Here is a 264,284-nt window from a genome sequence, read left to right as displayed (position 1 = left end):
AAGACATTACATCCATCATATGATGAAACATTTGAATTCTTATACCACCATATCCTTATTGAATATGGATTACAAATAAAGTCCCGTGCTACACTGATTGGTATATGCAATAGAGAGTCAAGGTTTTGTATCAGTGAGATTTCAGACCTCTCCAATGAAACAATATACTGTATGATAAACCAGAAAAATACAAGGAATGTTCTCAAAGGTTTTAGATTAAATCAGTGACAAGTAACATTATTTCAAAGACAAAAGGTAACATGAGAAAGATATCACAACAACTGGCACTAATGTTTAATTTATGAGATATATTCTCTCTGAAGCTGTGTAACGTCTGTGGAATCATGAACTAACAAATTTACTCTGTTTTGAGCAAAATACTTGAAATGCATCATCAAATATTAACCCACTTTTGTGAAAGATAAACAAAACACTCAATTTGTTGTTTGAACCAGAGGGACAATTGAAGTGCATTCAGAGGCACAGGTTGGTGATTGGAATAGGCAACATTTCAGCAGTCACATTTTAAAAGGAGACCTTGTCAATTTGTTTTAAATTGTGTGGCCAAACAATGGATGAAAATGATTACTTCAAATGCTTGGGCTTGTCAACAATATTCAGAATATTTCTGAATCAATGTCTTTAGATAGGTGCATGAGGTACATTTTTAAAACAATCTTATCCACACTGTGTATCGTTTGGCCAACAAACATATGGTGCACACATTGGTGACCAAGGAGCCCCTTTTGACAAAGAAATGTACCATGGAGAATTTCCTGGTAATATCCAATTTTCATGTAAGTGAAGCTGTCAGTCATGTTATCAAACCATCAAATCATTCCTGCCAAACAATACAGGACTATCATAGTATCATCATCATTATTCACCATAATGGTGAAGAAGCTAGGAAAGGTATACGTTTAATGCTTTAGCTAAATCATGAGCAGAATTTTGTCCAGTGTTTTTTTTTTAAAGAGACAAATACTCAACTCATTGGAATAGTGGACTTTGACATGACTGGCCACACCCCAGACTGTAGAATTTTTCTTGAGCTGCTTTTTCTGCTGCTTCTAATTGCGCTTCGACCTTCAGAAATCACAATACCATTCTAACATTTAAGCTTTTTCCTACAGTTCATGTTCATAGCAATCCCATATGAATAGCACATATTTCATGGACAGCAGGAAATTAATGTCGCTGTGACACACTAGACCTTGGTGGCTAAATATACATCTTATTCTCTGATTGAATCCTTTTGTGTTTCCCGTAAAATGTTCAGTAAGATAGAAAGAAAACACTTTCACCCTGTGACGAGACATCTATTTGAGTTGTCAGTCAAAGGGAGTCATCACCACAGAGATAAGACCACAGCTTAGAGTCTATTACTCTGTCTCTCTCTCTCTCTCTCGCTTGGCTGACATGTTGTTCTTTCCAAAGCCAGCTCATTTCATCCGTGCATGCTCGTGTAAACCGTTCCAGCTCCTTACCCCTCAGTCAATACTTGGATTGTCAACAAGGAGCCTGGGTGCTTTGGCTCATAATCACTCTGGAATAATATGCAGTGATTCTGCCAGCTATGATCCACAACGGTGTCAAAAGGCCAGGCTGAATGAATCAATACTAGAAAGTAAACTCCTGAGGTCGGTCACTCAGTCGCACAGCTACGGAGAAGGCACTGGTTCACAAGGCCAGTGGAAGCCAGTGTGAAAATGCAAACATCTGAATGAATAATACATCCAGCTGACAGTTCTTTATGCTGTTATTGCTGCTGTCAGGGGGAAAAAACATAGCTATGGTTTTCAAACAGACTGGTTGGGAGGATGAATCAGAATGGTATGATGAAATAAACTTTCAGGATCACCTAAGCTCCAGATAAGGTTTGTGAGGTTATGGATCTCACTATACTTCCATGAAATCATAGTAGGAGATGTTTTACAGTTGTGGCTTGTGGATTTTAGATTGGGTGAAAACAGAGGCCATATGTTAATTTAACAAAGTACAGGCCAACGTGATCTGTTTAGAATGTGATCATTTTAAAACATCAACACTGAGAATACAGATGTAAGATTTTGGCTTTATCCCGATGTTCTATGCCACTGCCTCTCATATGAAGGAACTCTAGGTTCAAAATAAGGAGGATCTCACAATAGAAATTTAATCTAGAACAAGATTTTAATCTGGCATGATTATTGATGCACATTGAGGAGATAAAGGATATTTATTCAGGAAAGCTCTTAATCATGTGTACTTTTATTTGAAGGATTACAAGATTTAAGAGATTTGAGTTTTAAGATGTCCTGAAAATTGCTTCACCAGAATATTCACTGGTTGGAAATGAGACTTACAAACAAATGAAATGACAATGCACACAACTAATCTAGACCACATACAGTATGCACACACCGCCATTCTCCATCCAGAGCAAGGACATATGTCTGATACAAACATCACTTCAGGGCCCTCCAGCTTCTCTCAATTTAATATATGATTAAACCAGTTAATAAACACACTCAAATGATCTCTCAAAAGACCAGACCTCATTCACAGAGTCAATCAGAGTAATTTTCTGCTGGCCTTGAGGACCTCAGATGTAAACAGTCTTTCCTGAAGAGGTACACAATATCAGCCTGTTGTAACAGAGGTGTTGTCACAGTTATATAGCCTACCACAAAACATGGAACTACTGTACATAAACTGTTTTTCTTTGAAATTGTAACATTATATTGCCATCTGGATATTGTTACCATTTCATTTGATGATTAATGACTTGATATCACTGCATAATAAAACAGTAGTAGTAGTCTACATGTCTTTTAATGTAAGATTAAATTATCACAACATAATGGCTTTAATAAAAATGCAAACAATCTGTGAAAATAAACAGTACAAGATCATATTAATTTCAACTAATTACAATTAATACTGGTTTCCAACTTTCCACAATTTAATTAGAATGTCATGCATTTCAAATCCAACGTAGACGGGTTTCCCGTTTACCAACAAAACTACGCGCGCAACCGTGGGGCAGAAGACGCTTGGTCCACAACGTTATAAACTTAACCTAATAGTCGGCTGCTGTAAGCTACAATCGGAATTTTTTTGTATACCCCTGTTGTCTCAATGATAATAACACCTCATTTCAGACTATATTTCAGAGTTTGCCGCCTTAACAGTTAATTGGTGCAGTTTTCAGCGCAAAAACTCATTTTATTCTTTTCATGGAGAGCACTGCTCTATGCTGTTCTATGGTGCTTTCTGCCTCGACTTGGCCAGTGCCAGTGCACACTGTGTCTTTACTTCTTACATTGAATGTAATAAACCAGTGCTCCTCAGTTGTACCATGTTTTTGAGGTTACAATCACATTGTGCCAATTTGGCAGTGCATTTGTCCATAAGTGATAGAATGATTTTTATGACAGAGAGGAAGTTAAAAGTAATCAGTGTGGTGTCTTTATTCATTTCATTCTCAATATATTTTTCCTTGCCGCCACCATGAGAAATGAGCGTCCATTTTCAGTTCTGTGTTAGAGAACGAAAGCCTCTGCACTGAAAGGCCATACCTTTTTCAGGCATCGGGTCCCAGCTGCTGACATATCTGGCCATGAAAAGGCTCACAGAAGTCTCATTATCTCTGTTAGTTGGCAGTGCAAGGCTTGCTCTTGTTTCATCACTCACCCTGGCTTTTTGCACTCTTTGAACGCCGTTCAAAGCCGTTGCTTTTTAAAGATGGTCACACAACAGAGTCTACCGCTTCTCAATGCACGCTGGAAGTCTGTGGCTAATGTGTGTCCATGATCAAAGACAGGCCTGACGTTTCTGAGATTGTGGACAAATGAGAGAATCTCACACTTATTGTCTGATTATCTGCTCTCTGCTCTGATCCAGACATCAGTGGGAGCTGAATTATTATCAAAGCACTTACTTGTGAGGCATCATGGCTTGTTACTGTAGGTATCAGAGCACACTTGTGAATTACCTCACTGGAGACCTGACATCCTTAAGGCCCCTGGCACTGAGAACACAGCTTTCAATTGCCCCTTTAGAGTGTCCTTTTTAAAGGACAAATGTGTGGATGTGGAAATTATTCCAGTAACAGGAAAACTATTTTGCAGTAATTTTATGCACAGCAAATAAATAATACCAGTGAATAATACTATTTTTATATACAGTCAAGGATAATACTGGTAAATCATACAGCACAGCCTATTTTACAAGGTCCTGTTGTTTTATGACTGCCAGCCTCTTGCTGCAAACAGGTTTCAATCAGGAGTCCTAATTTTTGTTGTCCACCATTGTGTGTTGCAGTATGGCAAGCCGATTGAGCATTTATTCTGATCTTGATATCAGGCATAATTGTCATGTACATGTAAGCCATTTTTGTCAACTAGTTAACTAGTGAGCCATGTTTGTGTGAACTAGTTAACTATTGAGGGCCAAAATATGCACACTAGTTAACTAGTGGGAGCCAAAAGGCTCACTAGTTAACTAGTGAACACATTTTAGCTTCACTAGTTAACTAGTGAGAACCAGAAATGCCCACTAGTTAACTAGTAAAGGCCAAAATGCATACCAGTCAGCTAGTTGAAGGCGTTTGGGTGTCACTAGTTAACTAGTGACAGCCAAAAATGTGCACATTTACTATTGAAGGCAAAACACCTCACTAGTTAACTAGTTGCAGTAGGTCAATGTCACTAGTTAACTAGTGAACCATAAATGCCACCATGAGGCTCAATAGTTAACTAGTTGATGCATCATTTGTCCAAACTAGTTAAATAGTGAGGTCATAAAGGTATACTACTAGTAAACTAGTTCAAGACAAAATTCACACTAGTCAACTAGTGGCGCAGAATTCAAATTAGGAGGCAGAGAATTCTGGAAATTGAGGCTTTCTATTGGCTCCCTATGTCCAAATAGAACATGACAACCAATCACAGTGCAGAATTTCACAAAATCCCACCCACAACATTTGCATGTGGCACACAAGTTAACTTGCTGGCCAAAGGAACTCTAGCTAGTAAACTAGTGGCTTCAGTGTGACACTTACATGTAAACTAGTGAAGGCAGAACTGCTCACTAGTTTAGTGAAGACACAAATGCCCACTAGTTAACTAGTAAGGTCTAAAAAGTGTCACTGGTTTACTAGTGTGCACCAAAACACCCACTAGTGAACTAGTGATGGCAATTTCCATTCGACTAGTTAACTAGTGAGGTGCAAAAAGTGTCACTAGTTTACTAGTGTGCCCCAAAATGCGGAATAGTTAAAGGGACACCAGGCAACGTTTTCGTGTTAATTAATCATCTTCGTAAGTCGGTATATGGTTAAATGACTCATTACGGGGCGAATGACCTCTCTCGCCCGCCACTACTGGCTGTAGGAAGAATATCCCACTTGCAAGTTCGGTGTATCCTACCTGCCGACCGAAGCAGGATCAGTTTACAGCACAGAGGCAGGCTAACGAAACACTAGAGATTGTTGCAAACATGTGTATAATGGCAGAGCCGGCGAAGAAGCAGCGTAAACCCTTGACGGAAGACGCAAAGAAAGTGAAAAGAGCTTCAGACCGAGCGAGGGGGAGTTTCGTAGAGAAAAAGCATCAGGCTTGCCTGGTGTCCCTTTAACTAGTGAAGGCCATTTCAGCCCCACTAGTTAACTAGTGAGATGCCAAAATGGTCACTTGTTAACATGTAAAGGCCAAAATACCCACTAGTTTACTAGTTACACCTAAAAACACAAACAAGCTGACCGTTTTTGTCCACTAGTTAACTAGTGGAAAAATTTAAGTCCCACTAGTTTGCATGTGTGGCAGTGAAGCAGCTCATTAGTTAACTAGTGCGCACAAGACACACACTAGTGGCTGTTTTTGGAGCTATCTAGTTCACTAGTAATGCAAAAGGTACTCTTACTAGTTAACTAGTGACACATTGGCCTTCACTAGTTAACTAGTTGACATGTTTGGCCTTACTAGTTTACTAGTAATGGAACAGGACATGCTCACTAGTTAACTAGTGAGCATATTCTGCATTATGAATGCTTCCACTAGCTTATAGAGGGCATTTTGAGCCTTACATGTTAGCTAGTGAAGACAAAACACTGTCCATAATGAACTAGCAGGAGAAAAATGCCCCTCACACTAGTAAACTAGTGGAATTTGAATAAATACACAAACGGCTGGCATTTTGTGCAACTAGTTAACTAGTGGGACATAACATTGGCCACTAGTTAACTAGTGCGCAATGTCGCACTTGCATGCAAATGAAGAAGGCGGAACAAGGATTTTGATTGGTCCATTTAGGACTCAGAAACCTAGAAAACATGGCTGACTTCGTCCAGGCTGTTCTAAGAGCAAACTTTTATAAACTAAGATCGTTTGAGCATAAAAATATGTTTTGATAACATGTCTAGTGACAAAGTTGTGGTGTATTGCTGTAATCTTCGTTCAGTTAATGTCTACAATCTTTAGTTTTTCAGTTATTAGTCTGAAAATCGCGATAAAACTGGAGGCATTTGTATATGGTTGCCTAGCAACAAAATGTTTCAGTAACATGAACATTGATGATAGCTTTGCTGATGTGGCAAGACTAGCTCAAGTGGTTAAGCAGCAGGAGATCATGTGGGAGACCAGGGTTCAATTCCTTAGAAGTGCATGAAGTTTTTTTCTTGATCTTTGAGCTTTTAATTACTTTTGAAACCATGTGCAGTTAATGTGTACAATCTTTTGTTTTTCAGTTATTAATCAGAAAAGCGCGACTGAATACATATATGTCTGTGGTTGCCTAGCAACAATAAACAAAGTGTGGATCACTAAGAGCTCACTTGTTAAAGCATGGGGTTTCCCTGTTATTATTAAAAAACATTTTGACAGAATATGAGATACTGCATACTGCAGGCTCTGCTTTACTATACTGAAGTACCGTTGCAGAGCAGTGTGTCACTTTAGCCACTAGGGGCACCCATCAGGACCTGATCGCGAGGCTATGAACAGTAAATTTACATTTAGACTGGATGGGATTCTTACATAATACCCAATAGGAGTCTTCTACCCACCCTCTCATTACAATTTGCATAATAGCCGTTTCAGGCACTAGTTAACTAGTGAGCTGCTTCACTGCCACACATGCAAACTAGTGAGACTTGTTCCACTAGTTAACTAGTGGACAAAAACGGTCAGTTTGTTTCTCTTTTTAGGTGGAACTAGTTAACTAGTGAACAAAATATACATGCCACTAGTTAACTAGTAAGGCCTACAACACCCTCACTAGTAAACTAGAGGGTATTTTTGCCTTTACGTGTTAACGTGCTCACTAGTCAAGATATCTGAATAAATGCTCAATCGGCTTGCCATATTGCAGAGGTTGTGGAAGATGGAAATGGAGGCCTTAGTTCAGATCAAAGTTTGGTGAAGTTGATTTACAAATCTCCTCTGTGTTGTGTTTTGTTGGTTTGAACCCAATTAAGATTATCAATATTCTCAAAGGAATTTGAAGCCTTTGGCAGGAGTAACGTTAGTATTTTCAGGCTGTTTAGAAGTTTTTTGCTGATTCAACAACTAAAATGTTTTGGAAGATATTGGAAACCCTATTTTGTTTGATTTATTTACTAGCCAATGTTAGCTGGGGCCTGTACTACGAAGGGAGCTTAACCTACCCAGATGTAACCCAGGGTTACTTTGTTAAACCAGGGTTGACAAAACCTGGTTATCTTAACTGCCGTGCAAAGGCAAAAGGCCGTAACTTCAATTTTATCAAAAATGAGTTTTTGTCATTTTTGGAACAATGGGCATCAATTTTATCATGTGGACAAATATCTTGAGTCAATTTTGTTGTTTTCTTATAAAAATAAGATGCTGTTTTTGCCTTAACTTCAAAAAGCAGAGGGTAAGCCAAGGCATAGCCCGTAACATCAGGGCTTGAAAACGAAATTATTTTTTAAACGTTCCGTTCCGAACGGTTCAGGTAGGCCTATGTTTATCGTTTTCGTTCTTGCATGCGTTCCGCCACCAACATATCGGTCCTGAACCGGTTCGGAACGCAAAATATCGTTCGTTCTTAAAGTTCCGGCAGTGTTTGGCGGGCCTATTAAGTCTATTTTTGTGGACTTTACCTTAGAATAGACGTAGGCTACTCATTATGTCCCCTTAAATTAGCCTATACCGTAGCTATGCCCAAAAATAATAAATCACAGGCGGCATCCAAAAACATTCAGATGGGCTATCCATCCCATAGCCTACAGACTTACTGTAGGCCTAACCTATGCCTATAAATAATTTCTTATCAAAAATATTTCTGGATACGTGCTAAACTCCTTACCTGGTTGTAGCCTAAGTTTTATCCATATGGAGATCATCAAAGGCTTGCGCTATAATTCCAACCCTGTTTATAAACGAACCTGTCTGTTGCTGACAAGGCCTATCTCAAATTTCCCGTTTAACTCTTCTACATAGAATAGGCTATAATTACGCAAACATTTTAAATCCCGACTTTAAGGCGTGGACAGGCAAAATAGGCTATTTCACATAGGCTACAAACAATTTCCAAATCAGTTTCAGTAGCCTACGCTACGAGCTGGCCTAAGATCCGAAGTGGCAGACGGTTAGGTTACATTACAACAGCAAGACAAAATATACACATTTGGACCAAAGGTCCATTTATTCGTTTTTTTTTTTTTTTCAAACTGCAGAAATCAAATTATTAGGCTGTTATATAGAGAACCGGTTTTGTGGATTTCAGAATAACGTTTCTGTTCCGGAACAGTTGAAGACCATTTTGTTTTCGTTTCCGTTTCCGCTCCTCGTAAAATTCCGTTCGTTTTCGATTCGGAGCCCTGCGTAACATCAGTTGTGGTTCTTTAGCTTTGTTTCGCGGCTCTATAGAACGCTGGAATTAAGTTACAGTGCACCGTAATTTCAGCGCAGCAAACCATATTAACATTGGTGGTGGGTAAAACAAAGGCAGAGTGTCTTATGCCTATGTTTTGTATGTAGGCCTAATTGAAGCACTTCAGCCACACTTCAATAAAGTGAAAAGAAAATGTTGCAGTGGTTGTTTTACTATCTAGCATTAACTACTTCAGATTTTGTGAAATTCAGCTAGGATGTAGCCTAGTTAGCTAGTTAACTGTTCCTGATCCACAAATAGCCTACATGATAGATGTTGTGCCAGGCAACTGTAAGACACCATAAATGTCTCAAAGCCTGGATACTATTAACTAGTAACCTAGTACACGTTTTCTCGGCTAGCTGCCTGCCAATCTGCAAGTCCACTCACTGGCAGAAAACAAAGCGAGTGGGTTGGGGACGCCTCACGATACACCTCCCCGTCCCTCCCCGGCGAGGAGAACATGTCGCACACAAACTAACCCAGCAGATAGAACTTAGATCGCAGCTTACCTTTAAAAAAATCCATGGAAAACAACATCCACTGAGAAGACAAATGCATTGTTTAAGTCCATCACAAGTTTTCAGCAAGCCCATTCGCAATATAATTATGTGCAGGCTAGCTAGCCTAAAATCTATCAAAGTGCAACGTTGTTCGGATGTTGTCATTCAATTTTAAGTGTCGCTATGAGTAAGCTATTAGCTAAAGCTAGACAGTGTTGGTTGCAAAATATTTGACTCCCATACGAACAAAACTACACAGCATGTCCTTAAGTCGATGTCCCTTTAATTTGTCAAGAAAGAAATCCAATCAATGTGTGACTCCTGCGCCGCCCGCACGACACAGACAGTAAATTATTATGTGTCCATGAGTAGCAAAATTCCTGTAATTGCATACGTTTCCAATGGCATTGGCTTGGATCATGTTGTGGCTGTTTTTTGGTTTTCTGGCTCTTAAAGTGTTATTTTACTTAAATTAAGTACAACGATAAAGTTTTAAAATGTTCCAGTGTAGCCTTCTCATTATTTTGTATTCTGTAATATTCTGTTGATGGAGGCCTAATATTAAGCCTTACTAGACAAAACTCACTAAATGTTATCTTAAGGCTATCATTGTTATCATATAAATGTTTCTATAGAGTGATACAAGTCCAAATGGTCAATAAATTAGAAGTTAAGGTATTTTGCCTTTGTATGACCCATTATTGTTTTGCAGATAATGCAAAAGCAGAATACAGTAACTTCCAAATAAGGGTCAAAGGTCAAGTTTGAGCTGATTTTTTTTTTTTTTTTCATGTAGATACATGTATTCATTATGACAATTACTTGGCAAATTTTCAGTGTCCTACCTATCATACAATTGGCTGGACAACAAAACAACTTTAAAGTCATTTTTCTCAGTTTCACACTCTGGCGAGTTAAGGTCTTTTGCCTTTGTAGGGCAGTTAAGTGGTGTTAATCGGTACTACGACGCTGATTATGAAGTTGATTTGTTGAGCCAGGGTTAACCTAATTGGAGTTTGTGCGCGTTCACATAAAAGGGGCGGGTTGCAGCGAAGTCACCACTTTCAATGATGACGCGATCACCTTATTTTACGGATGAGGAATGCACAATTATTATGACAAGTTATGAGGAATTAAAACCCACTCTACGACAAAAATTAAATACGTCGGCAGTGAACAAAGCAAGGCTGTTGGCAACGTATTGCAGATAAGCCTAAATGCCTAAAAGTAAAGTTTTATTCCCACAAGTAGTTCTTATCATGAACTATCTGTCAAAAATAAGCCCCGCCTCCTGAAACGTCATAAATCACGCCATAACCATGCCTCCTTTTTATGCAAATTAGCCATGTGGTTGTCACCACGTGTTGTTTGTTATTGTTATTGTTTTGTGAGTCATGTGACAGTCATGTGACTGGTGTCAAACCCCTGGGCAGCCACATTGGATGTAAAGTCATGTGACAGTCATGTGTCTGTTGTCAAACAATGCCACGCCCCCTCTTGGCATCCATATTGGATGTAGAGTCATGTGACAGACATGTGACTGATGTCATACCCCTGGGCGGCCATATTGGCCCCCAAACCCCCCCATGTGTGTTTTGTGGATATTGGGGGGTCAGATAAACTTTGTAAGAGTTGTATATGTTTAGTGGTAAATGGGGATAAATACAAAAAAAAAAGAAAATAGAGCTGCCGAAACCCGGGATCGAACCAGGGATCTTTAGATCTTCAATCTAATGCTCTCCCAACTCCGCCAAAGCTGGGGAACATTCGTCCGTATAAGAAGGGGAAGAAGGGGGGGAACATTTGTCCGTATAAGAAGGGGAAGAAGGGGGAAAGGGGGAAGAAAGGGGGAGAAAAGGGGAAGAAATTCCAGCAAGTCGCAGGTTCGAATCCAGATCAGAGCAAGAGCAAATGAACAGATTACATTTTTAAATTGGCTTGTTTTACAATCAATTCCTTATCTTTTCATAAAGTTTTGTCATTTTTTAAGTACATTATTAAAAACTCACTTTTACTTATGCAATTGTGGCCTATATGTTAATTTGGGGGATATCATTCATACTATATTGTAATTGTTATATCTCATTCAAACTGCAAGCAGCTTCTTGATATTATAAGTGCTTCTAGAATGAACGTATTGTAAAGGAATACAACAAAACATATTCAATTCCACAAGAAAATATATATTTATTAACACAACATGCTCAACAGTACACATATTCTAGGCAAAAGGGCAATTAGGTCAGGTCAGTCAGTTATTTCAGTCAGGTCAGTGATTACTTTCTGACTGAAAAGGAACCAGAATAATAAAACATATATTTTAGATTTATAAAGATATAAAGATGTATAAAAATATTATAAAGATATTGATGTACAAGACCAACAATAACCACATATAAATAGGCCTATACTGTACAAACAGTCGAGAGGATCCCAGCCCATGTAAGCAATCAAGAAAAACTGTGATTTATTGATAGAACAATTATTAACACTAGACGGCAATAAAAACATTTAATAAAAACATTTATACATTTATTAATAGTAAAGTAATAATTTTAACTACTTCAGTACATTTACAACATGCATTTGAGGTCACAGTGCGTACATGCGCTTTGTGTCTGCAGGTGCTTGGGTGGGTGTTTGCTGTGTGTATGCAGGTGGGTGGGCCAATGGGGCGACAGCAGGTGAGGGGGCAGGTGAGTGGACAGTGCAGCGGACTGAGACTGGGCACTGGCTGCAGAGGAGGGCACAGCACTGGGCACAGACGGAGCAGGCGACAGCAGGTGAGTGGGCAGGAGCGCAGCGGACTGAGACTGGGCACTGGCTGCAGAGGAGGGCACAGCACTGGGCACAGACGGAGCAGGCGACAGCGGGTGAGTGAACAGTGCAGCGGACTGAGACTTGGCACTGGCTGCAGAGGAGGGCACAGCACTGGGCACAGACGGAGCAGGCGACAGCAGGTGAGCGTGCAGGTGAGTGGGAAGCATGGCAGAGGGCGGCTGGGCAGAGGGCAGCTCATCATCTGGCGCCACTAGATTTTCAACAATGGCCTCCTCTCCCCAAGGTATCAATAAAGCCTTTGTCATCTTCCTCTTGTTCCTCCATGGTGATGTCCTCCAGCAACTCTGAGGTCCTGTCTGAGCCAGGGGTCATGTCCTTCAGGGGCTGTTGACTCTGCCTCAACAGGTATTGGACTCCAATGAGCTCCCCTAAGCAAACATTGTAATAGGGAAAAAATAAAGGGAAATTAAAAAGGGGTTCTCTGAAAGGTACACAATTGCCTGCATGCGTATAACATGATGTTTAATAGGCTATAACGTTACATTCAGAACAATTTCGCCTCTTTATGATGACCTGACCCCATTAACTATAATAAACTAATAAGTAGCAGCATGAACCCTACTGCTTGCAGACCATGTCTATATTCCATAAAAGCGTCAGATGTGCTCTTAGGCTACAACTAACTTGAGTAACGTTAACTAATTCCGAACATTCCTGTCTGTCTGAAATAAATAACGTTCACGTTAATGACAAGAATAACACTGCCACTGGCTTGCTGCTAGCCTCAACTATGCTTAACTTCACCAAAGAAACGATATGCTGACCTAAAAGGCTACACATAGTCAGACAACGTTGGATACTATTTACATTACAAATATATAGCTACAGTAATTACATACTTTCAGTATTTAACGTTACACATTAACGGAACATGTACATTAAAGGAGAATTCCAGTTGCTGCTACTGGAAGAAACTGGAATCCATGCATTTCCACTGAATTATTTTTGGAATCTGATCCCTTATCATACCTGTTCATTCTTACTCGTTGCTCGACTTATCGTGACTAAATTCAAGATGGCTGCAAACGTTAAAGTTCGTGAAGATACTGTCTGTATAAATCGTCTTGTAAGTAAACTACCAGTGCTTTTTCAAAGTTCTCAATGTCTCGTTTTAAATGTCAGGGCCCTAGGAAGTCTACCAATGAAGTGTGGAGATACATTGAGCCTCGTAAATGGGTGTAAAACAGTGATTTATTTGCATGGCTAGCCCGATGCCGAAGCACCACTACTGAAAAAGTTGTTGGTAGCATCGGCTAACTAGCGCCAGATTTTGGAGTGCAGGGGACAAGTCGAGATGGGCTATGAGACATACGTTCACACTCGGTATCATGTTTCAATACACTTTAGGTCAATATCACACCGGAATTCTCCTTTAACTGAATGTTTTTAGCATTAGAAATTGCTAATGCTAATCGCTATCTGTAGTCGGCTAGCAAGTGATGTATAATTAACTGAATTCGGCATAACTTTCCATAAATCTTTCCATAATTGAAACACAACAAAATAGCCATTTTATCAACAAAATATAAACAACATACCTGTTTTATATTCTTGATCGCTGAGCTGGCGGATGAAACTGATGGAATGTAGTGTAGCCTACATTCAACGTTGTCAACAAATGACGTAAAGGTAGCACGAGGATTTTCGAAAGATTGGCCACCTGCGGTGATTGGACGTTTGAGAGAAAGACTGATTGTGTACAGTAATTGGATGAGGAAACATAGGCCTGGACATTTGATTGGGGATGCAATTTCTAAACCCACAACGTGGTTGGCCTTGAAAAGATGGAACCAGGTACACCATTGGACGAGGAGTACGGACCATCCGATTGCAGGTACCGCCATTTCGGCTGCCGGGTTTCAATGGTATGCAATGTAATGTAACCCTTATAAGTGAATTCATGGTGGTCATAGGTGACCGGAATGTAGGTCTATGACCCTCCCTACTTTGTAGGGGTGGTGTTTTGTCCGGGCATGTCTCTGAGTGTGTTGTTTGAGACCCCTTTCATGTAGGGGGTCTGCCTACTACCTACGTACACTAGTGCTGATAACATTGTAAAAGACCTGTTTATGAGTAGTGACGTCTGTATGCAGACACTTGGTTATCTATAAACCCTTTTGTAGGTCTCTAGGATTGAGATTATAAAAGCTGTGGGTGATGTATAGCTATCATTGTTAGCAGTGATTTTGAACAGAACTTACCATGGCTGACATGATTGAATCGGCAAAATCAAAGAGACGGATTACACTCACGCCTGTTAGCGCTAAGCTATCGAATCCTGAAATGACTTATGCACCGCAAAGGAGGAGACCTGAAACTTTTGTTAATTTTCTGAGTAAACCTAATGATGGCGTGGAATACCAATGGTTGTTTAACGATGGGCGCATAGGAGGCTATGTTTTTGACAAGGAAGATCGCAGTGTGAAGCTATACGCTTTGACATCTCCGGATTTGACATTTTCAGACGACATGGCGCACATTTCATTTTGTGATGCAGATTGGGTGATGTTTAGGGACTCTTGGAAGGATATTGTACAGCCTGCTATGGACAGTCGCTACACAGCATCATGGAATAGTCCAGCCTATGTCAAGTCTTACCACATGTATGCTAACTGTCCACAGGATTTCAGAAGACCTACATATTATAATGAAGAAGATTTGAATGAATTCGCATATACACCTAAAGTGGAGTATCTTTGGAGAGACCGGCATGTTCTAAGTGATGTTTTCAAAAAGGTTGATAGATTGTTCAAATGGAGTTCTGGTTTGGAAAGATACCAGGGCATCAAGGCGTGTCTCTTCCAGACGTGCCAAGATGATCTGGAACTGGCCAACCATTGTGAAGAAGCAGCTCCGGAATCAGCTCCCCCTCGTTCATGAAACTTAAAGAGGTTTTCATACGAAGGGTTCCTTTACTCTCAGAGCTGTTGTGAACATCATACAATGTATATGTGGATGAAGTTGAAATGACTGAAGCGTATGTTTGGCCTGATGGTGTGGATCAAAGTTCAAGAAGTATGTTTTATCAAGAGGAATCAGTAATTGATCAAGAAATGATACATTATGACATGGATTACTTGTGCGGGAGATTTGCGATGCTAACTTTGTCGGATGATAAAGAGGATGTTAGAGAATGCAATCTTGGGGCTGATGACGCCCCTGTGGGTGTACCGCCAACAGAGTCTGTGACGACAGAAGAGGATTATACTATTGCATTACCCGGGGGTGAAATATTGGCTACGGTACCTACCGGTAACAAAAACGTCTCTGGAGATAAAGGAGAGGTCACCCTTGATTGGGTAGTGGAGAAGTCTCGCCCCTCCAGACTACATCCATTGAATGGTTAGTGGCTGTATACGATCACACCAGCCGGATCATCGAGATGTTCAGAACCGTCGTGATGCCAGCAACAGATGTTAAGATGACTGATGCGTGTGTATACCTTCAAAATACCTGTGGTGGGGTGGTAATGATGGATTGTTCAGAAGACTTAGAGATTGGCGTGTCATTAAACCCTGTATCATCAGCAGATGGAACCGGGACTTCTAAAGCTACTGGTGAAGACCTTGTTGGTTGTTTGGCAGAGCTACCTCTTGGACTTATCAAGGCCTGTGTGTGTATTACACTACAACACATCATCACCCAGAAGTTACAGGATGACTGTTTTGGATGTCAAGTAAACCACCCCAGCCAGATTCAACATTCTTGCCTCTTTGAACCAGATGCATACTACTTCCAAACAAATGTTGTGGATATAAAACATCGGCTATACAAAAGACCACTACTGCAAAGCGTGAATCATCTATTGGGACATTACGGCTATCAGACCCATCCTCAAAAAATGTGGGGGTCTGTAGAAGCTATTGTCTACGAATTAACAGGCGAGCCATACATCTGTGGGTATTTACACACTTCACAGGAAAATCACATACAGGAAAATCACATACAGGATTGTGATACAAACATTATTCTTGAAACTCTGATATATTGGGACATTTAGCGGCAATGGGGAATTGGTGCTATGGTTCAGGCCCACCAAAAGAGCGTGTGAAATATGAGCTAACAGCCTTACTGTGTAATGTCATAGCAGACGAATCTACATGTTATGCAACTGATATTGCTGTACCTTACCATAATTTTAAAGCCTTAAAAAATCAAATGATGCTTGCTAGATCATTGTCTGAAGAATGGTCCGATCTACTGAATATGGGGTCCTCCATTAACAAGGCGTATCATGTAACAGTGCATGAAATTTTAGAGAACATGTGTATGATTCAGCAAGGCTTTTTCAAGATAGGGCATATCGTAGCTCTTTGTACATATGTAACTGATGTATGTGTCATCAAACAAAGTAAGAATGAGTCTGTGGATGTCTATGCGGTTGTGAATAGCCTAGTGGAATTTCTGGTTGCTAAGGACTTTGATGTGTGTGTTAAATTTTTAAACTACCTTGATTCTCTACCCATGATGGATATGTAAGTCTGCTTGTCAAATAAAAGATTGTGAACGCACATCATGGTCTGTCATTAGTTGTATGGAAGGAGTCATGGAGGAGGTTCTAAATACAATCTACTACACACCTTCAAGTGAGGGTTCATATGGGGGTATAACTAGATTAAAAGAAGCTGCCTTTAAAAAAACAGGGGTACATCTGACCGATAAGGATGTTGCTGAATGGTTATCAGGGGAGGATGCCTACACGCTTCATAAACCTGTGCGTGTCAACTACAAAAGGAATAGGGTGATTGTGTATGGTATCAACAGACAATTTCAAGCGGATCTGGTTGACATGTCCATATACTCCAGGGAGAATGACCATGCTAAATATATGCTGACGTGTATAGATGTCGTGCATGGGTGCGTATTTTAAAAAACAAAACAGGGATGGCGGTTGCCGCTGCTTTTGAATCAATCATAGAAAAGGGTCGTATACCCCAGAAGTTGCAAACTGACCGTGGGAAAGAATTTTTTAATCAGCATTTCCAGAGGATCGTGAATAAAAACAACATTCATCATTTCGCCACTGGGAGTGAATTAAAAGCTAGTGTCGTGGAGCGTTTCAACAGAACTATTAAATCAAGAATGTGGCGTTATCTAACAGCCGCCAACTCTAAACGCTACTGTGACATCTTACCTGATATGGTATCATCTTATAATAACAGCTATCATCGTAGTATCAAAATGAGACCTGTGGATGTGACAAAAGAAAATGAAAATGTGGTCTTTAAAAACCTGTATGGTGTAAAGACGGGAGCGCCCAAAAAATCTGTGTTCAAACACAAAGTAGGAGAGCTTGTTAGAGTATCTAAGGTCAGAGGCGCATTCACAAAGGGGTATGAGGAAAACTACACACGTGAGTTTTTTACCATAGCAGTGTGTACATCAAAACCCACCTGTTTACAGGTTGAAAGACTATGATGGAGACATGTTAGAAGGGACCTTTTATGAAGAGGAGTTGCAAAAAATACTCATAAACAGGGATAAGGCGTTCAAAGTGGAAAAGATTTTGGAAAGCAAAAGAGTGGGTAGGACGCGTATGGTATTGGTAAAATGGTTAGGCTGGCCATCAAAATTTAACTCATGGGTCCCCACAAAAGATGTGGTTGATGCTTAAAAAATGTCTTTTAAATCACAACACAACATACGTATCCTTATTCACACCAGCGACATCATGGAGGACGAAGGGTTTTATGTGACTTTACCAAGCAATGCGTGCCGCAATATTTATCCCGACAATAGAATATCCAGCTACAGAACTAAACTGGCAAAAACACTAACACTAAGGGGGGTTTGGGAGGTCGCTTTAATTGAGTTCATGTACCCCAAAACATGGGTTCCATTTCACAAAAAACATTCAAAATTCACAATTACCGATACAACTACTAACATCCTTATTGTTGGTGAACTTCGTGAAGCTTTCTACAATAGCATTGATGATATCATAGCAGAAATCAATAGTGTCGGGTCTCATATACAGTTTACCTATGACGAACTACTTCACAAAGTCTGTGTGACAACATCCGAAAGTGATGTTTCGCTAACATTCCGAGGGAAGCTAGCCAGGATTCTAGGTTTTGAAGATATGATTCCATTCGCGGTACCCCCCGGGAGTGCCCCACATTGCTGATTTGTATGGCGAGGAATATACGTTGTTTGTCTATACAGACATTATAGACCACCAAGTTGTAGGTGACTATTATGTACCACTCCTGCGATGTGTAGAAATAACGGGGGAGACCAAAAATATAGTCACAATCGGCTACGACAAACCACACTACGCACGTGTGTCTAAATCACACATTGACGACATTACCATAGAGGTGAAAAGTGATCAGAACCACAACGTGTCATTCAAGTACGGCAAAGTGATTACAAAACTCCATTTCAGACCAGTAAAACAACTTCCAAGAATTTAAAAATGAAAGAATTTAATCCCTACGCGGACCCACATCGTTATGTTACATATTATCAAAACCAGGCGGGTGGACATATTGACGGGTTCGCTGGGGGCCCTGTCATGTATGGAGGATTCGGCTTGGGATCGCTCCTAAAAGGTCTGTACAGAATGGCTATGCCTCTATTGCGTAGAGGTATTGGAATCCCTAAACCGCATTTAAAAGCGGCAGCTAAAAATATCGTCAGTGATGTGGTGAGCAACGTCATGCAAGCCCACAACAGTCAAGAGGGGTCGGGGGTGTTAGTAATGCAGCGTAGACACATGAAACGACCGTCAGGTGTGAGAAGAGGAAGATACACAAAGAAAAACAATGTAAAGGCTAAGAAAAGATCTGTGTCGAAAAGGAAGGCGCAGAGTAAACAACGGGGGAGTAGACCTGCTAAAAAGAGGCGTAAATCCATATTCTAACCATGGCTCTGATACACGGCATGTCGGCGGAGTGTGTCAAATCTGAGTTGGATCTTTTTACAGTGCCTATGACTCAAACTGCTATAGAGAAAAACACTTATGTTGAGATACCTCCCATATCAGCTCTGTAAGACACAGCCCCCCTGGAGTTCTTCGTTGCGGGCAATGGTCAAGACTATATTGATTTGAATAATTCGCTATTGTATACAAGGTTAAAAATCACCCTACCCAACGGAGCGGACCTACCAGCGGGGGCCCCTGTGGGTTTGATAAACTACCCTGGTGGCTCAATCTTCTCTCAGGTCGACATAACACTGGGGGATCGGCTCATATCACAGAGCTCAAACACCTATCCATACCGCTGTATTATAGATTGTCTATTGAATTATGACCGCGAGGCTCTGGAGACCATTTTCTCAGCGGGACTGTTTTACAAAGATACAGCAGGCCATATGGATGTCGGGGATCCTGGAGGGGCCAGCGAAGGTCTCACAAAGAGAGCTGCATTTTCTGAAGCGAGTAATGTTGTAGAATTGTTAGCTCCAATCCACAGTGACATATTTTTTCAAGAAAAATTGATGTTAAACTGAATTGATATCAAAATAAGACTAACTAGAGCGAAGGATGAATTCTGTTTAATGCGCAGCGATGCTGTAGCATACAAAATCAACATTCTTTCAGCAAGTCTTTTTGTGAAGAAAGTTTCTGTATCTCCGGCTGTGAGACTGGGACATGCGCAAGCATTGCAGTCCACCACTGCTAAATACCCTATTGATAGAGTATGTCTAAAAAATGTCTCAATACCCGCTGGTACGCGGGTGGCTAATCAGGAAAACCTATTTCTGGGGGCATTACCAAAATCCATCATATTAGCCATGGTCGATAATGATGCCCATACTGGATCATAAACTAAAAATCCTTATGCGTTTAAAGGGGTCATAGAATGCAAAACCGAGTTTACCTTGTCATAGATGAATAACGATAGTTCAGTGGGTGAAATGGAGATACAGAGAAGTTCAAAACCCCATCCACGCCTCCTTTCTGTGCAAATCTCACAATTCGAAACTCCCGCCATAAAACGGGCGAATCCAAAAGAAGCTCAGAGTTTACGCAAACTCTGAAGTGGTGCCTTATTTGGCTCTGGCCTGTACATTTGTCACGCCCCAAAATTTACATACAGACCAGCCCACTGGTTCGCTGGCCCAAGAACATGAATGGAGGTCGTGAAGATGTCAGACACTAGTTTAGCTAGCCTACTGTTGGGTTTACTTCTACAAGAATTACAAAGCAGGCAGTTTCTCTATCGAAAATGAGCCAGAGAGGTAAATGCAGTGTTCCAGGCTGCACGGAGAAAGGGGAAGTTTGTCACAGTCTTCCCAAGGATCCGAAGACTCGGCAGGCATGGATAATGTTTGTCTATCAGAAGATCCCTGCAAAGTTCGACGCTCAGCTGTTCATTTGCTCTAAACATTTTACCGAAGACAGCTTTCAAAATCTTGGACAGTTTAAAGCAGGATTTGCCAAACTTCTTTTACTGAAACGAGGGGCTGTTCCGACCGTAAGGTCATCACAACCGCAAGCTGTAAGTATTATTTTGTCGCTAAGCAGTTGATAGCAATGCTAGCATATCGTGTATAGCAACATACATGTACACGTAGAATGTGTTACGATTCAGTTTGTTAGCAATGGGGGTAACATTATTTCATTTCCTTGACTGTATTTCATTCGAATAAATAACATGTTGACATGTAAATCTACACTTTACGATGCACGTTTGTCCAGGTCTTCGTCAGGTTATTTTGTTATTCTATTCCAGCAAGATAGCTAAAGCTGAGTAGAATCACGATAGTTTGGTTGCTAGAAGCTAGCACTAAGCTGTAATGTTACCCACCTAAGTCGATCCTGTTACCACTTTTAGAAATGGAAACTAGGAGTAACGTTAACATTATCGTGTAAAATGATTTCAGAGCACATCACAAGAACAACAAGAACAACCACGAACAAAAGTTGCAGCATGCCAAACAGATCCTCCTTGTGTGGCATCTCGCGGGACGCAGCTTTCTTTTACTACATTGAGACCTCACCAACGAAGCAAAGGTAGACGTTCTAATTATTCTTATGTTATCATGAATATTATCAGACGTGTTATGGTGTTTGTGTGTTCCAAACATGTGTAGCATTATTACTGGGTAGCATTTAGTAGAGCAGTGTTGCCCAATTACTTACCTTGATGACTGAGTACATTAGTGAGCCATTCACAACAAATTAAAGAAGTATTCATAGTATGAATAGACCTATTCATACTATTCATCTCACTGAATGACCTGCATTTACTTTTGTGGGGAAGGCTGGTGAAAGTTATTTGTTCAACCAGTATGAATGGGTCTATATACAAAAGATATGACTGATTAGTAAATTGTATGTTGTATCACAGCAGTACATTGTCCTTCGGCACCGAGCAATCCATATGACACCCCACTAAATAGTCTCCCCCTCCCCCTTTGAAGGCATACAGGCAACGCCGCAATGCCAAAGTGTGGCAGTAGGCAAAACGGCTCCTTCAGTCTCTGGGCCATTCTCTTCAACTCCTTTGAAGGGTCAGAGGCCAGCAAAGAGACCTCGCCTTGAATTTGAGGAGGAGGTGGAAGATGTTTCCTCTGCATGCACTGATCCTCAAGATTCCACATACGATCCTGCACAGTCTGCTACTATGGAGACAGAATCATCTCAGCTTTTGTAAGTAAAGTTACAACTCTCACAATGCAGCAGTGCTATTTATATTCATTGTGACTGTTGTCAGACAGTACAATTGTTTTTTGACAGATTTTTGACTGAGATGGACAATGTTGTTTTTTCTTTATTATCTTTTGTAGTACATCACCAGTGACTTCATATGGCGATGCAAAATACATTGTTTTTGAGCAATGCCTCTTCAGCCTGTTCGAGATCTGCCCTGTGTGCACAAGAACCTGTACATTCCTGCCACGCAGAAGAGGGTCCTTCCTAGCGATCGACCAACTATGCCCTCACTGCAAGTTCTTCCGACAGTGGAAGAGTCAGCCAGTTATTGGGAGCACCCCTGTGGGCAACCTTCAGCTGTCTGCTGCCATTTACTTTTGTGGAGCTTCATTTTCAAAGATGAAAAAGGTATCATTGTGCTCATTGTCCCCTGCAGGAAGTGTTTGTCTTTCACTGATGACTTCACAACTGATCTACTTTTAATTATTTTATAGATATTTGATGCAATGCAGCTGAGAACACACACGTATGATGCCTTCAGAAGACATTGTGTACAGAAATGGGTTTTGTTTAGTGAAAGTGTGAGATCAGGCCTAATTGCCAGCCATCAAAATGCAAATCATTACAGTTTTAGGCTGCTCTAACTGAAAGGCACTTGTAACAACACCGGTTAGAGTACAGCTTTGGCACAGCCTACAGGTTTAGCCAATGCTTTTGCTGTGAGTTAATAGTAGTATTTTGCTTGGTGTGTGCTTACAAAAGTGACAAGTGACAATTGTTACAACATTTCTGCTGTTTCATTTAGGTTGTACCTTGCAGCTATGCATTTCAATGAGAATGCTCAGCGCCCACAACGGAAGACAGCCAAGGGGAAACTAATGTACAGGCTTGTGTTTCCAAAGGCCAAAAGGGGAGGTTACACGGTCAAAAAAGTGAAGACAGAGCCAACGATTTGTAAGTTTAAAATGTATATATTTTTTTATACAAACGATTGTGCAACAAATGTGCAACGGTATAGACACTAACAATAACTTATTAATTCACACACAACAGGCTATGTCTTTAACCTGATAAGACTGGTGTTCGAAGAGATCGTTCATGACTCCCTTCGTTATGTGGATGCCGTCCAGCAGATTCCTGTGCCCCAAGACTTGTGTGCTCAGCTTCCCAGACCTTCCAGGGAGGATGCTGTCGCTGAGCATGTGTCACGGTTCAGTCGAGGGGGGGTCTGAACCCGACATACTGCCCTGATGTTTCCGGAAACTCCCTCCGTATGCGCAGCACCACACAAGAGGGGATCACAACACGGACACTTCGCCCAAGGAAACCCCAGCACCAGCTCACGAAAGATCTGTAGGCCAAGTGTCTGCATTGCCTTCAGAGAAATCAGAGTGGAAAGGCACACTTTTTTACTATTTATTTTTTAAATATTTTATATTTTTGAGTATAGCACTGTATGATTGTGTTGAAACAAAATAAAGTTTGTCATTTTACTGTTTGCATCAAACTGTGTTTTCGTGACCTGCTGAACTAATAATGAATGCATATTGGCTAAAAACATTTGATTTATATTATATAGCTGGTAACACTTGTATCAGATTGTCCTCACCTTTCCATCCCTCTTATTCTCAACTGCCCATGGTCAGCTCTGTAGATGTTCATTGCATTTTGTAAAGAATATATGTTGAGGCACACCGGTTCCAAGGCCAGGATGGTCAATCATACAGGTTATCTCCTCCGGAACCTGGGTCATTCTTCTCATGACCTGTAAAAACAAATATAAAGACCTATGCTGTTATTTTGTCATTTTGAATGAGCAGAAAGCACAAATTAGCTTGAGTAAATATCTCCAGTTTTAGTTACCTGGGGTACTTCCCGGCAACATATATTTTCTCTCTCCTGGGGCATGCGGTCATAGTTTCCACACGTACACCTGGCAAGGGGAGATGGATGTAATTGTAAGTTCACATATCACTACATGGAACGAGGGTAATAATCTTATAATCAGATGATATAATCAGCAGGATAGAAGTTAGCCTACTGCTGATTAGGTCATCTGGTTATGAGATTATTATCTTCGTTACATGTAATAATATATACAACAGGACGATGTCCAGTTAGTTAGGCAAGAGCCTACTATTTCTGTAGTGGCAGTTCGTAGGTTATGGTGTTTGTGAAATGAGTAGCCTACTGCTCGCGTCAACAAAAATATTACCTCTCGTGACATGACAGTGGTAATATTTTTGTTGAAGCGAGTGAGCAGTAGGCTACTCATTTCATTACGGCCATAACATACTGAACTGGTACTACGGAAATAGTCTCTTGCCCAGCTAACTGGACATCCTGTTGTAAGATCACATATTACTACTAACGTTACGTGGCAAATAATGTAGGTAACTCCTAATCAGATAACCCATTCAGCAGGAGAGAACGGTAACAATATACTGACTAAAACGAGAGTATAGGCTATTTTCCTTGCGAGCAGCACTCATTTAATTATAGCTATCTGCACGCTACATATTGGCTATACGGACTTTCTCGCTAACTGGACGTCTTGACAGAAAATGCACGAGGGTAACGTTACATGTTGTAAAACATTTGTTTGTGTGCAAATGAATAACTGTTATGCTGCTTACAAAGTTAACATAAGACTAATACAACGTTATGCTTAGGCTAGGACACTGAAGTGTGAGTAGGCTATTACATTAGTATTACAGCTAACGTGTAGTGCTACGTGTAAATGATAAATGAAAAAACTTACCATTCTGAAGTAGTCATTTGTAATCTATGGGCGACTGGTTGCTCCTCTACATCAGATTCTTCCTCTGATTCTGGCTCATACATATATGGTTCAACACCTAATGTGTCCATATCAACAATTTCGATGTTTCAGTGAGTGAGTGCTTGTGGCCATGACGCGTTTGCTCCGCAGCTTCGCTCGTTGTAAACCAACCAATCAGCGCACAGCTCATCTAAATATTCATGAGCATACCATAAAAGGGAGAAAACCTCTCGTTTCATTCTAGGGCTTTTAACCAGGCTTGCATTAGGGCGCATAGAACAGCACATATGCCATTTTCACCCTATTCAGAGACCTTAAGGACCAGCATCAAATACCCTATATAATCATTCTATCACCCCTTTAAACATTATGATCTGGAATTCCTAGCCGTTTATGTAGATGGACAACAATACCCGTCTAAGCCGCTACAGCCGAAATTTAATGAAGCGTCTGCCGTACGTGAGTTTTACCAATTGGTGTTATCCACAGGAAGACATCTGAAAAACAAAGCACTGGTCATAAATCGTCAGGATTACTTGGCCGGTTACAGTATTTTTGCTTTTAACCCTTTAGGCGCCAGAGGTTTTTTTCCGAAACGATCAATTTTGACATCTTCATTTCAAAAGGCTATATCTTAAAAGTGATAAGAGATAGAGACTTTCTGTAAATTAGAGAAATATTAAGGATGACCCAAAGTTTATGTAGAGATTAAATATTTATATATAATTTGCATATTATGACGTCATATGGTGGCGGCCATCTTGGATTATAGAATTTTCATGAAAAGTCGCATGTTTGAATGATAAAATGCACCACTTCTTTCCCCCCAAAATGTCCCTCACCTTCTGTATGCTATATTGCACAATACTGAATGCTCAGGTAAATAGTAAGTAGTGAACAAACTGTGTAAATCATTACTAATAAATGGCAGAAACAAACCAAATGCATGTAGCGGTAGACTGGTCTTTTGCTGTAGAGATTTTCCATTTACTACATACAGTAGGCACTCTGATTCCATGTATGGGGCACATATATATTATTCAGATGACACACAAACACAAGTAGACAAGACCTGTTTAGTTCAAAAGCTCATTTGCCACGGCAAGGCACAGATCAGGAGTGAGATGACGAGACAAGACAAGAGACAATGTTAGTATTTTTTTTTCTTTTTGTTGTTTTTGTTGTTTTTTTTTCTTAGCTGACAAAGACACACACATCACAAGGACATAAACACAAAAAAAGGAACACATAGTGTATGTCCTAAATGATCAGGGAAATAGATAGCAAATCAACAGTGTAAATCATTACTAATAAATGGCTGACATTTTTTTTTTTATGTAGCAGGCCTTTTGCTGTAGAGATAATGACTCCCTATCCCTATCTATACAGGGCCGGCATTCCCATCATCTTGTGATAGTCTTTGCATGACCTAATGTGTGTGTGTGTGTGTGTGGGAGAGGGAGAGAGCGTGTCACCACCTCCACCATGCGAGCAGCATGGCCAGATCTGCCTCGCGCGCGCCGAGTGGAGAGAATTTGCGCAGCTTGGACTAGGCCTACTGTCATTCTCATTGCGACTCCCCACACTGCCACTACGTTCCCCCCTAACTGTCCTATGAGCACTTCGACCTCGTCTAACATACCCAGTGGCATTAGACAAAGGCTCCACCACGTTACTGTCGCCGCGATTGTGGAGAGGCACACGTTCAGAAGACAGAAGCTAGCGCTATGGACATAGGCTACCTCCAGCCTCGTTCGCCACACCACTAACACCCTGCTAACTTCCCGATGAACACTCCGAACCCGTGAAACATTATTCCCACCAGTGACATTGGGCAAACGATTCAACGTTTGTGCTTGGTGTAAGCTAAACTATGGAGTAAACTCTCACTTTGTCCAGCTGCATCATTGCAAGGCAGGGACGCATCTGAAGCCTCACTAAACGAATCACCGTAATTTTCTGAAGGCAGATATTCCCCTTCAGAATCAGGGTCCGCGAATAGAAGACCCAACACTTCATTTCAGGTAAACTTTTTTGATGCCATTAGACGATAATCTAATGCAAATACTTGCTGACGTTGACAATATCGCGCTGATAAAATAGCTCACACGCACACTAGCTCCGGTATTGCACGCACTGATTCACTGCAGCTGTAGCGCGAAAGTTTTGTTTAAAGCATGACTTTTTTCCGACTCGGGGATGACGTATGACATGTTTGCCATCTAGTGGAGTGGAGGTCGAATGAAATATGACACCCTATTTGACTAAATCGGCCGTTTTATTCAGTACCGCATCTTGTCGACTAAAGTCGACTGTGGCGCCTAGAGGGTTAATTTAACGCCTGAGGAGGAGTGTGGCCAGCATCTGTCATTAATAAAGTCAGGCAATATCCGTTTGGAAGTTCGGTTCAGACAACCGCTGCCGAATACAATAAATTTGATCGTGTATGCCGTATTTGACAGTATAATCGAGGTGTCTAATCGAAGACAGATTTTGATGGACTACTACTGAAAGATCATGAATACTGTTGAATTATCGACTATTATGGATAATATTTCCAAAAATGCACATTTTCTAGGGGTATTGGCTGATCAATCAATTGATCAACTACCTCAAACACCCGTGTATCATTTACCAGCCTCTGTGATAATTAATACACATAATTCAGACCAACCTGGTGAACACTGGCTAGCTACGTACATAACTGAAGAAGGTGATGTGTGTTTCTTCGACAGCTTCGGGAACAGTCCAGACAGTGATATATTTCCTCCAAGCATATACACATTTCTGAAAAACATGGGTAAACGGCTGCTATATTCAAACCAGCAGGTGCAAGACTTAACGTCTATCACATGCGGTCAACATTGTGTTTTCTTTCTGTATCATATGTTGAGACGGTTATGCTATGAAGATGTGATACTTAAATATTCTGAAAATTTAAATAGAAATGATAATATGGTTTCATTAATTGTGAAAAAATTACAAGGTTGTAAATGTATGTGTAATATATTCACATGCGTGCAGCATGCACAGATCAATGATAAGTATCTAAAAAAGTGTTGAAATGGCTTCATATTAAATAAACATGTCAAATGACATTTCAGAGTTGGGTGTTTTTATTGAAAAACAGAAGGATAGAAATACACACATTATAAGTCATACATGTATCAAAAGTCATACAACATTATAAAACATTATAAACATAAGAAAAACAAAGCAGAAAAATGACAATTTACAAAATATTACAACAACTGTGAACATTAGACATAAGCAATGCATAGTAATCATTACAAGACTTTCTTGTAAATGTACAATGTCTTGTAAAACCATGGGATTCCGATACTGCATTTACTGGTTCTAAAGCTCTGACTGGTGTATGAGTAGGTGTACTTAGGGTGACCAGATGAGATTGGCTGAAATTTGGGACGCTTTTTTTAAATTTTTTTTTGGGGGGGGGGGGGTGGTAGGCTTACAGCGAATTTTCAAACCTGTACCAAAACACATTTTTATTCAAACATCAAGTCTGCCTCAAAATACAACAGAGAAATCATGACCTCAAAATGTCATTGTGGGAAAGAAAAAAAATAAACAATGACTGCGTAACAGTGCAAATCAGACCTTTCAGAATAAGGATAATAGCCTAACGCTAATAACAAGCCTTGCCAAAATTATGGGTCATTAAGTAAGAATACAAAATAATTGTTAGATTAAGTAGATTATGTTAAAACGACATGGACATTAGGCCGAACTTCCGACGTATTTTTTTGCACACACGCTGGCTCTGCCTGCTGCGCTGCCTGCACAATGTCCTCGGCTTCGCGAAATCAGTGCATATTCGCGCCTAATTATAGAACGTCAAAAAGAAACAAAGTAGCCGGGCTGCATCCAGACACTTAGCTGCCGTGGGGGGCTGCATGCAGTCGACTCAGACTCTCTACGGACAGTTTTTAATGTTTATCAGAAAATAACTACTCAGTATTCTGATTGAGTATAATTTTCGGGACAATTAGGGCAGGATTCGGGATTCGGGACAACTGCTTGGATATCGGGACTGTCCCGAATTTTTCGGGACGTCTGGTCACCCTAGGTGTACTATTTCTTTTCAGTGCTGTGATTGAATCTTTAACTAGCCTATTTGGTATTGTAGAAAGAGGGATGTTTAGCATAGCAATAGCCCTCAGAAATTCATGCCATCCTTGAGGTCGCCTGTGATGGCTCACAGCCTGGGGCCCTGTGATACTTTTTACCAGATCAAACACATGCGTACCTGGAATGGTTGAGCCATTAAAAACAAAAGACCCAGAATCGTCCCACGATGCTATGCCTTGAGAGTTGTACATTTTTGCTAATATATACTCCGCATTCCTTTTGCTTCTCGGGGGTACATTTTTTAAAACCTCAGAGACTACTTGATTGTTCTCATAAGTGTGGGGTGTAGTCTGTACTGCTAAACTCTGTGACACATCATCGGATGACGACTGCTGTGGTAAACTCAGTGTCAGTGTGTTCGTCTCAAGGTCCCCCTGTTTAACCAGGGCCAAATATCTCTGTAATAATGACGTATAATGTTGGGCCTTCTCATGAGGGGTCAGATATGTTTTACTCAAAACATTTTTCACAGCTAGTTCCAACTCGTTTTCAACAGACTGGCGCAGCGGGATAGTTGTGACATCATTTTTTAAACGGTCCAATTGTCTTTGCGGTACCAGATACATTTTCTCAGCATACTCCATCACTTCTAACTCTGTCTTGATGTAAACAGACTGGTTATGAACGGCAGAGCAACACTCAAGAGGGGTAGGAGAAATCCACCTTTCTGGTTAATAGTACGTCTCTTTGTGCGTATGCCAATTTTCTTGTCAGCCAGTAACTTTATCAAAATCTTATTTTTACGTAGTTTTTTATATTGTATGTTAAGGGTATAGTACCACGAAGAATATTCAGTGTCACCTCACAGAGAGCTAAGATTAACTCGTCTGACGCAGAATGTAAAATGATACGTCTCTGGGGCGGTTTAGCTTTAAGTAACCGTTTCAAAAGAGGCAAATTTCTACCGATTCTCTCAGACATATCGGTGTCTCAGTTTGTTTTCTTCGGCACATAGACAGCCTGATGCTCCAAAAGCAAATCTGTTCTGAGGCGATACAAATTCGGGGTTTTTGGTTTATAGTCGATCAATAAATATCCGTAGGGTTTCTCAGTGGCATTTTTAAAAGATTCAAGAAAGAATTTTGTGTTACCGGGGTACATCTGTCTCGCTAATACACTGATTTGGTTGTTATCTCTAGGGTTTTTGAAAACGATTAGATAATTAGTGTTCAAACTGATTGTTCTGCTAGATTTCCCCTGAAAGAACAGATTCTGAACCATGTAAATGGCACTAAGATTACGATGATGTACATACTGTGTGAACACCTTCTCTATTTCTGTATTGTTGCTGGCATCTTTCATTACATCATCAATAATTAGCAGGTTATTTTTTGATATGGGTAATAACTCATCATCTTCTCACCAGTTTTGTTTTTTAGAATGAGATGTTTCTTGTTACGCACAATATTATCAGTTCGAGCCCGTATGTATCGTGTGCTATCTCTGTCAGTTACATGATGATCAACAAGGTCAATGAGGGTGTCCAACCTGATCACTTGTGAATTCTCTGCATTAAGCGTGATGCCTTTCGCCTTCATACAGGTTTTACCCTGGGCTGTGCGATAGCCATAAGTCTTCGGTCCGGCTGAACAGAATTCTGTGATGTAGTCACCATCATCCAGCTCATTTGTGAGATCCCCTAAATAGGGCCCCAGCGGCGGCTCCCAATCGCCATCCTTTGAGACATAAATCACACTGTCAGTATCGCTGTAAAGCAATCTCTCGCCTAATTTGTCCATAAGATCGTACAATTTAAGGCGTGCATGAGCCGTGGTGAATGCACCCACAAACACATTTATGTTTGCGGTCTGTACACAACTACCCTCAACATGTCGCCATTGGACTAGGGCCACATCATCAGACACAAATGAAAAGTGTGTGACATCATATTCACAACCAAAAATGTATCTGGCAAACTGCTCGGGGTCTTTCACCATTTCGGTGGTGGGCAGATTCTCTCTCATAGAGAAGCGACCCCAGAGGCTGTTGAGCAACAGCTTGTTTATTTGCCTTGTGGCTGGGTTCAGACAGATCTTAGCAGGATCCAGCCTAATCCCCTCCTTCTCAAAATAGTCCTCAATGTAGGCCTCTTTTGCCTCATCTGTCACTGCATGGGCTGGGTATCCGCTAGCTTCCTGCTTGAATTGGAGAAATGTTTTCACATAGTCTGAAAACAATGTGTCAGATCTCTGAGAAAAATGCCAGACCTCATCAACCTTGGTGACAATGTAACCCTTTTCAATAGCCTTCATCAGCTCAAGACTAACCCAACACCCTGAAATGGATCGCTCATCATCACTGTGCTCACAGGGGCTGGTCTGATTCTCTTCTACAGCACAAGTCCTGCAGAGGGGGAACATCAATTTACCGTTGCAACGGTATGGCAGCACCGGGTGTAGTAAGCCCCTAGGTGGAGAGACTGTAGCTTTGATCAACCCATAATAATTTTCAAGCGGCTGAAAATCCCCCACTATGATCTGGGGGTTGTGGATGGGGTACTCACACTTGCTCTGGCATGCCGGGTATAGGGATGTGAATTTTCTCACCCTCACCAGCTTTGTGGTAAAGATTGTAAGCATCTGTTCTACCACCGCAAAGAGCATCACGAGGTTTTAAACGCTCAGGGTGTACGTAAGTGGCCATGAATCTCTCAACATCAGGGTCACTCTGCTTAGCCTGGTTCCACTGACATTCCCACATCACTTCGACCTTAAACCCTTTGGTCTTGGTAAGGTATGACACCTTATCATCAAAATGCCGCCTCACATCTCCGTAAGGGATATTTAACCCTCTAGGCGCCACAGGCGACTATAGTCGACAAGATGCGGTACTGAATAAAACGGCCGATTTAGTCAAATAGGGTGTCATATTTCGTTCGACTTCCACTCCACTAGATGGCAGACATGTCATACGTCATCCCCGAGTCGAAAAAAGGACACGCTTTAAACAAAACTTTCTAGCTACAGCGCGATGAATCAGTGTATGAAATACCGGAGCTAGTGTGCGTGTGAGCCACTTTGTCAGAGCGATATTGTCAACGTCAGCGAGTATTTGCATTAGATTATCGTCTAATGGCATCAAAAAAGTTTACCTGAAATGAAGTGTTGGGTCTTCTATTCGCGGACCCTGATTCTGAAGGGGAATATCTGCCTTCAGAAAATGACGGTGATTCGTTTAGTGAGGCTTCAGATGCGTCCCTGCCTTGCAATGATGCAGCTGGACAAAGTGAGAGTTTACTCCATAGTTTAGCTTACACCAAGCACAAACGTTGAATCGTTTGCCCAATGTCACTGGTGGGAATAATGTTTCACGGGTTCGGAGTGTTCATCGGGAAGTTAGCAGGGTGTTAGTGGTGTGGCGAACGAGGCTGGAGGTAGCCTAATATCCATAGCGCTAGCTTCTGTCTTCTGAACGTGTGCCTCTCCACAATCGCGGCGACAGTAACGTGGTGGAGCCTTTGTCTAATGCCACTGGGTATGTTAGACGAGGTCGAAGTGCTCATAGGACAGTTAGGGGGGAACGTAGTGGCAGTGTGGGGAGTCGCAATGAGAATGACAGTAGGCCTAGTCCGAGCTGCGCAAATTCTCTCCACTCGGCGCGCGCGAGGCAGATCTGGCCATGCTGCTCGCATGGTGGAGGTGGTGACACGCTCTCTCCCACACACACACACACACACACACATTAGGTCATGCATAGTCTATCACAAGATGATGGGAATGCCGTCCCTGTATGGATAGGGATAGGGAGTCATTATCTCTACAGCAAAAGGCCTGCTACATAAAAAAAAAAAAGTCAGCCATTTAGTAATGATTTACACTGTTGATTTGCTATCTACTTCCCTGATCATTTAGGACATACAGTACACTATGTGTTCCTTTTTGTGTGTTCATGTCCTTGTGATGTGTGTGTCTTTGTCAGCTAAGAAAAAAAACAAAAAAACATCAACAAAAAGAAAAAAAATACTAACATTGTCTCTTGTCTTGTCTCGTCATCTCACTCCTGATCTGTGCCTTGCCGTGGCAAATGAGCTTTTGAACTAAACAGGTCTTGTCTACTTGTGTTTGTGTGTCATCTGAATAATATATATGTGCCCCATACATGGAATCAGAGTGCCTACTGTATGTAGTAAATGGAAAATCTCTACAGCAAAAGGCCAGTCTACTGCTACATGCATTTGGTTTGTTTCTGCCATTTATTAGTAATGATTTACACAGTTTGTTCACTACTTACTATTTACCTGAGCATTCAGTATTGTGCAATATAGCATTCAGAAGGTGAGGGACATTTTGGGGGGAAAGAAGTGGTGCATTTATCATTCAAACATGCAACTTTTCATGAAAATTCTATAATCCAAGATGGCCGCCACCATATGACGTCATAATATGCAAATTAGATATAAACATTTAATCTCTACATACACTTTGGGTCATCCTTAATATTTCTCTAATTTACAGAAAGTCTCTATCTCTTATCACTTTTAAGATATAGCCTTTTGAAATGAAGATGTCAAAATTGATCGTTTCGGAAAAAAACCTCTGGCGCCTAAAGGGTTAACAGGGGGTGTATATGGTCTGGATTGTAGCGGCAATCATGGCCGTGATGAAAACAGCCATTAAATTCGAGTGCATGTTTGACACCATTTTTTTCATAATAGCCGTCGAGGTAGTACTGGCCTACTTGCACCTCGCCACCTTTCAAAGCATGTTGTACAACCATATCTCTACTATAATTCACATATTCCAACCATTGGATGGAGGAGTTGGAGTACGCCTTATGTTGGTTAACATAGGCATTGTTGTGTGTGAGTGCTAATGTGTCTCGCTGCAGGAAGCGCGCCTTGTAGACGGCCATGCAGCATGATGCTAATGTAGTCTGACTGAATGGGTCTACACCAGTACAACCAATGAACTCTGTGCGGTATTTCATGCACGCGTCACGCAGTAGCACAACATCATGAACCCCGTAAGATCGTAGCTTTTTCTGAAAATCAAATACGCCTTTGGATGCTTCGCTATACCATGTGTCAAAGTCAGCTCTGTCTTTATTGGACATGGTGTCGTACCCATAGTACTCACGGTCTGGATAGGGGCCCGTGTAGTAGTTGTTCGCAGCTGTGTTAAATTTGTGTGGGAAGTACCCTTTCTCACCGGTGTTCAGATTTAAGGCCACAGTTGTCTTAGCCGAACGCATGGGGATGAACGAATAGCTGTCAATGAACCGCTGTTTAAAGATCTCATCATACATGAAAATCAATCTGCATCCAGTCATGATTATTTTGGGTGTAACCCCTAGCTTGGTGAAATGCTCCAGTATAATGATGTTATCAAACCCTGCTGCGTTGTGGGCCAACCATGTGTAGCCCTTATATGTAGACCGTCTGAAGTGGCTTAACATCATAAACACACAACTACTACCCTCGGCCTCAAAAGACTCCCCTTTGAAAGTCATGGCTGCAGCAAAATTAGCCTGGTGTTTACCATTTTCAAATCGTGTTTCTAAGTCGAAAAAGATATACTTGGGCTCTGTCTCTTCCGGCTTGAAGGGTTGAATGAAACAGCTATGGTTATCACCAGGTACCAAATCTGCTTTACAGTGCGGACAATGCATGGCTGAGCATCTGTGGGGGTTTTCTTATTCATACTAACATGATATCGTCTGTTACACTTTTTGCAGTACTTAGTGACATCGCATGGGGCCACCATTCTGCCTATAACCCCAGTGGGCGCGGGTTGTTTGTGTCTGGAATGGCAATAAGCGGATTTGCAGTACCGCATACAATCATGGCAGTATACTGATGGTCCGTTATGTTTGTGGCAATCCACATCGTTGCATACATCACAGCTGTATTTACACGCGTGATCACGTTTACTACTGTAGCCACGGTAGCAAAAACCACAAAAGTGGCCTTCCCCCAGGAATGTATTGGGGCGCAAAATCCGATGGTAATGATTGTCATGGAGGTACAGATAAACAGTTTTCTTAGGGTTGGGCGTCACCCTAGTCTGATACGTCACCAACTCATGTAGGGGGGTTCGGTAAAAGACCACTATTTTAACATCATACAAGTCCTCAAACACGGGCACATCAGCAAAACCTATTTGCTGCTGGGGTGTGAAACCCGCATGCTCATGCATGTCAGCCCCCAGCTCCAATAATCTATCGGATGTGGCATCAGGGTTCAAAAAATGAGCCAGACAAATAGCTAAACAGGCATTGTTTGAGTCATTAACAGGTGTGAACAGACACATTTTTTTCTTCCTGATGACCTCATCATGAGCCAAATCCTTGAGTTTTCTATAACCACCACCGTTTCCACTACGCACTATAGAGACGAGGAGATCCAGACTCTGATCGGTCAAGAGCATCGTGTTACTCTGTAACACCTTCTCAATAGCTTCAATCAACCGGTCCAAAGCATAACCATCTTCATTTGTCAATTTAGCCTGTACATCGGTAGTAAGACTTTCACCCCTTAACACAATGTTGATAACTGCATTTTCCCCACCTAATCTCCTTGAGAAATCCACAATATCATTCAAGGTAGCGTAACAGTGTTCTATGTATGAAGCCATGTCAGTATCACGCAAACCCCTAAAATTTAACGGCCTACTTAGTTCCATACTGTTGAAACGGGGCCTGGCTACAACTCTGTAATCACCAACAACACCTCCTTCACTCGCTAAGCGTTCTATGGCATCGAGGTCTAAATTGTAGTCAGGGGCCGAGTCATGGCCAACATTGTCGCCGCCGCAGGGCTGTACACCAGAACTGCCAGGAATCACATCCACACTCGCAGAGGGTTCGTCTTGTAAAATAGCTGTAGGAGCCCTATCATGCACATCACCACCAGTACCTGTTTGCACCCCAGACCCACCAGGTAACACATCCATGCATACTGAGGGCTCATCAACTGCTGTATCTGATGGGGTTGGCCCATGTGTAACATTATTTGTCTGAATGTAAGGATGGTCGATGTTAATAGTGTCATGTAATGGTCTCTGTCTTGTGATCGTGTTCAGTGAGGGCTCATCAACTGCTGTAGGCCTATCTGATGGGCTTGGCCCATGTGTAACATTATTTGTCTGAATGTTCAGTCATTCCAACTATATTAAACATCATCTACCTAGCAAATAGTTTAACCTTTTAAACTATCCACCTATTTAACTGTTCAGTCATTCCAACTATATTAAAACTCATCTACCTAGCAAATAATTTAACCAATTAAACTATCCACCTATTTAACTGTTCAGTCATTCCAACTATATTAAACCTCATCTACCTAGTTCAGTCATTCCAACTATATTAAACCTCATCTACCTAGTTCAGCCATTCCAACTATATTAAAACTCATCTACCTAGCAAATAATTTAACCAATTAAACTATCCACCTATTTAACTGTTCAGTCATTCCAACTATATTAAACCTCGTCAACCTAGCAAATAATTTAACCTTTTAAACTATCCACCTATTTAACTGTTAAGTCATTCCAACTATATTAAACCTCATCTACCTAGTTCAGTCATTCCAACTATATTAAACCTCGTCAACCTAGCAAATAATTTAACCTTTTAAACTATCCACCTATTTAACTGTTAAGTCATTCCAACTATATTAAACCTCATCTACCTAGTTCAGTCATTCCAACTATATTAAACATCATCTACCTAGCAAATAATTTAACCTTTTAAACCATCCACCTATTTAACTGTTCAGTCATTCCAACTATATTAAACCTTATCTACCTAGTTCAGTCATTCCAACTATATTAAACCTCATCTACCTAGCAAATAATTTAACCATTTAAACTATCCACCTATTTAACTGTCCAGTCATTCCAACTATATTAAACCTTGTCTACCTAGCAAATAATTTAACCTTTTAAACTATCCACCTATCTGTTCAGTCATTCTAACTATATTAAACCTCATCTACCTAGTTCAGTCATCCCAACTATATTAAACCTCATCTACGTAGTTCAGTCATTCCAACTATATTAAATCTCATCTACCTAGCAAATAATTTAACCATTTAAACTATCCACCTATTTAACTTTCCAGTCATTCCAACTATATTAAACCTCGTCTACCTAGCAAATAATTTAACCTTTTAAACTATCCACCTATCTGTTCAGTCATTCTAACTATATTAAACCTCATCTACCTAGTTCAGTCATTTGAACTATATTAAACCTCATCATGTTGGTTGCCAATTAGCACATCATCTGTTTTAACAATATATTTCACACCATATGTTTTGCATTTTCAAGCACTAGTAATTCCCTGGAATTGCGTTTTCTAGTTCTTCTTCTTCTAACGCATTTAATGCAGCTTCAACCGTTTAACGTAGAAACTTCATTCAAATTATGTTACGTAGATCTTACTTAGGACATGGGTGCTATGTATTTTTCATCTTTGTAACTTTTATACTTTTTAAACTATTAATTAAAAACTGTTCAAAATTTCCCCATAGACTTAACATGGGCTTATGACATCACAATAGAGCACTTAAGCAACTAGAAAACGCAATTCCAGGGAATTACCAGTGCATGAAAATGCAAAACATATGGTGTGAAATATATTGTTAAAACAGATTATGTGCTAATTGGCAACCAACATGATGAGGTTTAATATAGTTCAAATGACTGAACTAGGTAGATGAGGTTTAATGTAGTTGGAATGACTGAACTAGGTAGATGAGGTTTAATATAGTTGGAATGACTGAACAGTTAAATAGGTGGATAGTTTATGTAGTTAAATGATTTGCTTGGTAGATAAGGTTTAATATAGTTGGAATAATTGAACGGTTAAATAGGTGGATAATTTAAATAGTTAAATTATTTAGGTAGATAATTGACGATAACTGACAGTTGGAATGGCCCTAATGTTTGCTAGCAGTTATGCTACTATGTTATCAAAGATAATAATGTTAACCAAGTTTTTTTGCTAAAAATGCTAATTAGCATGCTAGCATGCTAACTATGGTAGCATGCTAACTATGTTACTTAGCTAATCATTTTTAATAGTTTTGCTAAAAATGCTAACTAGCTTGTTAACACGCTAGCATGCTAACTATGCTAACCACGTTACTTAGCTAACTTAGCAAATCATTTTTAACAGTTTTGCTAAAAATGCTAACATGCTAGCATGCTAACTATGCTAACCATGCTAACTAGCTACAGTGGGTAGGAGTCATAGTTGATGACAAGTAACAGTTACAATGGCTGAACAGTTAAAAAGTTCAGTAGTTTAAAGGGTTACATTGTTTAACAGTGAAATATTGTAGTGAGGACTTTTATTTTGAAACAGTTTTTGGCAGAGGAAGCAGTTGAACAGGATGTGTAGTCTTAATAGGGCCAGTTTGTATGCTTAAAGCCTGAGACTGGCAGTTGGTCCAGGTGGCCCGAACACCTGCCATAGGATTCTAATTGTTTAACGGCTCTATTGTGATGTCATCAGCCCATGTTAAGTCTATGGGGAAATTTTGACTAGTTTTTAATTAATAGTTTAAAAAGTATAAAAGTTACAAAGCTGAAAAATACATAGCACCCATGTCCTAAGTAAGACCTACGTAACATAGTTTGAATGAAGTTTCTACGTTAAACGGTTGAAGCTGCATTAAACGCGTTAGAAGAAGAAGAAGAACTAGAAAAGCATTTCCTGAAGGAAATACAGTGCATGAAAATGCAAAAATATGATGTAAAATATCCTACAGAATAAAAACAAACTATATTGGTTGCTAGGTAGATGAGGTTTAATATAGTTGGAATGACTGAACAGTTAAATAAGTGGATAGTTTAAATGGTTAAATTATTTAGGTAGATAGTTGACAATAACTGACACTTGGAATGGCTTTAATGTTTGCTAGTAGTTATGCTAACTATGTTAACAAAGATAATAATGTTAACCAAGTATTCTAACTAGCATGCTAACAATGTTAAAATGCTAAGTATGCTAACCACGTTACTTAGCTAACTTAGCTAATTGTTTTTAGTAGTTATGCTAAAAATGCTAACTAGCATGCTAATATGTTAGCATGCTAACTATGCTAACCACATTACTTAGCTAACATAGCTAATCGTTTTTAGTAGTTTTGCTAAAAATGCTAACTAGCATGCTAACATGTTAGCATGCTAACTATGCTAACCATGTTACTTAGCTAATCATTTTTAGCAGTTTTGCTAAAAATGCTAACTAGCATGCTAAAATGCTAGCATGCTAACTATGTTACTTAGCTAACTTAGCTAACTATCTACAGTGGGTAGGAGTCATAGTTGATGATAAGTAACAGTTGCAATGGCTGAACAGTTAAAAAGTTCAGTAGTTTAAAGGGTTAAATTGTTTAACAGTGAAATATTGTAGTGAGGACTTTTATTTTGAAACAGTTTTTGGCAGAGGAAGCAGTTGAACAGGATGTGTAGTCTTAATAGGGCCAGTTTGTATGCTTAAAGCCTGAGACTGGCAGTTGGTCCAGGTGGCCCGAACACCTGCCATAGGATTCTAATTGCTTAACGGCTCTATTGTGATGTCATCAGCCCATGTTAAGTCTATGGGGAAATTTTGACTAGTTTTTAATTAATAGTTTAAAAAGTATAAAAGTTACAAAGCTGAAAAATACATAGCACCCATGTCCTAAGTAAGACCTACGTAACATAGTTTGAATGAAGTTTCTACGTTAAACGGTTGAAGCTGCATTAAACGCGTTAGAAGAAGAAGAATAAGAAGAAGCCTAGGAAGAACAGTACAGTGCATTTTCATGCACTGTAATAAGAAGAAGAAGCCTAGGAAGAACAGTACAGTGCATTTTCATGCACTGTAATTAGAATCCTAGGCCAGGTGTTCTGGCCACCTGGCCCAAATGCCAGTCTCAGGCTTTAAGCATACTAACTGGCTCTATCTGTTCAGGAGCTGATAATGATAGTCCAGGCTGTGTGTAGTGCCTTTGTGAGGTGTATTTTTCATGGCCCTTACTCTGTTAAATGTCTTCAGGTTTTTTGGAAACAAAGTCAAGACCAATTGGAATGTTATTATGTTTATGAATGTTGAATGTTGCTCTGTTTCTGCTCTACTGTTGTCTGTGCAAGTAAGAGCAGGTACAGTACTGTACAGTATATGCCAGTAAGAGCAGGTAACTGAAAACCCACCCTTCCCTATTTTGATCAGTAAAGAACATTAAAAAACTTTCTCTATCTGGATCTGGACCAAAATATGGTAACCCTTGTATGAGAATCTGAAATAAGTTGGCTTTTTAGGTTACTTGTAAGCAGACACACATACAGTACACAGAGACAGAAAGACTGACAAGCCATATTATAATACACTCTGCAGGAGGAAACTTGGGGGGGGGGGGGGGGCACTAGAATAAGCTTCACCTTGTCATTACATTTCTATAGACAGGTAGATCAGTGTGACGGGTGGGAAAGGGATAAGCTGTTGATGCACCTGGCGTCATTGCGATCAGTTTAGGGAGTCACGTGACGTTTCAGCTCAGGTGACCGGATGTAATGCAGGTAGAATAGTAGGCCTACCTAGCAGTCACTCTTTCTTTTCAAACCAGATGGTGCGTCTAATGCAGTGGTGAGAGCACTGTTTGTCGCGTTTGAACTTTGCCGGCGGTGATCCAACACGAAGCGGGTAAGGAAAGCGTTTTTGGTTTAATTGTTTGAGGCAGACGTCAACTATTACAGGCCATAAGCTTACAAACTTTTTGATGTGTTTTGATAGATAGTGTTTCAGTCGTCCGGTGCCTGGTCGTCATCATTGGCTGTGGTACATGTAGGGGGCGTCGACATTCAGGTATTAAATGATTTTATTGTCCGTCCATTTAGCGCAGCTTTGCTATAACTAATGTGTATTTATATTGTAGCTTCCTCATTTGTGTTGTGTCCAGACAGGGTGGCTGGCTAGCTGCACAAATGTTTGTTGAATATTCTATTAGCTTAAATGTTATGTATATTAAAGTGTAACCCGTTAATCTTAAGAGGAGAAAAGTACATGCTGTTGTGTGTTGAATATGCACTCATTGTCTTTAGTGTCATGTGGAAATGTTGGTTGAATGTGCATGGATTAATGTAATCTTTTGTTATTTTTAGGAGCAAGTTGTAGCCACTGTTTTCCCCTTATGTAAAACATGACATGTCAGTGGGTTAAAGTTATGCTGTAGGTAGATGTAGCTTTTATACGTGTGTAAAACCACCTCCAAGTTTGTGTTTATTTATTCTTTTGCTGTGTAGGGCGAGGCCTGCTCTTTTCCTTTTATTCCTTTGTCAGCTGGGGCGGGGAGAACACAGAGGGTAGCATACTCTGCTCTGCCTCCAGCCTAGTCAGTGTTGCTGCAGTGAGGCCTGTACTTAGTCTGTGTGTGTAGTGACATTATTTGTTGTGTTGCAGTTTGTAGTGGATTGTTGCCTGTGCGGGGTATATTTGAACTAATTGTAGCACTCCTAGTAGTATATAGCTACCTGTGTGTAGTGATGCTAATTATATTCTTAGGGATAGTATGTAGCTAACTGCTGTGTGAATGTGGCTAGGCCAGTTACATCCTTGCTAGGGTAGGCTATGAAATTGTCCTCTGGATGATTCCATCCTCAGCTGGCACCTCTTTATCCCTCGCCCTTATTGAAGTGATTGTGCCCTCTTTTGGGGTGATTATAGTTATTCTGTTTCTTTTCTTATTTGGTAGCAAGCATAGTAGCCTATCTGCAGTGTGTGCACCTTGACATAACGCTATGTATATTGTATGTGGAAATATTTAAGAACACTGGTTATGTAACAACTCCTCCTCTACTTCAACTAAAGTATTTATAAATATCTATATATTTCTGCTACAAACAAATCAGACATTAAAGTGCAGTATTTTTGTACACTGGCTACTCCCTCATTCATTCAATTGAATCCCGATAGTGGGGAACCCTGGGTTTCCATATTGATCTATTAACTTTGACCCCTAGTGGTGGTGCTAGTGTGGTTAGGTTACATCAGTAAAGGCACTACCAAGAGCCGCGCCTATCAGCCTTATTACAATAATGGACTGGTCCTTTGGCCCATAGTCCATCCATCAGCCCTGTGGAGCCACTGCATAATTCATCTGATAACTAATGTAAGTCCTTCTGAGCCATTACTGAGCCATTTTACCTGCATGGTGTGAACAGTTTAAAATTAGTGAAAGCGTCTTATCCAAAAAATCCATTTAGTTTCCCTGTTGTTTTCTGTCTCTGCTGTGACTGTCTTGGCCACGTTTAGTACAAACAGAACATATTATTAGTATTAGTATTATTATTCATCTCTGTTATTTTTCCTCCTGCCCCCATGTGTGGTGTGGTGGGTTACCACTCTTGAATCCCGCAGTTTTCTGGGAAACTACGAATTTCTACAAACATCTGTAAAACACAAAGGTAATGATATTTTCTCCCACCTTCGACCCTCTTTCAGGCTTCTACACTTCATCATCATCCTTGTTTTTAAAGAACAATGGAAAGTAACAGGGTGCATGTTTACACTGGGGAAAGTAACAGGGTGCAGATTAACACTGGGAAAAATACTCCAACTGGTTTCTGATGCTAATGTATCACTCTTCACTTTTCCCACTTGTCACCAGTGAAATCATCTCCCCAGTAGAGCAATGACATTTTCTGACCCCCTCCATAATGATGGACCCATCCAGAGGAGTCATGAGCAGTTACATGATTGCATAACTCCTGGGTGCCTGACAATTGCTTACCTACAAGGCACACACAGTACAAGTATGAGACTGCCAACATATCTCTTGCTGTGAATTCACTTGCATATTGAGGCCATGCACTGCACCTACATTATGGAGACATTACAAGCCATTACGTAAATCGCTGTGAATTGCAAACAGAGCCACAGAGTTTGTTTTAATGTGCTGTACGTACTTATGTGTTTCTGTGGGTTACCTCCAGCTCTTTGACAGCTTGATGCAGGTAGAAGGCATTTCTGAGGAAAATGCGGAGGGTCTCAAAAAACAAACAAACAATCACACACAAACAGTGAAACAGCAATAATTCCAGGCAGATACCCAATACATTAGTCCCTGTACCTTGCCTCATCATGCATTTGTAAAAAAAAAAAAAACAGAAAACTATTAGCACTTTTGTCTTCTTAGGCTCACTAGAACCAATCATTCTTCCATGCATGAAAATCATAATTTTCAGAGCGGGAGCATGAAAAGTGTGTGGTTTACAAAACATCTTTGCAGCTAATTCACATGCAGCTGGCTGACTTTTTAATGTTCTTGTCAAACTGTCAGGACTAAGAGCCAACTCCTCTAATTAACCATGGATTTTCCTGTCTCTGTCTCTCTCTCTCTCTCTGTGTGTGTGTGTGTGTGGTTGAGGATGGTTGTTTAACACAAGGTTGTTTGTTCTTCAATATTTTAGTGAAAGTAATACCAGAGTCTCTTTGACAAGCCATTTGGCTAGGATTAAAAAAGATAAGATGAAAGTACCAACAGGATAGTAAATTCCAATATACATTATTTAAACTATTATACATATACATAACGTGTTTTTTTTATCACATTAATCGAGAGCTGCCAAGGAGTTTTTAATTTATGTTGCTTGTGCTGTTATCAACGATTCTCTTTGGGTGCTATTATTTTGACCCTCTGATCATCCTGATCTGATGAAACCTTAAGACTGCCACAGACACTTCCTAGTACAGTAGGCTTCTGCTGAAGGCATGGAGATATTAACAGCAACACAGGTCTGAATGGCTGGTGGCAGAAACAAATGTGTCACTTCTCCTTTAATACCACATTGTTTTGTGTTGTTTGAGACTTAAGTAGGTTTATCGCCTCTTTTTGGAGTTTTGTAGCCTACCTGAAAAAAAATTCCGGATTTCAGACATTACATTTATTCCGGATGTTAAAGGAATTATCCGGAGTAAAATGCACTTTAGATCAAAAGTGCATTTTACTCCGGATAATTCCTTTAAATGTTCCGGAATAAATGTACATTTAATAAGTGGACCTCTCAGGTTTATATTTGAATACACCTGCAATAAACTAATGAGAGTGCCTTCTCCCATTCCCTTCAAAAGCCAGGTGTGCCTTAACCTTGGCGCGTTGCTATCATCTATGCAACAGGATTCTACCAAAGCTTGCTTTGCTGAAATAGGTGCATGTGTGACAAGCAGAGTATACACATGTTCTGCACTCACTTACAGTATAGGCATATTGAGCTCATAGGCAACAACAAAGAAAAGTCTTACATTTTACTTACTCTTACATGCAACACACCCCCCAATAACATTTGAAAGTTAATAGAAATCCTATACCGACATTCAGCTAAACACACTACTACAGTCTTTGCACTGCTCTCAAATTAAGTGTGTAAAATAAATAATTAAAAAAAAAACAAGTTAAATACTGTGTCTTGTACTTTAGGCCAGGTATTTCTTGGTCAGAGGTGTAACAGACGGCACAATTCGCTCTCAGGATGAGAAATGTGTTGGTCGTCAAAAGGTTAATTGACAGTGTATTAAACATGGGACCGACTGGTGAAGGAATGGTAATATTATGAGAAACTATGATTAATCTGATTCCATAAAATTAAGAAATTGACCTATAGCAGAGTAGTGGCATGGCATACAAGAAGAAATATATAAATGGTGGGTGAATTAACAATTTATTAAGTAAACCATAAATGTGACCAATATCACTTAACATACTGTAACAAAGTAACAAACAAACAAAGTAAGCTTAACCAAATAACAAACTTAAACTTAACAAGTTAACAAATTACAATGTCAAATATACCAGATAAAACAATATAAAGTAAAAGAAAGACCAAACCCAAAAGTAAGGAGAGGGAAAGAGAGAGAGAGAGAGCATGGCACTCCAGAAGATGTAAGCGGGCAGGGCAGAGACTAGCCAGTCAAGAGGCAGAATAGAAGACAGCCAAAGGAAAGAGAAGGTGAGAATAATCTGTGTTCTCCCCTTTTATCTAAAAACAACTAAACATACAGTCATTTTATTACACTGCTTGGTTGAATTTCCCATCGTCCTGCGTTCTTTACAACGTGTATTACCTGTATGTTATTTGCACACCTATGAAGTATCCAATATTTTGGCCATGTCACATTTGTATATCAATTCGCCGAACTCATTGTGAAGTTTAAATGAACTGTCACGTTGCATCCAAGCTGTAAAATACAGACATTCAGCACATAGGAACATTGTAGCATATGACGGAGGTGGCTTTTAGCTAGTTGCATTACAGTAGGCGATGTTTCAAAGCTAAGGTTCATCAGAATATGCCCGCTTGACAACGGGAGAGATGGAACTAACAATTGGCCTTTGGCCATAGCAACCACCCATTTAGAATTAGTAATGGCAGATTGTCCTGCAAGTTGAGTTAGTTGATATGTGGCGGAAAGAAATAGTTCTACAAACAAGACAGTTTTAGCAATTAAAACGTTTAAATTATAACAGGAAATGAACACAACGCAAGTGGCAACAGTGGAATAAGCGGGATAATGGACTCCACGGCATTCGGTTCATAGCAATAAATGCATTTACGAGGTGTAAACAACCATTTTACAACCTCGAACGTGCATTTATTTCTGTGAACCGAACGCTGTGTCGTCCATTATCCCTTACATAGATGCCATTCATCTGGAACCCCCCGAATCACCAGGGCATCTGTGTTATCTGAGAGCACATGGTGTGGACGCATCACATAAAATGCATAAAATATCCCAGGTTACAGAAACATCATAGGTATGCATTAACTTTACTGTTCTACAAGACAATACTGTATTTCTCACATGGAGACTTTAAAAATGATATCAAACACGAGCAGATTATAATTTCTCCTTTGACAAATATAGTTAGAGTTCAGATATTTTCCTGTGGTTCAGGAGAGGCCTGGGACTGAGTTAAGCCCTTGAATTTCCCCTTGGGGATCAATAAAGTATCTATCTATCTATCTAACAGGGTGACGAGATCCGAGACCAAATGGCAGATGAAACCAGAGACTTTCTAGTTCACTGTATGTATAAACAGGGGTGCTGCTGATTACAAAGGCTTTTGTCAACATGAGACCTTTCCACTGGTTTAGGTATCCAAATTGCTGGCCTTACAGTGGTGTGATCCTTTTTAGTGGTGTCAAAATGGCAATGTGCGAACAATGCTCCTGACCACACCTCATTTTCTCACAAACACACTCATAGGTGCACAGGTAGATTAATGTAGACAATGTGCACGCTGGATAGCAAGACAATAATTGGTCTTGGTCACAAATGATTCATGCCTTTTTGAGAATGTTCACAAAGGTTCACACCAATCAGTCATGAAATACAATATGCAGGCTTACTGTTTTTATTGAGTATTCAAACATATATCTTCCTTTTGGTGACAGAAAAGAAAAAGACGGCCCCAGCCGTGGCGCAACTGGTTCAGCAGCACAGGCCTTGAGTAGCCTTGGGCACAGTCTGTCAGGCCCAGCTGCTTTATTGCTGCGCAATTTCTTAAGTTGGACTGTCACTTGATCTTTTGTAATGGTGAGGGGTGTAAGGGGAGGGGAGGGGGAGGGGTGCATCTGGGATCTGTGTGTCTGATGGCTGTTGACTGAGGTCGTTGTCACCTCATTGTTCATGATCGCCATGTGGGGGAGGGGTGCAAAATCCAGTGATGGTGGGGGTACGATAGCCTGTGATGATGGAGGTGAGTGTTGTGCTGGTATTGAGGGGGTGTGAGGCTGGGGGATGGTGGACAGACCACCGCCATTGGAGCTGGAGCAGGGCAGTCAAACCTGTTGTAGAAGTGGTTCAACTGGTTCGCCCTGTCTAGGTCCCCCTCCACAGAGCTGCTGTTCTTCTTCAGGCCAGTGATGACCTTCATGCAGTCCCATGTCTCCTTCAAGTTGTTTTCCTGCAGCTTCTGTTCCACCTTCTTTCTGTAATCCTCCTTAGCTTCCTTCAGCTTGAATTTGAGTTCCCCTTGCACGCGCCTCAGCTTTGCCATGTCCCCCTCTCTGAACGCCATCTTTTTCCTGTTGAGAAGGGTCTTGACATTGCTGGTTATCCAAGGCTTGTTGTTGGGAAAGCAGCGTACAGTTCTGGTGGGAACAACAATGTCAATGCAGAAGTTCAGGTAGTCAGTTGTGCACTGTGTGACCTCCTCCAAGTCCTCTCCATTCTGTAACACACTCCAGTCAGTACACTCGAAGCAGTCTCTCAGAGCCTCATCCACTTCGGGTGTCCACTTCCTGAAGGTGCGTGTGGGAACTGGTAGCCTCTGTACTTTGGGCTTGTACATTGGCTGGAGATGAATGAGGTTGTGGTCTGACTTTCCCAGTGGGGGGAGGGGGTTTGCACTGTATGCATCCCTCACGTTTGCATACATGAGGTCTATTGTCCTGTTTTTCCTTGTAGGGCAGTTAACATACTGGTAAAAATTTGTGAGTGTGGAATCCAGTGTTATGTGATTGAAGTCGCCAGAGATCACAAAAAAGGCGTCAGTGTGTTGGGTTTGAAGCCTTGCGATTGTGGAGTGGGTGACGTCACGCTGTATCCGGAAGAGCTCGTGGTAGAACGTAAACACAGACAGCAATTGCGTGCGAGAACTCCCTCGGCATGTAGTGAGAGGTTTCAGTATAGTGTGTGAGAGGTAATTCTGAATAATGTCCTAAAGGGCCCCTCATACATATGAGCCCACTTCAAATCATCTCCAAATATGTGATTATGTATCCTAGCCTATAGTCAGGCTAAGTTTAACAACGTTTTATAGACAATATCCCTCGGACTGCAATTGTAGTTAACCCTTTGCAGACTGTGCTGAACATTCCATTTTTTCATACTCGATGGCCTTATGGCACAAAAAGGCTTATTGTATGATTATGCTACATGACAGAGATACAATATACCCACCACTGTAATCAGGAGAAATAGCCCTTTCAAATGGTATAAAATATAATTAATAAGTTTGAGGAGAACATACATAATTTTTTAAAAATATCTTTAAAATTCAACCCCAAAAAACACGAAAATATCAGTTTGTCAAGATTAATCTAATTTTTCTCCCAATTTCTATTGTAGATAGAGAAAAACATAGAGTGTATGGGAGATTCACAATTTTGTCCTCTACTCAGTGATAAAAACAGAATCAATGTGTCACCTTTTGTTCAAAAGTTATGATAAATGTATTAGACCTTTGCAGACGGCACGAGACATTCCGTTTGTTCATACTTGATGCCCTTGTGAGACAAAAAGGCTTATTGTGTGGCCATGCTACATGACAGAGATAAGATATACCCACCATTGTAATCAGGAAAACTAGCCCTTTAAAATGGTACACATCATAGTTAATACATTTGAGTGTAACACACATTGTTTTTAAACAAAACCTTCAAAATTCAAAATCAAAAACGTGAAAATATCAATTTGTCAAGATGAATCTTTCTTTTCACCTAATGTCTGTTGTAGATATAGTGTGCAAAGGATAGCCAGTGTTGTGTTCTCCTCATTGAATCAATTTATCACCTTTGGTTCAGAAGTTATGATTAATTTACTCATAACAGTAACAAGTAGAATTTTTAAAGAGTAGAATGTTTTCATTTCCCGGTTTGGCATCTGACCTAAAAATACAGATATAATGGTCATGTAAAAAAATAAGATGTTTTACCATCAAAACAAGCTCAATATGGGATGTCTTACTGTACTCTGAGGAGGCTAAATCAATTGTGGGGAGGACAGCCAAAGGCTGAAAGACAGACTAGCTGATTGTAACTGCTTCTCCGTGTGCTTCATTCTACTATGAAAACAAGAATATAGAGACACTGGCACATGTGTTAGGTTTACGAAAGGGGAAATAAATCATTTTATTTAGAAAAGTCTTAAACAATGTGATTAAATAACCAGGAACAACAACTTCAGGTAAATAACATAAACATATGTTTACAAACATGCAGTAACTAATAGAACTACAAGAATGACAAGACAACAGTATAACAAAGATCAAAAAATCTTACATGGTGAACAAAACATCAATTCATACTAACATTCACACATATATATAAACAATTAAAACATTAGAAGAAATTCAATACATTTAACAACCATACAGCATATAATTCGATACAATATATAATTATCGATATCATTTGCCCTACATATAAGGTGATACACTAATGACACATTCACACCAGATCCGTGGTGTGTGCATTGTCACAGCTGTGGCATGGTTGTGTGTGTGTGTGTGTGTGTGTGTGTGCATGCGTGTGTGTGTCCATCTAAGCCTAGCAGACGATGGGGTGTAAATGCTATTCAAAGTCTGCTTTATTGTCAATTTCTTCACATGTCAAGACATACAAAGAGATCGAAATTGCGTTTCCTACTATCCCACGGTGGAGACAACACATATTTTACCAATTAGGTCCACAGACAAACATAACATTCAAGTAAACAATATAAAAAGTAAAAATAAGAAGGCACATACAATGAAGAAATAAGAGCAGCATACAGTAGACAGTCAATATAATAGTGCAAAAGTCAGGCCAATAAATGGCTGAGGTAGTTTTGTTTGACCTAAGTATGCAAGTGGCATAGTGGTGCAAGTTATGTAAGAGCAGCAGAAGTGTGTTAAGAAGTGTTCAGGACAACAGGACCCTCAGCTGCCTCCTCCTCCATCCAGCCTTACTGCAGATACCCTCGCCTCATTTTTTACAAACAAAGTGGCGGCAATCAGCAGTCAATTCTCTACATGCCCACTCAACGCATCTGACTCAGATACCGCACTCCTACAACCTCTAGGGTCTGCTGGAACATCTTTTTCAGCATTCACGCCTCTCTCCGAGAGTGAAGTATCTAGACTCCTGACATGCAGCCGTCCTACCACATGCTCGCTGGACCCTATACCTACGAGCCTACTTCAGTCCATCAGCCCGACCATCGCTCCAGCTATCACACATGTGATCAATGCCTCGCTAACCTCCGGCACATTTCCAACAGCGTTCAAAATGGCCCGGGTAACACCGTTACTTAAGAAAGCTTCTCTCAACCCTGCTCAAGTCGAGAACTACCGCCCTGTCTCACTCCTGCCTTTCCTATCCAAAGGCATTGAACGAGCAGTCTCCAAACAGGTCTCTGACTTCCTTTCACAGAACAACCTTCTGGATCCAAATCAGTCTGGGTTCAAAAGCGGCCACTCTACCGAAACGGCTCTGCTGTCTGTAACAGAAGCCTTAAAAGAAGCCAGGGCGACCGCTCGGTCATCAGTACTCATTCTGCTTGACTTATCGGCTGCCTTTGACACGGTTAATCACCGTATCCTTCTCTCTATACTCGCTGACATGGGAATCTCCGGTTCTGCTCTCTCCTGGTTTGAATCCTACCTCACAGGACGCTCGTTTAACGTATCATGGCTTGGTCAGCTATCTGCACCTCACCATCTCACCACAGGGGTCCCCCAGGGCTCAGTGCTGGGCCCCCTTCTCTTTGCTATCTACACCACCTCCTTGGGACAGATTATCCGTTCGCATGGCTTCTCATACCACTGCTATGCAGACGACACACAGCTCTATCTGTCCTTTCCACCTGATGACCCCTTGGTTTCAGCACGGATCTCGGATTGCCTCTCAGACATAGCTACATGGATGAAGGCACACCACCTCCAGCTGAACCTCTCAAAGACTGAACTGCTGGTCCTCCCAGCTAAACCTACCATACATCACGACATCAACATCAAATTTGACTCCCTGTCTGTTTCACCTACCAGGACTGCAAAAAATCTAGGAGTTGTTCTCGACAACCAACTAAACTTCTCAGATCATGTTGCCTCAGTCACCCGGTCTTGCCGTTTCGCACTCTACAACATACGGAAAATCAGGACTTACTTGACTCAAGATGCTACCCAACTTCTGGTTCAGGCAATAGTCATCTCACGACTCGACTACTGCAATGCCCTCCTGACAGGTCTCCCAGCCTGCGCAGTGAAACCACTTCAGATGATCCAGAACGCGGCGGCCCGCCTGGTCTACAACCAACCCAAAAGGGCACATGTTACCCCGCTGCTCCTCCAGCTACACTGGCTACCTATGGCGGCCCGCATCAAATTCAAGGCTCTAACGCTTGCCTACAAAGTAGTCTCCGGTTCTGCTCCCACCTACTTGAATGCCCTCATACAGACATACGCTACCTCCAGACCGCTGCGCTCCTCAGACGAACGACGTCTAGCTCTACCACCGGTACGCTCAAGCCAATCCAAACTTTTCTCATCTGTTGTTCCTCGTTGGTGGAACACACTGCCAGCTCCTACAAGGGCAGAGACATCCTTCTCCATTTTCAGAAAACTCCTGAAGACCCAGCTCTTTAGAGAACATCTCCTCTCATAGCAACACTTACAACAAGTCTTACTAATCCTAGCACTCACCAGCCGTCTCAAACTGACAAGTAACTGTTAAAAACAGCACTCACTGATGCACTTATTCTTACTGTACTCTAATGTTTTTAAATTGTCCTAAAATTGTTGAGAACTGCTCTAAAACTTAAACTGTTTACTATGTTGTTAGTCGCTTTGGCTAAAAAGCGTCAGCCAAATGTAATGTAATGTAATGTAATGTAATGTAACAGGACAACAACAACAAGTTGCAAGTGTGCAAGTGTACAAGTGGAGTAGTGCAAGGCAGCCATTGTGGGTCTAAAAGTCCAGGATGTTATGTAGCTGAGGGTGGAGGGGGGAGAGGGGGGAGAGAGTTCAGGATCCTAACAGCCTGGTGTATGAAGCTGTTGGTGAGTCTGGTGGTGCGGGAGCGCAGGCTTCTGTACCTCTTCCCAGAGGGCAGTAGATCAAACAAATTGTGAGCGGGGTGACTTGCATCACTCACAATTGTGGTCGCGCTGCAGGGCTTTCCTGTTGTATTCAGTGCAGCTTCCGCCCCACACAGCGATACAGCTGGAGAGGATGCTCTCAATGGTGCCTCGGTAGAATGTGGTCATGATGGCTGGTGGAGCACTTGCTCGCCTGAGTTTCCGCAGGAAGTACAGGCGGCGCTGAGCTTTCTTCGCCAGTGATGCAGTGTTGGTGGTCCAGGAGAGGTCTTCACTGATGTGCACCCCCAGGAATTTGGTGCTGCTCACTCTCTCCACCACAGCACCGTCGATGGTCAGTGGCAGGTGTTGGGTGTGACCTCTACGGAAGTCAACAACAATCTCCTTGGTCTTGCTGATGTTCAGCAGGAGGTTGTTGTCCCTGCACCACGTGGTCAGAAGGTTGACCTCCAACTTGTATTGAGTCTCGTCGCCCTTGGTGATGAGACCCACCAGAGTTGTGTCGTCAGCAAATTTCACTATGTGGTTGTTGCTGTAGGTTGCAGTGATGCAGTTGCTGTAGGTTGCAGTCATGTGTCAGCAGGGTGAAGAGCAGCGGACTGAGCACGCAGCCTTGGGGGGCCCCCGTGCTCAGTGTGATGCTGCTTGAGATATTGTTGCCAACACGTACTACTTGAGGCCTCTGACAGAGGAAGTCCAGTAGCCAGTTGCAGAGGTAGGTACTGAGTCCCAGTTTGTCAAGTTTGCAGATGAGTTGTTGTGGCATTATGGTGTTGAATGCAGAACTGAAGTCTATAAACAGCAATCTCACATATGAGTCTCTTTTTTCCATGTGGGTGAGGGCTGGGTGGAGGGCAGAGCAGATTGCATCCTCTGTGGACCGTTTGGCTCGATATGCAAACTGGAAGGGGTCCAGGGTGGGGGGGAGAATGGATTTGATGTGTGACATGACAAGCCGCTCAAAGCACTTCATTGGAGTTGGTGTCTCTGTCTGTGTTGGAAGGATAGGCAAAGTGTATGCTTTCTACCTGACATGGGACTTGACCAAACTGTCAGATAAGAAATATAGAAATTGAATTACAAATCTAACCAAACTATTATCACTATAATCCCTCTCATTATTGTTATAAGCAACACTCTTATCACAACCAGAAATGTGCTTGCGCCCAGATAGACGCACACACACACACAAACATGCTTACCCAGCTGAGGATGATGGGAGATTATATCCTCCTGTAGCACATCATTGTCTTCTTCTTCATCTAGAAGCTACCCATCCATGTCCCATGTCCATGCCATCGTGGTCCTTGGGGTCATATTTGCCATCAGCAGTCGGCTGCTTTCACCCCAGTTGCACGTACTTCTCTCCCTCCATCTAAAATAACAAAAAAAATCACAGGTCTGATAGTGAATAGGTTGTTTAGTTTTATTTTACATTACTTCCACATAATCTTAATCACCACCAACCATGACTCTTTTCACTAAAAGTATTATTGTCACTGGAGGACTCCAATATTGCTTGGAGAGGTAACATTAGTCTCAGAGCTCACTACAGTAAGTGTTATTGCCTTGGCTAAACCATACATAGCATACCAGCTTACAAGCAAAAATTGATTCATTAACATGAGTCAGGAGATATGACAGAAAACATCTAAACAGCGTATGCATACACATACACACCGTGCATAGGCTACTGCAGTTGCGTAAAGACGAAACACCCAGCTAACACATGACGTTGCAGCAACTTCGCCATAAAGTTGTCATTTGGTCACCGCGACATTACCTTCTGGCTACGTTGTTGCAACATCACAGATACTTTACAAGACAATGTTGTCACTTGGTACCATTAGTGACATTGCAGCGACGTCGTGACCTGGTCAGCTGATGATGTTGCAATTTGGTACCGTTAAGAAAGGTGCCACAACATTGTGATTAGGTCAGCTGGTGACATTGCCATTTGGTGCTGTGGGAAACGTTTCCGCGACATCTGCCTATGACGTTGCCATGTAGTATTGTGAGTGATGTTGCCACAACATCATGATCAGGTCAGCTGATGATGTTGCCATTTAGTATCAGGAAATGTCCCCGCGACGTCAGCCAATGACGTTGGCATGTAGTATTTGGAGTGATGTTGCCACAACGTTGTAAACGGGTCAGCTGATGACGTTGACATTTGGTTCCGTGGGAAACGTCCCCGCGACGTCAGCCGATGATGTTGCCATGTAGTATTTGGAGTGATGTTGCCACAACATCGTGATTAGGTCAGCCGATGACGTTGCCATTTGGTGCTGTGGGAAATGTACCGGCGACGTCAGCCGATGATGTTGCCATGTAGTATTTGGAGTGATGTTGCCACAACATCGTGATTAGGTCAGCCGATGACGTTGCCATTTGATGCTGTGGGAAATGTACCGGCGATGTCAGCCGATGACGTTGCCATGTAGTATTTGGAGTGAAGTTGCCACAACGTTGTAAACGGGTCTGCTGATGATGTTGCCATTTGATGCCGTGGGAAACGTCACCACGACATCAGCCGATGACGTTGCCATGTAGTACCGTGAGTGATGTTGACCCAACGTTGTGAACTGGTCAGCTGATGACGTTACCATTTGATGCCGTGGGAAACGTCACCACGACATCAGCCGATGACGTTGCCATGTAGTACCGTGAGTGATGTTGACCCAACGTTGTGAACTGGTCAGCTGATGACGTTACCATTTGATGCCATGAAGAATGGTGCCACAACATCGTGATCAGGTCAGCATTTTACCTATTGGTAGGGGATCGAACCAGCAACCCTTCGGTTTCAAGTCCTGACCAGTAGGCCATGACTGCCCCAAATTAGTTAGAAATATCCACCATAATGTATTCAGATGTATATGGGGAAATGTATTGGTAATATTTGTAAAGATATATGAAGAGTTCAGATGCAAAACCCTCTAAATCCGTCTGACCACTTTTCTTTTAAATGAGCATTTAAATTCAGGCTCCTATAGGTTTTTGCCTATAAATCGATATTTCAGACCAGGAAGATAGTGGTATTTAGTGGGTTTTGAAGTAAAATTATTTGATTAACGTATACTATGTGTGGAGAGCATCCACTCTCCATCTTTATCTCATTTTTGACCTAGGTGGCATTTAGAGGCTTTTGCATCTGAACCCTTCATATGTACATATATATTGTAACATATATGCACAATATATGTTACAATATATATGTATATATGAGACCATGAACATACAATGTATGCACAATACATATGTGGTGATATATAAGCTTTATTTGTATAGCACCTTTCATACACAGAATGCAGCTCAAAGTGCTTTACATTTGAAGCATGTAACACAATAATAGTCAGTCAGTGATTATCAATCACTTTTCTTTGCTGTTTATGATCTACTCAGCAACATATCAAAAATATAGAAAATGACGTCATAAGACTGGCAGCCTTAACCCTCTTACCCCCCACAAGCACGCCATATGGCAACTGTGGCAAGGAAAAACTCCCATATTCCAGGAAGAAACCTTGAGCAGAACCTGACTTAATAGGGGGAGCCCATCTGCTTCTGGCTGGCTGCGCCCTCCAATAGTAGCAGATGTAGAATAATCTGAAAATGTAGTCTACAGGATAAGATGAGTTAACTAAAAGCTTTCCTGTACAGGTATGTTTTCAGATCTTTTTTAAAAATATTTACTGAACTCGCCTGCTTGATGTACAGAGGCAGGGTGTTCCATAGTTTGGGGGCATAATGGATAAACGCAGCTTCTCCACTTTGTTTGTGGAGCACTTTGGGTACGATTAAAAGATTAGAATTGGATGATCTAAGTTTCCTTTGTGGTTAAGATATTAAAAGCTCAGAGATATATGAAGGTGCTATGCCATTCAGAGCTTTGTAAGTAATTAACATAACCTTAAAATCAATTCTATAGGAAATAGGGAGCCAGTGCAGTTCAGCCAACACAGGGGTGATGTGTTCTCTCTTCTTAGTCCTAGTTAAAAGTCTAGCCGCAGAGTTCTGTATGAGTGCCAATTTCTTTAGATGTTTTTTGGGAAGACCAGTGAAAAGTGCATTGCAGTAGTCTAACCTGCTAGTGATAAAGGCGTGAATTAGTTTTTCTGCATCTTGTTGAGTTAAAAAGGGCCGCACTTTGGCAATGTTTCTCAAGTGGAAATAGGCTGTCTGAGTAACTTTACTGATATGGGGCTTAAAACTTAAAACTGATGATATATACAGTATATGTACATTACATGTAACATCTAAAATATATGAGTACTTACAGTTTTTCTCAGTTGCTAAAACACTAAAATCCATTGGCTGAAGAAAGTTCTCAGTTGCTTGAACTCATTAAGCTAATTATTCAGTCTGTTGTCAATACCTTAAACCATTTCACATGGTAAAACACAATTTTTAGAAAAACTTAAGAAACACTCATTCTCAAAACACATTCTGCACTAATGCTCATATACTGTATCCATACTGGTAAACACAAATGGCAAAAATGAAATAGAAATAGACATACACATGTCATCGATTAAGCACAACCACTCAAAATTGATTTCACTTTTTTCAAATGATGTGACAAAACCAATATACGCCAGTTCAGAAAGCAAACAGGTTGTTGAAGGTGGGAATGAAAATGGATAGAAGAAACTATGTAAGAGGACGAGTGCATATGCAAGGTGGGGGATGAGGAGGAAGGGGAGGATGGCAAGAAAGAGGATTTTTATTGGACACTGTAGTACAGTGCATTGTAGGCTGTATACTGTACAATACTGTAAACAAATCGTATGGCCCTGCCATTTGTTTACAGTACTGACTGCTCAATAGATTTTGACTGGTGCAAGTTCATATCAACAAAGAACAAGAATCAAAGGACAAGTTTGTGAGATGCAGGATACTGTAAAAATAGAGGTACAAGGAGGAGGAAGAACAAAAAAATGCAAAGAGCAAAGCAAAGGACTTGATGTTTCCTGTTTTGAGGCGAAAGTTTGATTTTGCAAGAGGAGTCAGAGGTTTTGTAAATAGTGCTTGTAAATAGGGTTTTATGTTTAATGCTTTAAGAAAATGGAGCAAAGTTTCAGAAATTGTGTTTTAGCAATTGAAAAAAACTGTAATTGTCGTCACTTGTGTTTACCAGTATGGATGACATGTGCATGTGCAGAGTTCAGAATGTGTTTTGAGAATGCGAATGTGTTTAGAGTTTTGCTGAAAAGTGTAAGTGGGATCTGCAAATTGTGTTTTACCATGTGAAATGGTTTAAGGTATTGACAACAGACTGAACAATTAGCTAAATGAGTTCAGGCAACTGAGAACCTTCTTCAGCCAATGAGTTTTAGTGTTTTAGCAACTGAGAAAAACAGTGAAAAACTTTAAAAAGTATTTCATAATGAGGGGGGAACTAATGTAGCCTAAGGTGTCTCTTATTTCATGTTGAGGTTTGCTTCCCAGCATGCATTGCAAGTCAGTTGCCTCGTTTATAGGCTATTATTGTTATTTTGAAACAATATGGTTGAAACAGTTTAGCTTAGGCTCAACTCTTACTGATGTTTTGAACAATAAATTGAATAGTTTATTTTTTTTTAAAAGAAACCGTGGACGTGAAACTACTAGTTCTGACCCAGTATAAAAGTCCAGCTGACAATTCCATTGTGTATCTTGTTGGAGGACATAAGCCTGAATGGTTGAATATCACTTACGTTACGGTTACGAAATGGCACCTTTCAATTCCACGTTGCTACAACGTAACCTGACGTTGCAGATACGGATTGGCAACGTTGGGGAGTTACGTTGCAGTTACGAATTGTCACCTTTCACTTTGCATGTTGTGGCAACATTGCTAAACAGGACTGGTGGCGTCGGTAACTTACGTTGCGGTTACGAAACGGCACCTTTCAACTCCACGTTGCTGCAACGTCACCTGATGTGGTTACGGAGTGGCGACGTTGGGGAGTTACGTTGCGGTTACGAATTGTCACCTTTCACTTTGCATGTTGTGGCAACGTTGCTAAACAGGACTGGTGACGTCAGTAACTTACGTTACGGTTACGAAACGGCACCTTTCAATTCCACATTGCTGCAATGTAACTTAATGTTGCAGTTACGGATTGGCAACGTTGGGGAGTGGCGTTGCGGTTACGAATTCTCACCTTTCACTTTGCATGTTGTGGCAACGTTGGATACGACGTTATGGCAATGTATTTTGGGTCATTCAGTTACATTGCAGCAACGTACTGGCAATGTAACGGTGCTAGCTGGGCACCCCCTTAGAAAATAATGTGTCGACGAGTAGGCTTGGGTGTATGAGCTCCCATCATAGTTAGCCACCCAAAAACCTCATAATAGTAGCAGCCAACCTTACAGCCTAAAAGCTAAACAATACTAAGACACATTTATAACAAATCTTCAGTCATGCATTCATGAAAACAGCAGTCAATGAATAAAATCCTTACGTTACACCATCGGTGATCAACACAGTCTTCACGTCGCTAACGTAACATTAACGTTGTCATTCATGTCAGATGTTTCTATCTAAGTAAGCTAAGCAACTTGGCTACAAACAACTGTAAATTGTGCTATACAGATTAAGAAGGAATGAAAGGTTTATTTGACAATAAAATACCGATTAGGTGTACTTGACATAAAGTTGACAGTCATGAAGCACGGGAGTGAACTTTATCGCAACTACGCGTCAAGGACATGTTGCAGCCTCTCCTGATGCTAACGTTACCTAACTTAGCTAGTTTTCTATCAAGCAAGCAACATCGTTCAAAATAGAACAAATCGTTAAAGTGTCAGTCTTAGTAGGTCTGTAATCTTGGTTGACATATAGTAACCACGCATTATGTTACGGCCATGCATACAAGGTGTAATTACCAGCAAAAATAACTTTTAAAAACGATTTTGAAATAATAACATGGATAACAAGTAATATCATAAAAGGACTTGTTTTTACCTCAGATGATCCAGTAGTTTCTCCTTTAGACGACGTCAAGATCAACGATGCATAGTGCTTCCTGCTGTTTTTCCTCTAGTGGAGGGAGACGTCAACTCTTGATTTTTCCTTCACGTAGTAAAAGATATTGGCGCCACAGATCCCTTAACCAATCATATCGAAAGATAGCCTATGATGTGACGTTTTTGAGGAAGTTTTCATTGATAAAATTGGTTGGGGTATGGCGGACTTAACGTCATCGGCACTAGGGTAACTGTTACCGAAATTAGAATGGGCCGGTTAATTAATGAAATTGTTAATTGTAAAAGTAGGCCTACGGCCTTAGAGTGGCTTGAGGTTAACATAGCCTAAATACTGTAAATGTTGACACTAATAAATGTGGCACTTGGGTCACTAATGATGGCCACTAGAAGGGTGTATGCCCTCCTTAAGATGGCTCTTCCCTATATAAGGGGGGAGGGAGGGGATGATGAGTGCCACTGATTGTCAGCACCTGTGTGCCGCTGCTCCTCAGACGTGCAACCAGCCAAAGGAGGTTGCTGGTTTTCTCCTTGCCGGGAGATGTAAGCAGATGTACTTTGTCCGGTGGTTTGTAAGTGAGTAAGTCGTCAGCGTCTGCAGAGACTACGGGGGATCTTTGGCCATTGCTTCTGGGAGGATTGCGGCATAGAGGCTTTGTTGTGGCAATCGCTGTTCCTCTTGTGTTCTTTTGTCTTTTCTTTTGGTTATATGTGATTGTGTATGCTTGTGTTTTTCTTTCTGCTAGCCAGCAGTGGAGGTAATTGCTGATAGATGGATCAGCTTGTGTGTTACGTGGACTACTACACTGGTTAGCAGGCTTATATTGTTTGTTTTTGTTTGTTTGTTTGTTTGTTTGTCAAACCATTCCCTAAGTGTCTTTGTCTAACCCAGCGTCTATTGCATGTATGTGGCTGTTGGGAGGTGGAGCGGGGTTTATGTTTGTGGCACGTTTGCTTGAGTTTGAATCCTTTGTTTGGCACCTGTTGAGGCCCTGAGTGTATTTGATCTTTTGTTTGGTTGTTGAGTCCTTTTTCTTGGTTGTAACCCCCCTGCTCTGTCTCAGAAAGTGGATGATTAGAAGCTGTGGTTGATGTAGCTAACTTTGGGGAAGGCTTACTAAATGTTGCATGTGCTCTCAAACTGTTCTCCTTGAAATGCATGTAAAATAAATTTATGTTTTTATATTCTCAACTGTTCTCTACTTCTTGGTTATCATTCCTAGAATTTTAGTAATTCCCATTTAACACTGGTCAGACTACAATTTGGCCTAAGTCGGCAGGACTGTTTGAGAGCAATATTTAGTTTTGGGGGAATGGTTTTGACATTGTTTATAAAGAGGAACAGCGGTTGTTGTACATAAAGATACGTTTATTAAGTAGGCTAACAAATAAAGTGTTTTCAGCTGAAATGGCATGAAGGCTATCGGACCGCCTGGACCTTTGAGCAAAACATCAGCACAGAGAAGCCCTCAGTGTAGAAATGCAGACCGCTCGGGGGAACCTGCTTATCCAACTGTGGGTCGCCAGTCGAACTGACAGGCTTATCATAAATTATTTCAATTTGGCTATAGGCTACGATTAAAGTTCCTATGGTTCACAACTACTTGCAATATGCTATCGACACCAGTTAACCACAATTTGTAGCCCTATTGGTCATGTTAAGCGTTACTTGCAATGTGAAACTAAAATCTAAGAAAGTTGAAATGTATGTTTAAAGACTTGTTTTTGGTGCATTTTGTCTGTTCGTCTAAAACCAAACAGACAAAATGCACCAAAAACAAAACCTCTGGAGAGGTAGCTACACATGTGTTGTTGCATGATAAAGCAATGAACGTGCAGGTAGCATAGACAGGCAGGACCCAGACAGCACACATACAGCATGGAATCCTCCCATATAATAATGTCGCAGGGGTATCGGCCTGAAGTCGCTTCCATGTATGTTGGCTTTTGATCGTTCCTACTATCCAAAGCAGATCCCGCTATCTGTTTTTTTTTTTTTACCCCAGCATCCATGTATGTTGGCTTTTGATCGTTCCTACTACCAGACGCAGATCCCGCTCTAGCACTTTCACTTGTAGGGCTTTGTTATATTCCGATTCTGCCAAGTTTGTAATTTACCAGAGCACATTGCTCGTTCGTCGCTGCTGTTCTCAACGTGTTATGTTTTGCAGCATTGTATGTTTTGTGTCATCGTGTTAACCTGCTCGCGTTGATGTTACAAATAATAGCACTAGGCTACCGTTTCTTTTAATTAGTTTTAGTGTACAGTCAGTCCTTTTAGGCAAGTCACTCGGCAGCAGTGGTGTAGTCTAGTAGGCTAGTGGATATACTGTATGTAGCTGGATCTAGGCTACTGTGTTGTAGGCTAGTAGTTAGCTGTAGTGGGTAGGCTATACTGTGATCGACCCCAAATGTATCCTAGTCTATTTTAAGTGGATATACTGAGATGGTGATGCTTTTTAAGTGGGTATAACCTACTGAACAGTCCAAACTAACAATTTTAAAGTGTTTTGTAAGAATTTAAGACATTTTTGTATATTTTAACTTTTAAATGCATCAACCAGGTGCACTTTCAAAATAAATCCAGAGGTCAGACTTATTTTCATGGAATAAGTTATAGGGAACGTTATGGGAATGTTCCCTAAAGGTTGCAACGTTAGGGGAAGGTCTATGAAGGTTGCAACGGTTAGGGAACGGTTCTCTAAAGGTTGCAACCTTTAGATAACGTTAGGGGAACGTTCAGGGAAATTCTTGGTTATATAAAACGAACGTTCCCGGAACATTCAGCAAACTTTCCATGGGAACCAAAACTTACTCAAAAACTACGTTTTTGTTAGCTGGGTTGACATGACCTTGGTGGATCCACCGGTTGGGGAGGTTTTTGGATATCCTCGCTTCCACGTTCCGATGGCCTCACTTCCTCCTTCACGTTCTTCCTGGCTTTTTCATGTCTGTCACAGTTTTAGAAGTCCCACAGACATAAGTCATTAAACCAGAAACTGCGAAGACAACAAACAGAGTTTGTACCACAGTTTAAATAAATGAAAGTGATCAAATGGACTCAAGAATCTGCAAATCACGGATTAGCAGGCGTGAGTGTGGTTTGTTCATCCTGCGATAGTGTAGTCTAAAAGTTGTAGGCTAAATGGAAATGACAACATGTAAGGTGTAGATTAGAAAATATGTCAATCAGCCTCCTATTCCTAATTTCTATTTTGCATGATGATGAACTGATACCTTCGTTCTTTTAGTTCCCGCTTATCGTCAGATAATATGGTACTGGATTATAATTGTAACATTTGGACTTTTTTTCACGGTAAGTTGAAATTATTTTTATTCTATTTTATTCTTAAAATGCATATTTAGTAGCCTACACATAGCCCTAGGTCATGGCTATCTGAAGCCAATAATTGAGCCATGCACCTGGACGCTTCCTGAATCTATGTTTAGGCTATTATGAATTGATGAACAGATGGAGTGATGTTTATATATATTTGTTCTTACAATATTGTGTAATAGCCTATTATGGCACCTTGATATCAATTTGATGTCAAGATGTTGACCACCATGTCATTACAAGCTATGGCTTATTTGTAGTAAACAGTGGTGGACAGTAACTAAGTAGGCTACATTTACTTGATTACTGTACTTATTATATGCTGATTAGTAGCCTACTTTACTTGAGTATTAATATTTTTGGAAACTTGTGATTTTTACTCCATTACATTTAAAAGGCAAATACTGTACGTTTGACTCCACTACCGTACACTGTCTACTACATAATAAAGTAGGCCTACTCATTACCTTTAAGCACATTTTAACTGTTTCTTTAAATGCAATAATGCAATATTGAACTTCATTTTTTCAGTAGGGCCTCGTTCAATTTCAACTTGGCTGTGGTAATGCTAGTGACAGCAGATTCTTCATCAGAATATCTTCCATGATCATGGTGAATTTGGAATGAAATTAGACAATCACTTGACACTCACCACATAGCTAGATCTTTACGTATAAGGGATAATAGGCCTATGTCATTAATGGGAAAATAAGTCCCGACAAGGCGAACCGGACCCCGACGCGCCAGCGGAATGGTCTTGCTTCGCCCTGAAGGGACTTCTTTTCCCAATAATGACCGGTGTTCTATACATCATCCCTTACATAAATATTGTAGAAAGGAAACTGAAAGTCATAGGGCCTACAAGCGTACTATTCCTACAAAACAACTAGATACTAACAATGTAGAGCAAGAACAACCATGTGGTGACCCAGTGAGTAAAGATTCATTTTGGAATTTAAGAAGACACATTTTGCGGAAACATGAGTGTGAGCAAAGACAAACGTGAGCAATTTGAATATGCTTCATATCAAGTAGGCCTTAGGCTGAAGTAAAACTTGGATGCTAAGCCTGTATTCTCTAAGCAATTAATCACACTGATCCCTTTAGTTTTAAGCTTATGTGTACTTACGTTATTGCCAAGCGTGGTCGTTGTTGAACTATCTGTGTTGCATTATCTTTTAAAATAAATGTCCTATGAGTGAAATTGTATCCCATATTTTAATACTCTCATAACAGCCCTGCCATCGGGCCTGTCTCTGTGTTGCCCTGTTGCTACCCCTTGCCCTTCCAACGAAACAGATGTCTTCAAATCATCGTTTTCCTTGCTTGAAGGCGAACTTAGAGTGATGTTAACCTATTTAAGTTTAACGGCGTGATTGTCGTGAGAGCACGATTCATTGGTGCTTGCATGATCGGCCTTATGTCTACGTGTGCACTTGAGGCTACTCAGCTACTAGAGAAAGAATTTCCCCTGTTTGTATGTTCACTCCAAGTTGGCCTACCATAACTTACCAACTCTGCACTGTAGACCCTAACTGGCTATTTATATTTTTCTGTGAAATAAGCAAATGTATTTGTTCAACTTTATGAAGCAGAATTACGCACTAGGCTACTTGGAGCATAACACATTTGACAAAGGACAGATATATGTTATAGTGACAAAATATACTTTCAGTGTTTTACGATGTCTGTCATGGGGAAGTTTTTTTCCCTATGCATTTATTCTAGGCTACTGTCAGTGACTGCCGTGAGAGAAGCGGGTTCTGTGTTTCGTTCATGTCAGTGACTGACGCGAGAGAAGCGGGGTCTGTGTTGCGTTGCGTTAATTTATTTTCAATTGGGCGTGCCGTGTCGTCCACAGCTCAGTTCTGACAAAGCCGAATCATTTAATCCGGCCCTGCCCCCAACAAATCACACCTTCCCACCAGCTGTGACAGCTTAAAGAAGTCAAGAGGACTCCTAACTCACAGACCTATTCACAAACATTTCGCCTTTTTGAAATCCTATGCGGTTCAAGAGATCATACCGCACATTGTGGCGGGTCTGTTATTTAACCTACTTACTGTAGGGCAGGCCTTCTGTTAAAGAATTTTATATAAAGCCTGCGCTAACAGTAATCCTCCTGCCCCCGAGACCACAGCTGTGGATAGTGTGGAATGCAAGTAATAACAAAATCCAATGTGTGTCTCAATTGTCCCCCGCTGACCACCTCACACATTTCTCTAGATTTTGCAACGACCTTACATGACACAATGCCATAAAATGCCAGTGTTTAGGACACCGAATAATGTTTGTAATGATACCAGTTAGGCCTACGTTCAACAGTAACATAGGCCTAAGTGTAATGAGCTATTCATTGTCGAAGGTGCATGGTGAAGTGAAGTGAAAATCCAATGATATCGACAAACATTTGCCGATATCATTGGATAGGGACTATGCCTACTTGTTTATTTTTTACGTAGCCTACAATGGCCAGTTCAGACAAAGCTGAAATTACTCATTTTGAAATATTTGTATGGTTATATTGCTTGACTTAAATCCCAGAGAGTAGGCTAGGCTACCGCACCCCACAGTGATGGGCCTAGCGGTCTTACGCGTTCAGTGTGGGGTATAAACAAGCTGAGAATTTAGCGGTGTCACGTCTGCCTGTCAGAGACGTGAGGAGCTGAAGCTTGGGATACAGTTACTACAGTAACAGTATTTTATTTTACTTCTTATGGAATATTTTTTTTCACTTTTATAAAGGCTTTGTTTGAATGCTGTTGGAACAAATAGTAGTTGATTATATAGGCAACTTTCCGTTGCAATATTCTGTGTGTTCTGGACTGCAGGTAACTTGTTAAGCCAGTGGTTCTCAAACTTTTTCTTTCATTCCCCACTTTGATCAAGGAGGCATTGACTGATGATAGTGGAGAAAACGTGTTATCTCGAGGCCTTTGCAAGTCAGCATCTCCGACGGTAGTCTACCCTATTAAAAAAGTTTTCGATGTCCCAAACGGAGAGCCATACTTTATTGTTTTAACGATCTCTATGCTATTCACCAAAATGTAGGCATGGGAACATGATGAAGTATCCAACTGCCGTGTGTTAAATTATTGTGATTACGAGCCAGTGGTTTTCAAACATTATGCATGACTCGGACATCTATGCAACAGACTCATATCGTCCTCGCATTCGCAAAATGAGGACATACAGACTGCTCAGATAACAGGTGTACCTCCAGTTATGCACGGTTTTAGTCAAGTCATTTAAATGTGCTGGTGAAACAGTTGTGTACTCTGGGCACAGTTCTTCCAGAGCTTCGTGCCAAGTAATAAGCGTTGAGTCGAGATGTTTGTGTGAATGAAACGAAGCGTATAGGCCATAGTGTGACATGCGTAAACCAATGGTGTAGAGATGACGCCACAGGGTTTTATTTAAGAGAGCCTACGTTTGTATGTAGGCAATTTATATTCACAATCCTTAGGCCTATAAATAGTATTTTATTTGTATTGGTTGTTTAGAGTAAAAAAAAATCGGTCGGTCTTAATGCAAATTTTCAACCGGCAAAAAAATTAATATTTGGGTCGGTTCTAAATTGACAGGGTCAGTCGGGTTACGGCAAACGAAAATATTTTTAAGGATGGCCTGGTGTTTTTTTGCGCGTCTGCAGAAGTCAGCCAAATATGAATGTAATTCTGCAGCATAAAGCAGATGTATTTGTTTATTGTACAGAAAAATAAAAATGACGTCAAGCAGTCAATTGACTACATTGCAGTCAAGAAGTAGGGCAAATTAATTTACGAAACCAAAACGTGGGTCTAAGCCTCTATTGCGTAGCCTGTTAAAAACGTCGCCAGATAGTATTAAATCGGCAACAACATTGTTTTCTGCAGAAGCCTACCCAAGGCTACAGATGAATTCTGAACAGTCATTTCTCTACTGGCTCAATTATCACGCCACTGTTTTGATTTGCGTAGCTGCGTTACCCCCAACACTGACAATAATGTAGACAGCAAATTTCGATTTTCGTTACCACCGTGTAGTCAAGCCTTAAGACATACCCAAGTAGCCTAAATCGAGGTAATGTTTAATTATGCATGATTTATTTTGTTATTGAATTCGTAGGCTGGGATTACTCTCGGCAAGTCTCCTGCTTTTTCAGTAGGGGCGGCAGGCAGAGCGATGTACAGTGGCAGAGCGACGCACAGTGGCTGAAAGTGGTACTAAAGCTTCACGCAGCTTCACGCCTCGTAATGCGCGACTGAAGTGGTCATTTGAAAGTGATGCCCGGTGTACATAAATATGTATGGTCAAAACCTATTGCTGTGTCTCGTAGGCCTACTCTTACTCAGAGGTGAAAAGAAGAGATAGGATGCGAACTCCGGCCGAGCGTGCAGTGCGCTGCCGTTAAGCCACAGAGTTGAAAAAAATTACCCAGAAATTCGTCCAAGCTATATACTTTAACAAAAATAATGACTCATATTGGTCGGCTTAAGTTAACTGTTTTATATGCTTGCAATAGGTTTAGGTTTTTGCTGATGGCAATGACAATGCCAGCATTAATCATTCGGTTTAAACTAGAAAAATGACGACATACAGTGGGCATTACTTCAAATTGCCCAGCTTCCCTCACACGACTTTAATTTGTATTTTTCCAGTGACGCTGCAACAACCCAAACAACCGGCAGAAGGCTCTTGTGAGCAGGGTGTCTCGTAAAAAGAAATGGAGCCTAGAAAACCCTACACAGACTTCAGACTTTAGCAGACTGGTTTAGAAATAATTTAATAGCAGAAATATGCCTGCCCTGCCCTAATAAAGAAATATTTGGTTAACTGCGACTGAATCCCGTTTGCAGCTGTAGAAGAAACATTCCGGTTTTCTCTGAGTGCAACGATGATAGACAGACATCATTTGGACAAAATATAGAGCATATTAACCTCCGTTGCTCAGCCAAATGCCTTCCTGTTACGTCCTGTTACAGGCGATAAACGATTTTTGATGGTCACAAGTTTACTTCATTAGCGGTTTATTTTTTTTGATTATTAAAAAGTGTTTTTCATTTAAAGGTTTGACTTCATGCTTATTCAGTAGAGCATTTAGTGCTCTCCCCAATCCCAGACGTTCACATTGCATGTTTGTTTGTAATGGATGCAACCGCAAGATAGGCTACGCGCTTCACCATAATGGCAATGAGATGTTAACAGACATGAACCAAGACATATAGCCCAGCAGCACTCTATCTAAAATAACACATACTTGAAGTACCATTCATGATATGTTGTCAAATATTAAAGTTGTGGGAAGTTTACATAATTTAAGCTGTAGGATGTTTAATTCGTCCCCCATGCTGTTTCATTTGTCCCAGCCATGAGGGACGAATGAAACAAAACACACGTTCGACTTCTCCTAAAATAACTCTTGAACAGTTTTGTTCAGAGCTATACAAGCAACTGTATTTGACAAAGGACAGATGTATGTTGCTAGTGACAAAATATTAACTTTCAGTGTTGTACGATGTCTTTGTAAATTACGTTTAATTAAAAAGTGTTTCATTCGTCCCGGTTCTCCCCTATGCTCTGGCTCATAGGCGCCGATAATTTCGAGCACCCACGTGTGCCAGCTTACAGTCCCGGCTAAATATACATTAATTTAAAATCAAACATCGCAGTTCATGTTAAATTTAGCATCTCTCATAATGTGATTGGCTATGTTGCTGTCATCAAAAGAATGAGAAGAAATAAGGGCGATGATGTCATTAAAAACATGACAAGGTATAGTGCTGCAGAGATATCAACCTGAACTAGACTGCATTTCCGGCGGGAACTGCGAAAGTGTGCTTGCCCTGGTCCGGTCACCAACATGAGCAGACAGTGGCATACGCTATGCTGAACCTGGCTTGATCCAGGCATTCTAACAGTGCCTTTCAGTGTTGGAGCAGTGGCAATACCTCTAAAGCTCTAGGCGAGGGCTATTCAACTATTGGCTTGTGGGGTGAATGCGGTTCGTTGGATTTTACCTGTGGCCTGCCTTCGAATTTAGCTTCTATGACTAGGATCAAATCAATAAAATAAAACAACAGCAGTGATTGGCTGCAAAAATAAATAATGTCACGCGTCTTGCACCTCTCAAACTGGGCTATCAGGTAACCTAGAGAAGAATTGAAATTATGAAATATGACCAAGGCATTAAAATGCTGCTTGTTTGTCAGGATACTTTTTCACTGATTTATTTAAAAAATATGAGCTATGAGTGTGAATGTTATATATTCCATTCCCTAATTCTGTTTTACTGGTTTATTTGACAAATAATCTATATGGATTTGCTCTATAAAGACCTTATGTCTGTTTGGGATTGTTTTGAGAGCCTATTGATGTATCTTAGAATAAAGGAATGTCCACAACATTAGTGATGTTTTTTTTGTGTGTGTGAATGTTAGTATTTAGTAAAATGTAATACAACGTTGCCACCTAGCGTTCAGATGTATTTAACATTAACGTGACATTGCTTGCTTATTCTTTCGTCAACTCCATGCTTTTAGGAAAACAATCTTTTTGTCATAGTTCCCTCTTCAATGAGCGATTACCAGCTCGTTTTTGTAACAGAGATAGCTGTTTATTGTCCCTAGGTTTACAGAAACACCTATTCATATACGTAGCCTATGGAGTGCTGCCGACCACTGTTCATTACGGCCCAGAATGCCTTGCATGTCTTTACAACAAAACAACACAGTAAAACCTAAATGCCTGTAAACATATGCATTTGCATACTTGTAACATTTTTAATAATACTCTCCCATCATGATATTTAACAATAATGAAAATTTTAATTTGAATACCATCAATGTGAAAACAACTGTACTACGTCAGCAATAAATAGCTAATGTTCTCCTTACCATTTCAGTTTGTAAGTCCATACTATCCCATGGCAGAGTAAGGATTTCATGATTGGGCAAGGTTGCCCGGAGACATTGTGCATACTCGGAAGGCATTGTGATAGATGTACCAGTACAACTGCAAATGTAGAAGGTGATAGTTACCAAATACGGGTGGGTGGTGTGCCAAATGCTTTTTTTTTTTTTTTAGCTTATGCACCCTCACATTAGAGTCCTGAGTTCAAATACAAAATTTGAACATATTATCAATATGTGACAGTGTTCCTGAGATATGGACGACTTCCTGTTTCGGAGCTTTCGAAAATCAAAAATCCTTCTAGTAACTTTTGTGAGGCTTGGTCCAATGATAATGTACGTCAAGTTTCGTGGCGTTCGGACCAAATTTGTGACCTGTGAAAATTTCGTTTCACTTTCTATTCAATCCAATATGGCGGACGAACGACACGCCCACTTGACGTCATCTTCTCGAGCAAGTTACACCAGTACTGCCCGGACGTTTTAAAGTTGGAACGGTGTCTCTGTCTCAAAGGGCCTAGGCACAGGAGGTGGAAAACAATTAGGGAGACGGGAATAATAATAATATTAAATATAACCGCAAGCGGTGATTTACGGGGTCCGAGCAAAACGAACATGAGGTAGCATAGCTTTTTAGTTTTACATATGCTTTGATTGTTTGGGCCCAATTGTTCAAAAGAAACGTGATCGGATTTCGGTTATCGGATTTCAGTTACCGGATTTCGGCTATCGGATTGGATCAAATCTTGAAAATGGGTTGTTCAAAGGGAAACAAGGATCCTGAAATTGGATTAGATCACATCTATTCTTGGTTTTGATCTGGATAAAACCTTCACTTTGTGTTGTTCAAAACGTTTGAGTTGGATTGGAATAAATTTGATGCATAAAATTAGGATTACCCTGTGCTGTAACATTATAGTGTGCTAACCTCCACAACCTAATAGTATTCTAACAATACCCTATTCTAGTGTGCTAACCTCCACAACCCAACAGTATTCTAACAGTAGTATTCTAGTGCGCTAATCTCCACAACTCAATAGTATTCTAACAATACTCTATTCTACAGGACTATGCATTTGTCATGGATAAGATGAAGGGTCTGATAATGGAAGGCAGTGTTTCCCACAGAATGGAATTGTATTTGTGGTGGTAGGTGAAGGGGGGTGGGGGTGGGTTCTGTGTTGGAGTCAATAAGATGAACAGCCTATAATTATGCAGTTATACTTGCCACGACAAGTCCTGACAAGTAGCTGTAACGTTATAGTGTGCTAACCTCCACAACCCAACAGTATTCTTAACAGTATTCTATTCTAGTATGCTAACCTCCACAACCCAACTGAAGGAACTGTAGGGGGCGATGTGGGTCGAGGTAGAGTGAGTGTGTGGCGAGCAGGCAGAGCCTCGGTCAGAAGGCTCAATGGTATGGAGTGATGACACGGAGATGGCAGGTTTTGGTGCAACACAAGTGAACTTTATTTGAGTTTCAATTCATCTGTTCTTTTGTTCTTTACTTGTATGTGTGCTGCATCAAAGAGGAAACAAACAGAAAATGGAGTAATCAGTGAAATGGGGTAAATCAGTACAGATCCCAACTCACAAACAAACGAATTGACATTTGAACAATAAACTGAAATCATATGGCTACATAAGGTACAACTAAACAACACTTGACATCCCAAGTCAACCAACATCACCTAATCATCTCTCACATGGGACTCCAACACACCAAACCAACAAACAAAGATCTTAACTTTACACATGATGGCAGAGCTACTCTACAAACTGATACACATCACAAAAGTCATAGTGAGGGTCATTAAAGTGATGACTTACGTTAACTCAAAGACGCACACAGAGCAGGACACACTGGAGTGCTGGGTTGAGATGAACAAAAGAGTGAACTGAGGGCGAGCAAACAATTTATCCTGGTCTGAGCCCCTGCTCCGGAGCTACAGGGTTTCCCAGCAGGTAAACTGGGTGTGGTTAGGTGGCAGAGCCAAACAATCCTGCAATTTCTCCACAGCACTTTCACCTCAAGCCCTCCTTACACTGACATACTTTGGAAAGATTTGCAAAGATTTGGAAAAGATTTTTGAAAGACTACAGTCTCAGACCCTCTCACATCTAAAGACAAGTAGTAGAGTTTTAAGTCACAGACTATGATTTTGCAATGACTAGGGATCTTGCAGGGTCACTATTTACAAGACTGCAACACGATTCCTTTAAATTATTACCCATTGTGCAATAGATAAACAGGAACTGAAAATGATAGCCTACTAAACTCAAAGTTGTATTTTCGTGTTTCTGCAGCATTGTTTCATGCGTGACATCCTTAACCGATATAGAGTTGTTCTGTCAAGTGGAAGAGCCGACTAAATATGTAATGACAAATATTATAAGAATAACAAATAATTATAGGCTACAGCTGTGTCGGAGTAAATAAGATAAACAGCCTATAATTATACAGTTATACTTGCCTTGCACTACAAGTCCATATTGACAAGTAGCTGTAATGTTATAGTGTGCTAACCTCCAGAACCTAACAGCATTCTATTCTAGTATGCTAACCTCCACAACCCAAAAGCATTCGAACACTAATGCTTCAAGTGGGATTTGAACTCTCAACCTAAGGATCAACAGTACAAGGCATTATCTCACTGAGCCACTGTCAATACTACATGTTAGCCAGTCACATTCACATGCTGAAAATGTGTATTGGTAAAGACACAACAAGAAATGTTTACAATAAAATGAAGGGCTTTCCTAAAAGAGTACACCTGAAAACTTGTTGAAATTCTGGGGCAATTAGACATTTGTAGAGAAGAACACTAATGGATGAAATATAAATATGATAGACTTAATGATGAAGGAAAAATAGTAAACAAAGAAGTTCCCCTAAATGTCAGAGTGTCTCAGCATTCTGATTCTTGGCAACTAATGACTGTGTATGTTGATTGCCTGATGTCATTCAGGTGCTGTTCAATGGTGTGAATCTTCAATAACCAATAGTATTTGAGCTAGAGCCTAAAGCACTAGCGGAGTTTTGAACTCTCAACCTAACAAACACCAGCACTAGGCATTATCCCACTGGACCACTGACAATCTTAAATAATGGGCAGTCACATTCACATGGTGAAAATGTGTTTTGGTAAACACACAAGAAAAACTCCAAGCATACATTTGACAATAAAATGAAGGGCTTTCCTAAAAGAGTACACCTGAAAACTTTTTGAAATTCTGGGGCAATTAGACATTTGTAGAGATGAACACTAATGGATGAAATATAAATATGATAGACGTAATGATGAAGGAAAAATAGTAAACAAAGAAGTTCCCCTAAATGTAATAGAGAGTCCCGGCATTCTGATTCTTGGCAACTGATGAGTGTGAATGTTGATTGGCTGATGTCATTCAGGTGCTGTTCAATGGTATGAATCTTCAATAACCAATAGCATATGCAGGTTGAGCCTAAAGCTCTACCAGGATTCAAACTCTCAACCTAACAAACACCATCACTAGGCATTATCCCACTGAGCCGCTGACAATCCTACATATTGGGTAGTCACATTCACATGGTGAAAATGTGTGTCGGCAAACACACAACATCAAGAAAATTCCTAGCATACATTTGACAATAGAATTAAGGGCTTTATAAAAAAAGAGTACAGATATGAAAATGTGCACTGTTAATGGTATCCACCTAATGATGGTTGTATGGTTGTTATCCAAGAAAAAAATACTCATATAGGAATATAGGTGAAATAGGATAAATGGGCTGAGTGGTCGAACTTTATTGGCCTATATCTCTGAAATGGAACAACATATCCAAATTATTTTGATGACTTTTGTGAGGCTTTGTCTAAACATTGTCTGTGAGAATTTTGGTGAAGATTTGATAATTTTTGAAGCCTGTGAAACTTTTTATGATGTTTGGCTTTTCTCTGAAATTGTGGCAAAAGTAAACATTTTTAGAGCATAAGACCAGGGTGAAAAAGATGCATCTGAATTTAGAGATTAATATGATGAAAGAATTTTGAGTCTAGGTCAATCTGGTAAGGAGAAATAAGCGTTTTTGACAAGAGCGCCACCTTTGGGTGCAGTACCCCAAATTTTGGGTTATGGGTAGTGGGGGGTACTGGTAACAATACTTGAAAATGTCAAGTTTCTAGGACTTACGGTTTATAGGAATATAGGTGATCTAGGAAAAAAGGCCTCAGTGGTCTAACTTTATTGGCCTATATCTCTGAAATGGAACAAAATATAAAAATTCTGAGCGATAACTTTTGTGAGGCTTGGTCTAAACATTGTCTGTGAGAATTTTGGTGAAGATTTGATTATTTTTGAAGAGTGTGAAACTTTTTATAATGTTTGGCTTTTCCATGAAATTGTGGCAAAAGTAAAAATTTGTAGACCATAAGACCAGGGCCAAAAAGATGCATCTGAGTTTAAAGATTAATATTATGAAAGAATTTTGGGTCTAGGTCAATCTGGTAAGGAGAAATAAGCATAATTAACTTTTTTTCCAATAGCGCCACCTTTGGGTGCAGTACCCCAAATTTTGGGTTATGGGTAGAGGGGGGTACTGGTAACCATAACTGAAAATTTCAAGAGTTTTGGAGTTACGGTTTAGGCTGCAGGATGACTTTTACAGAATTTTGGCAAAAAATGAACGGTACAGAAACAATAGGGGTCCTGCAGCTACGCTGCTCGGACCCCTAATAATAATAAGAAAACTTAAGAAGAACAATAAGTGTGCTAGCCTAGAAATCTAGACGCACCCTAGCGGCGGCAAATTAATTTGCTCAGCCTGTACGTCTAGTATCGAACCATAGGGATTTCTATTGGCTTAGCACCGTGGATGTTCTCCAATCACAGCGCTCTATTTTGTTAGAGAGTCTTAAGGCGGGCTTAACAGGATAACGACAGTCCTGCGACTGTGAACAACAAGGAAGGTGGCTATGGCGAACGAAGAGCGGTTGTTTGAATCGGCGTTGGCGTCAACTTTAGTCTGACAAACTTTTTCAACTTTTAGTCTGACAAAGCTTATTGTTTTGTGACACAGCTAAACACTGGTACCTCATAGAACGTCTATAACATAGCCTAGGTGGTCGCAACTCGCAAAAGTAAAGCAGATAGAAAGAACTCACGCAAATCTAGCCTACAAACACGCAGACAGCTTCATGCACAGGGGAGAGAGAGCGCGCACACGGGTGTTTTATGATTGTTGGCTTCTGATGGTATCCTGCTAATTCACTGAAGAAAGACTTATGATTATGGATAGAAAGAACATTCTGAAAAGGAAAGGAGTAAGGCAATGAGGAGCAATGCTATAGTGGAATACTCATGTTGCTGTATAGGCTCACAGGTTGGTGAAGGAGAAAGCTACATCTAGCTGAGCCCAGTGACTATGCTTTTGTGAGAAGGCACACCATTCATAGGCCTAAGAATATCCCTGGCAGACCTGGCACAAAAAAATATCATACCATACACGGCTTTTAGACCAGTGTAGGATATTTGTAAGTTTGAGAACCACTGCCTCCACTTACCGTCGGCTAATGCGCGCTTCTGGATGGATAGGCTAACACGAAATATAATTTCTGTTTAAAAAAACAAAGCAAAGTGTTTTTCCTTCTTAACCTTCTGAGTTACGTAAACTGTTCAGGAGTCAAACGACGGATCATGCGTGATTTAGGCGTAGTGTAGGTGACTGAAAGTGCACAAAAAGTATGCAAAATATGCATTCAACCAGCCTGTTGTCCATAGCCTTTCAAGAGAGTGGCGCCGGAACGATTTTAAGGCCCCGTCCACACGGAGACGCTTTTTGGGTTAAACGCACAGGTTTTGCATCGTCTTGGCCGATCGTCCAAACAAATCCTGTCAAAGCACTGCCCGAAACTGCTCTTTTTTGAAACCTGGTCCCAGGGTGGAAAAATCTGAAACCGTAGCCCTTGCAAGTTCGTTTGGACGGCGAAACCGCATACTTGCGTATTAGAGGTCATCGCCACACCTCAGCTGCCCGGGACTTGACACTTATAGTATTGCCTAACAATAATAGTTTTCATATATGACGATTACACTCAGTAGGATAAATATCACCACTGGTGCTGCGCAGCGCCAATAGCTTATCATGACTTGGTGGACTGAACAATGTTTTCCCTGTGTTTTCTTGATGCATGTCAGGCTACTCTCAGTGACGCGAGAGAACTATTCAGAAGTTATTAGGGAAGTGCTGTGTAAGTTTAAATGAATTTGTGCGTAGTGCCGGTGTCATTCATTTATCTTACTACATAAATAAATGCATTCATAGTCTAGTGAAGTCAGATATGAGCATACAAAGACGCTTAACTCATGTTAAGCCTATGGTAGATGCGCACTAAATGCGAATGCGCGATTTGATGCAGGCAAAAGTATCAACTGTTACTAACGAAGCAATTATAAATGTGGCGACAGAATAGCCTAGAACTTGGGTAGACCTAGCGTTTAGTAGCCTATGCACTTGCGGTGATAGCCAAAACTAATGTGAATTGTGGACTATCCTACAACCAAAGAAAGTTAAGGAGATTATTTGTACCTGCATTAGCCAAATAAAGGACGGGACTGCACCCTTCACAAACCGTAAAAATTAAGTTTATTCTGTACAATTTCTGTAAGAGAAACAGTGCCACCTATAGGCCTAGGATATGAAGTAACGTGTTGAGATGGATCCGTTTGGACGCAAATATTCTTGATACGGTTCCAGTGAAGACGGAGGAAAAAAAGATTGGTTTGGTACGTGTGGACTAGCCCTAAGGCTATTTCGCATAGGCTACTCAATGGTGCTATTTCACATGCATTATAGCAACCCCCACTCACCGGGGTTAGGTGGAAGGTGTTAATAGACGATTAGCGTAGCCTACAGTGGACTAGGGCTGTCAAAATTGCTCAAAAATGATGTTCGAATATTCCCTCTAAAATAAACACATGTATTCGAATATATTGGAATATCTAGGATATATTACTTGCGCATTATGTCAGTGACGCGCATCATGTGATCTGTTTTTAACTTTTTGGAAGCTTGGCCTCACAGATGCGCTCGTGCCTTAGACGGCAAGAAAAATCTTCTCGATATAAGCCTATTAACTGACCGCCTGATTCACGTTGGCTGGGGGGCAGGGGGGGCCATCAGACATTTGTGCCCAGGGGTCTATGAATTGTTAATCCGGCCCTGCCCCCAACAAACGCAACTTTCCACCTCTGGGACAGCTTAAAAGAAGTTGAGAGGACTTCTAACTCACTAAGACCTACTTACTGTAGGCTGTGCAAACCACAGGCCTTTATTTTGGGCAAGCCTGCATTCAAGGCAGGCCTTCTGTTGAAGAATTTTATATAAAGCCTGCGCTAACAGTAATCCTCCTACCCCCCGCTACCACAGCTGTGGATAGTGTGGCATGCTCACGCGTTATGTCTCCTTCTTGCAAACTTGACTAGGCCTATAGCGCAACCATTTACGTCTTCATAAAATAACAATTTGCCAGATATGCCTTCATATCTTTGGGCTTCATTCAGCATTTTGTTCTTCCACTAGAAATGACTTCTACATTTGCTGCCTGCTGCATCCTTTCTGCTTTTATTGTTTAGAAAACGTTTGACGTCTTCAGTTAATGCATTAAACATTGTTTGTTGGTAACCCGCCACAAATAGCCTACAGATTCTTGCATGCGTACATTCTCTATTCTCTCCAAAATGTGCCTGTTCTATAGGCTGGCCAAGTGCGTAATTCTGCGGCATAAAGCAGATGTATTTGTTTATTGTACAGAAAAATAAAAATAACCTGTCAAGCAGTCAATTGACTACAGTTCATTGCAGTCAAGAAGTAGGGCAAATTAATTTACGAAACCAAAACGTGGGTCATAGTTGTCTAAGCCTCTATTGCGTAGCCTGTTAAAAACGCTACGCAATAGAGGCTTGATAGTACTAGATAGTATTAAATCGCCAACAACATTGTTTTCTGCAGAAGCCTACCCTAGGCTACAGATTAATTCTGAACAGTTATTTCTCTACTGGCTCAATTATCAAAAAGGTGCTTTCTCTTCATCCTCCGCCAGTTGTAGTCTGCATGAACAGTTCTTGCACAAGACACTGTTTTGATTTGCGTAGTTGTGTTACCCCCAACACTGACAATAACGTAGACAGGAAATTAAGATATTTTTTCGTTTTGTGGAGCGGCACCGGTAGGCTATCAAAAGCAGATTTCGATTTTCATTACCACTGTGCAGCCAAGCCTTAAGCCATACACAAGTAGCCTAAATACTAAAGTTTCACGTAGCTTCATGCCACGTAATGCGTGACTGAAGTGGCCATTTCAAAGTAATGCCCACTGTAGGCCTTGCTATGCCAGAGAATTTCTAGTGGTGGGGTATTATTACACGTTGCCACTGTTTCCACCAATGATATGTATCGCTGCATCATCAACATCGTTGTTGAAACTATATGGTGTTCGAACGCCGGAGGTAGCGAATTGCGACACAGGTACGATGCTTTCTGGAAACAGGTGTAACAATGTCGTTGTTTGGTCGCAAGTTGCCATGGTGGTTGAGCAACGTCGTTGCTAACTTTTCTAGAAACAATCCCCAGAACGATGGACGGCCATCGACTGGCTCAGTGCCTCATAAGTATAACTATATATACTCTTTTGATCCCGTGAGGGAAATTTGGTCTTTTCATTTATCCCAATCCGTGAATTAGTGAAACACACAGTGAGGTGAAGCACACACCATCCCGGCGCAGTGAGCTGCCTGCAACAACAGCGGCGCTCGGGGAGCAGTGAGGGGTTAGGTGCCTTGCTCAAGGGCACTTCAGCCATGCCTACTGGTCGGGGTTCGAACCGGCAATCCTCCGGTTACAAGTCCGAAGCGCTAACCAGTAGGCCACGGCTGCCCCAAAATTTCATTTGCTGCCGCTAGGGTGCGTCTATATTTCTAGGCTACGACTGTCTAGCTCTCCACATAAATATACGTCACTCAGGCTTAGTCAAAGCTATCAGTATGTCTACGCTACCAGTTGTCATTGTCATCCAAAAAAGTAAACAGTTGTGCCACCGCGTTTTCAATGAATGATACTAGGCAAGTTGATGCAGCCTTAATATTTCGCCAGAGACTTTCTAATGAGGAGACACAGCACTCAAAAAATCCTCCATAGAAATGCATGGTATGGTTTGTAACTGTTGTCTACACATATCCCACCCTTCCTCGGCAAAACGTCGACATGTGAATACATTGAGCCAATCATATGGTGTGAACTCCTTGCGCACGCGCATTTCTGCCGAATAGGATGCTCAATGAGTGCCCAAAAAGCGTTGCAATATGGCCGCCGAATGGAGGGACTTGCCTAAAAGGACTTTGATTTCGCCCCTCTCTGTGGTTCAGTCTTGCTCATCCTTGCGCTTCAAAAACGCGCTAGTATTGAGTACATGCAGAACAGGTGGTGAATGTCAGAGCCAGTCGCCATGGAAGAACTTAATGGGATAGGCCTATCAAAAACGAAAAAAAAAGTAACATAAAACGGAGTGGGAGAACAGCGACATTAAATCAGTTCTCCACCAAAGGTAGGCTATAGTCCTGTCCCAATATTTAGACTATTGACAAACTACCCCTCAAATTATTTATCGTAGCTAGCCTATCTTGCGTTTGGTGTGACTTAAAACCTTACCCCTTATCCAGAACACATGATGCTAGCATATGAATTTTTTTTAAAAAAACTACGAATAGGCGTGCTGCACATCTACTGTGGGCATAACCGTTTTTTTTTCTTCTATTCAACAAAGTGGTAGTCTACGTATTCATAAAACATTGGCAAAACACAACTGTAAGAGCTTGGGTCTCAATACGGGTCCTTAACTGCTTAGTAAATAAAAGTTGCATGAACTTTCTTAAAGAGAGCTGTAGCCTTTCTGGATTTTGCTATCAAGCATTAGTAGACTTACACTAGGCCAGGGATTCCCAAACTGTACTGTACGCGAGCTGTCATTGGGGGTTACGCGAGATGAAAAGGGCAATGTTGAAAAGGTGTTAAAAAATTATGAATTAATTAATAATCAAATTCATTCATAAATAATAAATAATTTCGAATTTGGTTATAATGATATGGAAACGTGAAATTAAAGGAGATCATTTGTAAACACTATACTATAGCAGGCTATGTTTTCATTAAAAAAAAAAAATCTACCCACAATGCATGTGATTTCCTGCGGGCAGCCAGAATATCTGGTGCGTTAATTTTTGTGGAAGTATAAGCTATGTAGAAGGCTACGCAAACATGGAAAACTGGCTAAAAACAGGGACACTGTCCAAAAGGACTAATTAAAGCGATCGGAGAAGAGAAGAGAGAAAAGTTGAGCAGGATACAGGTAACGATGGCCAATAGGATGGGGTGCAGAATGATGAAGGTGGAGGTGGAGTGCGGGGGGATAAAAGAAAGACAAGACAAGACAAGACAGAAAAGACTGTGCAAAGAAAACGAAAATAGCCTATGATGAGCCTAGGCTTCACATGGATTGGGAGACAGACTGCCCAAAGCCACAGTGCGTGGTTTGTAGTGAGGTGCTATCTAACCAGTCTAATGTTGTTCTCCACACAGTTTTTTAGTGTGACAGCTCATAGACCAGTTGCACATTTTGATTTTGTTATTTGTTATCATGTAGGGCATGATGCCTGGAATGCATCAATAGAATGTGTTACTTTTCGGATGGTGAGCCGAGTCAGGATGTATAAGGTGGTCCGCAGGAAAAAAAGTTTGAAAACCGCTGCACTAGGCCTACATACGTCTCATAATAGCCCTTTTCAAATGAAAAGTAAGAATATAGTCCAACATGTACATGTTATAAGGGGTTATTTTCAGTGAGCTACCCCGGTCTTTCCTACAGACTAGAGGTAAAACATTGTTAAAACAGTGTTGCTTTGTTTAGGCTGTAAAATATTTCCCTACTCAGTAAATGTCATCTTAAGGTGAGTTTAACAGGTGTGACCTTTACCTTGATGTAGTAGCCTATGTGATGAGATCAAACTCCCAATAGACTTGCTTAAAATGAGTTGAATATAACAACCTGTGTAGGTTTTTATAGACCGTATTATGCTTTCAATGCATGTAATATATTTTAAGCCAATTTATCAATTAGTTTTCACAACAGTTGAGTGTCAGGTGGTAAGTGCTAGGATCAGCAAGACTTGTTGTAAGTGGTGCTATGAGAGGAGATCTAAAGAGCCTGCCCTTGTAGGAACTGGCAGTGTGTTCCACCAACGAGGAACAACAGATGAGAAAAGTTTGGATTGGTCTGAGCGTACCAATGGTAGAGCTAGACGTCGTTCGATTGAGGAGCGCAACGGTCTGGAGGTAGCGTATGTCTGTATGAGGGCATTCAAGTAGGTGGGAGCAGAACCGGAGACTACTTTGTAGGCAAGCTTTAAGGCCTATTCACACCAAAAATGATAACGACAACGATAACTATAACCATAACGATAAAAGCGTTCACACTGAACAACGATAAGTCAACTTAAGTCTCTCCTTGTGTTAATGAATGTGACGGTTAAAATTTGATGGGTTCTGATTGGCTATTATCTTTTTATCGTTCTGAAAGTGATCCCCAACGATATCGTTCTTCATGTCGTTATCGTTATAGTTTATGTGTGAACGTCGTCATTCATATTAACGAGAACGATATTTATTTATAGTTATCGTTATAGTTCTTGGTGTGAATGGGCCTTTAGAGCCTTGAATTTGATGGTACTCCGATTCCTATAGCTGTATGGCAAGCCCAAACAATGGTTCTTGTACATCGTTCTAGTTTTAATTTGATGGTGGTTATTCCAAAGTCAAAACATACTCCACAGAGCCTTGCAAACGAATTGCTGCCAAAACATTACATTTGGCTGACGCATTTTTAACCAAAGCGACTAACAACATGGTAAACAGTTTAAGTTTTAAAGCAATTCTCTCAACAATTTTAGGACAATTTAAAAACGGTAGTGTACAGTAAGAATAAGTGCACCAGTGAGTGCTGTTTTTAAACAGTTGAGTGTCATTTCAAGACGGGTGGTAAGTGCTAGGATCAGCAAGACTTGTTGTAATTGGTGCTATGAGAGGAGATGTTCTCTAAAGAGCTGGGTCTTCAGGAGTTTTTTGAAAAAAGAGAGGGATGTCCCTGCCCTTGTAGGAACTGGCAGTGTGTTCCTAGCCTGGGTGTTCCCATGCTGCCTTGCGCGCGATTTGATTCACGCTGCTAAGGCAGCCTGGAGACCATGGAGCAAATTTTCGCCTGAGATAGGGAACCAATCACAGAACAGGTGGGAAAGCAAGGTGATGATGAGCTATGCACAGACGCATTTGATAGACATCTGTGGCACCCAATAAACGGATCTGGGCATTTTTTTCAAATACGAGAAAATGAACGTTTGGTTCCCAGACCACGTCTCATTGAGAAGTGGTGGCGCTAGCCAGGCTAGTGTGTTCCACCAACGAGGAACAACAGATGAGAAAAGTTAGGATTGGCCTGAGCGTACCAGTGGTAGAACTAGACGTCATTCGTCTGAGGAGCGCAACGGTCTGGAGGTAGCGTATGTGTGTATGAGGCCATTCAAGTAGGTGGGAGCAGAACCGGAGACTACTTTGTAGGCAAGCGTTAGAGCCTTGAATTAGATGCGGGCCGCCATAGGTAGCCAGTGTAGCTGGATGAGCTTCCCGAAGGCGAGGACAGGTGTTCCCTTTACCAATTAGCCACAGGTAGTGACATCATAAAGCCTCGCAATATCGCAAGTCAGTGCTTTCCCTACCATGTCAACCTAACCTATCCTAATATTGATTTAAAGGGTGTTACACCTAAAACACACCTATGACTGATTAAGAAACAGCAAAAAAAACCTTTTGAACAATGCATCCAACGTCTGATTACAAAATCACGCTGAACGTGGACTGGACATGCCCTAAATGTCTTTAAGCTTTGCGCCTCTGACCAAGTGTTTTTAGATCGCCAAGATAGGGCCCCTTGTGACCAACCTACATCCTATTGTTGACAAAATAAACATTACAAAACATTAAAAAGGACAAATAAAAAAGGACATATTTTAACTGTTTCTTTAAATGCAATAATGCAATAGCTATTGAACTTCAAAACAACATTACAACACTTTTGAATATTTAAGTATTTTTAAAATCAAGTAGCCTACTTCTTTACTTCAACTCAAGTACAATTTTGACATAGCAACTTTCACCTGTATTGGATTAATATTTGACAAGGTCTACTGACTTAAATAAAGGAATTATGTACTTTGTGTGAACCACTCGGTGGGTTGCACAGTTTTGAAAACGAACGTTAAGGGTTGTTTTAGGACATGTTTGAGTAGCCTACTACAGTATGCCCATTGCCAGCCACCCTGAGAGGTGAAAAGGCGATTCAAAACGAGTCAGAAAAGTCGAGACAGGACCAATCGTCAAAATTTCGGTGTCCACCACTCTAGTTCATCCAAAACAAACCAGAAAAGGGCCTTAAAGTGCTAAAAACCGGAATTTTCCTTTCATAACAGAAGCGTTATGTCATAATATGACTTGTTTATGACACGTTCATGACCATGTCATGACACTCTTATGTCGATACTGTCAAGTAAAGTGTAACCCAATATTTTCTCTGGCATTTCAATGATTTTGAAAATCATTTTGAATGAGGGAGACCAGACGGATCTGCCAGAGCAAATTCAAATGTGCTCTAAGATTAGTCTCGACTCCAGGCTAGTCTTGGGTATGTGTCCAAGGCCCTGGAGGCCTCATTCTGATCTTCTGCATTGTGTTTTTCAAAAGAAATGGTAAGAATCATGAAGCCAATTCAGGGGTTTATTAACCAACCATGTGTGCTTATTTTATTTATTTCTGTGCAGGTGATGTTATCAGGCTATTGTCAATGGCCTTTGCCCATGCTTCCCCTGAGGCATAGATCTGTATTCAATAATGAAACACAAATGCTCAAAATCCCAGAAGACCTGGGCTTCAGTGAGTATGAGTGGGACCGGATACAGAGGGCACTCCACTGGGGTGAACCAGACCACCAGATTACCACTGCAACCATGAGCACCAGTCCAGACCACTCCACCTTTTTAATAAACAACTTCAAGGACAGTTACTATGTGGGGGAGGAACTCCATGCCACCATTGTTGCCAGGGACTTTACTGGTATGCCAAAACATTATGGAGGGGATCTCTTCCAAGCAAAAGTTTATTCAGACACATTAAAGGTATTTCTATTCTTTCAGTTATTTTTTTTTTATTATTTTGTTTTATTTAATTTCCACAGTTCCGGAAAACTAGGTTTATTTCCAAGAATCTCTTAACCACTCATTTTGTCCATGACATAAGCTATACTCCTCTTCCTGCAAAAAACAATGGGAAACGTGACATGTAATGCATTAATATTGCATTTATTGTTACATTTTTGTTATTTTGAAAGTAACTTTATAGGCCTACACTAGAAGTGCACTTGGAGAGTGCACCTTGTAACGGTTTGCTTACTTTTCCTAATTTTTGCTGGGGTGCCAGGCAGCTTTAGTCTGCCAATTTAGTCATTAAGTCGTGTCAGAAAAGTAAGAAACATTACAATATACATGTAGCCTATCAACTACCTGCAATCACGTTGAGGCTTGCCGCACTAAGGCAAAAGGTCGTAACTTCGATTTTGGCAAAAATTAGTTTTTGTCATTATTAGGACAATAAACATGTTTTATCATGTAGACAAACATCAAGTGTCAATTCGGATGTTTTGGGGGGAAAATAAGATGACGTTTTTGACGTAACTTCAAAAAGCCAAGGGGAAACTGTGGTAGAATCCCGTAACGTCAGATACATAGACTGTAAAAAATATGGACAAAGCGTCTGTGACGTCACCCATAGATTTTCTGAAGAACGGTTATGAAGCCGTTTATGGGGGGTATGGGCGGCGCCATCTTGGAAAACCTTGGGAAATCCTAACCCCGCCCACCTCCTGAGCAAGCCGGTGAACCCTCCTCGTCGTCAGCCGAGCAGCCTCAGCTAAGCTATCTGTAACGTTAACGTTAGGCCTGCAAGATGGACTGGCACAGACGTTGCTGTAACATAATTTGCTGGTAAGTTTGATCTGCTAACGTGAAGTTCATGTATGTTTCTTAATGCCATGTTCAGACACTTTTTAATTTTGTATGCTGAAAGGTATTCGGGTGAACGGTTGAAAAGTTGAGAATGAAGAGTTGAGTTTGCAGATTCTAACGTTAGCTTCTAGGTAGCTAAAATAAACTAACGTTAGCCATCCCTCCCTTGCTGAAGTTACGGTAAAATAACGTAGAGTAATTTAGCAGTTTAGCGTTACAGGTTCAGCAACTCATACTGACAAAAATGTATCTTTGCCTTTATTGTTTTGTGATTAACGTTAGCATCTCATATCCTCAGTGGCAGCCATCATTGTAACGTTAATTAATTTACGATAACATCAGCCAGCTCGCTGTATTCTGTCAACGTGTGGTGTGAATTGATAACAAAATCGTAGTAGGGTATTAGTTAACTTGTACATCATGAATTCATTTTGATAAACTCTTAATATCACGTTTTGAAATCGCTATATTGCTCTAAAGTTCTCAGTGGTAGCTTGGTCTAAGATGACATTGAAATTTCTCATCAGTGGCCATTTCACGATCCAGCGTTCATGTTCTGTTAGCTTGCCTTATTTCCCCTTCTTGTCAGGCTATTATCAAAACGTTAAATCCAGTTACAGTGTCCGGTGTTTGGCATAACAATGCCAATATTAGTGTAGTTTGTCACTGAAGACCCATTTCAAATCGCACAATAGTACTACAGCATTGTACAATAACTGTACTTTTGTTGATTACAACAAGTAGTGTTGGTTTGCATTATTGTATTATCTTGTAAGATATATAGGTACTAATGAAAAGTTTACCTTTCTATTTTGGCAGTTCGCCATGGGGAGGAGGCGGCAAGGAGGTCCATGGGCTCTAACCTGGGACTAGAGGTCCAGGTGAAGTGGTTTGGCTGGGGTGTGGTGATACTGAACCCATTGAGACTATACAGTACATTTCACTTTATGTCTATTGATGGACTGTTACACCTACCCTTTACTTATGCCAAACCCATTTCTGTTCTGTAAATATCAGAAAGCAAACTTACTGTTGATGGCACTGAACTTGCACTTGGAAATGTTTATGGAACTTTTCTGAACTGTAAATTACATTAAAACTCATGCCAAACCAATTTGCCTGTGCTTTCAAAAACATTTATACAAATCCGTCAGCTTCAGTCAGTAGGTTGAATTGAAGACCCAGATGCAGAAGTAAAGGTGATTTTTTACTTGTATATCTTGAGCATTACAGGTAACCACTGAATTTGTGAAACTAAAATAACAAAAACTAATATGTACTAAGCTAGTACATAGTCAATACACATTAGATCACTTTAAAGACACAGATGCAAATGCTGTAAATAAAGGTGAACAAAGTCCTTGAAATCAGAAGCTGCCACTGCTCAATGACTTCTGCCCCATCTGGTAGGATTTCAAAATGTTCCAGATCTGAAAACAGAAATATTGGTATATGTCACATCCTTGAACTTACTGTAAACTATGAACAAGTGCTCACAAATTAAGCTAAAAAATATATTTTTTATGTGGCAATCATAGACTGTGGAGGCAATATATGACAACAACGAAGTAAGATTTGCAGACTCACTCCCAATATTTATAATGAACAACAAACTCACAGAACACTTAGCTGAATGGGGACAGGACACGCGTATTCAACTATTGCACATGCCCTGTTTATGCGGGCAATAAGCAAAAACAAATGTGGTGTATTTAAAGTAATGTAGAATAAATATTTCTTGTATTTTTGTGTTTTCAGTGAAACAGTGTAAGCTCATATCTACACCCTATTGAGGTAGTTATTAACAGTTAGGCCAAGGTCCAGTCAAACAGTAGCCAGCCACTGGTGCCATATTGTTTAATTATGCAATCTGTATCCAACCAAAACCTGCTAATTTGAAGGCATAATACAACTACTTTCCGTGTGTGACTTATCAAAAGATGCTAATGATAAATTATTTTGATAGTTATTGCACAGATGTGCCCTGGACTGCTCAAAATAAAAGGCCACTCTAAATGTCTGAAATGCATTCATGTTTGTTCAGTATATGGTAACGATGTCTGGAATATACAACCAGTAGGTTGCTCCAATTAAATGTATGAAAAATGTCAAAGTACCATGGAATCAGTGCTAAAGTGATGCTTCTGAGTGTCGACTGCACAGACGAGAATTGAAGTTAGGAGTCCAAAGCCCTCTCCAGCACCCAGCCTGTCTGGATTACCTACAGGGAAACTTTGCATAGACAAGAAGTGTTTGTGTCTCTCAAGAAAAATTTGTGTTTAACAAATAAATGGCATCAATAAGAGTTTCAAACGTCAGTTATAACTATCGCTTGTTATCACAGCTCCATGTTCAAAGTATACGGTCAATGGTTCATAGCGGTTCACAATTTTGCCTCAGCTAGCCGACAACAAGCCTTTTAATGCTTTTAAAAAAAATTTTTTTTATCTTAAACGTGACAACCCAAAGACTGTATAAATTGTCAATGGACTAAGCATTCCCACAGAGCGTTACAAAAGGTTTTTTGACGAGAACATGCTTTGTTGCCCCAGTATGTTTGTGAACTAACGTTAACTTTAGAGCTGTCTGTTCATTGACTCACACCTGGCTAGTATGACCAACGTTAAGCTAACTCATAACGGGAGCACAATGGTTTTCACTAACGTTAACTTCATTCAAGTTAACTAAATGTATGTGTGTGCTTCTGCCATTCGGTCATCATTTTCGACATTAACTTATTTGAGGCGATATGACGCTAACGTAGCCAAACGTTAGTGCCCACTCGATGCTAAATAATGCTAACATCTAGTGCTACAGTACGTGAAATAGTAGTGGAATGAATGTCACTTACCTGAAAAAACTGGAACGAAGTCTTCTTAAAGTGTCGGTTAGTAGGCTTCAATTAATAGCTTAGCAAACCATTTTATGTCAGCTTTTTGAATAAAGATGTTCAGAAAGGATGTGGTAACTTTGTGTATAATCATGGCTGAGACGTCAAAGTTTCAGGGTTTCCACTTTCCACTCAGCTGGCAACGTCTGCTGCTGTATGCCTCGACGTCAGCCGTCAATCAAACCGACCACGCCCTTAATTATTCATATATTTTATATCTAAATGTGATCTAAACTAGTGAGTTAGAAAAAAATTCACCCCCTCACAGTTGTCAGGCACTGGGAAACTACCGAAAAGTACAATAAAAGTCCATGGGACCAGGCTTTAAAAACATGTATTTACGCTGTGAAAACGGACATTTTAACATGGGAGTCTATGGACATTTGCTCGCCTAGCGGATTTTCGATGTATTGCAGTTTTTCGAACTTCCGGGTAGGCTTCATTGTTCAGATTAGAATGTTGCCGCTTGGGTCAGATACCGCTTTATGCCTTCCTTACACGCTGCTACTGAACACTCGAATGAAGTTACGGTGCGAAGTTACGGCAAGCTGCCTTCTGACCGACCATCAACGTGAAGTTGTAGGCTATTGCCACGCTTGAGTTATGTCTAGGCTATGCATTTTTCAATTAAATCACCTCAGACACACACTAACTTAAATTAAGTGTATGCAGTAGCCTACATGTTTTGCAGTGCTTGCTTTTTGTTAGATTATTGATGGCTTTGAAACGTAGCCTAAATGCCAAGATCAAGGAATGACATGCTGGGGCCTCATTACAGAAAAATATCCTAACTGCTTGTCCTATCTTAACTTAAGTTTCAAAGATAGGATTTCCTATCTTCCTATTACAGAAGCAGTTCCTAAACTCATGGCTGTGTCCTATCTTATCTTAACTTAAGAAATCCTAACTGTAACTGTCAGTTAGATTTTTAAATCAGCAATCGTCCGGTCATGCCTGTTTCTATGATTAGAATGCATGCAAGACTGCCTGTATCTATGATTAGAATGTCAGGTTGCAAAGATGGTGTTCTAAAGAATCTTTGACAGTTGATTGCTCAAGATGGGCAAACCATAATATCAGAGAGAATAGGCCTAGGTTAGGCCTATGTAGGAAGCAAGAGAGTGTGTCAATATTGATTCATTTGATGTGCAGGATAAAAAGATGAAAAACATATTTAAATAATAATAAATAATAGTCTAATATTATGGTATAATGATTAATATTTATTTGTTATAAATGTTTTAAAACACATAAATAGGCCTACATTTTTAAGTTTTCACTTAGGCCTAATTCTTATTTAGTGAAATATGCTTTATGGTGTTCCTAACAGTCATGTTCACCATCTTGTCATAGTCTAGGCAACAACTCAACAAGACTGTTGCAGTCAGTTTTGGCAGTTTTTTAAGCAATAAGCCCTGAGAGGCCTTAGGTTACACTGATTCTACAACAGTTAAGGGGCGTTGTTAGGCACGACGCGCTAGCGGAGTACCTAAATAAGACAATAAAACCCACAATGTAAGAAATAAAGGTCTGCCTCGAATAAGCCTGCCCCAAATAAATACCTATGCTTTGCAGTAATAGCAGACCCTGGACATAATTTACGGAAAGTATGCAATCATACGAAGTTGGACACCTAGCGATGCTCTGGCCGTCTACTGTGCCTCTGACTCCGCTGCCTCATTTGGATGGTAACTCCACAGGTGAGCGCGAAGATTGGATGTCGTGGATGCCTAAGTAAACTGTTTTTTGCAGAGTCCGCAGACTACGTTCTCTTTAATGGTTACTTTACCATCTGTGGTGTACAACCCAAAGTATTTCCAGACACCACATTTTAAATGAGTTGGGGACGCAATTGTCCGCTCAGGCTGGCCGTTCTGTGCGTTATCTTCCATTTTCGAAACAGGGTGGATATTGAGGGCTCTGGCTCCAGTCATTATTGTGGCTACTGGCTTGATTTGGTCATGGGCCAACGCTAGAATACGTTTAGAGCCCCCGCTATGAGATGGCAAACAATAAAATAAAAAACAAACTAATCATAGACTGTAAAAATGCGCTACACATGGCACTAAGAACCGAATAGTTTATTTATAGTTTGACTACGGATATTTCACGTCATGTTCAAATGCGTTTGCAGCAGCAGGACGGCGGGCAGACTTCATTAGAGCCGTTGTTATCCAATTAAATTAAGTTGCGCTTCAGGTTCACGCTCCACTCAGAACTCCATGCGCGTTCCCGAGCAACTTATTCTTCTTCTTGTTACGTGGCAAGCAATGTATGTGCATTATTGCCACCCTCTTACTGGAGGACGACTCTCTTTTTACAGAATATCCAATAAAAATCGACGTTAGTCCATACGTCATTTCCAGCTTTGTAATTTGGCGCATGGTCAGAGCCGACTGGCGCTGGATCCGAACCCCAGTGTTCAAGATGGGGTTGACTATGAATTCGCCGGATTTACTAGCCTAGCCTCCTCCATTCATTTGTATGGAGGGCGGGAGTTAGTCACTCTCTCCAGTTATATATAATACCGCCATGATGTCAAACCATCCCATTACCACGTATTTCATGTATAGCGCCACCTAGTTAAAAATTAAAAAGCAAAAAATTAGGTGTTTTCATCACAATATCTCTGGCTGACATGGTCAAAACTGCACGAAATTGAAAGTGTAGGATCATTATGACACCCTCCAAATGCATGTCAAGTTTCGTGAACTTTCGTTCATGTGGGACCTTAAATTATTTTATTGTATGTGTACATTTAGTGACTGTACACCAACAGAGTTTTCTGTGAATATCTTGAGAACCGTAGGGCCTAGGATGACCAATTTTATGCGTATGTTTGCCTTCAGGGGTCATCCAGTAATCATACGTATGACACATACTCACACAGTAGACATATGTACGCATGCATGCACATGCACAAACACAGGCACATACGCAGGCACACACACAAGCACACACACACACACATAAACATAAACATGTACCCGCACACATGCACACAATTCAAGATTTTCACAGATTTATGAACATGGCAAGATGGGGGTGGGGTTGTGTAAAATTAATTTTACATGTGAAATCTATGAACTAATCATGTTTTGGTACTTGTTGTCTAGCAGATACCAGTGAGAATTGAGTGTGCATAATGCAATTTGAGACAATTAGAATCATATATGCATTTCAGCGTGATTCATTTTTGTGGGAAAAATGTGCTGGACTGGGCAGCGGTCATATTTTGTACCACTCTGCGGTACATCTAGTTTCTGCATACCTCGGTGGATGTAATCCCTTACATAAATCCTCATGTCAAATCCATTAAGTGATTTTAATATTGTCCTGTAGTGAGAATGAACATAAGCTATTAGGTACTCAGGGTCATGGGGTCAAAGGTCATCATATGGGGTCCATGTCCTAATGTTCTCTCTCAGTATTTTACCTGTATCATTTTCAAAATGTAGTCTTGTAGCACTTGACACACCTGACAATTCAAGCTCCTGAAGTTAGTTACTTTTTATTTTTTGCAACTTTCAATGTTCTAAGGGGATGATAAAAGCATTATATCTGTCTTTTCTGTTTTAAGTTGTCTACAGGGTGACATAAAATTGGCGGCACAAACAATAAAAAATTGGGTTAACAACCCATGATGACCATTTTGGCTCCCTCAGTTGACTTTTCTTTTTATTTTTTCCAACTTCAAGACATGTCCAGAGGGGATTGTAAAAGAGAAAAGTTGGATCTTTTAAGTTGGTCACAATGTGGCATACTACTGCAAGAAATAGGAAAAATGGGTTTACATGTTTTGCTGTCCTTCCAAAAGGGTAATGAAATTAGTATTTTTATGGACAAATCGCTACTTAGGTTAACTTTAGAGCTGAATATAGGGACTTGCCCAAGGGATATTATCGGGCACCCACCCTATTCTTATGGAGTAACCCCTAGGCCAGGGGTTCCCAAACTTTTCCACGACAAGGCCCCCAAATACCACTAGGTTCTGGCCAAGGACCCCCTTGATGTGTTACTAAACCATCAACAATACTACGGCAAATGTAAAAATACATTAAGTACTAATGATTATTTTAGCCACAAGCACTTCGCGATGGAGCATACCGTGTGTAAAAATTGCATTTGGGGCTTTCTGCTATATTAGAGCTATCACTCTACTATTATTCCCAATTATTATCATGAAAAATATAATGTTCAGATATGCGACAAATTAATATAATGGCATTGTATTTTTCAAATGTATTTATTTGTTGCTTTTATTTTTCCATCCAACTTGCTGAGGCCCCCCTGGCACCCCCTCGCGGCCCCGGCCCCCACTTTGAAAACCACTGCCCTAGGCAACAAGAAACAGCTAAGAAGAAAAAAAACGTTAACCGACAAAACCAGGCTTGCCAAGATTGTGGCCTTTGGCTTCCGGACTATGATCAGGATAGCTTATTGTCATGGTTATAGGTAGTATATTTAACTGAGTGATGACATATTTTAAATACTCTAAATACAATCCCTCAAAGTATTTTGTTACAAACTACATTAGACTTGTTCCAATCCTGCAAAATACAAATTACAAAATACACTAAAGAAATTAAATATGTATTTAAAATACATATAATTAAAATACTGCCCATGTCTGACTGTACTAGCTCAATAGCTCAAGATGAATAAAGGTCTGTTGAATTAAACTTTGTTAAATGTTTCCTCTTCTCCCTGGATGGCAGGCTAGTGTGTTTGGAGACGTACTCGACCACCAGAATGGTACCTACTCAGCCCGGTTCACCCTGCCATGGGTGGGCACGGCATTGGTGGCAATCCGTCTGATTCACTCCAGTGAGGGCGTACAGGTCCTTAAGAGGATTCGGGACTCCAGCTACATCTACTATCTTGGCTTCTTTGTAGGCAAGAACCCCCAGGGTGCTCGAGTGGAGGAAAAGGCAATGTGCAACTTGAAATGGGAAGGGGTGGTGCTGCCAGGTAAGGGAGAGCGCTGTGAGTACAAGGATGCCCGCACGGGGACAACATGGCACTGCCGTAAACCCCAAACTCTGCCATGTGATGCCCTGTTGTACCACAATACAGATGAACTCATGAGGGACATCACAACGGCCCTTGACAGGGTTCTCATGAGCAGGTGAGCAAGAGAGGGTTAGTATTTATTGGAATAGTGTTTACTGCTTAAAGGAGAAATCCGGTGAGTTTTCACATAGATCTCCGTTTATTGAGGTCACCGAGTACTGTCGGTATGAAAAAAATGAAAACAATTGGTTTTACCTAGATCAGGGGTCTCAAACTCCAATTCCGGCACGCACCCAGCCCAATTCCGGCCCGCGACCTAATATCAAAATAATATGTAATTCGGCCCCTGAGGGTATTTTTTTTTTTTAAGTATATTTTTTGGGCTTTTTTGCATTTATTTGGAAAGGACAGTGGAGAGTGACAGGAAGCAAGTGGGAGAGAGAGATGGGGTGGGATCGGGAAATGACCGCAGGTCGGATTCGAACCTGGGTCCCCATATTGCTTGACGGGGGGGATCCCAAGCAGCTTTCAGCCATACGGCTACTTTGAGAACATTTCAATTCACCCGACACTAATATTCAAAATGTTGAAAACTATTTCGGCATAGCCTATAAAGCAGTTTAATTAAATGGAATGTTAGTTGTAAACAAACTAACTACTTGGTGAGGCTTGGCCTCACAGATGCGCTCGTGCCTTAGATGGGAGAAAAAATCTTCACGATAGGCCTATTAACTAACCACCCGATTCACGTTGGCTGGGGGGAAGGGGGGGCATCAGACATTTGTGCCCAGTTAATCCGTCCCTGCCCCCAACAAATCACACCTTCCCACCTCTGACAGCTTAAAAGAAGTCAAGAGGACTCCTTACTCACAGACCTATTCACAAACCTGCGGCATTTTGCCGTGTTTTGAAATCCTATGCAGCTACATGAGCTTCCAATCGTGAGGAAGCAATTTTGCATTGTAGGCATAACTAACATGCAATAACGCCGCCAACAACAACCAAAACTAGGCTAATCATTGTCAACATGTAAATTAAATGTAACATTATTGTAAATCAAATTAAAATGTTCTCTTTTGCAAACGTAGGCATAGTAACAGAATAATTTAATAATGTTACAAAGATACTACATCAATCCGTATGTTTCATAGGCTACTAGGCTATTTGTTTTGCCTTGATTCATTTAGGCTAGGCCTTTTTATTCAGGGGCCGTATTCACAAAGAATTTTAAGGCTAAAAGTAGCTCCTAACTGGCGAATTTAGGAGCAACTCCTAAAAATAATGGGCGTGTCACTCCTAACTTTAGGACTCAAGAAGCATTTTAGACCTAAAAGTAGCACCTAAGTCTGGGACAGCTGAAGTCGAGAGGACTCCTAACTCACTAAGACCTATTCATAAACAGCTTTTTTGTGGCATTTTACGTTGCGATGTTTTGAAATGCGTAGCCAATCGTGAGGGAACAATTTTTTATTTATTTTTTATTTTGGGCAAGCCTGCATTCATTTTGACAAAAAAGAAAGTAAACCTGCTCAAATATGTTCAACATCCAGTATAGTCTGAAAGGTGCATCATTTGAGGTGCTTGCTATCCAGTGGCAAATTAGATAGGTACATTTACCCCCTTCATAAACTTTTGTTTATACTCAAATATTTTTATATTTACAGTAGGACTTTATCTCTGACCACTTTCACACCTTTTGAAATCTTGATGTCAAAATCCAATGGTGTTGTTTTCTTAACCCTGGCGCCTAAAGTTTGCCATGCAGGTTTAAATAAGTTATGCTTTTTGTTTGTTTTTATAATTTGTATTAATATTTATTTTATCATTATTTTATTTATAAGCTAAGGTTGCTATCACAGTAGCCTGGTATTACCATCCTACGTACTTCCGGCCAAAATTTGATTTCAGCCTCGCACGTAGTCTGGCCCAACCCACAGCGTGCGGCCGCGCCAATCCGCGAACAGTTGAATGATGACGCGGAACTTGCCTGCCGAGTTGCTTGTACTCCAGCGAAGCTTGTAGTTCAACAGCACAGCAACAATGGCGACGGAGGAAGAGACGCTAGAAGCTATCCGCAAAGTTGTCGCAACTCTCGAGGGAATCACGCAATTAAAGCAGGAGCAAGGGGCTTGTCTTGTCAATTTTATAAATGGCAAGGACGTTGTAGCTCTCCTTCCAACTGGCTTTGGGAAAAGTTTGATTTATCAGATGGTGATAACTAAACCTAAACGCACAAGTGTACTACATGCATCACTACTTTTCATGTTTTCAAATAAACGTTTGCTGCTCGTTATTCTCTCCCCTACTCTCAAATTACCTTTACAAAATCAATGCGGCATAGGCCTACTTAAGGAATGGAATGTTAGCTACTAGCTAGCCTACCGAGCGGGGCTCAAGGCGAGGCTGCTGTGATTATGCTTGACTGGGACTAGCGGTTACCGAGCTGGGCTCCAGGCGAGGCTACTGTGCTTGTGGACAGTAACGTTAGCCAGTCACCGAGCATGGCTCAAGGTGAGGCTGCGTTGTTTTATGCCGAACAACTGTTAGTTTAACTGAGCAAGCTCCAGTTTAAATAACACGTAGGTCGTCAGTACAATCCAACTTATCCAAGAGTGAAGTCTGAACAGCCCGTGTAGGACGAAGTAAGCTCCGTAGCTCCGACGAAGTCACCGGGCTGCGTAGAACAACAATCGTCTGATAAGCGGCGAGAAGAGATAAGAGGAAAACTGGCGTGTGACAAGAGCTGATATAATCTCTGATAAAAACAGCAAGTTAGGGATATATCCACTACAAAGAGACTGCCCTGGCGGTCAGGTAGCCTACATACTAGCAAGCAAAGCCTGAAGCCGGAAGTGGGAAGCGTAAGAGCCTGAACTCCGACGCACAGCATACGTCATTACCAAACGTTGCTGATTGGTTAAGGGAACTCCAATGATTTTAAACCTCGAAATAAGCATCCGCCCATTACGGAGACAGATTATTATTACTTTGTTCCAGACTGTATGACGAAGAGAAACGTAGTCACAGGCGGTAAGGACCAGCCTAGCTATCACAGGTGTCTAAAACGAGACAAAAAACACTTTCCGTTTGCAGTTTTGTGTGGTATTTGAAAAAAATCCATTGCATTTTCAGAAATAGCCGGCCCTCCAATCAGATGACGTTGGCAGAAGTGGCCCCCAGCTCATTTGAGTTTGAGACCCCTGACCTAGATCGACTTGCTACAGACAACAGCTAACTCAGCCAGGCAGCTACAGAGCTACACTTTGGGAGCATGTCCGTGAAGGTCTGATATTTCTCGATAATAGACCGTTGATAAGTATAACAGACCGCCGTCAAGGAAAATGGGTTTTGTCCTTCGTATTCACATCTTTCATATCACTCTGGAAGTAGTCCGGTCACTTCTTGCATTGGAACTTCATTGAAAAGTGAAAGCAGATGGTTGATCAGCTGTGTTCTAAATAATGTTTGATTCAAGTTCAGCGTCTATTGTGTACAATTTGTCTCTCAGCAAAAGCCACGATGAAACAGTAACAATTAAATGTAAAGAGTCATATCATGTGATGTTTATTTATTTATTTTTGGCAAGTGTGTTACGGCCAGTAGGCCAGAGGTACTGGTTGGACCCCGAAGTAGGACACAAGCAAAAATGGTAACGGGTTAAACTGTAATTTAATGTTCAGTGAAAAACAAGAACCGCTTCAAGCAACAGCAGGCAATGGCAGAGCACAATGGAAAGTCAATGAGTGAGCACAACACACAAGGTCCAGGGCAAACAATCCAAAAACAGTAATCCAAAATCGTGGTCAGAGATCAGTCCAAAGTTCAGTAACAAAGTTCAGTCCAAAAAGGTCAAAACGTATTTCCACAGAGAAAGAGTAGCAGAGCAGCAGTAACATCCAGATGACATCGCAAGATAACTCCTCACTGAAGGATTCCAAGAGCCCAGCCTAAATACTGTGCCTGATTAAGTAATCAGACACAGGTGTGCTGAGCAGCAGAGCAGGGAGACAGGAGATGCAGTAGGTCAGCAGCAAAACATGGCATGGAGTTGACCACCTGGGAATGGAGCACCTAAAAGTGCCGCCAGCCAGATAGGTACAGGAAAACCTGGCTCAGGATCTGGAAGGTCCTGGATGATTCGTGACAAAGTGGCTGTGTAATAAGCGGGATAATGTAGACACTGGTCATTATCAGAAAATAAGTCCCTTATCGGGGTCTTGTTCGCCCTGTCAGCACTTATTTTCCGATAATGACCGGCGTTCTATACATTATCCCTTACTCATCAGTTAGTCCAGTATAGTTTTTTGTTGCCTAAGGGCAACATTGTACAACAATGGTACAGAATACACATCCAAAAATCCTACAAATGTTCATTAATCAATCAGAAAAAAAGCTAAAATCACTTCAAACATATTTACATGTTAGATTTGATCCAGGCCTAAGTTTATATCATGTATTGTGTCATGTCACATACTGCATGCTCTTCACCCTGTGTGAAATTTCAAAAAGCAGTTCTCTGTTGTGACCCACTTTCTACACATCACTTTGGGTGTTGCTGTGCACCCAGGAACTCTTTCCATCATTGGCCAATATAAGGTATTGTCCAAGCGGACGTCTTAGTCAGGGATTTACATTTACATTTAGTAATTTAGCCGACACTTTTATCCAAAGCAAATTAAGTTACAATAAAGGTACAGTGCCACTAAGATATTGTTAGTGCAGCAATAAGTCATACTCATATATGTAGAATAGAATAACAGTTCAAGCGAAGTCAATGGAGGGAGAAGAGGGATAGTCAGGTGTTAAGTGCTAGACAAAGCATGACCAGCTGTTGGGGAAAGGGGGTAGTTGGGTCCTCAGGAGGCAGAGCCAGGCGGCGTTCATTAAAGGAGCGCAGTGGTCGAGAGGTTGCGACTCGCATATGCCTGAAATGCGGGCATTCAAGGGTGCCATTCAGTGACTTCTTTGTAGGCAAATTGGTCGTCAGGTAGGAATGACAGATAGAGCTGTGTGTCATCTCCATAGCAGTGGTATGAGAAGCAGTGCTTGTGGATAATTATACCCAGTGAGATGGTGTGAATATCAGAGAAGTGGCCCCAGCACTGAGCCCTTGGACCATAAATAATTTCACCAGCTGATGGGTGACATGTTTAAAGGCCCATTCACACCAAGAATGATAACTATAAATAAATATCGTTCTCGTTAATATGAATGACGGCGTTCACACATAAACTATAACAAAATATAAAAAAACACTGACAGCCAATCGGAATCCTATAGAATTTAAAGGACGTCATAGATACAAACGTCATGCTGTGTTTACTCTGCTCGAGAGTTAAAGTTAGCCTTTCAACATGGCAGATGCAGCAGATCTTGTGGAGAAATTAATCGAGGAGGTTAAGAAAAACGCACCATTATTCGACAATAGTCTTTATAAAGACGCATTAAAGAAGAGGGACATCTGGAACACCATTGGGAGCCGCCTCGGAATCTCTGGTAAGTGCTCCGAAATGTATTATAATTGATATAGTCTATCGGAGATGAATGACAGTCATGAATAATGTTAGCTAACGTTAACATTCATGCTAAATGGCAGTAGGTTAAATGGTTAGACAACAGGCCTACTTCTCAGTATGTCAGTATGAACGAGGCTACAGTACAACATAAAAACAGTCTTAATATAAGCTAGCCTACTAACGGTACCTCACGATGTGACTTCATAGACTGGATCTGTCAAGCTAGCCATGGTCATGTAGTAAGTTACATGCGTATTAAAAGGATCTGATTCTTATCTTACCTCAAGTAGTTCAATTTAGGTTTTTTCAAAATCCCCCAAAAAACAGTGCTTTAGAAGTTTGCTATCCTTGACATTACATGTTTTCTGAATATTATTTTGTAACCTTAGGTGAAAATGGCAGAAAAAAATGGATGAATGTGAGAGACGCCTATCAGCTCAGCAGGAAGAAAAACATCAGCAAGAGTGGTGACCCAGCAAAAAACATAAAACCATATAAGTATGCTGGGATACTGGAGTTTATGATCCCACACCTCCAGTACAGAGAGTGAGTTTATGATCAACATTTTGTAGTCTACAGATTAAACTTTTAGCCCAAGCTAAACCTAGCTACACTAATGACTAAAACTCAATTATTTTTTTAGAACAACAGGTAACCTGCCAGAGGAAGGTGAGGAGGCAGATGAGGGAGTGTCAGAACAGATGCTACAGGGGAAAGAAAGGGCAGTGCCAGAAATGTCCACTCCTGCCCCATACTCCAGAAAAAGATCCAGCAGTGGACAATCTGCTTTTGATAAAGCTATAGTGGATTACTTGGAGGGTAGGAAAAAGGAGGAGGATGACCTTGATTTGTTTTTTAAGTCAATGGCAACCAGAATGCGAAAGATGCCATTGCACATCAGGTGTAAACTTAAATTCAGAATACATGAGATGGTACACAGAGCTGAAATGGAAACTATGTTCACCTCTTCTCAGGCAACTGTCTGGAACGGTAGCATGGAATACAACTGTCTCTAATGAGAATGCTTTGGTAACATGTTCTTTGTTAATTATGCCAATAAAGCTTACTTAATGTAACTACAAGTATTTATTATGATGAGTTCCAACAGTCCAAGTTCCATTACATTTCTAATCAACAAACAGTATATGAACTACAAAACAAACATAAATACATACATAAAACATATGTTGTGACGTCACTCTACTGAGCTACTCCAAAGCAAGATGTACGTTGCCAGCTGACTGTTCCAGAAGTGGACACAAAATAGTCTTTGTAGGCCTCCCTGATTTCAAACGCTTCCCTTGATGGATGGTTTCCACACTGGGGTAGGTTCACCACTGCTGCATGTGGAACTGTTGCAGTATTGGTTGGACGATGCTGGGTTGCTGGGTTTGATGTCTTGATTATGTAATTGTGAAGGACACAAGTGGCCTTAATGACTTTATCAACATTCCGAGGTTGCAACCTGATCCGCCGTTGGTAAATTTCCCATTTAGTTGAAAGGATGCCGAATGTATTTTCTACCACTCTCCTAGCACTTGACAACCTGTAGTTGTACAGTCGCCTGGCTTCATCCAGCTCCCTACCTGGGAAGGGGCGCATTATGTTCTTTGACAGGGGAAAGGCTTCATCAGCTATAACAACACAGGGAACTGGCTGTGAGGTACCAGGAAGTGGTCTTGGTGGAGGGATAGCCAGTGTGCAATTTCTCATGGCTTTGCCTAAGGCACTTTGTGCAAAAATGCCTCCATCACTGCTGGAACCGTGACCACCGACATCAATGATGGTAAAACAGTATTTGGAATCCACCAGGGCCATCAAAACAATAGAAAAACTACCTCTGTAGTTAAAAAAGACAGCCTGAATTTGGTGGTGCCTGGATGACCACATGCTTGCCATCCAAGGCACCTATGCAATTGGGGAACGGACCATTTTTCTCAAACCCAGCAACAATTTCCAGCCAATGACTCTCTGTCGGGCATGGCATGTACAGAGGTTGTAATTTATCTCATATGGCACCACACACCTCTGGTAGTATTGACGCAACAGCAGATTTTCCAATTCTGTAATTCATGTAAATTGTCTTGTATGAGTCCCCTGTGGCCAAATACCTGAACAGCAAAAAAAGTAATGGCAGTCTATTAGTATAAGTTACTGTTATCATGCACTCAGATTTATTTTAGTTAATTAACCATCAATTAAATATTATTTGTAGTACTCGTATTCATTCTATAGTAGGCTACAGCATGCTCAGACACAACAAGTGCAACTCTAAGCCTACAAGAGTGATGCCTTAATGTTGCTTGCTATACTTCAATCCAAAAAGAGGGTGCTAACTACAATTGAAATCATGCCAAATTAATTAAACCTTACTCTTCTTCACTACCTCTGCCGAAGGGAAAAGTTTAGCGATCGCACAGCACTTGCAATGTAAACAATCGGCGAAATGTAAATGGATACGGCGAATAAGTAAGTGTTAACTTATTTCACACCTTATTGACTATGTTGGTTAATTCATTAAGCATAGCCTAGCTTGCACATAGACGTTATGGTGTGGTGGTGTCACTGGCTAAAGTTAGTCGACTTGTGATGGTGTAGTGACAACTCTCTTTTTGCTCTCAACGAAGGCGGTCGCATTTTTCTCTCCCTCCCCTCCCCTTATCTTCCCTGCTGTGCTTCTTTGTATCGTGTAGTCTACTGTCTTATACTTTGAGATACTCTCTCTGCACTGCTCTCCAAACTAAAAAATCATGGATTTGATCAACTGGTCTCTCAACGCAATTGACACCATCTTCTTGACGAGAAGCTTGGGTTCAGGGGAACCCGACTGCCCTGCCGGAACGTTCGCAGCTGGCTACTCGATGGACGCGTGGGAGAAGTGGCGGGTCGTGTGCCTGGCAGCTCTTTCTGTGGAGGACATTGAAGATATCTACCTATTCGGAACCATGATAACAGGTCTTATGCTGATTGGATTAGGCATTGCCCTGGTTTATCGAGGAAATCTAAAAACGGTGACAGCTGTTCAAAGCCCCGTAAGGCTGCCCGTTATGATTGAAGCAGTAGGCAGAGCCGTCATCACCCAGACTTGGACTATCAAGTCCAATACATGACAATAAAGGCCTACTACTACTACTCGATATAGCTACATGGTTTCATCACAGTAGAGACCACAAAAACACAACAAATAGGACCTACCTGAGACATATTGCCAAGCGGTCTTTGGCACTGATTGGGTCTCTGTAGTGGGTTTTCTCTTTACTGATGTCCTCTTTGATCATCGCCAGGATGCCATCAAATTGTTCTTCACTCATACGGAAATATTCATAGAATTTATCCTCATAAGATGATAACTCTCGTAAAAGGGTGTTGGCTTCCCCTAAATCTGCCCGGCTTTGAAGGATTTCGTGAACCCATATGCTCCTTTTTCTTTTTCTTTGAGCAACATACAGTGCTAACAAAACATCGAGATCCATTTTTATTAGCTGCAGTCTCAAGGGATCGTGCACATCGCGAGCCTATATTCTATAGGCGTCATAGGACGATATCGTTGGCTGGTGTGAATGCTTTTATCGTGATAGTTATCGCTATCGTTCTTGGTGTGAATGGGCCTTTACACAGAGGGGTTTAGGAAGAACCACTGTCATCTTCAAGAGTTTCACCTTCATCCTCTGTGGCATCTTGAGTGTCTATAAAATAATAAATATAGAAAAAGTATGTTTTTAATGCCAATGAAATAAGAATATCAAGAATAGCAAGAATAACAGTATGACATTTGACCCCTATTTTGTATTCTTTCCACTGCATAAACCTATCACAATTTGCCTAACATATCGATCCTCCGCTCGGCTTCTATAGAACAATATTATATCCATTTTTCTGTCAAAATATGTTAAAATAAGTAATATTCAATAAAAATTCATGCAAATATACCTTTTGATTCGATTCATCTTGACAGCCTTTGGCAGATGTTACGTCATTACGGGATCCCTGAGGAAATAGTTCTTGTGATTAAAAGCTTCCACAACTTCACCTGTAGGGTTGGAAATACTCCTTAACAATTCCTAGTTAAAACAGGTGTGAGACAAGGATGTGTAATGTCAGCACTGCTCTTCAATATTGCCATTGACTGGGTGATGAGGCAAACAACCAAAGACCAAAATACAGGCATTCGATGGACACTCTTCTCATCACTTGAAGATCTAGACTATGCAGATGATCTGGCTCTTCTCTGACATACTCATCGACACATGCAGGAAAAAAACATCCCACCTTAGTGACTTTGGTCAGAAGATTGGCTTAAAGATCAACCATAAGAAGACTGAAGTATTAACTCTAACCCCTCACCAATTGAAGTCAATGGAGAATAGATCCCCAAAACGAATGAATTCACGTATTTGGGCAGCACCATTAGCCATTATGGGGGGCATAGACCAAGACATTAAGAACTGTCTCAATAAGGCAAGAAATGCATTTTACATACTGAATAATATATGGCGCTCACAACAATACTCTACAAAGACCAAACTCAAATTGTATCAGAGCTGTGTTTTATCCACCCTTTTGTATGGCTCTGAATGCTGGAGAATGGTAGAAAGGGACCTCAACAGTCTGTCAACCTTCCACACCAAAAGTTTAATACATTTTTTGGCCAAACACAATCTCAAATGAAGAACTGTATCAGAAATGTCAACAAGAATGCATCGAGACCATGCTCATGAAAAGAAGGTGGAGATGGATAGGACATGTTTTGAGAAAGGATCCTACTGATATTACAAGAATAGCTCTACATTGGACGCCAGAGGGGAAAAGAAAGAGAGGAAGACCGATGAACACATGGAGAAGAACTGTGGAGAAGGAGATGCATACTAAACCACTCATGGGGCACCATTCAACGACTCGCCCAGGATAGACTAGAGTGGAAAACTTTTGTTGCTGCCCTACTACATGCCAGGAGGCATAAAGGGCAGTAAGTAAAGTATACCAAGGGTTTATATTGTGCATGAATACATGTGATAATACGGTGGCGCATTGCATTCACAAAATAAAAAAAATAAAAATCAGGTTCTCTCGTAATTATGAGAATTTTCTCGTAATTACGAGATAGTATCTCATAATTACGAGATAATTATCTCATAACTAGACTGCATTTCCGGCAGGAACTGCGAAAGTGTGCTTACCCTGGTCCGGTCACCAACGTGAGCAGACAGTGGCATACGCTATGCTGAACCTGGCTTGATCCAAGCATTCTAACTGTGCCTTTCAGTGTTGGAGCAGTGGCAATACCTCAAAAGCTCTATTCAACTATTGCCTTGCGGGGTGAATGCGGTTCGTTGGATTTTACCTGTGGCCTGCCTTCGAATTTAGCTTCTATGACTAAAATCAAATCAATAAAATAAAACAACAGCAGTGATTGGCTGCAAAAATAAATAATGTCACGCGTCTTGCACCTCTCAAACTGGGCTATCAGGTAACCTAGAGAAAAATTTGAAATTATGAAATATGACTAAGGCATTAAAATGCTGCTTGTTTGTCAGGATACTTTTTCACTGATTTACTTTAAAAATATGAGCTATGAGTGTGAATGTTATATATTCCATCCCCTAATTCTGTTTTACTGGTTTATTTGACAAATAATCTATATGGATTTGCTCTATAAAGACCTTATGTCTGTTTGGGATTGTTTTGAGAGCCTATTGATGTATCTCAGAATAAAGGAATGTCCACAACATTAGTGATGTTTTTTTTGTGTGTGTGAATGTATTTTACTTAACTCATTGAATGTAGCTGGATACTCATGAACGCATGTCTCTAATAGCCACAATAGGAGTAATTTTAGCAACACCGTATTTTGTGTGGCCCATAACGACCCAGTGGATCATGAAAATGTGCCAAAATTCACATTCCTTGCTTGTTGGTACATTAATCCCAGATTGCCACTTATCTGAGATGTAAGAGTTCAGTATAGGTTTAAGGTCTGGGGCAGGGATTTGACATTCTGTGACTTCTTCATTGAGGGCTTGCTTAGCAGCACTGTCCGCTTTCTCATTTCCCCTCAGACCAACATGGCCTGGGACCCAGCAAAAAACTACACTCAAGTTCTGGTTCTTTAGACGTTCTAGTTGATCAAGCTCAGCTTTGGTTGTACTTTTTGCGTGACATTAAAGCCTACTGGAAAGATTTTTAATATCAATTTAATTGAATGCAATTTACTTTTACAATTAAATGAAATTAATTTATCCCTCTCACCCATAGTTTTCTATTTATTTACAAATGTACATAGGCCTACTGTAATTACATTTATACATAATTATTCTACTGATCTTTATACTATTCATCCTGCACATAGACTTATTCTTACTACTCTTATAATGTTGTTTCTGCACTGCAATGACACTGTTTCCACACTGCACATAGCTGTATATTATGTACATATCTGTTATATATTTGTCATATTGAATATCCACATTTATTCTGTTTTATTATAATCTGTTAATACACTGCATATATTTATATTATTATTTCTACTATTATAATGTTACTACTACATCTACATAAATTATTCTACTTATTGTATGAGATGACTGCTAATACACTGCACATATTTATATTTAATTCATATTACTCTAAACCACCTTCTGTAAATCAACTGTATACTACTGTCTACATTGCACTATATTTCTTGACCTGTCTCTGTATATTTCATCACCTTTCTATACTTTGCATCACACTGCATGCATACTGTAGCTACATGAATCACAGCTAAGATCCTTGGTTGCTATGAAGGCCAGTCGTTCTAAATGGATGGTTGCTATGGCCAAAGGCCAGTTATCTCTGCCGTTGTCAAGCGGGCATATCCTAACTTTATCTTATTGTAAACATCTCTATTTTACTTAGCCTACTTCCATACAGTGAGTCCCATTAAGAAGTGGCCACTTCATTCGCGCTTACCGTGATTCACGCAGCAACATTATTAAATGAATCTGTCACCATATGCCTATGCCAACGTTTGCAAAGAGGAGAATCTTTTAATTTGATTCACAATGAAACGTTAAATGTAATGTACATGTAAACAATGAGTAGGCTAGTTAGTGGGTTTGATCCAGCAAGACCACAGCATGGCGAAGCCTTGCGGAGCAAGCCCACTATTGTTCTTCTTAAGTTTTCTTATTATTAGTGGGTTTGATCCAGCAAGCCTGCTATTGTTCTTCCTAAGTTTTCTTATATATTATTCCTGTTCACCCACTTTTTGTACGAACTACTGCTCCTAGACCGTTTGAGCTATCGACGCAGTTCGAACTTCAAAAATTCAGGCCCGAACCGGTTTAGCTTGCTTGTTACTTTCGTGTAGCTGGCCCTTGTCGTTTTCGTGTTATTCCCGTTTTTCGGCCCCATTGAAATAAATGGTGGAATGTTCAGGATTCTATTTCTGATTGTGACATCACAGCTCTAATTGTTTAAGCTTGCACCTGGCAGAGTTCTGAGCCATCTGGCACTGTCTAATGCATAGACTGTATATATAGAACTGGACAGTGTGCCGTCTGTTAAGAGTGATGCGAGCGTTAGTCCAGAGCCCCCTGGTGGCTGGCTGCAGTACAATGTGTAACTCCGCCCATATTGATAGTCATACATTGTGTAGTTGTTTGTAAGAGACATCGTTGTTAGTTGTGACAGATTCTTTGTGAAAAAAGATATGTGCTGTTCTTTCGTAGATGCTAAGTATATTAGCTCATAGCATGCTACATCATGCTAGCATTAGCTAGTTGATAGGTAAAGTAAAAGGGCTCTGCTATATTGATCCGAAGTGACGTTAGCCATAGTCACCATCATTTACAGTCCTACTTGTTTCAAATGGTTTAACCTAACCAGTGATTTCCGGCATCATCGTTGCAACTTCATTTGAATACACTTTGACACTGGAGAAGGCGATGTTAAGTTCCATTAACGTTAACTCTTGCTTAGTTATGCGAATGGCAATAAACGCCACCTAGCCTGCTAGGTCGTCAACCTCGGTATGCCCATTTATGAATCAGCCCGACAAATAACGTTACTTGTGTTTTAGTGAACGCATTATTGGACCATAGCTTAACGTGAGGAGGGATTCAAAGTTACAAATGGCCAATTTGCTTAGTATGCTCAGAACAGCGGTATCTGAAAATGCGTTAAGGTATCGTTGTTACCTGCGATTGCACTGCTGGAGAAGCATTTTGCATTGGTATGATTTGATCAGGTCTTGATGTGTAAATCCTCCCGTAGACGTACATAATTTCAAAATAATACGTCTAAATTGAAAACTGTGACAACTCATTGATAGGCTCTCTCAATATGTCTGTAATCGTATGCCTCTACCACAGGCTTGCTAGTCTTTCACCCGAGAGGGTGCTCCATTATAAATCAAAAATGTAATATTGCAGCCTTCATGTCAGCTGTAAAAATATGAGAACATGGACCTACTACATCAGGATACTCTGTAAACATTTTACACATAATCAGGAAGCTACTTTGCTGTTCAGTGTGTGATGTGTTTAAAGTGGTACTACGTTTAAAGAAACATTTTTATTCTTTGTTTCAAGTGCATAAGCAAATACCACATTATGATGATGATGGTTATGGTTACCCTTAACAAATACAAAACAATATAATACTTAAAACAGTCAATCAATAGCCTAATGAAATACACAATGAAAATGAGGGGGGAAAGCAATAATAAATAATAATGCCCATTCAATCAATAATATAATAACAATAACATGGTAAGACTACATTAAGGAGAATATCAATGATAAACAATGTCAAATTAATCAACAGCCTATAATGAAAATAAAAAAGTACTACTGCATACAAACCATAATGTATAAGAAGTGCTTAAAAGACCAAAAACTATCACAAGAACGAAGAGCACTGGGCAACTCATTCCACCAACATGGAACCACTGAGGAAAAGTCTTGAATTTGACCTAGCGTTTAAGACTGGACACAACAGACGCTCATCAGAAGACCGCAGTGGGCGGTTGGGGATGTATATCTTGATCATTGAATTAAAATAACAAGGAGCAGATCCAGTCAGTGTCCAATAGGCCAAAGTGAGAGATTTAAATTTAATTCTGGCTACTGTAGGGAGCCAATGGAGAGTAACTAGGAGAGGAGTTACGATGTGTCCTCTTTGGCTGATTGAAGACCAGTCATGTTGCAGCATTCTGAATGATAGATCATACAAAAGAAATAAAAAAAAAAAACATTCAATATTGATTTAGTATCAACCAATAATTATTCTGATATTAATATTCTTGTAACATCTACATCTTTGTGTAGGCTACAGTTAAATACTAAGCAATGGCCTCTGACTTAAATACCAAGGCAGTTAAATTACCGTGGTATGGTATAGTCTACGTGATACACAGGACTACACAGTAAACCCATTTAAAAAGCATCATCATCTCAGTATACCCATTTAAAATAGGCAAGGATACGTTTGGGGTTGCTCACAGTATACCCACCACTACAACTAACTAACTAGACTACACCACTGGTTAAATGGTGCATTGCAATTTACAATTTGTGTGAGTTCAAGGGGATTTAGAAAGTAAAACGTTTTACTTTTTTTTTTTTTTTTTAATTTAACCTCCAGTAAATTCAGCCATCACCCATATCTTACCTGCAAAAAGGAAAGTTACAATAAAGTTAGTCAGACAATTTTACAACATTACAAAGCATCTAATCAGGCACTCAACACCACTAGTAATACTAATTAAATATATGTGTGCAATAAACTTCGCAGCCTACCTAATGTTAACTACATATTTAAATATGCGATGTGAATGTTATTAACTTGCGTCAGCTTTAAAAATAACGTTATCAGTATGACTTATCATGGACGTTAGATGACAAACTAAGGTCTTTTTTCAAATGTTCACCGATATCCCTGGGAAGTGACTGGTGGCGTAGTGTTTAATGCAGGCATTTCATTTATCGATCATTCACTTATGCGGTCTACAACTACTGACATACCGATCTATTTTTTATAGTCTATGCTACCGACCTACCATCACAGAAGTAGCTCTCTCTAACGTTAGAAAAAATGCAACGCTGGCAAACTGGCTAGTAGTTACATTAACATGACCGGTTGATGAGGTCCATGCTTCACATTACGTTAACGTTAACTTGCGTTGCTTTATCACATCATACCGTTGCTTTATCACATATACTGTACTGACTGTCTAGTGTTTTAAATCCCCATGTACAGTCAATGGTTACTCCATGTTGAGATGGCGTACATTGAGATATTTGAAAATGGCAACAACTAATAAAAGTATATCATGCATCGACTCTTACGGGAGCTGTGCTAATCTTCACTTCAACGACTAACTTAACGGTAACGTTAATGTAGCTGCTAACGTTAGCATGTAATTCGCTGTCCGTATTTCTGTTGTTAGCTCATTAGTATTCACCATACTAAATTGTCACAGTCTGTAATCAACATAATAAGCTCTCTTAGACGTGTTTAAGAACACCAATAGACAAAAAAAAACTTTTCAGTTGATACGGAACACTTACCATACAAGAACAAACCGATTGTTGTTCGTACTGTTTAGCTAACTCACAGCCGCAAAATTCATCCAGCCAGCTAGCCTTCGGCGCCGTGTCGACCTGCGTTGTGGAAAGGAGAAGGGGGCGGGTTTCACTTGACAAGGGGCGTGTTTAACTCGCTGAGTGGCAACTGAGTGGGCGTGCCTGACTGCGACTCCTCTTCACTGCGCATGCTTCAACTTTTGCTGCGCAGCCGCACTTCAAATTGGCTCCAAATTTTCCAAGATGGCGTCGCCTCGGTGGCTTCAATTCCATAGAACACTGCAGAATGCAGCCACACTGTCCAGTTCTATATATACAGTCTATGGTCTGCTGGGCTGGGCTGTCTGTGTATATGAAGGTGTTTGCATGTAACCTTTGACCTGTATGTCCGATTTTCATGAATGAGGTATGAGGTACCGTTGGAATCCTCGGATGAAGCCCAGTTCAATGCCTTGCCAGCACCAGTTGTAAAGGTCATGTAAAAAAAGATGGCAGAGCGCTATCTTTTTTTGAAGCCAATCTATGTTCATACAGGTCATTAAAAAAAATAATATATATATATATTTTCCAAATCCATTCAGCCCAGTTCAATGCCTTGCCAGCACCAAATCATTTTTTAAAGTGAATCCATGTTCATTCAGGTCATTTAAAAAATATTTTTTTTTCCCAGTCCATTCAGCCCAGTTCAATGCCCAGCTAGCTCCATTCAAACTTAGTCATATATACAGTTGTATAGATTATAACATTGAGAAACACACAATCATTCAGATATTGTACACATCCACGCAACACTACTATTCAAGTTAAAGGTTCAGTATGTAGGAAATAATGGAAAATAAACTGTAACCATTCCAAAAATGATCACCATATGTTGTCAGAGAGTAAGGAAACACGATGAATTAAAGTAATGGCTTATTTGACAACATTACTCTAACCTGTAAAACCCATGAAAAAACCCATGAAAAAAAATGAGTTACGGGGCGGAATCTCTTGGAATTTTCGTTTATGTTTTGAACGATTAATTCTAGAATAGCAGGCTAGCGCGTCCTCCTATTTGGGTTGCCAAATTAGCCAACTGTCAGTTGTAGTCATGAACGCCTATGAGAGGCAGGCAAATTTCCAAAATTAAAACAAGAAACAAATTAAGTGGACATCGGAGGAGCTTCCTGAGATGGTGACGTCTAGTCAAACGAAGAATATCAAGTCTGACGCAGAGCTGGCCATATTTCTCCACAACAGGTAGCCTAGGCTAAACTTCATCTGCATCGCTAACTTCAGCTAAATATGTTACGTTGGTTAGAGAGGTTTGTTTTCACTGTTTCCGTAATGTGTAGCTGGGTCATGGTTGGAGAAACGTTAAAGCAGCTGCAGATCAACTAACGGTAGCTAAGACGTTCTACATACTCGACGCACCTGACCGGTAGCGCGACACTGTGACGTCAAAATGACGTAGATCTTGCTGGCGCGCCAGGATTTTAGCCAGGTAGCGCGAGGTAGCGCACCACTCATTTTTTTTCAGACGAGCGCGACAAAGCGGAAACAGGAAGATGGACTAGTTCGAGGGCAAGCGAGAGTTGCAGTGTTTTGTTACAGTCGTGAATTTGTAATAGTTTGCTGGATAAGTTAATAAAGTTACCAGCGAGAGTTGCAACACATGGAATTAAGAGGAAAGAATAGAAACGATTTATTTTCAAACAAAGGATACAGTATCTATTAAGGCCTGAACAAAATCTCTTTCCACTTCAGGAAATTACACAAACTCAGCCAGCTGCTAGCTAGCTAGCCAGCTAACTAAACTGTTTAAATTATTAAAATTTCCCTCGGGATGACTAAATTATCTATCTATCTATCTATCTATCTACCTGTGTGCACACCTTGGAAACTAGATGATAATGATGGTGGTAGTTGTGAATAGTAGCAACCAAAGTCTGAAGTACCATCACAGAGGCTAGCTAATAGCAGAGCCCGTTTACATTCTCTGCTACTAGTGTTTCTCAAGGGGGCAGGCGAATTCCCGGAAGTAGAAGAATCGACGTAGGCTGGAGGGACCACCTCTCTGCTAACTCTCATAAGTCCATTCATTCTAGGATTTTTTTGAAATACCATAACTTCATATAACATATATCCTGTGCCGATATTGTAGCTTCTGTGTAATCTACATAAACACTACAAAGGCAAAACAGACTCCATTACCTCGTCCGTAACGTTGGTTACCCGTAAGAAGAATGGTTAGCTTGTTCGGTTGGAGGGAAGCTAGCATTGACGTAATCTCTCTTTCGCGCCGTAGGGAGATAACCGTATTGTTTGGATAAGAAGCTCAGTCCACCTTACTGTCTATAACGGTAACTCATAAGCAAAACCTAGTATACACGACCGTATGTTAAGGTAAAGCATTACACAGAGGCAACCTAATAATAATAAAAAAAGTAAACCTAATTTTTTTTTTAAGAAACGGCACTAATCATTTCAGAGGTTTTCGATGGATTGACCGTAGGTCGGAAAAGTGGAAAGAAGATTAGCTTCAAGGCTATAACTTTTTTGTTTTGTTTTAGCATGACTGTTTTTGAAGATGATCATGTATGGTAGCTTCAACATTAACACGACTTGGTGAGAATGATATTAATAATAATACATAAATAAATGTTTAACTTTGATGACTTTGAAGGCGAAGGAAGTGTGAGAAGAATTTCTGTGTATCTATCATATGAGTTACAAGATTCAGTTCGATGGCTAACGTCTCGAAGTTAAGTGTGAGTCTGCGCAGTACTGGGGGGACCAACTGAAAAATCGTTCTATTTGTGCCCTCCCATCGAAAACGACGGAGTCTGTTGGTCCATTTCTTTTACTGTCTATGCTGTTTCTTAATGCAGCTTCTTCTGCTGTGTAACATAGTTAGCGTTAATCTTTTCACAACAGCGACACCTCTGTTCAGGAGAATATTGCAACTAGTGTCGCGCCCACGACGTGTGAGTATAAATGGTTACGGCACTTCTGTGACATCACATTGTCGCGCTACTGGCCGGGTGCGTCGAGTATGTGGCGCACTTAAGTCTTCATTACATCTGGCAACCCAGAAGAGGCTCGCGTCTGGTATTCTTGAGAACGTTCACCAGTGTTTTGATTTTGGCCTACAGAACGTTTGGTAACAATCCTACAAATCGCACCTTTAAGTTACTTATCATTGCCCGGCAAGAAGTCCACAATCGATTCAATTGTCTTGCCACGATCTGTGGAGCTTACGGACATCGTTAGATTACTAAACGTTCTGTATGCTATTTAAAGCCGACCTAACGATGAGTCCCTTCATGACGGTGTGTTGCAATGCATTCTGGGTGCTGTGCTGTGATTCGACGGCTTGTCACCTGACCCACCAAACAACGATGCTTGAACTGAACGTAGAGTAAAAATGAATCGCTACCAAGGCTCCAAATAGCAACACACTTACACCGTAGCATAATGAGGGCATCTACATGTAAACCGAAGCATTAAGAACTACACGGAATTCGAACGAATTTGAAGACATCAAAGAACGAACCCTTTTAGTTTGATGGACGTCCTTATCAGTCTATGGTCTAACTTATGAACGTGTCGGGTCAACGTCAACGATAAGTAAGCCACGTAAACGTTAGCTATTTGCTGTTGTCGTATGCTTTACGTGATGGCCATTCATCACACTGTTTGGATGTTACTTACTTGGTAGTCTGAATCAGAATTACCTTACAGTAGCTCTCAGTAAGTTACAGTTTATTATAGTCATGTGATTTACATAAAGTAGTAAACAACAGTAATGTTAAACGTGTCAACAAGTTAGATTCTACCCCACAAGCCACAATAGGGAACGTTCAAGTAAGCGTTAGCACATATACAAACCTATTAATGTTATCTAACATGCTAAGCCTTGAAAATGAATGCGTTAGCAATAGCCACTGCTTTTTTTGAGCTGAAAAGCGTTAAAAATGCGTGGAAATGCGTTAAAAACGTAATCAGCCAAATTGACTCACTTCTTAAGATCCTTGGTATGGTGTTACAACGATGTGGAGTCGAAATGTAACTTGTTAGTATGGTTTTAATGTGTAAACACACCAAGTGAATGGAGTCATTTTAGGTACTACTTTCACGAGGTCTGTAGTTCTGTCAAAATGTATCTTATCTTTGAACAGACTACATGGTTACCTTCCTTAGACTTAGTAGATGTAGTTACTACACTTTGGAGGCGAAATTCGAAGTGTAAATATGGTTTTAATTTGTAAACAGAACAACCGCGATTTTGCAAGCTAGAAAAAAGTGAATGAATGAATAGTTACTGCTTTTCTGAGGGCTGGCGTTCTCATAAAATCGACGTAATCTTTGAAAAGACTACCTGGTTATCTTCTAGACTATATATCTAGACTTCGTAGATGTAGTTACTACAATTTGGAGTCGAAGTGCAAATATGGTTTAAATGTGTAAACAAGACGCCTGATGTTTAATATATGTTAATGAATGGGCACAGTATTATTGTACAGTAATGGGCTATCGGTAGTATGTAAACAGTTCATGTGTTATGTGATTTACATAAACTAGTAAACAACAGAAATGTTAAAAGCTGGTATTGTGTTTCCTGAATTCTTACATTCAGGCATTCAAATGAAATGTAATTAAATAGCATATACTCTATCAGTGTATGATACTTGCATGAGCAATGCAAAAACAATTAAACTATTGTAGGCCTAATTATATTTTACATTAGTAAAGCAGTACTCTTGATGTGCATGCTTTCACAAACTTTTGTGAACAATCTTAGCACTTTAAACATTGACTGTTTTGAAGTGCATGTATAGCAATATAGTATAAAAATAATAATAATTGTGATATCATTACAATTTGATGGGGGGTGGGTTCATGTAGGTGGGCCCTATGACCCCAAAGTATGCCTTGACTGGGCCTCAGGTCAAAGAAGTTTGAGAAAGGCTGATGTAGACGACAAAGCAGCAAGGAGGCGTCGTGTGATCATTTAAACAAGTTTTATGACAAGGTCGATGAGGGTGGGAAAAATCGTACATTTCTGTGCAAACTTTGCCTGCACTTCAGTCACATTGTCTTTTAAGAAAATGCAGTCCATTTTTCGGTTCCAGCAGCCAACAACCTCAGAACTGACCCTTCAGGCCTCTCAGGAGGCGCTGGCCTTTGCCCGCAGCCAGAAGAGAGCAAGCAGAAATTTGATTGCCTTTAAAAAATCTTGACTTCTTAAAAAATCTTAAACTGGCTGCATTACGTGATTATTTCTGAGATTCTGATACGTTTTTAACCATGACCTATACACAGTTCTGGTTTGAAAATGTATCTCTTAAAATAATCACTTTATGCAGTCAGCTTAAGATGGCTTACTAGCAACTAACTAATTACCCTAGCAACAACCTAGAAACCACCCCTGTAATGTCAACCTAGCGACCACCATAGCAACCAGCATGATTGCCCTAGCAACCAGCATAGCAACCACGTTATTTATGCGTTTTAGCTTATTGGATGATGCGTTAATGCAGATAACTTTTGATCCGTGTGCCCGATTTTCATAAATGAGGTACCGTTGGAATCCTTGGATGAGGCCGAGTTCCATGCCCCTGATCAAACCCACTCTTGCAGTTCCTCGAAACCGCAATTCTAGTTATAGCTTCCTATTCACCCACTTTTTGTACGAACTACTGCTCCTAGAGCGTTTGAGCTATCGACGCCGTTCCAACTCCAAAAATTCAGGCCCGAACCGGTGTAGGCAGCTTGTTAGTATGGTTCTTCTGGCAATGTCTAATTGGCTGGGCTGTCTGTGTATATGAAGGTGTGTGCATGTAACTTTTGACCCGTATGTCCGATTTTCATAAATGAGGTACCGTTGGAATCCTTGGATAAGGCCGAGTTCCATACCCCTGATCAAACCCACTCTTGCAGTTCCTCGGCACCGCAATTCTAGTTTTTTTTTATAATTTGACAGCCATACTTTTTTCTAGACTTGGTGACCTCAAGATGCTACTGTTTTGGCATTTTTACAAAGTTTCTCAGATACCATGTGCTTTGTTTCCTCAGTCAACATGTAGACCACTGGCTGAAGGGTGATTCACGGCAAATTAGAGTCATTGCCTCTAATTCAACTATTGGTATGTTTTTTTTCTTTCTTTGGATCTGTCTGCATCAATGCCACCCCGAAGCAACACACACATTATGCACTCATATGAGAGGCTGCAGGCCACAGCTGGGCTGCTATTTAACTATTAAGGCCAATTTCAGCAGAGCAGTGTTGCCCAACAAAATATGACGTAAAATACAAAAAATCTGTGTCTGCTAGGGTGATTAACAAATTACTTTAGTTAAAAACTTACTTCATTGTCTGGACTACCTGCAGATGACCCAGATCATTATTCTTCCTCATACTGTCTCACCTTTAGGAACGATCAAGTCATGTAAACCTGGAATGCCAACACCAACACCAGCAGGATTCTACATGAATGATATTTGGACGTCATTTGTGTGTGCCACCCGTCATTTTGGGGATGTGAATGACAGAACTCAGTGTCTGAAGGACAAGCAAATCTACACAATGGGAGACTCGACCTTGAGACAGTGGTTTGAGTTCCTCTGTGGGGCTGTGCCTAGTAAGTCAAACAAGCACACAAACTGCGTTCACACAGGCACTGAACTCCTGACATGTTAGTAGACATCAAAGGTGTGGACTGTATGTGTGAACACAATGTCAGAATTATTTTCCCAGGGCATCACCTTCACCTGACACTACCAGCCCCTTGGTGCTACTAAGCTTGGGTGTTAACCAAGTGAGTCTATTTGTGAACAACCAGGGGAATTAAAGCAAGAGAGTGGAGGTGTTGATGATGTTTCTGTGAAGTGTTGGATCAGATAAAGCAAAGTACTGTAGAACTATTTTACACCTACATTTGCATCATAGGGTTTCATCAAATTAGTGGTAAATTTGTGTTTAAATACTGTAGATGTCCTAAAATATTGCAACCACAGAATGTGAAGGGAGCAAGGGCACAGGCACAATCCCCCTTAATGTACATACTGTACTGATGCATTACTATATCAGTGCATTATTATGACCGCCGCGCAGCGAAGCGGTCATATAGGTTTAGTCAGATTTTTTTTTTTTTTTTTTTTTTCACATGGCCAAATTTCCGTCAAGGATTCCAGGGACACTGAAAGACCGGGGTACACGAAACCTGGTGGGCATGTAACCCCACATGGATAGCATGGAACCATCGTTTTTCGTTTTGATCTGTAGCCCTCCCACTGGACTGGACCCCCCCGAAAGGAGGGTAGGGCAGACACAGTTTTCTGTGAATATCTCGAGAACCGTGGGGGTTTAGGAGGACCACCTTTTTTTTGTATGTTGATCTCAAGGGGCCATGTCAACCCATTCCATGTATAGCGCCACCTAGTTAAACACAAAAAAGTAAAAATGAGGTGTTGTAATCGCAGGTATCTGTGACCTAACAAAGTCAAAACTGCACAAAATTGGAAGTGTAGGATCATTATGACACCCTCTGAATGCACGCCAAGTTTTGTGGAATTCCGTTCATGGGGGGCCACACAATAAATTAATTTATGTTACTATACACCAACTGGCCTGTAGGTGGCCGGAGACAGTTTTCTGTGAATATCTCGAGAACCGTAGGGCCTAGGAGGACCACCTTTTTTTGTATGTTGGTCTTAAGGGGCCATATCAACCCATCCCATTACCACTTTTTTCATGTATAGCGCCACCTAGTTAAAAATTAAAAAGCAAAAAATTAGGTGTTTTCATCACAATATCTCTGGCTGACATGGTCAAAACTGCACGAAATTGAAAGTATAGGATCATTATGACACCCTCCGAATGCATGCCAAGTTTTGTGAACTTTCGTTTCGAACCGTAGGGCCTAGGATGACCAATTTTTTCGTATGTTTGCCTCCAGGGGTCATGTTAACCCATTCCATATGCACACATGTGCATAAACAGATACACACGCACACACATACATTCACAGTAATCATATGTATGACACATACTCACACAGTAGACATATGTACGCATGCATGCACACACACACACACATAAACAGAAAAATTGAACATGCAGACATGCACACAATTCAAGAATTTCTCAGAATTATGAACAGGCAAGATGGGGGTGGGGTTGTATAAAATAAATTTTACATGTGAAATCTATGAACTAATCATGTTTTGGTACTTGTTGTCTAGCAGATATTGTACCAGTGAGAATTGAGTGTGCATAATGCAATTTAGTGAGACAAAATCATATATGCCTTTCAGCGTGATTTATTTTTGTGGAAAAAATGTGCTGGACTGGGCGGCGGTCATATTTTGTACCGCTCTGCAGTACATCTACTTACTTAGCACTTTAGTTTTTACTTTTTGCCGACCAAATTAATAGGCTATTCTCACATTTTTATATTTAGCACTGCCTTGCTAGTTGCTAGTTTTGTTTTTTTTGGTAACTTATGATCTGTGTGCTGAAAAAGCTTGGGATATATTTTCTTTTTTGGTGACATAGCTTATCTGCAAAGCTCAAAAAAGGTTGCAAAAATATGCAAACTGAAGGCCAAGGGGAATACCAGTCTGAAGTTTTATCCTTTCCTGGGGTACTGGCAGACATCCCTCATAACTTACCGGCACACCACATGTGTGCATATGGAATGGGTTAACATGGAGGCAAACATATGCAAAAAATTGGTTATCCTAGGCCCTACGGTTCTCAAGATATTCACAGAAAACTGGCATGCATTTGGAGGGTGTCATAATGATCCTACACTTTCAATTTCGTGCAGTTTTGACCATGTCAGCACCTATTTTTTCGCTTTTCGTTTATAACTAGGTGGCGCTATACATGAAATGAGTGGTTATGGAATAAGTTGACATGACCCCTTAAGATCAACATACAAAAAAAAGGTGGTCCTCCTAAACCCTACGGTTCTCGAGATATTCACAGAAAACTGTGTCTGCTCTACCCTCCTTTCGGGGGGTCCAGTCCAGCGGGGGGGTCTACAGATGAAAACGAAAAACGATGGTTCCATGCTATCCATGTGGGGCTACATGCACACCAAGTTTCGTGTACCCCGGTCTTTCAGTGTCCCGGGAATCCTTGGCGGAAATTTGGCCATGCGAAAAAGAAGTTAAAAAAAAATCTGACTAAACCTATATGAACGCCGCTTCGCTGCGCGGCGGTCATAATAAAATATACGAACGTCTTGGAAAAATTATTTAAATAGCTTAGAAGAAAGCCACCTTCGGTAGGCTACTCGGCGGGAGGTAGCATGATGTCATTGTTGTTCTTTTGCGCATGTGGGTCAGTTCGGAACCACAAACAGTTCACACTAAAAATTTGATGTAGGCCACATTTTAAAAGGTAATGTGAACAGCTAAACAAAAAAATTGGATCTGAGCAAAAAATCTGAATTGAGCATTAAGACTTATGGTGTGAACAGGGTCTATGATGAATAGAACTGAAATAGATGACGATCAAAAACTCATGAAAACGTACAATCTGGACATTTTATCTGGATATTTTATCATAACTCGGCTTTTGAGGGTTGCCGCTTTGGGTCGAATCAGTGACGCATGCATGTCAGGTCAAAACCAGGCCATTTATTTTCGTGGGTTTTATCACTATGTGGCAGTCTCGCCAGGTCTCGCTAGGTCACTTCCCGGAAACTTTACAGCCAACACACGGTATATCTCCATTTCTAGAAAAAAAAACAGGGATTTTGATGAAAACTAGCCACTGTTTAGCTTGGGATTTCTCAGGAACAGAGGCATCTAGAAATAAACGATTTGTACCCACTGAGAGCTTAAAGTCTCACCTTTCAAACGAGCCATACTATGTGTCCATAGCTATAAAATGGAATACGCTGTGGCTCTACAAAAATTGTCAACAATCATCTAGATTGCTGCCCCTCTGGGCAAAAGCTTCTGAAAACAGTGAGGCATTCAAAGTGTTAATGTATGTTAATGCACATATAATTTGAACATTGTAATAACTGATATATTTGTGAAACGTAACCACTAAAGTTAACCGTTTTTTGTACACTTTTTCCATAAATATGCTATAAAAAGACACTTTTTCCATAAATATGGTATGAAAATATTGGACATATTGAAAATATTGAAAAAATCCAAGAATTGTCAGTGACTAGTTGCCAACTTGCCATGAAACATTTATTTTATCCTTTAATTACTGTACATTAAATAAAACAACAATAACAAAAAAATGATGCTCTTTTAAGCAGGTTCAAAGGTTATATCAGCGATTTCAGACCCAAAAAAGGCCCAAACATAAAAGATCACATTCATTGAATCTTTCCTAACGATCCCCTAGCTGTCTGCCCCATAAGCAGGCCGTCAAAAAAACGTGTCTCTGTAGGCACCCTAGGCTCCGAGATATGTACACAAAACAATTGCTACCAACAAGGGTTTACAAAATAAAGTGTTTCAACCAATAACCGACGATGCGCATTTAGGAGAGTTTTAATTGCACAGGAGGGAGGGGGAGGGAGTAGCGAACTAGCTCTGTGTTTTGTTTGAACATCAACAGAAGTGACGTATCCCCACTATCACTGATACAACCTTTAATTTAAAGGCCTCATGAAACAAAGCCCATACCCTGATTGTGAAACTACCCATATAGCAATATAATAGCCTTGGTGGTATATTTGCTACATCAAAGGAAATCGTCATAGACAAGGCTCAAAATGTCATTACACTTCTGTGATACTATGGAGAGGGTCCCTGCAGACAAACTGAAGTATTTTTAATTTTGTAAGGCTCTTGCTATAGAAGTCCTTACAAGTTGATTATTGAATGCAGCACAAGCTACCGTCAATGGACGCAAAAGGAGGAGACTCAAGTTAATCAACTTGTAAGGACTCTTTTCTCACAATATGGTGGTGACCAGAATAATAAATGCACTGACTGCAAAACAGTCCTTTTTTATACCCTTGCTGTACACTTACATAGTCCGATTAACGTAATTAACATCCCCAACGACAGTTTACAGTTGTTATCATCTAAAAATAGACCCTAAGTTGTTCTTAGACCAAACTTTTCCTGTAAACCACCCATTGTATTTACTGTTACTGTAAGTGAGAAGATATTCCACCCAAGCAAACTTGTATTTTATGAAAACTCCACTCCATTCCGGTCATGTGTGAAAAGGCTTACACACATAGGCTACACCATACAAATATAGTATTCACACATACAAATATAAGCAAACACACATACACGTTACAAAAAATCTTGAAATCTTATAGCTTAAATCTTGAAAGGCATGGTAAATGTTTTCTCAATCAACTTGTTCACTGCTATCACAATCAATGTCCAACAAACGCATGGTCCTCACACTGTTGGTTTATGTCACTGTTGTTTGTCCATCATGCTAAATGGTCATTACACTGTTCTTTCATCTCATAGAACTCAAGCGTATTGCTAGTATTTTGTAGCCTAGAAATCTAGACGCATCCTAGAGGCAGCAAATCACATTTGCTTCCAGGGCTAGTCTAGCAACTCTCCGTTGGCTTGTGAGCTCGAAAAATGAAACTTCTATCAGGCCAATCAAATCGTGTATAGAGTCGTTAGGCGGGCTTAACATAATGATTGATGGCAGAGTTGCAACGGTTTGGCTTGAATTCCCTGCTACAGTACTTGAAAACAAAGAAGATGGATGTTGCTGTTGGCGAACAGTGTGACACGAGTTAAGCTTTTATTAAGTTGGCAAAAGTTTGAACTAGCCAACTAGCTCCGCTGGTGGGAAACGCATGACTCCTATTGCGTGCAGAGGGAATCTGAAAGAAAACCGATTATCCCGCCCCTCGGACTGAGCACTGCGAACGGTGAGTGCCCAGACCCTACATTTTAATGTGGGTCTGGCTCGTCAGGGTAAGTATTCCATGTCCATCACGTCAAAGCATGCTAAGCAACACACTTTTGTTTCCACACAGCTCTAAAACGTATGAACCTCTACTCTGATCGCCAAGTGGGGCCCTTTATGGCAGTGGACGTAGCGAACAACATCCTCCTGCACCACCGCTCACATGGTGCCCCCCGATGCTGCCCTGACGGCCCGATTGCGGCAATGCACTACATCAGTAACCAGATTGATGACCTGGCTGGTGGGCCACACACTGTTATTGTCTTGAATGTATTGGCTCACTTCACCCAATTCCCAGTCTCCTTCTACGCTCACCGGGTGTACCAGATCCGTCGTGCAGTAGTGGCACTGTTGAAACGTGCACCACAGACCAAGGTCATCATCAAGACAGCCAACACAGGGTACAAGGTGAACATTTCAAACTCTTTCCTCTCACCACATTAACTGGAATGCAGACTTGCATGAATAGTTTGAATAGTTTCCTTCTGTGTCTGTGTGTTTGTTTATGTGTGCTCCTTATCTAAGTTTATATGAGAGTATGTGCATCCTTGTACTTTTTCTTTTTCGCATGGCCAATTTTCCGTCAAGGATTCCCATGACACTGAAAGACCGGGGTACACGAAACATTGTGGGCATGTAGCCCCACATGGATAGCATGGAACCATCGTTTTTCGTTTTGATCTGTAGCCCCCCCACTGGACTGGACCCCCCGAAAGGAGGGTAGAGCAGACACAGTTTTCTGTGAATATCTCGAGAACCGTAGGGCCTAGGAGGACCACCTTTTTTTTGTATGTTGATCTTAAGGGGCCATGTCAACCCATCCCATTACCACTTATTTCATGTATAGCGCCACCTAGTTAAAAATTAAAAAGCAAAAAATTAGGTGTTGTAATCACAATATCTCTGGCTGACATGGTGCACAAGTTTCGTGGACTTTCGTTCATGGGGGGCCATACAATAAATAAATTTATGTGTACATTTAGTGACCGTACACCAACAGAGTTTTCTGTGAATATCTTGGATGACCAATTTTTTGCATATGTTTGCCTTCAGGGGTCATGTTAACCAATTCCGTATGCACACATGTGCATAAACAGATATTCACACACGCACATACATTCACAGTGGGGCAGCCGTGGCCCACTGGTTAGCACTCTGGACTTGTAACCAGAGGGTTGCCGGTTCGAGCCCCGACCAGTGGGCCGCGGCTGAAGTGCCCTTGAGCAAGGCACCTAACCCCTTCACTGCTCCCCGAGCGCCGCCATTGTAGCAGGCAGCTCACTGCGCCGGGATTAGTGTGTGCTTCACCTCACTGTGTGTTCACTGTGTGCTGTGTTTCACTAATTCACGATTGGGTTAAATGCAGAGACCAAATTTCCCTCACGGGATCAAAAAAGTATATATACTTATACTTATACAGTAATCATACGTATGACACATACACACACAGTAGATATATGTACGCATGCATGCACAAGCACACACACAGGCACACTCATAAGCACGTGCACGCACGCACACACATACACACACACATAAACACATACATGCACACAACAGGGCTTAAAATTCATTTTTCAAAATGGGGGGGGATTCCCCCCTTAGGTTATTAATGTAGGGGGGATTTACACAATTTGGGGGGGAGGGGGGGTCGATTCTGATACCAAGTCAAGAATTGCGATTTCGATACTTCTTCGATACTTTAAAAAAAAAAGTGTTTGATTTTGGGGCCCCCACCACCCTGACGTCATCAGTAATATATACTGTAGTGGGATCATTCACAACAGTGGACATCCTAGATTCTGCTTGACTCTCTTCACACACACACTGAAAATGATGGCTTATGTGATATGTTTCTATTTCATATATTTTTTTTAATTCATAAAGAGTGCATTTAGTTAATAATGTATTTTTTAATGTATAGCATTTTACTAGTAATTACTAGTAGCTAAACATATTTAGTAATTTGAATGCTTCATCTTGACGTTTAACCTATAACACTTATCTTTAATGTGGTGTGTAGGTCAATGTGGTTGAGTGCACATTGGTGATGAGTAGGTGTAATTGAGTGCCTGTCACTTTAAGAAAATACGTGAGAGTAATTAGCCTCCCTTCAGCCTGACGGTTTTAATTTAGGCTAGTCGCTAGTGAATACAAGTTGTGCATAAGGATATGTGGATGCAAATCATTATGTTTTCTATGTCATTAGATGCAATAAATGTTCAAAAAACTAACAAGTCGAAGACAATCTTTCTGGGATCCAGTGTTGACGTGACCTGAGCTAGCAGGATAGTTACCAAGGAGCTCTTTCCAGATGTAAAAGTTTGCCATGGTTGTGTAGCCTATTTGCGTAAGCGCGAAGTGGTTCTCTCTCTCTCTCTCCCTCCGTGTGTGTGTGTCTGCGTCTGCATGAGGCTGATGATGTTCAGTTCAACTCGGTAGTTGATCCGTCCGGTCAATAGCACCGCATTCACGCCACTTCATGATTATATTAACGTCATCAGACAGGCTGTAAAGTGTATGCGGGAATTTCTCGCATTATGATGGCTAGAGTTGCGGGACTTGAACAAATTATGCGCAATACCCGCAATCCCGCAGTGAAATTTAAGCCCTGACACAATTCAACAATTTCTCAGAATTATGAACAGGCAAGATGGGGGTAGGGTTGTATAAAATGTACTTTACATGTGAAATCTATGAACTAATTATGTTTTGGTACTTGTTGTCTAGCAGATATAAGTGAGAATTGAGTGTGCATAATGCAATTCAGTGAGACAGTTAGAATCATATATGCCTTTCACCTTTTGTTTTTAGCCAGCAGCCAGACCAGCAGATACCCTGACTTTGCTGAATTACTGAAGCTAAGCAGGAACAAAGTAGGAAATGAACACAGTTTGACAAGCGTGACTTATTTTTGTGGAAAAATGTGCCGGACTGGGCGGCGGTCATATTTTGTACCGCTCTGCGGTACATCTAGTTATTATTTATTATTATCTAGACATATCGAAGCTACACAAAGCCTTAACTCAGGGTATAAGTTAAGTGATGCCACGATAGCAGTTATGTGATATTTGTAAAACTACAGTAGGCTTTCAGCTCAGATCTGTGCGTGTTCTCTGTGTTGGGTAGCCTGACCAGCCAAACCCACATCAAGATGTAGGGTCTGGGAACTTACCATAGGCACTGCTCAATGCGAGGGCAGGATAAACGGTTGTCTTTCAAATTTTTTCTGCACGCATTAGGATAGCGCTACAACCGGCTATAATGAGTCCCATGCATTTTCCCACCAGCGGAGCTAGTTGGCTAGTTTATCAAACTTTTGGCAATTTAAAAAAAGCTTAACTCGAGTCGCGAGTCAAAGACCGCTGTTCTTCCAGCAGCAGCATCCATCTTCTTTGTTTTCAAGTAGCAGGAAATTCAGGCGGAAATTCACCGTCGCCGACTCTATACACGGTGTGATTGGCCTGATAGAAGTTTCATTTTTCAAGCTCGCAAGCCAACAGAGAGTTGATAGGCTACCCTGGCTGCAAACTACATTTGCTGCCGCTAGGGTGCGTCTAGATTTCTAGGCTAGGTGTTGGGATGATGTTGGCCAATCATGAAATGTGGAGACACACAAGACCGCCTACCATAAAACTTCAAATAATGGCCGAGTCCCAAATAGACGCCTGTCTCTTTTAAACGCCTGGTGTGGCTACAGGTTTGAGTTAAAGGCTGGTCTCAAATAGAGGCCTGGTCTGTTTTTTAGTTTTGGGTTGTATTTAATCTTCTAAAACATGTCAGATCGTCTGTTTAAGCCAGTATGGTGCAGACTGCGCACGCTAACGTTATGATTAGATAGCATTAAAGGACTGCGGCGGGGAAAAGGTAGAGTTCCAAATTGTATAACTTTTTTCAATATGAACTATGCCTATATGTCCGACTTCCGATTCCGATTCATCCCTTTTGTTTCAATTTTGCGGATAGGCCGATGGTAAGCTTGTTTTTATGCTTGCAACAAAACAAAAGGGTTCACAAACGTTATTCTTTAGCCTATTCTAAATGCGTACCGCCATGGCGATAAGAGAAAGAAGTAGGCTAGCTGACTGTTGTCAAATTTGCCAACTAAAATACGGGAGAAACGATATGGTTCATGCTCTCTCATGCTGTTTCATTTGTGCTGAAAAGGAGGGAGAATGAAACATTACTCACGTTCCACTTTTTGCATAAATAATTCCTGAACGGTTTTGGTCAGGGCTGAAAATGCAACTGTATTTGACAAAGGACAGATATAGGTTTCTAGTGACAAAATATGAGCTTTCAGTGTGATACGATCTCTTTGTAAATTATGTTTGATTAAAACTTGTTTCATCTGTTCTGGCTATCCCTGCTATTTGGATCTTATCTCACTGAATGAACAACATCTCAACACTAAATGAATGATGATCCGTAATTGTCATCGGATAGCCAGCTAGTCATATGGGTAGACATTCAGTGTGTTTGAAATAATTAATTTGATAATATTTTCCATCTTTGCAGAGGGAAAGTTTTGTGTAAAGGGAATTAAAGGCCTGTCTCATATAGACGCCTGTCTCTAATACTACCCGGGGCAGTTTGGCGATTTGGGAAAATAAAAGCCCAGGTTATTATTTGGAGTTTTACGGTATATTAAAAAAACGATTACTTCCGCATTTATGAGCGATAGCGTAATCTTGACTGCGGTCATTTTTAGTGTCTAGCACAGGGATGGGCAACTTTGATGATGGAGAGGGCCACAAAATGTTCTTGTCGCTGTCAGAGGGTCAGTGACCGCGCACAACACGTCCACCACTGAGATATCAGGAATCAGGAGTATTAAATATATATACAGTATGTCTGTACAGTTTATTAAACCAACATGCATTAATTTAATATTTTCTATACTCAAATGCACTTTTAATATTGCTTCTATTCACCAATTAACTTGAAATAAACAAAAAATATTACACATTCACAATAAACCTTTTTTCCACTGTAATGGGTAATTGTGACTTGTAAAAAGGCTCTGTTGTTAGTGTAACTTTACCAGGGTTCCCAAGTCAAATGTAAAATTCCATGACTTTTCCCTGACAAAAATCCTGAATTTCCATGACCAATCAGGAAATTAAAAAATGGGCATTGAAAAAACAGGGCTAACTACAACCACTCAAGCAAGTAGTAACAGAAAAAGCTAATAACTTAATAAACACCAATGTTGCGTGTAAATATAATTGTATTATTGTATTTTGGCAAGCCAATGTTAAACTCCTACAACAAAATTCCCTGATATTCCATGACTTTGCCCCTTAAATATATAATTCCCTGACGTTCCATGTCTGGAATAGACTTCATTAAAATGCTGATGATATTCCTGAAATTCCATGACCCGTGGGAACCCTGCTTTACTTTGAGGTCGGCTACGACAGTAGCTCTAGCAGCTCCAATGTTGCCTATTTTTAGTTATCTTCGTGCATGGTGTTGTAGTGGTGACTTAAGTTGAAATCTTTCACGGCTGATTTAGTTTCTAAGCATAGCCTACTACACATAAGTTGACTTTGAATTCTGTGATAAGATCAGCTGTTTCCCACCTTGTCTGAAATGTATGATTCTGAGTTTTCTTTATAAACCACTCTCTGTATCTCTTCCTCGCTGGCTGTAGTGAAGAAAGCTTGATTCCGCTGGATTTTTTATATAGGAAGCGCCCCTATCGGTGGACTGTATCATTACAATAAGGATCCGGTTCAGATGTGGTAAAAACCATGTGAAACAAACATTTTAATCAGTCCCTCCAGGAATTTGCGATGTTGCGATTGCAACAATTAACGCAAATTCAGCAAATCCTTTTGTCCAAACACTGCAACTTTGACCAATCATCGGAGTTTCCCTGTGAAATTTCACCTGCCACAACAGTCCCTCCTGCAGAATATTGAGACTGCCCTATAACGTTATCATTCTTCAGTTTTGATGACTAGAATCGCGAATAGAATAGATGAAATAGAAGGCCAACGTTATGATCTGCTTATTTGCATCTCTCAACCTGGTGTTGCTAACCTACCTTGGCTATGAAAGTAAGTTAAGGCCTACTTGGTTTAAGCCTTAGGCTGACATTTGTAGGCTATGCAACCCATTGGCAAACGTTCTGGAGATGTCCTTTTAGCTCGTGTAGTGCAATCAAAATCATAGAAATTATTGCAATAACAATGCAAGACATTTACGTCTTCTATTATCCAAGAATGATTTCATTCAAGTTATTTTTTAACATTTATTTTAACTAATGAAATAGAAAACATGTCGAATTGCATCCACATATCGTAAGAGATGCAAGCCCTCCAATCCACTCAGAAATGTAATTAGGCTACTCTCACGTCCGTAAAGTGACAGTGACAATATGAAATGACTAGATACTTAGTTATTAGTAATGCAGGTCACAGAATATGAATTATTAAAAAGATATGAACTTAATATGAATTACAAAATATATGAATGTATTGAAACATATGACCTTTAGAGGTGGCTGTCTTTTTTTGAACAGTTCTACAAAAGGTTATACTGCTTTGTGAAATAGCAAAGCATTTACACAAATAAAGTAGGTCTACTTTAATTTTCTGTAATCCTTACTATTTACTTTTACTTATCCTTCTTAATAAGCATCAAGATGATCAGTGTGATTTTGGTCTTACAAATGTTAATTGCCTTCAATTAAAAAAAAAATCGTAACTATTTTTGCAATTTTCACTACCTCCCGCAATTTCTTCGCAACAAACTGCTAAAAACACAGCAACTTCCATCGCAATTTTTTAGAAAAGTTGGCTCAAAATTCAGGCATTTTAGGTCGCAACAATCTCAAAAAATCCTCGCAAAATCCTGGGGGGACTTTTTAATGACATTTCAAATTGATCCGCGGGCCACACTGAGTGACGAGGAGGGCCCCATCCCTGGTCTAGTCTATAACATCAAATAAATTGATTGCCATCAGATGTTGTATTGTATGCACGTCCAACAACACTGTTAAAGCGCCTGCGAGATCCAAAATGTTTGGAGAGACGGAGCTCCACCTGTAAGATATATGACAATCAGTTTTTCAAGATAATTGATTGGTCAGTAGGCGGTAGTTTGACACGACTTGAGCTATACTTAGCACATAACCAGGGGGGTATTCCATCAACCTCGCACGCAAAGGCGGCGCTTAACAGAAATAGCCTGGCTTGAACTAGCGTAGACTTTCACTTGGGGCTGAAGCCGTTCCATTAACTCAAGTTAGCGGCATCTTGGCCTCGTTTGTTCAAGCGAGGTTTAGTAACAATCTTTGGTTTAGTTCAGCTTTATCTCTGCTCGTGCACGAGGTAGAAAAGTAGACCAAAACAGTAGATTGATGAAAAGACGATATATGTCGTAAAATTAAGACAATACTAGACGATTCCTGTTCGATAGGCAAGCGCCATCTACAGGATTTTCATGGAAAGTCATCAAATTTAACATCGAGAGAAAAAAATAGATTGCCTACAGAAATTGGAGAATAATGAAAGCATACATTTGCTAATGGTTTGAAATCAATTGCGAGTTTGGTTGGCTTCACTCTTGAACACATAGACTATAGTCTATGCTTGAACAAAACGAGTGAATGAATAAATGGTATAAACTCAAATACAACTTTGGCATATAGGCTATTCAAAACTATCTATAGCCTACGTTCTTATATTAAAAGAGTTCACTCCAAATTATTGTCTAGGTTTAGGTGGTCATAAAATAAATTAGTATTAAAGGAACCGTATGTAAGAAAAATATTTCAATTAATCATAAAATGGCCCTGATATGTCACTAGACATTAAGAAATCATGTTCATTTCAAATACTTATATCACTGACAACAGTAGTCCGGCCAGGATATTGTCATTTAAAAAGTGAAGTTGCAGCCCTCAACTGATGTTGATGTTGTGTTTTGTCATGTCATGTTGTGTTTTGGCCTGATGCGCCACCCTCCACCTATCTACTAATCACGGGGAGGGGATACACCGCTCTTCAGTATTTTGAAAGTGATTGCAGTACCAGATTTGGCCACAATCTTACATATGGTTCCTTTAACATAATAGCCTATTGTCTCCCATAAGTTATCTGAAATGCAATGGCTTTCAATTTAATTTATGCCTAGTATTTAATCTGTGTAGCACACAGTTGATTTGATATTAAATATATCGTTGACACATGAAGCAGTTTTAATTATTAGCTGCCTAGGCTGCAGAATAATTATCCTTTGGCTTGCATCAGATATAATATAGCCCCACTGGCAAATCTGTCACTGAACAGCCTACCAAATGTGCATGACCCTTTATCAGCAGTAGACATATGTCTTTCATCAAAGATTATAACTAAAAACAGGGCTCCGAACCGGTTCAAGGAACGAAAACCGAAAACGAACGGCATTTTACAGAATTTTACGAGGAGCGGAAACGGAAACGAAAACAAAATGGTCTTCAACTGTTCCGGAACAGAAACGTTATTCTGAAATCCACAAAACCGGTTAATAACGTTTTTTTTTTCGTTCTCTATATATTTGCTAAAATTTCACAAAAGCATATCCTAAGTGTTCTACTCGTTTGATTGTAGGCGAACAGCCTAATAATTTGATTTCTGCAGTTTGAAAAAAAACAAAAAACGAATAAATGGACATTTGGTCCAAATGTGTATATTTTGTCTTGTTGTTGTAATGTAACCTATCCGTCTGCCACTTAGGATCTTAGGCCAGCTCGTAGCGTAGGCTACTGAAACTGATTTGGAAATTGTTTGTAGCCTCTGCGTAATAGCCTATTTTGCCTGTCCACGCCTTGTCATTTTAAAATCGGGATTTGAAATGTTTGCACAATTATAGCCTATTCTATGTAGAAGAGTTAAACGGGAAATTTGAGATAGGCCTTGTCAGCAACAGACAGGTTCGTTTATAAACAGGGTTGGAATTATAGCGCAAGCCTTTGAAGATGGATAAAACCAGGTAAGGAGTTAAGCACGTATCCAGAAATATTTTTGATAAGAAATTATTTATAGGCATAGGTTAGGCCTACAGTAAGTCTGTAGGCTATGGGATGGATAGCCCATCTGAATGTTTTTGGATGCCGCCTGTGATTTATTATTTTTGGGCATAGCTACGGTATAGGCTAAATCAAGGGGAAATAATGAGTACGTCTATTCTAAGGTAAAGTCCACAAAAATAGACTTGATAGGCCCGCCAAACACTGCCGAAACTTTAAGAACAAACGATATTTTGCATTCCGAACCGGTTCAGGACCGATATGTTGGTGGCGGAACGCATGCAAGAACGAAAACGTTAAACATAGGCCTACCTGAACCGTTCGGAACGGAACGTTTGAAAAATAATTTCGTTTTCAAGCCCTGACTAAAAATGCCATTATCAAGGTGATAAACAATGTAGCCTTAATACTTTGTACGGGAAGCGAACCTGCGAACACGCAAGAATGTAATTCCTTCATACCGTCTCGCTGCACGTTACACCACCACCGAATGTAAGTGACGCAGAGTAGCACGATTCCTAGAACCACACGCATGTGAAGTTAAAACATGTTTAATCGTATAATCTTCATACATTCTTTGGAGGTAGTGAATGTGTAAATCCATGCTTTGTGCACTGTCGGAAAAAAACATTTCTATAGGCCTACTTCTATTTTTGAAGTTTTAGGCTACAGGTGACGAGAGCACAGGTTGACGGAACCATCTTTTTGGACTCGTTTTCCGACTGATTGTTTTTTTTGCAACACAGCTTAATTTAGCTTGAAAGTTAACCTGCAACGGAGCAGGTTAGTTCTGTGGCATAAATTCCCATGGTTACCAAGCTGGGATTCACGTTAACCTCATTAATGGAACGGAATTCTCACTAAAATTAGCGAGACTTATCGAAATAAGCCAGGTTTGGCCTTTAGCGAGGTTGATGGAATACCCCCCTGCTCCTGACCAGGTTTGGTTGGCAGCGACGCTAAAACAGAGCCACTTTTGTGTCACAGCATACTCTGGCTTTGAGCACAACATACCTCGCTAACCCACTAATCAAGCTTTGTAGTATACCCCACTGATGGGGTATGCCAATGTTATTGTTAAGAACTGGGTCTTTTGAACAGCCTCTTTCACTGTTTTTTCATGTTGAAATGTGTCTGTTTACTAAGGAGCCCGGGAGGTATCATGAAAAAAAAAAGGTAAAAAAAAAAAAAACTGAGAAAAGGTATGTACTTGGGACAAACACTGACTAGGTTTGCGAGATCTTGAGTTTGTTTTGCGAGATCTCGAGTTTCTTTTGCGAGATATTGAGTTTGTTTTGCGAGATCTCGCAAATCCATCAATGCATGAGAACCACAAACGTTCCGGAGAGCTTCAGCCACTGAAATTAGGTTGCAGTGCCTTATTTTGCCAGCAAGAGGCGAACAAGAGCAAAACTAACGAGCTGCGCACATAAATGCAGGCCAGGCTGCAGTGTCATTGTCAGCGAAATCACTGAAAGAGACCTCAGAAGTGCGCTTACGTTACGTTTGTTAGTGATGGATCGACAAATAGCAACTTATTTTAAGATGGGGCTCAAATACAGTCTACATTAGGCTACATGTAAATTGAGCTGTAGGCTACATTATGTTAATTCAAAGATTGAAGTTAAGAGAAGGCCTAGGCTATTGTCTTTTGCTCCGACTGGAAGGCTATTTTAAAATCAGGGCCGGTTCTCGGAGGGGGGGTTGCAACGGGAGCACCCGCACTGGACCCGGTCAGGAAGGGGGGCTCAGAAAAATAAATAATCATTAAACGCTTTCTGTGGTGATTCTGCATTAAGTGCATTCAATGATGTGTCTCGCTTACCAGCTTAAGGCGTTGTTGCTTGTTGTTTCTGGCAGTTTCCCTATTGGCTGATAACAGTTTATTTTTAAAAATGTATCAAAAGTTACCCCTCCCCCGTAGGGAATAGTAGGCTACGTTAGCCCATCTGACTGCAAGTGTCAAGACATGAGATTATGAGATTCTGTTCTCGGTAGCAGTAGCGTAGCCAGAAATGTTCAAATGGGTGGCCATACAAACATTAATCATAGGCATGCTATATTTATGACATAAAAGTGGAATTTAGTTTACCAGCATTGTGTTGATAATTGAAGTGTCTGTAGTGGTTTGGCTGGAGTTGGTTCAGGTGTGTATGTGTTTTGGGTTACTCATCTTAAAGTGTGTATCTGTGTGTGTGTGTGTATTTGTCTGCTTTGCAGGATTTAAACCGCAGTGACTGGTTAGCCATGCAGCTGGATCAAATCCTCCGCGAAGTATTCCGTGATGTGGGAGTTTACATCCTGGATGTGTGGCAGATGACTGCTTGTCACTATAATGCAGACGATCTCCATCCTGCCCAAGTGATCGTCCAAAACGAAATTGACATTCTGCTCTCCATTATCTGCCCCCAGTAAGGAGGCAGGCCCATGTTATGAGAATATTGAAATATGGGATATTTACGGGAAAATATTGAAACGGGAAGACAGCAGGGAAAAAAGCAAAAAATATGTGAGGGTTGATTACAAAAAATGTAATCGAACAGAAGTGGGGTGGGCAGAACATGGTTTAATCTGTGTCAGATGCCTTAGTGTCCTTTTTTGCATAAAACATTAATTGTTTTCTTCTTGATTAGCTACTTGCTTGTGCTGTATCTGACTTGTACGTTACTTTGGACCAAATGACTATATGTAAATGATGTACTGGTACATGATATGACTGCTGCATGGTGTTGGGGCTGTAGCCAACATGGTGGATGGGGTGGGGGTGCAACGTTTTTCCAATATAGAATATGTGGATCTTTTTGGTGTGTGAAACTATTTTCAGACAGTCTTATTGTTGTGTATGTGGTTTCATGCACTGTGTGTGTTTATGTTCTTGTTGTTCTTGCTGCGCATTGGTGACGTTGATGTGATTGATTGCGGTTGACTGATTGCGGTTAGTAAAAGAAAGCTTATGTTAAACCCTTCGTCTGGTCTTCATTACCAAATGCGGTATTAAGGTTGAATGTGTGTATATAATTATGATATACACAACACTTATGGTACCATACTTAAACTTTTACATTCAGCTGTGGAGTAGGCCTACCAGAAAGCTTTTAATCACAGCAGTAAAATCACACTACAGCCAATACATGTTTTGCACTTGATGTGAAAAACATAAACTGCTCAAGCATTAACGAAATTCCCAGAAAGGATTCAATAGAATGTGTCTTTTAGAAAGTTACTCTCCACCTTAATGTTTCTATAGGTGTTTTGTTGAAAGTAAAATGTTCCAAGACCAACAAATATGTTTTTTTTGTTTCTTAAAGAGCATTTACCTGTGTCATCTGAGCATCTTCTGAGGACCCTGACAATTTTAACAAATGGAAGTTTAACCTGTTATGGGATGGCTGAAATTCCTTGTTTTTTTTTAAAGACTCCTCTTCATCTGGTAGTTTGTGCAAAAAAGCAGCTGCCTCCTCCACTGTAAACCGGTTCTTTCCCCCAAACATGTCCACAAAACTTTGCAAAACTTCATAAAAGTTGACAAATGCTAAATAACTCCCCAAACTCGCAATTCAAAGCTCGCTCTTTGAAGCTGACGCGAGCACATTGCAACTTCTCTGGGAGCACATGGTAGGGTGCATGTGTGTATCATGGCCACAACCTAACACAACCATCATGTCATATGTCGTTTGAATCGTCTCCTTGTTGGCTAAAGCGTTAGCGGGGTCTCGTAACATGGAATTGCAACTGGTTCAAGCAACTGTTGATCAAAGTGAAGGTGGTCAAAATGGTATGCAGAGGCATCATTGGGTTTCCGGCTATCTATCTCAGTCTCTCGGGAACCAATTGACCTGTCGCTAAGCCCCCCCCCCCCCCCCCCCCCCATTGTTACCGTGTGAAAACTCGGACAAACAAACCAGACTTGATTAGAAATACATTGTGGACAATGGCAACGGACAATATATGAAAGCAGGCTTTGAGGACGTTTTGATCGATAAGAGGATTTACTTTCCTCCAGATGCTATCAAAAGGGACTTAATTATGCTATGGAGGGGTGTATTCAAAACTTTAGAATACATACAAGGTGACAAGCAGTTGTGGCGAGTAGACGTGCAAATCACCGTGCAAAAACCACTGACGTTAATGCTAGCTAGCTAGCTAGCGGAAGATTGATACTAAGATATGTTAAGTTACGTTAATATTTGATGTAGTAAGAATATAGTAGTTGGTTAATGAGCATTTTCATCTTGGGATTTAACAGGGAACCTGTGCCCATGTTGTTGGCTTAGTAGCCTACATTACATCGAGCTGTTGTAAACGCGAGAGACGTCCTGTAGCAGGGCTGGACTGGGACTAAAAAATGGCCCGGGCATTTTTGGCCATGGCGGCCCACCATGATTATTTATACGATATACTGAGGCACACAACATACCAGAGGATACAGTATATGTGCACATTTATCATCCATTTCGGGAAAGCAATGTTTCACTGATATTACATGATAGTAATAACTGTAAGCTGTAACACCTTCAAACTATAACTTTATGGCAAGCTAAAATAACACTAAGTTGTACAGTGAGTCTACTCATAGCATTATTTGAAAACAAAGGCTATTAAAACACACACACACACACACACACTAGGGTGACCACCTCCAAACCAGCAAGGACGAGGTTGTGCACAAAACTCTACTATTATTATGCATGTTTTAAGTCTGACTGAATAAAATGAGTCCTGTAATTATTTCCTATGTTGAGCATTTACACGCTTTTAGCCTACAATCTCCCCAGATACTATCAAGTGAAGATACACACATCCCAAAACATTTTCATTGTTACGGGCTATCAGAATTTATGTGTCATTCTATTGTCTTTCTGAGTGCGTGCGTGTGTAGCCTACGTGTGTGTACCTGCCTGTATGCGCACAGAAATGTGATAGGTTTGCTTATTGTACTGCGTCAAGATTGACAACAATTTCGACCAATCATGACTGACTTTATATCTCAAAAAGTTGAGTGCGTTCTGAGGCCGACCAGTCGTTGATTTGTTGTGGATAATTTATTTAATTTTTTCTCTTCTCCGCGTCGACGACAATCGGATAGCGCAATGTAAAATGCAGATGGCTTCTTTGCTACTGGTGCATGTTGCAGAGAAACGCTCAAATGCATGTCAATCGAAAGCGGAGGAGCAGGTGGTCACCCAGCCCTCCACACACACACACACAACAGCCCTCCCTGCATGAAATGTCCCTCTTCGTTCTGCTAACATTTACAGTAGCTATTCTGACCTCTTCCTCAATTTGTCCCTGCTGGGTAAAGTCTCTCTCCTCCTCCTCCGTAACGTCTTTCCCCACCTCCTCCGAATCCACTTCTCCTTCCTCTGTCACTACACTGCACATCAAACGTAACGTCTCTCTCCTCCTCCTCCGAATCCACCTGTACTTCGCCTTCCTCTGTGTTACTACACTGCACATCAAAGCTATGTTCCACTTCAGCCTGTGCACTCGATGTCGATGGCCCTGCACCCGCTGTAACAGTCGACCTTGGGGTGAACATTTCTGTGATTTTGACACATTTTGCTGTGTTTGGCATTTTTAGCTTTTTGTCTCGCAGCTTCTGTGCGCCCCCCTTGCGCTTTTGTGGTTTATTAGGCCTACTATCCATTTTCACAATTTCACAGACGGAAATTATTACCCCCAAAAGAAATGGCTAGCCCCGCTATACTAATTCGCGGCGCCTCTGGGGCAACACGGAGCAAATAACCTCTGTATATCTCGTGAAAGCCACCGCGAACTCAGGGAAGGACAATATGCGAGTGGCGGGGCCTGCGGACTTGAGTGTTAACGTAACTGGACCGCTCTCAATGTCCCTGGTTTGATACAGATCTGACAGAGACGAAAGGAGGGAATAAAAATCAATATCTGCATGAGTACTGCTGAGGCCAAAGTGTAGGCGGGCAAACGGAAAGAGGCGCTGGCCTCTGTCGAGCCCGTATGGGGAACGGACACCTGGGGATAGACACTATAGGGGTGGCTGACTGACTGAGTGTGAGCGGAAGGGAAGGAGCTGATGAGAAGCCGAAACCGGATAGGGTGGTGGCACCAATCCAGGAAAAGAGGGGTGAGGGAAAACCAGGGACGCGGTCCTCGCTGGGGAAGAGACGCGGGCGCGAATGTGGTTCGCGCCGGTGGGAGAGGATAGGGAAAGGGCAAAGGCAGCGACGTGGTCGCTACGAGGTGAGGGGAGGAAGTTGCACAGCACCCTGGGTCGGCAGAGAGAAACGAGGAGAGGGTTGATTAGCTGGAACAGAGAAAGAGACAGCTGTAGCAGAGAGCAAGGTAGAGGGTTGCGCGTGGGCACCCATAACTTGCTGAGTCGGAAAAGCATGCTATAGAGACAGAGGGAGAGACACTGGAGGAACAGAGCTCCATGCTGCGGCGCTGGTGCTCGGTTGCTCGGCGAAAGCGAAAGGGGATCGAGTTCCTGCTCAACGCCCTGACTGGGGAGAAGCTCAGGAGAAAAATCGGGAAAATATTGTCCTTGGCTTGAAGTTGTTGGTGAATGGGTTAGGAGCACTTGGGAAGCTTGCTGCTGGGAATCTGAATGTTGGAGAAGGTGGAACAGGACTGCTTTCCTTGCAGAACGGGGAATAGAGATCCCATGTGCATCCAACTCAGCTCTGAGGGTTGAAATGGTCCAAGGATTGGTTCTTCTTCTACGGGTCGTGCGGCTATAGCTGCCCTGTGAACCCGGCGATTGGAAGCCCTGGGGAAGCCAACCTGTGCGAATGGTGTCTTGGCTCCAGAGGAGATGCAATTTGACGCGGCCGCCCACGACTGGGAGCAGCGGGACCAGGAAGAGCGGGTGGAGTGGGAGGAATGACTGAAGAGTCATCCTCGAAATCACTACCGGAGGCATGTGAGTTGAGCTCCATAATAACTAGCTTAGTCACGTCTTTTGCGAGCAGAGTAGCACGTCTTTGCAAGCAAAATCACACTGATGCTGCAACTTCGGCAGGTAGACTGTGAATAAATAGCCTGACTAATTGAAGAGGGAGGCGTGGCAAATTCAGTCATGCTCCTTCCGAACTTCCGTTTGTAAACGCCATTATAACAGTTATATTGCACTATATTTTGTGGATAAATTGGTTCTAAAATAAATATAAAGCATTGTTATTGGTGAAAGGTTGTTTTATTAGCATAATTGTTCAAAAAGAGTTCATAAAGAGTTATTTTTTTGATAATAACTAAATCTTTATCATGGATATATATATATATATATATATATATATATGATATCATATAAATGCTAATAATGTCAAAGTAATTTTAAAATAATAAAATATTAATTTCTTAACAAATACTGCTAATTTGATGCTGTTTAACTCATTTATCAATGGCTCACTGTCACTTTAAGCATTGTGTCCACATGTTTAGTTCTCATAATTTTGCCAGCTTCACTCAGATATAGCCTATGGCTGGTGCTTTGCCTATGGCTGTGCCCTCTCACAGTTAAAAAATAGCGAGCAGCCTATGATAACCAAATGAAATGCTCGGCGGGCCGGATTAAAGTGTGTGGCTGGCCGGATAGGGCCCAGAAACTGCCTAAAAAGTTTGTCAATCAATGTAGAGCTCAGTGAAAATGTAAAACATGCAGAACATGCTGTAGATGTATTATCTTCTCTGCACTATTTGTCAAAGGTGGGGGGATTGTAGCCGTCTGTTAACTTCACTGTGGCTGAAATCCCAATGGGATCATAAAGCAACATTTGCATATAGCTGGCAGGGGATCAATCTCTAATTTCCATCAGAGAAATGTGTGTGTGTGTGTGTGTGTGAGAGAGAGAGAGATAGAGAGGTGTCCCATTATCCACAAATTATTCACAGTTTAAGGTAATTTTCCCAAATGGATAAAGATACTGTAGACTTAAGTACAGAAGGAAAGCACAAACTAATTGTTTAGAGACATGGGTAAAATGATTGCTAAAAGTAGGACGCAGACATATTACAGAGACCATGGTTTTGCTTGGCTCATTCTTCCAGGAATTCTTCCAGTCTCCTGAAACAAAAGAATATCATGAACACTACAGGTGGGTCTCAAAAAAATAGAATATTGTGGAAAAGTTCATTTCCTCCCCTAAACTTTAGTTCAAAAGTGGATCTTTCATATATTCTAGATTCGTTAAATATAAAGTGAAATATTTCAAGCCATTTTTTGTTGTAATCTTGATGATTACGGCTTACAGGTCATGAAAACCAAAAATGAGTATCTCAAAATACACTTTATATCTAATGAATCTAGAATATATGAACGATCAACTTTTTGATAACTTGGGGGTAACTTTTCCACGATATTCTACTTTTTTAAGACCCACCTCTATACATGTTTTACAAGAATCTTTCTGGTAATTGAATGTATTGATCATCCGTCTTTGATTTCCACTATTTAAGGGATTCTACTCTCCATGTTAGTGAGTCCCCCACTTTCTTTCTAACTACTGACACATGCAATTGTATGCACACATTTTGTTATTTTCTTACAATAGATTTTTTGATTAACCTTATCTCTGTTTTCTAATCTAATCTAATCTTACTGAGCTGGCTGTAACACATACCTAAATCGGATATACAAGTTCAGCCTCTTTTTCAATTACTCTTTATTTGATATTAGTGTAGTGAATGTGACATACATAATTCACCCTTGTTGTTACCGTTCATTATGAACACAGCACTTTGTTCTTCACGTGGTTCTTCATGCAGTGATAAACTTAATATGTTATGCATGTCATTTACTGTCCTTAGTCTCTTCATGTAAGTATGATTGTTCAGGGATTGCGGCCCCTTTAAATGTTCTGAATGTGTAATGACGTTGAGTCCCATGCCTGTTGTGTTGCTGGACAGTGCCATTTTTGATTTCAGTGTTTTTCCTACGAAAATAAACAACATACGCATTTGTGTGCTCAACGTGAGAAATTGTCTCTTGCGATTTACTGCAATTTCCACACTGCCAACATGGGCTAATTGTCAACCCCGCCAAGTGCCAGTTTGGTCTCTCCACCATTGACTTCCTGGGACACCGAGTCACTAAGGACGGTGCAGTCCCTCTCCCATCAAAGCGGTCACCAGGGGCGGACTGGGACCAAAAATCGGCCCTGGCATATTTGGCCCAAGCGGCCCTCAAATTGGTCGGGCACACCTAATTAAATACAGAATCTTTGCATTACCCTCAAATATGTGTATTTTCAATTGTCATGGAGCACTGAAAGTGATGTAGGCCTCACTCTGACTGATCAGAGGTAGGCATGGAGCACATGATCTCCATATTCAAGTAGGCTATACATTGGGCATCGCTTTCAAATGGCCACTTCAGTCGCGCATTACGAGGCGTGAAGCTGCGTGAAGATTTAGTACCACTTTCAGCCACTGTGCATCGCTCTGACACTGTACATCGCTCTGCCTGCCGCCCCATTTAGGCTACTTGGGTATGGCTTAAGGCTTGACTACTGGTAACGAAAATCGAAATCGACATTTTCTGTCTACATTATTGTCAGTGTTGGGGTAACGCAACTACGCAAATCAAAACAGTGGTGTGATAATTGAGCCAGTAGAGAAATAACTGTTCAGAATTAATCTGTAGCCTTGGGTAGGCTTCTGCGACGTTTTTAACAGGCTACGCTATAGAGGCTTAGACAACTATGACCCACGTTTTGGTTTCGTAAATTAATTTGCCCTACTTCTTGACTGCAATGTAGTCAATTGACTGCTTGACATGTCATTTTTATTTATCTGCTTTATGCCGCAGAATTACATTCATATTTGGAACTTACATAGGCCTAGTCCAATGCATCGTTACACTACGTTAGTGTTTTTTCCAAAACCATAGTAGCAACGAACGTTCGCAACCACTATCGTAAAGTTGTGTAGTTGAGGGCGAAGCTGCGAGGCACCCATTGTGTTTCTACCTTTTCTTATTATTACGCTTCCGCAATGGGAGTCTATGGCAGCCCAAATGAGTGAAATTTGGCACACTGATTAGGGACAGTCCCATGATTCATGTCACCAAGTTTCATGTCGGCAACTCGAACCCTCTAGCGCCACCAACAGGCCAAAGTTGGAAGTGTGTTCACTCACATAACAGGAAGTGAGTGAACACAAACAGGAAGTGAGCTCATATCTCAGCAACCCATTCATCTGTCATAACCAAACTTAGTACATGTACTCAGGACCCAATCAGGGGGACGCTCAAGAAATCTGGTGACCTTTGACCTCTAGGGGGCGCTGTAATTAAGAAACATGCCTTTTGGCCTGTAGCTGCTGTTGTGCTTAGAATTAAAATGCACTAGTGGTTTCAGGTAATACTGTTGGAGGTCCTTAGGCCAACCCAGGCCAACTTGTGATGTCATCATAATTGATTCGGCCGCCATATTGGATTTAATCAAAAACATCAAAAAGTTTTCACAGGTCACAAATTTCATCTGATCTTCACCAAAATTGGCACAGACCATCTTCAGACCATAACCTATCAATATATTGCTTTCTGGAACAATTGACAAAAGTAGTCTTCCGTAACAGCCAATCGAAATTGCCGCCAAACAGGAAATAAGCTCATATCTCATCAACCCTACTATGTATCATAACCAAACTTACTACATAGATTCATGACCCCATTAGGAGGACGCACAAAACATTTGGTGACCTTTGACCTGTAGGGGGCACTGTAATTAGCAATATTGCATTTTGATCTGTAGTTGCTGATGTGTTTTATCGATCTTTTATTTTTTGATGTGAAACTGATGACAACATGTTCCATCTAGTTCATTCTAATGCGTGCATGCAACGGCAGGGCGGGGTGGGACGGGCAGGGGTGATTAGGTGGGGGGGGCTGGCTGGCGGAGGCGGAAGCAATACTCAGCCCTGTTTCAGCCCAACAAAGTCAGTTATGTTTTGATGTGACACTTGTTGAAAGTGTTGATCGCGGGTGTCTGAGTTCTATCTTGTCGCCGTGTCTACTCCGGCCTATCCTGCTTGGCCCCCTCATTGCAACTTGCAGCTATATTTACAACTACACCTCTCGACCTGTGGTAGAATGCTAGTAGAAGCATAGTTCCAGGGATCTTCATGTCAAAGACGTCACTGACGCCAGTTATTTGTTTTCAAATTAATAATTATAAATATATTTAGGTTTCTAACTGATATTTACACTTCTAACCACCATACATCCATATTTTAAAATGCCCAAGGCAGAAAATACATAAATTAAAAGTCAATTTGCACGTAAGTAAAAGTCACTCACCTGCAGATAATAATAAGGTGGTGCACACTTTTTGACGAGTCAGCTTTGATTTTCATGGGGGGGGGGGGGGGGTCCTTGTTAGTTTATGCAAACCAAGCCAAGAAGACGGATTCTGATTTTGATAATATGATCTGCACAAAAGATAAACTTAGCTAAACAACGATGTCAATATTGTTGTCAAAATCTTAACCCAGATTTGAACTCTTGGACTGGTAACTGCTGTGCAACGGCGGCTGTCATCTGCCGGCCTTAACGCAATGCGCCACAGAAGTATGTGCAGGTGCCCGTTCACGTGCTACTAAATGTCATTAACCACCTTAGTCCAGACTACTGAAGTTTGGAAACTGGTTCAAACTGGAAATGGTTCAAATTTAAATGGTTCAAACTTACAGACAGTACTATGTAAGTACGACAGTTTTGGGAAACAGTCGTAACTTGCATGTTGGTTAGTTGAACGATGCATCCTGTTAGTAAAAAGCTAACATCCATAGTTGAAACGCACCCCATGTAGGCCATTAGCAATCTGTTTATTTTATTTTATGAAGCCCACACAGTAGATCACATGCCACATTCTCACTTTCAATAGACAGATGCAATAGCCATTGGTCAAGTATTGAGTATAAAGCAATTAAGATAGTACCCTATACAAAAAGTACTTCATACTATCATAAAAATTCGTTAAAACGAATAGCATTTTGCAACTTGACAAAACACATCCATTGGCCCGTGGGGAGATCACATGCCAGTTGCCTCTCCCTTCAGTGCTATGACTCGTTCGGCTGTGAGCTTGTTTCGCCAAAAAAAACTCTATTGCAGATATCAATGCGTCTTTGTTCATGGGTTTGGCCTCACAGCAGAGGCTTAGACAACTATGACCCACGTTTTGGTTTCGTAATTTGCCCTACTTATTGACTGCAATGTAGTCAACTGACTGCTTGACAGATTATTTTTATTTTTCTGTACAATAAACAAATACTGCTTTATGCCGCAGAATTACGCACTTGGCCAGCCTATAGAACGGGCACATTTTGGAGAGAATAGAGAATGTACGCACGCAAGAATCTGTAGGCTATTTGTGGCTGGTTACCAGCAAACAATGTTTAATGCATTAACTCAAGACGTCAAACCTTTTCTAAACAATACAAACAGAAAGGATGCAGCAGGCAGCAAATATAGAAGAGTCATTTCCAGTGGAAGAACAAAATGCTGAATGAAGCCCAAAGATATGAAGGCATATCTGGCAAGTTGTTATTTTTTGAAGACGTAAATGGTTGGGCTATAGGCTTAGTTTGCAAGAAGGAGACATAAAGCGTGAGCATGCCACACTATCCACAGCTGTGGTAGCGGGGGGTAGGAGGATTACTGTTAGCGCAGGATTTATATAAAATTCTTTAACAGAAGGCCTGCCTTGAATGCAGGCTTGCCCAAAAAAAGGCCTGTGGTTTGCGCAGCCTACAGTAAGTAGGTCAGTGAGTTAGGAGTCCTCTAGACTTCTTTTAAGCTGTCTCAGAGGTGGAAAGTTGCGTTCGTTGGGGGCAGGCCCGGATTAACAATTCATAGACCCTTGGGAACAAATGTCTGATGGCCCCCCCTGCCCCCCAGCCAACGTGAATCGGGCAGTCAGTTAATAGGCCTATCTGTGAGGCCAAGCCTCACCAAGTAGCCCGTTTGTTTACAACTAACATTACATTTAATTAAACTGTTTATAGGCTATGCCGAAATAGTTTCAACATTTTGAATATCAGTGTCAGGTGAATTAGGAAATGCCTTATGGCTGAAAGCTGCTTGGGATCCCCCCTGTCAAGCAATAACCATACAAAAAGTTAAAAACAGATGACATGATGCGCGTCACTGACATAATCCGCAAATAATATAGCCTAGATATTCCAATATATTCGAATACATGTGTTTATTTTAGAGGGGATATTCGAACGTCATTTTTGAGCAATTTTGACAGCCCTAGTCCACTGTAGGCTACGCCAATCGTTTATTAACACCTTCCACCTAACCCCGGTGAGTGGGGGTCGCTATAATGTGAAATAGCACCATTGAGTAGCCTATGCGAAATAGCCTTAAAATCGTTCCGGTGTTGTGTGCCTTCTGGTTTCTCCACCTACTGGTTTCCTTGTGCGTGCATGCGCTGCAGCAGTTGTCAGACATTCACAAACAAGTTGTTTTAGGCAGTTTGAAGTCGCTTTTCATACGCCATGAGCGCTCGGCTACATTACAGCCACTCGGACAAAAGACATGTAAAAAAAATATATGTTTTGAAAACTAGCATTAAACTGGATTCGATCCCGCAAAAGCAACACACGCGTGACTCTCTCCATCCTGATTCCCTACTCTTTGAGCCAACTAATATGTTACGCGAATCAATTAACTATTGTAGGCTACCATTAATTAATAACGTAGGCAACACCCAGGTAACATGTTGTCCAGGCTATCTGAAACAAGGGGTTGCCTCTCCTCTACAACAACTGGTTACCTTGGGCTGCTATACAGTTGTCAGTGCACTGTGCACAGTAGGCCTATGCTACTCTTTGTGGTCGATCAACTAAAAATAAAAGATGTATTTGGTGATGACGTTATTGTAGGCCTAGTAGACCTAAATTCTGAGAAATTAAATGGTACGAGAAATGATCTACATAGCGCACAGTGTTGCGCGGTCTGCCCGAAATTAAGCGGTCACCCGCGGTTATGAGTCATAAACAAAATATTTTAATGATAGGGTCATTTGCGGGCGGGTCAGGTAAAATTAATTAAATATATATTTTCTACAAATAGGCCTACTTAAAATATCACGAGAAGGCAAGCATCAATACAGTAAAGCATCAATACAGTAAAGAAGCTGAAGACGCGAGTTAAAATAATAAAGACACCCCTTCAGGAAAAGCGATATAGGCTATGGGAAATATTGGGAAAAGTTCTTAAAGGAGATGATAGTAGTACAAGTTATGGTCTATGTAGGCCTACTTCTTCCGAAGCCATTTAAAAGTATGACAGCCAAAACGGGCAGCCTGCAGGAATAAATGTTATGGCACAGACTACACAGCCATATCTACCGGTATGTATAGGTTCGCGCATGCATAAAAGTTAGTTCGTTGTGTTTGTGACTTTAAACAGTGGATGTGCTTTAGTAAATGTGCTTTGTGCTTCATTCAGCATTATAAACCAGTTCTTACGCTAACGTTTTGACCAGCAATGTATCTCTCTTACCTACCTTGCCTCACCATTTCTGTTTTCGAAAGAAAGATGTATGTCCATGTCCTTCAAATCTTATCCTAGTGTTCTAATCCTTGGTGGTTGCGTGCGTGCTTGCGCTCTTATTCTCATTCTCTCTCCTACGCAAACATTATGTCCTGCATGCAGTGCCGGCCCGAGCCTTTTGGGGGCCCTAAGCAGAATTTGATTTGGGGGCCCCCTCCCACAACGCAGAGTCACCTGTGCTTGGCGATAATTGACAACTTCACACTATAATGACATATTATAAATTAATACAGTGAGGTTATGTATTAATACAGTGACTGATTATGAACTACTGTCCCCCTGGACACAGATGCATAAGGACTCGGTAGGCTCATTCAGTAATCCATCCTTGCTCACATGCCAAAAATGTTTTGGGGCTCCGCTCTAGACTTCTGGCCCCATGTGCTTCATAAACCAATGTATTAGTTGTTATTTACACCAACCCTGTCACCTTTTAATCTTAGAGGGTACTAATTTATTTATTATTTACAGATTTATTTAAAACATTCATATTCAAAGTGAAGCACTAAGGGTGGTTTACTGAAGTTGAATTGACAAATAACAAAATACAACAGCATTTGTATTTGTTGTAAACAAGTACATCCGTTTAATGACTTGTTTTTCAACAGATTTGCAGAACAAATCCGCAAATGTGCATTAAATGAGCAATCTTCAACTACAAAATAAAACCAAAATAGACAAACATTAATAATCAAAAATAAAATGTCCCAAAAAATAGATACTTATTCCTACTTCGTTCCTGGCTTTCAGGTATCTGCAACTCTGCAGTGGACGAACCTGCAATGATTAAATAAATACATAAATAAATAAAACAAAAACAATGTTAAATGTGTCATGTCATATTAACAGGCTATGTAACCATTTGCCATCAAGAAAACCTCACCTTCTGTGTCATCAGCCATGGAGGCAGACACTTGATGAGGTAGAGTTAGGTAGTGGTAGAGATGTGCTCCAAAGTACTTCAACAGTGTCTCTGAAAAGAAAAAGAAAAAAATCATTACTTACACTCATCAACAAGCAATTCCACATGTAACAATTCATATTCTATTGGCAAATGAGGCATAATCAAAAGTATTGCAGTATGGTGAACGCTTAACATGGTGATCTACTGCAGCCTAAATATTAGGGTAGCACCGCTACATCACATGCCACTATCTTAATCAAATGTAAGTCTATTTTCATCACAGAAGTCTCCCCACCCAACATGGTATATTTTCTCAAACACTACCATCTCTCTCCAAAGATCATAGAGCAGAGCGCACGTACTGTTCCATCTTTGCCTATGAAGCTGGAACGTTACGATTGCCCAGAGTCGCGCTAGTCAGTGGGTTGGGGTTGGGACTGGGAGCCTGGGCTTAGCCTGCTGTTGCTATCAGACTTACCACTATGTCACATAGCTTCTATTATAGAACAGTAATAAACTATCAACACTTTCAGGTGCGAAATCAGAAACAATCCCTCTGTGGTACATTTGCCTTCAGCTACAGTACGTTTTCATGTAGCTACTGTAGTGCTAATGTCCACTTCAGTCAGCTAGCTAACTTTAATTTACAACAAAACCCACCTATGGCTAGGGTACATGCTTGATTAAACATCCAAAACAATCCCAATATCCTTGACATCTGAAATACATCTAGATAAATATATATTAATGGGAGACATTTCTCTGTTGATGGCGGGGATTTAGCTCTGGTGATGGCTTATATTATTAGATCATGACAGCTAGCTAGCTGCCTCAAGCACAAAACATACTGTAAATAATCATGCAAACATACCTGTATCTTGCTCGTTTTTCTCCTCCTCTGTCATTTTCTTCTTACTGTTTTTGGCACCAGAGGGATACTTTTCTTAACATTACCGTCTCTTCCGATTTTTGAACTTGATGCAGTGTCTGCACGAATTGTCTATGCACCTGAGGTGTCTAGTTTATGCGCGTGACTCAAAGGCTGGCAGACACAGTAGAGGTAGGCAGGCATATTGATGATGAAATCAGAATTTTCTTGTTTTAAATTATGAATTGTTTCATTTATTCATTCATTGATGTCACTTGTTTACGTTATTTATTATGTAAAAAAAAGAAAGAAACTCGATTGGGGGCCCCCTGGTGGCCCCAAGCAGCCGCTTAATTCGCTTATGCCTCGGGCCGGCCCTGCCTACTGCGTGTAGTTCTACTGCATAAAGTTTCGCAAATAAATTAGTTTGTTTTACAGAAATAGCCTACTGTCACACTGCATGCAGGCTATAACCAAAATCACACATTTTGTAAATAAGCGGGTCGGATCGCGGATCGGGTATAATTTTGTCCTAATTAATATTCGCGGTCCGAGTTGCGGTCGGGTTGATTAAAATATCGGGCGACCGCGGGCCGCTTGTGACCAAACCCGCGCAACACTGATAGCGCACCAGACCACGATGTCTTCAAGGGTTGAATAAAGGGAGTTTGCAAAAATGTATTTTTTAAGTCAATAAACATTCTTAATTTTCGAATGTCTTTGTCAGGGAACATCTGACTTTTAAAAACCATAGGCCTGGTAGTAGCTCAGACAAGGAGTTATAAGATAGAGGCAATACCATTTGTGTCACCTAATGCAGTTCAGTGAATTAGCAAGATACCATCAGAAGCCAACAATCATAAAGCACCTGTGCGCGCGCGCGCACTCTCTCCCCTGCGCATGAAGCTGTCTGCGTGTTGTAGGCTAGATTTGCGTGAGTTATTTCTATCTGCTTTACTTTTGTGAGTTGCGACCACCTAGGCTATGTTATAGACGTTCTATGAGGTACCAGTGTTTAGCTGTGTCCCAAAACAATAAGCTTTGTCAGACTACTTTTAAAATGATATTCAGGGCTATATACATTTTAAACATTCGGGGCTGAAGACCCGACAAAGCCTTACGTTAATTCTTCAGATGGGAAGTGTCAGGAATTTTCATACGAGAGACGCTCTCATTGGTTGTTAGTATATGGAGTAGGGAATTGACAGCAACATATCCAATCACATTATGAGAGATGCTGAATTTAACATAAACTGCGATGTTTGATTTTAAATTAATATAAATTTAGCCGGGACTGTAAGCTGGCACACGTGGGTGCTCGATGTTTTCAGTGGGTGCCCGAGAGACGGAGCACCCACGGTATCGGCACCTATGACAAGCGTATCTCGCGGTTGCATCCATTACAAACAAACATGAAATGTGAACGTCTGGGATTGGGGAGAGCACTAAGAAGCACGAAGTAATGCCTTTAAATGAAAAACACTCTTTAATAATCAAAAAAATTAACGCTAATGAAGTAAACTTGTGACCATCAAAAATCGTTTATCGCCTGTAACTCCGTGATAACAGGACGTAACAGGAAGGCATTTGGCTGAGCAACGGAGGTTAATATGCTCTATATTTTGTCCAAATGATGTCTGTCTATAATCGTTGCACTCGCCGTTAACCAAATATTTCTTTATTAGGGCAGGGCAGGCATATTTCTGGCTATTAAATTATTTCTAAACCAGTCTGCTAAAGTCTGTAGTGAAGTCTGTGTAGGGTTTTCCAGCTCCATTTCTTTTTACGAGACACCTGCTCACTTGAGACCTCTGCCGGTTGTTGCAGCATCACTGGAAAAATAAAAATTAAAGTAGCGTGATCCCGCGCGCGGACCGCGAGGGAAGCTGGCCAAGTCGAAGCACTGCCCACTGTACAAGCAATTATTAAAGAAGAGTTTCTGCTTGAATTCAAAGTATCATTTCAAATTATTCAATAGGCTACATTTAACTTTGCTCAATTGACAGCAGCACCAAAAAATACTGAAGCCTATGTGTAAAGAGTTAAATTACTTTTTAACTTAGATTTTCGTAGACATTAATGTAATTTATACCAGTTGTCACTGTAGGACAACTGAAACAACACGAAATAAACAGGGCTGGAAATATTTTATTCCTGTAGGCTATACTACCTACCTACTGTACATTGCTGGTACATTTTGGAACAGTATAGCTACATGAACTAATTATCTTTAGTGTTCCAGTTCCAGTAGACTATCGAATAGGTTATATATAGCTTAGTTGGCTTGTGCATGACTTTACATTTTGTAGCTTACATTTCCGTCAGTCTACAGTCTTTTAGCCCATGGGTTACCATGATAACCCTTCCAAGATAGAAACCTTCTCTATTTAATGAGACCAACCACCACTCATGCCATCGATGTTGAATTTTGGGTGTCTGACGGAAACTGATCAATCTGACCAACAATTAACGTTGATTTGACACTCTTTTGCTGTCCGGGTTTGCAAATCATTCATTTAGAAAATTTAAGTTGCGCTATTGTAATCACAGCACGGCCTTACTATGTTATCATTACCATATCATTGCATTATCGCAATTAATAAGTCATCATAATCATCATCATCAGCATGGCATGTCACACATAGCCTACCTGCTCCACCAGTGAGTGAGTTCTTATCATGTAGCCTCAATAGGCTCGCACTCTCCACCACCTGCTCACTGTCCCTCTGCTCTGTATGCTTGCTTACATCCTCGTTCAAACTGAACGAACTTCAACATGTTACCGACATCCTAGCCTACTTGCAATATTGTATTTTTGAAGCTTCTACATTGGTGTTAATTTTGCACAATTGTCACTACCGGCACCCGCCGCAATTTCGTGAAGGCAACTTCGATTAACTTTTGATGCGCTCACAGAATCCTGGCTCTGAGCCAAAATGGGAGAAGTGGGGCCTGACGTGAGCTGTTATTGGATCAGTCCAGTGTCAATATGGAAATGTAACCAATGGGCCGCTGATTGTCCTTCCTTTGGGCCGGTCGTTGGCCAAAATAATAATTATATAGCCTATTCTATAGGCCCAAAAGGTGCGTCGGCCCACCGGGGAACGAGTCCGGGCGTGTGCAGGGCTGAATCGCGCAGGTTCAACACTGGGAATGTCAGTTGAAGGATTAAAAAATGTATCCTTAAAGGAGAATTCCGGTGTGATATTGACCTAAAGTGTATTGAAACATGATACCGAGTGTGAACGTATGTCTCATAGCCCATCTCGGCTTGTCCCCTGCACTCCAAAATCTGGCGCTAGTTAGCCGATGCTACCAACAGCTTTTTCAATAGTGGTGCTTCGGCATCGGGCTAGCCATGCAAATAAATCACTGTTTTACACCCATTTATGAGGCTCAATGTATTAGAGGTAATGTAATATAACCATCAGGGAACATTCCCAAAATGTTCAATGACAGTTGCACAAAACTATTCCTTTAGGGAATGTTCTGGGAATGTCAATTAAAGGATAAAAACATGTATCCATAATATAACCATCAGGGAATGTTCCCAAAAGGTTTCCTGACAGTTGCACAAAAACAGCTACACAACATATTACCTTTAGAGGACATTCCCAGAATGTCTTTTAAATGTTTATTTTTTGTGACCTTTAGGAAACCTTTAGTTTGCTGGGAGAGTACTGTCGGTACGGAAAAAAAACTATGTTGATGAAAAATGTTAATTTTCATGCCCCCAGAGCCTAGCTGCGCTAGCTGTTAGCTGCAGCAATTCAAGCTAGGTAGTAGGCCTACCTTTTTTTTGTATTGACAGTACTTGGTGACCTCGAGAAACTTTGCCGGAATTGTCCTTTAATAATAATAAATAATAATAATACATTTTATATGTATTGCACTTTACATTTCATAAGATATCTCAAAGTGCTAACCTGTAGTAAAAAGTAAAAAAGTCAAAGAAAATTGTGGATTTAAAACAGGACCATCTAAAAAAACATCTATAAGGGAGACACCAAAAGTTTTGCTAAAAAGAAATTGTTTTAGTCCTTTTTTAAAAACTATTTGTGGTCTGTGATGCCCTCAAGGTGTCAGGGAGGGCATTCCACAGATGAGGGGCAGCAGCGCAGAAAGCCCTATCCCCAATGGTCTTTAGTTTTGTTCTGGGTATGTGGAGGTGGTTTGTGTGAGTGGAGCGGAGGGAGCGTGTTGTGTTTTGTGGGGTGAGTAGTTCTTTGAGGTATGGGGGGGATTTCCATATATGCATTGGTGAGTGAGGAAGGAAACCTTGTATTAAATCCTGGAGGAGACGGGAAGCCAGTGGAGACTTATCAGTCAAATGCAGCTGATAAGTCCAGAAGTATGAGGAGAGAGGGAGAGCCAGCATCGGAAGTCATCAGGAGGTAGTTTGTGACTTTTACGAGGGCTGTTTCGGTGCTGTGTGAGAGAGTGGAAACTGGATTGGAATTGATCAAACAGGTTGTTTTGTTTGAGGTGATCCTGAAGGTGGGCGGCAACTGTTTTTCCCAGTACTTTGGATAAGAATGGGAGCTTTGAGATGGGCCGGTAGTTTGATAGCACGTCTGGATCAAGAGTGGGTTTTTTGAGCAGTGGTCTGATTATGGCATTTTTTAAAGCAGGGGGGACAGTGGTTTAAGCCATGCATGTAAGAAGGCTCTATAGCCAGGTGGTCCACATTGTAACATCTAACCTTCACCTCCAGGTCATATCATTTACTGTATGTAACTGCAGATTATATCAAGGTAGGCCTATTTCTCTCCATCGATCCTTTTTTGTCGTTCCCCTTAACTGTGGTTCATTCACATGTATCTGAGTGGTCTCTGGCTGAAGGGGAGGGGGTCAGCACATTCAGATGTCCAGCACCGCATTAGATAAATTACTTCAGACATCAGCTGTAGCTACTGTACAGTCCCGCTTCTGTAGGTCAGCCACAGGAAGGACAGGCTGGATCACCAGCTAATAATGTCCGTGCCAGAGTGATAACACTCATGTAAACACAGGAGGTTCACTGGCCATTGTCCTTCCCCTGTCGTCTGCATGTGATTGCTTTTGCATCGACCACATTCATCTCTGTTTATTCAGCTGGGGAACATTATTCCATCCGCTGACGGATCCCCAATGGAAGGTTCAGCGCTTCTGTCTAAGCCTCACAGGGTGTGAATTTATGTGTTTGAGTGCTAGGCGGTTGGTGCTAGGTAGCTGTGTATGCACTATGCAGCGCACCAACCTATCATCCACATATATTTATTGACTCTGAAGCATCTTGTCTGTTGAGGATGCCATTCAGTTGAATCACTGCAAAGACATAGCAGGTAGCGCGTGGGTAAAGTTGACTTAGTCGTGCTTGCTAGCAGCATCTGCTAATTAATAAACGCTTAGCAAAAGACACCCTCTGTTGTTTAAATGTACTGCACTCAGAGGGCCAGTGTGGGGGTACGCATGAGACCTAGACCTGGGAGATATGGGATGGGATGTGAGGAGTGCTAATCACATCGATGCAGGGCTCGAGTCAGAGCCAGGTTTATCCCCACACATTTTCCATTTTTTCCACTTGCCTTCTCTGCACCTTTGATACTCGATACCTTCCCCTGCTGATCAAACAAGGCCGATTGCAGGTTTCCCAGGCCTACCTCTGGGCCCAAAACAGACAGAGTGATTATTTGGAGAGAAAAAGGATTTCTCCCCTCGTCTTTTTTCCCCTCTTCTGTGTTTTCCTTTTTGATGTAGAATTCTGTTTCAGGTCTTGCCAGAGCCCTCTCTGAGAATGAGAGGAGCACCGAATCAAGCAAGTCATCTTTAACTGCTCATCATTTGGCTTTCTTCCAGTGAACACTTTTTCTCTCAGCTCTTAATGGGTAATTATTGTTTCTATGAGCATATTTTAACTGCACATCATATGACAAGTCTAGTGTTAAATTTTACCTTTACATTTTAACGTGTGCATGTCATAGTATATGATTTGTGTTTCAGCCATTTTTGTCAATTAGAAATATTGGAAACACCCTTCTAAAATCCTTCAGAGCATGAAATGAAATTTTGACAATACCAGTTTGCTACTAGTCATGCTATTTACTGACAAACATGACCTGAAATAACTGCAGAAAGTGTACTGATGGAATCATGTGCCACTGTGTTGTTGTACAAACAGACAAAAGCATAAATACCGGTAAGTATTATAGTGCTGGTAGCATGAGGCCAGCTGCATAAGGTGCTGTATGAGACATCTCAGAATATATGGAAGCTTACACAACACAGTGATGGGACAAATATTCTAAGGAAAAATACTCTGGGGGAGCATGATGCTCACAGGTATGTAAAATGGTCGTAGGTGTACTTCCAAGAAGGGATGTGGAGATCAATGTGATAGAGTCCATCTCTGTCTGTGTCCCCTGTCTTCCATATCAATGAGCCTGGCTCTTCATGGATGCAAAGCTCTATTACCCTGGAGGTCTGGGTTTGAGACTGGGCTGGACTATGCTTTCTCCATATTTTAATAAGTCATAACCTAATATATCATTATATGTATATTTTCTTCTTCAAAAGAGTGTTAACAATTTAGCAGCAAACTATTTTATATTTCTTGCATAGTTTATAGGTCTTAGCTAGCAGGTCAGTGGATGTTAACCACAGACTACATGAATATGACTGCAGAGAGGCACTTTTGACATTGAGGGTGCTATTTTTGACATTCACCCCAGAGTTGGGGTCTGGTTCAGAGAGAATGAATGTATAGTATTGTAGTGAGTTCCTACAAATAACTCTTTACTAATGTCCTTCAGTGGAGATGAGGCAAAAAAGCACCTTTACTCTAAGGGTGTGAAAATCATGTGCTGCCTGCTCCCTTGCTTTGTGTATGTGTGTTTGTAGATGTGCCCAGCCCAGAATGTTATCACCCCAGGGCAAATCAGGGGGGGATTGATCAGCCCATCCTGTCTGATTATTCCAGAGGTTGGGAGATGGAGGCACCATTGATTTGGTGGCCCTGTCAGTGCCTGCAATCTTGACAGAAATCTCATTAGAACCTGCAAATCTCGTACACACAGGTCTCACAGCTCTGCTCGCCATCATCTAAATTAGGAAGGCTCAGAGCGATGGCAGTATCAATATGGTAAAAACTCACTCATCCGATGGTGAATCAGCCTGTGACTTGGCATTTAGCAAAGACTGATGGGCAAGCAATTTTACTTATCTTTCAAGGAAGCACAGCCTTTGACTTTTAACAAGGGGTGAAGGAAAGAAGAGATTCAGAGTGCTGGGATGGGTGTAACGTTTTATGCAGAAATTCAGCTTAAAGGGGTGGTTCAGGATTTTGGACATAGGAGCTCATTTCCAAGTAAGTGTGATATTTATCAGTGGAGACCATTTTCAAACATGTTTCATCCAGTCCTTCTAGTTGCTGAGTTTGCAGGTGCTCATCAGTATGTGTTAGCCTGCCACTAAAAACAGTCTTACCCACTCCGCAGAGGAAAATAAGTTATAACGCCAATGGTGTTATCACGCCAATGGTGACTATTTGTTGTAAGTGCATTTTCCATTCTTACTCAAAACTGCACCGATTGGTATTTTGGTCTCAAACAAAAATTTTAACTCTTTATCCTCCAGAAGTAGACACTAGGTTAAAAAATATCAAACTTCCACTTAAACTTAATTTACTGTGAGCAATTTCAGGTTATTTTTGAGACCGGTTTAGACAGACAGTGAAATTGACGCAGGAAGCTGAGCTGTTGACAGACGGAGACAGAGTGAGAGAAGGAAAACACTGGTGAGAACAGATGGTTACATAATTACCCCTGTTCGGAACAATGATAACAACAATAGAATAAGGAATGTAATTCCAGGGAATTACGAGTGCATGAAAATGCAAAAATGGCTGCTGAATGAAATATTGTTGAATGTTGTCTAAAATATAATCTAAGTAAAAAGATGGAGGTCAGATAGAGAAAAAAGCTGGCGGGGAGTCATAGTTGATGACAACTGACAGTTGGAATGGCCGAACAGTTAAATAGTTGAGTAGTTTAAATAGTTAAATTATTTTATAGCGAATTATTGTATTGAGTACTTATTTTGAAGTTGACAGAGGAAACAGTTGGCGGGAGTTGTAGTTGATGACGACTGATAGTTGGAATGGCTGAACAGTTAAATGGTTGGATAGTTAAAATGGTTAAATTTTTTAATATAGAATTATTGTAGTGAGGAGTTTTATTTCTTAACAGTTGTGGGCAGAGGAAACAGTTGACGGGAGTCAAAGTTGATGACTGACTGTTGCTAGAGTAGTTATGGTGGTTGCTATGCTGGTTGCTAGGTTAATGATGTTGGTTGCTAGGTTTTAACTGTGAATGTGGTTGCTAGGCTGTTGCTAGGGTACTTGAAGTCGTTGCTAGGTTGTTGCTAGGGTGTCCATGATGGCTACTATCAGAAATGGAAGCGTCAGCGTTAAATTCTGTCAGGAAGACTCAATGCTACGTCACTCATTCATTCATTACTCCTAACCAATCAGCGGCATACAACCGTCTTTAAAACTTCTTCACTCACGTATCTGTTTGCTGTCTCCAGGTATCGGCTTTCGATAGTCAGTCGTATTCCGCTTCACAGCTCACTATGTCCTCCTACAACTTGCTTGACTTTCAAGTATCTGACTCCGACGATGATGACCCTGTTCCACCCGCCAATGTGCGCCGGAGCTCTCGCGTCCTCACACGGGACTCCCCATGGTTAAACCATCCGTCTGAGCAGATTCTGGAGCTACTGGAGAAACAAGGGATCCCCGTCAAAAGCGGGACTCCGAGAGAAGACCTGCTCTCTATGGCCCTGAGTATTCTGGGTACTCCCTCCATATCCGACCAGGAGGATATCGCTTCCCCGGAGGCCCCAGCTCAGCCGAAAAAGGCAAGCCGAAAGCGCCCGGCTAAGCCTCCTCCATCTCAGCCAGGAAAAAGGGCGTACAAAGCTCCGACGCGCCCCCAGTCTTCGGCCTCCCAAATCCAAACTTCGCCGGCGTCCGATCAATCCATCGTGGATGCTATCCTGTCTCTCACATCGACAGTGAAAGGCCTCGAAGCAAGAATGGAAGCCTTCGAGAGACCATCAACTTCCACACCGGCAGCCTCTCTCAACATCTCAGCGTTTTCCCACGCGCCGCTCCCCTCCACTTCCTCCTTCTTGCCAGCGGCGTTTCGCCCTCCCGCTCACTCCGCAGGCGCACCGCTTACAGAAGCCTTCGCCCTAGCAGGTCTACATACCTTCAACCTCGTTTCAGCGCTCCCAGCTCAAGATCCGGGTAGGAGGTTTGTTTCTCCCGCCGCAGCTACTCTCTCTCCCATTATGAGATCTCACATCATCCAAGGTAAGGACGTTAATCTTGCCTCTCTCCTACGGCCATCGATCGTCAGTTCATAGACTGTGGGGACGTATCCGTTTTACTCAAAACATCCGACCCTAGGCTGCTCCGCAATTTCTCCTTCGGGGAATTTGTTATTGCGTTCAGTGTCTGTAGAGATATCATGTGCCAAAGTTACCCTGAGCGGAGGGAAGAACTGGACCTCTACATGGCAATGATGGCCGACTTCAGCCAACGCTACGGCGGAACCTTGTTCTATGAATACAATTTAGCTTTTGCAGCCAAATCTGCCGCTTTTATCACACTCCACAACACCCGGTTGGACTGGGCAGTCACCGACACTGAGCTTCTGGTTCGCCATTTTGGCGGGCATCGAGTGCTCGCGTGCTCCATCTGTAGCTCTCACGGCCATCCCGCCACTTTTTGCCATAAAAGCGTCAACAGGGATCCGATGCCTGCTGCTATCCATGGTGCTGATCTAGTAAGCCCTAATCTCGACAGAAGAGGGCGCCCCCTGGTCGTGTTTAATGGTGTAACTGTGTGTAATAATTTCAATGAATCTGTCTGTACTTTCCCTAATTGCCGTTTTTCACATGTTTGTAGCTTTTGCAAAGATCCCCACCCAAAGTCGGTCTGCCCCCGGTGAATGAGGCCTCCTACGAGAGGGAAGCCTGCAACAACATCAAAACAATTCTAAGCGGGCATCCCTCCACACCAATTAATGTGCCTGCCCTCTCTCACTTTCTGTCCTCTCACCCCGATCCTTCTTTTGTTAATTTTCTAATCACAGGGCTTTCTCAAGGGTTTCGGGTCGGCGTCCTCTCCCCTTTGAGGACTTCCTATGTGGCTAGGAATTTATTATCTGCTCTGTCCGAACCACTTACTGTGTCGAGCCTGCTGGCCAGAGAAGTCAATAAAGGCTACGTGGTTGGACCGTTCTCTTCTCCTCCTTTCTCTCCTTTTAGAGTAAATTCAATAGGAGTCGCGACCCGCAAATATTCAGGGAAAAAGCGCCTCATCTTTGACATGTCATCTCCCCACTCTGAACTCGTAGCCAGCGTTAATGAGTGTATCCCCCTTTACCCCTTTTCCCTCTACTATGCTTCTGTCGACAATGCTGCCCACTTAATCAAGATAGCAGGCCAAGGTGCATGGCTTTCGAAGGCCGATATCACAGACGCTTTCAAAGTCATGCCCATTCATCCCTCTGAATGGCCCCTTTTCGGGGTTAAGTGGGAGTCAAAATTTTACTTCGCGGTTAGGCTGACATTTGGCTGTAGGAGTAGTCCACACATTTTCAACTGCTTGTCAGAAGTATTGTGTTGGATCCTGCTTAACGTTTACAAATTACCGTTCGTTCTCCATCTCCTCGATGATTTTTTGCTCATCGACTTCCCGTCCGCCAAGACTTCCGTGCTAGACACGCTTAGACAAACTTTCAGCACCATAGGCGTCCCGCTCTCTGAGGAGAAAACCGTGGGTCCTCTTACGTCACTCGAATTTCTAGGCATTATGCTGGACTCCGTCAAAATGCAAGCTTCTCTTCCAGAAGAGAAACTCCTCAGAATAAGGGCCATTACCGCTTCTAGTGCGGTTTCTAAACGCGAACTTCTTTCGCTACTAGGCCATCTAAATTTCGCCATGAGGATAATCCCTCAGGGCCGCTCATTTATTTCTCGTCTCCTAAATCTGGCTCATTCCGTCTAGAAGCTGTCTGATCTAGTCCAGGTCGACGAAGGTAGCAGGTCCGACCTCAGGTTCTGGTCCCAGCTCCTTAACAATTGGAACGGCATTTTGTTTTTCTACAACGAAGTCCCTGAATCTTCCGCTTCCCTCGATTTGTTTACGGACGCGGCTCCTTCAGTGGGCTTTGGGGGGGGTCTTCCAAGGGCAATGGTTCGCAGAGAAATGGCCAGCCGAGTTCTCTGCCTTTGCCCTTGGATCTGCCTCTTCTGCTCTTCATGAGCTCTACCCCGTCGTGGTTGCGAGTGTTTTATGGGGTGGCTCTTGGTCTCGCAAACGCATAACTCTTCATTGCGATAACGCGGCAGTCGTCGGCATAATAAATAAAGGAAGGTCTTCATCTGCCATTATCATGCCACTACTTAGACGTCTAACATGGCAATCTGTGATGCATAATTTCATCATTAACGCAGAACATATTCCTGGTTATTGCAATGTACTTGCTGATGCGCTGTCTCGTTCTCGTTTTCAGGAGTTCAGGCGGCGATGCCCAACAGCCAACCCGGAGCCGACACCATGCCCAGCGTTCACAGACCTAATTCTGGACTGAACGTCGATTTGGATTCTCTCCTAGCGTCAGCTAGAGTTTACATGGAAAAAGGGGTAGCCCCAAATACACTAAAAGCTTATAAATCGGCATGGTCTTGGTTCACTATTTTCTGCGGCTCACTCCAATTACCCTTGTTTCCTGTTCTTATTACTACTATTTGCGCTTTCATCGTTTACAGTTCCGAATCACGTCGTCTTAAAATTCCTACAATTAGAAGAATGTTAGCAGGGATACAATTCTATGCCAAATGCCATGACCCTAACTTTTCTAGCTTATTTTCTGTACCTTCCGTTCGCTGGCTTCTCAAAGGTCTCACTAAATCCACTCTCTCAGTCCCTGATAAACGCCTGCCTTTAACCCCTCACTTATTACGTCTTTTGGTGTCTAAATTACAGGAAGGCTCTCTTTTCACTCCCTATATCAATTCACTCCTCGAAGCCGCGTTCCTCATGGCTTTCTATGGGTTCATGCGCCCCGGGGAATTTTGCTCTGACAGCCAGGTTTTTAACCCTTCTCAGGATCTGGCTTTCTCAGCCATCCTCTTCTCCTCCCACTTCTATAACGTATTTCTGAAACATTCTAAAACGGACACCTCAGGTTCTGGTGTCAGTTTAAGAGTTTCTAAAGTAAATAACTCTTTCTGTCCCTATTCTTCCATGTCCTACTATCTTAAACTTCGCCCTCACACTTCTCCCAATTCACCACTCTTTCTTCTACCTTCTGGGTCATCTATGTCTAAGCAATGGTTCAGGATCCACTTGTCTACAGTGGTCGGTAGCTGCGGGCTCTCAACCTCCCAATATACCGGCCATTCCTTTCGCATCGGCGCTGCAACGTCAGCAGCCGCTCTAGGATTACCTGCATCCTCTATCAAGTTGCTCGGAAGATGGTCTTCGTCAGCTTACGAGTCCTATACAAGACCTCAGGATCAAGCCCTTCTAGATGCGCAAATAGCTCTCGCAAGTGTCAAATAAGGTAAGCTTCCTTGCAAAGGTCTGGTGGTGGTTATTCGGCTCGGCTAAAGCATTATATTAATTACGATGGACCCGAGCCACTCTTCTTCAGTCACTACGCACAGCCGGCACTTTAGGCACAGAATAAAGCGTTAATACATTCTAGTCACTACGCACCGCCGCCCTTGGTCTAGCTTCTGCAAGCAAAACCTCGGGTAATCACGTCACAACAGTTAATTTCCTTTATCCTTCCATCACCCCACTTCACTCATCATATACATACGCAACTCGACTCGACAGTCGACTCGAATCGCATCATCAAATCGCAATCATCAATCGTTATCGAACCAAACGATCATTAAGCACTTTCCACAGGGATTTGCACCACATTGCATTACATCTTGCCGTGCAAGAACCGAGCTTCCGAAAGCTCTGAGCTCGTGCAGCTCCCCGACTCGCTGCAATCGCTGCAGACCATGCTGGTTATGTCTCCTGTACCCGCAAGAGAGTACACTTTTCTATCATCTGTTCTCAGTTTCATTTCCTTTCATGAATCACTTTACTATTAACAAAGGATTTGTCTCATATTAATGTTCTCTTTGATTATGCTTTATTCCAGGAGTGTCCCAGCCTCACGTCTACCCTCGGGTAGGCCTTTCCCATCTCTCTCTTTGGGGGTAGGCTCCGCCCCTGCCGTATTCACCCGGCAGGATCTGCGAGGGTCTCCACGCTTCGGGTCCTGGACTGAGGACGGGGCCTACGCCAAAGACTCTTAATAATTCCATTTATTATCTCTAAGTTATCTATTCCTTTAAGGATATAACATTGTTAAACTTCAATTAAATATTGTAAACCTCATGTCATGCTTCCCGAGTCTTTCTGATAGAAATGGAAGCGTCAGCGTTAAATTCTGTCAGGAAGACTCAATGCTACGTCACTCATTCATTCATTACTCCTAACCAATCAGCGGCGTACAACCGTCTTTAAAACTTCTTCACTCACGTATCTGTTTGCTGTCTCCAGGTATCGGCTTTCGAATACCATCCCTCCTTCCCCAACCACCACCAGTTTGGTCCCTGTTCTACTGTCCAGGGGGTAGGCTCCGCCCCTGCCGTATTCACCCGGCAGGATCTGCGAGGGTCTCCACGCTTCGGGTCCTGGACTGAGGACGGGGCCTGCGCCAAAGACTCTTAATAATTCCATTTATTATCTCTAAATTATCTATTCCTTTAAGGATATAACATTGTTAAACTTCAATTAAATATTGTAAGCCTCATGTCATGCTTCCCGAGTCTTTCTGATAGAAATAAAGGAGCTACTACAGTGGTTTGCTAGTATAATCATCTTGGTTGCTATGGAAACTGACATAGATGCTTAATTTCAATGGTTGCTAAATTGGTTGGTATTTGGTAAGGTACTGTAGGTGGCGGTTTAATATAGTAGGCGAGAGGCATAGTTGATGATAACTGACAGTTGGAATAGTTGGATAGTTTAAATGGTTAAATAATTTAATAGGGAATTATTGTAGTGGAGACTTTTATTTTGAAACAGTTGTCGGCAGAGGAAACAGTTGAACAGGATCTGTAGTCTTAAGAGAGCCAGATTGTATGCTTAAAGCCTGAGACAGACAGTTGCTGGAGGTGGCCGGAACCATATGGCTCTGGCCGGAACACTTGGCATAGGATTCCAAGTGCCCTATTGTGATAACCTGGCAATAGCAAAATAATGAATTTCGCTCCGCCTAGCTCCACTCATCCATCTGGAACCGATCCATTGAAGTGTTGCTTCAGAAGGCTGGGCCTAATCAAAAAATGCTTGCATATGATTGAATAAGCCACTTGTCCGTCATCTATTGACGTGCTACTTCAACCACTCACATCGAAGCCAACCCGTGACGCTAATAACAGACTCACAGTCACTTCTACGCTATGTCACATCTATGAAACTCCCGCCCTGCGTCCTGATTGGCTAAACCATAAAGTTGGTTGGAGAAATCACTCTCAATGGAAGAGGTCCTAGATGGATGTGAGTGAAGCTAGGCGGAGCTAAGCGGAACGACATTCATCTGGCTAGGGTCAGGTTACTATTGTGATGCCATAATCGGCAATGTTAAGTCTATGGGGAAATGTTCAGTAGTTTTTAATTAATAGTTCAAAAAGTATAAAAGTTACAAATATGAAAAATACATTCCACACCTGTCCTAAGTAAGACCTACGTAACACAGTTTGAATGAAGTTTCTACATTAATAGGCCGAAGCCGCATTAAACGCGGAAAAAGCGTTAGAAGAAGAACTAGAGAATGTAATTCCAGGGAATTATGAGTGCATGAAAATGAAGCTAGGACAGACATAGCATAGCTTAATAAAAGTTGATAGTTTAGAAGTAGACAGTTTAAAAGTTGAATGTAGATAGTTTAACAGTTGTTAATAGACAGATAGTTTAATAGACAAATAGTTTAATGAATGTTGAAAGTTTAAAAGTTAAATGTAGATAGTTTAACACAACGAGATAAAACCTTTATTTTATGACAGAGAAGAAGTGGGGCTTTCCAAAGAGACTACGCACTTGTCTGTACGATCAAGTATGAAAATTTAAAAAAATCATGAAATTAAATAAAATTGCATCTTATTTAAAGTCTATACTTCTCTGCGTTCACCTGCGCACCAGTTACTCTCGTTTGAATTACTCGCGAACCTGTGATCGCATAGATATGGCAAGCATATCAGATGAAAGAGGAGAAACAGGGCTATCCATTGGTACCATGGATATCGATCTTTCTGGCTTATAAAAACAGACGAAGTGACTGCAAAATATTAACGTCATGTACACAAACCAACTAATTACTCACGGACCCGTGATCGGATATATATGCCACGTATGTTAGATGAAAGAGGAGACACCGAGCTATCATTTGATACCAAATACATCCTTCTGGGTTATAAAACAGAGGAAGTGACAGCAAAATAATAACTTCATATAGCTGGACTTACCTCACGCTTTTGTCTGTTTTTGTGGCAAAGCATGTTTATAATCAAAGTCAAAAAGTCAAAGTCAAAGTCAGCTTTATTGTCAATTTCTTCACATGTTCCAGACATACAAAGAGATCGAAATTACGTTTCTCACTATCCCACGGTGAAGACAAGACATATTTTGCCAATTTAGGTCCACAAACAAACATAACATTCAAGTAAACAAAAAAGTAAGTAAATAAGTAAATAAGAGGGCACATATAATAATGAAAAAATAAGAGCAGCAAAATTTGGTTGAAATTGTGCATAGACAGTCAATAAAATACTAGTGCAAAGTCAGGCCAATAAAAGGCTTGGGTAGTTCTGTTTGACCTAAGTAAGAAATAAAGTGGCATAGTGGTGCAAGTTATGTAAGAGCAGCAGAAGTGTTGTGTTTTCAGGACAACAACACCAAGTTGTAAAGTGTACAAGTGTGCAAGTGGAGTAGTGCAGGCGGCCATTTTGGGTCCAATGTCCAGGATGTTATGTAGCTGAGGGTGGAGGGGGGAGAGGAGGGAGAGAGTTCAGCATCCTTACAGCTTGGTGTATGAAGCTGTTGGTGAGTCTGGTAGTGCGGGAGCGCAGGCTTCTGTACCTCTTCCCAGAGGGCAGTAGATCAAACAGATTGTGAGCGGGGTGACTTGCATCACTCACAATTTTGGTCGCCTTGCGGGTGAGGTGGGTGGTGTAAATGTCCTTCAGGGAGGGGAGTGAAGCACCAATAATCCTTCCAGCTGTGTTCACTATGCGCTGCAGGGCTTTCCTGTTGTATTCAGTGCAGCTTCCGCCCCACACAGCGATACAGCTGGAGAGGATGCTCTCAATGGTGCCTCGGTAGAATGTGGTCATGATGGCTGGTGGAGCACTTGCTCGCCTGAGTTTCCGCAGGAAGTACAGGCGGCGCTGAGCTCTCTTTGCCAGTGATGCAGTGTTGGTGGTCCAGGAGAGGTCTTCACTTCACCCCCAGGAATTTGGTGCTGCTCGCTCTCTCCACCACAGCACCGTCGATGGTCAGTGGCAGGTGTTGGGTGTGACCTCTCCGGAAGTCAACAACAATCTCTTTGGTCTTGCTGACGTTCAGCAGGAGGTTGTTGTCCCTGCACCACGTGGTCAGATGGTCGACCTCCAACCTGTATTGAGTCTCGTCGCCCTTAGTGATGAGACCCACCAGAGTTGTGTCGTCAGCAAATTTCACTATGTGATTGTTGCTGTAGGTTGCAGTGCAGTCATGCGTCAGCAGGGTGAAGAGCAGCGGACTGAGCACGCAGCCTTGGGGGGCCCCTGTGCTCAGTGTGATGCTGCTTGAGGTATTGTTGCCAACACGTACTACGCTATCGTGTGTTTCTCTATGGCAAAACATGTTCATAATCCGGTTTTGAGATCCTAACAAATTCCTGCATGGCATCCAATTCAAGGCTCACATTGCATCCCAATTTGTTCAACAAAGAAACACCTTTTTTGCCTTTACTTTGTTCATGGCAATGCAGTAAAAAGTTGAGAATCATCATGAGTGCATACACCATAGTCACACATGCTAACAGGCAAACTTGGGTCAAGTCAGGTCAGTTCGTGTCACAGATATGGAGCGCAGAATGGTCATTTTTCATCGCTAAATAAAAAATGGCATTTATTTCCGTAAATCACACACCACATATTTCTGTAAATTGCTCAGCCCCAGAGTATCCCTCCAACATGGCAATTATATTGCCCGTTTCAGGACAGTCTGCCCTACACACACATGAAATGCATGTAGAGCTATGAGCTTGCTGTGGTGAGATACAGGTCAAAATATAAGAATTTTTATAATATGATTTTTATATTTTAATTCTTTAAAAATCTAAATAAAATCAATGCTAGTACTAATACATGAAATGATTTGCAGATCTGGATAGCCTAGACTCTGCTGAAAAAAAACAATATATAATATGTGTGTGTGGCACAATGACCAGAATAAATCCTTATGAATAAAGGTGGTGAAAATGCCCTAAAAACAGCTTAGGGTTCTAAGGGTTAAAAGTTGTCGACAGACTGAAAGTTTATTGCGTGTTGATAGACAAATAGTTTAAAGGCTCTATATAGGTAGATAGTTGAAGATAACTGACAGTTGGAATGGCTCTAATGTTTGCTAGCAGTTATGCTAACAAAGATAATTATTCTGACCAAGTTACTTAGCTAACTTAGCTCATGTTTTCTAGCAGTTTTGAAAAAATGCTAACATGCTAACAATGTTAACTATGCTAACCACATTACTTAGCTAACTTAGCTAATCATTTTTAGCAGTTATGCTAAAATGCTAACTATGCTAACAATGTTAGCAATGCTAATGATGCTAACTAGCTAGTGAGGACTTTTATTTTGAAACAGTTTAAGGCAGAGGATACAGTTAATGGGAGTCACTTAATTGTTCTAAAAAGCCTTTCAAACGTGTCAATGACTTCATTCATTAGCATTAGCATAGCATAGCATCAATGCTAGCGTGTTATGGGCAAGAACGACCCAACCTGTAAGAAAATGAAAGGACATGACTCCCGGATTATTTCACTTTTGATTGATAATCCATATCCATTTTGCGAAAAATAAAATAAAATCTGAGGGTTTCAGTTGTTAAATAGGTGAAAACAATAAATGTAGCCATGTAGCTCCATAGGACCCCATGTATTTTGGACTCGCCCGCGATCGCCATCTAGGTGAACTCTGGTGAACTGCAGCCAAATTCGGTTTGTAGAGTGGGGAGGCTCTCCGTAGACGGGCTCTGCTCCTACCCACTGTAGCTAGTTAGCATGGTTAGCATAGTTAGCATGTTAACATTGCTAACATTGTTAGCATTTTTAACAAAACTGCTAAAAATGATTAGCTAAGTAACATGGTTAGCATAGTTGGCATTGTTAGCATGCTAGTTAGCATAGTTAACTTAGCTACTAAAAATGATTAGCTAGGTTAGCTAAGTCACATGGTTAGCATAGTTAACATTGTTAGCATGCTAGTTAGCATAGCTACTAAAAATGATTAGCTAGGTTAGCTAAGTCACATGTTAGCATGCTAGTTAGCATAGCTACAAAAATAATTAGCTAGGTTAGCTAAGTCACATGGTTGGCATAGTTTGCATGTTAGCATTGCTAACATGCTAGTTAGCATACTTAGCATAGCTACTAAAAATGATTAGCTAGGTTAGCTAAGTCACATGTTAGCATTGCTAGCATGCTAGTTAGCATAGCTACAAAAATAATTAGCTAGGTTAGCTAAGTCACATGGTTGGCATAGTTTGCATGTTAGCATTGCTAACATGCTAGTTAGCATACTTAGCATAGCTACTAAAAATGATTAGCTAGGTTAGCTAAGTCACATGTTAGCATAGTTAGCATGCTAGTTAGCATAACTCATAGCTACTAAAAATGATTAGCTAGGTTAGCTAAGTCACATGTTAGCATGCTAGTTAGCATAACTACTAAAAATGAAAACATTAGCTAAGTTAACTAAGTTAAGTAACTTGGTTAACGGGTCAATGACGTGACGCTCATTTTTTGTGTACATATGGGTTACATACATTTAAAATTGTTAAAATTTGAAAATAATTTGACAAATTATTTTCAAATATAATTTTCATCAAACCCTAATCTTAAAGTTTTGGATTTATTTAATTATAGTATTAACTGAATTTGGGTAAAATTGTCAACACGGTGTAACCACAAAAACATGAACCAAATAATTACACTTGCTGAAAAAAATGTGAAATTCTCTCCAAAATCCCTTCTAAAATAATCTGCCATGATCTTGCACAAGAACTTTTCTATATTTAATACAAGTAATGAAACCCCATTGTTCTGAATGTTTAAATTAATATGGGGAATCGTGTCTGTCACATCAACCACTTAAAATGTCAAGTGGTGTAACCACCATTTAAGGAGCAATTTTGTATGTATTATGTCAGATAATCATGTGACAGGAAATTATGTCATAGAGAAGGACCCTTCAAGACCCCAACTGCTATGAGTCAAGGTTAGCAACTCTCTTAAAGTAACATAATAGTGTTTTTAGGCCATGGCCAGGCAAGCTTAGGTTACATGTCAAATGGTATGACCTTTTAAAAATGTTGATAAATCATAATAATCAGAAAATATTCAATTTAATGTAAAAACTGTGTTTGAATATTCACATAAAGGTGAAGTGTGTATATAGTTGTCCATAATAATGCCTGCAAATTTTGCTTTTAAATAGAAATGTCAAATGTTGTAACCGGTTACACCATTTGACTCTTTTCTGTTTGAGACCGGTTTGATCAGATTCAGGGCCAAGAGTATTTAATTTTAGGTGCCAATTATATTATTTTTATAATTCAAATAGTGACTAACTGTTTAGCATGAACAATAGCTTTAAAAGGGTTTAAATAGATTGCAATTTAAGCGATTTTTGAACTTCCATAATTATTTTTTAATATTTTATTATGATGTATGTAAACAGTATGTTCAAATTATAAATAAATAATATAAATGCATGTATTACATATAAAATGTACCTCTTGTCCTCCAATGGATGCCACTTACAAGCAAGAAAAACTTGTCTCGCCACAGAGTGCTTGTGAACGCAGATCCTGCTGTTGGCTGGTTGTTAAGAAATTATCATACCCACTCTTTCACTCACTCTTATTCTCTCTCACACACACTTTGGGCCCTAATTTAGCAATATAAAATGCATGGTCACTAGCAAATAGCGTAAATACATTTAGAGGTTTGTCCAGTCCACATTCGGGGTGGTTTTGTTATCAAACGTCAGGTGCCTGGCGCAAAAAGGTGGCTCTTATGTTTCTTAATCAGTCATGGGTGTGTTTTGGGCTTAACATCCTTTAAACCAATGAGGAGGACATCTGTCATTCCCTTTAACAGCAAGCAGGGCAACTTCAAACAGCGCATCAGTATTTTGATAGTCAGCGGTGTATTTGAAGGAATCTGCTTGTACGCAAGACCGTATGGAACACTAAGCCATTCTTTACTAAAACCGAGTAGAGTATAGGCTACACACATCTGCACTTGTCTATTAATTGAACATATAGGCAAAGTGAAACTAACTTCACTGTGGTGTCATAGTCAACGACAAAACAGTTATACACAGTTAATTACTTTCAATATTGACTGACAATGGGTTACCAGCAAAAACATAGCCTGAAAAAAGCAAAACTTCCCCCTATAATGTTCGAATGATTGAATAAATAAGCTAAGGACATTTATTCTGCAGAGGAATTGCTGCTTACATCTCATGACAGTACGTCTTCAGCTGTGTTTCATATGCACCTTTCGCTATAGACCAGGCTTTTCTTGGTCAGTGGCGTAATGCTTTTTAGACGGTATTAGATAGCGATTTTTAGATCATGTGCCAGACCACACCTTATGTCGGTAATTGACACACCCCTGGGCGCATTATTTAATAAATTGAAGTGTAAGATAGGAAAAAACTTTGCATCAGAATAATAATACGCTTTGCGCCAGGTTTTGCATCGCGAAAATAGGGCCCTTTATCTCAGTCTCTTTGAAAATAATGGGCATAGACTGAAATTGTATGAGAACTGAATTGAAATCAAATAGAACACAAGTTTCTTCATTGATGTTATGAAATGATATTTGATATGGAATATGATGAATGACATGAATACATATCAAAATATCCAATTCAGTTTACCTTGATGCCTATTTTCTGTGTCAATTTCTTGTCATATTGCTATAAACATTTTATGGTCAATTGGTGTAACCGATTTATGTCAATTGGTGTAACCAGTATTTTGTCTAAAATACTAATAATATACAAAACAAATAATATGGATAATAATTTAATACTCTACTTTACTGTAATAATGGTTGTTTAAACCATTTTTACTCAAATGGTCAACAAATAGACAGAAAACAAGATGTTTACAGCATATGGTCTTGCTCAGTACAATGAAAAACCCATATCATTTAAATTTAGAAATATATATAATAAAACATATTCTCATAGGATATTACAAAATAAACTAATAATTTCATGAGAACAATTGCATGAACTCTAGGAGGTGTGAAATATTAGATATTTGTCATTTTTGTGGTTACACCATTTGACAATTTAACAGGCTGTTAGTTCTATCTTTTGTTAAAAAATAGCATACACGTCATATCAAATAATATGAATACAACAGAAATACAAAGTATACACTTTAGCAAACCTCAGGCATGTTTTATTTTAAAGGTTTAAACATATTTTTAATTTTCTCATCTTACCAACCCTTATCTGTCACTGACCCTAACATTAATATCTTTGTTAACATAGTTAGCATAACTGCTAGCAAACATTAGAGCCATTCTAACTGTCAGTTATCGTCAACTATCTACCTAAATAATGTAACCATTTAAATTATCCACCTATTTAACTGTTCAGTCATTCCAACTATATTAAACCTTATCTACCAAGCAAATAATTTAACCATATAAACTACCCACCTATTTAACTGTTCAGTCATTCCAACTATATTAAACCTCATCTACCTAGCAACCAATATAGTTTGTTTTTACTCTGCATATTTTACATCATATTTTTTGCATTTTCATGCACTGTATTTCCTTCAGGAAATGCTTTTCTAGTTCTTATTACAGTGCATGAAAATGTACTGTTCTTCCTAGGCTTCTTCTTATTACAGTGCATGAAAATGCACTGTACTGTTCTTCCTAGGCTTCTTCTTCTTATTACAGTGCATGAAAATGCACTGTACTGTTCTTCCTAGGCTTCTTCTTATTAAGTGTGCTTGCAAAGCAGCACACTTATTGTTCTTCTTAAGTTTTATTATTAAGTGTGCTTGCAAAGCAGCACACTTATTGTTCTTCTTAAGTTTTATTATTATTATTAAGTGTGCTTGCAAAGCAGCACACTTATTGTTCTTCTTAAGTTTTATTATTATTATTTTTCCCGTCTCCCTAATTTTTTGTCAGCCCTAGCGCCTAGGCCCTTTGAGACAGAGACACCGTTCCAACTTTAAAACGTCCGGTCAGTACCGGTGTAAGTTGGTCGCGAAGATGACGTCAGGTGGGCGTGCCGTTCGTCCGCCATATTGGATTGAACAGAAAGCGAAACTAAATTTTCACAGGTCACAAATTTGGTCCGAACGCCACGAAACTTGACGTACATTATCCTTGGACCAAGCCTCACAAATGTTAGCGGAAGGATTTTTGATTTTCGAAAGCGTTTGCCCGTCACAGCCAAACGAAATCGGCGGCGAAGCTCCGAAACAGGAAGTCGTCCATATCTCAGGAACACTGTCACATATCGATACCAAATTTTGTATATGAACTGGGGACTCCAGTGTGAGGGTGCATAGGCAAAAAAAAAAAGAAATATTCCAAAAGTTTCCATCATTTGGCAAACCACCCACTGGTATTTGGTAACTCACACCATTCACCATTAACCTCTATCACAATGCCTTCCATGTTTGCACAATGTCTCAGAGAGCAGACACAATGTCTCCAGGCAACCTTGCCCAATCATGAAATCCTTGCTCTGCCATGGGATAGTATGGACTTACGAACTGAAATAGCAAGGAGAACAGTAGATATATATAGCTTACATAATAGAGTTGTTTTCACATTGACGGTATTCAAATTAAATTTTTCATTATTGTTACATATTATGATGGGAGAGTATTATTAAAAATGTTACAAGTATGCAAATGCATATGTTTACGGGCATTTAGGTTTTTCTGGGTTGTTTTGTTGTAAAGACATGCAAGGCATTCTGGGCCATGTAATGAACAGTGGTCGGCAGCACTCCATAGGCTACGTATTAATATGAATAGGTGTTTCTGTAAACCTAGGGACAATAAACAGCTATCTCTGTTACAAAAACGAGCTGGTAATCGCTCATTGAAGAGGGAACTATGATAAAAAGATTGTTTTCCTAAAAGCATGGAGTTGACGAAAGCAGTGGCGGAGCTAGACTTTTATCCTTGGGGTGGCCAGAGGGTGGCCAAAGCTATTTCAGGGGGTCCACAGACTACGACAATGAATGTTCAAGAAACACAATAAATTGCAATCAAAATCTGTAAATGTTGAAATATTTTCGTAAAGTACATCTTAAGCACACGGGAGAAGATTTGTGTATAACATCTACAGTTTATTAACAATGTTAATACAAAATGTACAATATGTAAATAAATAATAATAATAAAAAACTAATTCAAAACAATGACCCCATTTTGACATGAACTGACATGACATGAAGTAGTGCAGTTTTTTTTTTTTTTAACCATGACCAGAGGAACAGTCTGATTACCAAACTAAACTTTTAGAACAGTGTAGGGCCTAGTCATGACAGTAATTAAGGAAGAAAGTGAAAAAAGACACCCACACAGCACCCCAAAACTAACACAGAAACACACACACACAGACAGACAGAGACACACACACACAGCACCCCAAAACTAACAGAGACACAAGTGATTACTTTCTCCTCACTGAATCAGAAGTGTAGATCACTTGTAAGTCCAACAGCAATCTGAGCAGAGAAAGAGACAAAGACTTATCAGAGCATTGTTCAAGGTACTTTCCAAATTCCAACAAAGCCAAACTAGCTTAAGTACAAGTGTGAGAACTTCACAATTTCCAAATATTAGGTCCAATGAAAGCTGATATGGTTGGCCCCTCAGATCTGGTTGGTATTTAGAACTTGGTTTGGGAGGAAAACACCCCTGTTCTCTGCTGTACTATTTTATGCATGGATATAAGTTTAATGAGAAATTAAATGATTTCATTTTGAGATACTTCATCAGTTACAGTTTTGTAAATGTATGTATGTATGTATGTAAATAAATAATAATAATAATAAAAACACAAGTTCAAAACAATCTGACCCCATTTTGACATGAACTGACATGACATGAAGCAGTTTTTTTTAACCATGACCAGAGGAACTACCAAACTAAACTTGTAGAACAGTGTAGGGCCTAGTCACGACAGTAATTAAGTGCCAAACTACCTAACACAAGTTCAGAAGAGCATAATTCTTCTGTTGTGATGAGAAGTAGCAAAATGTGTCACATAGTCATCAATGTTGAGGGCATGTGCCCTCCTTGACTCGACACTGAGAGTTCCAAGGTGGCTTAACCGGTCATCTGCCATTTGTGTCCTGAGGTGGGTTTTGATAAGTTTTAAAGCAGAGAAGCTTCTCTCACAGGAAGCAGTGCTGACTGGAGTGACAATAGCAATCTTACAAAGCCTGAATAGCTCATGGAAAACCTCTTTGTAAGGTTCAAGAAACACAATAAAATCAAGCAAGGTAGATGGTCTGTCTAATCCACTTTTCACTCTCCTTTCTAAAAGCCGTTTGGTTTGGTGAAGCTCATGCTTAAGGTCACCTAAATCTGACTCAAAGGTCTGTGCAAAGGCAAAGACAGGCTCTTCCTTCAAGAAAGTTGCACTTTTTGGGTTTAGAGACTGCACCCCTTGCATAATCTCACAACTTTTCTTTGAAAAACGCCTCTTCAGTTCAGCTGTGAGACAGTCAATCACCTGATAGAAGCCCTCTGGGGAAGCCCTCTGGGGAAGCCCTCATCATCACAGTTTCTCTGGCCTACAGTGCTCATCACCAGTGAGTCAAGAAATCTTGAGCTGATTCTAGGATGTCTTTTACACTGTGTTTGTACACCGATTTTGCACTGCTCAGCCAGCTCCTCGACCTCTTTCCATAGTTCACCAAAGTATTTTTCATTCCTGTAATCCTGGAAAGTATCTGTAAGTGCACCTACTAGATCCACAGCCCTAGCTAGATCAAGTGTGCTTGACTGGAGCATGTCAGACAGACATTTGGCATCACCAAGCACTTTACAAAATGTGACTAAGAGCCCTATGAACTGCAAATCGATCTGAGAAAGAAGACCCCTCGCCTCAACTGACCTATCTCCACTTCTTTCAAGTCCAAGATCCTGCAACAGTCTAAGAACTGCTGGAAGTCTGTCCCTCAGATTACGGCATGCTGTGTATCTGCATGCCCACCTTGTGTCTGACAGTGCCTGTAGCTCCCTAGGCTGCTGCTGTGGGTACAGCTCTTTCTGAACAGCAAGCCACTTCACATGCACATAAGAGCCAGATACAAAGTTATACAGCTGCTGCAAAAGTGCAAAAAAGTCAACCACTTCAGGCACCGCTTTTGTAGCATCAACAAGAACCAAATTCAAGCAATGTGCATTACAATGCACATAAAATGCAAATCTGGCATGGCTTTGAATCCTTGCAGACACGCCAGAATGTTTGCCGCTCATGACAGCTGCACCGTCGTACCCTTGCCCAACAAGGTTATTTCTGTAGTCCAGACCATGTCTCTCTAAACAACTGATAATCATTTGACTAAGACCAGCTGCATTGAGACTGTCAGCTGCTTGGAAGCACAAGAAACTTTCATTGATGGCACCATTGTAATAATACCGTAAAACTATAGACATTTGTTCCTTTTTTTGCAAGTCTTTTGTTTCATCGGCTATCACACTGAACACTTTATGTTCTTTCACTTCTCTTATGATTTCACTCTGTACCATGTCAGCTAAGCCCTGAAGAATTTCATTTTGGATTTGGTGACTGGTGTACTTAGCATTCCCACATTCTTCCAACCTTTTCTCAATGAATTGGTCATGCTTTGCGATTTCGTGCAATATGGCCAAAAAGTTTCCCTTATTGTCGGAGTCCTCAGACTCTCGATGCCCCCTCTGGGCAATATTTTGTGTTGCAGTCAAAAGCAGTACACTTGCTATCGTTTTTATGTAATTTCTGTTTTCTTCCACTTTCTTTTGACGGTTCTCATTCATCGAATTTAACATTGATGTGTTCATCTCTGTACCCCTTCTATACATGCTCCAAGCATACATTGCATTTATATGAAGTTCTGATTTTGAGTGGAGATTAAAACCAGAATCTTTATTCAATGCCTTCTTCCAATTGCAGAAGCCTAGCGGTGATGCAAAAGCAGAGTCTGGTGCATTTGGAAGAGAAAAATGCCTACAGGCAAAGCAGTATGAAGAATCTTGAATGACTGAATACTCAAGCCAAGAATTGTCTTTGAACCAGGTGCTGTTGAAAGCTCGCTTACGTGTTCCATGTTGAGTTCTTGGGAATTGGGAAAGAGATGGCTGAACAGGACCTTCCGCTTTGGATCTTGAAATGTCTGGAAACAAATAATAAATCTTTAAAGAAACAGTTAAGGGATCCAGAAGATTATTATTAATAATGAACTGCAACCATAAAGCAAATTTAACTGTAGGTAAGTAGGCCTACCACTGGGTCCTTTTGGAGGAGCAAACGTGGATACAGCTGGGAAGTGGTCCACTGCAACTTGAACTGGCTCTAGATCATCATCCTGGTCAGAGGTGTCTGTGTCCTCCCTCAATGAAGCTACATTGTAGAAGAATATTTTAATACTCAGCCATCATTTTAAAAACACACAATATCAGTAACCAACATTTTAAATAAAAATTCTGAAGATTCTTTAAAATCTAAATTCTAAAATTAAAATTAATTACTGAACATGGGACTACCTCTGTAGTTACTCTGACCTGGTGATGGCGGGCTGGGTATCTCACGTTGACTCTCCTGACTAGTGTGCAAGCTGTCATGACTGCTGATGCCAGGGCTGCCTGACTTGCTTCTCTTTGCAAAGTAGTTATAGAGCTCCCCCTGCCTTTTCATTCTCAACTCACCCTATGCAAAAAGTACACGAGTCTTGTTACTTCTCTATTTTGAGAATAATGACTCTCTTCAGCATTGTTCTAACCATTAAAACGAGGCAGATATGACAAGGCATTGCAACAGTGATTACAGAGATACACTGTAAGGTTGGCTGTAAAGATTATGCAGACTGTTATGATTAAATGACACCGCGCACGCATTATCGGAATCATATGCCAGAAGCTTTAGGCCAGTGATCCTCACTATTTTTTTCACAAGAGCCACATTGGCAGTGCAAAATCAAAAGGAGAGCCACTTTTATGACAACATACTAAGTCACCTTTGCAAATGTGCATTTCTACATATAAATTGGACATCCCACAAAAAAGAAATAACACAGCCATACATTTTCATTTAAGACCAGATTTACTTTAATACTGGGATGAGCGGAAGCTGGCAGGCATGTCCTTGACTTTCTTCATGTTGTATTTGTAGTATTAGTAGTAGCAGGTTTAACAATACCCCCTTTAGGAAACACCATTAAGGATTAATAACTTCCTTTCACCTTCATTATTCGGGTGAAGGGAGAAGTATAATTCAGATGTTTGCGTTTTTGTAGTGCAGTATTGTATGTTTATGAAGCACATTTGAAAAAATGTATTGGCTGTGTTGCCACATAGCCTACAGTGGGTCCCATTTAGAAGTGGCCACTTCATTCGCACTTTCCGTGATTCACGCAGCTGCGTTAAATGTATTACAACTTATCGCCACGAGGTGGCAGTTTAAGTCCGCTGTAGCATTGCCAGTAAACAGGGCAGCGGACTGCATTCAAAGGCGTTGCAAGTGGCAGTGAGATACTGTAAGCAGAACGAAACTAAAGATCACCTCGTTGAAGTCATACAGTAGACTAGGCTAAATCAGAGCCTACTTTTGTTTTTATCAAGGTGGGGCCACAGAGATGATGGCCTTTGGCGAACAGTTTAGGCCTACTCAAAATGAGTAAAACTAAATTTGGCGGAATCTCGCCAAATTTAGTATATGGCTATGCTACATAACAATCTGATGTGAAATGTATGTTGGCTGATACTAACAGCTAATCTGTAACGTTACAGGCGACATGAGATGTAGGTCCTAGCTAGGCTACTAACGTAATGTTAACGTTACCTTGATAGGCTACTCGTGGCTTGTAGGGGAACATATCACAGAAAATTAAACTACAGAAAACGTTCTCCTAATTTAACATAAAAGTGACTTTAAACAATGATTTTTTACAAAAGAAAACTTACCTTAGAACGTGTATTTCACTATTCGTCAAGTAGGCTGCTGCTGTCTTGTGCAAAAAATCCTCCCTGCCGCGATATTCTCTGTGAGCGTTTGACTCTCTTCTTCTCCTTCTCTGTTGTCTCTAATGCTTGCTGGTGGACAGTGGGTGAATGACAACTCTTTGTAATACATAGCGCCAGCTACTGCACAGAAGGGATATAGCAGTCAACAGGTATTACCGATTACAAAATGCAACAGGCTCTTTTCAACCAGACGTGCGGTGCCGTGACATGTCAATCATCTGGGGTGGCACCTGGGGGGTCCAATCAGATTTCAGAGGGGTCCAGTGCCCCCCCGGCCACCCCTTTGGCTCCGCCCCTGGACGAAAGAATAAACAAGCAATGTCACGTTAATGTTAAATAGCATCTGGACGCTAGGTGGCAACGTTGTATTACATTTCACTAGTGTAGCCTACTTGAAATACGGTGTGAGATTCACAAGTAAGGAAGGTGCAAATATTATGTAATTTATCATGGGAAATTATTGGAAATGTTATTTCTTGTTTATTCTAATTGCAAACCACACACATCCATTCGGAAGCACACGTAGACATTTAATACTGGAAGACTGTCATTTCGTTTATTTGATGTTGCTTAGCAACGGGGACAGACTTCAGAGCAAAGATTCTAGAACAGAGCTTCAGAGAGACACGTTTTGAGTTCGTGGCCAAGTACCTAAAATATCGGTTTCCATGTGTAGGCTATGTGCTGGATGGTGTGCTTCCTTTATGAAAGTAAGTGTTTTATACAGTTAACGTTACAGACATAATGAGTCATGTTGTAGTGGTCCACATAAATGTGCCCCTTCTGTTATTAGAATGCTAAGCAGAGATTTTAACATCATTCATTTCTTGTGTGGCTAGAAGCTAGCTAGGTCATAGGGAGGAGATGTTGCTGTAACGTTATGAGATTTATGTTGCTTAGCGTAATGCCATGGTCATTTGATATGAGATGCTTGTACTCATAACTTCGTCACTAGTAACTTTAGGACTCCTATTTTTTTTACTAAGAGTAATTCAGGAAGCATTTTAGCCCTAAAAGTAGCGCCTGAGTCTGTGACAGCTTAAGCGAGGACTCCTAAATAAGACCGATTCACAAACAATGTTTTGTGGTGGCATTTCACGTCGCGATGTTTTGAAATGGGTCTAACAATCACAAGGGAACAATTTTGCATTGTAGGCATAACTAAGGGATGCAGTAACACCACCAACAACAACCAAAACTAGCCTACTCATTGTTTACATGTACATTAAATGTAACGTTTCATTGTGAATCAAATTAAAAGATTCTCCTCTTTGCAAACGTTGGCATAGGCATATGGTGACAGATTAATTTAATAATGTTGCTGCGTGAATCACGGTAAGCGCGAATGAAGTGGCCACTTCTTAATAGGAGTCACTGTATGGAAGTAGGCTAAGTAAAATAGAGATGTTTAAAATAGGATAAAGTTAGGATATGTCCGCTTGACAACGCAGAGATAACTGGCCTTTGGCCATAGTAACCATCCATTTAGAACGACTGGCCTTCATAGCAACCAAGGATCTTAGCTGTGATTCATGTAGCTACAGTATACATACAATGTGATGCAAAGTATAGAAAGGTGATGAAATATACAGAGACAGGTGAAGAAATATAGTGCAATGTAGACAGTAGTATACAGTTGATTTACAGAAGGTGGTTTAGAGTAATATGAATTAAATATAAATATGTGCAGTGTATTAGCAGTTATCTCATACAATAAGTAGAATAATGTATGTAGATGTAGCAGTAACATTATAATAGTAGAAATAATAATATAGATATATGCAGTGTATTAACAGAATATAATAAAACAGAATAAATATGGGTATTCAATATGACAAATTTATAACAGATATGTACATAACATACAGCTATGTGCAGTGTGGAAACAGTGTCATTGTAGTACAGAAACAACATTATAAGAGTAGTAAGAATACGTTTATGTGCAGGATGAATAGTATAAAGATCAGTAGAATAACTATGTAGAAATGTAATTACAGTAGGCCTATGTACATTTGTAAATAAATAGAAAACTATGGGTGAGAGGGATACATTAATTTTATTTAGTCGTAAAAGTAAATTGCATTCAATTAAATTGCAATTAAAAATCTTTCCAGTAGGCTTTAATGTCACGCAAAAAGTACAACCAAAGCTGAGCTTGATCAACTAGAACGTCTAAAGAACCAGAACTTAAGTGTAGTTTTTTGCTGGGTCCCAGGCCATGTTGGTCTGAGGGGAAATGAGAAAGCGGACAGTGCTGCTAAGCAAGCCCTCAATGAAGAAGTCACAGAATGTCAAATCCCTGCCCCAGACCTTAAACCTATACTGAACTCTTACATCTCAGATAAGTGGCAATCTGAATGGGATTAATGTACCAACAACAAGCAAGGAATGTGAATTTTGGCACGTTTTCATGATCCACTGGGTCGTTATGGGCCACACAAAATACGGTGTTGCTAAAATTACTCCTATTGTGGCTATTAGAGACATGCGTTCATGAGTATCCAGCTCAATTTAATGAGTTAAGTAAAATACATTCACACACACAAAAAAAACATCACTAATGTTGTGGACATTCCTTTATTCTGAGATACATCAATAGGCTCTCAAAACAATCCCAAACAGACATAAGGTCTTTATAGAGCAAATCCATATAGATTATTTGTCAAATAAACCAGTAAAACAGAATTAGGGGATGGAATATATAACATTCACACTCATAGCTCATATTTCTAAAATAAATCAGTGAAAAAATATCCTGACAAACAAGCAGCATTTTAATGCCTTAGTCATATTTCATAATTTCAAATTTTTCTCTAGGTTACCTGATAGCCCAGTTTGAGAGGTGCAAGACGCGTGACATTATTTATTTTTGCAGCCAATCACTGCTGTTGTTTTATTGTATTGATTTGATTTTAGTCATAGAAGCTAAATTCGAAGGCAGGCCACAGGTAAAAGCCAACGAACCGCATTCACCCCGCAAGGCAATAGTTGAATAGAGCTTTTGAGGTATTGCCACTGCTCCAACACTGAAAGGCACTGTTAGAATGCTTGGATCAAGCCAGGTTCAGCATAGCGTATGTCACTGTCTGCTCACGTTGGTGACCGGACCAGGGCAAGCACACTTTCGCAGTTCCCGCCGGAAATGCAGTCTAGTTATTATTATTATTTTTCCCGTCTCCCTAATTTTTTGTCAGCCCTAGCGCCTAGGCCCTTTGAGACAGAGACACCGTTCCAACTTTAAAACGTCCGGTCAGTACCGGTGTAAGTTGGTCGCGAAGATGACGTCAGGTGGGCGTGCCGTTCGTCCGCCATATTGGATTGAACAGAAAGCGAAACTAAATTTTCACAGGTCACAAATTTGGTCCGAACGCCACGAAACTTGACGTACATTATCCTTGGACCAAGCCTCACAAAAGTTACCGGAAGGATTTTTGATTTTCAAAAGCGTTTGCCCGTCACAGCCAAACGAAATCGGCGGCGAAGCTCCGAAACAGGAAGTCGTCCATATCTCAGGAACACTGTCACATATCGATACCAAATTTTGTATATGAACTGGGGACTCCAGTGTGAGGGTGAATAAGCTAAAAAAAAAAAAGAAATATTCCAAAAGTTTCCATCATTTGGCAAACCACCCACAGGTATTTGGTAACTCTCACCATTCACATTTGCACCATTCACCTTCTATCACAATGTCTTCCAAGTATGCTCAATGGTTCTGGGCAGCCTTGCCCAATCATGAAATCCTTGCTCTGCCATGGGATAGTATGGACTTACGAACTAAATCAGCAAGGAGAACAGTAGCTATATATAGCTTACATAATAGAGTTGTTTTCACATTGACGGTATTCAAATTAAATTTTTCATTATTGTTAAATATCATGATGGGAGAGTATTATTAAAAATGTTACAAGTATGCAAATGCATATGTTTACGGGCATTTAGGTTTTACTGTGTTGTTTTGTTGTAAAGACATGCAAGGCATTCTGGGCCGTAATGAACAGTGGTCGGCAGCACTCCATAGGCTACGTATTAATATGAATAGGTGTTTCTGTAAACCTAGGGATAATAAACAGCTATCTCTGTTACAAAAACGAGCTGGTAATCGCTCATTGAAGAGGGTACTATGATAAAAAGATTGTTTTCCTAAAAGCATGGAGTTGACGAAAGAATAAACAATCAATGTCACGTTAATGTTAAGTAGCCTAGAACTATCTGAACGCTAGGTGGCAACGTTGTATTACATTTCACTAGTGTAGCCTACTTGAAATACGGTGTGAGATTCCCAAGTAAGGAAGGTGCAAATATTATGTAATTTATCATGGGAAATTATTGGAAATGTTATTTCTTGTTTATTCTAATTGCAAACCACACACATCCATTCGGAATCACACGTACACATTTAATACTGAAAGACTATAATTTCGTTTATTTGATGTTGCCTTAGCAACACAGCCTTCAGAGCAAAGATTCTAGAACAGGGCGTCAGAGAGACACGTTTTGAGTTTGTGGCCAAGAACCTAAAATATCGGTTTCCATGTGCTGGATGGTGTGCGTCCTTTATGAAAGTAAGTGTTTTATACAGTTAACGTTACAGACATAATGAGTCATGTTGTAGTGGTCAACATAAATGTGCCCCTTCTGTTATTAGAATGCTAAGCGGAGAAGCATGCTAAGCAGAGATTTAGTATCATTAATTTCTTGTGTGGCTAGCTATAGGGAGGAGGAGATGTAGTGCTATGTTGCTAATTGGGATTTATGTTGTTTAGCGTAATGCCATGGTCATTTGATATGAGATGCTTGCACTCGTAACTTCGTCACGTGTAACTTTAGGACTGCTATTTTTTTTTTTACTAACAGTAATTCACGAAGCACTTTAGCCCTAAAAGTAGCACCTACGTCTGTGACGGCTTAAAAGAAGTGGCAAGGACTCCTAACGCGATGTTTTGAAATGTGTCTACTATTGTCTACAGGAGCTTCCAATCGCGAGGGAACTTGCATTGTAGGCATAACTAAGGGATGCAATAACACCAACAACAACCAAAACTAGCCTACTCATTGTCAACATGTACATGAAATGTAACGTTTCATGTGGATCAAATTAAAATGTTTTCTTTGCAAACGTAAGCATAGGCATATGGTGACAGATTAATTTATTAATGCTGCTGTGTGAATCACGGTAAGCGCGAATGAAGTGGCCACTTCTTAATGGGACCCACTGTATGGAAGTGGGATAAGTAAAATAGAGATGTTTTAAATAAGATAAGGTTAATCAGAATTCTACGATATGCCCGCTTGACAACGGCAGAGATAGAACTGGCCTTTGGCCATAGCAACCATCCATTTAGAACGACTGGCCTTCATAGCAACCAAAGATCTGAGCTGTGTTGCAATGTGAGGCAAAGTATAGAAAGGTGATAAAACATACAGAGACAGATCAAGAAATATAGTGCAATGTAGACAGTAGTATACAGTTGATTTACAGACGGTGGTTTAGAGTAATATGAAGTATTCCTTTATTCTGAGATAGGCTACATCATTAGGCTCTCAAAACAACCCCAGGCTCACAAAACAATCCCAAACAGACATACGGTCTTTATAGAGCAAATCCATATAGATTATTTGTCAAATAAACCAGTAAAACGTAATTTGTGGGATGGAATATATAACATTCACACTCATAGCTCATATTTTTTTAAAATAAATCAGTGAAAAAGTATCCTGACAAACAAGTAGCTTTTTAATGCCTTGGTCATATTTCATAATTTCAATTCCTCTGTAGGTTACCTGATAGCCCAGTTTGAGAGGCGCAAGACACGTGACATTATTTATTTTTGCAGCCAATCACTGCTGTCATTTTATTTTATTGATTTGATCTCAGTCATAGAAGCTAAATTCGAAGGCAGGCCAAAGGTAAAATCCAACAAATCACATTCAACCCGCAAGCCAATAGTTGAATAGCCCTCTCCTAGAGCTTTTGGGATATTGCCACTGCTCCAACACTGAAAGGCACCGTTACAATGCCTGGATCAAGCCAGGTTCAGCATAGCGTATGCCACTGTCTTCTCACGTTGCTGACCGGACCAGGGCAAGCACACTTTCGCAGTTCCCGCCGGAAATGCAGTCTAGTTCTTCTTCTTCTTCTATCGCGTTTAATGCAGCTTCAACCGTTTAACGTAGAAACTTCATTCAAACTATGTTACGTAGGTCTTACTTAGGACAAGAGTGCTATGTATTTTTCAGCTTTGTAACTTTTATACTTTTTAAACTATTAATTAAAAACTATCAAAATATCCCCATAGACTTAACATGGGCTGATGACATCACAATAGAGCACTTAAGCAATTAGAATCCTAGGCCAGGTGTTCTGGCCACCTGGCCCAAATGCCAGTCTCAGGCTTTAAGCATACTAACTGGCTCTATCTGTTCAGGAGCTGATAATGATAGTCCAGGCTGTGTGTAGTGCCTTTGTGAGGTGTATTTTTCATGGCCCTTACTCTGTTAAATGTCTTCAGGTTTTTTGGAAACAAAGTCAAGACCAATTGGAATGTTATTATGTTTATGAATGTTGAATGTTGCTCTGTTTCTGCTCTACTGTTGTCTGTGCAAGTAAGAGCAGGTACAGTACTGTACAGTATATGCTAGTAATAGCAGGTAACTGAAAACCCACCCTTCCCTATTTTGGTCAGTAAAGAACATTAAAAAACTTTCTCTATCTGGATCTGGACCAAAATATGGTAACCCTTGTATGAGAATCTGAAATAAGTTGGCTTTTTAGGTTACTTGTAAGCAGACACACATACAGTACACAGAGACAGAAAGACTGACAAGCCATATTATAATACACTCTGCAGGAGGAAACTTGGGGGGGGGGGGGAGACACTAGAATAAGCTTCACCTTGTCATTACATTTCTATAGACAGGTAGATCAGTAAAGGCACTACCAAGAGCCGCGCCTATCAGCCTTATTACAATAATGGACTGGTCCTTTGGCCCATAGTCCATCCATCAGCCTTGTGGAGCCACTGCATAATTCATCTGATAACTAATGTAAGTCCTACTGAGCCATTACTGAGCCATTTTTCCTGCATGGTGTGAACAGTTTAAAATTAGTGAAAGCGTCTTATCCAAAAAATCCATTTAGTTTCCCTGTTGTTTTCTGTCTCTGCTGTGACTGTCTTGGCCACGTTTAGTACAAACAGAACATATTATTAGTATTAGTATTATTATTCATCTCTGTTATTTTTCCTCCTGCCCCCATGTGTGGTGTGGTGGGTTACCACTCTTGAATCCCGCAGTTTTCTGGGAAACTACGAATTTCTACAAACATCTGTAAAACACAAAGGTAATGATATTTTCTCCCACCTTCGACCCTCTTTCAGGCTTCTACACTTCATCATCATCCTTGTTTTTAAAGAACAATGGAAAGTAACAGGGTGCATGTTTACACTGGGGAAAGTAACAGGGTGCAGATTAACACTGGGAAAAATACTCCAACTGGTTTCTGATGCTAATGTATCACTCTTCACTTTTCCCACTTGTCACCAGTGAAATCATCTCCCCAGTAGAGCAATGACATTTTCTGACCCCCTCCATAATGATGGACCCATCCAGAGGAGTCATGAGCAGTTACATGATTGCATAACTCCTGAGTGCCTGACAATTGCTTACCTACAAGGCACACACAGTACAAGTATGAGACTGCCAACATATCTCTTGCTGTGAATTCACTTGCATATTGAGGCCATGCACTGCACCTACATTATGGAGACATTACAAGCCATTACGTAAATCGCTGTGAATTACAAACAGAGCCACAGAGTTTGTTTTAATGTGCTGTACGTACTTATGTGTTTCTGTGGGTTACCTCCAGCTCTTTGACAGCTTGATGCAGGTAGAAGGCATTTCTGAGGAAGATGCGGAGGGTCTCAAAAAACAAACAAACAATCACACACAAACAGTGAAACAGCAATAATTCCAGGCAGATACCCAATACATTAGTCCCTGTACCTTGCCTCATCATGCATTTGTAAAAAAAAAAAAACAGAAAACTATTAGCACTTTTGTCTTCTTAGGCTCACTAGAACCAATCATTCTTCCATGCATGAAAATCATAATTTTCAGAGCGGGAGCATGAAAAGTGTGTGGTTTACAAAACATCTTTGCAGCTAATTCACATGCAGCTGGCTGACTTTTTAATGTTCTTGTCAAACTGTCAGGACTAAGAGCCAACTCCTCTAATTAACCATGGATTTTCCTGTCTCTGTCTCTCTCTCTCTCTCTGTGTGTGTGTGTGTGTGGTTGAGGATGGTTGTTTAACACAAGGTTGTTTGTTCTTCAATATTTTAGTGAAAGTAATACCAGAGTCTCTTTGACAAGCCATTTGGCTAGGATTAAAAAAGATAAGATGAAAGTACCAACAGGATAGTAAATTCCAATATACATTATTTAAATTATTATACATATACATAACGTGTTTTTTTTATCACATTAATCGAGAGCTGCCAAAGAGTTTTTAATTTATGTTGCTTGTGCTGTTATCAACGATTCTCTTTGGGTGCTATTATTTTGACCCTCTGATCATCCTGATCTGATGAAACCTTAAGACTGCCACAGACACTTCCTAGTACAGTAGGCTTCTGCTGAAGGCATGGAGATATTAACAGCAACACAGGTCTGAATGGCTGGTGGCAGAAACAAATGTGTCACTTCTCCTTTAATACCACATTGTTTTGTGTTGTTTGAGACTTAAGTAGGTTTATCGCCTCTTTGGAGTTTTGTAGCCTACCTGAAAAAAAATTCCGGATTTCAGACATTACATTTATTCCGGATCTTAAAGGAATTATCCGGAGTAAAATGCACTTTAGATCAAAAGTGCATTTTACTCCGGATAATTCCTTTAAATGTTCCGGAATAAATGTACATTTAATAAGTGGACCTCTCAGGTTTATATTTGAATACACCTGCAAGAAACTAATGAGAGTGCCTTCTCCCATTCCCTTCAAAAGCCAGGTGTGCCTTAACCTTGGCGCGTTGCTATCATCTATGCAACAGGATTCTACCAAAGCTTGCTTTGCTGAAATAGGTGCATGTGTGACAAGCAGAGTATACACATGTTCTGCACTCACTTACAGTATAGGCATATTGAGCTCATAGGCAACAACAAAGAAAAGTCTTACATTTTACTTACTCTTACATGCAACACACCCCCCAATAACATTTGAAAGTTAATAGAAATCCTATACCGACATTCAGCTAAACACACTACTACAGTCTTTGCACTGCTCTCAAATTAAGTGTGTAAAATAAATAATAAAAAAAAAAAACAAGTTAAATACTGTGTCTTGTACTTTAGGCCAGGTATTTCTTGGTCAGAGGTGTAACAGACGGCACAATGCGCTCTCAGGATGAGAAATGTGTTGGTCGTCAAAAGGTTAATTGACAGTGTATTAAACATGGGACAGACTGGTGAAGGAATGGTAATATTATGAGAAACTATGATTAATCTGATTCCATAAAATTAAGAAATTGACCTATAGCAGAGTAGTGGCATGGCATACAAGAAGAAATATATAAATGGTGGGTGAATTAACAATTTATTAAGTAAACCATAAATGTGACCAATATCACTTAACATACTGTAACAAAGTAACAAACAAACAAAGTAAGCTTAACCAAATAACAAACTTAAACTTAACAAGTTAACAAATTACAATGTCAAATATACCAGATAAAACAATATAAAGTAAAAGAAAGGCCAAACCCAAAAGTAAGGAGAGGGAAAGAGAGAGAGAGAGAGCATGGCACTCCAGAAGAAGTAAGCGGGCAGGGCAGAGACTAGCCAGTCAAGAGGCAGAATAGAAGACAGCCAAAGGAAAGAGAAGGTGAGAATAATCTGTGTTCTCCCCTTTTATCTAAAAACAACTAAACATACAGTAATTTTATTACACTGCTTGGTTGAATTTCCCATCGTCCTGCGTTCTTTACAACGTGTATTACCTGTATGTTATTTGCACACCTATGAAGTATCCAATATTTTGGCCATGTCACATTTGTATATCAATTCGCCAAACTCATTGTGAAGTTTAAATGAACTGTCACGTTGCATCCAAGCTGTAAAATACAGACATTCAGCACATAGGAACATTGTAGCATATGACGGAGGTGGCTTTTAGCTAGTTGCATTTCAGTAGGCGATGTTTCAAAGCTAAGGTTCATCAGAATATGCCCGCTTGACAACGGGAGAGATGGAACTAACAATTGGCCTTTGGCCATAGCAACCACCCATTTAGAATTAGTAATGGCAGATTGTCCTGCAAGTTGAGTTAGTTGATATGTGGCGGAAAGAAATAGTTCTACAAACAAGACAGTTTTAGCAATTAAAACATTTAAATTATAACAGGAAATGAACACAACGCAAGTGGCAACAGTGGAATAAGCGGGATAATGGACTCCAAGGCATTCGGTTCATAGCAATAAATGCATTTACGAGGTGTAAACAACCATTTTACAACCTCGAACGTGCATTTATTTCTGTGAACCGAACGCTGTGTCGTCTATTATCCCTTACATAGATGCCATTCATCTGGAACCCCCCGAATCACCAGGGCATCTCTGTTATCTGAGAGCACATGGTGTGGACGCATCACATAAAATGCATCAAATATCCCAGGTTACAGAAACATCATAGGTATGCATTAACTTTACTGTTCTACAAGACAATACTGTATTTCTCACATGGAGACTTTAAAAATTATATCAAACACGAGCAGATTATAATTTCTCCTTTGACAAATATAGTTAGAGTTCAGATATTTTCCTGTGGTTCAGGAGAGGCCTGGGACTGAGTTAAGCCCTTGAATTTCCCCTTGGGGATCAATAAAGTATCTATCTATCTATCTATCTATCTATCTAACAGGGTGACGAGATCCGAGACCAAATGACATCTTCCCAGTGTCTTCTTTGGGTTCCTTCTGCTTTCCTTAAATCTAAAGGTGACAGAACTTTCTCTGTCTATGCTCCCCAGCTCTGGAATAGCCTTCCTGATGATGTCAAATATGCCCACTATATCAGTAGCTTTAAATCCAACCTAAAGACCTCTTCTCCCTAGCTTTTAACACTCCCTGACCCCTTCACCTCTCCCCCAATTATTTATTTTATTTTTATGTTCATTAGTATTATTACAAGGGCCATCTGTTGTTATCTTTGAGTTTTTAAGTTTGTTATCTCCCTTACTTAGCATATTATTTTTTTTTTATTATTATTATTATTTAATAATAATAATAACAACTAGATGTACCGCAGAGCGGTACAAAATATGACCGCCGCCCAGTCCAGCACATTTTTTCCACAAAAATAAATCACGCTGAAAGGCCTATATGATTCTAACTGTCTCACTAAATTGCATTATCCACACTCAATTCTCACTGGTATCTGCTAGACAACAAGTACCAAAACATGATTAGTTCATAGATTTCACATGTAAAATTAATTTTATACAACCCCACCCCCATCTTGCCTGTTCATAATTCTGAGAAATTCTTGAATTGTGTGCGTGCATGCTTGTGTGTTTGTCTGCGTATGTGTGTTTGTGCATGTATGCGTATATATGTCTACTGTGTGAGTATGTGTCATACGTATGATTACTGTGAATGTATGTGTGTGCATGTGTATCTGTTTATGCACATGTGTGCACATGGAATGGGTTAACATGACCCCTGGAGGCAAACATACGGGAAAAAAATGGTCATCCTAGGCCCTACGGTTCTCAAGATATTCACAGAAAACTGTGTCTGCCCTACCCTCCTTTCGGGGGGTCCAGTCCAGTGGAGGGGCTACAGATCAAAACGAAAAGCGATGGTTCCATGCTATCCATGTGGGGATACATGCCCACCAAGTTTCGTGTACCCCGGTCTTTCAGTGTCCCAGGAATCCTTGTTGGTGTACGGTCACTAAATGAACACATAAATTATTTTATTGTAAGGCCCCCCATGAACGAAAGTCCACGAAACTTGGCATGCATTCGGAGGGTGTCATAATGATCCTACACTTTCAATTTCGTGCAGTTTTGACCATGTCAGCCAGAGATATTGTGATGAAAACACCTAATTTTTTGCTTTTTAATTTTTAACTAGGTGGCGCTATACATGAAATAAGTGGTAATGGGATGGGTTGACATGCCCCCTTAAGACCAACATACAAAAAAAAGGTGGACCTCCTAGGCCCTACGGTTCTCGAGATATTCACAGAAAACTGTCTCTGTCACCAACTGGCCACCTACAGGCCAGTTGGTGTATAGTAACATAAATTAATTTATTGTGTGGCCCCCCATGAACGGAATTCCACGAAACGTGCATTCAGAGGCTGTCATAATGATCCTACACTTCCAATTTCGTGCAGTTTTGACTATGTTAGGTCACAGATACCTGCGATAATTAACTAGGTGGCGCTATACATGAAATGAGTGGTTATGGAATGGGTTGACATGGCCCTTTGAGATCAACATACAAAAATGGTCCTCCTAAACCCTACGGTTCTCGAGATATTCACAGAAAACTGTGTCTGCCCTACCCTCCTTTCGGGGGGTCCAGTCCAGCAGGGGGGCTACAGATCAAAACGCTGCGCGGCGGTCATAATAATTGTATTTATTATTATTATTATTAGTGTTATCATTGTTATTATTATTATTATTGTTGTTGTTGTTGCTGCTGTTATTATTATTTTATGTAAAGCACTTTGGTGCAATGCTGTTGCTTTTAAATGTGCTATAAAAATAAATGGACTTGACTTGACTTAACCCCTGTGTGGTGTGTAGTGTGCTTCAAACGGCTCCTGTTGGTTTTGTTTTCTGGACAGCCAGACTGTCTGTTGAACTACTTGGGACTGAACACTAGACAGGTAAAATAAGCTGTTATGCTACAATAGCTTTTGGCCACATTATATTCAAATTTGACTATACTATACTCAATGCTAGACAGTATATTAAATAGTCTCTGCTCTGTTTTTATAGAAGTTGCAAGAATCCACGTCGAGCTTTGTTACCAACGTTATCGAATGGTTTCAGTTTCACTCGCGGAGACACACACACGCATGCATGCATTGAATGGATGCTCTACACACCACCACACCACTTAATGCCTTTGTTGATGACATCCAATTAGCAAGTATTTCCTCCTGATTGCAGAAACGTTTGTTTTCTTTTTCTGTCGGTCCACAGTTCCTTAATCATTTGCGCAGCAAATTATCAGACGAAGCACCGGGCATAATTTCACTCCATGGCCCATAGTTTGAAAAATGCTGGCCTACATGTAGCTGCACATGACACGCACAAGAACCCTCAAAGGCACATGCACTGACACATCAGCGCTTTGATGTCCAAAGCAACAGAACCATTATGCAAACTTGTGATTGTGAACTGGTACTTGGCTCTTCCGTACCTGGTACCTGGCTCTTCTTGCAAAGTCTGGCTAGTCATGACAATTGCAATTGGTTGGCTAGTGGTGGGTGGCGGGCATCCACAGCAGCAGGCTGGCTAGCCAGTGGATTTGTGGAAGCACACCACATATCTGTTAATTTTGGTGTCTTCTTTAGTAATTCTAATCTTCTTTCATCCTTTAGATCCTTTCACTTTCTTTTTTTGGCCCCATTCGGATGCTTTCTTTGACCGGCATTTTTGCTAGTTATTTCTGTGCTCATTCTATTTTTTGTTCTCATTTTATGCACGCATTCTGTAGTGTTGACTCACCGATGAGGCGCCTTAGAGGCAAGGCCCGGGGCTGCAGCCCACATAGTCCCCTTTGTTAAAGGGGTGGTTCAGGATTTTGGACACATGCCCTTATTTTCAAGTTAGAAGTGTGATATTTATCAGTGGAGACTCCAGTCCACTGGTTTCATCCAGTCCTTCTAATTGCAGTTTGCAGGTGCTAGGCTAGCGCAAGTCATCAGTATGTGTTAGCCTGCCACTAAAAACAGTCTTAAGTACACCCGAGGCAAATTCCAGACAATCGATTTAAATGTCTGTGTTGATAGAATAGTGTTAGAAATAAAACCCTTGTATCGCATTGCAATAGTTATACTTTTTTCCCTGAAGTTGGTAGTAGGCATATAAGCAACGGCAGCGGCGGGCTGATATTACCTAGGCTACTAGGTATCCCGATTGGAGTGCGCTTCTCTGTTTACATTTCGGCGCAGTACTACTAACCGGTGCAAGTATAATTCCAATTATAATGCAAGTTGCTAGTCCCTCAAAAATGTAATGCGATCATTGAAATGCAAGGATAGAATAATGTTAGAAATAAAACTATTAACACAGACATTTACATCGATAGTCTGGCGTTATAATTTATTTGCCTCGGGTGTACTGTGGAGTGGGTAAGACTATTTTTAGTGGCAGGCTAACACATAACTGATGACTTGCTCTAGCCTAGCACCTGCGAACTCTGCAACTAGAAGGACTGGAGGAAACGTGTTGAAAACAGTTTCCACTGATAAATATCACACTTGCTAACATGGAAATGAGGTCCTATGTCCAAAATCCTGAACCACCCCTTTAAGTCGGCCCTGCATACCTGTAGCTATCAAAAGCAGAAGATGTTCTGTTTGGTTTGGGATTTAATTTACGTTTGGACTGTTTGATTTTATTGCTAAATGTTGGGACTGATGGCCACTGAAATCTGGGGGGTATTTTGATGGTTCGCTATTAAGTTTCATGTAGTTGAAAGAGTGTCGGGATTTTTACCCACTGTTTATTGCGAGACAAGGCATCCGCTTTCATTCATTCATTGAACGTGCACTGTGCTGAAACCTTATTGCTTATGGCCAAATAGGTATACAGTAGCCTAAATTGAGTTATTTTTTTTTATTGTGTTTAAATGTAGGCTACTGCCTCAGCCTCTAGCAAGCTCAGAAAGGAGTGGCAAGCGACTTGTAGCTTGAGAGCGACGTGTTGGAGACCCATGGGGTAGGAAAACGACTTTTCATTGGTAACAGTATTAAACCAACCAATAATATAAAATATTAAGAAGAGTTCTTTTATGAGTTAAATCGAAACAATGTAGACAATTATTATCGGCCTTTATTTGTCCGAATCTGTGGCCCGGCTATAAATATAATCTCGGCCATAATTTGAGGATTTAGGTATGCACGCGTGTTTCAGGCATAGTGCAAGCACTAATCTCTGACTGAAAGTGAGCAGAACTTGTGCATTTACATAAAAAATATATATATATATTACATTACATTACATTACATTTGGCTGACACATTTTTAGCCAAAGTGACTAACAACATGGTAAACAGTTTAAGTTTTAAAGCAATTCTCAACAATTTTAGGACAATTTAAAAAACGGTAGAGTACAGTAAGAATAAGTGCATCAGTGAGTGCTGTTTTTAACAGTTACGTGTCAATTCAAGACGGCTGGTGAGTGCTAGGATCAGCAAGACTTGTTGTAAGTGGTGCTATGAGAGGAGATGTTCTCTAAAGAGCTGGGTCTTCAGGAGTTTTTTGAAAATAGAGAGGGATGTCCCTGCCCTTGTAGGAACTGGCAGTGAGTTCCACCAACGAGGAACAACAGATGAGAAAAGTTTGGATTGGCCTGAGCGTACCGGTGGTAGAGCTAGACGTCGTTCGTCTGAGGAGCGCAGCTGTCTGGAGGTAGTGTATGTCTGTATGAGGGCATTTAAGTAGGTGGGAGCAGAACTGGAGACTACTTTGTAGGCAAGGGTTAGAGCCTTAAATTTGATGCGGGCCGCCATAGGTAGCCAGTGTAGCTGGATGAGCAGCGGGGTAACATGTGCCTTTTTGGGTTGATTGTAGACCAGGCGCGCCGCCGCGTTCTGGATCATCTGAAGGGGTTTCACTGCGCAGGCTGGGAGACCTGTCAGGAGGGCGTTGCAGTAGTCGAGTCGTGAGATGACTATCGCCTGAACCAGGAGTTGGGTAGCATCTTGAGTCAAGTAAGTCCTGATTTTCCATATGTTGTAGAGTGCAAAACGGCATGACCGGGTGACTGAGGCAACATGATCTGAGAAGTTTAGTTCGTTGTCGAGAACAACTCCTAGATTTCTTGCTGGGAGGACCAGCAGTTCAGTCTTTGAGAGGTTCAGCTGGAGGTGGTGTGCCTTCATTCATCTAGCTATGTCTGAGAGGCAATCCGAGATCCGTGTTGAAACCAAGGGGTCATCAGGTGGAAAGGACAGATAGAGCTGTGTGTCGTCTGCATAGCAGTGGTATGAGAAGTCATGCGAATGGATAATCTGTCCCAAGGAGGTGGTGTAGATAGCAAAGAGAAGGGGGCCCAGCACTGAGCCCTGGGGGACCCCTGTGGTGAGATGGTGAGGTGCATATAGCTGACCAAGCCATGATATGTTAAACGAGCGTCCTGTGAGGTAGGATTCAAACCAGGAGAAAGTAGAACCGGAGATTCCCATGTTGGTGGTGATTAACCATGTCAAAGGCAGCCGATAAGTCAAGCAGAATGAGTACTGATGACCGAGCGGTTGCCCTGGCTTCTTTTAAGGCTTCTATTACAGACAGCAGAGCCGTTTCGGTAGAGTGGCCGCTTTTGAATCCAGACTGATTTGGATCCAGAAGGTTGTTCTGTGAAAGAAAGTCAGAGACCTGTTTGGAGACTGCTCGTTCAATGCCTTTGGATAGGAAAGGCAGGAGTGAGACAGGGCGGTATTTCTCGACTTAAGCAGGGTTAAGAGAAGCTTTCTTAAGTAAAGGTGTTACCCAGGCCATTTTGAATGCTGTTGGAAATGTGCCGGAGGTTAGCGAGGCATTGATCACATGTGTGATAGCTGGTGTGATGGTCGGGCTGATGGACTGAAGTAGGCTCGTAGGTATAGGGTCCAGCGAGCATGTGGTAGGACGGCTACATGTCAGAAGTCATTGATTTTGTCATTGTAGAATGCTGTCTTAGCAGCAGTGATGCTGGCTGAGAAGGAGGTCAGGAGATAGATAGATAGATATACTTTATTGATCCCTAGGGGAAATTCAAGGGCTACTGCTGGAAGGCTGGCACTCTTGTCGGCGCCGGAACCGGAAGAGTCTGGTCGTTTTTGAGGTCATCAGTTAGTTTGGATTTGTGCCATTTCCTCTCCGCGGCTCTGAGTTTGGTGCGCTGGGATCGGAGGGTATCATTTAGCCATGGATGATAGTGTTTGGATCGAGCTGGCCTTGTGGTAAGAGGGCACAGCTCGTCTAGACACGAGCTCAGTGTGGAGCAGAGCGAATCTGTGGCCTCATTAACCTCCAGAGTGGAGTAGGTGTTGAGTGGAGGTAGACCGGAGGCAACCACAGAGGAAAAGTGCGTTGGAGACCGGTTCCGGATGTTGCGGCGGAACGTGACCATCGGCTGAGAAGCCGGAGGCTGTTTTGTCAGGCTGACGTTGAACTGGATGAAGAAGTGGTCAGAAAGATGGAGAGGCGTCACAATGAGGGTGTCTGTGCTGCAGTTCCGAGTTAGGATCAAGTCAAGCTCTTTGCCAGCTTTGTGAGTAGGTGGGCTTTTAACCAGTTTGAGGTCAAAGGAGTGGATCAGGGCCAAAAAGCCCGCTGAGCCTGGGGCATCTAAGTGGATGTTCATATCGCCGAGAACGAGAAGCGGACAGTCATGCTCAGGGATGGAGGACAGCAGAGTGTCAAGTTCGTCCATAAAGTCGCCTAGTTGGCCTGGAGGGCGACCTAGATGACCAGCACGTAGAGTTTGGGGCGATCACCGTGATGGCATGGAATTTGAATGAGACATTTGTTTGAAGGCAGTAGTGGGGTGAATTTCCATTTGTTGGAGATCAGCAGGCCCGTCCCACCTCCTCGTCCAGATGGGCGAGGGGTGTGGGAGAGGGTAAAGTTAGTTGAGAGTGCAGCCGGGATGGCAGGGTTCTCCGGTTTGATCCAAGTCTCAGTGAGAGCAAGGAGTTCCAACGAAAGGTGGTTGGCATAGCCAGCTATGAAGTCTGTTTTTTTTACTGTGGATTGACAGTTCCACAAGCCCATGGAGAAGGAGGTTTCTGTAGGTGAGGGCCGTTTAAGTTGCTGGAGGTTAAGCAGATTTCTGCCCCTTTTGGCACGATGCCGTTTTCTGCAATGGCCGGTGATAACAGATATGGTGGAATGGCACATTTTTGCCTCTGTCGGCGCCTGTGCTCGGTGAACTTACACAGGTAAACTTGCTCGTCTTGATCGCGTCCGTCTAAAACGAGGAAGGCTTGATGCGAGGGCTGACGCTTATGCTGACGCTTCAGCAACAGCCTCTATTGTTATGCTGACAGGAATTGCATGCAGCTGTCCTCGTGTCTCACTAATGATGAATCAGCGTAGACTGCCCTCTCACGTTAGCACAGCTTAGATTGTTCAAAAGGGTGTTAATTACTGTCAACTGAAAGTCTGCTCGCTCACACCGACCGAAACTCGTAGTTTCAAGTAGCCTCCTCCCTCAGCTGTTCCCAAACGCCTCGATTCTAAAGAATTGGAGAGGATTGGCCAATAGTAGCCTATGTGCCTTCCTTTCTCTCTCCCAATGCACTGCAGTTGTTGTCGTAAATATATATATTACTTTATATAGTGCTTTTATTTACAATCTAATCATTATGAAAAGTCTTCTTCTACCATTTAACTTCTACCATTGAGTGCCAAAAACGTACGTTTTTTTAAATTACGAAACTAGACACTCTAACACACCTTATATGTGATTTTGGGATTAATGGAAATGAAATATATGACGATCGAAAACTCATGAAAACGCACGATCTGGACATTTTATCATAACTCGGTTGCCGCTTTGGGTCTAATCAGTGACGCATGCACGTCAGGTCAAAACCAGGCCATTTTCGTGGGTCTATCACTAGGTGGCAGTCTCGCCAGGTCTCGCTGATCGCTTCCCGTAAAGTTTACACAAGTAAGTAACAGGCAACACTTCATATTTCATGAAAGACGTTATATCTCCATTTCTAGAAAAAAACAGTGATTTTGATGAAAACTAGCCACTGTTTAGCTTGGGATTTCTCAGGAACAGAGGCGTGTAGAAATACACAGTTTGCACCCACCGAGAGCTTAAAGTCTCACCTTTTAAATTGTATGTGTTCATAGCTATAACACAGAATATGCTGTGGCTGAACAAAAATCATCAACAATGGTCCAGACCGGAGGCAACCACACCCCCAAACCCACCGAAAAAATGTCTGACTTGTCGCAAGCCAAGCTCCTGATCTCATTCCACAAGCCTAGAAACCTCACTTGTGGCTGTAGACGGTATGTTTTATGTTAGTACGGTGTCTTGTGTAATTCCGCTGGATTTTCTTGTAAAAATTTATTTTTTTGCATATTTTGCTAGTGATAAGGAACAAGATTTTTTTGTCTTCAAATTTTCACGATCCATTTTCACACTTAGATGACATCACCATTTATATAATGCATAATTAAGACTGAGACTACCATCACCAGGCACATGCAGAGAAGGGGGGCTACAGGCGCTCTAGCACCTGCCCTTTTGCCCCTTTGATGTCCAAGTGCCACAATTTTCTGTGTTAATTAAAAATGCCTTGCGGCCACCAATCCGTGACTTCATACATTCAGTAAACTCTCAGAAGGTGCACGCAGTGTTGCCAATTTAGCGACTTTGTCGCTAGATTTAGCGACTTTTGGCCGTCTCTGGCGACTTTTTCGTGTGTCTGGCGACTTTTGTTTTCTCTATGCGTTATCCTTCGGTTTGCCCAGGCTGACTGCAGCAGCAGCTTAAAGCGTGAGAAAAATCTTCTCGCAAAGATGCCAAACTCTGTTTCGTTGTTGAAACTTCAGAAAATCTCCCCTCTCATGCCTGTTTCGTTAGTGACTTACATCGCGAATATGCCCAAAGCGTTGCCCCATGATTATAAAAGGAATGACTGGCCTATATAGTATCAGCCCAATTTATTACAAGGAAGTAGATGTTCTATAGATCTAAGCTGAGACAACGCTCATTGGAAGGTGCAGCAACTTCGGCTGAAATTACAACAAGAGAGTCAACGAGACGAGAGCAATGACATGATGACAGGGAAACAGGGACACGCTTGCCAGCATCGTTCAACAATTGAACAAAGGAAGTAGGCTAGCCTACAACTTCATTCACAAGCAAAGCAGTGAATGTTAGAAAAACCTATAGCATTCGTTTAGGCTATGTAGGCCTAGCTTCAATGTTGTCAATGCAAGTTGATGCAGGACTGTCGGAAATTCTTTCGCTCTGTCCTAAATATATCCAAAATATAGCCATTGCCGTAAGGGTACATTGCGTGTAGGCTACCCTATGGTCACATTATAATCAGACTTCAAGCAGTGCAAAGCAGATGCAGCAGTGAATAGGTTGGAAATGACTGCTTTTCAGCCACCTGATGCTAGTGTAGTCTAGATGATAGGCTACAGAAAGTAAAGTGTAGCCTATCAATAAATATACAAGTATATTAAATCAAATATATTTAAACTAGGCTCTTAAAGCTGCCTATGAGTAGGAGAAAAGCAAACAGGAGTAAAAGGGAATTGAAGGGCCATTACCGTTTTTTGGGGGGTTTTTTTTGGGCGGGGGGTACGACGTGCTGACGTAATTAATATGCAAATTAGCACGCAGGCACAGTGCTGCAGGAGACGTTTGGGAGCACGGTAAGGTCACTTGGCAGTTAGCCTCTCTGAACATGCAATAGTATTCAGCTTAGAGATAGAGAATAAAATGTTTAAAGTTGTTTCATGTTTAATGAAGTAGGCTATCAAACCCGTTTTAACCATGTCATAGTCCATCCATTTCAATAACCTGGCAGCTTCAAAGGCTGAACGTTCATAACATATTCTGTTTAGGTTACTATGTTATAGTAGCTTAGGTTAGTAGACCTAGTTCATAAAACAGAGTAGGCAAACCTTTTCTAAATCGTCATAAGCCGACGACATAGGCTACTGTAGTTGTTTAACTAACCCAAACTCCACACGTCGTTCTCTGTTTACAGAAGGCTACATTACGCGTCATTTCACTCAGTGGCCACACGCACAGCAGGTGAATCTGCAAGACACCAGCTTGCTAATGGTGGTAGTTCACTGTGATAAACATTAAAATTATAGCCTGACAAGCCAGACTAGGCAATAACATATTTGCTGCTGCTAGGGTGCGTCTAGATTTCTAAGCTATTAAAATTAGCTTAGTAGACAATAGCCTAATGAAAACTGAAAAGACCTATCTGTCTGTGCCCTGGCTACAGTAGGCCTACAGTACATGCACTCCTATTGAATTTTTTTAGAACCAAAGAGAGAAATGAGAAAAATGTGTTACAACTCTGTCTGCTATTTACACCCATTCTTCTTGATACATAATAAATAAATATGAAAATGTATAAAATGTGGATACAGTGTGATTGAAGATTTATTTTGATATAATTTGCATGTAGCCTATGTATTCTCTATTGGGTTGCAATCAAAATTAAGTTTTAAATAAAGTTAACACGTTTTCTGGAAATTTTGTTCCATGTGCCCTTTTTTAAAATTTGAGCCCCTGCCCCTTCAAAGGTCTCTGCACGCCCCTGACTATCACTTGGGGATCAAATGTGAGAAAACACTGGTTAAGAGGGTGTTCTGCCTAATTTTTGGGTGCTGATTCTGAATATCATATTTACTTAGCTGATTTTTTAGTTTTAACCCTTTAGGCGCCAGAGGTTTTTTTCCGAAACGATCAATTTTGACATCTTCATTTCAAAAGGCTATATCTTAAAAGTGATAAGAGATAGAGACTTTCTGTAAATTAGAGAAATATTAAGGATGACCCAAAGTTTATGTAGAGATTAAATGTTTATATCTAATTTGCATATTATGACGTCATATGGTGGCGGCCATCTTGGATTATAGAATTTTCATGAAAAGTCGCATGTTTGAATGATAAAATGCACCACTTCTTTCCCCCCAAAATGTCCCTCACCTTCTGTATGCTATATTGCACAATACTGAATGCTCAGGTAAATAGTAAGTAGTGAACAAACTGTGTAAATCATTACTAATAAATGGCAGAAACAAACCAAATGCATGTAGCGGTAGACTGGCCTTTTGCTGTAGAGATTTTCCATTTACTACATACAGTAGGCACTCTGATTCCATGTATGGGCCACATATATATTATTCAGATGACACACAAACACAAGTAGACAAGACCTGTTTAGTTCAAAAGCTCATTTGCCACGGCAAGGCACAGATCAGGAGTGAGATGACGAGACAAGACAAGAGACAATGTTAGTATTTTTTTTCTTTTTGTTGATGTTTTTTTTTTTTTTTTTTCTTAGCTGACAAAGACACACACATCACAAGGACATGAACACACAAAAAGGAACACATAGTGTACTGTATGTCCTAAATGATCAGGGAAGTAGATAGCAAATCAACAGTGTAAATCATTACTAAATGGCTGACTTTTTTTTTTTTATGTAGCAGGCCTTTTGCTGTAGAGATAATGACTCCCTATCCCTATCCATACAGGGCCGGCATTCCCATCATCTTGTGATAGACTATGCATGACCTAATGTGTGTGTGTGTGTGTGGGAGAGGGAGAGAGCGTGTCACCACCTCCACCATGCGAGCAGCATGGCCAGATCTGCCTCGCGCGCGCCGAGTGGAGAGAATTTGCGCAGCTCGGACTAGGCCTACTGTCATTCTCATTGCGACTCCCCACACTGCCACTACGTTCCCCCCTAACTGTCCTATGAGCACTTCGACCTCGTCTAACATACCCAGTGGCATTAGACAAAGGCTCCACCACGTTACTGTCGCCGCGATTGTGGAGAGGCACACGTTCAGAAGACAGAAGCTAGCGCTATGGATATTAGGCTACCTCCAGCCTCGTTCGCCACACCACTAACACCCTGCTAACTTCCCGATGAACACTCCGAACCCGTGAAACATTATTCCCACCAGTGACATTGGGCAAACGATTCAACGTTTGTGCTTGGTGTAACCTAAACTATGGAGTAAACTCTCACTTTGTCCAGCTGCATCATTGCAAGGCAGGGACGCATCTGAAGCCTCACTAAACAAATCACCGTCATTTTCTGAAGGCAGATATTCCCCTTCAGAATCAGGGTCCGCGAATAGAAGACCCAACACTTCATTTCAGGTAAACTTTTTTGATGCCATTAGACGATAATCTAATGCAAATACTCGCTGACGTTGACAATATCGCTCTGACAAAGTGGCTCACACGCACACTAGCTCCGGTATTTCATGTACTGATTCAATGAGCTGTAGCTAGAAAGTTTTGTTTAAAGCGTGTCCTTTTTTCGACTCGGGGATGACGTATGACATGTCTGCCATCTAGTGGAGTGGAAGTCGAACGAAATATGACACCCTATTTGACTAAATCGGCCGTTTTACTCAGTGCCGCATCTTGTCGACTATAGTCGCCTGTGGCGCCTAGAGGGTTAAACCTGCTAATTAGCATTTACGGCCTAGAACTGGCCTCCATGGGAAACATAGAACGGGTGAATTGTCACAGCCACACCAGGTTCTGTTCCAGCCACACCCACTGCTCACTCTCCTGAAGCTCCCCTCACTCGTTCACACTCCCCAGTTTACTAATGACCTGCACCTGTTCCCAATCACCCTCACTCCCTACTTAAACCTAGCCTGGCTAGCGCCACCACTTCTCAATGAGACGTGGTCTGGGAACCATACGTTAATTTTCTCGTATTTGAAAAAAATGCCCAGAGCCGTTTATTGGGTGCCACGGATGTCTATCAAATGCGTCTGTACATAGCTCATCATCGTCTTGCTTTCCCACCTGTTCTGTGATTGGTTCCCTATCTCAGGCGAAAATTTGCTCCATGGTCTCCAGGCTGCCTTAGCAGCGTGAATCAAATCGCGCGCAAGGCAGCATGGGAACACCCAGGCTAACTTAAACCCCAGTCTCCCCTCAGTCTTTGTCTGGCCTCGTCTGAGACGACACCACAGTGCTATCCACCAGCCTGACTCACCCAAGGAGTACTCATCCTGGATTCCCCTCAACTGTTCCAGTGTCCTCCTGATCGGACCCCTCGAGTCACCCCCGGAGTTAGTTAAGTCGATCTTCTGTGTTTTGGGACTTTTACTTAAGTTTACTGTTCTTCTGTGTTTTGGACTCTTTGGAGCTTCTGATTGTTACTGGCCTGGGTTTGATAACCCACTTTTGGTTTACCTGTGAAATAAAGACTATCTTGTTGGAACTCTACCTCCCTGTCCTGAGTCTGTGGGCCGTGACGGAAGGCCAGACCAGGCAATGGAGCCTAGATCCAATCAACCTGGCGACCACTTCCAGGAACTGGTTAACGAGCTTCGCCAGGCACTGACTACCGCGACAGCGGCAATTCCGGCGCCAGCACCTCCTCCGCCGTTGAACCCATCCAGTCCTGTGGTTAATCCTACAGCCTACTCTGGATCACCTGAGGCATGCAAAGGCTTCCTCCTGCAATGCTCCCTGACCCTGGAGATGCAACCCCACAGGTTCCCTACAGAGCGATCCCGCATTGCATACATCATTTCCCTACTCTCTGGACGTGCTCTACAATGGGCAGAAGGCGTCTGGAGTGTAGGTGGACCCATCACCGAATCAGTAGATGCCTTTGTGGCCCATTTCAAACAGGTGTTTGACCTTCCTGAGGGAGACTCTTCCATCCAAGCGGAGCTGCATGCCCTGAGGCAGGGACGAAGGTCCATTTCAGATTACACCCTCCGCTTCCGTACCCTTGCCACTGCCAGCGGCTGGAATGAGGCAGCCCTCCTCACTGCATTCCGACAGGGGTTAGAACCCACTCTACGGCTCCAACTGTCATCCTATGACGATGCCATAGGCTTGGAAAGATTCATTTCAGAGCTTGCCATTCGTGTTGCACATCGCAGAGAGAATTGTCTCCGCGAACTCCATTCCACCTCTTCATCAGTCCACGTTCCCTGTTCCGGGGAAGAGGCAGCAGGGGCCACAGCAGAACCAATGCAGGTGGACACCATGCGGCTCACTCCATCAGAGAGACGTAGACGTCTGACTCCGGGGTTGTGCCTATATTGTGGCAACTCAGGCCACCTCATCGCCCAATGCCCCACACGCCCGCCTCGACCAATGGTGAATGCAGTCCGTACTCCCAGTGTCCATCTAAAGCCTTTAGTCACACCTGTCATCCTTGCTGAAGCCATGTAGTCCTCCTACATGGCTTCTGCTCTCATTGACTCAGGCTCTGCAGGGAATTTCATCTCGGGCTCCCTCTGCCACCGCCTCCAACTCCCGCGGATTCGCTGCGTCCCTGCCTTCCATGTCCACTCCATAGTAGGTAAGCCCCTAGCCTGCAAGCGGGTCCAATATCAAACAAAGTACCTAGATATGCGGGTGGGAAGTCTTCATGTGGAATCCATCACATTCTTCATACTCGAAGAGTCCACTGCAGAGGTAATCCTGGGGCGCCCATGGCTGATTCAGCATTCACCTACAATCTCCTGGTCTACTGGGGAGATCCTTCAGTGGAGCAAGAACTGTCAAGTTTCCTGTTTCCCACAACTCCCACGTTCTCACAGCCAACGCCCAACTCTCCAGGTGAATGCCACATCCATTGAAAGTCCAGAGCAGAGTCGTCCGGTCACCATCCCACCAGCCTCTTTCAGGGATGTCTTCTGTCCACAACGAGCAGCCCAGCTACCTCCACATCGACCCTGGGACTGTGCAATAGACCTGCTACCCGGGCACCCTCTGCCTCGGGGGAAGGTCTACCCTTTGTCCTTGCCAGAACAGGAAGCAATGAAGGCGTATGTTGATGAAGCCCTCAAGCTAGGGTATATCCGGCCCTCCAAGTCTCCAGCTGCTTCTCCATTTTTCTTTGTGGCCAAGAAGGATGGAGGTCTTGGACCGTGTATCGATTACCGTGCCCTCAATAAAATCGCTGTCCGTGTTCCGTTACCCCCTGCCTCTTGTCCCTGCAGCTCTGGAACAGCTGCGTGGAGCTACGCTGTTTACCAAACTTGACCTCCGAAGTGCCTACAACTTGGTGTGCATTCACCGTGGTGACGAGTGGAAGACAGCCTTCGTCACCCCTACTGGTCATTACGAGTATCTCGTGATGCCATATGGGTTGTCGAACTCACCATCCGTGTTCCAAGGGTTCATGAATGAAATATTCCAAGATTACCTTAATAAATTTGTTATAATCTACATTGATGACATCCTGATCTATTCCCCTAATCTCAAGGACCACATCCAGCACGTCTCCTTGGTCCTGTCTCGACTGCGTGAATTTCAGCTCTTTCTCAAAGCAGAGAAGTGCACCTTTCACCAACCTACCGTCCAATTCCTAGGTTACAACATCTGCTCCCAGGGAGTTAGCATGGATGACAGGAAGGTCCAGGCTGTACTTTCCTGGGCAGCTCCACACTCTATAAAGGAACTTCAGCGCTTTCTGGGCTTTGCCAACTTTTACCGCAGATTCATACAGAACTATAGCCAGATCTCTGCTCCCCTTTCCTGGAGCTCAGAGGCTTCCCAGGCATTTCGGGAACTCAAGGAGGCCTTCACCTCAGCTCCTGTCCTCAGTCACCCTGACCCCAGCAAGGAGTTTGTTGTCGAGGTCGACGCTTCCACCACGGGCGTCGGAGCGGTGTTGTCCCAATACCATGGTAACCCTCCTCGTCTTCATCCGTGTGCTTACTACTCCAGGAAGCTGAGCCCTGCAGAGCGCAATTGTGACATCGGTAACAGAGAGTTGCTTGCTATCAAGTTAGCCCTGGAGGAGTGGCGTCACTGGCTGGAGGGAGCCAATCATCCGTTTTTAGTCTTAACTGATCACAAGAATCTCCAGTACCTCCGCGAAGCAAAACGACTCGACCCTCGCCAAGCCAGGTGGGCCCTTTTCTTTACACGTTTTACCTTTACTATCAGTTACCAACCAGGCTCACGTAACTGTCGAGCTGATGCCCTGTCTCGCATATATTGCCCTGAGGACAACCCTGAACAGCCTGAGCCTATCCTACCAGCTGGCGTGGTGGTGAGTCCCATCCAGTGGACCTTAGATGAGCAGATCGCCGCAGCTATGGAGACTGAGCCTGTGCCACCTAACAAGCCAGACAATCGCACCTATGTGCCTCGTAGTCTCCGAACTCACCTCTTCACCATGGCACACTCCTCACCCGGCACCGGACACCCTGGGGTCATGGCCACCCTCTCACTACTTCAGGAGCGGTACTGGTGGCCGGGCATGGTGAGAGATGTCCGTAGGTACGTAGCTGGTTGTGTGGATTGCGCCATGGCCAAAACCCCTCGTCACCTGCCTGCAGGGAAGCTTTTGCCTCTGCCCATTCCGAAGAGACCATGGTCACATCTCGGAGTCGACTTTGCCACCGATCTTCCCCCATCTGAGGGCCACACCTGCATCCTTGTCATTGTGGACCGTTTTTCCAAGGCCTGCAAACTGATTCCCTGAAGGGTCTCCCGACAGCCGCCGAGACTGCTGAAGCACTGTTCACGCACGTCTTCAGAAACTTTGGAATCCCTGAAGATGTAGTGTCGGATAGGGGACCACAATTCATTTCACGATTCTGGCGGGCCTTCCTCCGGCTGATGGGGGTGACGGTGAGTCTTACTTCGGGATACCACCCCCAAACCAACGGTCAGACAGAGCGAAGGATCCAGGAAATTAGCCGCTTCCTGCACGAATGAAAGCACGAATGAAGTGGCCATTTCTAAATGGGACCTATGTGGTAACACAGCCAATATATTTTTCCAAATGTGCTTCATAAACATACAATACTGCACTACAAAAACGCAAACATCTGAATTATACTTCTCCCTTCACCTAAGTAATGAAGGTGAAAGGAAGTTATTAAGCCTTGGCTGTATATATTTAGCTGTATTGGCTGTGTTATTTCTTTTTTTGTGGGATGTCCAATTTATGTGTAGAAATGCACATTTGCAAAGGTGACTTAGTATGTTGTCGTAAAAGTGGCTCTCCTTTTGATTTTGCACTGCCAATGTGGCTCTTGTGAAAAAAATAGTGAGGATCAATGCTTTAATGTATGAATTTTGATAACATATATCCAGTATGCACAACTAAAGAGTGACAGTCTTGTCTTGGTACTTCACTGGTGTTGGGGAGGCGACTGTGTGGCACTATAGAACACTTTTAATACAACAGAAAAACAGTGGCTCTTTTATGTGTAGGCTCCATGTAGGGTGACCACCGCCATGACACTGAAAATGAGGACACTTGTGCCCAAATGTTGGAAAAAGCTCCAAGAGTGAGGACCCATACGGAATCGGAATAAAATATGGGGAATAACATTAGAAAATAAACCATTTCTATTAAAGTCACCTATTTTATTATAGTAACATTTGTTGTTGGTTTTTTTTTTTCACATTAGTCAGCTATTTCCAACATTCCCATACTTATTATAATAACATAGTAGCCTAACATTATTTTTTTTGTGTGTGTGTTTTTTTCCCCACATTAGTCAACAAACCCACCTTTTTAACCCAATAACATTTTAGTCACTTAATAACTTAGTGAGCTCTGCAGCTGTGGTTGTTGCTGGAGCAAAAAACGATGCCACAGAGGATTTCCCGGCAGATCTGGCTTTCTCTTTGTGCCTGCCTGTGAGAGTGTGCCTCTCTATGGCACTCTTACCCCTGGAGCTGACATCAATATCTGTTTTACAGTTTACTAAATGCATGGGAGCCTATGCATCTTGTCCTGCTTTTGGTACTGTAGCAAAGTGGTGTTCAGAATACCACGCAGAGTTGAAAGATGTCTTTTGTTTCACCATATGCAACTTAAAGGAGAATTCCTGTGCTTTCTGAGTGCAGGGGACAAGCCAAGATGAGCTATGAGACATACGTTCACTCTCGGTATCATGTTTCAACACACTTTAGGTCAATATCACACCGGAATTCTCCTTTAAGGCTCAGCAACGGTGGTGTTCATTCATTCAATCACGAGGGGAGTTGTCGCATTGACTGCTTCACGAAAAGGAAATCAGTGGAGTTTTGTGATGTCCCGTGTTACAGTGGTGGCGGAGGGTCAGAAATTATGACACTTAACAGAGATGAGTAGTTTACAGAGGCCTTGAAATGAGGCGTAACCTATGTGCTCATGAAATGCGGGCAGATGGCCACTCATGAGAAAAATCCGGACAAATGTCCAAAAAGGAGGACACACTCTCTCTGTCCGGACAGAGAGCTCAAAAACCAGACTGTCCGGACGAAATCCGGACGGATGGCCACCCTAGCTCCATGGTATGTTTATAAATGTGAATACTTTTGCCAACATGCTTACAATGATGGTCAATCAGGATGACGGTTATAAACTTATTCACAATTCTGTGTCTTACATGCCCAACACCTCATACGTTATGTATGAGCTCTCAGAAGACATCAGTGCTGCATTTAAACACTGGGACACTGTATGACCTAATGGATATTTTATGTCTTCTGCAGTTCTGCTTGAAAACATAAACTAAATGAAGTTTGTGGGGGGAAAAATGTGTCCATTCCATTGTACATGACCTGATACTCTGAGAGGAATAATTCAGCCTTTTGTTAAAAGGCATGCATTACGCTGTTGTCAGATTCTTATAAATTACTGTGAAGAATCTTTCAGGAAATCCTTTTCGAGCATATTGTGAAGTGGGATGTTGAGTGGTGAAGTCAACAGAATAAGTTGTTGTTGACAGACAGACAAGACAAAGCAGTGTACACTCATTAAAGCAGTGTACACTCATTAACATTAAATCAAATTGGCTAAAACCAAGAAAAACATTACAAGCGTCAAGGCTGTAGTTCAACGCAATTCAGGTAAGCTCTCACCTCAGAAGCCCAGAAAAGATCGAATCCCTATTAACTGGATGCAGTTGATAACAGTAACAGTAGCCAGTAACTCCCCTGCCCCCATTGTCATTGTCCATTAACAAATGTCAAGTAGACAGTCTGTTCTTTTAATGTAGCGCTCACACTGCTCATTCATAAGCACTAGGCTTGAAGTGACAGCGAGAATGTCACTCCGTCTCCCTCACACATTATAGTATTATTTTGAAATTACCAAATTGTGAAAAGGCTGTTTAATGTAGATTGTAGGCCTATGTTTGGTACTAGTCATGGCCACATAGGAAATTGTTCATTTTGCTGATGCTTTCCCCCCCCTTTTTTTCAAGGTATTTATGTGATTGCTGTGAATGGTATTGATCTGAGGACACTAAGTGTGGTGTGGAAAAGTTTGACTGGCCCACATAAAGACCTGACCTCAACCCAATCGAACGGAGATGGCAAGCCAGGCCTTCTTGTCCATCATCAGTGCCTGACCTCACAAATGCTCTTTTGGATGGGCATAAAATCCAACAGACACACTGTGTAAGATGAGTGTAAGATGTTATAGCTATCCTATGCCTATAGATTTAGAGTGTAATGTCTTCCTATTTCCTGTAGGTGTAATAGCCAGGTGTCCTAATACTTTTGTCCATACAGTGTGTATTAAAATGTATGTGAATCAATTAATTTGGTAAGGTTGTCATGGATGTCATGACAATTTCAAAAAGGATGGGATTGAAGGTGCCCTACTAACAATGTTCAGTGCTGTACCTCTTATGAGCACAAACAATCTTCTGAAGTCAGGGTGTTGACTGAATCTTTAAATGGCATTATGTATTAACACATTTGTGTTTTTTCTTCTTTTTTTTCGGTATAGCAAAGTCGAGCATGAAATCCTGATGGCATGGCACAGCACCACAATGAGCTACAGTAACATACAACTCTCACATACTAATGAGCAAGCTAGTTTTATTGGCAAAACAAATGAGTTGCAGGTTGTGAATCTTGGCTGCCCTGTGAGTAATATGCTGCCATTGCTGTTATAACTAGAGGGCTAGTAGGTGAATAAGGAAGTGTGGTGTTGTGGGACTTGTTAAAACTCTTCACAGCAGTTTGTGCCTGGAGTCAGCGGTAACAAGGCCACTTGTGCTGAGCCAGAGTGAACACTGTGGCTCTGTGTATTCTCACAGTGTTGCAGGATATGTTTGTTTGCTGATATTGGTGTGTGTGTGTGTGTGTCCGTGTGTGTGTGTGTTGGGGGAGTCAGCATTTGTACCCCACAAACAACCTCAACACACACACACATAGACACACCGTCACCATCATTGCCATCCCCGGAAGTACTTGTCACCCATGGTAGACAGCAGGAGACCACAAAGAACATCACGCAGGGTGGTCGGGAACATCCAAGGGTGCCTTGCATCAGCTCTTTCTTGTGCTGATTTAAAACTACATTTCCATTTATCTTTCAGAGCCGGTTTCAGAGCTTAAAGCACAATCAGAGAGCTGCTGCAAGGCTGCCTGGCAGGGATTTCTCCTTATCACCACAAAAACACAACTATTTGGAACTGCAGGAAAAAGAGGTAGGGCGCTGTATACATGTGCTATGTATAGAACACAACTGGAGAAATGGAGAAATCAGGTTTATAGAATTACAATATTTGACATTGACCACAACACAATATGCACTGGGCTATCATTGTGCAAAAAACGTTGCACCTGACAACACCTTCTATTACTGAGCAAATATGAAATATTTCAACAAGATCAACACTGAGCCCTGGTACGAGGATATTACAGTCCAAGCACAGATCATTGAGGACTTATTTCTATACTGATGTAAAGCCCCCCTCTCCACACACACACACACACACACACACACACACACACACTGACACACACAAAGAGGATTTTGTAGGTAATATTTAGAGAAAAATAAACATCCATTTAGCCTAGCCCCTGAGATCAGACAAAACACATCAATCCTAAATAGGATTACTCATGGTTGGTAGTGCTCATTTTCACTAATACACCTCCAAACTGTTTCTAAGCTGATAAGTAGATATATGTTATGGATGTCAATAAGCTGCAGAATTCTCTTGTATTCTGAACTCTCCTCAAAATCTGAACACACAGGACTGTGATTTCAGTGCTGATCGATGACAGTTTTCACACTGGTAAAATACAGTCCACTCTGCAGTAAATCGCCTCTGTACAAAAAATGGTCCTTTATCCTCTTTTGCCTTTTTGACCTCCTGCTGTATGGCCTTTCATGACAGAGGCATCAGTCTCTCAAAACGTCACCTGGATGTTTTTTTAAGCAGTTTAAATATTTCATGGATTTCCAGTGACATTTACCGAATTCAGAGATTATAATGGCCAGCTTTGAAGGGGATGATAAACAAGGACAGAGTTGGAGGAGACTGGGTAGCGCCTCAAAATAGATTAAATCCTGGAACCCTTTCTCTTTTTACACAGTGCAGCCAAAAAGCTAACCTAAATCAAACAGGATCGTCTATACAGATGCATTTTTGTTAAGTTCGTGGATGCATGTTATAGGCCTAATGATAATTTCAACTTTCTTTCATTAGACAAATGCAGTTTTGTTAAGTTCGTGGATGCATGCTATAATAATAATTTTCAACTTTCTTTCATTAGACAGATTTCTGGTTCAGTTCATAAAAATGTAAAGTTTAGGCAACAGACAGATATCAAGGGTTTAAACCGATTGAACACATCTGTGTCAATGTGTGTGTTTGCGCGCGCGCCCGCAGAGAGAGAGAGAGTTCATGTTTGGCTACATGATGTAGCCTATTACTTGTGTTTTACATTTAAATACATCAACAAAGAACTACAAAATGTAATTTCGAGGAAATTACCAGTGCATGAAAATATAAACATACTGTATATTAACATAAAATGGCAAACAAACTTTTATTTGGAAACAGTTGGCAGGAGTCATAGTTGATAACAACTGACAGTTGAAATGGCTGAACAGTTAAATAGTTGAGTAGTTTAAATAGTTAAATTAGTTAATAGTGAATTATTGTAGTGAGGATATTTATTTTGAAACAGTTGTGGGCAGAGGAAATAGTAGTCTTAATAAAATTAAACTTATTAATATAAGTTGCTGCAGGCAGTCAGTGAGAGAGCACAGGTGCAGTTGATTGCATTCTAATTCCTTAATAGCCTATTATGATGTCATAAAGCCAATGTTAAGTTTAAGTTTAGTTTTTATTTAATATCTCAAAAAGTAAAAGTCGTAGAAATATGAAAAGTCATAGAACGAAAATTTGGTTCAAGAGCTACGTGTCAAAGTTTGAACCAAGTTGCCACGATAAGCGGTTCGAGTCAAATTAGGGCCTGGAAGAATAATAATAATAGAGAACTAGAGAATGTAATTCCAGGGAATTACGAGTGCATGAAAATGGCTGCTGAATGAAATATTGTTGAATATTGTCTAAAATATAATCTAAGTAAAAAGATGGAGGTCAGATAGAGAAAAAAGCTGTTGAGTAGTTGAGTAGTTTAAATAGTTAAATTATTTTATAGCGAATTATTGTATTGAGGACTTATTTTGAAGTTGAAGTTGAGGACAGAGGAAACAGTTGGCGGGAGTTGTAGTTGATGACGACTGACAGTTGGAATGGCTGAACAGTTAAATAGTTTTTTAAATTGTATGCTTAAAGCCTGAGACAGAGTATATAGTTTAAAAGTTGAATTTAGATAGTGTAATGGATGTTGATAGACAGAAAGTTGAATGGATGTTGATAGGCAGATTGTTTAATGGATGTTGGTGGATAGTTTAATGGGTGGATGAGTGAATGGTTTGAAGAGGATGAATGGATAGAAAGTTGGATGGAATGTGCCTTATATCCTTGTAGAATGAAGAGACACAGAGAGAGTTGGCCTAGTTAAGCAGAAAGCAGTTGATGCAGGTGCAATCAGTTTAACTGGCCCTTTGATGGGTCCTAGTAGTGAGCAGCTGGAAGTTGATACAGGTGCAAATCAAGTTAATTAGCCCATTGAGATGTCATCAGCCCATGTTAAGTCTATGGGGAAAAATAAGCTTGTTTTTTATTAATATCTCAAAAAGTATAAAGTTTACAAAAGTGAAAAATACATTCCCCACGTGTCCTTTTCAAGACCTACGTTACAAAGTTTGAACGAAGTTTCTACGTTAAATGGTTAAAGCTGAATTAGATGCAGAAATTTGGTGGGAAGAAGAAGAAGACTTCGGATAACAGAACAGTGCATTTTCATGCACTGTAATAATAATAATAACTAGAAAAGCATTTCCTGAAGGAAATACAGTGCATGCAAAGTTGTTGCTGGGTTGGTTGCTAGGGTAATTATAGTGGTTGCTATGCTATAAAGTGGTTGCTAGATTGTTGCTTGGGTAATTATAGTGGTTGCTATGCTATAAACGTGGTTGCTAGGTGGTTGCTAGGTTGTTGCTAGGGTACTTAAGGTGGTTGCTAGGCTGTTGCTAAGGTAATTATAGTTTTTGCTATGCTATAAAATTGGTTGCTAGGTTGTTGCTAGGGTACTTAAGGCGGTTGCTAGGCTGTTGCTAGGGTAATTATAGTGGTTGCTATGCTATAAAAGTGGTTGCTAGGTTGTTGCTAGGGTATTTAAGGCGGTTGCTAGGCTGTTGCTAGGATAATGATAGTGGTTGCTATGCTATAAAAGTGGTTGCTAGGTTGTTGCTAGGGTACTTAAGGTGGTTGCCAGGCTGTTGCTAGGGTAATTTTAGTGGTTGCTATGCTATAAAAGTGTTTGCTAGGTTGTTGCTAGGGTCATTATAGTGCTTACTATGCTTTATAATGTGTAAATAGTAAAAAAAAGTAAGAATAGTTAAAAGTTATTGAAATTGGGAGAAATAGAGGGATAGAGAAAATGAGGGAAAGTGAAGAAAAGGAAGTGAAAGAAAGTTGGGATGAGAAGTGAGCTATTCAGTTGAATGGAGAGGGACACAGAGAAGAGTTTCCATTGAAGTTGCTGCAGGCAGTCAGTGAGAGAGCACAGGTGCAGTTGATTGCATTCTAATTCCTTAATAGCCTATTATGATGTCATAAAGCCAATGTTAAGTTTAAGTTTAGTTTTTATTTAATATCTCAAAAAGTAAAAGTCGTAGAAATATGAAAAGTCATAGAACGAAAATTTGGTTCAAGAGCTACGTGTCAAAGTTTGAACCAAGTTGCCACGATAAGCGGTTCGAGTCAAATTAGGGCCTGGAAGAATAATAATAATAGAGAACTAGAGAATGTAATTCCAGGGAATTACGAGTGCATGAAAATGGCTGCTGAATGAAATATTGTTGAATATTGTCTAAAATATAATCTAAGTAAAAAGATGGAGGTCAGATAGAGAAAAAAGCTGTTGAGTAGTTGAGTAGTTTAAATAGTTAAATTATTTTATAGCGAATTATTGTATTGAGGACTTATTTTGAAGTTGAAGTTGAGGACAGAGGAAACAGTTGGCGGGAGTTGTAGTTGATGACGACTGACAGTTGGAATGGCTGAACAGTTAAATAGTTGGATAGTTAAAATGGTTACATTTTTTAATATAGAAATATTGTAGTGATGACTTTTATTTTGAAACAGTTGTGGGCAGAGGAAACAGTTGAAAGAAGTCAGAGTTGACAACTGACTGTTGCTAGAGTAGTTATGGTGGTTGCTATGCTGGTTGCTAGGTTAATGATGTTGGTTGCTAGGTTTTAACTGTGAATATGGTTGGAATTATTGTAGTGAGGAGTTTTATTTTGACAGTTGTGGGCAGAGGACGGGAGTCAAAGTTGATGACAACTGACTGTTGCTAGAGTAGTAGAGTAGTATGATGGTTGCTATGCTGGTTGCTAGGTTTTAACTGTGAATGTGGTTGCTAGGCTGTTGCTAGGGTACTTGAAATCGTTGCTAGGTTGTTGCTAGGGTGTCCATGGTGGCTACTATCAGAAATAATCAGAAAGAATGTAGAGTTACTACAGTGGTTTGCTAGTATAATCATATTGGTTGCTATGGAAACTGACATAGATGCTTAATTTCAATGGTTGCTAAATTGGTTGCTAGGTAGGTGGTGGTTTAATATAGTAGGCTAGAGGCTTAGTTGATGATAACTGACAGTTGGAATAGTTGAACAGTTAAATGGTTGGATAGTTTAAATGGTTAAATTGTTTAATATAGAATTATTGTAGTGAGGACTTTTATTTTGAAACAGTTGTGGGCAGAGGAAGCTGTTGAACAGGATCTGTAGTCTTAATAGAGCCATATTGTATACTTAAAGCCTGAGACAGACAGTTGCTGGAGGTGATCGGAACACTTGGCATACTGTGATGTCATAATCGCCAATGTTAAGTCTATGGGGAAATTTTTGTAGTTTTTAATTAATAGTTTAAAAAGTATAAAAGTTACAAAGTTGAAAAATACATAGCTGAAGTCACCTAAGTAAGACCTACGCAACGCAGTTTGAATGAAGTTTCTATGTTAAACGGTTGAAGCCGCATTAAAAGCACAAAAAGCGTCAGCGGAATAATAATAACATATAATAAGAATAAATCGGATAACAGTAGAGTGCATTTTCATGCACTCTAAAAAAAATAAGTCCGAAGAAGCCCGTGGAATAACAATACAGTGCATTTGCATGCACTGTAATAAGAAGAAGAAGAAGAAGACTTCGGATAACAGAACAGTGCATTTTCATGCACTGTAATTAAGGATCTTTCCGTTTGTTTATTTATTTAGTAGGCCTAGCCTATATCCATGAAGTTAGATTCAGATTCAATTAATCCAACATGCTAGCGAGCCAAGCCTAGAGCAACAAGTCTTTGTTGAAGCATATAGCCTACAGTACAAATTCTTCTTGTTTCAGTGTTTAGTTAATAAGAAAGCATGGTCTCTACCTCAATATGAACTACAAAGGATAGCCTAGGCTATAGGCACATTGTTTTGTTTTTGGGTCGGGTTCGGGTGGTTAATCAGCGCATATTTTTGAGGGTCGGGTGGGTGCGTATCAACTCTCCTGACGGGTCGGGTGGGTGCGGATGTTAAAAAAGCTTAACCCGTGCAACACTAATATAAAACATAATAGTTAAAGGATAATTCTGGTATTTAGCACTTTGAGTCCCTCTTCTGGTTTGTTTTGGATGAACTAGAGTGGTGGACACCGAAACTTTGATGATGGGTCCTGTCTTGACTTTTCTGACACGTTTTGAATCGCCTGAGTTTTGATTCAATGATTCAATAATGATTGAGTTTTGACTGAATTGATTCGCCTGGCATACAGGCAGACTTCCTTTCCTGGGTGTAATTTGTAGCAACCGCAAATATTGTTGTTGTTAAAAATGTTGATTGTTTGTTCATGACAGTAGAAATGGTAAAATTACAAATAGTAGAATGGATTAGGAAAAGAAAGATTACTAACCTGTAATAGAACAAGGGGAAAATATTTATTTTTTGAAAAGTACTGTAGCGATCTCACCCTCAGACAAGAATCACCTTTGGCCAGGACGGCCATTTATTGGAACAGGAAGACTCAGACACAGACATACGGATAACTACATAGGGCAACACAGGGGTAGTCTCAGCCGCACATGTTACACACAATAAGGGTTTACCACACACATCAACACGAGGATAAACACATGAGGTACAACTAAAGAGACTAACACGCTAACAAATACACAACATGCTAAACGTAACTACAACTATTATAACCGACATTACACATTCTAGCATTCACTCGCACTGCATTCTGGGAGACACTCATTCAACGTTAAACATGTACATCCACCGACGCTACATAACCCCCTCCCGAGCCATTGTCGTCCCCGGCAATGACAGCTCAGCTCACCGCTCGCGGCTGCGTCGGTGTCAGTTCCAGTGCTTAGTCCAAGTGACCGGAAAGCCTCCGGCTGCACGATAACCCCTCCCGACTGGAAGGGCTCTCGGCTGCCTCTGTCACGTCAGTTCTCCCCCGAACAAGCACCAGAACCGGCCAGACGTGGGTCGTGGTGTCGCTTGGGCCCTCGGTTTCCCGCCGTGCAGCTGCGCTACCTCAAACAGTCCCACTGCAAGCCGAACCCCCGGATACGCTGGAACCCCTGGACGTTCGGTAGCCCCCTCTGGCTACTGTGACAGCTCGTGGCCGTTGCCACCTGTCCACAGTGTGCCGATCTCCAGGCGGTCAGCAGTCCACGTCGAGGTCCCTCCTCGCGCTGCCCTCTTGTAGAACGTTTGTCGGCTGTCTCTCGAGCACAACGATGCTCCACTGTGGCGGGAAATGGAGACCCCGACCCTCCCAGCAGGCTCGGGACACACAGGAACTCACACACAAAACGTGAAAAAAATTGCGCAGACTTGTGTCGAACGTGCGCACTTCAAACTTCAAACAGTCCACAAAACGATAGCTCCCAAGGCTCTACAGGTCGACGTTACCCTCTTGGTCAATAGCTGGAGCACCGCAAGCTCCCGAACTAGCAGCTATGACTCCATCACACTCTCGACCGGCAGCTGACGCTCTGGAAGTTCTTCAGTAGCTGGCGGTGTAAACCCGGCCGCTGTGGTCGTGTTCCAAGGTCGTCAGAGAGTTTGCACTCTCTATGGATGAGATCCTCGGATGACGGCAGCATCGACATCGGCGTCGAGCCGGGAACTCCTTGCCAGCCGCGGACACTTCCGCGACATCAGCCGGGGCCGCTTCCTCCAGCGCTGGCAGCTCTCGTCGGCTGTGCAGGGCTGGTCCCGCTGGTCGCCTGCACAGGTCCCGCGCCGGGCCGGAAGGTCCTCCATCCTCCGCAGCGGCGAGCTCAGCGAGTTGGCTAGTCCTTAAAAGGACCATTGGAACATCTGCTGAGCTTTGCCGCCATCTTGCTGGTCTGGTCTTCGGCCTTCTTCTCCATCTTGATCTGGCGTAGATCTTCGCTCTGACACCAATGTAGCGATCTCACCCTCAGACAAGAATCACCTTTGGCCAGGACGGCCATTTATTGGAACAGGAAGACTCAGACACAGACATACGGATAACTACATAGGGCAACACAGGGGTAGTCTCAGCCGCACATGTTACACACAATAAGGGTTTACCACACACATCAACACGAGGATAAACACATGAGGTACAACTAAAGAGACTAACACGCTAACAAATACACAACATGCTAAACGTAACTACAACTATTATAACCGACATTACACATTCTAGCATTCACTCGCACTGCATTCTGGGAGACACTCATTCAATGTAAGACATGAACATCCACCGACGCTACAGTACTTTCTGACCTATGACCTCTGTGGGAACGTCAACTGTGCTTCACTCCTGCGCTATTCAGATGCATAGCTGATGGAAATTGGAGTGAGCATGATTTATTCACCTGTTGCCATTTTCATATAGGTTCACAGGTAAGGGGCTTGAAACCATGTTAGAAGTCAATAGTAAGAAGATAACTAGATGAGACACAGATAAATACTCATGGTTGTTTTGGTTGTTGCTATATTTTGAGTTTAATGCTGGTGGGAAATGCACTGTGTTGACATGACTAAGTGAGATTAGACGGTAAGGAAGATGTTGTTACCAGCGTGTCCGCTAGCATGTAATATCTTCTAGAAGCAGGTATATGTACTACTATTGTGAGGTTTCACTCTTTCTCTTATGTTATTACCATTTCTGTTACAATTTGTATAAATGATTAATCAGTGTCCTGTATAGAAAATGTGAATAAGCTCGCGTGAGTTCGCTGCTAAGCATGCTATTCCAGTAGCCCACTATTAACGTTACTTGAAGCTACAACGGTAGCAACGTGGTGTGTGCTATAAGTGCCATGTAGCTTACACTCGCACTACACGTGCAGGCCCACACACACACAGACACGGTACACAATGATATTATGATGTTTGACTGCTTTCTGTATGTCTCGGATATGGGCATTAATAACTAGGCTACTGTAAGATGTTAGTGTAAATGATACAATGCATAGCGTTACGATGCAAGGGGATGATTTGGATGACTGTACTGAACTTATCAGGTCTAGTACCTTTGTTCTTACACACACACACACACACACAGGCACCCGTGTGCACTCATACATGTGCACGTGTGCGCACACACGCACGCACGCACACACACACACACACACACACACACACACACACACACACAGTTTAATGACAGATATGCAGTTTAGTTTTGTGTTTGTAGGATTGCATATGTTATGATTGAGATGCATAGCTGATGGAGATTGGAGTGAGCACGATTTATTCACCTGTTGTAACAAGTGTAACAAATTGATAATAAAATAAAAAATCCCTGGGAGAGAATATGTGCTATACAAGCTTGTTATTCAACACACACTTTCCATCTGCCTTTATTATGTATCTCTGTGAGCAGGGTTTCAGTGCGGCGAGCAGGATTTCTGTCTGGTGCAGGACTAGGCAGTGGATTTACATTATGTACATTTGCATTGACAGTTTTAATGCAAGCAGTTGTGATAATAGCAATAACATGACTTAAACTGGGTGTGATATGGGATATTACAAGGGGAAATATCAGACACACCTATAGAGTCAGACAATCTGTCACTTGCTTACACTGTGGCCAAGGGAAGACATGTTTGCCAACACTCGTCATTGAATTATATCAAAATATTGTATAGGCATGTCTATGTGCATGAAGCACTATAACATCACTTCAATAAATTGTCTGTTCAAATCTGCACATTGTTTTGCCATAGATGAGTACAGAATAACAAATAAACTAAAATCAAAGGCCAGCTCAAAAACTCTAGTTTCTTGTGGCACTGGGAATATCAGAGTCCTAAACAGGGATAGGCCTACATAGTGAGTTTTTAATGAGTCAGAATAACCCAAAGGTCTCTGATGCCCGTGACAGTAGCCTGAATCCTTTCACAATGCCTTTGTGTCTTCCCTCTGGCCATAGAGATGTGAGTATCTAAAATAAACATGACATGAATGAGTAACACTGAATTATCAAATGGCACAAGAGACCCCATCGCCCCAGTGGGTCTGAGCAGTTTAATCACCACACCCATATGTGTATTCTCATCATGCTCAGAGGAGGACCAGGGGACTGTGACTGTGTGTGTGTGTGTGCGCGTGTGTGTGCGCAGACTAGAGAATGGAGTAGGCCCCCCCTACTGTTAGATGCCACACACGTGTCTTTGAGGGCTGCAGCCTGCTCAATGGGACAAAAATGTCAGCGTGATCTGTCTGGGAAAATGTGAGCTCCAGGAGGTGACAGCCAGCCTTCTACTGGCATTTCCTTATCATCACTGAAGCAAGGAGGGAGGGAGGGAGAGAGTTCATGTCACAAAATGGCGAAGGAAACATTTGAGGAGAATGTGTCCGACCTCTCTGAAAGTGGCCTCTCAAATTTTCTTCAGCACCGTTTGATTTTTCCGTTTTTTTTCCGAAATTCCGTTTTTTCCGGAATTCTGTTTTTTTCGACCTGAAATTGAGACCCACACAATTTGTATTGATCTGATGGGTTTTTTTTAAGGGGGGGTCTGTCGGTCAGAGGTAGGCTATATTTCTGTAGCCTATAACACAGACCATGCTATGTATAACAGGCCGCTGACAATGACAATGGGTTTTGTGCTTCACATTTTTCAGAATATCACGCCGCAAGTAGCCTAGTCTGTTCACTAGTGAATTTCATTGAAAGTGAAAGTAGACGGGTTGATCAGCTGCATTCTGAAAAATGCTTGATTCAAGTTCAGTGTGTGTGGCAAACTAGTTTGTCAGCAGAAGCCATGAAATGGTAAAGGTCAACAAATTGATTTAAAAAGACATCATTTATGAAGTTGTTTTTTTTTCTCATTTTGGCCATTTAGTGGGTGTGCTTGTATAACTACCAGTAGTGTTGTATCCTGTTGTGTTGTATCCTGTTCAATCCTGTCCCTCTCAAATCACTTTAAAATGGTGTAATTAGCAACCAGAATTTAAAAAAAAAGACACCCTTGGACCCCCTTGGAGAAATATTCATATAAAATACAGTGTGCATACAGTGACTATAAAAAGAGGTGTGTCTGATGAGTCCCATATAGGATAACTATTCTGCATTGGTTTGGAGTCCCTAGGTCACATGACTTGGGAGGTATTGGAAAAAAAGGAGACCATTCCTTATGGGAAATAATGTATTTTCTTTAAAATATTCATATAAAATACAGTGTGCATACAGTGACTATAAAAAGAGGTGTGTCTGATGAGTCCCATATAGGATAAACATTCTGCATTGGTTTGTAGTCACTAGGTCACATGATGTCAAAGCTATTGACAAAAAAGACTATGGAAGTAATTCAGAATGTACTTTATAGAAGGTCCCTAATAGGGCGGCTGGGAGCAAGTAGACAGGTCATCTGTTTGTACATTGTCTGCAAACACGGGGTGAAACCGGCCGCATTAAAAACAAATTGAATATCTGTCGAATATCCGTATATCAAATACTAACTTCACCTCGGTGCCGTGAGCGCTGAGTGAGCAGGTACGAGTAGTTTTCGTCTATGGAAAAAGATGGATAAAGCATAAAAGCTGTCGGGGGCTACTGTCGTTAAATAAGGGGATGGTGAAAAGCAACAGGTAGGATTTAAAGTGTGACGTCTGTGAGGCACAGGTTTCATGTTCATGTTCATGTTATTCATGTTACCAGACTAACTAGCGTTTGCTAAGCATATATGCCGATTGAAACATAGCCTATTCCATTCAGATAGCTAGGTGGCTACCATGCTCATACTGCACTTTTAATGGCAAACTGCAAACAGAAATGTCACACTAGCAACAACTCATTACATGTTTCCATTTCCTAACAATGAAGACTCCTTGTAATAACTTAATATTGTGCTGTCAATGTGGTCCAAACAAAGGCTAGAGTTGGATCAGCCTTATCTTTTGTGAGCAACAGCTGGCAAAAGGACGTTATGAGAACCGTTTAGACTCTCTTAAAGTGACAATGCAACATTTAACAATACTTCAAGTTCAAATTGGCAGAATTTCTTAAAAAATAAAAATACATTATTGGCCTTTTGTTTACTTTAGTTTTTTTTTTTTTTTTTTGGGGGGGGGGGGCAATTTGTTGTTGCACACCCTTCAAAAAATGGGTAGCTGCGTCCCTGAGCCTACCAAGGGGGCAGGCGAATTCCCGGAAGTAGAAGAATCGACGTAGGCTGGAGGGACCACCTCTCTGCTAACTCCCATAGAAGTCCATTCATTCTAGGATTTTTTTGAAATACCATAACTTCATATAACATATATCCTGTGCCGAGATTGTAGCTTCTGTGTAATCCACATAAACACTACAAAGGCAAAACAGACTCCACTACCTCGTCTGTAACGTTGGTTACCCGTAAGAAGAATGGTTAGCTTGTTCGGTTGGAGGGAAGCTAGCTTTGACGTAATCTCTCTTTCGCGCCGTAGGGAGATAACCGTATTGTTTGGATAAGAAGCTCAGTCCACCTGTCTATGACGGCAACTCATAAGCAAAACCTAGCATACACGACCGTATGTTAAGGTAAAGCATTACACAGAGGCAACCTAATAATAATTTTAAAAAAAGTAAACCTAATTAAAAAAAAAACGGCACTAATCATTACAGAGGTTTTCGATGGATTGACCGTAGGTCGGAAAAGTGGAAAGAAGATTAGCTTCAAGGCTATAACTTTTTTGTTTTGTTGACTGTTTTTGAAGATGATCATGTATGGTAGCTTCAACATTAACACGACTAGGTGAGGATGATATTAATAATAATACATAAATAAATGTTTAACTTTGATGACTTTGAAGGCGAAGGAAGTGTGAGAAGAATTTCTGTGTATCTATCATATGAGTTACAAGATTCAGTTCGATGGCTAACGTCACGAAGTTAAGTGTGAGTCTGCGCAGTACTGGGGGGACCAACTGAAAAATCGTTCTATTTGACTCAGTGCCCTCCCATTGAAAACGACGGAGTCTGTTCGTCCATTTCTTTTACTGTCTATGGAGCCTACCCATGCATGGTAGCCTATAAGTGCCCTCCGCTGGCTGGTGTTCACATCATCGCAGTTTAACCGTAAACAGCAATCAGAGGTGTCTAGTTTTATTCCATAAATATATTGTTTTTATAGACGTTAGTTGCACGCACTACCAAGAGCTTCACGCACTACCAAGAGCTTCCATTTACTGCATGTAGGCTACTGTAGTGCGGTTTGTCTGTCAACATAAAAAAAAAAACTATGGGTAGCCTACAATTTTCGCACAACTTGGTGGAAAAGTGTAGCACAGGTTATAGAAAACCTATTCATTTTTGGACTTCAAAAAAAAGGAACTTCAAAGTATTTCCCATAGCCTTTTAGCTCACAACGACAGTGAAGGTGAAACTCTCTCCACCGAGTGTTACATTAGATGCACAATCAATCGCGAGTCGATGCAGGTAAAAAGTACCAACTGGTAGGTTAGTAACGAAGGTAGCCTAATTTTGCAAAATGTGATGACGGCACAAACTTGGCCAAAAACGTTTAGTATACACTTGTGGTGATATCCTACAGTTAATGTAAATCGCGGACTATAACCAAAGTAAAGGAGAAGCCAAATAAAGGTTGTGGTTGTGTTTCTACAACATGTTGGCACAAAACGTAATTTTTGTCAACTATGACGATGTCCATGTTCAGTAGCCTATATTTTTCATTTAGTCAAGCAGTGACATGTGGTTTTTAATACATAGGGTAACATGACGTGAGACAGACAGAAGATGAGCCTGTCTTTAGTAGCCTATCCCTGAATCCTGTCCCTCTCAAATCACTTTAAAATGGTGTAATTAGCAACCAGAATTTAAAAAAAAATCCCGGAGAGACACCCTCGGACCCCCATGTTATTGTGATTATAATAACCTATAGGCTATAGGTTCAAATCTAAATGTTTGGGTTCTGTTTATGAAGTGTTGCTACAGCATAATACTGTTGTTATTTATGGGGGGAATTGGGGGTGGTGGTATCGGTGGGCTTGTGTGTGTGTGTGTGTGTGGGGGGGGGATCCAGTGGTGGGCCGGTCCAGGAGAAAATTGCCAGGGCCGAATTTTGTTCCCAGTCCGACCCTGTGCCCATAGACTGTATATACAGTCTATGGACCTGCCCTAATAGGCATCATTGGACCATTAAACCATACAATGATCCAAAACATACAGCCAAACAAGGCAAGAAATGGTTAAAAGAGAACAATGTCAACATTTTAGAGTGGCCCAGCCAGAGTCCAGACCTCAATCTGTCAAAAAAGTTAGCACAAGGCCAAAGTGATGGCAAATAATCATTCCTGCCTCAAAAGCCAGATTGCTGCTAAAAAGGTGCAGTCTACAATTATTGTGGAGACATGGAGTGGCTTGGTAGGTATTATAAGAACCATTTTGAGAGCTTTGATGGCAAATAAATGTTTCCATTGATTATTTAATAAGGGTATGAATAATTTTGGACATGCCATTTTTCATAAAAATGTTAAAGATAAAAATTATTATGTTTCTACCACATTGTGTTACAACCTTTTGGCATGTAGCAGTGTCATTTTCAGTCAGAACAAACATATTAGTCAAGAGAAAATCAACATTACAACAATATTTGCCAGGGGTATGAATAATTTTGTTCTTAACTGTAACTTCACTGTGGTGTCAGTCACCAACAAAACAATTATACACAGTTAATTACTTTCACTATTGACTGACAATGGGTTACCATCGAAAACATAGCCTGGAAAAAGCAACACTTACCCCAATAATGTTTGAATGACTGAATAAAACACATTTATCCCGCAGAGAAGTTGCTGCTTACATCTTGTGAAAGTGCATCTTCATCTGTGCTTCATATTTGCCTCCCGCCTAATCACTTTTATCATAACCAATTTGCAAATGATGAATATCTACTATATTGTTGTGATGTATTTCGTAATATCTTTCTTTATTCTAATTATGTTTCCCATTGTAATCGTGTAATTTGTAATGTTTTGCATGGATGTGTGCTGGTGCGTTTGTGGATGAGAGAAGCAGAGTGCGTTGTGCACCTGCCCATATCACTGTTGATATAATGTGCTCTTAAATAACATATAAAAAAAACTCGCCATAGATTTCTGACCAAAAAAACATATCTAATACCTAACAGGGTCACTTCCAGCCATTATGCTTGCCAGCATTACAGCATTGCTGCCGATTAGATTCCTGGGGTGATAGCAGCACTGCTGTGAGTCTGACTCACTGCTGTACAGCCTGCCGAGGCCAGCAAGAAGAAAGGAAGATATTTGGGAATGATTTTTGGAGCTCCTCCTTAGACTCTCTGGGGATGGCATTGTGCTCTAAAACCATATCTAGTTAATGTCCTTCCTGTTTACCAGGTGAAAGAAGTGATACACTGTGTCTCAGATGGCGTACACTACACTTTAATGCGGTGCCCTGTATGCACTGTGTGTTTACTTGTGGTGTGTGTACAGTTTCAACAGAATGATGTCATCTTAAATCAAACAACAACTACGTGCACTTCATGGAAATAACGATCGCAACATTGAAATATAACTTTATTAGTGTCCTCTATTTAACAGTGACATGGTCGTATTGTGTCAACATGAACAGTCTATGTTATGACTTGCTTGTACATCTGTAAAGTGTTTTCCATTGCTGCTGCAGATTTCTCAACCGCGATTATCACAAGTTTGAATATGCTCCCTCCCCTTCAGCCATGTAGCCATGCCGTCTGTTGAGGGCGAAAAGTGTCCACCGTTCTAGCTTTTTCACTGTTATGAGTGCACCATCCGGGGAGTAGCAGGGCACTTTGCATCATCTGAATTTTCAGTGTGAATGCACTCATGCACTCAAATATTGTAAATGCAGAAGCACACCATCTGAGACACAGCCACAGTGATTGTGGAGTTGGGGCTGGACCCCAGTCATTTCATAGACAGTGCTAGAGGTGCTGATTATATCGATAGGGTTTGTTTTCTTTAGGAAGAGAGATGATGTGAGGAAGAACATTGTAGAATTAACACAGCACTGAAAAGAGAACATTGGAAATACTTTATGTTAGGATATCATGACATCACTGGACTGGTCTACTGGGCCTTAAAAACTCTGCCTACATAGATTTGTAATTTGAACATGCTGAAAGTGTGTTTACGTTTAAAATGTTGTCAAATCTGTACACACCTACGTCAGAGCAAAATATGTGAACAAGGTTGTTCACACTGATTCTCATGCAGAAAAAAGAAAGAGAGAGCGGGAGAGAGAGAGTTGCTTTAGGCTGAGTTTCGTCTAGTGAATCATCCAAATCCATTATCACGAGTGCCGTGGGGCTGGTGTCATGCTGGGCATTTCGTCTCCTATGCATCCACCCCATTAACATCTCATAAGAAACATGAATGTTTGCATATCATTTTCCACTAATTAGCTGCATAAATTAAACCATGTTATTTCAGTTCCAGAATATGAAACATGGTTCCCATTTTTATATAAAATGCCAGAATTAATTGCACCCCAAAATTGGTCAAAAGGGGTGATTAACTGAACTCTAACTGAAACTCTAATTAACTGAAAAATAAATGTTTTTATAACAAATATCTGAGCTTTGAGAAATAGAATGATATGGTGCCTTCAGTAGACAGCATTCTAAATGCATCATTTGATGTATCTGAAAAATGATTTATTCAGTTTCAAATTATTGACAGGTGTTTCGCTTGTGCTGCACACAGATGTCTCAACTAAGACAACACTTCAGCTGCGAGTCTAAACTGCAGGCTGTTAAGGAAATTCAGCACTTCATGCACACTCAGCTGTCAATGTGCCAGTCTCCATTCTCATGATGCATCTCGGAAACGAGTCAGAAATGCCTAACCAGCTAAGAATAGAGATAGATAGATATATACGTTATTGATCCCCAGGGGAAATTCAAGGTCTCAGCAGCAATATAGAAACATAATTACCTCAGCAAAATGTATGGTAGGCGTCACACTGACCAGGAGGACGTTAGCTTCTTTTGAGTCATGTGTGAGTCACAACTCTCTTAAGAGCATTGCTCTTTCATCATACGAGAAGATAGTGGGATCGACTGAGCAAGCCTGCAACTCGGACTGAATTTATATTTAGAGAGCTTTAGTTTAAGAGCTTTTGTTTCAGATGAAGAACTATCAAAAGAGGATGGTCTTTGGAGTTGAAGTGTGTGTGTTTGGGAGGGGGGGTTCGTTGACATGTGAGGTTCTGTATGTTGACATACAGAAGGAGATTAATATGTAGAAACCTTGCAGGTTAAACTAGGGTAAGACCATTAACAGACTCACGTACGCACGCACGTGAAAATCCGCTCCCGCATTTGTCAGATCTGAACCACGGCCCTCAGGATCTGGCCTGACCTCCCAGTCCCAGCCCAGGAAAATGCTCTCTTCGCCAGGCCACCCACCCGCCAGCCCCGACCGACCGACACAGATTAGTCCGCCGACTCCCTGTGGAGATGAAGTGATTGCCTGCGCTCAGAGCTTTCAGTAGCCCAGTAACCTGCCCTCCCCCGCTGGGTCAGTAGGTCCAGCCCCGGGGAGGAAATGGCAATCAGCAGTGCTGATGGGTCTCTTCCATCACGGGTGGATGTGGAACCACAGCTCTGTCAGGTCCTCAGGATACTGCCAGGTCTCTCTTTCTCTCTCTCTCTCTCTCCTGGAGCACACAGCCTCTGACCAGATGTATTGTTCATGTTGGAGTGTAGGAGATGATCATCATGTTGGATGAAGACAATTCTATTCTGATGACATTTATACTCAGATACTATTTTAGAGTTGACTTGAGATGAACTCTCTTTCAAGAGCCTCCTTAATTTGCTAGATAAGCATGAATGTAGCGATATTTAGCACCGGATGTTTGCTCTAAAAGTTAGTGCTTTCAGTGTCATCTTGTGTTGATGTGTTTGTTCTCTAGTCCACAATAATGTCTAACTCTTACCATGTTTTCAAACCCAATAAACAGATTGAAACTATATTGTAGTTTTCATGAAGCGTTTCACCATCCATTCTTGCTTGGCATATAGCAGTTGCTGAGAATGTAAATGTAAATCAGGATTCTAGGCCAAGTAAACTTGCGTGTACAAGGAATTTGGTCTCTGCATTTATCCCATCTGTGAATTAGTGAACACACAGTGAGGTGAAGCACACACTAACCCAGAGCAGTGAGCTGCCTTGCTATAGCGGCGCTCGGGGAATGGAATGGAAGCAGGCAATCCAACATTATAATGTAAATTATAATGCTTTAATGAATGTAATTGAACATCGTTCGGTTACATTGTAACCTTTGTTCTCTGAGTAAAGAGACTATCTATCCGCTCGGCGATGTGTTCGATCAATTTAAAACACTAATCCCACGCCAACAGTGGTGCTTTATGCAGTACTAATCAAGGGTGTGGCCGGTGCAACCGGTGTGTCTTAAAGAGTATCCACGGTATTCGATCCGGTAGGTCGATTCCCCGTACATATGGAATATGTAACAGAGTGGAGAGATAGTCTCAATACGATAGAGAACAAGTATGTCTGTGTGTTCCTGTGTGTGTGTGTCTGTGTTTGTGTGTTTATTGTTGATAACATGCATTTTGGTCCTGATTTCATTTGGTTTAAGTCTAACAACAAATTCCAAAAATTCAGTGAAAAACATTGTACATGACACATTGAGACCTTAGAGAGCCAAGGGCTTACCCACTTCTTAAACAATTATCTGTCAACCAAAGCTTTTATTATGACCGCCGCTAGCAAAGCTAGCGATGCGGTCATATAGGGATTGTCAAAGTTTTTTTTTTTTTTTTTCCCCCGTCATCTACTTCCTGAATTTTTGGTCAACGATACAAGGGACACCGAACCACCGGGGCACATGAAATTTGGTGGGTATGTAGCCCCAGTAGACCTTTACGGAAAAAATTTGTTTGGTCCCTGGGGGCCACTCCCCCACCGCGCTGGGCCCCCCGAAACCCAAAAAATGCAGTTTTTCCTAAATAACTACCTGAACCGTGGCACTGAGGATGAAGAAATGTTTATGGTATGTTGGTCTCAAGGGCCCACATCAACCTAGACCATAATCACTCATTTGTGATTTGCACCCCCCCGGTAAAAAATGAAAATGCAATATCATTCTGCTTTAATCGCCCCTCTCTTCAGTTAAGATGTTCAGAACTGCACCAAATTTTATGTATATGATTAACCTGACATTCTCTGGGGGTATGCCAAGTTTCGTAGAATTTCATCCATGGGGGGGTCTAAAAAAATTATTTGTACAAGTTATGTGTACATTTAGTGACTGTACACTCATTGGCCTGTAGATGGTGGTGCACACATATACACACGCACACACACACACACACACAGGTACGCACATACCATCAGTATCGGCAATTACAACGGCCGATACATAATTACAAATTCAGTAGGATTAAAGAAAAACCAAATATTCATCATAATAATTTGGCTGCATTTCCAGTATTGGCGTCACGTAGTCGTTTGTCCACCAGATGGCGCATCGTTGCAGTGAGACGTAATTTTGTTGGAAGTTAATCTAAAGTGGGTTGAAAAGACACTACGCTTCCTACAAGCACAAGACTAGTTTACCGCTGAGAACGTCTAATAAGGGTAGGATGATTTCTGCATGACATGTAATTCCCATTTCTTGAAGCCGAAATAAATCTGTGAATGTTTATCGGACATGCTTGGTTTTTACTGCAGGTAGGCTACGTTAATCTTAAGTTATATCAATAGCCTAGAGTAGGTAAAATAATGTTACCGTTAGCATTGGTTGAGTGATAGACAGGGCGGTGGGAAGTGAGTTTTGGTTGGGGGTGCTGTAGTGGGGGGGAGCACAGGCATACATCACTGTCAAGAACATTATGGCTACACTACAGAAAAAATGCGACAAAATGCCGCAAACCACAGATTGATACTAACGCAAACAAAGTAACCGTCTGCTATCTGACGCTACACTAGTAAGGTAACAAAGTTGCTGTAGCCTTGCACCGAAATCGACGGTGAACACGTGAAATATAAAACTGTTGAACACCAACATTAACTAGAAATGCAATTCCAAGGAATTACCAGTGCATGAAAATGCTAAAGTTGTGATGTAAAATATCATGTATAGTTAAAACAGATAATGTTTAGCAATGCTAACATGCTAACTATGTTAACCATGTGACTTAGCTAACCTAGCTTATCATTTTTAGTAGTTATGCTAACTATGCTAACTATACTAATTATGTGACTTAGCTAACCTAGCTAATCATTTTTAGTAGTTATGCTAACTATTCTAACTAGCATGCTAACTATGCTAACCATGTGACTTAGCTAACCTAGCTTATCATTTTTAGTAGTTATGCTAACTATGCTAACTTACATGCTAACTATGCTAATTATGTGACTTAGCTAACCTAGCTAATCATTTTTAGCAGTTTTACTAAAAATGCTAACTAACAATGCTAACTATGCTAACCATGTTACTTAGCTAACTTAGCTAATCATTTTTAGCAGTTTTGCTAAAAATGCTAACAATGTAAGCAATGTTAACATGCTAACTATGCTAACCATGCTAACTAGCTACAGTGGGTAGGAGTCATAGTTGATGACAAGTAACAGTTACAATGGCTGAACAGTTAAAAAGTTAAGTAGTTTAAAGGGTTAAATTGTTTAATAGTGAAATATTGTAGCAGACCCGGCGCCAGACACAAATTCACGGACGGGCATTACACTTTTCCAGGGGGGGCACGGGAACTTAAATTGATCACGGTAGTTTAAGCTTACATTTGACAAAACATTCTAATATGAAAATGTAAATGCAATTGTTGTAAAATGGTGCAGCTCCTTTAAGAGAGCCCCGTGCGCAGGGATGGAGAGAGAGAAAGCGAGAGGGGATGTGTGTTAGAACTGAGATGCGTGTGGAAAAAGTACGTGCTGTTGAGACTGGAGCTAGTCATATTCAAAATAATGCAAAAATAAATCCGCAGATAAAACCAAAATCCTCGTTCATTTGCTAACCACTTTCAGATAGTGTTAGGGAGTTCACCGAAGTTACGGATAACTTCGGCCCTGGAGTGGTAAAGCTCCCTGTTCTCCGACTAGGTCAGAAGAAAAAAACAGTAAAGGTTAACGCTCTCAAACAAACCCAGAAACTACTAGGCCTACTTCTACTAACTATGATACGAGATATAGCCTACCTGCGAGCCTATAAGCTATATTTGTCATCGGATGACAGGGGTTAGTGCAGAAATGAAGTAGACTGCGCCACGTAACCTCCTCTCCATTTAGGTGATGGGCTTACCTAATGTTCCTGATTGATTAGCTACGGAATAATACAGATTTTACAAGTTTTATTTGCTACTTGCTAGATTGACAAACGTATAATATAGGCCATAATTTAATAAGTGTTCAAAATCAATCTATGGGTTTGTGGTTGGTTGGAGCAGCCAAGCTCGTCCAGGGCGGGCACAGATGACTTCCAGGACGGGCCCGGCCCCCCAAAGCCCCCCCATGCCGCCGGGACTGTATTGTAGTGAGGACTTATTTTGAAACAGTTTTTGGCAGAAGAAGCAGTTGAACAGGATGTGTAGTCTTAATAAGGCCAGTTTGTATGCTTAAAGCCTGAGACTGGCAGTTGATCCAGGTGGCCTGAACACCTGCCATAGGATTCTAATTGCTTAACGGCCGTATTATGATGTCATAATCGGCAATGTTAAGTCTATGGGGATTTTCAAATACATTTGGTGTACTTTGACCACTAGGGGCGCTATAATTAGAAATAATTTCTCGTATTGACACCAAACTTGGTACGTTGATTCGTGAACACATCCTAAGGACCCACAATACATTTGGTGACGTTTGACCACTAGGGGTGGTATGATTAGCACTTTCACCTATCGCAACCAAACTTAGTATGTGGACTTGGGATTACATCCTGAGGATGCACAATTAATTTGGTATGCTTTGACCACTAGGGGCACTATATTTATTAACACTTTCACCGATTGAAACTAAACTTGGTATGTGGAGTCATGACCCCATATTAAGACTGCACAATTATTTTGGTGACCTTTGACCACTAGGGGTGCTATAATTATCAACACTTTCACCGATTTAAACCAAACTTGGTATGTGGTCTTAGGAGTACATCTTGAGGACACACAATAAATTCGGTGACATTTGAATCCAGTCCAGTCCAATCCAATCCAATCCAATCAAGTCCAATCCATTCCAATGTAACACAACACAGTCAAGTCCAGTCCAGTCCAATCCCAACTTCTGCTCAACTGCTTAGCTGCTTGGCCCCCTCATTGCTGCTTGCAGCTATATTTTGTTTAGTTTTTGTTTAGATCTCCCAGGTCTAATGTAACATTTTTAGTGCATAATAGAATAATAGACAGGGGGACAGAGAGCTTCTTTTTTTTCTGATCGTGAGTGGTACGACATATAAATAGGCCTACGCGTGCTTTCCGGCAGCACCCCCAGCACCCCCATTTCCCACGGCTATGGTGATAGAGGCCAATTTTAATATTGATGTATTTCTAGAAAACCATAAATGTGGTTATAGGCTACCAAGAAAATTGATAACAGCACTAATTGCATCTTTCGACTGTCATCTCATTTGCTTATAACCATAACCTAGGCTACTAACAGGAGCTAAGTGAGTTAGCCACAACACGTTCGCTACGTGATGGTTTTCTAATGGAAAATATAGGCTACCTGAAAGATAACCTGATGATGCATCCTAAACACCGGGCTGGGACATTTAGCTCAAGGTCTCAAAAAGCATCTGAGTCAACGTTCATTCCCAAACACCCATATAGGCTACTTCCTCTATTTTCAAAGTTGATTCAAGTAAGGAAGAGCATGGCTCAAAGTAAAGTAACTAGGACTGAAACTACATAAATTCGTCAAAGTGAATAATTTGTGTCAACTCGCCGCAATGTAGATTTATTAACGCACCCGTGATCTACATCTCCATTTAAACCAAATGTTTTAGAGCGCACGTTGACAGATGTATCCAGGGCAGGGCTGTACCTACACATATTTGTTGCACGTGCTACAAAAATCATTCTTTGCGATGGATGATTTAGTACCAGCGTTACACCGGTCCAATACAGTTTTGCCTATGGCTATACCGTGAGACTGAGACGTTTTTTGTTTGTTCGAAGTGCGTGTTTAGGGTGTGAGAGGGGAGTCGATGTGCTTTGATTCCAGCTTGGTAGTAGTAGTCTATGCGATTAAAAAACACGTGTGTGTGAAGTATCCAAACAATGATAACGCTTTCATTATGGCTGCTTTAGCCATAGACCTTGAGCTACTGTACAGTGGGTTGGGTTCCATTTAGAAGTGTCGCTTTCCGTGATTCACGCAGCTGCGTGAAATGTATTACTACTGATATGCAAAATTATTAACTTTTCGCCAAGAGGTGGCAGCTTAAGTCCGCTTGATACTGTAAGCCATTGGTTCCCAAAGGAGATTTTATTTGGGTCACCAGCATAGCCTAGTGACAATTTATGTTGTGTAATAGGCCTAGCATAGGGCCTACCTTATATAGCTTAGTTTGTTAACAGTCACGGTTTTGTCATAACTCCTTCTATGCATTTTTGCATTTAAAATAGCTCTGAAACCGGGGGCGAACGAACACGTCGCGGGGGGGGGGGGGGGGTGGATATCTCAATTGCAAAATTAAACAATATTTCTATCGGGCGCCTACAATGGACTAGGCTGGGTGAACTCGGCCTGATCTGCTGGCGATTCCTTTTTGATTTCTTAAAAGATTGAGCTTGGTCTGGCGAAAGCCAGACTAACCATGGACCTCATAGTTGCAAAATGCAAGGGAACATGAATCAGCATATTATTTGCATTGCACAAACAATAACGGACAGTAGCTCTTCAACTTGGCCCGTTAAAATGTGTATGAACAGTCTAGCAACGCATTTCATGAAGGCCCTTTTGGACATGTCAGTTATTTGCACCACTGGGTAAAACGGCATTTTGTTTTAGACTACTGGTATTTAATTTGTGCATTGACAATAAAGCTGAATATCATATGAACTAGATGACTAAACTTATGCATATGTAGAAGAAGAAACATTCACAAAAATCCATGACATGACCTCTCTTCTTGATAGCTGTTGAAAACTGCATGGAACTGACAGGGATTGTTTTGTTTAATAATAAATACATAAATACATTATGCTGCTACCTTCTGCTTTTCCCAAATACAATGTAGCCTACAGGTGTACCTTTCATCAGTCCAGTTGCAATGGATGGACTGTGATGAACTGCCCTACTTGTGATTGTTTAGATATTTTAAAGGTTTTATAACAATGCTACACATTTTTTGGCAAGTGCTACAAATCTATTCACCTTTGCAGCGCCAGTAGGCTACTTTGTGTGCGGCCCGCAAACACACATTCCAAACAAGCATACACAAAAGTTTCAAGAGTGGGGGATGGAGTAGAAGATTTAGAAGATGAAGTAGAAGATGATTTATTTCGCGGAATGGATGTACAGAACTGAGCGGCGGTCATATTTTATTCACAATTACTATGCCCTTAAAAGACAAAACACAATTTTTTTTTTTGCTCTAGGCAACAGATGCATTTTTATTACCTCAAATACTTAGAATTCACTTGAGCAATATTGCTGGGCAACCATATAACCAGTTATGGTTATAAAATTTAGCAGACACTTTTGTCAAAAGTGACATACAAAATAAAACAATAAAACTTTTTGTATTATTGTAAACAGTTTTAAAAAGTTGGTATAGCAATAATAACAAGAATGTCAATGCAATGTCAATGATCAGAAATTAAAATATATCAGCATTCACTGATCCACAGTAAACTTGTATAAGTATATAAACTCTTTTGATCCTGTGAGGGAAATTTGGTCTCTGCATTTATCCCAATCCGTGAATTAATGAAACACACTCAGCACACAGTGAACACACAGTAAGGTGAAGCACACACTAATCCCGGCGCAGTGAGCTGCCTGCAACAACAGCGGCGCTCAGGTAGCAGTGAGGGGTTAGGTGCCTTGCTCAAGGGCACTTCAGCTGTGCCTACTGGTCAGGGTTCAAACCGGCAACCCTCCGGTTACAAGTCCGAAGCGCTAACCAGTAGGCCCCGGCTGCCCCCACAGAGCCCCCATACTTGGTATGCCTATGGGCTCTGTGCACTAGCTTACTTGAAGTCGACAAACCAGTTTCCTGTTCATTGAAATGGCTGTTGTACCAAAATGTAAGAAATGCAATGTACGCGAGTCTTAATGTCTGTTGGAGGCTCTAAGGAGCACTGCTGTGCCACTCTGCTCGGCTTCAAGTCTTTATAAAAAAATTATATCAATTTACCCTATTTGCAATCTTATTTTATTTATTCCCTTCTGACTACATTTAAAGATTCTACTGAGATCACACCTCCAATAGAGTCAAATTAAACGCTGGTATGTGTACTAGTTTTCTCATTGGAGGTCGATTTTGTGCAAAACAAGGACAGTGCCATATGTTATACTGCATATCAATTTCTTCTGCCTCCACCAAGGCAGGTGTAACAGGCTTGCAGACACCACTGTTATGCAAGGACATCCATAAGTAAACACTCCTAACTCATTCAGGAGAGAATCTGAACTCTTTTTCCATGTGGGCATTGGCTTTGATAAAGTGTGCTAAAAGAAAGCCCCCATGGGTAGAGAACCACCTATCAGTACCACTGCTTGCTTCCGTACAACTGTGAGGTTGTATAAGCTAGATAAGGTAACAGCTTGACAGAGGTGCATTTGAATGAGGTTCAGCAGCATGGATCAAAAGAGGTGTAGTAATGCCCTCTGGAGAAAGCACAGATAATTTGGTGTGAGGTATAATTCCTAACAGATCGGCTGTGATCTGTCGCCCCCCCCCCCGCCTCCCCCCCTCCCCCCCTCCCCTTTTCGACCTGATTGCTTTCTCCATCCCTGTCTCTCCACACCTCTCACTTTCTCACCTCTGTCACTCCATCCTGTTTTTCTTTCCCACCTACCTCCTCTCTCTTCAAATATCACCATCTTTCTTCTTCTCTCCATATACCTCCTTCTCCACCGCCCAACCTTCCCCTCCCAGCAACCTCCTCTCTCTCTCTCTCTTTCTTTTCACTCCACATCACTGTGTCTCTCCTTGGCTGCTAATGAGGCCTGTGCGTAGGAGAAGCGGGGTGGGGAGGCATCTGCCTGGGACGTGGGGAACTGACTGGTAGACGTGGCTGCACCAGGCGCCAATGAGCCCTGAAACCCAGTCTGTTGCGCCTGATGCCCACTGTCACCGGGGGGAACAGCTGTCAGCAAACACAACTGCAGCCGCCACCATGCATCCATTGCTGTCCATGGCTGGAAGTGAGTGGAAAATTGTGGAGATTTTCCCTCTAATTACAGTGAAAGATGAAATATCGAGCAGAGGCCATGATGATTTAACTTTTTTTTTTGGTTATCTTAAATCCTTATCATCGTTTACAATGTTTTTCACTCAGGTTATTTTAGCTGATCATCTGAAATTGCTTAGTTACTGTAGGTTTTCAGATTGTGGCTATTTGAGATGCTTGAACTAAGATTACAAGGTGCATCAGGGCACATCGGGCTCTCTGAGTATGTTAAACAGACTCTGTTGCCTGGCTCTATACTGGCCCCCTATCAGTGATCTGCACTATTTTATCATTTAATTGAAATCTTTTTTGCCTCGGCTATTATACGTGGGTCTCTTTTAAAAGGTGGGCTTTCTGATTAAAATGGTAAGTTCAGCATTAATAACAGTAAACTGAGTTTTTATTACTGCATGATTACCTCAACATCTAAATACCATCAACCAACGACAGTGTGTGTGATTGCATTTCACATTTACTGTTGGTCTTTTGTGTAAGTGCTGGTCTTTACCATATTTTCGAGTGATGCAGAGATTATAGTGTCACAATGTCAAATTAAAATCACCTTCAGTAGGCCCCAGCAGTGGCGCGACTGGCTGGAGCACCTGCACCGTACGCCGGCGACCCAGGTTCGATTCCCGCCCCGTGGTCCTTTCCGGATCCCCCCCCACCCCCTGACTCTCTCTCCCACTCACTTTCTGTCAATCTCCACTATCCTATCTAATTAAAGGCATAAAAAGCCCCCCCCCCCCCCCCGAAAAAAAAAATCACCTGGAGGCCACACTCCAGTAGCGCTTACCAGACATTCTTTATCCTAATATCTGGTAAGCACTACTGGAGTGTGGCCTCCAGGACATCCAGACTCTGGCTGTAAGACTTTAACGGGCATCAGCTACTTACCACTTCCACCTGTGCAATCTGAACCAGGCGTTTTAAGCCCCCACCGTCGACTTCAAGGCAGCGCTGTGACCGTAGACTTCAAGGCACCTAACCCTAACCTAACTCCATGCAGTGCTGCCTGGAAGACGTGACGTTGGGGGCTTAAAACACCAAAATGCTGCTGGCGACTGACTGATTTAGACACCTGTACACTGTACTGAGAACCACTGCTCTGAACCTACATACATGACACTCATCACACATTATCATATATTTCTTATGCTGATCTACATTTTTAAATGAAACCAAATTTTTTACAATTGAATCATGTGAGCTAAGCATGTATGCTGGGGAATAAGGAAAAGAGGGTTACTAAGCACAGTTACTAAACCACAAAACATGAAATACAATTTTATTACGTTGAATTGACCAATTTTGCCACAGCAATGGAAACAGAATCTTGCAAGATCAATGTGAGGCACCTACTACTGAACCATTAAGGCAAATTAAGACATAGGATGCCTTGACGTCACCATTTCACTGTGTACCCATGAGCCTTTGCCAGAAAAACACAGACAGATAATCAGACAGCTAACAGTATTGGCAAAAGTTTCACACGAGATCTCTTAAAGAGGGTAATGTTTAGAGACCGGTAGAACTTGGAGCTGTTGTTTTCCTTTAACATTGATGTTGCAATATTAATGGAGCGTTTAAGCTCAAATTTCCATAATTGATAAAAGCATCAAATTTGAAAAAGAAATTCACAAGGGACTTACAATCATAGGCACCTCAGATTTGACCCTTGGGCTGACAAATATGAATTTTATTAGGTGGAAGAGAATATAAAAACTAAAAACTAATACAGTTACATACCATAAAGTCTGATGATAAAGTCAAAGGCTTGAAACGTAACTTCTGGTGTTACTCTAAATAAACAAGTAAAGGGGGAGCTAGTGTGCAGATATTCCTTGAGATATTTTACCATAAATCAATCAAAAGGGTGTAATCATGATATACCCCCCCCCCCCCCCCCCCAATATTCAACTATGCTTAAAATGTTCCCCCCAATATAAAGACTTAAATTGTTATACAATAACCTATTACTGACTGCTGTCTGAAACAAGTAAAGGATAATGGACGACATGGCGTTTGGTTCACAGAAAGTTAATGCACATTCTCACAAAATCTGATAGCTGGATTACCTATGGTGATGCTTATATTCTAGGTTATGTCAGTAAATGTTTTCATTCAGTCAGAAACTGGCTTACAACAGGGGAGTCGGGAGGAAGGAATTTAAAATAGGCCTAATTTACAGATACACAAGACAGAAAGCAAACATTCCACATGCCAGTGTTGCATTAATCACATTTATACCACTGCTTGGTTGAATTTCCCGTTGTCATGCATTCTTTTCATGCACACCTACTGTATGAAGTAGCTCCAGTTTTGAGAGAAACACAGGGCATCTGAACACACAAAACAAATTTATCAATGTCAAGGATTCCGAACTAAAGTAATGAGTATGCTTGTGACACAAAGATTTATGGTCAGATATGTAACTATTAGTTGTTAGTTTCCGCTTTCAATCCCTTTTCACCTAACAATATTTTTTAAAAATGGCTGCCATGGCCCGCAGGGGCCATATCTGAGGGCAGCACCTTTGATTCTAAATCTGATCAGACCACCTTTGTGAGTTTTTATACAAAATGTGTGCTTTCATCACAAAGTGATACATTTTTGTGCCTAACTGCCCCACTAAGTACATTTGAATGCCTACTCTCAGTAAATGCCACTTGAACACAATCATGTTGAAATTAGCCTACATGTTACATGAATATATACATGAATCACAGCATGAATTTAGTAAACCGAAAGATAAATGCTGGAGTAATTCGGAACATTTCATTCATGTGCAACAGATGTACATGATAAAATAAAGTAAATGGGTGGGTTTTTGCCACTTTGGAAGTTCCTACCTTAAGATGTTTTCTGTTGCTTTTATGATTCTGAAACATATTGATCATGCTATAATTACTGGCTTCCCAATAATTGTTCAATGTAGGCCTACCAATGGGTTGTAAATGCTGTTTACCTAGCGTAATTGATTACTAAATGATTGTATAGGAGGATGTTATCTGCATGTAACTGCCTGAATCCAAATTTATTGGCATATATAAATTCAGCCATTGTTGCTGATGCAAAGTAGACCATATATGAACATCAAGAAAGTAAATAATATAATTATGAGTCATTAAGGAAAAGTTATTTAACTCTAATCACAGCAACTCAAAACAGGCCTGGAAGCAAGCAGACCGCCCCTGCTACAGCCAGTGGTCCTTAAACAATTAGCTCATCAGGTTTTGTTTAATAAGTAGGATCAAATGATTATTTTAAATACAAGTTTTTACTTTTAAATTTAATGAATAAAAATCAGTGTTACCACAACTCTAATGCATGCGGTTATGCTAGACCGCTGGCTGAGCCATCTGGGAGAGGTAGATGGCGAGCAGAGACTCAGCACAGTTCGGCCGCCCTGACTGGGACTTACTGTAAGTAAGGTATTCTCAGCAAACACAAACAAAATCATGAGTCAAGAACCAATTAAGACTGTTAGATTTGGCTACCACATCTATTTAGAGTTAACTCTGAGCAAACACCAAACATCCACAGTTAACAGACTATTATTGTGAACTTGCTCTATTTCTTGACATCAACCAATAACTAAAGTCACACATTGACAGCACAACATATGGTACAACAGAAACCAAATACAGTTTAACAAACAAAGAAAATCAACTGCACACCATCCACCTTACCCACTGGACATGCAGGAGACCAACAAGAGAAGGCGAGGCCATTGTTGCCACCATTTTATTCACCTTATTCCGCGCGCAAACACGGGGGCGCTAGCTTTGCCCACATTGTCTCCGAACTTCCGATTGAGCAGTACATCCATTGCGATACATTGAGATAGCAGAGCTCTATCGAGATGACTGGCATCATATATTATGGGTCATCCTAAAGTTAGGAACGTTTATTTAGGATTTTGGTGACTTAAGACATTTCTGTTATACAGTTTTCCTATCTGAAGTTAGGAAAAAACTGACTTTGGAGCGGCTGTTCTGTAATGACTTTCTAAATTAGTTACCATAGTTTCCAAACAGATAAGGATTTGCGAGTTTCTCCATACGATACCGCATCGTCTACCCACTCCGTAGGGGTGAATAGCCTTGGGTAGCGAAGTACAATATTGCAATCTGACCTCCTGATGGCATTTGTCGTTTTCCTCCCAAGTTAGCCTGTCTATCCTCTTCTGCCGTGTTATCCCAATGAAGCTAACTAGACGTAGCTAGCCGACCGGAAGTTTAAAGACAACGTGGAATTTAAAAAAATGGGCGGGGCTGAATAAGGTGAATAGGGCTGTCTTCTTCTCTAATGGCTTAGGCACTTCCTGTCTGAGTGCATTGGCTCCCCCCAAAGCACTGGTCCCAATACTACACCCCATGCCCACAGTCCATCCTGTTACAATAGTGATAGGATGGATAGGATAGTACAATAGACATACTTTATTGATCCTCAAGGGGAAATTCAGGGGGTCTCAGTATCATACAGACATCACACACAACATGCACTTACAGCAAAAATTGTAAACATAAGTATAAACATATAACTAAACTCCACTGTACAATAGAGACAGTAGGAGGTAAGAAAAACTAACAAAACTCAATACTAAATATACTATATAAATTAAATGTAAAAAGTCCAGTGTGCTTGAGGGTGATCGAGCATGAGACGCTTGTAGTGACAGGGCCTGTAGTTCTGTGTGCATGGTGAGGTGCTCATGAGAGTGAGTGTCATGGTGAAGGTGCAAAAGTAGTCCAACAGTAGTCCTTTAGTTATGTGTGCATGGTAAGGTGCTCGAGAGTGAGTGTCATGGTGAAGGTGCAAAAAGTAGTCCAACATTAGTCCAACAGTGCAACAGTGCAATAACTAGATGTACCGCATATCGGTACAAAATATGACCGCCGCTCAGTCCTGTACATCCGTTCCGCGAAAATAACTTTCACACTTCAATTTGTCTCCATATTTTACTCCATCCCCCACTCTTGAAACTTTTGTGTATGCTTGTTTGGCATGCCTGAGTGTGTGTGTGCGGCTGCACAGAAAGTAGCCTACTGGTGCTGAAAAGGTGAATAGATTGTAGAATAGCCAAAGAAGATGTACGTGCAACAAATGACATTCGAAAGATACAATTACAGTGCTGCTATCAATTTGCTTGGTATAACCGCATTTATAGTTTTCTACAAATGCAATCAATCAAATTGGCCTCCATCACTCAACCAACGCTAACGGTAACATTACCTAGGTCCTTATTGATATTATAAGATTAACGTACCTGCAGTAAAAACCAAGCATGTCCGATAAACATCCTCAGATTTATTTCGGCTTCAAGAAGAAATGGGAATTATGTTTTATGTGAACATCATCCTATCCTTATTAGACGTTCTCTGCGGTAAACTACAGTCCTTGTAGGAAGCGTCCATTGTTTTTCCAACCCACTTTTAACTTCCAACAAAATTATGTCTCACTGCAACGATGCGCCATCAAGTGGACAAACAACTACTTATCGCCAATACTGGAAATGCAGCCATGATGATGATGATGATGAATATTTATTTTGGCTTTCTTTTAATCCTACTGAATTTGCAATTATGTATCGGCCGTTCTAATACCAATAGTATGTGGGTGCCTGTGTGTGTGTGCATGTGTATATGTGTGCACCGCCATCTACAGGCCAATGAAGTCACTCAATGTACACATAACCTAATTTTTTTTAGACTCCCCCATGGATGAAATTCTACGAAACTTGGCATACCCCCAGAGAATGCCAGGTCAATCATACACATAAAATTTGGTGCAGTTCTGAACATCTTAACTGAAGATAGGGGCGATTAAAGCAGAATAATACTGCATTTTCATTTTTTACCGGGGGGGGGGGGGGGGGTGCAAATCACAAATGAGTGATTATGGGCCAGATTGATGTGGGCCCTTGAGACCAACATACCATAAAAGATTCTTCATCCTCAGTGCCACGGTTCAGGTAGTTATTTAGGAAAAACTGCTTTTTTTGCGGTTCGGGGGGCCCAGCACGGGGGGGGAGTGGCCCCCGGGGACGAAACTAAATTTTTCCGTAAAAGTCTAGTGGGGCTACATACCCACCAAATTTCATGTGCCCCGGTGGTTCGGTGTCCCGGGTATCGTTGACCAAAAATTCAGGAAGTAGATGACGGGGGGGAAAAAAAAAAAAACTTTGACAATCCCTATATGACCACTTCGCTAGCTTCGCTAGCGGCGGTCATAATAAGGTGTAGAGACCAGCATAAATAATATGGACAAATAGGAGAGTAAAGTATAATGTAGACAAGGTAATATAAAAAACCATGTCAGTGCAAGAACAGGTTGAGGTAATAGGGTTACAGCCATTCAGTATTGTAGCAGAAGCCATTGATCATGTGTGCTAATATAGCATGATAAACCACTGTTAGAAGGAAAACAGTAGTAAAAACATTAAGCTGTGGACATTAGTAAAACAGTAGTAAAGCAGTAGTGGGCAGTCAGTACTCAAACATGAAGAGGGTGGAGAGGCAGACAGACTAAGCAGAGAAGTCTATCTCTCCTCTTCCCTTTAGTGAAGCATTAAACAGTTATCCTGAAAACATAGCCTGAAAAAAACAACACTTACCCCAATAATGTTCGAATGACTGAATAAAAAACCTTCATCCAACAGAGGAGTTGTATGCTTACATCTTGTGACAGTGCGTCTTCAGCTGTGCTTCAAATATGCATTTCGCTCCTAATCACTTTTATCTGTCATTACCAATTTGCAAATGATGGTGACTCATTGTGAGATGTATTTCGTAATATCTTTATTATAATTATGTTTTGTAGTCGTGTTATTTGTACTGTTTTGCATGAATGTGCACTGGTGCGCGTTCCTGTGGAAGCAGGGTACATTGTGCACCCACCCATGTCACTGTTGATAATGCGCTCTTAAAATAACGTATAAACAACTCGCCACAGATTTCTGACCAGGATTCCCATGGTCAGTAGTGCAATGCGTTTTATGTCATGCACGATAGTGATTTTTAGATAATGCGCCCTCCTTAGAGATTTTTTGATAGACCCATCCTTAGGTTGTTAGTTGCCACACCCCTTGGCGCGTTGCTCAATAAAAGAGACAGGCATGGCAAAAAACCGAGTCTACGATAGGAATAAGCTTTGCGTCGTGATGATTAAAGACTTTGCGCTGCGCTTTAGACTATCATGATAGGGCCCATACTCTACTTCGAGTGGGGTGCACAAAGTAAGAATTTCATTGTGCAGAAGTGTAGACAATAAAATATCTATCTCTCTATCTAACACATTTTGTTCAGGTGCATGTCAATGCATGGGTACAGGGCACAGGGAAATGATTATGTCACTGATCTACCAAAATCTCCTCAGGTCTATTTCATATGCGGAGAAGGGTTACACCATAGTGGTGCTGGGTAAATCCCCTGTTAAAATAGCAATCTGCCAAAGCGTGAGTTCATGTTCATGCCCCCAGAGTATAACACTGTAGCTGCCTGGTGGCTTTAGCTTTTGGCTGCAGCAACTCGAGCTAGGTGGAACCAATTGTTTTTGAGATTCTTTGTACCTACAGTACTCTGTGGCCTTGAGAAACAGAGATCTGTATGAAAAATAGCCAGAATTCTCCTTTAAAGAATGAATGAATGAATGAATGAATGGGAGATGGCCCTCACAGTGGTTTATTCCATGTTACGCCCACATTACACCCATATTAATTAAGAAACTTATGTGCAACCCTTTTGAATGTGCCTGGCGCAGAGACCCTATTTCCCAGCTGTGAAAACAGCAACAGTGTATTCAGATGCACCCTATGCCTCGTGCTTCAGACTACCCATTTTAAATAGCTAAAATAGGACCCTTCAAATTTAATAGGTCTCAACATCCTCAGGCAGACCAGAGGCAAGAGGTCCAGACTAATATTCCAAGAGATTTGAACATTCTCTGTTTTGCATGGTTATCTTCCACATGTTGTGCCTATCTCAAGCACTATAGAGTATACTCAGTTATAAGTAATAGACACTCAGAAATGTTCACAAAACATCTACAGAATGTTGTATGTAAAGTCAGATATCTGACAGCATGCTATGTGATTAAAAATCTGTTACCTTATTCATATTGGGAAGACAGTATTTTTACCTCCCAGTACTCATGTTGAGAATGCTCACAACTCCAAGTTGTGCATGCTGTGAACCTGAAGAAGGTATTAATTAACACCCTAACCTCTGAATAAAACAAACAAAACATTTGATTACATAAGAGAAGCTTCAACAGTCATTGTCTTTCCATGCAGAGACTATCACATTCCGAAATAGAACAATGAGTGGAAAAAATATGATGCCTGACTGATGATGGTGGCGGTGGCGGTGGTGGTGGTGGTGGTGATGATGATGGTGGTGTTAAGTAGAAATAAAAGGATGCTGGTTGCCATGACAAATGTTCCCTGTGTGCTCTCCACAAAGCAGCAGAGCACTGCAGCAGATGATGGGCAGCTTTGTTCTCAAGGGCAGCTGCTCTCCACTCCCTCTGAGAGCAGAGTCTCGGGGGTGCTGCCACTGTTGGCCAGCAACAGTCGAGTAAAACTAAATGAGGACCTAAGCTACTGGACTGTAAGGGACGGCACAATGCGTTCTCAGGATGAGAATTGTGTTGACCGTCAAAAGTAAACGTGTATTAAAAAATAGGACACACTGATGATGCAGTGGTAAATATTTCGAGAAAACTGTGATTAATCTGACTCCATAAAATTAAGAAATTGACCTTGAATAATTACCAAGTAGTTTATCAACTCTAGCAGAGTAGTGGCCAGGGTTGGGTAGTAATGGATTACAGATAATCTAGATTATGTAATCAGATTACAAAAATCAAAAAACTATAATCAGCCCAAATTACAATTTAAAAAAAAATGTAATCCGATTATAGTTATATTGTTGGGGATTACTTGATCACATTTTATCCTGCAAACAATGCAACTTTTTATGATAGCCTAACTAATGTTTTAAATTGACAAACAGCCCATTTGTTTGTCCACTAAATGTCTCTAGCATCCAATTGCCTGTGTAGTTTCTTAACAAAAAAAACAAGATGCAGGAGACGTAGACATTAACCAATAGACCTGTTCCAGGGGCCTATTGCACAAAAGCAGAATTAAGACATCCGGGATAAGTCACTGAGCTGCGCTCAATGAATCCAAAACACAAACCGACAGGCTTAATTGGTTGCACAAAGACCAAGCCAGGATCAGCAGACACGGATTCATCAAGCCAGGTGAAACCTATCCTGGATAAGTGTGTGCTCACGGCTCCCTCAAATAGACCCCGCCACCGATCACAGATTCACCTCATCCTCTGTACAGTAATATCACAAGCATTGATGTTAGTCCGTGCTTGGTTAATCTCCAGACCATGGATATAAGTTTTAGGCAGTCCTTTGGATCTGTGCATCTTTCGTTTAGGACCATGTTGACTCCTTATTGAAATAATTCACTTCTCAACTAAATCTGAAGTCATTACACAGCTCCATCTCCATTTTTGAGATGACACAATCAGGAGTAAAAAAGCTGTTCTTCTGTAAGTTTTTTTCCTCTAGAATTCAAATCCCTGGCACCACTTCTAACTACTCATTTGCCAAACACAAAACGGGTGCCACTTAAATTAATTCCTATCCCTTATTAAGGCTTGGGGTTTGGAGAGCCAGGATGAGCGTCTCTCACGTGAGCTTCGGAGCTATGGCTTGATTATACACCAAAGCATGCTACTACAGAAGCTAATGGCAGAGAACACTGTGCAGTACACAGTGTGTGTAAGGCCAGATTAGCAAGGAGGTGATTTCCTCTGTGTTAATCACATTCAGCTCTGACCGTGCAATCATTAAAAATAATCAGTCACTGATTAGGCTTCCGAGCCTAATTTCTAACCCCACCACCTCTTTTCCCCATGTATGCACACACACACACACACAGACACACGCACGCACGCACACACACACACACACACACACACACGCACACACAAACACAAACACAAACACACAAGACCAAATATATATTTAAAAAAACTCATCTCAAAGACATATATAGAATTACAAATATCTCAATATTACAAATTTCTTAGACGCTGCAATGCAATCCGTCACTCTTCCCAGGGATGTGGCCTCACACAGTAACCAAGGCTTTGTGGTTGAGGCAAGGAATGAGGGAAGAGTAATTATATCCCAACAGTATTGTCTGTCATCTCTTAAATGCTACTATTTTCTAACATGACTGTAACTGAGTCTGCTTTTGACAAAGCTGAACCTCTGGTATTATGGCCATTATCTCGCACGCCAGTAGTTTATTTGCATAAAATGCAATTGATCATATTGCCTCTCTTTCTTCCTGACACACTGCTCGCCAGCCCTTATTTTCAGCCCTGATATTTTTGGTGTATATATTATCATAAATTGGAGTCCAATCTACACATGCATGTCACCTCTAATGAGTCTGCATTACCATTTCAGACAGAGCTGAGACACTTGCTATCTGGTTTTCATGGAGATGTGCAGGCACAAAGGGAATGGTAGAAAGCAGAAGCCTTGTCATCACCACGGAAGTGCAGCTCTGGTATTTATCTGGGGAAGAGTTCTGTCACTTTTTCCCTGCAGTGCGAGAGTCCCACACACTCTCATTTTCATGCATCGCCGTTAGCACAGACGAAGGTTCACTGTACCCCAACCCCCCCCCAAAAAAAAAACCTCATACTCATTACAGAGGTTACACAAGGGGAGACGACACAGTTTAGTCAAGTGAATCGCGCCCCCCCTTCCCCCCCACCCTTAAGAAGATCTGCAAGACCTTTTTCGACAGGTTATTGGCCATGATGTTCAGACATCTTCAGAATTTGCTCAGGAAAACCACAGAGGCACGCTTGGGTTTTTAATGCATCTGAAACACTCAACATAATTGATGTTACCCATATGGATAATTAAGGAGTCTGGCTGTGATTCAGTTATTTTGGTTGAGCAGACGGCAAGCAGATGGTGTAACAAATCAATGATGAGGTCTGTGATTCCTCGGCTCGCGCAGGTCTAAATCAGAGCTTCACAAGCAATGGGCACGTGCACAGTTTGCATTGTTTAAAACCACATTAGATGACTTCAGAGTAACATCACAATCATTCTGTTTGCGCAAAGTGTCAGACAAGATAAGGCACAGTCCTTATTTCAAAATGTATTTCCTTTTTTTCAAAGATTTTGTCATTTTTCTTTTGCATTTTACAGAGCCCATGGCTCCAACGTCCTTAGATTATCCCTTGAACCCTGGACCCTTGAATTCTCTGCCAAAATCGCAATAGAAGCAGAGCGCGCTGACTGAGCTGAAGGGGTCTTCACATTCTCCAATCACCACAATCTGCTGAAGATCATCAGAACTCTGCTAAAGATCTACACGACCTGCTGAAGATGGACAAAAGCAGAATGCTTTTATTCAGACTTTGACAAGGAGATGCCTTGGCAATGGCCACTTCTGCCATCACGACACACACACCCAGACACCCACAGTGCTGCGTTCCCTGCTTTGGGATGTAACAAATTGCTTTAAACAGGCCACTCGGGGAACCGCTACACTGATGCATTAGGCAAAACGTGCACAGTGTGTCTCTTGTTAAAAGAATGGAATATGTGGAGAAGGGGGTTCTTGTAGAGAAGGTTTTCTTCTTTTTTTTTAACAGACAGTTCAGTCATCATACAGGCAAATATTCCCTTTGTCTCTATCCACAGCCATTTCCTGTGAACTGAAGGCAGAGAGAGAGAGACCAACAGACAGAGGAAAGAAGAGCAAAGGAAAGAAGGAAATTCTGTCTATTATCACTAAACTAAACATAGCTAAACATGTCATTTACTAGATAATGCTGTCTATTATCACTAAACTAAAAATAGCTAAACATGTCATTTACTAGATAATGCTGTCTATTATCACTAAACTAAACATAGCTAAACATGCCATTTACTAGATAATGCTGCAAAAAAGGTGTGTCGCGTCTGGGGGATTAAAAGCATTGTTAGTATTGTATCTCTTGGGTTGACAACACCGTTTGATCGAGAGAGTGGTGCCTTGTGGATGTTGTCCACACACCTTCACCTCTCCATTGCCACAGGGCAGTTTACTCTACATCACACAGACACACACACAGACACACACACACACATACATAGTGTCCGTCAACCCAGAGATTGCTCTTGACACATGTCTGCAGCTCATCATTTTCCTTCAAAGGAGGTAGGGCAGAGGCATCAGTCCCTTATAATAGGTCTTGTCAGACCGAGTGTTTTCAAGTCCCAAATAGTCTCTCCTTATCTCCCATGCTGTACTCCCCTCTCTCTCCTTCTAACCTTCTCTTGCATTAGGCCAGAGGAAGTCTCCAAGTTCCTCCATCTCTCTCTCGCTCTCTCTCTCTTTCATCCTTTCGTAGCCCAAGAAGTGGGCCAAGGCGATCGCTGTAAGCCTCTTACCCAGCAAGGCCTGTCTTCCCCTCTGCCCTGTGATTGGGTGAGAGAGGGACATTTATAAAAGTCTTCCGAGAGGGAGAGGTCCATCTGTCAGGCCCATACTGTGCCACCTTGCATGGGCGGGGGGTTAAGGTCTCTCACTCACTCACTTACTCACTCTCTCTCTCTCTTATTCTCTATATTTCTCTCACTCTCTCTATTTCTCTCGCTCTTTCGTGATATGCGGGGACTGCCAAATCCGTCACCCACATGCATAAATGCAGGAATGAAATGAACTACTTAGCATCATGCCTTATCTGCCTGTGTGCACGCATGAGCTCAACTTAAGAAAGGGAAATAGGACAAAACACCAGTCACCCACATCACCCTGTCATGGCATGAGGAGTGGGTCTCTAGGTGCTCACAGGAAATCAGAGCTCCATCCACTTGGCTTGAGCCACATTGCTTGAAGCAGATGTTGGACACGTGTGAACATAGTGCAATGGCAATACCATTGTTTCCTATCAATGAGGGCTGATCATTTGACCAATTTGCATATTGATGTTGCTGTAAGGATATATACTGAGGCCTAGTCCACACGTACCAAACCGATCTTTTTTTCCTCCGTCTTCCCTGGAACCGTGAGCACACCGAATATTTGCGTCCAAACGGATCCATCTCAACACGACTCAACACGTTACTTCATACCCCAGGCCTATAGGTGGCACCTTTTCTTTACAGAAATTGACCAAAACTTGCGCTTTACAAACAGACAGAATAGGCTACGACGAAATGGCTAGTGCAAGGAAACCAGAATTGTTTGTGTGGACTGATGGTGAACTGTCAACTGTAGTCAACTGTAAAACTAATAAACTTTTATTTTACGGTTTGTGAAGGGTGCAGTCCCGTCCTTTATTTGGCTAACGCAGGTAGGCCTACTAACCACCTTTACTTTCTTTGGTTGTAGGATAGTCCGTGATTCATATTAGTTTTGGCTATAACCGCAATTAGGCTACTAAACGCAAGGCTTACCCAAGTTCTAGGCTATTCTGTCGCCACATTTATAATATTGCTATAAAACCTTTGTTAGTAACAGTCAATACAATTGCCTGCATCAAATAGTGCATTTGCATTCAGTGTGCTACCATCGGCTTAACGTGAGTTCTAAGCGTCTTTGTATGCTTATATCTGATTTCACTCGACTGTGAATGCATGTATATATGTTGTAAGACATGTAAAATAAATGAATGACACTGGCACTACGCACAAATTAATGTAACCTAAACTTACACCGCACTTTCCTAATAACTTAAGTTCTCTCGCATCACTGACAGTAGCTAGAATGCATAAAAAAACACCGGGAAAAACAGTGTTCAGTCCACCAAGTCATAAGCTATCGGCGCTGCGCAGCACCAGTTGTGATATTTATCTTACAGAGTGTAATCGTAGGTAATGTCATGTATGAAAACTAGTATTGTTAGACAATACTATAAGTGCAAGTCCAGGGCAGCTGAGGTGTGGCGATGACATCATCGATACGCAAGCAGGATGTGCGGTTTCGCTGTCTAAACGAATTCAAACGGGCTACGGTTTCAGATTTTTCCACTCTGGGACCAGGTTTCAGAAAAGTGCGGTTTCGGGCAGTGCGTTTACAGGATTCGTTTGGACGCTCGGCCAAGACGAAGCAAAACCTCTGCGTTTAACCTAAAAAGCGTCTCCGTGTGGACAGGCCCTGAGTAACCTAAGCATATGATCCAACTAATTATCAAGAAACTGTTTTTGACTGAACCTGTTAAATTCTTGTGCTGCCGGTAACACTGAACGCAGCACTGAACAACACAACCATGCTTTAAAACAGTTTCTTGATAATTGGTTGGATTATACACAAAAATCAGGGAAGGGAAGAAAAAAGAGGAAAAAAAAACCAGCCAACAGCAATGAGGGGGCCAAGCAGTCCAGTAGGCCAGAGTTGCTATGGCAACTGGATGCTATTACATCAGACATAGCTGCAAGCACATAGCAAGTTTAATATCAAATAACCAAAGATTGCCTGAGATATAAGGTCACTTCCTGTTTGGTGACTTCACTACTGATTTCAATTGGCTGTGATAAGTGAATGCTTTTGAATAAGACTTCAAAAAGCAAGACATAAGGCTTAGTCTGAAGATCACCTATGCCAAGTTTCGTGACAAATGGACAAACTCTGTGACCCTTTCTGATGAAATCCAAGATGGCAGCCGGATCGATTATGTTGACATCACAAGTTGGCATGTGTCGGCCTAGGACATTCAACAGTATTACAGTAACAGATGTCAGCCTAATAGGAATAGCTGTGGGACAAGCATTGTGTTGGGGTGATGTCTAAATGCAGTGCCAAATTTACTGGACTGATAGATTGCTGTGATTCTTATGATTGTATTCACTGTGTGACTGGTTGTAGTGCTCACGTATATTTGCTGTGATCCTTTTGATTGTCTGCACCGTGTGATGGAAGATTGCTATTAACCAGACTGTTTCCTACCGAGGCTCTCAACTAACTCCTAATTGCTTGACGTGGACAATTATACCTATTATTACCCAGCCTATCCACGATCGCAACAGACAGCGAGGAGGAGTATAAAAAGAGGTGGTACAGCACTTACAGAACGAACGGCGGGGAAACGGACGGCACATCGGCCTTGGAGACGCAGCTAAATCCAATCAACGCTCACTATTTCCACCTAAAGGGACGTAAGTCTGCCTGCTTTTTTGCGTGGTTGAACTTGTTTGAATGACCCGCGGTGTCCTGATCCCTTGCCTCTTTGCTGTTCGAGGTGTGCTGGTTGCCGGTTCCGGGTTGCTGACGACGTCACTGGGAATTCCAGGGGAACCCCTATTGTCACACGGAGGCGCGGCCGATGACGTCATACACCGTAGTTCCTGACCAGGAAGTCAATTGAAAGCTATAGACTGTTTCTCCGTCTACCACACCCAGATCGTCTCAGCTTAAGCTTGAACTGTGAACTAGAGGTCTGCACTCCCGCGGTAGACCCGCTGGACCCGCGGGTCCCAACGTTTTGAAAGCTCTTTGCGGGAGTGGGCGGGATGAGAGAGGTGCATTCACGGGTGCGGGACAAACCGATGATTCACTGCACTCCCGCAAATTAAATATGTGCGTAAAATTAAATATGGAAATGATTAAAGTAGTGTTCATAACTAGTTCAGCAGGATGTTCTGTTAGGCAGCAATAAAAAACGGGGTTTAAGCATAACTGATGGATAGCAGGCCTATAGCCTATATTGTCGTTTACGTGGGTTCAATTTGTTCCTGCTGCTCATTGATCAACTCGAAATCGAAAGCATGACAGAGGAAGAGGGCACCAGACTAGGCCTACTTCAGTTGTTAGCCTACATTTAGAACCAAGAAACTGACATCTGGAGTCTTTCTCAGGTGTGTGTGCTCCTTTCGTGAGACAAAAGGAAAACTGAATAGGCTATCCCTCCTGCATGCGGGCTTTAGCGGGCGGGAGCGGGACATCATGTTAGAGATGCGGGCGGGAGCGGGACTAAAAATTATACATTAATGCGGGAGCGGGACAGAATATTGCTGGAGCGGGTGGGCGCAGTCCTCTACTGTGAACTTTAACTCACTACTTTTAACTAGTTTTAATCTTACAACTATTTATTAAAAATAAAGCAACTTGTATTTTTTATACTAAAATTTGTTGTGAGCCTCTGTGTCCTGGGCATTGGTAAAAGGCTATGGGGAGGAGTGTCTGAGCAAAAGTTACCAGTGACACAGAAGACGAACACTCAGTGCCAAGTAGTTCAAGAGGGAGGGCTACCAATTTACTAAATATACCAGCTCAGGGAACTGATGGTATGATCGGTACTCCTGCTTCACCTTTACTCATGCCATGGTTTTACAGTGCCCCCTGGCTCCCAAAGTTTAGTGGGGAGCGGCAACAATTTGGGGAATGGCAAGCCCAGGTGGAAGCTATGCTGCTTGCACAACCTCTCTCTGGCGAACAACAAGCCGACTTCTTGTTCAGCGCACTAGAAGGAGAAGCCAGACGTGAAGTGGCACTGCTGGACGAACATAGACGTGACACGGGCGAAAAACTTCTTGCAGCCTTACAGGAGTTGTATGGGGAGACCGCCAGCATAGCCCAAACACGTGCAGCGTTCTTCAAGTGTCGCCAGCGTCCTGAGGAGAAGGTGGGAGAGTTTATTCTTCGACTGCGAGAGTGCCATGCTAAGTGGTGACAGCTAGACAGAGAAGCTGCAGGAGACGAAGATGAAGCACTGTTGGACCAGTTTGTGCTTGGCTTGAAGTCTGGTGAGGTGCGAACCGAACTACAACGTCACCTGTGTTGACAACCCCGGCAAGGATTCAAGGCTTTGACTGCCGAAGCCCGCGCTTTAGAAGAGGAACTGAGCAGTGGAACTGCTACCACTACCCGGACAACACTGAATAGGGACAGGACGAGAGAAGAGGCACCCGGACAGGCCAAGAGGGAGCTAGAGGAGTGGAAAGAAGAACTGCGTCGGGAAATGTAGCAGGAGCTGTCCGAACAAGTAAAGGCCCTTGGGATACAACTAGCGGAACAGCTTTGTGGACACGCTAACTTTGCAACCAGTCATGAACCTACCAGAAGACCAGAGGATGACCTGAGGGCACAGACACAAGACTCTCCCTTGCTACTACCAGTCAGTTGGGTCCCAGTCGGGCATCACGGTGCCAGTGGGACTCACAGGGTCGACCAATCTGTTTGGATTGTGGAGAGGCTGGCCATATACAGAGACACTGCCCCAAGCGCCGACGTGCGGAGAGGGGTTTTCAGAAGCCCCCACCACAGAGGGCCAGCCGGTGGGGGTGGTGAGAGACTCTACTGACTCCTCTCTGCGGCCAGCGTTAATAGGTGAGTGTCCAGGGGTAGAAGTAGAGATGAATGGCCAGCTAATTCCGTGTCTGCTTGATACAGATTCACAGCCTTTTCCAACAGCGGTTAGGAGATGTGGGAATGGAAGTAGAGGGGGACTCCCGGTGGCTGTCATTGAAGGCTGCAAACGGACTTAAAATTCCTTATGTTGGCTATGCCCTGGTAGATATCAAGGTGGGTGGGGTACAGCTTCGAAATAAAGGGGTGTTTATTGTGAACGGTGACTGCCTAGGTGCAGAACGTGCAATTCTAGGGATGAATGTGATCGCTGACTGTTGGCAAGAACTCATGCATGGCCTTCACCCTGGAGAAGCAGCCTTTCAAGCCCAATTTCCACCTAAAGCAGAACGAGAGTGGGGCAAGGCATTTGCTATTTGCCGTCAAGCCAGTATTAGCCCCACACCACCATTCCAGGGTAATGTTAAGCTCCCAAGGGCAGAAGCTGTTGTGATTCCCGCAGAATCTGAAATATTGATGTGGGGGCGGACGAGTGAGGGTTCTCCATCCTCAGAACGGACCCTGCTGGTCGAACCACTGCCCCAGCAAGACACAGAATGGAGAGTTCCCATTCGTCTGTGTAATTCCCATCCATAACCCTTAGAGATTGCTCCTAGGACCACCATTGTGGGGCTTCAAGAAGTGTCGGCAGAGGATGTCCAGGCTCAACGCGTGCTGCAGCTACATTCCGAAGGTGCCGGGACAGTAGAGGTAATGATTAGGAGCATCAGCACCACCCAAACGGACTCTTCTTCGATTACAGTGGGTCCCAGTTAAAAATTGACACTTCATTCACGATCATGGTGAATGGTGAAATGTAAGTACAACTGCAGCCGCTTGGGGGCAGCATAGTCCGCTGTGGAGTTCCACGGTCGAACCAGACGGCGCATTCGACAGCAAGGGCTGTGATTGGCCGAGTTTTCAGTGCGTTTCTCTGTGTTTTTAGCAGCCCCTGCAACATGCTAGTCCACTGTAGCCTAAGCCTTGTACATAATGTTAAACATAGTTTTGGATTCAGTGGCAAGATTTCTTTATTGTACAGTGTCTGTCTCTCAGTAATGTCAGCTGGCAGTAGGCTACTTTGTCGGTAGTCATGAGAAGTTCGCTTGCTAACAGAACATAAATATGCTGCCCAGAAACCTTGTGAATAGTTCTGATTTTTTTTACTACACTAACGAGGTTGAAATATAGACTTTGCCTACAGCATCTCCTTAACAGTAATGTTAACAAAATGACAGCATTCATATGACAAAGAAAAACGAATTCGGTCACTCAAGACTGTGCCACAGCAACCAGTGTAGGCTACAGTCCTACCCAATAGGCCTACTCGAAGCAGATAGCGTTGTCTGACGGTCGAGTGGGTTAATGCACGTATTTCCAGAACAGGTCTGCAACTTTTAGGTAGTTCTGAGTTCGAATCTAGGCAGGAGCAGAGCCATATAAAGGCCTAGGCCTATTGTTATCATTTTTTGCAAGGTGTTGCTCCTGGCAATACTTGTTTATAAGACGTTTGGTGATTAATTGATAGCTGTTTTTGGGACACGTTAAACGTTCTTTATAATGAGCGCATCCGGGGAGTAAAACGACTGTTACGCGCTGTTACAACTGTAGGCTACAATGATTGCAATACAAAAATATGCGCGTGTTAGTTTAGTTAGTTTTGTGATGTTTTGCACTTTTGCCTCATGTGTTTTCAGGTTTGAGGGCTTTTTTGGCAAGATTGACCTTGGTTAGACTCTGCATATGTTATTTCTCCGTATGGAAAATAAAGTCAATTTTCGACACGTCTGTTATTAGTTCAATAACAAGTGTTGCTTGTTAAAACATGTGACTAGTGAAACTCAAATGATTTTAGAAATATTTAGCCAAAGCCAAAAAGTGTTAGAGAGAAGGAGAGACGCTGGTGCAGCTCAGATGTCTTCTTAATTTTCTTTATTCTTTAGTAAAAGGTGCAGAACATTATTAAACGTTGACTAACGTTTCGATGTTCGTTAGTCAAAAACATCGACACATCGAAATGTTAGTCAAAGTTTAATAATGTTCTGCACCTTTTACTGAAGAATAAAGAAAATTAAGAAGACATCTGAGCAGCACCGGCGTCTCTCCTCTCCAAAAGATCTGTCCTGGCCTGGTTGCAACGGATTGTGGCCAAACGACAGAAGCGCGGAGAACCCTCCTTTGTCTACCAAAAAGTGTTACTTTGTGCCCCGCGCTCCCCCACTGCTTGTGAAAGAAGGGGATGGGGGAGGGGGGCTTAACGTGAAAAAGCTTAATGTCACAAAACGGCAACGAGTCGTTTTAGGCTACAGGCCTTCATAATGGTAGGCTACAGGAAGTGGGGGGAGGGTATGGGATGACCAGAGCCGTCATCTATCGTCTTTCCAGGCACACAGCTCGTTATATAGCCTATCGACTGCCTTAACAGATAGGCTTTGCTCTTGGGTTTGGCCTTACAGCGAACTCAGCGAACTTGCTTGCAGTTTGTTAAATAAAGCGATGCAGATTACATTATTTATTTCTGATTAATTGCGTCTTTTGATGTAGGCCTATTTTGCAACATTTGCTTGTTAGGCTGGGCTACTGTCAATGTCCTGTACAGGTCAATGTTCAACAATTGCTGGTGTAGGCCTAGGCTATTAATCAATTAGGGACTGTTCGTTATTTATTCAATTAAGGGGCTACCGGAGGAGTTTTGGGAGCGTTAGTCAAAAAAGACGTGACCCTCCCTCGCCAGCAAGAATTTTTTCTATGACCCTCCAAAGTGATTGAGAAAAAACGCATGACCCTCCCCAGTCCCAACAATTTATTGATGCCTTAGGCTACTGGGTCAATTTGGGAGCTTGCATGCTACGACTCCTTCCTTGAAAAGGCTGTCGTTTGCACAATTTCACAAATAATCACCGGGACCGAAACAAACCTGTCAACTTTTCCCGGGTTTATCGCGTATTTTAACTTTTTCCTCACTGTCTTAGGAGGAGCTGCAGGGCCGTCGCAAGGGGATGCGAGGCCCTGTGCGAACTTGACAGATGCAAGGCCCTTTTCACTTACGTGCATGAAATCATGCGATAGCTTACTTTACACATAGCCAAGGCTACCGTCGGTGTATTTTAATAGTAGCCTAGTCTAATAAGCTACACCAGCTTGCCTTTAAGAGGGGAAATTCAATTGTATAGCCTATAACATTAGCTGAGTCACATAATTGGCCATATGGTGTTTATCATAGGCTACATCACGAAACCAAATAGTGTAACAAAGGCGAACACTTTAACAGGGGGAATTAATTGGGCATGAATCATTGTGCTGAACGGTATTTGTCAATGAGCAGAAACACACACGACATTCAAACTATTGATAAGATGTACTGGTCTGTATCTATAGGCTAACATTGGACAAATAAATGACACTGACTCGCCATATCCTGACTCAGGAAAAAAAAACATTTTCTTGCTTTGCCGCAAACTCAGCAATGAAATCATAGGCCAGTTTGCAGGTAGCCTAACGTCTTTTTCATAGAAGGGAGAGCCCAGTCTCTCCTGTGACATGGAGGTGCGCAAATAGTTTTTAATAGCCTGTTCAACTTCGAAAAGCTTCGTTCACCCGATGCCAGTCACTGATTGCATTTTCAAAGTTCGGAAAGCTTCATCTTTTTAAGTTTTAAGTGCAGTGGCCCCTATCTGCCCCCTTTGGAATTATATCTCGAGCCTATTATAAGGTCCAGTGCGTTATGTCCTGGGATTCGGATGTGCTCAAAAAGAAAAGAAAAAACACTTTTTTATAGATGGTTATGAGGAGCAATGTGAGAGAGAAATTTGATGATCATTGATCGTTGTTTTGGGACGTTAAGCCTTTTCCATAGGCGTCAGTGAAGGAGATTGAAGAATGACCATTTTTTTATACGAAAATATTTCTTAACTACAAAAACTCAGTGTCTAAAAACTCAGTGTCATTCAGACTCAACCCTCTTGTTGTTTTATTGTCTTTTTCGTTGTCGTTTGAACGTTGGCAAGCAGGCATGTTGCGGTTGCAATTTAAGTGAAATTTCTACAGTAGGCCTACAACATGCTGTTAGGCTGGGCTACTGTCAATGTACTTGTACAGGTAAATGTTCAACAATTGCTGGTGTACAGGTTATATAATCAATTAGCTAAATCATTTGTCCAGCTGTTTAAACATTTTTTCGTGCTACATTCAAACGCAAAAGGTGCTTTGATATATTTTTCGTTTGAACGTCGGCAAGCAGGCATGCTTTGGTTGCAATGAATGAGGATAATTGCTTTTTTTTGCATTATTTTGAATATGACTCACTCCAGTCTCAACAGCACATACTTTTTCCACACGCTAAGTTCTAACACACATAGGCCTATCCCCTCTCGCTTTCTCTCTCTCCATCCCTGCACACGGTGCTTTCTTAAAGGAGCTGCACCATTTTACAACAATTGCATCTACATTTTCATATTAGAATGTTTTGTCAAGTGTAAGCTTAAACTACCGTGATCAATTTAAGTTCCCGTGCCCCCGCTGCGTCATGGAAGCAGTAAGTCAGTCGCATCAAAAATAGTAGTGGCACCCAAGTGACACCTTGTGGTTGTTTGTGTCAACTGCAGTTTGTGCCATTTCTGCTGAGAAAATGGGGTGCGTGATTCATGAAGGAACCCGTCCAAACTTAACGGGGACCCACTGTATCTCCATTCCAGGTGAGGGCCTGACTGCTGACCAACAACAGCGGGCGACCGCCCTGATGGACCGGTGGGGAGCAGTGTTTGCCCAACATGAGGAAGATTTTGGACAGACGGGGGTCATCCAACATCAGATCCCAACTGGCACTGCACCGCCTAGCCGAGAACAGTACCTTCCTGTGCCACCCAGCCTGTACCCTGAGCTTCGTAGCCTATTAAAGAGCATGTTGGAGAGTGGGGGAATCCGGGAGAGTGCCAGCCCATGGGCTGCTCCCATTGTGCTGGTAAAAAAAAATGGCTCTTGGCGCTTTTGTGTGGATTATCGGAAACTCAATGCGGTGACTCACAGACATGCGTACCTCCTATCCCACATTGAAGAATCACTGATGTGTCTACAGAAGGCGGCTTAGTATTCCACACTGGACCTAGCCAGTGGTTATTGGCAGGTGGAGGTTGACCCAAGGGACAGGGAAAAGACATCTTTTACAAGTTTGACCGCATGACCTTTGGGTTATGCAATGCCCCTGCCACTTTCCAGCAGCTAATGCAATGGTGTCTGGGGGGAATGATAAATTATTCCTTATTTATTTAGACGATGTAATAGTCTACTCCCCAGATTTCGACAGCCACCTGCGGGACCTAGAGGGTGTATTCCGTCGTCTGCTGGAGATGGGGCTGAAGTTACAGCCCACGAAGTGCCGATTCTTCCAGCGACAAGTGACCTACCTGGGTCACGTGGTCAGTCAGGGGGGAGTTGCGATGGAGCAGTGGGAAGCCCCCAACACCATCCATCAGTTGCGTTCCTTCCTTGGTTTCATTGGGTATTAGATAGATAGATAGATAGATAGATAGATAGATAGATAGATAGATAGATAGATACTTTATTGATCCCCAGGGGATTACCGCTGATTTGTTCAAAATTTTGCAAAGATCGCTGCACTACTGTATCGCCTCGACTGTTGCAGGGGTGTACAAAGTTAGGGAAAAACGCCCCAATAGTGTGGACTAATGACTGTGAACAGGCTTTCCACCGATTGAAGAGTGCCCTGGTGAGTGCCCCAATTCTAGCCTATGCAGATTTCAGCCTTCCCTTTCGCCTGTACACTGATGCTAGCTTGGATGGGCTAGGGGCGGTATTGTCACAGGTGCAGGAAGGCAAAGAAAGGGTAATTGCATACGCTATCCGTAGTTTACACCCTACAGAAAGAAATTATCAGAATTATAGCTGCTTTAAATTAGAGCTGTTGGCCCTAAAATGGGCCATCACCGAGAAATTTAAAGATTATCTCTGGGGTGCCACCATTGAGGCGTACACTGAAAACAATCCTCTGGTCCACTTACAATCAGCAAGGCTTAGGGCTGTAGAGCAGCGATGGGTGTCCCAGTTGGCAAATTATAATTACACCCTACAATATCGACCAGGGAGGGTTAACCAGAATGTGGATGTTCTGTCCAGCTGCCAGCCTTGCTCCAGATATATAATAATACTGTACACCGAACAACAGGCTTGACCCCTCATTTTATAGTCTTTGGGCACCATGCACGCTTACCAGTAGACTAGGCCCATGGCATTACTGTGCAGGGGGATGTCCGCCCCACAAATGGCTGGGTCAGACACCAACATGAGATCTTGCAAAGGGTCTATCGCCTGGCTCAGAAACACACCCAGCGACAACAAGGACGGGATAAGGAGCGTTATGACTGACGGGCCCGAGCACTAGACCTCCTTCCAGGTGAGCGTGTGTTGCTACACTTCCGGATGTGAGCCCAAGGCAAGCTGGGATCCCATTGGCTCCCCACACCCTTCTCTATGGTGGAAAGAATAGACCCTGACCGACCTGTGTATATCATTAGGCCGGAGGGGAGAGAGGGACCTACCAGAACAGCGCACCGCAATAACTTAAAACCCTGCCCGGTGACATTCCCCCAGGAGCCACCAACAGAACAGCGAAGATCTCTACAGCAGGTCCCTGTCCAACCTAACTCGAACAGAGGGCAGAGGAGGACCTATTGGCCATTAACCTTATATGCCCGACGTCATGTGCCCCCAAGAGAACCTGAGCTTCTGGAAGTTCCTGTGGAGGCCTCTCCAAGCAGAATGGACAGTCCCACGCAGGATCTACCAACCCGTGCTGATCCTGCGCCGTCCAGACCCCAGGTTGCTGCCACCCTCTATGGTCCTAACGATTCAGAGCCTTTGCGTCGCTCGGTACGCACTATTCAAAGTAATAAACCAGACCGGTATAGTCCATGATAGTCAGGACGACTATGCTTAAAGTAGGGGGGAAATGTCAGCCTAACAGGAATAGCTGTGGGACAAGCATTGTGTTGGGGTGATGTCTAATTGCAGTGCTCACATTTACTGGACTGATAGATTGCTGTGATTCTTATGATTATATTCACTGTGTGACTGGTTGTAGTGCTCACGTATATTTGCTGTGATCCTTTTGATTGTCTGCACCGTGTGATGGAAGATTGCTATTAACCAGACTGTTTCCTACCGAGGCTCTCAACTAACTCTTAATTGCTTGACGTGGACAATTATACCTATTATTACCCAGCCTATCCACGATCGCAACAGACAGCGAGGAGGAGTATAAAAAGAGGTGGTACAGCACTTACAGAACGAACGGCGGGGAGACGGACGGCACATCGGCCTTGGAGACGCAGCTAAATCCAATCAACGCTCACTATTTCCACCTAAAGGGACGTAAGTCTGCCTGCTCGCGTGGTTGAACTTGTTTGAATGACCCGCGGTGTCCTGATCCCTTGCCTCTTTGCTGTTCGAGGTGTGCTGGTTGCCGGTTCCGGGTTGCTGACGACGTCACTGGGAATTCCAGGGGAACCCCTATTGTCACACGGAGACGCGGCCGATGACGTCATACACCGTAGTTCCTGACCAGGAAGTCAATTGAAAGCTATAGACTGTTTCTCCGTCTACCACACCCAGATCGTCTCAGCTTAAGCTTGAACTGTGAACTAGAGGTCTGCACTCCCGCGGTAGACCCGCTGGACCCGCGGGTCCCAACGCAAAAGAGTGCGGCGCGGGACAACTTTTGAAAGCTCTTTGCGGGAGTGGGCGGGATGAGAGAGGTGCATTCACGGGTGCGGGACAAACCGATGATTCACTGCACTCCCGCAAATTAAATATGTGCGTAAAATTAAATATGGAAATGATTAAAGTAGTGTTCATAACTAGTTCAGCAGGATGTTCTGTTAGGCAGCATTAAAAAACGGGGTTTAAGCATAACTGATGGATAGCAGGACTCCCTTGCTACTACCAGTCAGTTGGGTCCCAGTCGGGCATCACGGTGCCAGTGGGACTCACAGGGTCGACCAATCTGTTTGGATTGTGGAGAGGCTGGCCATATACAGAGACACTGCCCCAAGCGCCGACGTGCGGAGAGGGGTTTTCAGAAGCCCCCACCACAGAGGGCCAGCCGGTGGGGGTGGTGAGAGACTCTACTGACTCCTCTCTGCGGCCAGCGTTAATAGGTGAGTGTCCAGGGGTAGAAGTAGAGATGAATGGCCAGCTAATTCCGTGTCTGCTTGATACAGATTCACAGCCTTTTCCAACAGCGGTTAGGAGATGTGGGAATGGAAGTAGAGGGGGACTCCCGGTGGCTGTCATTGAAGGCTGCAAACGGACTTAAAATTCCTTATGTTGGCTATGCCCTGGTAGATATCAAGGTGGGTGGGGTACAGCTTCGAAATAAAGGGGTGTTTATTGTGAACGGTGACTGCCTAGGTGCAGAACGTGCAATTCTAGGGATGAATGTGATCGCTGACTGTTGGCAAGAACTCATGCATGGCCTTCACCCTGGAGAAGCAGCCTTTCGAGCCCAATTTCCACCTAAAGCAGAACGAGAGTGGGGCAAGGCATTTGCTATTTGCCGTCAAGCCAGTATTAGCCCCACACCACCATTCCAGGGTAATGTTAAGCTCCCAAGGGCAGAAGCTGTTGTGATTCCCGCAGAATCTGAAATATTGATGTGGGGGCGGACGAGTGAGGGTTCTCCATCCTCAGAACGGACCCTGCTGGTCGAACCACTGCCCCAGCAAGACACAGAATGGAGAGTTCCCATTCGTCTGTGTAATTCCCATCCATAACCCTTAGAGATTGCTCCTAGGACCACCATTGTGGGGCTTCAAGAAGTGTCGGCAGAGGATGTCCAGGCTCAACGCGTGCTGCAGCTACATTCCGAAGGTGCCGGGACAGTAGAGGTAATGATTAGGAGCATCAGCACCACCCAAACGGACTCTTCTTCGATTACAGTGGGTCCCAGTTAAAAATTGACACTTCATTCACGATCATGGTGAATGGTGAAATGTAAGTACAACTGCAGCCGCTTGGGGGCAGCATAGTCCGCTGTGGAGTTCCACGGTCGAACCAGACGGCGCATTCGACAGCAAGGGCTGTGATTGGCCGAGTTTTCAGTGCGTTTCTCTGTGTTTTTAGCAGCCCCTGCAACATGCTAGTCCACTGTAGCCTAAGCCTTGTACATAATGTTAAACATAGTTTTGGATTCAGTGGCAAGATTTCTTTATTGTACAGTGTCTGTCTCTCAGTAATGTCAGCTGGCAGTAGGCTACTTTGTCGGTAGTCATGAGAAGTTCGCTTGCTAACAGAACATAAATATGCTGCCCAGAAACCTTGTGAATAGTTCTGATTTTTTTTACTACACTAACGAGGTTGAAATATAGACTTTGCCTACAGCATCTCCTTAACAGTAATGTTAACAAAATGACAGCATTCATATGACAAAGAAAAACGAATTCGGTCACTCAAGACTGTGCCACAGCAACCAGTGTAGGCTACAGTCCTACCCAATAGGCCTACTCGAAGCAGATAGCGTTGTCTGACGGTCGAGTGGGTTAATGCACGTATTTCCAGAACAGGTCTGCAACTTTTAGGTAGTTCTGAGTTCGAATCTAGGCAGGAGCAGAGCCATATAAAGGCCTAGGCCTATTGTTATCATTTTTTGCAAGGTGTTGCTCCTGGCAATACTTGTTTATAAGACGTTTGGTGATTAATTGATAGCTGTTTTTGGGACACGTTAAACGTTCTTTATAATGAGCGCATCCGGGGAGTAAAACGACTGTTACGCGCTGTTACAACTGTAGGCTACAATGATTGCAATACAAAAATATGCGCGTGTTAGTTTAGTTAGTTTTGTGATGTTTTGCACTTTTGCCTCATGTGTTTTCAGGTTTGAGGGCTTTTTTGGCAAGATTGACCTTGGTTAGACTCTGCATATGTTATTTCTCCGTATGGAAAATAAAGTCAATTTTCGACACGTCTGTTATTAGTTCAATAACAAGTGTTGCTTGTTAAAACATGTGACTAGTGAAACTCAAATGATTTTAGAAATATTTAGCCAAAGCCAAAAAGTGTTAGAGAGAAGGAGAGACGCTGGTGCAGCTCAGATGTCTTCTTAATTTTCTTTATTCTTTAGTAAAAGGTGCAGAACATTATTAAACGTTGACTAACGTTTCGATGTTCGTTAGTCAAAAACATCGACACATCGAAATGTTAGTCAAAGTTTAATAATGTTCTGCACGAACATTTGAAGAATAAAGAAAATTAAGAAGACATCTGAGCAGCACCGGCGTCTCTCCTCTCCAAAAGATCTGTCCTGGCCTGGTTGCAACGGATTGTGGCCAAACGACAGAAGCGCGGAGAACCCTCCTTTGTCTACCAAAAAGTGTTACTTTGTGCCCCGCGCTCCCCCACTGCTTGTGAAAGAAGGGGATGGGGGAGGGGGGCTTAACGTGAAAAAGCTTAATGTCACAAAACGGCAACGAGTCGTTTTAGGCTACAGGCCTTCATAATGGTAGGCTACAGGAAGTGGGGGGAGGGTATGGGATGACCAGAGCCGTCATCTATCGTCTTTCCAGGCACACAGCTCGTTATATAGCCTATCGACTGCCTTAACAGATAGGCTTTGCTCTTGGGTTTGGCCTTACAGCGAACTCAGCGAACTTGCTTGCAGTTTGTTAAATAAAGCGATGCAGATTACATTATTTATTTCTGATTAATTGCGTCTTTTGATGTAGGCCTATTTTGCAACATTTGCTTGTTAGGCTGGGCTACTGTCAATGTCCTGTACAGGTCAATGTTCAACAATTGCTGGTGTAGGCCTAGGCTATTAATCAATTAGGGACTGTTCGTTATTTATTCAATTAAGGGGCTACCGGAGGAGTTTTGGGAGCGTTAGTCAAAAAAGACGTGACCCTCCCTCGCCAGCAAGAATTTTTTCTATGACCCTCCAAAGTGATTGAGAAAAAACGCATGACCCTCCCCAGTCCCAACAATTTATTGATGCCTTAGGCTACTGGGTCAATTTGGGAGCTTGCATGCTACGACTCCTTCCTTGAAAAGGCTGTCGTTTGCACAATTTCACAAATAATCACCGGGACCGAAACAAACCTGTCAACTTTTCCCGGGTTTATCGCGTATTTTAACTTTTTCCTCACTGTCTTAGGAGGAGCTGCAGGGCCGTCGCAAGGGGATGCGAGGCCCTGTGCGAACTTGACAGATGCAAGGCCCTTTTCACTTACGTGCATGAAATCATGCGATAGCTTACTTTACACATAGCCAAGGCTACCGTCGGTGTATTTTAATAGTAGCCTAGTCTAATAAGCTACACCAGCTTGCCTTTAAGAGGGGAAATTCAATTGTATAGCCTATAACATTAGCTGAGTCACATAATTGGCCATATGGTGTTTATCATAGGCTACATCACGAAACCAAATAGTGTAACAAAGGCGAACACTTTAACAGGGGGAATTAATTGGGCATGAATCATTGTGCTGAACGGTATTTGTCAATGAGCAGAAACACACACGACATTCAAACTATTGATAAGATGTACTGGTCTGTATCTATAGGCTAACATTGGACAAATAAATGACACTGACTCGCCATATCCTGACTCAGGAAAAAAAAACATTTTCTTGCTTTGCCGCAAACTCAGCAATGAAATCATAGGCCAGTTTGCAGGTAGCCTAACGTCTTTTTCATAGAAGGGAGAGCCCAGTCTCTCCTGTGACATGGAGGTGCGCAAATAGTTTTTAATAGCCTGTTCAACTTCGAAAAGCTTCGTTCACCCGATGCCAGTCACTGATTGCATTTTCAAAGTTCGGAAAGCTTCATCTTTTTAAGTTTTAAGTGCAGTGGCCCCTATCTGCCCCCTTTGGAATTATATCTCGAGCCTATTATAAGGTCCAGTGCGTTATGTCCTGGGATTCGGATGTGCTCAAAAAGAAAAGAAAAAACACTTTTTTATAGATGGTTATGAGGAGCAATGTGAGAGAGAAATTTGATGATCATTGATCGTTGTTTTGGGACGTTAAGCCTTTTCCATAGGCGTCAGTGAAGGAGATTGAAGAATGACCATTTTTTTATACGAAAATATTTCTTAACTACAAAAACTCAGTGTCTAAAAACTCAGTGTCATTCAGACTCAACCCTCTTGTTGTTTTATTGTCTTTTTCGTTGTCGTTTGAACGTTGGCAAGCAGGCATGTTGCGGTTGCAATTTAAGTGAAATTTCTACAGTAGGCCTACAACATGCTGTTAGGCTGGGCTACTGTCAATGTACTTGTACAGGTAAATGTTCAACAATTGCTGGTGTACAGGTTATATAATCAATTAGCTAAATCATTTGTCCAGCTGTTTAAACATTTTTTCGTGCTACATTCAAACGCAAAAGGTGCTTTGATATATTTTTCGTTTGAACGTCGGCAAGCAGGCATGCTTTGGTTGCAATGAATGAGGATAATTGCTTTTTTTTGCATTATTTTGAATATGACTCACTCCAGTCTCAACAGCACATACTTTTTCCACACGCTAAGTTCTAACACACATAGGCCTATCCCCTCTCGCTTTCTCTCTCTCCATCCCTGCACACGGTGCTTTCTTAAAGGAGCTGCACCATTTTACAACAATTGCATCTACATTTTCATATTAGAATGTTTTGTCAAGTGTAAGCTTAAACTACCGTGATCAATTTAAGTTCCCGTGCCCCCGCTGCGTCATGGAAGCAGTAAGTCAGTCGCATCAAAAATAGTAGTGGCACCCAAGTGACACCTTGTGGTTGTTTGTGTCAACTGCAGTTTGTGCCATTTCTGCTGAGAAAATGGGGTGCGTGATTCATGAAGGAACCCGTCCAAACTTAACGGGGACCCACTGTATCTCCATTCCAGGTGAGGGCCTGACTGCTGACCAACAACAGCGGGCGACCGCCCTGATGGACCGGTGGGGAGCAGTGTTTGCCCAACATGAGGAAGATTTTGGACAGACGGGGGTCATCCAACATCAGATCCCAACTGGCACTGCACCGCCTAGCCGAGAACAGTACCTTCCTGTGCCACCCAGCCTGTACCCTGAGCTTCGTAGCCTATTAAAGAGCATGTTGGAGAGTGGGGGAATCCGGGAGAGTGCCAGCCCATGGGCTGCTCCCATTGTGCTGGTAAAAAAAAATGGCTCTTGGCGCTTTTGTGTGGATTATCGGAAACTCAATGCGGTGACTCACAGACATGCGTACCTCCTATCCCACATTGAAGAATCACTGATGTGTCTACAGAAGGCGGCTTAGTATTCCACACTGGACCTAGCCAGTGGTTATTGGCAGGTGGAGGTTGACCCAAGGGACAGGGAAAAGACATCTTTTACAAGTTTGACCGCATGACCTTTGGGTTATGCAATGCCCCTGCCACTTTCCAGCAGCTAATGCAATGGTGTCTGGGGGGAATGATAAATTATTCCTTATTTATTTAGACGATGTAATAGTCTACTCCCCAGATTTCGACAGCCACCTGCGGGACCTAGAGGGTGTATTCCGTCGTCTGCTGGAGATGGGGCTGAAGTTACAGCCCACGAAGTGCCGATTCTTCCAGCGACAAGTGACCTACCTGGGTCACGTGGTCAGTCAGGGGGGAGTTGCGATGGAGCAGTGGGAAGCCCCCAACACCATCCATCAGTTGCGTTCCTTCCTTGGTTTCATTGGGTATTAGATAGATAGATAGATAGATAGATAGATAGATAGATAGATAGATAGATAGATACTTTATTGATCCCCAGGGGATTACCGCTGATTTGTTCAAAATTTTGCAAAGATCGCTGCACTACTGTATCGCCTCGACTGTTGCAGGGGTGTACAAAGTTAGGGAAAAACGCCCCAATAGTGTGGACTAATGACTGTGAACAGGCTTTCCACCGATTGAAGAGTGCCCTGGTGAGTGCCCCAATTCTAGCCTATGCAGATTTCAGCCTTCCCTTTCGCCTGTACACTGATGCTAGCTTGGATGGGCTAGGGGCGGTATTGTCACAGGAGCAGGAAGGCAAAGAAAGGGTAATTGCATACGCTAGCCGTAGTTTACACCCTACAGAAAGAAATTATCAGAATTATAGCTGCTTTAAATTAGAGCTGTTGGCCCTAAAATGGGCCATCACCGAGAAATTTAAAGATTATCTCTGGGGTGCCACCATTGAGGCGTACACTGAAAACAATCCTCTGGTCCACTTACAATCAGCAAGGCTTAGGGCTGTAGAGCAGCGATGGGTGTCCCAGTTGGCAAATTATAATTACACCCTACAATATCGACCAGGGAGGGTTAACCAGAATGTGGATGTTCTGTCCAGCTGCCAGCCTTGCTCCAGATATATAATAATACTGTACACCGAACAACAGGCTTGACCCCTCATTTTATAGTCTTTGGGCACCATGCACGCTTACCAGTAGACTAGGCCCATGGCATTACTGTGCAGGGGGATGTCCGCCCCACAAATGGCTGGGTCAGACACCAACATGAGATCTTGCAAAGGGTCTATCGCCTGGCTCAGAAACACACCCAGCGACAACAAGGACGGGATAAGGAGCGTTATGACTGACGGGCCCGAGCACTAGACCTCCTTCCAGGTGAGCGTGTGTTGCTACACTTCCGGATGTGAGCCCAAGGCAAGCTGGGATCCCATTGGCTCCCCACACCCTTCTCTATGGTGGAAAGAATAGACCCTGACCGACCTGTGTATATCATTAGGCCGGAGGGGAGAGAGGGACCTACCAGAACAGCGCACCGCAATAACTTAAAACCCTGCCCGGTGACATTCCCCCAGGAGCCACCAACAGAACAGCGAAGATCTCTACAGCAGGTCCCTGTCCAACCTAACTCGAACAGAGGGCAGAGGAGGACCTATTGGCCATTAACCTTATATGCCCGACGTCATGTGCCCCCAAGAGAACCTGAGCTTCTGGAAGTTCCTGTGGAGGCCTCTCCAAACAGAATGGACAGTCCCACGCAGGATCTACCAACCCGTGCTGATCCTGCGCCGTCCAGACCCCAGGTTGCTGCCACCCTCTATGGTCCTAACGATTCAGAGCCTTTGCGTCGCTCGGTACGCACTATTCAAAGTAATAAACCAGACCGGTATAGTCCATGATAGTCAGGACGACTATGCTTAAAGTAGGGGGGAAATGTCAGCCTAACAGGAATAGCTGTGGGACAAGCATTGTGTTGGGGTGATGTCTAATTGCAGTGCTCACATTTACTGGACTGATAGATTGCTGTGATTCTTATGATTATATTCACTGTGTGACTGGTTGTAGTGCTCACGTATATTTGCTGTGATCCTTTTGATTGTCTGCACCATGTGATGGAAGATTGCTATTACCCAGACTGTTTCCTACCGAGGCTCTCAACTAACTCTTAATTGCTTGACGTGGACAATTATACTGACTATTATTACCCAGCCTATCCACGATCGCAACAGACAGCGAGGAGGAGTATAAAAAGAGGTGGTACAGCACTTACAGAACAAACGGCGGGGAGACGGACGGCACATCGGCCTTGGAGACGCAGCTAAATCCAAGGGGGAAGACGCGAATTACGGACGAGCCAACTACCTGGGCCACGAAGATCCGATTCCAAACAGCAATCAACGCTCACTATATCCACCTAAAGGGACGTAAGTCTGCCTGCTCGCGTGGTTGAACTTGTTTGAATGACCCGCGGTGTCCTGATCCCTTGCCTCTTTGCTGTTCGAGGTGTGCTGGTTGCCGGTTCCGGGTTGCTGACGACGTCACTGGGAATTCCGGGGGAACCCCTATCGTCACACGGAGGCGCGGCCGATGACGTCACACACCGTAGTTCCTGACCGGGAAGTCAATTGAAAGCTAGAGACTGTTTCTCCGTCTACCACACCCAGATCGTCTCAGCTTAAGCTTGAACTGTGAACTTTAACTCACTACTTTTAACTAGTTTTAATCTTACAACTATTTATTAAAAATAAAGCAACTTGTATTTTTTATACTAAAATT

General features: G+C 41.6%; 4 protein-coding genes, 6 long non-coding RNA genes and 1 pseudogene across 16 annotated transcripts; 6 read left to right on the top strand and 5 right to left on the bottom strand.

Annotated features, from left to right (window-relative positions):
• Positions 1-20,012: 20,012 nt before the first annotated feature.
• LOC121707979 lies at positions 20,013-23,094 on the top strand. Of its 4 annotated transcripts, none has more exons than XM_042090957.1 (6): positions 20,013-20,665; positions 21,051-21,180; positions 21,591-21,819; positions 21,957-22,230; positions 22,317-22,776; positions 22,956-23,094. In XM_042090957.1, exons 1-5 carry the CDS (start codon positions 20,393-20,395, stop codon positions 22,464-22,466), a joined length of 1,056 nt encoding a protein of 351 aa, XP_041946891.1. In that variant the 5' UTR covers positions 20,013-20,392; the 3' UTR covers positions 22,467-22,776; positions 22,956-23,094. The 4 variants fall into 4 exon arrangements, 3 of the variants coding, with proteins under 3 accessions (XP_041946891.1, XP_041946892.1, XP_041946890.1); XM_042090958.1 differs by lacking the exon at positions 22,956-23,094 and adding an exon at positions 22,876-22,944 and having other exon boundaries at positions 22,628-22,776; XM_042090956.1 differs by lacking the exon at positions 22,956-23,094 and adding an exon at positions 22,876-22,944.
• LOC121708516 lies at positions 22,774-23,523 on the bottom strand. Its single transcript, XR_006031671.1, has 2 exons — positions 23,432-23,523; positions 22,774-23,197 (listed from the first exon to the last, which is right to left on the bottom strand). It is a non-coding gene; the product is annotated as an uncharacterized LOC121708516 (long non-coding RNA).
• Positions 23,524-24,843, bottom strand: LOC121708544. The gene is made up of 3 exons (XR_006031696.1): positions 24,584-24,843; positions 23,686-23,755; positions 23,524-23,587 (listed from the first exon to the last, which is right to left on the bottom strand). It is a non-coding gene; the product is annotated as an uncharacterized LOC121708544 (long non-coding RNA).
• Positions 24,844-41,726: 16,883 nt separating this feature from the next.
• LOC121708537 lies at positions 41,727-42,560 on the top strand. The gene is made up of 3 exons (XR_006031692.1): positions 41,727-41,849; positions 42,098-42,144; positions 42,348-42,560. It is a non-coding gene; the product is annotated as an uncharacterized LOC121708537 (long non-coding RNA).
• An 18,798-nt stretch (positions 42,561-61,358) lies between these two features.
• Positions 61,359-131,760, top strand: LOC121707761 (NXPE family member 3-like). 4 transcript variants are annotated; one of them, XM_042090555.1, is made up of 8 exons: positions 61,359-61,605; positions 61,765-61,829; positions 82,642-82,995; positions 91,489-91,898; positions 113,922-113,992; positions 114,281-114,487; positions 119,846-120,183; positions 131,015-131,760. In XM_042090555.1, exons 1-8 carry the CDS (start codon positions 61,569-61,571, stop codon positions 131,207-131,209), a joined length of 1,677 nt encoding a protein of 558 aa, XP_041946489.1. In that variant the 5' UTR covers positions 61,359-61,568; the 3' UTR covers positions 131,210-131,760. The 4 variants fall into 4 exon arrangements, with proteins under 4 accessions (XP_041946489.1, XP_041946498.1, XP_041946508.1 ...); XM_042090564.1 differs by having other exon boundaries at positions 61,363-61,599; positions 131,015-131,759; XM_042090574.1 differs by lacking the exon at positions 61,765-61,829 and having other exon boundaries at positions 61,581-61,599; positions 131,015-131,759.
• On the top strand, positions 97,035-99,774 carry LOC121708387. The gene is made up of 3 exons (XM_042090986.1): positions 97,035-97,279; positions 97,689-97,845; positions 97,943-99,774. Exons 1-3 carry the CDS (start codon positions 97,138-97,140, stop codon positions 98,313-98,315), a joined length of 672 nt encoding a protein of 223 aa, XP_041946920.1. The 5' UTR covers positions 97,035-97,137; the 3' UTR covers positions 98,316-99,774.
• LOC121708530 lies at positions 107,735-131,532 on the bottom strand. Its single transcript, XR_006031690.1, has 3 exons — positions 131,463-131,532; positions 108,789-108,799; positions 107,735-107,747 (listed from the first exon to the last, which is right to left on the bottom strand). It is a non-coding gene; the product is annotated as an uncharacterized LOC121708530 (long non-coding RNA).
• LOC121708579 lies at positions 121,171-121,905 on the bottom strand. The gene is made up of 3 exons (XR_006031706.1): positions 121,819-121,905; positions 121,587-121,589; positions 121,171-121,180 (listed from the first exon to the last, which is right to left on the bottom strand). It is a non-coding gene; the product is annotated as an uncharacterized LOC121708579 (long non-coding RNA).
• Positions 131,761-153,546: 21,786 nt separating the features above from the next.
• Positions 153,547-158,897, top strand: LOC121706650. Its single transcript, XM_042088606.1, has 3 exons — positions 153,547-154,463; positions 158,323-158,351; positions 158,727-158,897. The coding sequence occupies exons 1-3, from the start codon at positions 153,719-153,721 to the stop codon at positions 158,895-158,897; spliced, it is 945 nt and encodes a 314-aa protein (XP_041944540.1). The 5' UTR covers positions 153,547-153,718.
• A 15,477-nt stretch (positions 158,898-174,374) lies between these two features.
• LOC121708543 lies at positions 174,375-181,953 on the top strand. Its single transcript, XR_006031695.1, has 4 exons — positions 174,375-174,433; positions 180,640-180,770; positions 181,019-181,065; positions 181,269-181,953. It is a non-coding gene; the product is annotated as an uncharacterized LOC121708543 (long non-coding RNA).
• A 7,237-nt stretch (positions 181,954-189,190) lies between these two features.
• On the bottom strand, positions 189,191-192,934 carry LOC121706581 (annotated as a pseudogene).
• Between the last annotated feature and the right edge of the window lie 71,350 nt (positions 192,935-264,284).

The sequence above is a fragment of the Alosa sapidissima genome, chromosome 1 (assembly GCF_018492685.1).
Source record: "Alosa sapidissima isolate fAloSap1 chromosome 1, fAloSap1.pri, whole genome shotgun sequence".
Classification (NCBI taxonomy): Eukaryota; Metazoa; Chordata; class Actinopteri; order Clupeiformes; family Clupeidae; genus Alosa; species Alosa sapidissima.
Note: the sequence above shows the minus strand (reverse complement) of the source record. Positions and strands in the feature narration are given on the sequence as shown.

Bases quoted from the DNA above. Each gene is read 5' to 3' on its own strand.
- LOC121708387 (XM_042090986.1), top strand. From the start codon at position 97,138: ATGGCAGATGCAGCAGATCTTGTGGAGAAATTAATCGAGGAGGTTAAG. The intron at 97,280-97,688 runs GTAAGTGCTCCG...TTGTAACCTTAG, and splicing joins GAGCCGCCTCGGAATCTCTG to GTGAAAATGGCAGAAAAAAA. The intron at 97,846-97,942 runs GTGAGTTTATGA...TTATTTTTTTAG, and splicing joins CCACACCTCCAGTACAGAGA to AACAACAGGTAACCTGCCAG.
- LOC121707761 (XM_042090555.1), top strand. From the start codon at position 61,569: ATGGACTCAAGAATCTGCAAATCACGGATTAGCAGGC. The intron at 82,996-91,488 runs GTATTTCTATTC...CCTGGATGGCAG, and splicing joins TTTATTCAGACACATTAAAG to GCTAGTGTGTTTGGAGACGT. The intron at 91,899-113,921 runs GTGAGCAAGAGA...TTGTTTCCTCAG, and splicing joins GACAGGGTTCTCATGAGCAG to TCAACATGTAGACCACTGGC.
- LOC121707979 (XM_042090957.1), top strand. From the start codon at position 20,393: ATGAGCCAGAGAGGTAAATGCAGTGTTCCAGGCTGCACGGAGAAAGGG. The intron at 20,666-21,050 runs GTAAGTATTATT...AAATGATTTCAG, and splicing joins GGTCATCACAACCGCAAGCT to AGCACATCACAAGAACAACA. The intron at 21,181-21,590 runs GTAGACGTTCTA...CCCCCTTTGAAG, and splicing joins ACCTCACCAACGAAGCAAAG to GCATACAGGCAACGCCGCAA.
- LOC121706650 (XM_042088606.1), top strand. From the start codon at position 153,719: ATGTCCTCCTACAACTTGCTTGACTTTCAAGTATCTGACTCCGACGAT. The intron at 154,464-158,322 runs GTAAGGACGTTA...GCTTTATTCCAG, and splicing joins GAGATCTCACATCATCCAAG to GAGTGTCCCAGCCTCACGTC. The intron at 158,352-158,726 runs GTAGGCCTTTCC...TGCTGTCTCCAG, and splicing joins AGCCTCACGTCTACCCTCGG to GTATCGGCTTTCGAATACCA.